The sequence below is a fragment of the Pipra filicauda genome, unplaced genomic scaffold, assembly GCF_003945595.2.
Source record: "Pipra filicauda isolate LSUMZ 115617 unplaced genomic scaffold, ASM394559v2 scaffold84_size4826128_pilon, whole genome shotgun sequence".
In the NCBI taxonomy this organism is placed as follows: Eukaryota; Metazoa; Chordata; class Aves; order Passeriformes; family Pipridae; genus Pipra; species Pipra filicauda.
This window is the reverse complement of record NW_024105031.1, coordinates 3,569,784-3,800,859: the sequence shown is the minus strand read 5'-3', so window position 1 is coordinate 3,800,859 and position 231,076 is coordinate 3,569,784. Positions and strand designations below refer to the sequence as shown.

The 231,076-nt window shown below is 39.2% G+C and overlaps 1 protein-coding gene across 1 annotated transcript; it reads left to right on the top strand.

Moving 5' to 3' along the window:
* Positions 1–63,453: 63,453 nt before the first annotated feature.
* CHN2 (chimerin 2) lies at positions 63,454–230,526 on the top strand. The gene is made up of 13 exons (XM_027723778.2): positions 63,454–64,164; positions 134,420–134,458; positions 141,700–141,755; positions 157,855–157,886; positions 161,003–161,116; positions 162,680–162,968; positions 206,476–206,553; positions 212,653–212,737; positions 215,105–215,278; positions 217,086–217,163; positions 223,971–224,108; positions 225,065–225,170; positions 228,677–230,526. The coding sequence occupies exons 1-13, from the start codon at positions 64,116–64,118 to the stop codon at positions 228,846–228,848; spliced, it is 1,410 nt and encodes a 469-aa protein (XP_027579579.1). The 5' UTR covers positions 63,454–64,115; the 3' UTR covers positions 228,849–230,526.
* Positions 230,527–231,076: the final 550 nt, after the last annotated feature.

The following is a 231,076-nucleotide window of genomic DNA, read 5'->3' as shown; positions in this document are numbered from 1 at the left end:
TGTAGTTCAGTTAACAGGAAATTTAACAAGGGCAACAAAAAGGTCATACTGAAGAAGAAAACCACCACAGGAACCTTATGAATATGCTTCAAACTAGTAAAGAACGCAGATTATCTTGATACTTGTCTTTCCACTGTTAATTCTGTAATAATTTTTCTGGAGATGCAGTGAAGAATTTAAAGAAATTAGTGTGGATCTCCTATTAAATATTTTTTCAACTGGGGCCCAAGCTCTCATTTTAATTTTTAAGGAGAGGATAGCCCTAGCGAGGAAATGTCTTGAGCCTTCAAGTTTCTTGATGAATGCAGGGATAGGACAGGGCTGTGTTGGTTACAAACTCTCAGCAATGATTTCTCTGACTGCATACAACCTGCATACCACTGCATACCCAAACAAAGAAGATGCTGCTCATGGCAAACACAGGCCCCAACATAACCATCCTCATTTGCCTTCATTTTCAAGCAGAGGGCTTATAAGGCCAGGTGGCTTCACTGAATGCATTTTGTTTTCCAAGGAAGTTCTCTGTGTTTTCCAGAGTTGCTGAGAAGACACTTTTCAGAAAACCACCTTAAAGTAGACCACAGAGAAGAAGTATAGAGTATGTACATTTCATATTTCAATGACAAAAGAAGAATTCACAAAGGTTCACTTCAATGAGGAGGTGTGTCAATGATAGGCAGGTTTGGGGGAAGATTTAGAGCAGGAGCTTAACTTCAGGCACTCTAAATTGTACCTCTGAAGGAACCCCTTTCTTTCTAGTACCTGCAGAGGAAGTGCAGAGAGATTAGCCTCAATCAACACTCTTCTAAATGTCAGTGCAAAAGATTGCACATGACAGCAGTTAGGAAATCAGATAGTGTAATGCAACCAGTAATTAAACAAAAACATTTTCTTAATGCAATTGAACTAGAATTTCAGTGTTGGAAAAGATCTTTGTAATTAATTGCATCTGTAGAAGCAACAAAATACTAAGTGTCTGAAAAATTACACCTACATGCCCTTAGCATTGCATTTAAGTGAGCAAAAAAAGATACCCTGTCTTTTCATAAGTGCACTTACAGTACTAAAAGAAATGGTTTGAAGAGCTATCATTCAAAATATAGTATATAACTGTTGCAGCATATAAATAAAGCATAACAAATACTTCGTTGAAAGTATTTGTGCACACTATAAGATTTAATGTTTCTTTAAAAATACCATTTACAAATGTGGTTGATATACTAAAAAATGCACTTAACCTTTGGACTGTGTGTCTGAGCATTTCCTGATATAGGTTCATGGTGGCAGCATCAGGAACCATAAATCCATGGAACACACCACAGTAAATGTGGGAACAGATGTTCTTGGATTCCATTGTGGGTGAACCCATCAAGTTAGAGGAAAACAGGCAAATGCTTTTTGCTCTCTATTGGGCAGGGAGGAGAAGTAAAGAAAAAACTGTACTTCTGTGTTGAAAATACACATTGCTTTACAGGAAGCATATTATCAACAGTCAAAAAAACCAATACGTTGGGCAACATTAATTTCTAAATTTCAGGCTGAAGTAGCATTTACATTTTGTATCAATCAGGAGCCAGCCGCAATTTTGTAGGATTACAAAAATAAAGATCTTTTTATGTGCAAAATATAAAGGTCTTTCCTCTATGAGTTACTAAAAATCCCAAGATAGGCACAAAGGTTTTTTGAAAAGTCTTTTCCCAACCAGATGAATGAATACTTGCAATGTTTATATATATATCTGAGTGATGCTGAGAGATCCGCATTCCTCATAATTTAAGAGAATTTTCTGCAGTTGGAATATTTATCAGCATAGACACTATTATATCTGTCTTTTACACCACATTATGGATGTGAACAGAGAGAATTGTTATATACATAGGATTATGCATTTTAACTGTGATATTCTTCTGTAACATATGCTTTCTGAAATTTTAACAAGCACTCAGATTACATTCATTGTTAGCATTAATTTCTTCTCTTGTTTGCTGCTGCTAAATGTTTTCATTAAAGTGTGTACAGCTTTGTCTACCTAGAAAATGCAATAACATGTATTCCAATGTAATGCGAATATGGGACTACAATACAATTCAGGGAGAAATCATAGACTTTGTCCATCATTTTCTCCATCAGTAATTGTTGCAGTAGCAGCTTATTTGACACAGAAGAATGAAATGCTACTTCAATGATTTTTACTGAAAAAAACCAATATCTCTGACATGTAAGAAAAGTCAGCAGGTCCTTACGTGTTAAGCAGATTATTAGAAAGATGAGATAGACCATTCCAGTGCATATAAAACATTTTCTCATTAACACTATTTTATTAAGAAGTTTTCAAAAACTTATGAAGTGCGTTATCAGTTTACCAGAATTTCCTTTATTATCAGTTGATACAATGTCTCTCTCTCTCTCTTTTCTCCTCCTAAGGCTCTAGGATCACTTAGTGGTAATTATTAATATGTTATCAGTATTTTGGCCCCTAGTATATAAATGTGTGTTAGATATGCAGGTACTGAGCCATGCAAACACCATTAATTTTCAGAGGAGGAATTTTGGAGGACGTATTCATGGCAGCTGAGTTATGGTAGATTTGGTGCTATGTCTGGGCTCTCAGCCAGCCTTACGATCCTTCCCATACTACCAGCCATCGGGGGCACACAGTCACTGATGAGGGTGTCAGCTTGAGGCTGTATAAGAAAGCTGAGACCCAAGGAAAGCTAAATATATGACAGGCAGGTCTGAGGCAGCCTGGCAGTAAGTCAGCTTCTAAGTAGCAATGCTTGTATTAAAGATATTCTGCCTTCCATGCTTAATAGTAATAAAGTTTGATTGAAGTTATGTTCAAATTGCACTTTGTCTGATGCCAGGTATTTAATATTAAGCAGTTTGGGGAGTTTTACTATCTGAAGCAAAGGGGATTTAGATTTATTCCAGACTTTCACAGTAGAAACTTGCTTTATGGCCTGGTGCCACTCAGCCGGGAAAAAAAAAAAAAAAAAAGAAAAAGGCTACTGAATGTTTGATCATCTTCCTTTTGGCAGAAAAACTCCTGGTTCTTTTGCATGCTTTTCAAAATTGTTTTACCGTAAGAGGAATTGCCCTTCGCTGCAGCACCAGGAAATCCCCATTTTGCCTTGAAACTACTGCAGGGTCCAATATGATGATATTATTTTTTTCTAAAAGTTCGGAGCTCAGAAGTCTTGTGATGTCGGACTCCCATCTCTCTCTTTCTGCCTCTCTCCCTTCCTCTTTTACACAGACACTTCTTTGCCCTTGGGTTTGCAAAGTTAAGTTTGCTGTAATCAAGAAGCTCAAAACCAGAGAAACAAAAGAACAGAACCACGAGTTACATGTTGGCTTTTTCTTTGTTGTTTAGAAAGCCTCCTGCTCCTATGGCAATTTAATTATATTTGAAGCCTGGCTCATGACTTTTGAATACTCGCTGGCACAGCAGATATCCTTGGGGACCCACAGCAGGCTATGATATTCCATAAAACCTGTATTAGGTTAATACATAATTCACCATTTAGAAGATGGGAACAAGGGACAGCCTTGCTAGTACAAATTCTTCATTTACTTTTAGGTGATAGGCAATACGGTGCCTGTATTTGAAACTCTGATTAAAGAATTTATTAGCTCAATATTTCATATCACTAGCTAACAGCACACATGCAAATACGTGTTGTATTCATTTGGATTTGCATTTGCTTGGGTGGTTTTACCTATAATGCAGTCATAGACGCTGAAAAGGATAAGAATTGTCAATAAAGTAATCTCTATACTAAGGGAGATAAAGCCCTACCTGGAGCATAAACAAAGAATTTAAAATTCAGAACCATTAGCATTAAGGGTTTTGAAATGTGTCTACAGGGTAACTGTCCTCTTTCCAGCCAAAGCATGCAAACATGTCACATCTTTTACACCCCTAAGTGACAGCTGAAGGTTGTTTCAGGCTCTCTACTTGATGTCAAGAAAGTTTTATTCTTCTGTCTCAACACCTTTTGTGCTTTTAAACTAATTTTATTGCTACATCTTGGTCACTTTCTAGGAGAGGATAATATTTTTCAGACAGACCTGTAGGCTTTTCTTAATGACCCAGTGATCTCAATCTCCAAGGTTTTGTGGTTTCCTGCATGGGGAAACACCAAAGCAACAACCTCGGCTCTTTCTGCAGATTGATCCCAGCTGACTGCAATGCATCTGCATTTTGACTGCTTTTATATTCACTGACCAAAACAAGCCAAGAGTCAGGATGGCAGTGAAACATCTGCAAAGAAGAGAGCATATTTCTTCCTTCTACTGCTGGAGATTCCTGGCTAATTCGGGAATGCTTTTGGCTACAGCAACACAGTAGTTTCAGATTTGTACTCTTTTGTGTCTCCTGTGTTTTTTCCTTGCTGCAGGGGAAGTGGGAGGAGAGAAGCATTTTCTCTGGTGCAACTCTTTGTGTCAGGTAAACTCTCCATAAATCTCTTCTTGAGGAATTCAGCTCATTAAAGCCCAATTAGACACCAATGGCTTGATTTACCTCATTAAGGCTAATTTAAATTAGCAGAAACAGCAAATTGCTATTAGGGATTTATAGCTAGAGTTTTAGTGAACTGTGGACAGAAAATACCAAGGCAAAGACTTGGTTCCTTTTACTATACTTTTCACTCACTCATAATTTTGAGCATAAATACATATTAATAAAACATTTACTAAACCTGGAGCCAAACTGAATTTGTAACAAGAAAGACATTACCAAATACAGTAATTTAACTGCAATTCTTTTTGGTGTTTTGGTTGGGATTTTTTTGGAAAGGGGTCTTTGCTTGGGGTTTTTCTTTGGTGTTTTTTGTTGTCATTGTTTGTTGTTTTTGTTTGTTTAAAGTATAACCACATTTTTCTTTGAGCTATATTAGGTTAAAAAAACCTAAGAAAAAAAGTAAATAATCTGGATAAGTTTTTCCTTTCTCATAGAACCTTTAATAAAAGAAAATAAAGTTCCTCCAGAATTAGCATTTGCAAGCATTGCACCTGCCAGCATTGCAAGAGCAGGTTTATTCAGTTTTGGAAACAATTATATATGCAAGAGTCTGTGCATGCTTGATGGAGAAGAGTACGGACAGTATTATATACTCACAATGTCGAGAATGCTCAGAGCAAGTATTCTGGGTAAAAAATCCCCCAGGTATGATATCCAGCTCTTTAAGAGGCCTGGGTCATTGTGGACAAGAACTTTGGTTCTTTTCTTTACCAAGCTGAAAACGTTGTCTGATGCTCCATTATCCCAGAAATGGCTGCATAAGTACAGCAGGAAAGCACCTACACACATTTATGTGGATCATTTTTGGATTCATATAGTCAACTTGTTTGATACCTAATCTATACTGCTTGTCCAGGCTCCCCTTAAGGTTAACAGAGATGCAAGAAGACTTTTTTAGGTCCTCTACAAGAGCTATGTGATCATGTTGTCTTTATTGCCAGCCTGCATGCTACACAACTGTGTATGATAAGCAACATTGTTTTGAGAAGGCAGAAGTTAGGTAAGGTCACAAGTTGTCCTTTTTTTTCAGCTTACAATTAGCTGTCATATATTTCAGAGGGTTTACTAGAGGTAAATTTTCAGGATTTTGAGTAGCCATGTCATGCACTGAATGCCAAAAGCCTCACTAAACTACAGCATAAATATAAATGTGTGTGTGTATGTGTGTATGTGTATGTGTGTATACACGTACCATTTGACAAACAAAGGATATAATAGTACATTCTTTGATTTATCCAAAAGTTCTTCCCCAAGAAATGCCAATCTCAGGAATGATTTCCACCCCAGATTTATGTTCACATAAATTAGGTTACATGTGCTTTAGATAAAGGTACTCAGGTACATCACTGCCATCAGTTTGTGCTTTTTTGTCCTAAGATGCTTAAAGGAGGAGGGACAGGTTGCATAAATCAAGTATTTGAACGTCTGAACTTAGTTTATAACTGAAGTTGATAATAAACTTGTACAGCAGAAAAATGACAAGTTTGAATCACAGTTTTCTCTTGTACTAGAGACATTGCAAAAATGTGCTGTATCGAGAATAGTTTCAGCTTAAAATACCAGTTCTTTACAGTTAAACACTCCAGACAGGCTACAGACTGAAAGCTCATCAAAGCCATTGAGCCATGTCAGACAAATCAAAAAAGGTAGGTGTGCATTCAGCAGTCATGAACAAATGCAAACATTATAACAAAAATATTTATTCATCTCAAATGGGAAGTTATTTCTGATTTTCTGAAAAGAAGCTAAATCATTAAGAGCAGGAGAAAATAAAACATAACTGTGACCTCAAGGTCACTAAAAGTTATGCTGAAGCTTTGTAATCATGTGTCTTAGCAACGAAGAGATAAATCATAACTTTCTGCCTTTGGAAATTCATCTTCAAAATACCCACAGTTGCCATAGCTCTCTGTTCCCACTGCTGTCTCTGACCCATCTCAGAGTATCTGACGAGAAATGGGACAAAAGACCATGTCCCAGATCTGGAAATCTCTTTGTACTTCTTAAATCTTCCTTCTCTGATTTTCCTAACAGTCATTTCTAAAAAATGCCTATCTCTCTGTCCTAAAGCTGACTATCCTTTTGAAAGCAATGTTAAAATCTAGTTGTTAGTATGCACTTCATCTGGTAAAGTTGTCTCTGGTGAAGTTCATGGGAGAAATTTGGAGATCATTTTACACAGAAAACCAGGAAACCAGAAACTGACATTGCAATTTAGGTCACATGAAGCCAGTTCTCTCAATTAAATTGAATTTTCACTTCCTCCCCCAAGAAAATTCATTATTGGAAAATTTGCACATGTCAGCTAAGGGGAATTTTTTTCAGAAATTGTGCAGAACAGCCTTCCTCCATCTCTGCCTGGACTGGGAGCAAGCCTACATTTACCCCAAAGTTAAACTCTTAAACACTTTTAACATTATGGTCTGGTGAGCAGCTGAGCTGGTCTAAGTGTCTGCTGTTGCCAGAAGGCAACACCTTGGCCCAGCTGTTCCTCCTCCCACATTTCACCCGCGGGATTACCCCTTCTGCAGAACATCAGGCCCCCCGCAAAGCAGCCACAATCTGAGCAGAAAGGGAAAGTAGAAACAAAATGATCGCCTCAAGATTACACAGTAAGGCAGAAGAAAAGAGCAGACCAAAATTCTGATCTTTCAAATGCCAGCCTCTGACACAAGTTCTGCACTATGCCTTGTCTAAACAGTCCCAGAGAGGCCAGCAAGGAAAACAGGAAGAGGTAAAATAAGCAGAGGACTTCTTTCTCCCTCCTTTCAGGAAACAAAGTGATCAAATCAAAGGAACTGGTTTTCTGCTTATATTTAGAGAAAGGCGTTGATATACAGGGATCATGTTTCGGTTTGACAAGTAATATCAAATAATACCCAGTTTGTACAAGTCACAGAGCAGTGAAGCAGCCCGGTTTTTAGCCTGATTTCAGAAGGGAGTCCTGCAGCTGTGGTGTCCGTCTGACTCTTCCCACAGTACCCAACCAGTTTTGAACCTGTTGGCCAACTTCAACCCAAAGTTCATACAAACCCATTGCTAAAGAGCAGAGGCAGAAACCTGGGTTAATAATCTAGGAAAAGCAAGACTGCAATCTGTGGTCATTGGAGGCAGAGGAGAGAGATCACTGTGGGAGGATTTAGGAGACACAGAGGTAATTTAATGATATGGCATCAAGGAGTAAATTGAGACAAGCAGAGGCTGTCTGTAAAGGGTCACAGGAAACACCACCATAGGAATACAGGTTTGCTAATTGTGTTGTTTTTTCATAGATGGAAAAATATCTTTGAAACAGCATCAGGTGTTTGAAACTTTCCATTCAAAATTTTTTCTTCTGAGTCATCATTTGCTTTCAAAGAGACAGGAAGAGATTATATGCTTAAACCTTTTGTGGAGAAGATCCTACACAGAAAATAAGTGATTAATGCCTTTGTATAATTTTGAGTTACACATGTGCAGTTTTCCAAAACGAAAATAAACTCACACACCCACAACAACATCTGTATTTATTTTGGCTTTTTCAAAGTGACGTTCTACAGCTTTTTACTAGTGTGCTCCTAATTGCTAAAGTAAGTGCAAAATTAGGTCCAAAATTTGAAATGAGACACCATAGTGCCCGTCCTAATTAGGAAGAGACACTTCCACTGTTTTTTTCCAGTGAGTCAGAGACAATGCAATAACACTCCTGAGCAGTAGCAAAAGTTTAGAATAAAGTGTACAGTCACAGGCAGCTGCACATCCTAGATTTTGTCCTTTGGAAGTTAATGAGCAAGTTATCCATAAAATAGCCTTAACATTTTCAAGTTCATTCAGAAATAATGCTGGCAAATACTCCTTCATTATTCAAGTCCAGAAAAGTTCAAGTAAAGAAAGTCAATTGTTTAAGTAAATGTTATACATTTTATTAAGTAAATAAAAAGTCTGATGCCTGAAAGAGCAGAGGAACTCCAGCATAACCTCAGTCTGCCAGTCTGGTACGTGGGACTTCAGGGGTTAAACAAACCTGCCCACAGGAGGGCCAACACCTTCAAATTCTCTGTTGCCTAACAGCTGCATCTCAGTAACAAACTGAGGCATTTCAGCAAAATGAGCAGTATCAGTTTTGGAAAGAGTAACAGCATGGGCACACTGCAATATATAAAACAGGCTACATGAAGAATATCCTGCCCCGAGTGTTCAGCTGTCCCATACCATGCATACTAGCCAACAATGTAAAAAAAAAGAGGTCTGAGGGAAGATGTTTGGCCTCCAGTACTTGATAAATTAGTGCAAATTAATAACTGATATGTGATGAACTGTAGAATCAGAGCTGAACATTTGTATTTCTGTGCAGAGATATGCAGAGGCAGAGCAACTCAGCATCAATCAACAGAGGAAGGGGAAAAGACTCCAAGACGGCTATCGACCAAACAGACATGCAAAGGCCTTGCAAACTTTCCCAGAGAGCTTGGAACACTGCCTCATTTATTCCAGATGTAACCTACAAGACTCATTTGTTCTGATGATGGCTAGATAGTGATTTTATATAAGGGTCTCAAATAGTAAGTGACTAGAGGTTAAAAATAGCTGTCACACAAGTGCTGTTCACATCAGCAAGCATGAGATCTGGGATCAAACTTTAAAAACTTACTTTGTTCTGCGTCAATAAAGGCTGAGAACATGGCACCAAGAGTGGCATGAGATGACTCTGCTCGACATTTTTCTCTGTAATACACCAAATGCTAACTTATCAGGCTCTTGGTGTTTTTAATCTGTAAAATGAAGAGATTCCATACATCACTCAAGTTTTGCAAGACCTGGTTTGTTAGTATTTATAAATTTGTTCTGGTATGGAAAATGTACATCACATGAGACAGTATCAGGGTTCCAGGGTTTCTGAACAGGAACAACTATGCAGACATCATCTTCACATGAGTGATAATTGTTATTCAGACATCAGTATTTAGCATCAGAAGATTGGTGGGCAATCTTGCAGAAATGCATTACCACTTTCTACTCATAAGAGTAGTTTTGCAAAAATTAAATGCATGCTGTATTACAGCCTAGAGAAATCTTCTTGTGTTTCATAGATTTTTAGATTAACCGCAATATATTTATTTATTTTTTAACTTTATGAGTTTTTTCCCCTTCAGGATTGATTGTTATCATTTTCAAAAATAGTGAGTGTCTGAGAAGACAGCCCATAGGTAAGTGCAATATAATTGACAGAATCAATCTAGGCTAGTAAGTATAGCAAAACCTAGTAAAACCAGCTGCTATAGTTAATGTGCTAGCATGCTTACTCACAACTTCAGCTCCTCATAGAAAATCATGTGGTGACAATATATCTCAAATAGGACGCTTAACTACAAATTGAATTTATTTACCAAGGTGGCTCATTTGAAAAGATTCTTAAATGTTGCATACCAATGTGGAACAAAGATGATGAAATATTTTAAAAAAACAAAGCAGAAGTTTCATGATAAAAGGCAAGAATTTTCAATTTATTCCAGTGATCTAAATGCTAATTATATTGGAATTATTCCCAGTGCTACAGAAATTCTGAAACTTTTGTAACAAATATATATACACTAATTATAGGTCTTTAAAAAAACAAACAATTCTGTCAATTGAAACAAGTGATTGGTTTCTTTTAACTGCAAAATAAAAGTCAGTGATTCAAGATTGGTGCATGCTATCTCCATCTTCAAAAGCCTATCCTTGAGAAAAAAAAGCACTCTATCACAATTCTGACTCATGGATTGCTCCTGAAAGTATTCATCTGAAATTATGAATGATTCCAAGTTCTGACTTTTGCTTTAATTTGTCCTAATGGAAAATACCAAGAAGGACTTGGAGGTGCTGTTGGATGAGAGGCTGCACATGAGTCAACAATGTGCTCACAGCCCAGAAAGCCAATCGTACCCAGGGCTGCATCCAAAGCAGCATGGCCAGCAGCTTGAGGGAGGTGATTCTGCCTCTCTACTCCTCTCTGGTGAGACCTCACCTGGAGTGCTGCATCCAAGTCTGGGGTCCTCATCACAGGAAGGACACTGACCTGTTGGAGAGAGTCAGAGAAGGGCCACCAAGATTAGAGGGATGGAGCATCTCCTATGAGGAAACACTGATACAACTGGGATTGTTCAGCCTGGAAAAGAGAAGACTTCTGGGTGACCTAACTGTGACCTGAAGGTAGCCTACAAGAAAGATGTTGAGAGACTATTTACAGAGGCTTGTAGTGAGAGAACAACGGGGAATGACTTTTCAGCTGAAGAGGGTAGGTTTAGATCAGATATTAGGAAGAAATTCTTTACTATGAGGGTGGTGAGGCACTGGAACAGGCTGCCCACAGAAGCTTTGGATGCGCTGGAGGTGTTCAAGGCCAGGTTGGATGGGATTTTGAGCAACCTGGTCTAGTGGAAGGTGTCCCTGCCTATGGCAGGGGAGTTGGAACTAGATGATCTTTAAGGTCCCTTCCAACCCAAATAATTCTATGATTCTATGATTAAAACCATCTGATAACTAGATGCTATTTATGTTTTGAGTACAAGATATGAGGTATTCAAGCATGCTTTTTAAGTTGGACATTGTCAACAGAACTTTTTGGATATGAAAATATACGTTGAATGATCTAATGAAATGTAAGGGTGTGTTATTTATAGCAAATAACTACTCAAATATTTTTTTCTTGTGATTTTGCTTATGAAATATTTCTTTGGTTGTCAAAGAGACACGACTCTTCCCAGCAAGTCATATGATGACAAAAATGTGATGGATAATTTATAGATAATTCTATAGAGAGTTATTCATGGGAAGGAATAGAAGGAGCAAGAGAATTATAATGAACAAAAAATGAAAAAGAAACAATTTTCATGCACTAAGAGGAGTATCTTGCACTAAAAAATATAATTTCCTCTGCATTTCCAGCCTCTTCTGGGAATAAGCATTTACCTCTTAACAACTGAACTAAAAGATTGAATAACCAGTGTTATTAGTGTTCTGAACAAGTTAAACCTCTGCATTCCATTGCTTTCTGTACAAGAAGTGACTAAAATAAGGGAAATCTGTTGGATTTTAGGATTTCAGCATGCTAATTAGGCTCAGAAACACTAGGACCTGGATACTAGGGTGAAGCCGCAAATAGCTGCGATTTAATGAGCTGTGTAATGATAAGTGACAGGGCTATGTAACTTTACAGCCATAATTTCCTGACTAGATGAACTCTAAAACACTGCAATCCTACGTCCTACCCCAAGGACATTGACCTTTCTAGCTGCCCAGAGGAGAAACAACTGCCTGCAAAGTTTTTAGGATCTACACAGTATTTTAGCAACAGGAAATTCCTATAGTTTCAGGGCAATTTCTCACTCTGATCAGAGCAAGAATCATTTCCCATGCTAGTCTAAACATTTTTTTCTGCTCCTTATAATCTAGTTTATGTGACTGGAAGTGTTTTTCTGATGACAGGGGGATCCTCTGAAGTAGCCACAGTCAGATAGGATATCAAGGGCATCCAGTATCTGTAACCACATCAAATACAGTTTGGGTGATGGAGAGGATACACAAAGAAAGCCTGTAATAAAACACCTCATAAAAGAGAACCAGAAATGCAATCCCAAAAAGCAAGCAAGCCCCAACTTTAGGAAAATTCTGTAACATTCTACAAACATCAAGAAGGTCTGCTGGATAAAGCATGGGTCTGAGAATCAAGTGACTTGCAACCATTAATTGCTTCTGATTGTCCATGACTTTTGGCAAGTCATATTCACACTGCCAAGCTTAACATGGGGAAGGTTACAGATAAAAAAGATGATGAAGTTCTTAGATTCCCTGTGGGAGACACCAACATGTTGCTCATGCTTTCAAAACCCAATAAAGGGAAGATTTTCTTTTAAATGTTAAACTTTCTATAATAGATAAACTGTAATATGTGCCATACCCGTGTGATCACTTATATGTTTTTTCTCCTTCATTCCTTTGCCTTCTTTAGCAAAGAGCACACATTGGCCATGACTGATAAGCACTCTATTTAATAAGGCCCTAATTTTTTACTTTTTTTGTTTCCAGCCACCATCCCAAGTTCTGTCCTTCCATTTTAACAGAATTTATAGTGAACAAGATTGAGAGATAATGCCTATACTGAGAGTTTGGCAGAATTTAAGTATTCAGATCTATGACGATGGTAAAAATCCTGTTCTTCTGCAACACATGTCGTTGGAGGCACCTGAGACCTCACTAGACCTTGACACTGCCTGCCTGTAAGTGCAGCAATAGGTTGTCCTGAAGAGTGAGCTCCTACTCATGTTTGAGGATGGTCCAGAATTTCTGCATAGGTCGTGGAGGCATTGAACCACCAGAATCTGGCAGAAAGCCCATCAGTATGGTCACATTCTTGGGAAGTGTATACAAACCATATATACACACAATTCATGGCACTGCTTGGCACTTTGAAAACATCTTTTGAAAGTGGGTGGCAAAAGAGGGAGTGATGAAGGAAACAGATTAAACACAACATTCCCCAAATGTCACATCTGCTATCTTTACCGTTATGTATTTGTTATGGTGGGTGTATAAAGCCAGCAATATGATACCAACTGAGCACTTATCAAAAGTCCCAAGGAGATAATAACTGTTCTGATATGTAGTTCAGAAGTTCCGGGGCTGTGAAATGTGTGATGACATGGAAATCCTCAGCAGCATTACCAGATGTGATATCCCTCAGCCTTTCTCCTCTACTCACCACTCTTTGCTTCCTCAGTGGCTTGACATGCAAGATGATTAATTTTTTTCTGGGGCTTACAGCAAAATAGACTATTTTTACTATGCTTTTTTCTTACCTTGTTCCCCAACTTGGTGCCCAGCCTGGCTGATGGGTAGTCACATTCACGCAGCAGAGAAGGCACGGCTGCTGTGACAGGGGAGTAGGAGTACATTAAACCAATTTTGCTACAAGAAGAGTAATGTGTAATGAAATTGTGTGGGAACTGTGACCTTATCTAGCTGTGAAAGGAATCAAATACAGTTGCAACTCAGTTAACGCCCTTAGGAATTAATTACCAACTACCTTTTGTGCTGTAAAGCTGGCCTAGCTTTAGACGAATATTACCAAGCTTGATTTACACTGTCACCAACACCTACAGCTATTCAAAACTGCCACACACTCTCCACTATTTAAATAATTAGGTAAGAAGGAATATGTTTATGCAAGACAGATCTTTGCATTTAAAGATCGCAAGTTCTTTGCTGTGGAATTCTCCTGTCATCAACTTTTTTTGGTTTTATCCCACCTGATGGGACAGAAGGTGGGGAGGTTGCAGGCAGGGCTCAGGACACAGCTTCCTTGTGCCAATCTTATTCCTGGGACATACCTCTCACTATTTTTAGCTGAAACAGGCAAAGGCAAATAGCAGGAGTGGAGAAGGATATGGATTTAGTTGCAGTCTTAGGGACTGAAGAACAGTGTACTGTTCTAGAAAGTGTCTCTGGGGGAAAGGCAGAGCCATAATCCATCTGTCTTCAGAGAACTCCAACCCAGGACAGATTTTGTAAAGTGGAATCCCCTTTCCAGCAGCACTGGGCATTGTGCTCTGAGGGAGGGCAAGAGTGGGAAAAGCAAGCAACAAAAGGTCCGAGATATTTGGCTACTACTGCCTAACCCTGGCATGGCTATCTACCTGTTCCTAATGCAACTGTGTGGGGAAGGCTACATCTTCATAAAAATCAGAGTAAATGGAATGCTGATAGGCCTTGGTTTTCTTTATTTCCTTGATCGTTTTTACAGACCACTTGCTTGGCACTTCTCAGATTCTGAAAAAAAGGCTTTCAGAGATGGGTAGATAATAAGCAACTATGACAAAAGCTTTCAACAGTCATCTAATGTCCCAACTGAATAACTCAATCTGAAACATAGACTTTAGAATGAAGTGCCAATAACAATTATATCAAACCTTTCCTAACATGCACAATTATGGCTTGCCAAGTAACACAAGAGTGAAAAGTGATGTACCACCAACCTTTGTGAGATAAGCAGAAGAGTCACACAATTCACACTGGCAGGCCACAGACCGGTAAACTGTTGCATGTTCCTCACAGTATCTGGATTTCGTACCATTCTTACATACTGGTGGCATAGCAGAATCCTTGGTGAGTGGATAACAAGCATTTGCCATGTTAATGTCATTTCATGAAACCTGTTTCTCAGCTAGTCACAGGTATTTGAAGAATAAAGTATACCATTCAACTTTTTTTTTCAATTAAAACAACAGCAGCCAAACACTTCATGCAAGAAGATTAAACATATGTGAATTATTTCCTGAGGTCCTTTTCTGATTTCAGTATGAACAATGCAGCCAAAGTTGTGGGAGAGCCTTGAAAGATGGCCAATTTGCTCATGTGCCATACTTTAATCACTGCCTAAACCTGCTGGTATAATATTTCCTTTAAAGTGTCAGTATAAAATATATTCTAGAAAAGCTTGATAAAAATCTGCAAACAATGCAATGAAATTCTTCAACACCTGCAAGAGGGAAAGGTACCAAATTCTTTCTACTTTAAAGGCAGCTTAATACATATGTCTGAGTAAAAGAGAAAAAATCCATAGCCTAACCTCCAAACCATAGCACAGAGAAAATATATCAAGGAAAAATCCCATGTCCTATGCTCGAGCAGTGAAAATGTTTTCAAAAGATCTTGTACATTTTATCTTCAATAAAATAATATGAATTAGTTAAAACCCCTTTTGAAACATGCTGGAATATAACATGATTTGAGAGGAGACAGCAGTAAGGATTTCACCAAGTTTTTGATCCTTCCAGAGGACTAAGTTTAGTTTAGTCATCGTTTTTTCCAGCCAAAAATCCCCCTAATGCAGAAGCTGCCTCATAACTGTAATTTATCAAATAGATAAACTGGTAGAAATTATCCATTCCCTCTTCCAGCATGATTGGTGCATGATGAAGAGTAAATCATCATTTGGAAACAATCACCTTCCCTCTGTTCCCTGCAGTTTAATCCAGCAATTCCAGTAGTGCTCTTAAAATAAGATCTATAGCCAAAAATGGTTTCCCAGGAACTCATTAGCTCAGTAATGCTATTGCATTCTTATACAGTAAAGAATTATATATATTGATAATGCTCCACCAACACGATCTCTGGCGTCTAATTTTCAAAACCGATTTGTTGCGACTAACCACAAAAGTAGTTTTCATAATAAATCCACATGCTTTTACTGACACACAGTAAATACTCTGCTATGATCAGGGCAACATGGAGCTTGAATCCCTAGCTAGTGTATTGGATTGAAGGCATTTTTCACCTTTGTGCTATGAGTCAATGCAAAAGCTGTTCAACTGCCTACTTCTGTATCTGTTTCATTTTCCTTGAAGTTTAATCTTAGTCGGGATTTCCTGAGGATGTAATGTTTATCCTTGTGATAATTATCTTAAATGACTGATTTATACACAATCTCAACGGTAGTTTAATACCACTTCTAAATAAAAGGACTTCCTTCTGTTTTTAAAATTAAAGAATTTTTACATATAATCTAAATTAAAAAGTCAAAGAAAAAATGTTGGTACAACAGTTGTTTGAAGATATGTACCATGAAAAAAGATTTGCTTCTGCAAAGTGGTGGGATGGGCTTTCTATCTCTGGCTGCTCTTTGGTGCTTTAGAGCTGCAAGAAGCAGTGAGTAACCCAGCCAGTGGGGTTAGTGGTGATTTCTAGCACCACCTGGCCAGGTGAGGGAAAAGTGTGAGCATTGAGGCTCACTGACCTTGGAAATGGTGAAGGCAACAAACTTCAGAAGCTGCAGGAGGCTCAGTGGTGAATTTTGGGCAGACAGATGGCTAGGAAATAGCAGATAGTTGTAGCAAATGAAAACTGCAGTAAGGGCCAAAATCACCAATTCTGGGGCATTCAGAAGAGTGAATAACATTCATTAAAACCAACAATGAGGTGTGATTGAGGCTGGAAAACAGATATTTTCTCCCTCCCTGTCTGCTGCCTTCCTCCTTCCTTCCTTCCTTCCTTCCTTCCCTCTCTCTCCCCCTCTTCTCCACTCCCTCTCCTTCCCTCTCTCAGCTTCAAATTCAGTAGCAACACCCCCGTCATGAACCAAGGGCAGCACATGATTTCCAGCACTGCCTTTGAGTTCATCCATACAGCTCCATCACAGACAGGATTTTTGCCTGTGCTGAGCAGCAGACTCTGGCACCAGGGCCAGTCCTAGGGGAGGAACTGCCTGATTGGCATTGCCTTGTCAGCACTGCCTAAGAGGGTAGTTTGGAGCAGCCACCTGGTTTTGGGGAGGAAGAGATAATAGATAAAGGAACGCAAGATGAGCTAGGATGTTTTGCTGCAGGGGTATTGAATAGCCTCTGGCCTCTTTAATTTGATCATGTCAGTGCTGGCTGTTGAATCTAGGAAATACACAAAGAAGCAATTTATCATGGCATTAAGAAATGAAGTCTGATGCATAGGAAGTGAAGTTTGTGAAAGGGTAGCTTCATCTCAGTGAGAAATGGGAAAACACAACCCTAGGTGCAGCTAATGCATGAGATTTCACTGATTTTTAACAAAATGGGATGTTTAAAGGTCTATGTTGCTATTCATAGCAAAGACATTTTTAGTCAATAGGGTTACATTTCATTAAAGGGATTGACTTATTCTTAAGTTTTATGCCAAATAACTGTTAAATCTAGACATATTCTAAAGTTTTCTTTATACATTTAGAGTAAGTGTGTGATGTCATTTGTGCTTAACAAAATGCTTGAAAGAAAAATTTTATTCATAGATGAGGAAGTGACTCATCTAAGAACAGGAGAGAGAAGTGGCTGAATTATTTCCTAGTGAAAAATTTACTCGGAGAGAAAGAAACACTCTGCAGCTGGAAAACAGAACAATGGCTGAAAATTAATTCAGACATGGAAAGCATATTGCACAGGGCTTGAGCCAGTTGTAATTACTAAGTTTAAACTCCTTCTGGCTTTAGAACAAGCCTGAACCAATTGCTTTGCTTTGTATTTGCATTCTGCACAGACAAGCCAAGCAATACCTGCCCCAGCAAGTATTCAGTCAGGATAGGTACACTTGTTCAGTCCCTTACTTCCAGCTTGCAGCATGCAAGATATATTCTATGACGAGGGTTGTGCTCCATTTTGGAGGACAAAACACGTATCACTCATCATCACAGAAATTTTGCAGCTAAGAGGCTTTGCAATTAAGAACCCTCGCAATTGTATTCCATAATTTATTCATAGTATCAATTACAGAATTCCTGGTAGAGGAAGTCAAACTAATTATATTTTTTAAAATTTAAATTAGTTTCTTCTGTTCAATTAAGGGAAGCCAGAAACTCTTCAGGGTACCCATACTGCCAGTGGCAAAGTGTAATAGCTGGAGCAGCTGCAGAAAGAACACTTTACAGAACAAAAAACTCCAGTAAAACTGTGTTAGTCAGTTTAGTCTTGGAGAGTGGCTGCTCAACCTGCTGATTACATAAGTGTTACTGGTTTTATAAATGATAGTAATTCTGCAACTTTTAAAACCAGACACAATGACCAATATATTCAAGGAGTACAGTCTGCCTCTCAGGGTGATGAATAACCTCTCTCTGACCAGATGCATAAGTGCAGATGATTGCTTGTGAGGTGTGTGTTAGGGACACACTCATTCTAGACCCAAATTACCCTCTGGGTACTCTTCATCACTGAACAAGGAGCAGGGAATAACCATTTCCTAGGTCAGGCCCCTCAGATGCATTAACTGAGCCAATAGTTTTGGCCTGCAATACCAGAACACAGCCGAGTTGTGTGTTTATGTCACCCTAATGTGATGTTTGTTGCACCCTCCAGGCTGGCACTGGTGGTTGAGGGGGCTGAATTCAGCAGAGCTCCCCCCTTACATTCTGGGCTGCATCCCTGCCTCCTCCTACCCTCATTTCACCTGGACAAGGATATCACTGAAGGTGTTTTGCAGGGTTGGAGAGAGAGGGGAAGGCTTAAGTTTTCACCCAGAACCAAAGATTCTTTATTTATATTAGATCCTCTGAAAAAAATGTCCTTATTTTCAAGGAGGGTGGTGCAACAAGCAGCATTTCTGGCAAAGAATGTTGTGGACATTTTCTGATGTGGGTTCAAGTACCAAATAAAAAAGTGCTGGGCATGTACTTCATCCACAACTGCTTATGCCCTGATAACAGAGCAGAGGGCCCCAGGACCCATCACAGCAGTTATTACAGGACATTCCTTCACGTATCCCACACAGTGAATTACATCAAGCTGTATTATAAATCCAGCTGTATTTTTAGGTGCATTAGTGGTCGCTTGACTACAACTAAGTCTGGTCAGAGTTCAGATGCTTGGTGGAGTTTTTTTTATTCCTCTCCTTTTCTTCTAAGAGCTATAAACTCATTTTCCAGATATTTCACTCAAAAATGTCAGAGCTGCAACTTCCATCTACTGAGCAGGATGAGCAGAGTGTGTGTACGGGGGGTATTTCTTTCAGGAAAAATTCAAGAAAGATTTAGATACTACAAAGCAGTTTATTTTATTTTCTAATTCCAAAGACAGCAGGTTACCAGATCAAGCAAAACCAACACCTTGACATTGATCCATTCCTCGTGATGCAACAATAACTTTTGGTAGAAACTTCTCAGTGTCTGGATCAATGATTTGTGGATGGCTAGGAGATGGGACACAGGCAGTGTGTAAGCAGCAGGGAAACATTTCTGCACAGAAACAAGACCAGAGACTATGTGGTTAAAAGCTCTTGTATGCATTAATGCAGCTAACAAGGCTTTATTGTCTTCCTCATATTTTCAGTTAAAACTATGCAACTACAGTCCCGTTGTGGAAAGTGCGGTTTCTCACATGGGTGAAGTTATTCAGCCTGGGAGCAATGAAAAGTTTGCAAAATTGCTACAGTCTTCAGGCTCCTGTTTTAAGGGAAGATTGCTGGGAAAGTGCTGTAAACAGAATTAGAAGTACCCCAAACGATACAATCTGCACCTATTTCCAACATCATGATGCAGAGATTCAATGGTATATTGTGAAAATTACCACATAAATAAAGGAAAGCCTCTCCTGAGTTTTGAAATCTCTCTTTAACACTTCAAAGTCCTAAATCATTTGACACATTTAGTCATATTTTTGTCAGAAGAGAGAAAACAGCAACAGCAAAGTAACCCAAACACCTCTTGTGATCTGGAGGATGACATGTTTTCTAACAGAAGAGAAGGTGAAAGATTTTCTTTGCAAAACAGTCATGCTTCAGATACCACGTCTGCAATCCCACTTTCTCCCAAGAGAAAATGCCACAGGGAAGCAAAGATATTACACATAGTCTGTCCTTGATCCCCCTCTGTGACAAAGGGAGAGAGTAGCTACTTAAGTTTACATTTTTTTGCACGCCAGGAAAGGAATTGAAGCTAATTGTATCAAACCTACTCCCAGCAGTATTGTAGGGTAGTCCCGGTCATTTGAACTCCATACTCACAAGGTCAGATATAAGGCTTCACTTTTGGACTATATCATGGGATGCAAAAATATAGTTTATACAAAATGGCTGAACCACTTGAACTATAAACTAAAATGTCAGTCTTTTAAATATGTCTTTGTAGCAAAATATATGGAATTTGAGGTGTTTGTATCTTCTATCAGTCTATATAATAATCTGCTATCAGCCATGTCAAATATCTAATCTCCTCCAAGATACAACTAAGAAACTCCTTTTTGGATAATCCCAAAGAGAGTATAAACATCTTCTGACAGACTTAAATAAACCAGTAATCAACAAGTGATGGCTGTAGTATCACTGTCAAACAAAGAAGTCTCTTCAAAAGAGTATTTACATGGGGCCCAAACATGCAGTCATGACATACTCTTATCAAAAATTTTGTCTCGTTATTGTGAAAAATCAGAATGATCCTGGCTCTAGAAAGCATTACATCTGTTATGGGGAGCGTAATTTCAGCTTCTAATTTCATATTCAAATGCCAAAAAAATGAGCAGCACTTTGACTTCAGGCACCAAGATCAGACCATAATCCTTATCATTTATGCTTGTCATAGCATTTGTGAATGAGTCCACTGCAATCCTCAAATAACCCCTACTGTAAGGGGAAATGTCCTTCACAGAAACTGAAGTGGAGAGGTAAGACCACAACCATGCAATTAAGCTCCATTTCTGTTCTGCATGGAAAGGAATTCCTCTCCAGCTAGAGACAAAGCTGTAGTATAAAAAGTGATTGGTCTTAGATAAAAAACTATCGAAAAACTCACTGATGTATCAAAATGTCCTTATTACCAGTGTCTGATAGTCTAAGTTTTAGCCTAAATGAGTCTGTAAGCCAAATATTATGTGCTTGAGTAGCCTCTTTGAAATCAGCAGAGCTCCTCCTCCACTTGGATCAACATACAGTGAAATGCATGAACAGATGGCAAGGATAAAGTAAATTTTACACTAACTGCATTTAGGCTATTTCCTAGGGCTGGTATAAGAATAAGACATTTTTTTACATTAAACCATGGGTTTTCACTTGTACAGCAACTGGGTGGCATAGCAAGGTTGTTTGTTTGAATCAATTGTTTGAATTTGTTGAGAGCTTGCCTGGCAATAAAAGACATTATAGAAGTTAATATATTCTGTAATATTCTTAGAGAGGGAAGGAAGATGGCTTGTATTATTATATAGCCAACCTGATAATATCCGGAGAAACAATCACTATAAACCAAGATGGATGGATGCATTTAAAACACACACCCTACGATCAAAATTTTCTTCTACATGAATTTCTTTTCTAGGTCACATGCTGATGAAATTTATATTTCAATCTCCTTCTAGGTATTGATATTAAATGACTGTTTACATTTTTATACCTAACCCACAGTGAGAGAAGAGAACACTTTCATATTACTGGTTCAATAATATGGCACAAAGTGTTCCCTCACACCTGGAAGGAATTGTATTACTTTTTCATTTAAGTTTCAAATTTACAGCCTAGCTTTAGTATAGGATTCAAAGGTTATCTATCCTCCATGGAAGCTAATTAGGACTATTTGTGCAGTGTAGGACTGGTCTGTTGATATTTGTAACTACTTGTCTTTACTTACAGTCATCAGACTTTTGTCTTTCATTTTCTATAGTGGGCTGAGGTCTGCACTTAACCACAGAGAAAACTCCTACAACTAAGAAATTCCTTTTTGGATAATTCCATAGAGAGTGTAAACATCTTCTGATAGACTTATTCTGCTCTCCCATGAATAACAGGATTTCATTTTCTTCCCTGTTCTCCCATTGTGTTCCCCTTTCCCCCCTTAACACTAGATTCTTTTTAGTTTCTGGGTACAATTCAATTTTAAATATTTAGATCGGTATGAATTCATGCCATTTTTAAGCCTCCATTCAACAATCCTTGAATTCATGCCCAGTTCAAGGTGTTCTCAGAGAAGCTTTCCAGTTTGGATTTCAGTTCAAAAGACTTGAGACTAATGTTTTTCAAAGGGATGTCTGCTTTGTTTCACCCCTAAAAAGAGGGCTAGGAAAAGGTTTATACATGCTTATGAATAACAAGTCCCTGCAGGGCTGAAGTGGACTATGCTTACCTATGTTATCATTGCAGTAAAAAATAGTCATTAGGAGACAAATTCCATTATTCCAGGCACAGTGCAAATATAGAGAGAAAAAATGAAGATTTTCAGTTCATTTACAGCTTGAAAAATAGGTTTATAGGTAGTTTCAGCTATTATTTTATAAATCCCTATGGTATCTATGCATCATGCTATAAGAAAATTTCTACTACATTGAGTGTTGGCTAATTATCACAAAACTTCTCATTCAAAGCAACTGTTATGCAATTATTTTCCTCAACAGCAACCAGTAAGTGTTAAATTATCATTTGCCAAAACCTTCTGCGAAAAAAAAAGCAGGCCCTAAGTTTGAACTTGTCTTATAAAATGGCCTGGCATACATTTCTGTGAAGTCTTTTACCTTGTTTAAATTAAGTCTTGGTGATTATCTGAACTTTAAGGTGAGTGATAGTGCAATTTATTCCACTGTTTTAACTGAGGCTTTGTCAGATACATTAACTCTCTTCTATAATTGCTTGGGTTTTCACCTTGGCTCCCATAGCAGGCCTTCCATTTCTGAATACCAAAGCTTGTGGTCATATGAAAAAACATTGTGTTGGGTTTAGAATTGGTCTGGAACATCTTGTTGCTCTATGACATTTTTGTCACAAGTTAGTCCTTTAAGATGTCAGCCTAAAATAGTGGGCTCGGAAAAAATAGATTAATGATGCCTTCACAGTGACACTGAACTTCTGGCCTGAACAAATATCCCTTTTCTAACATACTGTGATAGCTTTTATTACTCACACCAGTGTAATATGTGAAAGAATCTCTTGAATATATTACATCAGAGACAAAAATTCTTGCTTTTAAGGGTTCACACATTACTTCATATCTACTGAGACAAAGAGTAATGGAACAGATAGTGTAAATCAGCTTTGTAGTCCAAATTTTTTTTGTATAGCAAGTTTATGAAAGTCACCTTCAAACATTTGTTTTCTTTCTATTTGACACCCTCTTATTCAAAACATTTATTTTGCTTGTGTGTAGCGGCATTAAGTTAAAGCAAGATCTGGAGGTACTGGTTGGCAGTGGGCTCAACAGGAGCCAGCAGTGAGCCTTGGCAGCCCAGAGGGCAAACCCCATCCTGGGGTGCATCAAACACAGCATCACCAAAGAGGTGATTATCCCACTGTATTTAGTATTGACGCAGCCTTACCACGAACACTGAGGGCAGGTATGGGCCCCACAATTTAAGAAGGTTGTGAAGGTCCTTAAACAAGTCTAGTAGAGGGCAATAAGGTTGGTGAAAGAGCTGGAAGGAATGTCCTGTGAGGAGCAGCTGAGGACTGATTTGGAGAGAAGGAGGGTGAGGGGGCAAGAAGTTGTTGGGTTTGAGAATAAATACATGCTTTGGTGTTCCTGAGGCATCTTAACTTCTGGTTCCAGATTAATATTTTTTATCTGTTTGGATTACAACACTATCCTGTGATGGAGCACAGAAGTAGATTTAGAGATTTTATTTCAGATATGTTAAGAGCAATATCAGAGCCTACTTAACCTTTTTTGTTAGGCATTTGTGTGAGTTTTGCCAGATTGTTTTGCTTTCATTTGCCTTAAATTTACAGATCCAAACTAAGTCCAGGCTCTAGACTATTCTGAGTGACTATGTAGCAACTTTCCAACATAGAAAGCCAGGATTTGTTGGGAAAGGTAAAATCCTTTATTGTGAAAATTTGGAATTGCCTTCTTGTAAGCAAAGATACAGAAAAACAAAACTGTAGACCTTTGGAGAACGTTCCCTGTCACACTTTTAGGCTTGGATATCCCAAAGTTTAGCCCCCAGACAGGAGCCGAACTTTTCAGACATACAGATATCTCCTCACTGGAGGTGAACAATGGCAGACATCATCTCTGAAGGAGTGACAAGTTACCTAAATGTGGGCATAGATACACAGATCTGACCTTGTTCCTTGTTCCTGCAGCAACACCATATTGTCTTTACAGAATTTGTCTTTGTAGCATTCTTATGAGATGAAACACACAGCTTTGCCTACTTTACAACAGGGACACCAGCACATGAGGCCTATGGCCTCATTGCAAACCTTTAAAGGCATCAAGGTAATTGGAAACAGCCAGTACTGTGACTATGAGGGAATTTAAGTCAGGTCGATCTACGTCTTATCTAAGGGAGAGATTTTACAGGTTTTGAGACATGGGGACATTACTGCAGTGGATTATTTGCACAGACACAGCTGTATCAGCAAAATGTGTGTCTTAGGCGAATAATCCCCCCCAAAGCCAAACAAGACACATCAATACAAGCTGTCAGAAGCCTCTAGCTCATATGTAATTTTGCCAGGCTATTTTCTTCACCTCCTGAGTGGCAGAGTTATATCAACATCTCGTCCCTGACACAGCTGTCCCAGTCTTACAGACAGGCTGCTCTGGGGCTGGCTGTGCAGTGGAAGGATGCCCTGCCACAGCTGCTGGGTCAGTAAAAAATAATTTTGGTAGTACATGGCTGATTTTTTCAAGTTTTACTCTGAGCAGAGCCTTCATGTTTTGGCCCAGATTAAACAGGAAGTTTCCAAGGACTTGGAGGCAGGTGTCCAGCTCTCAGCACACATGCCAATGGGAACTTTTCACCATGGTGGATATGTTTCTTGCTCCAGCCTTATCAAACTGGCTAATTGTTCCTCTCCAAAAGGATCAGTGTACTGCCAGACTTCTTGGAAGACTAATAATAATACTTCATTTTTTTTTAATTATAGCATTTGTATTAATTTATTGCTTTTTTTGCAAATGTTAATGAGGGACAGTTTTCTCTGTATTAAACATGTAGTAGTCCATCTAAAGAGATGGCCAACACATACATATGACATGAAAATACTTATTGAAAAGCAAAGTTACACATTAGGCATACAAAATGATAGGATTATGATAGTAGAGCTTGCTGTAATTTATTGCGAGTATACTACTTTGTGCTTAGAAAGTTTGTGTCATAAGCCTCTAACAGATATGACCTGGTATCCATCAGAGAACTCAATGCCTCCTTGCAATCTTTGCTAAGATGTGCCTTAAACAGAGCTGCTGCTTCTGAATGCGAAACTTATAAAGCATGTGGTCAAGCCCACATCAGCTCTCTAGACTGCATTTCTTCTGATTTCCATGGGATAAGTCAAACCTTCAGGACTGAGAGAGCCTTAGTTCAAGAAATTAAAACAGCTCATGAAAGACAGGATTGTATAAACAGATTCTGAAGGGGCTCTGTTTGAAATTAGGCCAAAGCAAACACTGAGGCCAGCTCTTCCTTTCCCCTTGGTTGCCTCTCCGCCCTCGGCGCCGCTGCAAGGGACACCTTTGCCAGACGGCTCCTGACCTCCCCCACGCCCCTTTCTGACCCCCAGCCTCTCAGATGGTTTTAATTGCAGACGGCCAACACAAGGTCCTCCAGCATGTACTTCAGTAGCATCTGTCCAGTTCTTTCACAGGATATATTTAAGGGCCTGCTCAGCCAGCTGCTGGACGTGCCTCTCTGACTCCTGTCCCATGAATCCGTCAGTGAGGGAACCGCACAGCCATCATCTTTTGGACAGACACATAAGATCTGATACTGGTTCCTGGGGAAAGGATAGCCTACTGCTCAAAGATAATTTTCATTTGATTTTGGAAACTAACAGAAACCTGAACGTGTTAGAACACATTTTAGATTAGGTAACAAAACAGATAATCAGCTTAGTGATGTCTGAATATAAATCTATCAGAAAATCATTTGCGAAATGGCTTTTATCAAAGTAGGGCAAGTGAGTCTACTTAATTGCAAAGAGAATAGAGATATAAAGAAAAGGTAAAGCTCATGCCACCCCCATCTGTAAACAATTTCTTTGAAGCTGATCATGACCTGGGAGCTAGTATTATAGGTGTGCATATAGCACCAGATAGCAGGTGCAGAATTCCCATCCTAAGATTGGTGGGACCACTAGGTTGATTGAGTCAATGAGATTTAAAATGAGATTACATGGTCTGTTTTGTGTTAGGGCTGAAGGATTTCTCTGTTAGACTGCCTAACAATATTTTTAAATTCAACTTTCATACGGTGACTATGGATTTCCAGTCTTTTTTGTTTCTTTTTCTTTGTGGCATTCACCTAATCTATTCCTAATGAGAAAAAATTACACTTAATATCATAACCAAAGGGACTCAACATTCTGTGGGCAAAACTGCCTAATCACGAGGATTTGAATAAAAGTATCTCATTACTTACAATGGAAATCGAGCAGTCTAACCACATAGAAATCTGATCCTTTAAAAGTATTTTTTTCAGAACAATTTTAGTCATTATCCAGGAACACAGAAGCATGACATTACAGCTTTCTTTTCGAGCTCCTACTTTAACATGCACAGCATTAAGTTTATTTAACCAGCGTCTATAATGCTTATGGCTACAAAGAAAAAGGCTAATGTCTGAGCAGAATAACAGGTGCAGAGCACCTGGAACAGCAGCACTAGGACCAGTGAACTGCCCTATTCATCCCAATGAGCCCAAGGTGTAGCTTTATGATACAGCTGAGCCCCTCTACGTGCAAACTTCTCACAAACCAGCGTTGCTCTCCTCCTCCAACATTTCCTTTGAGCCAATTCTGGCCCTGGCTTGAGCATGAAGAAAATCAGATCAGGAAAATGAGACAGAAAAAAACTTGCTTTCCAATGCATCTCTATGGCTTAGAAGAGGGAAGGAAGAAAGAAACTACTCTTTTCCATGGACTGAAAGAATGAGGAAAAATGGCTTTGAAATCCGTAGTCTGCAAATGTAAGAATCTGGCAACTTATTCCTCTCCTCAAGTAAGGCTCAGTATATGATTAAAAACCTTATAGTTACCTTGTGAAAGACCCTTGAGCAAGCTCTGATGGTGTTGACATGCACTGGAACAGGTTCCAGAACATGTTAACCACAGTAGCATTGTGCTGCTCCCAGTCCTGAGAGCCTACCTCCAGAGAGCAGCCATGGATGGAAAGGAAGAGGGATTGAGTCACCAGCAGGACCACACTGACATGGCACCTCACTTGAGACTTTGCTTCCTTCTGGGGTGGCATGGAGGTCACTATGCTACAAGGGCATGTGCACTGCAGCTCCCTAAGAAGCTTAAACCTGTGGTCTCCTCATTCTCCCCAATCAAGGATGCCCACCGCTCTCCTGGGACAATGTTCATGCTCATTTCCCATATTCACCCAGTCAGGAGATGCATGATCCCAGGAGAAAGACAAGGCAGGACTGGACTTGACTGGATTGAACAGATTTTTTTGACACCCATATAAGGGCCTAAGCCCATAGGAAATTTCTTCTGTGTGCAGGTGGCTATTCATGGCATTAACTATGCCAGCACACTTTCTAGACTGTTCTGACCTATTTACCTTCAATGTGATGTCCTATGTCACCATCATTTAGGAGACTGATTGCCTCTCTTTGCCTAAGACCCAAGTCCAGTGGGCCAACGGTCCTGTGAGAGCAGAGTGTGCACATCTTCCATGTATGTCATTTCAGAGTACCATTTTGGCTGAAAATGGTAGGGGTCCACTATTTCCCTCCTAATGTATCCTTTGGGTTCTCCAATAGGAAGGTTTTGCTGTTAAGGTCAGTTATAATCAAAATCAATGACCCACCAAATAATAGAGTGAAACTTACTTGTCTCTGTTCTAAATTTCCTATTCCATACAGTGACTTTGCCATAACATCTTCAGGAAATCAAATGCTGAATAAGAAGCAGCTGGCACAAACTGAATCTGGTAGGAATACAGCAATTGTGGTCAAGATGGAGAAAGAGAATAGCTTCAAAAAATATGTGGTACATAAATGTTACCTTTGCTTGCCTCTGCCTCTGCTCATGGGAGCATACAAGTCCTAAGTCATGCTAATCTCATCATCAAGGTAGCAAATCCTTAGAGCATCAGCAAAATATGCTCTTGACTTTCATTGCAAGAAAAGATCTGATCTCAGACTGTTTTATTGTTATTGATCCTAGAAAAATAGGGGCAGTGGTGAAGAGTCTCACTCTGGCAGAAAAATGCAGCCTACCTGTGCTGGCAGCTGCAGATGTCCCTGCTTGTTCAGCCATCTCTTTGTCTTCCAAACACTGCTGGTCAAATTTCAAAATTTAATCCTCACATTTCACCAGCACCTCAAAATCCACCTATCTGATTTCCCAGACTAATTATACAAGGCCAAAAGAAAGCATTTTTCTTATCAAAAGAAGTTAAGTTCTCACAAGCAGAGACCATGGAGCAAAGTTTTAGTAGTTCAAATGGAATTAATTTACCCTTAAAGCAATTATTTCCTTATCATTTCCTTTTGGACAAAGATTTTCATTACCATAACTCCAGCTTTGCCCAAGGTAGGAAGAGATTTCCTGAAGCGCAAACAAACAAACAAAGCTCAATATAGTTTCCTAAAAGGATAGGCAAAAAAGAGTGAACAAGGGCTTATTCACTCTCATAAGTCTAAAGAAAGCCATATAAATTCAATGCCATAAAAATCCAGGTAACCTATAATATTTTCTGTGAGCAAAAAATCTGAAGGTGTCATATTTGGATCTGGAGGTGGGCAGTGCTTCACAGGAACATGAGACCAGGTTTCTATTTCAGGAAATAGGACAGCAATTTTACACTAAGTCAATGTAAAACAATGGGTTATGTTGGTAGGTAAGCAGAATGGCAACATACCTTAGGTTCTTCACAAGGAATAGAGTCTGTGTTTTACTGCTTTGCAAACAGAAGCATTACTACTTTATATGTCTTTTCTGGCCTATGCTGTATGAATTACCCATTTCTGTGAAAACAGGTTGAGCTATTTTCCAGAAATGTAAGCATAACGAAAGGAACCTATCTCAGGCATTAGGGTTAGACAGTGTCTAACCCATGCTAATGTTTTTAAACAAAAACAACCATTGTCAGACTTTTTTTGTGCTTTTTCTGTTGTTCATTACTACTGAACCAGCAGCTCTCCTAATGAAGAAATCAGACTGGAATCTGACACTTCAGAGTCAGAGTAGCTGCAGAGAACAAAACTATAATGAAAACAATATCCTCAGACCAGAGTTTCACATGTGTTAGCAGTTACTGTTGCTGCCTCTCTCAGTACTGCCTATCTACATAATCATGGGCTGCAAAGCAAGTTCAAAGGGCTTTTCTACAGAGGAACCCCACACTGCTTCGGTTACAGCACAGCACATCCCTGCATGGATGCCCAGCAGTTCAAAGCTGAAAACAAGACTTTGGCTTGCTTCTGTCCTACAGAACTGCAAAACTTGGCTATTGTGTGCTGAAAGACAGAACAACTCTATTCTGTTGATTTAGTCACCTAATTAATTTATCAAATCTATATTAAATACTCAAACTAATTGTAGAATTGTCTTGGCCCGAGATTGCTTGTCCTACTGTTATTTTCTTTTGCAGGTGTTGCTGTTGTTTGGCAGCCACAGGCAGGATCACGAGCTGAGCAGGCTGTAGGTCTGATATCATACAACTATTATTATATTCATGTGTTGATACAACTCTGTATTTAGACCCAGGATGAATACTTGCCTCTAATCCCATAAATAATACTTTGCCATTAACTTCAGGTGGTCCAGGATTTCACTTTAGACCTCTAAAATCAAACAGTGTTGATTTGGAATGTTTCAATTATATATATATATATATAAAATCTAGACAAGGGTGTTAATTAAAGGAAGATATCAGCCCTGTCCTTTAAAAATCACTTCTGACATGTCCAAAAAAATTATTTTTGACCCAAACTACCCCACACGAGAAAAAGGCCCCTCAGATGTTTCACTGGAAAGTAAGTGAAGCAGATAAAATAATTACCATTTATCTCTTCTAAAAGTCCCTAAAATCCATTGTGCCATTACCGAAAAACCGATGGCTTGTGCTCCCTCAGCTGGTTAATTCCTGAATGTTTCCCAGAGCTATGTTATTACTGATGGCTGAATTTTCTGCAGCTTGCTAATATCTTTACATGTGCAAAGATATTTGTCTCTACAAAAAATGAGCTTACAATAGCGATAGCAATGTGGTGTGGGGAAGTAAAATGTTAGAGCACTACATATTATCTTAGTTGTCTGACAGCGTATCAAAAGATAACAAATGAAAGCAAACATTGACTCTTCCTTCTCATCTCCACACACTTAATTAGACTTTACCCTGCCAAACCCCTATTCTTTAAATAAACAACATTAACCCATAATTCTGTGCTCTTGTACATGGTATTATACAAGAGCACAGAATACCATTGCACTTAACGTGGTATTGTAACTAATTCAGGAAAATTGTGTTTTCTATTAGGGAATTCCCTAAAGCATTTTTTTCTGTTATTTTCAACACATTTTTATTATTTAAACATTGCCCTCTCAGTGAAAAGCACACAGGACTGACCACAAATACACAGCCTGTGGAATCCATTCACTGTAATAACCCAGCATAGGCTTAAATAGACAAGTAGTGAGCTCCTCATCCATGAAGCTGTGGTTTGTTTGAGGTTTTCCTCGGGATACCAGGCAATTCCATTTTGTCTCTGTACCTTTTTATTACCAAGAAAAAATTTTTGCCGTTATCTTTTATTCAATTATTCCCTATCTTTATTGCTCTCTTCTTTGTCTTCCTTTTTAGGCAAATCTAATTGAAATGTGGTAGGCCTACTTTCTCTTATTAAGTTTCTGTAAAAATAAAATGCGTCTTCAGTATGTTTAATGAAAATATGCAATGAAGTGTCAACAAAGTAAATTTAAGAATTCTTTTTAATTTACATCTTTGGGTAGATTAAAGCATTATATGTTTTCACTGTAAGTAAAAATTTTCTTTACATGCCAAGAAGAAAATGAAGAAAAAACGGAGGTTCTAGGAAACTAAATTTTTCCACAGAAGAATTCTTCCATTATTTGTGTTTCTTAATAATTACAGGTGTCTTTCATGAAAAGCCGCGTTGGATTGTTTGGTTCTTTTTTTTAGTACAGTCCCGATATTTGCCTGTACTAAACAAGTAAGTTAAAATAAAGTTATAGGAATCTAGTTATTATTTTGCCATGCAAAACTGGCACTTAATAGTGGTTCTACAAGAGCAGCTTGTACATATATTACCAACTTGGGAAAAGTAAGTGTCTTTTTTTTTTTCCCATATCTGAGATGCAGGTAATATTCCACAGAAATAACACAACTTTTTGTAAGCAATTTGGTACAAGATTTACTTAGAAACAAGGTTAAGAAAATTTTGCAGGTGCAGTTGAATTCAGAAGAATGTAGCCATCTGCCTGAGACTCCTACGGAGACTGATTCCTGATTCTACTTAATTGCAACGTTGTCCTTATATTCATGACTAGGCTTCGCGAATGAACATTTGGGAAAGTCTTTATATTAATTAGCAAAGGATTAAACAGTCTCCAGAAAGGACTCAGATTCTTTTCAGAGTTTCCTGCAATGCCTTGGATCAAAGATAAGGCAAATTTGGCGCAGGAGAAGAATAAAACATCAAAGAGAACGGAGTGCAAGTTGAAAAAAAAAAAAAAAAAGAGAGTCAAAGTAGCAGCCCTGGCAAATGAAGAGTGTGTTTTTCCCTGGGTCTGTGGAGGCAGTGTTGATACCAGACCATGGTCAGATATGTTTTAGCTTTTGTTTGAAGCTCCTTAAGGATCTTCAGCAGGAGACATTAGCCTCCAGCCAGCCCTGCAATCTGAGCCAAGGTGAGCCAAGGGTGCAAAACAGAGTGGTTCAGGGGGTGAAGGCCCCCCAAAAAGCTAGCCTGCAGCTTTTCACCTAGATTTCTGACAGCATTTTAAGGTCAGACAGTTAGATAAAGCATCTGTACACCTCTATAAGCCCTTGCATATAGTTACACCATAGAGTTTCTCTAATCAGAGAAAGGAAAACCAGCAAAAGTCTCATGGAATGCACCTTCCCTAAGGAGCAAATGATTGAAAATAAAAACCCTTCAACAGGTAGAAAAAAGAATTTAGAGGAAATTATTTCAAAATATAATGCCTAGCAGCACCTTCTAGCAAGCCTCCAGGTAACTCTGGGACTCCTTTACAGGTCAATTCGCTAATTTCCAAATACGGTTGGGAGCCTAGCTTTAGAAATCCAAGTTTCAGGATCCAAGCTTGTTTAACAGCAGACACTGTTGCCTGATCTACCAAAATGGGAATCCAATGAAAATCTGATAATATTGTAAAAGCTCCAACAACATTTTTGTGGACCTACTGTAATAACGTATCCCATGAAGGAGCTAAAATGAAAAAAACCTATTCCAGACAAGTGTCTAATCTTCAAATATAAATCCAGTCAGCAAAAACACAGTAATGCAAAGTTTTATCTAAAATTTTTCTCTAATTATTTTGGGGAAGTTGGTTAATAATTTATCTCATATATTTATAAGTAATGGTAGCATGCCCTGATAGACTGCTTCTCTGAAATAATTTTCTGAAGGAACTGGGGAAGAATGTGTATAAATAGAACAATGTATGTGACTACCCTCCCTGTGAGGTATACAGAGAATTTAGATTCACTTTTTTGTCAGGTGATCTTTTGCTAATCTAATAACAAAACTGAAATATGCCAATAGAGACCTTTAGAATCAGACTCTGATACAGAGAATTACATCGCACTTGAAATGCTTCATATTAACCTATGAGAAGAAATACAGGATTTACAATAGAAAAATGTTCCTAACCCTCTTTACCGTAGGAAGAGCCTAGATCTTCTCTTTTATCATTCTGCTCACTGGTGTCTGTCATTGAGTGTATGGCAATGAAGATTTATTCTTGAGATCTCAAGTGGTTATAAAGTAAGATAGTTTCCAGGGACTGGGGGCTGTGTTATCTGAAGTCATTTCTCCAGTAACACAGAAATAATTTTTCTGGCAGCACAGAAATCACTGGAAAAAATAGGTAAATGTATTGGACTATAAATAAAAATACAAATCAGGCATATATAGGAAATGTTCTCCCAATTCAAGAAACACATTTTAAAGTAGATTTACTTGAAATACACAGTAGAGTTTCATATAGACTTTGCAGGATGTGGTTGTTTGGATCGGTAGTCTTATCATTAGAAAACTCATTTTGCTATGTTTATGGCACTTTAAAAGATATAACTGTCTTATTACTTGGTGTTGAAAATATAACTTCAGCCTGAGCAGTCATCTCATCCAGAATTCACATAGTTTATGGGAAATGCAGCCAATACTAAAGGGCATCACAGGTCACAACATTTCTAAACTGACCTTTGGAGACAGCAAATTTTTTTTGCAATAAGATGATATTTAGAATTTCCTGGCTCATTTGAAGGAAATTTGCATGGTGTCTATGCAAGCATTAAAGCTGAATTAAGTTCTGTTTTCTTAATTCTGTAGCTAGCCAACAGATATCACTCAGTCTCAGTGGAAATGGGATATGACAGTTTTCATCTGGTGAAGCTATAAACAGTATTGTTGAAGGAAACAGATCTCTCCTTTCAAGAAGACAAAGAGAGGGAAGGATAGCTGGCTTTGGCTTAAGCCCTGGCCATAAAGAGGGCTGTTTTCTCTGAAGTGCTATATGTACCTCCCTGGTTACAAGCAAGCAGTAAACATGTTTAAGGTTGGAGAGAACAGACCTGGGGTTATGAGTGAGAAAAGTGTGTTAAGTCCTAGAAGAAACCATCAGCAATAACTTAGTATTTAAGTGAAGGAATGGAGGGCATAAAGCAAAAAATGGCCCACCAGACCTTAATTTCCTGTAGCTAGGCACGCATTTCTGGAAATTTTAAACTTGCTTTCGCTTTCTTCTCAGTTCTAGGCAAGGAGACTGTATTAGGGAGGGGGGAAGATGGCTGAAAAAAATGTGAAACCTATGAAGAGACAGCTGAAATCAGTTTTCTGCACTAGCCTTTGATTAGCTGTTCTCCAGCTCTAAACCCCTGAAGCTAAAGGAACTAAAAAACCCAGCCATAAACAATGAATGCTTTGAATTAGCTTCTCTTCATATGTCATGCAAGAGGAGAGGAGTGACGTGCCCGCAGTGAACAGCCGCACAGAAGGTCAGCTGGAATCTGCAACAAAGTCCAAGGTTGGAAACTAATAGCTAAAGGCATCTTCAGGACTCCTAAGAAAAGCCACATAAAAGTCAAGACATTTGTTAATTAAGCAAGTAAAACATTTGTTGATGCAGGAGAACGGCCACAACCATCTGAACACACAGGGGCTTCAAACTCTGCCCCCATGCAGCCCAACGCTTCTGCCCCATTTCCTTCAATGTTCAGCCTCCCCCAGGATCGTGTCTTGCTGCTCAGGGATGCAAAGAGACAATAGATCTAGAAGAAAGTAAATATATCTAATACAGGAAATTCAACCCATGCACTAGAAGATTTTGTTCCTCAAAACATCAGGTGATCATCTGCTTCAATTAGGAATGAAAAAAAGATGAAAAAGATCTTATTAGTTGATAACATGCTATCCATTCTGAAGAAGCCATTAACACTGAAATCATAGTCTTGTTCTGACAGACATTCAAACAGGTCTGTAAAGATCCAGGATTCAAGTCCACAAGTGGACTTTTCACATAGTGTGTTTATTTAAACAAAAAGATCAAGGCAGAGGCATGCAAGAGAGCTAGCAGAGATTTTTTTTAAAGAAAACAAGGAAACACACCAAGGTTGTAGGATAAGAGTTAAAAGACATAAACCAGACAAATCTTAGGAAAAAATAATTTATTTTATTCCTGCTTGTTCATGGGAACCAGGTATTATGGTTGAATTTTTATAAGGATGAATTACAAGGCAAGTGATTTTCTTTTTTATCATTTTGAATCATTACTTAACCGTTATTTTTCCATTAAGTTTTTTATTTCTGATTTTCCTTCAGTTAATAATTTATATTCCAGGCGTTACAGATGATTTGGTGCCCCAGAGAAATTTCTTAACACTAGTGATAATCACTAAAAGCAGTAACTTCTTCAGAGCCCCTTTTTACATAAATTTCTTTAAACTGTAAAGGAGTAAAATATGAACTGGAGAGATTTTAAAGTTGCCCAGGAGATGTTAGCAGTAACAACTTCTGGGAGTCCAGAGAGCAATTGTTTAAAAGCAGAAATAATGTAACCAAGGAAGCAGCATTTACCTGTACAAAACCCTTCCCACAACATCTCCATTTACTACATATCCTGTAGCATTAGCATAACTAAAGCTAATCCCAAAATAACAATAAAGAAAAATCTAAGACACATGAAAAAGAAAAGCCTGTTCCTAGCTCTTCATCACTAACCCAGTTTGTAGGGTTTTGCTCATTTTTTCTTTTACCATCTAGAAACTAACATTGTTTTGCTTCTTGATATTAAAATAAATACATTATAGTTAGGGCCACTACATTTTATGGAGGCTGGATGCTCTTGCATTTTTTTCTTATTTGGCATTCTATATAAGCCCCAGAAGATAGGAATTCATATTTCATTTTATCAACCATTTTTTAAAAATCAGAAAGAAAAACCCAAACTGCTTTGGGGTTTCTGTCTACTCCTCAGCCATTATGCTCTCACCATGCTCCAGGAAAAAAGAGTCCTCCAGAGGCTGCAGACTTGAAAATATCAGGATGAACTCTTTTTTAAAATATAATTTCTCTAGTAAGAAAGAAAATGTATGTTAAAGTGAAGTTGCTCATTTAGCCAAAAAGATGCTCAAAAAATGTTTACGTGGTTATAAATAGATGTATATTTTTATAGATCATAGAATCATCTCGGAATTATAGAATTGTTTAAGTTGGAAGGGACCTTAAAGATCATCTACTTCCAACTCCCCTGCCAGTCCACCTTCCACTAGACCTACTTGCTCAAAGTCCCATCCAACACGGCCTTGAACACTTTCAGTGATGGGGCATCCACAGCTTCTGTGGGCGACCTGTTACAGTGACTCACCATCCCCACAGTAAAGAATTTCTTCCTGTAATATCTAATCTAAACCTACCATCTTTCAGTTTAAAGCCATCTACCCCTTGTCCTATCACTACATGCCCTTGTGAAAAGTCCAACAAGTTGCAAAAGCCTATATGCAGCTGCCCTTTTCCCTGTGTGTGTACATGGTTTAGAAAGCTCTCTGTCTCCAAAGGTTTCTTTGTTTCTTAAGAGCCCGGTACTAAAGGGATCTTGGCAAGTATAAATCATTTACTTTTAGGTATGAAGGAGGCAATCTGTATTCAGTGTTTGCACTTACAATATTGTCAGTGGGAAACTTGGATATACAAGGAAACTTGTTTATTCACTGCTAACAGGTTTTTTTGTCAGCCCTGACTCTTTTTTAATAAACAAATTTTTCTACTAAAAAAACTACTACAGAACAATATAGTAGATTTTCCCCTATTTTCTTTTACATGTGACAGTAGCACATGTAAAAAATAACTATAATATCAGTGTTATAAAATTAATATGACACAGTAGCTACTGTATTTTCCTATTATGTTCTGTATTATCAGTGTTGGACCATTTCCATTATAAGTCCTGTTTTCAGTTACCCAATTTCAGCCATGTTAAGTAGAAAATTTTTAGTCCAGAGTTCTGGCCAAGACAATTTAAGGGAGAACATTTTCAGTTTTACTTTTTCAATCATTTCCAGGAGTTATCTTAAAGCAGCCCAGTGATTTTCCCTTTAAAAGGCTCCTGTGTTTCCCACTTCGAAGCTGGTACTTTATCAGGATGATTACTCTGTTCATAATGTACCAGAGGAAATAAAGCTGATCTGGAAAGAGGTGAGGATGGGACAAGATGGGATGGTAGTTGAGGAACGGAAAAAGAATGCGCAAGTGGTTGGCATGAGGACGGTGGAAGTGGTCTTTTTCCCTGCTAAAGCTGGATATCAAAGTGTCTCATGATGGAAAACACTAAAACTGGAGGAGAAAGTGCAGGAGGAAGAGCTTGTGAAGGGTGCTAATAACACCAAGACCTCGGGTTCAATCCCCTATATGGGCCATTCACTTAAGGGTTGGACTCAATGATCCTTGTGGGTGCCTCCAACTTAAAATATTCTGTGATACCGTGAGATGGCAAGTGGGAAGGGGAAAAGACCAGAGAAGGAATGATGCTCTTTGGGAAGGTGGAGGTGACAGAACAAAGCATGTGAGAGCAGCTGAGAAGTCCAGAGAGCAGGCTGATTTGAGATTAGAAGCACTAGGGGGAAAGTTTCAGACGGCAGGCCTGGAAGGATTGGCTGGGTAAGAAAAATTATACTGGAAGCTGGAAAAAATGAGGAAGATACAAAGCCAGGGCAGAGACAGGCCTGGTGCAGAAACATGTGGGTGGAGAAAAATAAAGCAGAAGAACAGACTTGGGGCTGGAAAACAATGTCAGAAGAACCTATGCCCCATGGGAAAAAAATAGCTGCCTTTTAAAAGAAAGCTTTTGTCAAGTTCAAAAACCAGAAAGTTTCAGATTAAGGTTGCGTGTGTAACCCTAGCACAGTCTTATCTGTGGTATTTTTGTCACAACTCTCACTCAGATTAGTAACTGTTTGCTTTTCATCACTTCTCATCATTACAAGGAAATCAAATTATGAGACATGCAGCAAAGAAAACACAAAGAGGAGATAATATTGGTGAAAAATTTTTTCAAAGTGTAAAAGTAACAGAGAAACAGGGATAAGAGAGTTCATTGCAAAGAAAATGCTACGGTACACTCTAGGTAAGTGTAAGTCATCAGTAACATCATCCTTTCCTGAAAATTATATACTAGGAAACAACCTGTGTCAAAAACAAATAAGCAAGCAGCACACTGGAAGGCTGGCAGAAGCCTATTGCAGGGGCATCTATTTAAGGGCAAAATAAAACTGATTTATGTTGGATGTAGGAAAAAAAGGGAGCTAGGGAAGTTAAAAGGACTACAGAAAATTACAAGGAAAATATTTAAGAACTGTATTAGTGTTTCAGATTTGCATCAACAGCGTATCTATCAGGACCATCAGGATTCGGGGCCACTATACAGTCTGAAATAAAAATCCAGCCAGAAGATCCCAATATGAAACAGCAAGGCCAGAACTTATGGAGAGTACTAGCAACAAAGATCCAGGAGAAGAAAGTGTAGGCTAACTTTTCTACTATTCTACTATTATTCCTTGTCAAATTAACTATACTTGTACTCACAGTGCAGCAAAGAAATGTGAATGCTACCAACAATTCTGTTTTCTCCCTTATAAATGCAACAAACCCCTTCAACGAGGGTTCTGTCCAGACAATAATGCTCTTTAATGCAGCCTATTCCAATATAAAGGCAGCTATTCCAACACAAAGAAAACACGGGAATTTCTAAAATACTCTTCCCTATTTCTCAGAAACTTTTAAAAGCTTCTCAATCTTATTGTCAATGGTGACTGAAGAATTTAGAAGTTCCCTTTCCCATGGCATTCTCTCAAAGTCTCTGGTGATAGCAAGACTTTGGACAACTAATGTGTTTTAAAATCCAGTCTTCCTTTATCAAGCAGTCAGAAAAAAAAAACAAACAAAAACAAACAAACCAGAAAAGATGCAGTGAAATGTCATCCTCTCTTTTAATGAGTTTCTTCAGCTTTTCTGATGTAATGGTAAAACACTTCATTTAAGGGTTGCTATTGACAAAAAAGTTACAGTCAGAAAACTACGTTCAGTGTCCATTGAATTCTCTTGATGCCCCCTGCAGGCCATACTGGCTAGAAAGCCTAAATCCTCCTAGGAAAAATCCTGTAGCTAGTATCAAAATACCTATTTTGAAATAGAGCTGTTTCCATTTTAGCTTGTCTCGTGAACTTACCGATACACAGTCCTTCCTGTTCCAACAAGCACAAGCAAAATGTAAAACAGCTCTAGATTCCTTCCCGATGACCTAATTAGGCAGAATAATGAAGGCTAGAGGAACAGTGAAGCACAGAGATGTGTAACACCAAATATGGGGGTAAAATTGCAGATACCTGTGGTACGTGAGACTTGGAGGAGTCTTCTCCATCCCTGTGGGCACATGCAGCTTTGCTGTTTTCTGTCCCAAAGATACTGATCTGTTGTCAAATGCTTTCACCTCCATGTGATAGTGTCTCTTATAGAATGACAAACTTCCGGAATTAGTCAATGGCAGGGCTAGAGTCAGTCACCTTCAAGAACCTGAGGGCTTCTCCTTACTAAATGCCCTCCAAGACTTCATAGTGCCTGCCTGTCATTGTTAGGATCTCCTCTCCAACTTCCTGCAGGTTCAGGATCCTCAGGGACAAATGAGATAAAACTGCACTAGCTGATTATTTTTCATTATTTTTCTTTTTAACCTTGGAGATTTCACATATTGTAGGTTTCTCATAAGGGATCTGTTTTGCTAGCAGTTCAGAAGAGGCTGACTTTATGAGATGAAATATTCAACTTCAGTACTCAGGAGGAGAGAAAAACTGTAATCACACATCATTAAATGAATCACCCCACTATCCTAGTAGGATGTAACAGGATACAGTGTGCTGCAAAAACCTGCTTTAAAAACTTAAAATTACTCTTTCTTTAAAAATCAGGATCAATCACCCATCATTTGTTTTGAGAAAAGATACATAACACCTGGAAGGCATGAGGTGAATATGGTGGGATAATTCCCAGCTAAAAAAATATTAAGGGTATAGATTAAAGAAGAAATAGAAGATAGAAATTTCTAAAAGCTGTTTGTGAGACAAGTTGCAGGAAAGTGAATAGTACTAGAATAGATAATTAGCAATGGGGAATTAGTACAAAGGAATGTAAGGTTCTCATAACCTTTTTTGTTCCTGCTGTCATCTGTTTTTTAGAAAAAGAAAGCCCTCTGAGGCAGGTCGTCGAAGTTTGATGGATGCACACAAGGTGATCTGGGATCATTCTGGACCTCTTAAGTCAACCTGCAGCAGTATGGAGCCAAAATGAAGCCAGTGAATATAATATGAGTAGGAGAGAAAGGACACAAGGTGCAAGCAAACCTCTCCAGAGGAATCACTGCTATTATCTGGTCTTCATTACACAGATGTTAACTCTGAGCTATTCTGTGTGCTTGTTTGATAGCTAGTGTCTAAGGTATAGTGCTTTTCTTCTGAAATGTCATCTTCCTATTGTGAACAGCGAAATAACTGCCATGCTATGGCGTTTGGGGGTAGATTGTTTTGTTTTGTAGAGTTTATCTCTGCCAGCCTCTCACAGGATAACTCTGACTTGGCAGAGAGCACTCAGAAGAGATTACTGTTTCAAGTCTTGCTCAATTTAAGGAAACTAGAATAACTTTTCACTTTTATTCCTTGGAGAGGACCAGCCAAACTTAATTTCCTTCCCAAAGACTGAGAGGAAATTAAAACAAGTGTTTAAAAGGAGTGGGGTATATTCTCAAAGTATTTCTGAGAAAGTCAGTTTTATTTAATGCACACTATTGTGGTAAAGCTCTCAAGGCATCACCTATTTTACTCATACACTGAAAATTCAATATATTTACAATGTAAAGCACTTTGTACACAACATTATTCACCTTAAGACTTGTTCTGATTTATTCTGCTAACTGAGGTGACAGTGCTGATTCAGACCATAAAAGATGTGGCTTGGTGAGGAAAAGCCCTGGTTTAGGCAGACAGTAATAGGTGGTTTTTCAGTTGTACAGAGCGTCAATGCAAAGACAAAAGCTATTCACTTTAGTTAATCTGACATTACAAGGCATAAACTGATGGACAGAAGTTTCTTACCCATGATGAATGGAAAGAGAAGAATAAGGAGATAGACTAACGTCATGCATCCTATTCCCCGAGCAAATATTACCATCTGGGCATCCACAATTCCTGAAGTTAATCCTTTCTTTACAGACTGTTAAAGAAATGGACAATAGGGGATATCCACACCATCAGTATCTTAATTTAGGGTAAGTGCCACATAGACTTTCGTTCCTGGTCCTGTGTGTGGGATGCCCAGCACAGTGTGCAGCGCAGGTTGCACAGTGAGCCCTTGAAGCAATGGAGAGGGAAGGTAATTTAGCTTACTAATGATCTTATTTCTTCTGGCACAAGGCATTTAATTTGAACTAGTTTCTTAGGATCCTGGGTTTTGCTAGATATTTAGTAGTACTTTGGAAAACGTAAGCACTTGTTGACTTGCTATAAGAGAGGATAAAAACAAAACCCTATTTGGTTAACACAAATTGTAAATCTGACAAATTTGTTTTCCATATTTTCAGAAAGTTTTCAGAGCAGAGTCTCATGTTTCCAAAAATTCCCTCAAAAATTAGTTATTTAACAGTGTGTTCGGTAATATTTCAAGCACCAGTACAGTTAATGAACTCTGCTGTTACTGTATGAGCAGTACACTAGGCTATGTCATTGCAGTCTCATTTAATCTCTTGCTTTGATTTGGAACTCTTGCAGAAATTGGTAGTGATGGGGAGCTCCAAATCCCTAGTGAAGGCTAGGCAAGGAGTCTATAAAGTTGTTTTAACTCATTGCTATTTTCAAAAGAAAGGGTAAGCAAGAGCAGCTGCCCTGGGTGTCCTCTGGATGGCTTGCAATCCTTTATCTCCCTGAAAAAAAAACTGCTGCTGACTTCTGAGGTCCCATGTAAGCTCAACAAGGCCAGGAGAGCTGTTGTTTTAGACACTGTCATTTAATCATCTAAGGTAGGAAAATGCATCACAGATCTGAGACAAGAATCTGCCGCTGTGCTTACTTTGCTTTGCTTAATGGTCTATCATGTCATTCCATTTTATCTCCATCTTCAGATGGTATGAGGAATCTTCGCTCTTTATCTAATATCTCCTGCAGAACAAATTGCTTTCACTTTAAGTTGTTCTCACTTTCACAGTGATACAGCAGAGAAAAATAAAGTTTCTGATGATTTACAGCAGGAAGTAGATAACGTGCCCTCCTGACATCACTGAAGGAGAAGCAGAAAGGTTTCATAAACACATTTCTAAAAGGCAAGATCAGAAACAGCACATTGCCACTTCAGAAAGGCCCTAGCTACAGAGTTTGCATTTATGTCCAGAACCTCTTGCACTTTGGGATTGTTCAGGTCTCTAAGGCTGCTTTTCCATGATACTACAAGCTAATTATGAATTTTAAAAACAGCACTTCTAAAAGGTTTTATGTGTTGATGTCATAATTCTCAAACAATGGGAAATGAGAAGGAAAAAAAGTCAGCAAAGACTAGGAAGGCTAAGAGCAGCTGGAAAGTTGCCTGGCAGAAAAGGACCCGGGGCTGTTGGTCGACTGCCAGCTGAACATGAGCCGTAGTGTGTCCAGGTAGCCAAGTATGCCAATGCATCCTGGCTTGGATCAGAAACAGTGTGTCCAGTAGGACCAGGGAAGTGATCCTCCCCCTGTACTTGGTATTGGTGAGGCCACACCTCGAATCCTGTGTTCAGTTTTGGGCCCCTGACGACAAGAAAGACATTGAGGTGCTAGAGTGTGTCCATAGAAAGGCAACAGAACCTGTGAAGGGTCTGGAGCTGTAAGGTAAAATACACACAGGTATTTCCCCAAAATGCCAAGGATTCAAAAACATTCATTTGAAGGCAAGGACACTAAAAACTTACAAGAACCTAACAGTGCAGCAAGACAGCACGGGGCCTCAGGGGAAAGGCAAGTTCCTGTGCTCTTCCAGGGCTTTTTTATTTTCTCTGTCCGTCCCCACCCTCTCCAGCCCGAGGAGGCCCTGTACATGTCTATGAACATTATCTCTCCTGCACACCAGAGAGAGGGGGGGCTCACTCACAGTCCTCCTCACAACCCTCTCTGAAATGCAGAAGGAAAAGGGAAAAAACCATCCTGAGGGAAGCACTTTGCAGGCAGAAAAAGGCTTCCTAAGTGAAAAACGAGTTCTAGCTTCCCATTAAAAATTCTTCCAAAACCGCACCTATCCCTATAGGAGCACAAGCCTTATGAAGAGTGGCTGAGGGGAACTGGGGTTGTTTAGGCTGGAGAAAAGGAGACTCAGAGCAGACCTTCTTGCATTCTACAGCTAGCTGAAAGGAGGTCATAACTAGGTGGGTGTCAGCCTCTTCTCCCAGGTAACAAAAGATGGACAAGAGGAAATGGCCCCAAGCTACATCAGGAGAGGTTTAGATTGGATATTAGGAAAAATTTCCTCATGGAAAGGGTTGTCAAGCATTGGAACAGGCTGCCCAGGGAAGTGGTGGAATCACTGTCCCTGGAGGTATTTAAAAGACGTGTAGATGTGGCATTTAGGGACACTATTTAGTGGTGGACTTGGCAGTGCTGGGTTACCAGTTTGATTCAATGATCTTAAAGGTCTTTTCCAACCTAAATTCAATGACTGAAGCTATTCAAGTCAGAGGTCTTTTTCTTCTGTGTATAAAATGCCCTACAAAGCACTGCTCAGGAGCTTGAGACTGAGACAAAAATACTGAAGAATCATTTTAGCTAGAGAAAATCTCCCAGGGAAAGCCTCATGGACTTGGTAACACCAAAACAATTTTTAATTGTATGTTGGTTTCAAAGAAATATTCACCTAGCACAGCAAAATAAACTCTATAATTTCTGACATTATCAAAAGGGAAAAAAACCCAATTTAGTTTCATCTAAACCTTAAACAGTTTTTGTGACTATTCAAGAATTTCCAGCAAACAAAAGAAAAAGCATATTTTATGGAGTTTGGCTTCAGAAGTTATTCTAACAAAAAGTAGATAGCAAACCTTTCTTGAGGCCTTGTGACATTAGATTTTACAAAGAAAAAGAGGAACAGATTTTTACTAAGTTCATTTATGTTTCTATAAGGATTAAAATAGTACAATATAACAAAAGGATATCAGGTCCCGTAGAAGGTTCAGCATTTTCACAGCTCAGGTTTTGTGAAAAGGTAGTCCACAGATGGATGTAGTTCCACAACACCACATGCACATATCTGGCAATAGAAACTAAAACCTGCTCTTTGTTTGAAGACAGGAACTGTGGCAAGGTACAGCTGCTTGTTTGAGCTAAAACACTGAAAAATAGACCAGTTAACCAGCAGCATGAGTTTGCACCCACATCTTAATGTATATGTTCAAGGCTTTAATTGCATTTATAACACAGGCCAGAAAATATGCTACAGGAGGGCTGCAACAAAGACCAGCTTCTGTGACTGAGAGAAAACAGACATATGCGTGCTAATTCAAAGGGCCAAGAAAACCGTGTGAGGTGGAAGAGGATGGGAAGGAGGATAGCAACAGCCTCCAAACAGTATTATTATGGCTCTGTGAATAACTGATAGTCTTCTGGAGATTGTCTGAGTCCTGGGGAGAAAGAGAAGGAAAAGGTATTTGTTATTGCTGAAACGAAAATCTGAAAGAACTATTCAGTGAGCAAGGTCACCTGGTGTTTTTGGACACAAGATAGTCCATTCAGCCTCAGCCCTTTTGGATCTGAGTCCAGAAAAACAATCTAAAGAAAGAGTTGGAGTCACAAAGTTGCTGGGGCTGTTTAAATGACTCACTAGCTAAAACTCTAAGCCAGCAGAAGAGAGTGCCAGATTTTATTGATTTCTGACTTTCAGAGGCTGAAACCAGTATTGCTTGTTTCCCAGGGATATTTTCCTGTCCATATGAAAGGGCTACAACAGGCTCCGTGATAAAATAGTTTACCAGATAATATTTGAGTGAGAAACCAGAAGTCAAAGCGTCCTCTCTTCACTCCATGGAGCACAGAGACATCCCAAGGAAAACAAAGAAATAGAAGAACTTTTACACTCATCTACAACTCCAGTTTACTGAAAATATTCACAGAGTTACACAATGTTATAGATGGAGCCCCATTCATACAAAGGCTGAACTGTATTACAAGCAAAGCTGTTTCTTTCATGTTCTTTATAAATTATGCTATAGGCCTAGACAGGTTAGACAGGGGCCTTGGTTAATCAGTGGATTAATTTGGGTCCAGCAATGACGTTGGAAGAGAGCTGTTCTGTGTTTCGTAACCTATTGTAGTATTCATTTGGACTGTAAAGGCTGTATCAGGAGTAAGTTGGTGGTTACACCTCCAGATATTTCTCAACCATAAAAGGAACATGAGCTTATACAATTCTCTTGATCTGCCTTTCCATTTTTTGCCTTACAGAAAATATTGCAGGAAAAAGCAGTTGAATTGCAACATCCCTAAAATCTGAGAAAAAGCTGAAGTTTGCTTCTGCATCTGGATTAGTGGAAGTGATTCATTTGAAGATGATACTAGCTATTCATTGTTCACTGCCTGATTTCTTTACAAGGCAGGAATCAGTACGGAATACTCCATTCACCGAGCACAAATCATTACAATTTAACTTGTGAGCACATTCTGATTTCCTGACATGACCATTCCACAGACTGCTCTGAAAAGATTTCATGCAAGTCAGCCATGTCCTTTACTATTGGCTGAATGCTAATTACACAGATCATGGGAAGAAGACAGCTGAGAGCAAATCCTTGTGTTAGCACTTCTTGTAGCACAGCAGCAAGAAAACAAGGCTGGGAATCAGTCTCTTGGAATTTCAGATGCATGTTAAAGCTTAAAGAAACATCCACTTTCTGATTAAGGTTCTTATAGTGCTAAGACTGATTTAGCCTGCTTATGAAAATTAATGCCCATTGGATAATTAACTGATATTAAAGGAATTTGGTAGAAAAAGCAACCTGCTGGGTTCCTCTTGACCACAGTCCAAAGATATACTGCTCTGCTTGGTGTAATTAGTAAGACATCATTACCCTACAGCTATACTGCAGAACCATTAGTCCATATTGTTGCCTCTCTCCTGGAGCAGCTGTAAGCAGGTGATATGGATTAATGCTATCAGTTAATATCAGTTATTATGATCTCACAACAAAATCACACATGGTCGGGTGGATTTTTTTTAATGTAATCACTTTCATATTATTGTAGAAGGTTAAAGTCACACTTCTAATACAAAAATAGGTGCTAAAATTCCTGGTAAATTAATCTCTTTTCAGATGCCCAAGGAAGTTCAAGTGTGCAATAAAAAGACTGTTTTTTTTCTTCTGATAAATCCATGTAAAAACTGAATATGGTGGAACTAAGTATTTAGTATTCTAGGCCAGATTCCTCAAATCAGAGCAGCTACTTACTACTCTGCTGCCAGTGTAATCTATTAAGCAGTCTTAATCTGACAAATGAAGGACAACGGCACTTTAGTAAAGGGCTTTCTATTTGCTTAGGAAGTCTGCAAAGGGGCTCTGAGGACTGTCACTCTCATCACACCCCAGAGAAAGCCATACAACTCTCCCTCCCTGAGCTCTTTGCAGCTGGGTGTGCAGGACAAGAGCAGAAGATCTGGCAAAGCTGTGCTTCCCACCAACTCGACCACACACTGAGAGCAGCGTGCTGCCTTGCTCGGCTACACATTAGCATCCAGCTATTGCTTTTCCCTGTGATTTGGCTCTTGGAAAGCCCAAACTGGCAACGTGACTTTCTTACACTGGCAAGGCTAAAATTCATTTATCCTGCTGATTTCAGAGAGGGTGTTAGTCACTCTGTCAGGACTGTTGCCAACCCTCAGGCATTCTTCCTGTATAAGTTACCCAAAGAATGATTTTTAGACTGTGCGTATGTGGGTCCAGTGCTTAATTTTGTTCTTCTAAGAATTTTTTAAATTCCTCCCTAGCTCAGCATGGTGATACCTGATAAAAAGCAGGGGGTCAGGAGGCAATTCAAATGCCCCTTGCCCAGCTGTGCAGCATGACTGTGCTACTTTCAGTCTTTTGCAGGTAAAGTAGATGAATCAGAAAACACTAACACTTTTGCAGCAGTATGAGAAGCACATTAGTTCCACTCATACAAAACCAACCGACCTTTAGCAAGCAGACTACCCATAACTGGGTGTTTTTCAATGGATTTAAAGAAGGGAACAGGTAGCAGGAAGGCTTGATCTTAAAAACACAAATTAGAGACTAGACAACCAGGGTGTCCCAGGCCCACTTCTGATACAAAATACCAGTGAAACACTTCTTGAATATTCTTGATTTAATCCTGTGTGTGGCAATACAGTCATCTTGCAGTGTTTCAGTCATCACTCTGCATTGTTCTGGGTGCAGCACTCTGAAAAGACTGGGATGCTTTTATTTTGTGGCCTTTGCTTTTTTGGAGGCTGGGGTGGCTGGGAGGGTCTTTCAAATTCACACCTGTGGAAGGTCTAGTTGAAAACACAGGAGCACACAGAGAAGTGAATGAATGCATCAAATCAAAAATCAGGTGCAGTATATAGCTGGATTATCACAAGTTATACAGCTCCTTCTTTTTAATCCATTTGAAACTGCTGCAACCTTTTGACTTAGGAAAGAAAGTTGCAGCAAGATGTTTCTGCTGAAGATGTTAACTTTGATAAAGTTAAGTCCCTGACGCAAAATTAGGGAGACAAGTGGAGTTCACATCAAAATGGGAGCCCTTGGTTCAGCAGTATGCCTAAAGACAAGCTTTCTCAAGTGGGCAAAATGTGTATCTAATATGTTAGCCAGATATTTTGACAGCGTCGTGTTCATGCGTTGCTTGCGTTCTAACCATCTGGTGAGCACATTAATTCCTCCAGAGAAGGGGGAGACAGCAACAAGCACGGCAGAGGTTTGCACAGTTTACATTACAGCTTTACACCCAGCCGTGAGGTCGCAGGACTGCACCCCTAGAGCAGAGTTTGGCAGCAACCAGCACCACGTCAGAAGAGACCAGACACAACCCTTGCACTCACAGGGACCACATTTCTTCCTCTCTTGGCAACTGACACAGATTTCTGAGAGCACAAATATGAGGAAAATAACCCCTGAGCAGACTGTCTGTGGGAGGTGCCATCAAGGCTTTTGCAAGTGCTACCACAGTACACCATGATGTGCCAGTCTGGTTCAATCACTGTTTTCACAACATAGTAGGAGCAAGTCACAGGAAATTGTGTGAAAGGAGTAACAGCATGGAGAGGACACTAAAACCTACTCTAACATGGGTTAGGGGAAACCAGTACAAATAAAAGCTGGCAGGCTGTAACCAGCAGGGTGGAAGATCTGCTTTCAGAAAACAGGCAGGAAAGGTGTGAGGGAATTTAACTTCCTTTCATAATTGTTGGTTCTCCTACCTTGGCACAAAAAGAAAGCACGCAGATTTTATCCTCTGACTGACTCCAGGTCACTGGAACAAAACACTTCCTTTAATTTTAAACACAACTGCTAAACAAAATTTTGATACTCCTACAAGAGGTACTGGTAGGTAAACTTTCCCCTTGTCAGCTCTCAGATGCTCATAGAGGAATGCATCAGTTAGTGCGGCTAGGGATGATACAGTTTCAATTTCTTTTTGGCAATGGATATTTCTGTCCTACCCTGGTAACTTCATTTAAGGTTTTGCACGAGGCAGAATGGTCACTCCCTTAACTAATGTCATCTGCATCTCCTCATTAGCTTCCACTACTTGCAGCCTAGAATGTTAAACAGGTTCAGCAGGTTCAGGTGTAAAGGTGTATCTAAAATCCTTCACTGTGGTTTGTCATTACTTGCAGTTAAGGCAATTTTTTGTTTTGGCAGTGTCATCTTTAAGTCATTAGATATGTCACCTCATTTCATTAAAAGCAGCCAAGTTTTTTTGATAAGGTGCACCAAGATGACTAAACTATTGATATTCAGGATTTCACATCTCAAAGTGCATGTGCCAGATGAATATCACAGAAGGATCAACTAACTGACTTTCAGAAAAAAAATTTGGGGTCTTTGCCATTAAGAAACATGGAAATGCTCAAAGCTTCGGGGGGTACCAAGTTAGTTTTGAAAAAAAAAGATAAAATTCCTCTAGCATAGGTCTTTCAGATTAGTGCAAACCAATATATTGTTGAGATAGTAGGTAATAGACATTGGACATAGACTCTCCACACAAGCCTTTGTATTCTTAAAACTTTACACTTAAAAATAGTTATTTTCACTGTTGGTTTTATGTGACTATGTAGAGGGGATAGAAAGACAACCCTGAGTGATATGTTTCATGAGCACTTCTGCAAAGGTGAAGAGGGTAAGAATTTGGCATCGAAAACTCTTCTAACTTTACAATGTGTCTCATGATAAGGACAAGGCAAGATACTTCTTATGTCAAAGTTGTTTCTCAGGAAGCGAATAAAAGCAGAGATCTTGCAAGAAGCTAGTTTAAGAAGCTTCAGATTTTCTATATGTTTTATGTACAAATAATCAGCTCAGAAGTCCTTGGTTTTCATGTGAATGACAGACTGTGAACCTTTAAAATGGAAGTTCTGTGCAGAGTGGATGTGACACAGTGAAAAATGGGTAGTCATGGTGCATTGCCATCAGTTCACAGCTCTGACATAAATGCTATTTCATTCACTTCCATCTGCAACCCTAAATAATACACAGAATCCAGCTTACAGAAATTAAATTTCTATATAATTAAATCCATAAACATGGAATTTGATACTGCACTCAAAACCAATTTATTTCCTTTATTTTCCTGGGCAAAAGCAGAGTATGAAATTTCATCATACATGTTCGTTCCTGCAAAACTACTACTATAATTAAGAAAGGATTTTGTGGTTAAGACGTGAATAAAAGGCAGCAGTGATAGGGGGTAAGTACAACCGCGCTACAGCTTACAGAAGTTCTGGTTTGAATCTGCAGAATGAGGATAATTTAATCATAACAAAAATTAGACATGATAACGTGTATTAAAATCCACCTGCAGAAATAATTCATAACTGTGTTTTATACTATTTACAAACTCAGAGCAAGAAACCATATTTTCTTTTATTGAAAATGCATTTTACACATTTTAATGAATATTAAAGACATTAAGAAGTTCAAGGCACTGCACTGGGACTTGGTTGCAAAACTCCTCTAACACTGAGAGTATTTGATTTAGGAGGTGTTTTGGGTTTTTTCTACAGTGTAAACTAGAGAAGTTTATGGTCTCAGTGATAGACAATTAATGCATTCAGATTGTTAAAACCTCATGTTCCAATGTATGCTCAATAATCAGAAGTCCAATATCATCTCTGAACACATTCCAACTGCACTTAATGCAATTAATTGGTTTTTAGAAGAATAGAACTGTAGATCCAAGCATACCTGGTGGACAGAAAGCAAGTATAGATTAATCTCAGCTCAAGGGGAAAAAAAGGAATAATTCTTTGCTGCATAATACATTTGTCATGTAGGCCTCTCCTTTAAATAGCTTTAACCAGAGTAATTCCATATTATTCACATGCATATCAACTGCAGTGAATCAAGACTTGCAAATTAGAATTTTATTAGCCATAACAAAGTTAACAAGTAATCTTCCAATGTAATACTTCAGCATCACTTACTCTTCCATTTTATCTGACAGCAGCTCCTGATACCCTCAGGAAAGACAGAAATCATTCACCCTTAGTGACTACCATCAACACAAGTGGCCAATTGGTCTTCTTAAATGAGGAAGCCACAGCAGCAAAAAGACCACTCACAAACACAACTGCACAGCTTTGTGTCCTCAGCAGAGACCTGAAAGCTTTAAGCAACGAAATTATTCTATATTTCTGCAGCAAAATTTCCTGATTAGTTTTGAATGAAAGTCACAATAACCAAAAATTTCCCCCCTCAAGGACAACTGATGATATTCGTTCTTATGTGTTAATTTGTTTGAAAAATATTTGCATTTAAAAGAACAAAAAAGTGCATTGAGTGCTTCTTGTAGGGGCTGGAGCTACACATGTGCTATTTGTTATCAGCTTGTGAAACATATCCAATATGACAGTGAGAGTTCCAAAGAAAATAGCTAAGAAATAACGACAACAATTTTCTCACAAGATGCCACTAGAGATGTGCATTTCTAGAGCATAGATCAGGCTTTGACTCCTGTGCAAAGCTCTACATCTCTACCCTGTGTTGCACCCACTTTTCTTTACTAAAGAAGTCATTCTGGATATTGGAGGCTCTTTAACAGGAGAGGGTTTATCAGCCCACTGTTTATTTTAAAACTGCTCACATTCCACAAAGTACCAGGATTCTTTTCTGAAAAGTACTTTGAGGCAGTGACTTTACTGGAGAGACTTTGTGTCAGCACCAGCTTAACTGATGTGTTGGCTTCCAGAACGGTTCCGACATATCTTTATGGTAAACTCATTTGCAGGACATTTTTTTGCCAGGACAGACTGAGGCAATACTCTCCCCTTGAGTTTGTAATAGATTTGGATTCTGAGATTTATATGAAAAGCTAATTCAACCACAACTTTGGTTGGAAGGATTTGTTTGTCTTCTATTTCAGAGTGCTGAAAATGCTAGAAACTTTTTTTTTAAGGAAAGCTTAAGATTCACTAGCTCATTCTTCCATTAAAATGGTATGAAAAAAGCAACAGGGAGAAGGGACTCCAGTATGGTGTGGGCAGAATTTAAGTGGAGAGAAGGAAGTACCTTCTCTCATTACACATACCCAGGCCTGAGAATTCTTTAACCCAGGGAGCTTTGCAAGGCCTGGGGAATACCTGAGAAAGTGCTTAGCAATGTCTACTGCAATGGCTTTGAACTGGCCAAGACCGTTCCGGTTCCTCAAGTCCAAATGTTTCAGCCACTGCAGGAGTCCTCTTACACTGTAAGTCATAAATCCCTAAATAAGCAGACGTAAAGAGGTTAAGGTTATTCTCAAGCATGGAAAAGGCTCGAATAGAGGAAATAAGTCTGTGCATAATTATAGCTTACCTCTGTCATACTAAGACCATCACAGGGCAATTGCCTGAAATAAAATGCAGTATAGAGAATAGATTGCCCTAGTAAAACAAATGCCTCATTCTAATCAACTGGACAAAAATCAGTAAACCAGATCTTACTCTCTGGACTAAATAGCTAGAGTTTAAGATGAGAGGTTTAGAAGGACCTCTAATTTTTGTAAAACTCTATGTAGGACTCATCTACTGAGGGGACTCAGTTGCAGCAGAGCAGAATTAGCTTCTTTCTGTAAAACAGGTACCTATTACTTGGGCAGCTGAATGGCTCTTTGAGATCCACTGATGATATTGACAAAATCTTGATTTACTATAACGGAACCTAAGTCACTAAAACATTTAGGTGCCTAAATTTAGGTGTCCTCATACTGTGGATCTCACTCACTATGGGGTGACTTAAATGGTTCATGGCAAGCCTTCTCAAGTCACAGTCTCTCAAATTTGAGCATTTGAAGACCTAGAAGGTATGTCAAACCCCAGTTAAGCCTGAAAGACATGCAGAGATCAAACCAAAGACTAAAAATAAATTTAAAAAACTATAGTTTGTTTAGTCACAAACTATAGTTTTCTCTTTCCACCACAATTTGAGATATATTATTGCAATTAGAAAGAAAAAATTAAATAAAATACGGAAAGCAAGTAAAACTAGACATCAAAAAGATTGTATCTCATTTCAAGGTCTCGGAGATATTCTGAGGCATATTGAGTTTATAACAAAAAAGCAAAATCCTATATTTTATGAGCACTAACTGTAGTTCTGAGAAAAAAAATCAAAGTCTAAATGGTTTGTGAATTGCAGTGAAAAACTGCTGTTCATGTTGCTAAACATTATAAGAAATAATACTGAAAAATTATGCTGATTCTGGATTTTGATAAATCTCTGTATAATACAGTTTATACTCTGATAATTTAATCATCAGTTTTTATCTGCTAATACTGTCTTGATTGATGGGTCAAGTAACTTCGATGAGTCCTGTTTCTTGACTCCATCGATGGCATAGGTACAAGTTCTTTTGGCTTCTTCACTTTTTTTAATGGTAGCTTACAGCTGAGTTTACAGAGGTTTTATTCACTAGAGTTCTATCAAATTATTTTCCAAGAGTGTATCTAAAAGAGTTTTCTGATATTACAGAATCCCCCGGTCTCTCAAGCTGTAGACATTCACCCATCTTATGCCACTTCTGGGACAGTTTGGCAGGCATTACTGACATACTATTCCTCCTCCATTTGCAGCTGCAGCTGCATCTCCACTTCTGTCCTCGGAAGTTATAATGCTTAATCATTCTTTGCTACTGAGCAATCCGTAGGGGATGCAGTTTCTAAGAAGATGGTCCAATTTACTTGATGTCATCAACCCTCAGGGAATTGCTTTTACAGCCGAGTTGAATGTTAATGATCAGTATTCCATATTCTAAAAATGGCAAAAGGTCTATGGAATAATCTCTGTAGCTATTTCTTGGATGCAATGTCAAGGATAAATATTAATAGGTCTGCTAAAAATATAATCATTTGCCCTACAAAAACACTTCAAAGAGTATAAAATCCATCCCTGCATCTTACAAATACCAAATCATGCACAATAATGAGTCCCTGTATAATGACGGTATTAAATTGCATCTCAAATTCGTGTCACTGAAAATTCATTTAGCGTTTTTCACTTACAGGCATCAGAGGAAAATGAGTTAAGACAGTCCTGCTACTGGCTGTGACAGAAACATTTGTCTTCGAATGCTTGTAAATAAGGAAAAAGGAAATAAGAATTGATTGATAAAAATTTGACTGGAAAAGAGTTTAGCCATTTATCAGTATGAAAAAACTACTGTCACAGATCTAGTCTGTATAATGCACCATACTGGGAGGAAAGGGTTTCTATATAGCCTAAGGACGAAATTAATAGTCACAAAATCATACCAAAACTGATGCCTCCCTCAAGTTCAGACTGAAGCTTTTGACAACTAGTTTCTAATTCTGAGAAGTAGGATAAGGTCTTTTAAGAGGCCAAATAATTCAGGAGTCATTTAGCGACTAATGATCTCTATTTCCAATACCATGAGAACAACAGTATGTAAGCTAATTTTAACATGTGGAAAGAACATTTAATTTTATCAGAAGGAAACAATGAAGAATCTAATTCATTCTCCACATGTGTGCATAACCCCCATTGATATTAATAAGAGTTAAGCAGCCTATGGAGAGGAAAATAGGGCTCCAGATGTGGCAAAATGTTTTAAGAAAATTATGCACAGCTTTCTAATGACCACAAAAATTATTTCTTTATCAGTGGAGAGAGAAAAATGGCTTCATATCCAGGCAGTCATGACACGTTTCTGGCTTTCTCAAGGCTATATTTATGTGAGCGGTGGTACACACATAGACACACACGCTCACAAATGTGTATATGGATGGTGTTTCACAGACACACAAGCATATTCTTCTCAGTTGTTGTCTTTTTCCAGCCAAGGTGATCCATGGCACAGGGTTGTCCGAAATTCCACTGCTCTTCCTACTGGTTGCTTTTCACAACTAGGAGTAAAGGAAGAAAAATTTTGCTTAATTCATTAATTTTTTTAATTGAGTGTTTAAAGTGCTGTCAGAGGCAGCTGACAGGACAAATAAAGGCTGATGAAGAATCTTCTTCGCCCTGTGCCACATTTGGCTGTAATTCTACTAACTTTGGTGAGTTTGGAGGGTTAATCTTGATAAGTCATTGGCAAATTTCCTCAGTTGCCTATTGGCATTCTTGAAGCTGGATGTGCTTTGACTCAATCCTTAACATTTGTACCAGTCATTTCCACTTTCTTTTCAGGATGAACTTTGATATAAGAGGTTGGTCTTCAGCAAGTCATTTCATCTAATTATTCATTCTTCTGAGGCATTTCCTTCTGAACACATAAAAATACTTCGCTGTTTCTACGGTGGAGCTATTTCCCTTCATTTTCTGAACTTTTTGAGAGCACAGTGCTCCTAATGCTGTTGGATAAACCAACCATTGCTAAATAGGACCTCTGCAGAGCCTGAAAGGGTCGTCCTTTTATTGGTGTTCACAGCAGAATTTTAACTAAATGACATTCAACTTTCTTTTCACAGCATTCCCTGGGGAAGAGCCCAGGCCTTGAAATCCTGCACTGTATGTTCTCTGTAGCCAAGAACTTGCAAACTTGAACTAAATCATCCCCAATGCTTTTACAACCCCCATTCTGTTAAGCTAAGCTTATGATGCGTTAATGTTATTTGCACGCAGATATTTATTGATGACTCTTTTATATAGCTTTCATCTAATTTTATCTTTAATAAAATGTTCAACTTCAGAATCATATAATTTGAAGCCTTTGCCTCTGACAAAATTCCCTAGAATTTGCACTTCACACAACGTTTTTGCATGTTTCCAAATGTCAGGATAATAATAAGAGCAGGACTTCTGAGGTTTTGTTTCCTTTTTACGCCTGTGGAATGAAAGGCAGGTTGGGTACAGGCATCTCTGTTTACTTTCCTTTTGAGTCATAGGCAATAGGATCTTCAGTCACTGATGAGAGCTCATTTGTACTCTCAATGTTTTTCTGTCCACTTAAACTGACCTTATGTAACACGCAAAATTACTATTCAATACTCATTTAATTATGCACCAAATACAGTAAGCCAAAGAATTAGCTTTATCAAGCATTCTTTCTTCCTCAAAAAAACCCCAAACAAACCAATGCAACCAGAACAAAAAAGAACAAAACCAACAGATAAAAGCTAGGACAGATAGGCTCCTGACTTGACTATCAGGAGACATTTGTTCCTCTCCTGGTGTGGCTGTTTACCTCTGATGCTGATTTTAAACTGGAGATTTCATTTTGCCTTCGTTTACTTTGTCAGCTTTTTCCACTGGCAGTCTAAGATAGTTACTTAGCAAATTTCTACTTATGGTTCAGGCCATATATATACATATCTATATCTCTATATTAAAACATTTATGATATAGACATGCTCTTCACTAGATTTCATTAAAATGTTCCCTCAGTTGTGCTTTTATCTTTGTAGGTACAGACCATATATGTATATATATATATATGTATATATATATATATATATGTATCTCAAACTATTTATGGAATAGACACCCTCTTTACTGCCTATTAAGTTGAGCTTTAATCTTTGCAGGCCAAATATTCCTCCCAAATCACAAATAACAGGTTCAGAAATACAGATCTCATCAAAGTACTACTGGGAGTTTTGGAGGGGGAGGTTTTGATGACAGTGAATTTGGTGAAGGTTTGGTTTTAATGGCACTGGGACCAAAATCTGGCTTTCCTTTCAAGGTAAGGGCTGTTACATATTTAAAATGGACCTGACTTAGGAAATTAAAAGGGGCCAACAGCCCAAATTGTGAGTTCCTGTCGCTGTTGCTCACTTTCTCTATTCATCTGTACTCTACAATCTGCATACAAGATAACTTCATCCAGTTCTGAATGAGAGACAAAGCTTATCTTCTTTTCCTGGGAATTTGGACAAGAGCTGGTTGCAGTATAGAGGCAGTTCTATTTTTATCTTCTTAGTAGAACTTCATCATATTATCCCTTATATATATTTGGTCTGGATGCTTAGAACTACAGCAAAGGATCTCAGGCAGAAGACACATGATTGGGAAAAGTCAACTAAATAAGTAAGGTAATTCATGATGCCATGGATAGCTAAAATCTTACAAAAAAAACTTATTAAAATTTAGGTTTCCCCAGGATAATGGTTCAACACCTAAGATCTGCAGAACTTGTTTGATACTTGCTTCTTTCTCACAAACCTCTTAGAGCTCAAAATCCCATTTCTAACCTTCTTTGAGACTGAGAAATGATAAGAACAGACATTTTGGTAAACCTGTGTTTACCTCGTGGTTGCCATTTGCGGAGTGGTACTAGGCAGGTGTATGTGGGGTTTTATTGCTTCAAAGGATGCATTTTCATTTTTAAATGCCACAAAAACCCTGAGTTTTTGAGTAGGAACATAAGTCTCCTGGTTTATTTCCTCCTCCCACTACTGCATAAAAATATATATTGACACTGCCTTGTGGCATTACAATTTTTACTGTGGCGCATTATAGTTTCCAAAACACATCACTTTTTATGATATGTGGTAGCTTAAAGGGAAAAGCAGTATCCAGCAGGGAAATGAAGGGTAAAACACTGGCCTCTTTGAAGTCAGTAAGAAAAACTATTACTGCATTCAGCAGAGGCAAGGTTTCAGTCCAAACATTCAGGGAGAAACATGGAACCATATATTGATTTTATCTCCTGGGCAAAACTGTAGAGAAGAGAAGAGCAATGCATTCATCTGGAATCTAGGATGCTTAATGTCAGTAGGCCTTTCGGAAATTGTGTTACATAGATGAATGGTATGTTGGTCCAATGAAACATCCAAAATCTCTGTGTTTGACCTCCAAGTCTATAAATGAAGAAAAAAGGACCCAAAAACATTATAGCCTGTAAGATTTCTGTTTACATATGTAATACAGAGCCAAACATATCTGAGAATAGAACAGCCAAGCTTGAGGCTTCCCCAGGCTATATTAGTACATTGCAAAATATACAGAATTACATTTAGATGGTATTTTATAAAGGGGCAGTAAACGTTTATAAATAAAAACCATATTAATATGGGAATTCTCCTCTAGTAGCTGCCCTTCTATAAATTAAGATATTTGTAGCTAATTAAGAGAATCTAGTAACACAGTTAAACAGGGAAAATATTGAGATAAATAATTCATGAACATCTGAAGTAAAACACTGCTAAATAGATATTTTGACTAATTTACTTTTGACAAATAAATGAGCAAAGCTTTGTTTTTGCAAGAGCCTAATGAACACAATTTTCACTTCTGTAGCTGAAATAAAACTTATTTTGAACAACTACCAGTTTAATTTCTAAAGGCTCATAACACACAACTTAGATAACAAATCATGCAGCTCCACCACTATTTGTGAATTTTGAGTATATGAATACATTTTTGCACTGAACAGTTCTCAAATCCATCACCCAAAATGTCAGCACCAAGAAACAGTAAGAATGCTGGAATAGCAGATAAATTCATTAATTAAATCTTCATAGGTTGGCATATAATTCACATACAAGGAAGAAAAATGACGGGAGAGTTAGAGCAGTTCTAGTCTGAGCCTCACTCTTTTTTCCTTTATAATGAAACAGTAAAGCTGAGGCTTTGATATCACTGCTTTGTCATGGTAATTGGGAAGCTTGAATTCAACAGGATGACTTTACTGTAGGTTCAAGAAAGAAGAGATGTTGAACTATGAGCAAAAGAATTTATTTAAATGTCAGTCTAGATAAAAGGCCAAAGGTTAATAAAAGCTATGCATTGTACGTTATGGACCTTCTTTTTAAAGTACAATCTACTTGAAACAATTCTATAAGAAAAGCTCAGTTTAGGCCCAGTAGGCCTATATTTCATATTGAGTTTGTTAATATACAGTAACATAAGAATTAGAATACTCGGGGTAGTGATTATTGTTGTTAAGTTCTTCAGAATTGTTTCTGCCCTTGTTTTTTTTCACTTCTTCACCTACATCAAATTCTGTGGTAGTGCAATTGTTTCCAATAATTATAGAAAAGAGGTTGAGAGTAGCTTTTATACAAACATGACCTTCACACTAAAATGGGATCTGTTCTGTTCAGAGAAAGACAGTACAGAAACATGGAGAAACCTCCTCTTTTCCTAGATATGTAGATCTTGTTTGATACTTGTTGCCTGGACTAACAAAGGGTTTCAATGTTCAAAATGACGAGTGTTTATGGTTCAGTAAAAATAATTAAATATATGCTTAAACATTCAGTATCTTGTGTTCAATTTCTGGAAAAATTCAAATGAAATGCTGTCATGTTCCAAAGTAAGAGTTTGATCATGATGTAAAGGAGAACTATACTGCAAATAGTTTGGACTTTTAAATTCTGTTCTTTAAGGCAAAAGATTTGAAATTTGCTGATTATTATTAAGAAAGGAAAAGCACACTAAAGTTCAATTTCACCAGAAATGTTTCTGTACAATTTATATTTTTATAATCAGGTCTAATGGCAGTTGACTGGTAATTTCAAAATTTTTATCAGCTTCCAATTACAGATTAGAAATCCACTGTATAACAAACTTTGAAAACAACGTAACAAGGAAATTCTCTGCCTCAGTGAACTCTCAATCTGAGATTTAATTAAACCAGGATGTATGAGACAGGGAGAAAGAGGAAAGGACAAATAGGATGGATGTTCATAAATTAGTCATAGCAGCAGGTTTAGCACTCTGAAGTGATGACCAACCCATTTGCTGCATGTTTTTTAAAGAGATAATAAAATTCAATAGATGCCCACCAATTGAATGCGCAGAGCTAAAAATTGCACCAGGCATTAAGGGTCTCAAACCTTCCTCTGGAGTACAAGGAAAAAAGTGAGAAATCACAGAGAGTCTTGAACTACATCACCACCTGCTGTTGCAACCATTATGACTCACATAATTTATTCATACCCAAATACAGTGCACATCTGCTATTTATTGATATTTTGGTTTATTTTTTCTTATTATAGCTTCTGCTTATATTGAGTAAAGTTTCCAAGTACTGTGGAGAGTATATAAATATGGATTATATATTGCTTATAAAGGTCTTTCCCTTTCACAACATCAAAGAATGATAAATGCATTTCCTCCCTTTTCAGCTAAGCAACATAAACATCAAAGGAAGGATTAGCATTTTAGGTCTTTGCACACTAAATCTTTGTGTCATATGTCTTGCTGTCTTGCACATACCATTTATATTTCTATACCTATTACATAATCAGAGAGTGGGCCAAACATCTTTACTTTCCTCTCATTTACATAATTAATTAAATCCCAACATTTTTGCCAAGTTATCTACACTCACACTGAAATAACAACTGCCAGTTTTCATCCTGAAATAAATTCATTAACTAGGATTCAAACTCCTGTCCTCCCTGCCAGGCAAAAGTTTATGGCACATAGTAAGCCATTACTCCTCTGCTGTAATAGCCCAGCAGTCAGATATAGTGGATTATGCCAGATTCCATAAACATAATCCGAGATGCTGTAAAACCAGAAGGGCCTTAAGGATTGTACTGCAGCCACCTACAGAGGCTTGGCTGCTGGAAATCAACACAAAGTGTATTGGATGGAGAGGGCTTAAGGCTGAAGAGACTCAAGACATGCTGGTTTCAGGCCAGATTCTTTTAGAGGGCTCTTATGAAATGGCTCCTGTATAATGGAGATTTCAACAGCTGAAAGATAGCGACATAAATTATTGTCTGCCTCAGATTAATTTTTTTCAGATAGAGTAAGCCAGGCTGATACAGAGATTCATGTTGCTGCAGACCCCATCTAGTGACCTTTTTTTTTTTCTATCTATACTTGTATTTTAGATCTCTTTTTCTGCAGCAGGAAGCATTCTGCCAAGTCAATAAAATAAAAGAAGTTCTAAGCAGAGGCCTTTGCCTCCCCTGTGAAAGTGCCTACTATGTCTAAAGTTGAATGAGAGGAAACCAGGATGTTAAATTCGTTAATACTTAGCTATGCAATAAGCCATTTGGTCAATAAGGAAAAATCTGGCTTCTTGAAGGAAAGAAGCACAGTTCTGCACACTTTCCTTTATTTGTTATTTCTAGGTTTTCATCCTGCTGTCCGGGGGAAGTGTGACTTTCTGCTTGCTTTTATCACATGGTAACATTAAAAATTATATATCAGCTGGGATTTGCCTTCACAAAGTTATTACAAGTTAGCTATGATACTAATGACCAAACAGCAAGCAGGTGGCCTACCTAATAATCTACAGAGGCTTTGTTTTGAAATGAGGACACAAACCAGTACATACCAGTCGTCTGGGGAACCAAGGCCATACCAGAGGCCGCTCCATAATGCAAAAGCAGCACAGTCATGTCCTCAGCTGTCAAAGTCACTATGTTTTGCACTGATGGCTCTCCAAATGCAGGTCCTCATCCTGCTTAGACTCACAATTTCACCAAAATACATTGTTCCATCAGAATTTGTGCGACAATGAAATTGTGCATGTACCCACATGTCAACAGGTTCAGAATTACACTGTGAAAGAAAGTTACTTCCAAACGCAATTTTACTTATTTTTGTGTTGGGTTCAATAGTTCTTGGGCTGCAACATTTATTGTTTGCTGTAATTCCATGGTATTTACTAATTTTTGGTTATTGGAAACAAAATGTGTGTAAGTTCTAGCTTGAACAGGAATTCTACCATGCAGAAGTATGAGAGTGGATTATTAGGGTACAGAAATAACCTTTAATGTATTTTCTGATATATCCTTAGAAATATTTTTCTGAGTTCCTCAAAACTTTTGGAAGCTGGGACTTCTCATCAAAGTGCACATACCATGAAAGCAGGCTACATTTATTTCTACAGGGAGAGTAAAGTGGACCGTTTTTATGAGATTTATATGAAGCATACACTTGTGGAAAGCCCAGGAACAGTTTACATCACAGTATCTAGTTTACAATTTAAAGTTTATTCTTGATATCTGAGTATTTGTACCACTAGTAATGGATGAATCTGGGCTCTGCACAAATTACACCAGGATAGAATCTGCTCACATTTTCTGCAAAATAGAACTGAGATTATATTGGAATCTCTTTACTTTGCACTTTTTACACATAACAAGGCTACTTTTGCGTCCTTTAAATTTGCTTCCCCTTTGATCTAGTAATTTCCCCTCTAATTTCATGGGGTTTATGTTCTTTGCTCCTAACAAGAAAAAGGCCATCCTGTCTTGAAATACGAAAGTTTATTTTAATCTACTGAACATTTCACTTAAATTTATTAATTTACCTTTCAATGTTGTAGAAATTGAGGTTACACAACCTCGTACCTGCAGTTACCACAAAGATTATCAACAGTTGCCTGTCCTTCAAAGGTATACACATTCATAACCAGACATGTACAGACTCACTGGCTTTGGAAAAAAAAACACTCCATTTGCAATTATTGGAATACCTGGATTAGTTACTCTTTGAAGAAATTCCTCTCTTGATTTATCCAGATTTATGGCTGGAAAGAAAATTTAAAATTAATTATGAAAATTCTTTCTGTCTGCAAAGTCTCAGCAGAGTGAGGAAGTTTTCTCTCTTTTAGGTTATTTGCCCCTTTCCCTGCAGATTCTGCTGGTGTTGTTAACGCCACCATATTTCACCAATCGTATGGGACACATTTCTGACAGTTGCTGGAGAGACACGAGGGCTAGACAGAACTACACTAGGGAGGGGAAAATGAAGACATAACAGACTACATGGAAGCAAATACTAGAAAGAAAGATATAGCAGGAGGAGCAGGAAAAACGACCACGTAGGAGACAAGCAAATACTATACAACTATTCAAAACAACACAAACACTGAGAGTGAACAACTTACTAGTACAATCTTGATGTTTACCGTATTATTATTTTCCTACATCCCAAGTATCAGCCTGTTTTTATGACCTATCTGCCTTTTTCATTTTGTCCTCAACATTCAATCTTTAAAATGCATGACACGAAATATTTGGCCAAAGACCAAAAAGCAGTGACACGCCTGTGCTGTTTTTATGTCTGTACGTGGCAATTTACAGATTAATAGGAGTTGGTTTAAAGCTCGTTACTTCTCACACGGAGCAAGACGTCATTACAAAATAAAACCTGGAAAAGCAAGCTGGCTGCAGCCGCGTTCCCACCGCTCCCGTCAGGAACCCCGCGGGCGGTGCGGGACCCGGCGCCCCGCTGCCGCGGCAGCGCGGATCGCTGCCGCTGGTGTCTCCGCCGCTAGAGGGGGTCTCGGGACCTGTTTTTCCGAGATAAAAATGGGAACCGACTGCAGGGTATAGGGAGCTCGGACTGGATTTTGGTTGCGGGAGGAAAGGAAAGCGGCTGGGCGCGGGTTATACAGAGCGGGCAGGCAGTTTGCATGCTCTTCTGAGACACAGTGTAGCCGGGTGGGTAAGGCTTAGATTGCCAAAGGAACTTTAATGGGCTTCCTCGCTCCCGAAGTAACTTTGTCTTACAGACTCCCTGTTACGAAACATGGAAGGCTTTCATAAATCAGCGTCATGGCAAATAGGTTGTAAGCTTCTTATAGATCCCATGCCAGCGAGACTGTGCCATGCCACTCGGGTGCCCACCTTCCTGTCGTCTTCCCAGCCCCGTTTTATAAATTGAGATGGAAGCTTTGGCTGGCGATAAAGCACTGCAAAGGGAACAAGAAGGGCAGGAGGAAGCCTCCAAGCGATGCTTTCTTGGCTCTTCCCCTTTCCCACTTGCACACTAAAACACAGGGCAGCGGCCCAGCCTGGCTGGCCACAGACCCATCATAGCCCCGTTGGATGCCTGGCAGCCGCCTCCCGTGCTCCCCCAGAGCCGCAGGGACCGGGAGTGCTCCGGGAGGAGGTGGGGGGATAGATCTTAATTGTGGCCGGGCCGGGACCCCGCAGCACCCGCCGTGCACCTGGCAGGGAAAATCCGGTGTTGGTGTCGGCCTGATTTCTGTGGGTTTTTTTTAACAAAACGGATGCCAGAAGGGAGGGAAAAAAAATAGAATAAAAAGGAAAAAAGTGAGAGTGGGAGCGTGCCAGGCGGGAGGGGGAGAGCCGCGGGAACGGAGGGCAGCCCGCGGGGGAAGGAGGCGGACAAAGGGCGGCGGGGGCGAGCGCCGGCAGGGCGGGGGGCGGCGGGGCGCGGAGCCCACACTGCGGCACGGGCGAGGGGGCGCCAGGCCGAGGCGTTCAACAGGCGCTGCCGCCCCGCCGGGACGGGCGCCGGCACATGGCAGGAGCCGCGCTCGCCGCCAGCCCCGTGCCAGGCGGCGGCGGCGGCCGGGAAGGGGCTTGGCCGCCGCTCGGCGGGGCCGCCGCGCCGCCGGGGCTCGCCCGGCCGGGACCCACCCCGCCCGCTCAGCCGGGGCCGGCAGCCCGGCCGGCAGCGCCGCCGCTTCCTTTGTGTGCGTGAGGGGAGCTGCGGCGGGTCCCCCCGGCGGGCTGTCAGCGCTGCCCGCGAGGAGGCGGGGAAGGGAAGGGACGGGAAGGGAAGGGAGGAGGCGAGGGAAGGCGCTGGCAGGGCGGCTTTCCCGTCCCCGTCACAAGGTAAGCCCTGCTCCCCAGGGCGGAGAGAGGCGCTGGAAGCGCCGCGGGGCCCTTTCCGTGACCTGCTGAGCGGCTTCGCCCAGCCCCAGAGAGCGGGTCACGGCCGCCTCCTGCTCCCCGGCGGCGCGGGGGGCCGAGCGCGGGCTGCGGCGGCGGCGGCGCTGCGCGGCTCCGGCACTTTGCGATGGGCAGGCGGCAGCGGCGGCCGGACAGCAGCGGGGGCCGACGCGGGGCTCGCAGCTAAGGGGCGAGGAGGAGGGACCATGGCCGCATCCAGCAACTCCAGTTTGTCCGGCTCGTCGGTTTCCTCCGGTAAGTTTCTCCGGCGAGCGCTGCATTTCTCCGTTCCCTCCATTTTAGCAGGGAGCTACCTGTGTGCAGAGCGCCTCGCCGTCCCGCCCGCCCCGAGCGCCCTCGGCCCCGCGGCGGCCGCCGCGGTTCGCCCCGAGCCCCGGGCGGGCGGTCCCCCGGGGGGCGGCGATGCCCTGCCCGGGGTCGGGTGTCCCTCAGGCGGCGCCGAGGGGGGAAGCCCGGACAGGGGAGGCACGGCGGGGCCCGGCTCGCCTCCCCGCCGCCCTGCCGTGCCTTTGTGTGGGGCGAGGGAGAGGGAAGCCCTGCGCTCGGCTCCCTCTCCAGGGGAGCAGCATACCTCCTGGCTCGGGCAGGGGCGCGCCCGCGTCCCCGGTGCCTCCGCAGCCGTCACCTTACCGCGAGCTCCCGCCTCGGGTCTTGGGCGGGCGAGGGTGTTCAAAGCCCACCGCGCGTGCTGACGGGCATCCCCTGCCGTGCTCCCCGCGGGGCGGGACCGGCCCCGTATCGCGCCCCAGCGCATCGTGGTGCTCGAGGGCGGGCGAGGGGGGTACCAGACGTGCCCGTTGCTGGGCGTCGTGGCACACCTCGTGTTTTGAGTACTTCTACAAGACTGGGAACAATTAAATTCCCAATACGGATAAAAAGTGCTCCAGGTGACGGACCGCCCCAGGGTTTCCGCCGCGGAGGCCGTGCCGTGGGTGTTCGGAGCCTGTGCCTGCTGTGGGTTTCGGGGGTGCTGGGTTGAACGGCGGTGCGGTACGGCTCGCTGCCCCGCTGCCTGGGAGAGCTGGCTCCGCTGCAGACCCGCAGGAAGGCAGAAAGTTAGGGTGCATTTTTAAGCAAGGCAGCCTGAAATTGAAAGCAGTGATGTAACAGTACCGCTGCCTGCTGCTTAGCTCACAAGCTGTTAATACTTAACTTATGAGAAGCTGGCTGAGAATATACCATCCTGGCATTTTAGTGGGCTGAAGAAGTAAATAGAAGCATGAACAACTTTGGGGTTCAAGGGACTTGTGACTCAGTGTTTTATTTGAGGTGCCAGATTGAGAATTTGTAAGAGTGCTTCTTAAACATAGCAATATGTGCTGTGAAAAGCAGACAACCGCCTTTAACTATCAATACAACTCTAGAAAAATATAAATAAATCTAAAAGGCAGCTATGTTTTTTTAAAGATGATGTATGTAACTTGCACAACATATTCTATGTCACTGTTCCAACCTGCAACACTTACAGTCAGATCCAAAGAAAGAACTAGGTCCTAAAAATGAATATTTATTCCAACACTTTTAACAGAAAACACAAACACTGCAAGCCCCAATTGCCTTAACTAGAAAGTACCTGAAAGAAGTTGGCACGAGAAATTCTGCCTTGTGTTCACATTCACGATGCAAGAGTTGCAAGACTAGAATGAAAATAAGCAAGAGTCAAGCCAACTTCATAGCTTCTTAGTTAAGGTACTCATTTGGGCAATGTGATTTGATTTTATGCATCATTTGTGTATTTTTACATCTAAGTTATGTGATAAAACTAGAAACAACTTTAAAAGCGCACACTGGAACCTGGGACTCCCTTCCTTGATGCTTTAACCATTAAGCTGCAGAAGGGTGTCCCCAGCTTGGGGCAAGTGTGTATCTTTCTTGTTCCATGAATCTCAAGGTCTTTCTTGCATACTGTTCCAGTGTCTGAGGAAGGATGCTGAGTGCATACCTCTGAATCCCTCTGGCTTTACTGAATCTAGGCTCAAAAATCTGTCTCATGAATTGACAGATGTGTCTCCCTTCCACTCTTGGTTTAAATGCCTGAAGTGCGAGGAAGAGTGGGGGTTCAGGCACGTCCTTGGTCTCAGCAGTTGAAGTCATCCAACTCCAGGTGGCCTGCTGCTGAGCAGGTAAATCTAGCACCAACTTAACATCAAAGCAAAGGAACTGAGCTCTGGGCTTTAGATGTACATCATTAAAAGTCAGGGCGTTTGACACTTGACAGTACCCTGCTTTTGTATGAACCCTTAGCTATGGCCTACAACAATTTATGGTTTATCTTTTGTTTTGTATTTTTACAAGGATGAGCATAGCTGAGCATTGGCTCATGCTGGGGCTCTTAGATACCATGGTAGTACAAGTAACAAATATTGTCAAGTACTCCATAAAATAACTGAGTACCCTTGGCTTTCTTAACTTATGACCTTGGAGTGTTTTTGGGTTTTTTTTTGTTGTTGTTGTTGTTCCATTACATTCAGCCTATATTTCTTCTGTGAATATACTAATCGGAAGTTAAATTTGCTGCTGCATGATAAAGTTTCCAATATTAGCAAACACACCATATCTGACTGTGTGCAGCTGTATTTTGGCTGGCTGTGGTTTCAGTTCTCAGAACTCAGCAAGTCTTACAGCATTCTATTTACATGATCTAACCAAACAGTCTTGCTTTCAAGTTTAATTTAGTAGAATTTATATGTATGTTTAACTTGCCAATATGAAAATTTACAAATAGTACAATTATTCCTATTCCACAGAAGAGGGAAGGTTATACTACCACAGTATATTCTGCTAGTAGCAAAAGGAAATGAAGTTTGAGGCAGATAGCAGAATACCACGCTGCAGAACTCAGCTCTACCACTGGCTTGATGCTTGGCCTTGATCAAACTGTGTTATGTATTGCAATCTTGAAGAGCACTTCAGAGTTTGTCCATTTCATGGGGAACTTCTGAAGCCAAATTAAAGCATAGCTCATGTAATCCTTTCAGATCTTGAAATAATCTAGAAATGATTACCATATTTGCAAATGCATTTTTAGCTTCGGAAAAAAAGTGTGGTTTTTTTTTTTAAAAAACATGCTCATATACAAAGATTCTGACAAGTAATTGACCTGTTCATCTTGAGACCATATAAATAATTCAAGTTTGAGACCACTGTTAGGGTTTGCTGGTTTTTTGAAGTAGCAACTGAAGGTGTGCGTCATTTCTATCCTTAAATTAATGTCTATAACATCCAAATATATTATTAGGTTTCAGCACTAGGACATGGTACTTGAGAAATTATAGGTGTTTTAAGAACTTCTGGGGTTAATAGCTGACTTGTGTATGCATGAGTACAAGTTGAATTGGTTGCTAGCCAGGTTCTGGCCCATCTGAACACAGTATAGTGCAGAGCACCTCCAGATTCCTTCTAGTCTCATCAAGCATTGGGTCAGCTTCTGTTGCCTATATGAAAAGGCAAGGGCTAGCTAGAATCTGTCTTAAAAGAAATAGAAAGTTTTATTGCCTGAGTGCGAGTAGTGGAAATTAGAGTTGAGTGGCAGACGGGAATTTTCATTCACTTTTTTAAAGGGATGATTTCTTCTATCTCTGACCCACCTTTCTTAAAATACAGATAGTTCTTCTTCCTTAGGCAGTGGCTATCTCTAATATTCTTTACAGGTGAGCACAGATCATTTGTGAAGTAAGATTTCTGCTTCAATACTTACCAGTTCATGTCAATAGGAAAAAACCTATTTAAGTATCAAAGATACTTAATGTGAGGAAGCTTCCCAATAATTTTATGGTGTAGATATTCTGCTTGCCTACTTATGTTTCTGTAAATGTTCAAATGGGATTTATGGTCTTCACTTGAACTTCTGTCTGCATTAAAAACCAGAATTTGGTTCTGTTCTGGAGTGGTCATTTATAAGCACATAGGTGGCATGACAGGGTGGTTAGCTGTAGCTTTTGTACAGATTGTGAGCTAGCATGCGTGGAGAGCTATGACTTCAGCTATCAACTAATGGTAAAGCAAGTATTTGTACTTAGGAGTCTGTTGCTCTTTTGATTTCACAGCTGGAGGATCAGTCCCTTCTTCAGAGCTCATGCCTGTGGTCTGTGTACTCGTCTCAACAACCACTGTGAGGCTGCTAATTATAGCAGTTCGATAGTGTTAGCTACTTGTCACAGGCCCCATCTGAGAGAAGCCTACGAAGGACTTTTTTCAGTAAGCTAGCACTCACTGGTAACAAAATCTACAGGGGAGCCACGGGTATTTGTATTGTATTTCTTCATATACAGCTCTCTGCTTTTGGTAGCAGAACTTAAGCTGCTCTGACTACCAACAGTTGTGTTTGAAGGTGGCTGGGGGAGAAAGAGGTATAAAATGCTGGGGGAAGAAGATGGGCTTGACAAGCAATAAGTTAAGTATTCTTCTTTGGACCTTGGGTAAATCTGCACGCCATATGAAAAGCTGAAATTATAATTACTTTCATTGGGAATTCCACTTTACTTTCCTGTAATCTCTTTTCTAGTGCATGCCCAGGTGATCTATTAGCTGTATTCCTTGCAAATTCCTAAATTTTGTTCTTCTCCCTAGATGGAGTGCTGATTTAATCACAAGCAGCATCTTTTCTTTCTGCCCTATCCTCTAAAGAGAACTGTGCATGTTTCTGTGCTTTCTTTCATGCTGTGGTCTCCTTAAAATAGACGTTCCCTTGCTGTTCCCCATCTTAGTATTGACCTTTATTCTCACTCATTCTGATCTTTCTTCTTTAAAACTTTGTTGTTGTCGTTGTTGAAACTTTTCAGCTTTTTCCTGGCAAACAATTCACCTCTCCCACTTTGTCACCAGCTGCCTTCAGTTTCCTCCACCCGGTAGCCAAATACTGATTGTACACGATTGATGAACTCGAGACTCGACTTTCTGGAATGTAAACAGAAGCTTGAGTGAAGAGACCTTTGTGGCTGTGCCTGCTCTGCTTCTCGAAGAAGCAACATATCCTAGCTCAGCTAGGCTCAGTGCAGTGGTATTCCTAAACATTGAACATCTTGGCCTTTGCACCATCCAACAGTAGTTCAAAGGGGCTGTAAATCCCAGCTGCCTTTAAAGGTTCAGTTCTGCTTGAAAAGTCTTGTGCCAAATACCCTCCCTGTAACAGGTGGATAGGTTAGATAGCTTGGGCTGTCTTATCAGGTAAGGGTCCACACTGAAGCTGAATGAAAAAACAAGTTTGCTAAATGATAGTGTGTAATCAGGCTTTCTCTGACAGCAGGACTGAGACTGTGCCAAAACCTTTACGTGAGTCTGAGCCTGTCTGCGAGAGTGGTAACACTGCAAGACCTTGGATGAAGACCCATACCCAAGGCAAATTATATAAATATATGTGCCAGTGTAACCCAGTATTTTGGTTTTTTTGTGAGATCCAAAGACAAATTTGCAGGTGTCAGGCTGAAGGGATATTTCAGCACCTTTCTTGTTCCCATCTGCATTGACGCTTCTTCCTGTGCTGTAAGCATTTTCAGTAATACCTGTCATTAGACCGGGTGATGGAGTTGAAACACATAGGCAAGCTTTCTGCTGTGGGCCTGGAGAAGGGCTTGTGTGTTTTGTTGAGGTACTTTTACTTTTCAGCTGTGTCTGCTGCTCTAATAAAAGACAGCTGCTTCTCCCCCAACCTCTTGTTTTTGTAAACTCAGATACCTGTGTAGAAGTCTGCTTTAAGTCTTTTAAAATCACCAATTATTGTTGATTTTTTTTAGTTGAAAATCAAAAACTTTTTCTGTCTTGAAGCTCAGGGAAGAAGGCCTTTAAGTATAATTTGCACAGTGATCCTCATGTAATTAATATTGAGGTTTATGGTTCATAAACTAATACTTGTAATAACTTGAAAGGCAACAAATTTTTTTTTTAATAAATGAACATATGTTGTTTAAAGGAAGCGTAGTTCTCAGTTATGTATTTTCACATACACTCTACATTTTGAGAAGGATTGAAAAAGCTTACCAAGAGAAGAAGAAAAATCTTTGATAGTTCCAGTTACTTAACAAGGTCAAAATAAAATATTAAAAGCTCATGACTCTCTGGGGGTCATGAAGGTGCTATGATGTGAAATAGGCAGATATACTATAAAAATGAAAGTCAACATAGACTGATTTTAATTAAGATGCAAGCAAGTGAGAAGAAATGAAATTACTATCGTACAGAGATTCAGAGAGATTCTAATTGGGAAAAAAGATTAATAAATGATTTTTATAGATGTTTATTCGCAGTGATTTAATAGAAATAGTGTTGTGAAAATGGCACATGAAAGCTATTTAAATAATGCTGTCATTATGCTGATAAGGTGCTACTTTTGATTTTTAAAAGGGCAGTAAGAGTTCTTTTTATTTCTGTTCCTCATGCCAAGCTTCTGCTGGCCAGGGTGTTCTTGTCTACATTAAAGCTGAAGTCTTTTGTATTTGATGATTATAAAGAACTCACCATTCTTATTAAAAATAATAAAAATTCAAAATGGAAAAATGCAAAAATACTCCATTAGCTTGTATTGGTACTCTGTAAATCAAAAGTCTTATTCTTCTTATGGATCTGCTTGTCTCAAAGACATATGTGAAGGATCAGGCAAACAGTCTTCCATGCTGTCATGCTGATGACCTTTTTGGATATCCGTTCTATTGATGAGTGAGTTCTTGCCTTCTGTTTGATGGTTCTGAGGAGGCTTAGTTATGCCAAATGCCCAGCAATTGTAGGCAGGAGTATTTTACATTAGTGAGTCTTATACTGAGTCCTCTTGCATCCCCATGCCCACAGAGTTTTACATGTGTCAAATTATAATAATTTGGCTATTATGGTGCACAGGTAAGTCTTAAACCTGGTGTTTTAGACAAATAATAATCTATTTTTTTTAAGTTACTTTGTTTATATATACATGCCTTTGGCTAAAAGGCAGCAGTGGCTGGATTGGCCTCACTTGCAACGTTGAATGCTGGCAGAAGGTGTTCCCATGCTGGGGAGCCAGTCTGTTGTCACTGTTTTCTAGAAAAGGAGGAGACTCTTAGGAGATTAAATATTTGGAGAATTGTGTGTTAGGGAATGGCACATCAATATTGCACAAAAAAGCCTTTGTCGCAGGGAAATGTAGCAGGATTTATACAAGAAGCTATAAATATGTAATTCTGTATATATCACATTTTTTACAGGTGTAGTCACAGTTCATCTAAGAATTATATACAGTATCTAGTGTAAATATATAGTTTGAACTGCTATGAATAATAACCCATTCTTGCTTTCTTTTTCTGACCTTTGATTATGAGAATGTAAATTGGAATTTTGCATTTGGTGGTGGTTATTACCAGCAATGAATCATGCAGAATTCAGCAATAATAGTTTCATCACCCTGTTTTACTCAGAGATAGTCCAAATCCCAGAGCTGGAGGGTGAGCGTATCCTAGCAGAAGAAAACTGATGTTTGCAATAGTGTTCCCATAACATTAACACGCTTTAAAGTTTGCCGATAAAACTTGACAACAGAGGCTGATGTGTTTGATAAGGTAAGGAGCGGTTAAAAGGATTTTAAATTCAGAAGAACGCGCGAGTGTCACACACCTTGCTTCTGGTAATATTGATCAAGGTCAACACAAAAGAATTAATTTAGTAAATAACACAACTGTTCTGAGGATATCTTTATCAGACAGTCCAGTTATCTAGAAACAAGGTGTTTCCCGTATGGTGTTATTGCTGACAGTGTAGGATGTACTAGGTGGGCCCTTTCTTATCATCAGTAAATCACGTGTCACCTGCTGTGACCTGTGTGTCAAGTCAGATTTCTCAGTTTCTTCTTACAAGATTGTCATGTAGCTATTCCTCTCCTTCCTTTTCACCTTCTTGTTGAGTGTTTAAACATTGCTTGTAGCTTTTAGAAAAAAACAATACGAAGTGTGTCTGTGGTGTTACACTTTTTATTAAATTGAAGAAGAAAAATGAATGTTAGAAGAGATGGAGATCTCATTTTTTAAATGAGGCTCAGTTGTTGAGCACATGTTTAATTGTTAAAAATTTGTCTTATCTTGACAGATCAATTGGTTAAATATTTGGCTTTGTGTATGGCAAGGAAGAAAAATGGCAAGTACACATCATGTACAGGCATACTAAGAACAGCCACTGCAAAGGCAGGCAGAAGTTCCTTTGGGAAGGTACTTCTTCTCCAGCAGTGTGCTGTGTGCCAGAGGATCTGTGCTGTAGTCAAAAGCAAAAGAAGTCTAAGAGCTCTTTTCAGCATTAAGTTTGCTGTCAAAAGTCATGGAGTATCTGTTGTAATATTTTTCTGCTGTGTGAAGCTGCACTGACTCCACCTCAATTCCCCAATAAACTAGATCAGTGCCCCAAAGAAAGAGGAAAGGATGAGGAGATCATAAGAGACTCAGACAAATTCTTGATTTTCAGCTTTTCTGAGGCATCACTGTGGTTGTTTTTAAAGCCAGTTGTGGGGGGTTGGTGTGGCTGAGCCCTGCCTTTCTGTGCATGTAGCACTGTATATTTTGGCATGTTACATGTGCTGTGGCCCGACCGGCAGTGCCGCACTCCCATTTTTAAGCAGTTATGTTGTGTGTCGGTGTGGGTAGCTTAATAACAACCACATCCTACTCTGGCTAGGAGCTCAGAGTTAGGTTCATCCTAGAACAGAGACATATATAAACTGTATTTCTCTTTGGCATGGGAAATTAGAGATACTGGTGGCTGACTTGGTCTGTTAGGACATTTAGATAACTTTACAGGAGAGAGAACCATCCAATGCTGTTAAGCACAATGATACCACCTCTGCCTAAAGTCCCTGGGCAGGAAACTGGTGCGATATATACACTATATAGCTGCTGTATCCTTATCACTTCCTTATGCATCCACTGATAGTCACTGTGGGAGATATAGTGATCTGACCTGTTGTTGCCATTCTTATGTACATAACTGGTAGAGTTACTGCTGAGTCAGCACACCTTTACTTCTAGGCCCTGCTTTCTAAAGCCAAGGGCTTCTAAAAGACAGGAAAAATTTGGGGTGGGTTTGAAACAGGGGATGTTGACATTCTGTATTTCAGATTAAAAACAAAACCAAAATCCACACCTATGTTACAAGGAGATCTGATAGGAAAATCTTATTAATAATGTTCTATATTGAACAGTTTATAAATTTGTCTCAACCTCCCTTTCTTCCTTGGATTGAAAAGCTTTTTCCCTCTTCTCCTTTGCCTTATGAATACGAGATCCAGCTGGATTTATTATCCAGCTACGGCTGGATCACATTTCATTCTTTTTGATTCTAGTATTAAGGCTAGCAATTAATGAACTTTCAAGAGCTAGAACAGAATTTTTCATATAAGGTTCCTCAAAGCTCCAAGATTTAGTGCTTTACAAAAAACCCGAATGTTGCAATCAAATTTTTGTAGTGCACAGAATTGTCATAAAGCTGAATTAATGACTTGTAAAATATTTTGGTTTTTTTAAATGAAAAACCCTTTGTGAACACAAAGTGTTAAGTCCTGATCCTTCAAGCTGCCCAGTACCTTCTGTTCCCACTACGCTGAGTTAGTAAATCAGCAGCAACTGGGCTGGGTAGTTGCTTATCTGAGTATTTTTATGCAGTTTCCGTTAAAGCAGCATCTGCTGTTATGATGGGGCAAATTATTATAAGATGTGTAGTAAAACTCCCCTCCTCCAAGTACATAATATATTTAATATTCAGTGGACTTACATCATATATATATATATATATAAAAAACATGTCAGTTCATTGGTGATGAATTTCCAAGGATTATGTACAAGACTTAAATTATATCTAATTTGTATAAATACCTGCTTCTTGAGAGAGCATACTCTCCATAACTCCTGATCTCCTGCCAGGCAAACCAACATGATGGACAGCTTTTAGCATCATGCTGTGATAGCTCTCTGTTTGTTTTATTTTGCAATCTGAAGCATGTAGTTAGAATGTTCCATGCTGACAAACTTATTTTCTGAAAGAATATTGAGACCTTTGATTTCTTGACAAAAACAGATAGACAAATTTCAGTTCTAAGCTTCCTCATAGTCACTTGTGTCTAACATATTGTGTATGTTAGAAATTGTGCTTAAGTTTAGAGAATAACAGTAAATAATGAAATAGAACTGGCTGTCGTGGATGAAACTTATGGCTGGAAGATAAATTAAGCCGTGGAAATAGTAATTGACAGGCACGCTTTTTTCTCCTGTTCCATTCTGATACTAAAAACAGGATTAAATAAGTAAACCATTGATAAATAAAGTTAACTGGAGGATGGAGGTAAGTAGATGTCAGATTGGTGAGAATTTACAAAGTTATGTAGACAAAAAAACAATAGATGTTTTTATTTAGGCTGTACAGAGAGAAGAATAGGATCCTGAACTTCTTTTACAAAGCGCGTTGCTGTATCAGACCATGTTATTTAACAGGGGAAAAATTTCATAGGTTTTTAATGTAGAACCTGGTCATCTAAGCATGGGAGAGAGAAAAGCCTTAGGACTGATACAAAATGTTGAACACTGGGTTCAGGCATCTGGTGTTTCAGAGTGAGCGCATGAGAAGACAAGCTCTAAGTCGCTGGCAATAAAAAATTAGGTTATAACCCCTTTTACTCCAACTGAACCAACAGTTGACTGTCAAAGTGTATAATCATCCTATGCTGCGGTAGCATTTTAGGTACACATGTGATATGGTAGGATTTCTAGGATAGGAAATTTCAGGTTTTTATGGAACTTTCCAAGAGCTGTGTTTCCATCGATGCAGTACCTGGAGTGACTGCTGTTGTGGCTTTCCATATTGCAGTTTGACTGATTTCTCCTGCAATTTAAAAAAGTGTTGTGAATATAAGAGGTTTTCTGGGCATGTTGTTAGGTAACATGGCTATAGCACATTGTTGAACGGTTGTTTTATTTCCTTTCAGAACTGATGGATTAGTACATTGAATAAACTACAAGAAAGAAAACCCATTAAATTCTCCTTCCAAATCCATTAAATTGCCTTATACCATTGATTTTAAAAATAAACCTGAAAAAAATGAAGTGTAAGTCTAAAGCAAAATTAGAGTTGTGTATTATTTTTAATGATTAATGTAACAGTAAACCTTTAAGCGCTGACAGCTTAAGAAATCAACACATAATGTGTGATTTCTTCTAGGACTACAGAATGTAGTAGATGTGTACAGGTTATATATGGGCTCATTTGCACATAAAAATTATTTTGAAAAAAGGTCATAAGAACTGTAATGAAAAAAAATGTTCAGACGTGGAAATATTATGGAATAGTTATTCTGGAACAGTTATTCCTGTTCAGTTAAGTTATAGTAATGTAGACCATTGACTTGAAAGGTGTAGAAATATAGCATTAATTACATTAACTTGTTGAGTAACACTAAGCTACTCTTCTTTCTTTTTCCTTTCTGGTGGATGTATTCTTAAAAGCTCATTGCTCCCCTTTTTCAGAGACAGAATGCATTCTTGACATCAGAAATTTAAACCTGAATCTGCTGTTTTCAAGGTTTTTTTTCTTCTTTTATTTAATTTTGTATTGTTGAGCCCAGGAGCTGATCACATGATGGTTTAACTATAAAAGGATAAAATGATGTGAAGATAAAGATAATTCATTTCAGAGTAAAACTTTGCTAAACAAGTCATTATTAGTTAGAAGCATTTAAATCATGCATGTGAGAGGTGCAGTCAGGACTGGAGGCCTACTTTGCTGATGTTGTTGAACAGAATATTGCAATCACTGCTGTATCATTTATGCTGACAATACATTTATAGAGAGATTGGGTGAAAAGGCCACAGGGATGTTGGTACTTCTATAAATATAGAATAAATGACAGTTGGGGGCCCAAAAATCTTGTAACTTGAAGAATGCTAAAAATATGATGGTACTGGGTGTAAACTACGGTAGAAATGGTGCAGAATTGGCACACTATTACTAATTACATGTATCAGAATGTGTGTGTATGTTTAAAAAATAATTTAAAAAATGAGAGAGAATATTTAGGAAAATAGCAGGAATTTGCTCCCCACTCACCATGAGCTGTTTCTTCTTTAATTCTGTTAAATAAGAAGAAGGAAGCACATTGTCTTTAAATAATCACTGCAGAGAGCTTTGGCTCATGAAAACCTTTTTTGTCTTGTATTTGTTTTAGATCCTTTGATCTCTTTTGGTTTGATGAGTATGTGTCATCACTTGGTATTACAATTGCTTCCACTTGCTCAGATATGACAGTAATAAATATATTCATGGAAAAGTGCAATTTAAAATTTATATTATTCACAGTTATTGGCAAGTACTGTAGCCTAAATGGTGAAAATGAGGGAGAGTCTGGTTCGGGTTGATCTTTTAAAAAATAATTTATTTGACTTATCAATATGCATAGTAAGCTAATGAAAATAGACTTTTCAAAAATTAAGTAAGAAAAAACTCAATATAAAATGATTGTATGTGTAATTGAGTGGTGTAATTTACTTTCACTTTACAGGAAAAGGCTTTCAGCTCCACCTCTTAAGCAGCTTTAGAAAACTGCACACTGACTTCTGGCAGTAGTGTATTGATTGAAAGCATCCAAAGCATCAAGAAAGCATAAGTGTACATAAATTCATCTGAAGGGGATGTGTTTTATAGAAAGAAACTCCATCACTGTCTAGGGTTTGTAAGAAGTATATAAACTTCAAAAGTATACTATAATATATAATAAAAAACTTAATAATAGCAGGATTTCTTTTTAAAACTCTGTTTTTCATTACCCTGTAAATACTTAACTAATCTTCACAGCACCTGTTTCACAACTGGGAAGAAATTAGGCAGAAAAATGGAACAACTCAGCTACTGTCATGGAATAAAATTAAAATCGACATGGAATAAAAATAGAAGATTTTTCAGGAAACATTCTCAATTCATTAGAAAGTGAACTGAGGTTTCCCCCTTGGACTGCATTGGGAACTTTGGCTCCTATAAGGGATGTATTTTTTTCCCCTCTTGGTATAGTTTACCTTACCTTATTTTAGTTTTATGTAATAGTGTGTCACAAATTTCTTATACACATTTTTGGTTCTTTTTGTTATATCAGTTTAGGACATGCTTTGTCTCAGTAAAATGTAGATAGATTTCTTTTTGTTTGTCCTTTCTTGTGTGTACTCTCTCTGCAAATGTAAAGCTTTGCTATGCTCAGGTTTGGGGTTGGGTAGACTTATGCTTAAACCAGTTAAGTAACTGCAAGAAATGTCAATGATGTGAACAGTGTTACCCTCGATTTATGTTTTAACAGTTACTTAGCCTGATACTGACTTTCCCCACCCTTGATGATCAGATTGTTCCTAGTAAACATTTCAGAACAGATTTATTCACTGCTACATACTTAAAGAAGTTGATGCTGTTCATTTCTGGGGCTGTTGAGCACCATTTGGAACAGCAGCTGCTGAGGTAACGATTTGGACGTGTCCCCTACCATCCCTGAAAGGAGAAACATCGTGGGCGCACAAAACCTTTCCAAAATATCAATGACATGCAAGCCTGAAAACATTTGCATATTTTATTTTAACAGATTTTTTCCTACCATGAATATGTTTATCTTGCTTGCAGATACCGAGTCGGATTTTGTGATGTCAAGCAGGGCCGAATTCAGGACTTTTTTGTATATCTAAGGCTCCCATAAGTGCATCAGCAAGGGCATTTTCTTTCTCATTACCTGCCAGGTTGCGACAAACTTAAAGAAATACGGTCTTATGGGTAGCACTCAGTAGTCAGCTCAGTTTACTGTATCCTGTGATTTAGTGGAGCCTGCAGTCCATGTAATGGGAGATGCCAGCTCTCATTTGAGGGAACTTTAGGAAAGAATGAGAAACTTGCTTTCAGGCCTGGATCAGCTTTCTGAAATACTGAGAAAAAAAGAGTTTTGTAGTGAAGTTATTAGTTGAAACCAAACCAAATTTTAGGCCAGTCTGTCTTCATTGCACTACTCCTCCCAAAAAAACCCACACCTCCACCCTTCTACCTAATAAACACACCAGTCTTTATTTCGTAATCCTAAATAATGAAAGCTTTGGGAAATTCAGCTGAGTCCTACAGTCAGAAAGTCTGTAAGTTTTCTATGAGAAGTTAATTCTAGGACTAGTTGACCTATCAGAGTCACATCAGTACTGATGTGCTACTGAATGTCTGAATCTGTAGTACTCTTGTTGGTTTCATATTGTCAGGGATTTTTCTTTGGACAGGCTTAGTAAGAGGAAAAAAAAAATCAGCCTTTCAATGGCACAAGTATAAGGAGACTGTCTCCAACCCTTCACGTCACTTTGCCAAAATGTCTTGCTCATGCTGGTCTCTTGCACTCCCTGCCTTTGGAAATAGCAGAATAAATGTAGCAGAAGGTAGGTGAGCTGAAAAAATATGAAATCTGTGGCTTGGAAACTTCCTAAGACAAAAAGCTGAATTCTTAAGTGTAGTATAATCTTTTTATTCTTATATTTGATTTTATGAATTTGGTAAGTTGTTCCATGGACCCATGTAATCTTGAACATCCTCTGTGGAAGACCTCCAGACTTTGAATGTGTTATGCAGAGTTGCCTTTTTCACTTGTTTTTGAACTTGTTATCGGCTTAATTTCATTCACCTCACCTTACCTCTTTTAGTGCAATAAACAGTGAAAATTAATTTTTTATACAAATGTGAAGTCAGAAAGTGGCATAATGCCCTTTATCATTGTGCCACAGTCAACTCTTTTCCAGCCTGAAGAGTCAGAGGGTACTTGAACCAATCCTTGTATGGGATAGCCTTCCTGTCTTTGGTCATCCGCATTGTCTCTTGTTACTTGTTTTCAGCCCTCAGGTAATCTTGTAAAAATGGACCAGAAATTAAAACAGTTGTCAAGGGTTGGATGCATTTTATATTTATTTCACTGAAATTAGGATCTGTTCTCATTTCCTTAATATATGCTTTTCTTTTTCATTCATGGTGTTTTCATGCTTTTATGAGAGTTGTGTTGACTTGCCCAATAAATATAATGTTATCATATGTCTACTAGTATTGTTCTTTTTAATATTTTTTACCAGTTTGCCCAGTGGAGATATCAGACTACCTGAATTTTTCTGACTTTCTCTTAGGGACCATCATAAAATTGGTGTGGTATAAGCCATTTGGCAGTCGTGTGATTCTGAGGCAGTTTTAAAAGAGACAGTTACTCATACTGCTATTTCATCCATGAGTTCCTTAAGAATGCTTTCATGGTATCTTCTGACCTGTGAAAATTGTTATTGTTCATATGTTTGTTCTGTAGCCTCTTCCACTGAAATCTCTGTTTGAAATGGATGATCCAACCAGTACCTCACAAAGACACAGTTCTCCAAGTTCTGGGTTCTCTGTGTGCAGAACTCAGAATACTTGATTATTTTCTGCTGTAAGTGCTGCTTTTATCCTTCGATTGTCTATTGGCCAGACTGTCAGGCTTTGCATTCAGATATGAAAAAGGGACTGAGGTTAGTTCTTCTGTCTTCTGGTAGTCACTTTTCAGGCTGTCTTTTGGCTTGCCTAATTGTGGTTTAAGTTTGCTTTCATTTTGGCTTGGGTATTTTTGTTTGTTTTTATTGATTTAACCTGCAAGAATTAGGAGTCTTTCATGAGCTCATGAGTCTTTATACTTCCTTCATTTGGACATGACTCCAGCTTTCGGAAGGATGTTTTCTTGTTTCTTACAGCCTTTCATACCCTGTTGTTCTGCTACACTGGCTTCCTTTTCCACTTTCTCAAATCTTTGTTTGCTATGTGTCATGTATTTGTGCTCAGCCTCCACCGTGGTATCTCTGTTTACCATATTGCCTGGGAAGGCTTAATTCTCTTAGCTTCTCCATTTAGCTAGCTTCCTTTTAGCAAGATTTAATGTATCCTCCAGGGTGACTTAAAAATCAGATTTCGAAGGTTTTATCAGTCCTGTCAAAATTTCCTGGTATGTGTATATCAACACTAGCTACAGTTACAAACCCATTAAAAAAGTCCAGACTGTAAAAACTGAGTGCAAATTGGTAAGCACATGTGTCTGTTCATCATAGATACGGAGCAGATAATCATTCTTGACAAGAAGAATAATTCTAAGTGTAGAATCTAGGCAATCAAAGCTGGGTTTTGTTGGTTTTTATCAGGCTGTAAATTAGCAGAAACTGTCCCTTTAGATGCAATGCTTCTGGCTCCAGCACCTGTGGCTGCCTGAGAGTCAGCCAAGCTGCCTTTGCACCCGGTGAGTCTGGGAAGTGAGGTCTCAGTTTTGAGCTACTGCAGTTTGGAATTTGGATGGAGATGTTCTAGCATGACAACTGTACAATTAGACATATTTTTTTTGGAACCAAAGTGGAAGAATCTGGAGCACTCCTCTAAAATGGCATGTGTTTGGCACAGCTGACTGTGATAGATCCAGCTGAGAAGTCAGTAAGTGTTAGTTAAGGGCTTTGATAAGTGTGGACCGATGTGGTCTACACAAGCTTAGTAAAGTCCTATCACTTAGCTGTGGTATTTTTTTTAACAAAAAAAAAGCTTTTTAGAGAGTCAGAAGTGTAAGGGTAATTGGATTGCATCATAAGACATCACTGACACGCTGCTGCTTGGAGGGAGGAAAAACTGAGCGGAATTTGTGATTTGTAAATATGGTTCTAGAAGAAAGTAAAAGAATTTCAGAAAATATGAAACAGTGAGCAGACATTCTTTCTGTAAACCAAAATTATGCAGTTTCTTTAAATTTAACAGTAGACTATGTATATATGTACTCAGAAACTGTCACATTACCCAGCTGTTAATCTTGATCTGACCTGTTCCAGGCAAGAAGCGCTTGCTCTGTGAACTTTTTTCTTTAAACTTCAAATGTGAGCTCTCTTAATGATAATATAATATTTTCCATCCTGTCTTTCTGAACCCTCCTCTGTGTGTTTGAAATTTACAACACTGAGCTTTATCTGAAAGTGAATTTATTTTTAGACCTTGCAAGAGAATAGTTCAGCTGTGTGAGTAATGTGCAAAGACTGAACAGCCTAGAAATATCCCCCTCTGAGAAGCACCTCTTCTTGTCTGGTCACACCTACTTTCAGTTTGCCCATGACATGAAGAGGTACAGGGTGCGTGCCAAAGTACTTGTTTCATTTCAGGTCGCTTATTTATGGTTTATTAATATTTTTTCATACGATTTTAAGGGGTGGGGCTCTGTGTTAATAAAGGAAAAGCTTATACTGAAATGTGCTGCTGTTAATGGTTATGGGAGGTCTGTTTCTGAAGCAGCAGAGGTACCACACCAGAGGCTTTCCTCTGACTGGATGATGTGTCCTCACCTCTCCCCTTCCAAAGGCATCTCCTTGGGGAGTATGTTCCTCCTGAGCGCACCTGCCCTGCTTTGTGCGGCTCCCCTCTGCCTTAGCAAGCCCTGTGCCCTTGCTTGTTATTTTCACCTTGATTATGGTAAACCTTTTCACCTTGCTCATTGTAATCCCTTGCACTAGAGAAGATGTGTAGGAAAGCAGAGGAAGGTATTTTTAAGCCTGAGTTAAATCACTGTGGAATCACAGTGTGAAGATCCAGGAGGCAGCTTGAGCAGACCGAACATCTTGATGCTGCCAGAGAGAGGGGGTGTCCCAGCCTGCTGCCTGCTCCTGGTCTCTGCTCTTCCTGCCGTCATGCAAGGCTCTGGCACTCATCTTGTCCTTCTGTGAGCTGGCAGCCAGCACCACTTGAGAAACAGGGCTGACAGTGAAAAGCAGAAATCTCACTCTAGCATTTGCTTAGCAATGGTCTCCTCTCCTTAAATATGCTTTTTTCTTTCTCATCATACACTTTATGTGACATGTTGAAAATTTCCAACAGCTTTGCTTTTCAGAGGCTTTTCAAAATGCCCATGCCTTTCTCTTCAGTTCTTCCACTTGCTTCCCCTCCTCCCCTGTGCCCCTCATTCATAACTGTAAAATCTTTTGGTACCTGTATAATTCCTTTCATGTAAGAAGCAATATTAACCTTGTTAACTGTACATGGATTTTGCTAATTCTTTAGTATCTGAGCCATTCTTAGAATTTAATAGAGCATCTTTGGATATTTTTTTGAATTTTGGCACAACTGATCATACTGGGAGCCTTCTGAGAAAGAAAAAAAAAAGGACAATATTCTGTATTACAAACAAAGCAAAAATGGTGCTGAGGAGTGTCTATTACCGAGTGAAGATAAGCCATAAGATTCCAAAGTTGAGAGTCTAGGTGCACATTTTCATGGGCTACTGTTGACATCAATATTAAAATGTAATTATCAGCCATATGATGTAATATTACTTTGCAAAAAATAAAATACACAGTTTATGCTTAAGATATTGTCAAATCTCTGAAACACTGCATTTTATTAGGTGGGTGAGCTTTAACTCAAGAAAACTATTTAAATTAAATGTGCTTATTAAAAAGAGAGAGCAATACTCCTATAGCACCAAAGGATTAAAAAACAAAAAAAAGGAAAGGGGGGAGAAGTGTACTCGTGCATGAACATTTTAGAGTCCTGTTTTGCTGCCTACATGAAAAGACTTAATTTTTTTTCTCTTCTAAGAAGCAGGGTTTTTTCTATCGTCTTTTTCCCCTGTTCCTTTGAAACAGTGGACTGGGAACGATGATGTTCTGTGACCTATTGTATTAACTTGGGCTAGTGCCAAGGAAACTTTCCTGCCTGGAGAAATAGTGCCAATTTTCAGGTTCAATATTTCATACTACTTGGGTGATAAAAATATTGTGAATTTCTGTGCAGCTGACAGTTTTTCTTTCCAATTCAATAAAGCTGTTACTAGCGACTGGTTAATTATTAATCGTTGCATCATTGCTTTCTTTTTTTAATCCAAACTTTCTCTTGAGCAGCTTTAGATAAATAACATCTACTGGGGGTATATTTTGCCATAAGATTTTTTAAACCGCAGATTTTAAATGCTGAATGAATAACTTCTTTCATATATAAAATATTTTACAACTGAGACTTGGATCACTTTAAAAGCAGAGAGATTATCAGTCGTGTAATTTTAGGAAACAGATTCCTCTAACTTAAACACATTCCTCTAACTTAAACACATTCTGCAACCCTTTTTTTTTAATCTGTCAGTAACATAGAGTATGATGACTTGGAAGGGTCCAATAAGGATAATCAGGATCATCAAGTCCAACTCCTTGCCCTGTGCAGGAAAGCCCAAGAAACACACCATGTGCCTGAGAGGGTTGTCCAAATGCTTCTTGAAGTCTGTCAGGCTTGGTGCTGTGCTGAAGTGCTCCCCACTTCCCTGGGGAGCCTGTTCCAGTGCTCAACCACCCTTTGGGTGAAAAACTTTTTCGTGATATCTAACCTAAACCTCCCCCAACTCAGCTTCATGCCGTTTCCTTGAGTCCTATCACTGGTCACCAGAGTGAAGAGATCAGTACCTGCCACTTCCTCTCATGAGGATGTTGAAGATGAGGTCTCCCCTCAGTCTCGTCTTCTCCAGGTGGAACAAACCAAGTGACCTCAGCCACTCCTCATACAGCTTCCCCTCCAGACCCTTCACCATCCTCATTGCCCTCCTTCGGACGCTCTCCAATAGCTTCATATCTTTCTTAAAGATATTAAACTGCACACAATATTCAAGTTGAGACCACACCAGTGCAGAGCAGAGTGGGACAATCCCCTCCCTGGACCGGCTGGTGATGCTTTGATTGATGCCCCCCAGGACATGATTTGCCCTCCAGGGCACATTGCTGACCCATACTCAAGTTGCCATAAACCAGGACTCCACAAGTCTCTTCCCACAGTGCTTCTCTCCAGCCTCTTGTTCCCCAGTCTATACACACAGCCAGGGTTGCCCCATCCCAGATGCAGAATCCGGCACTTGCCCTTGTTAAACTTTATACAGTTGGTGATTGCCCATCTCTTTAATTTGCTGAGGTCTCTGCAGGGTCTCTCTGCCCTCGAGGGAGTTGACAGCTCCTCCCAGTTTAGTGTCATCAGCAAACTTACTTGGTATTCCTTTGAGTCCTGTGTCCAAGTCATTTATAAAGTTGTTGAAGAGAAGTGGGCCAAGGATGGAGCCCTGTGGAACCCCACTAGTGACTGGACACCGGCCTCATGCCACCCTATCCAGTCTTTGTGCCCGACCTGTGAGCCAGTTGCTCACCCATCGTGTAACTTCATAAGTTAAAATTTTCAGATGCACAATTATCTTAAGTGACATGATAATAAAATAAGGAACGTAAAATCTTTATTTGCACAAAACCCTTTGATCCCATTAAATCTTGGGAAACAACTCATTATACAGCAAATAGCTGTGTAGCGAATTTGAGAGATGACACAGATGTTAGTTTAAACTTTGGGAAAATAGTTTAAAAAACATAAAACTTTTAAATCTTTTCAACAGGGACTAAATGGCACTTATACTTAAATCTCTGAAATATCTTCAGTGAAGCAGTAGAAATGCTTTGGAGAGCAGTAAAAGTGGAATTGGCTCCCTCGTTCAGAATATTAGATCCATGCAAATGCTCAATAACAGATAATGAGGATATGTGAGAAATTCAAGCAGGAGTGTAAAGAGGGGCTCATTCTTGCAATGAGCTCCATATGGCTACACATTTCTGCCTTTGCAGAACATCGCTTTTATCAGCAGGTCCCCACATAGTACATGGATCAGCTGTGTAGAGCTGATTGCATCATCAAAATGAAGTGACAGCATGTCTCAATTGGTCAGCTAAATGTTGTGTGATATTCTTGATCACGGGGATAAAGCCTGTGGTTATTTTGTTTCCCTTAAGTGTTTCAATTGTGTGTTTCATCCATTTATTCTTACAGTCTTTTTTTACTGTCTGGGATAATGCAGGCCTAGGCTTTGATTTAAATTGAAACTGTTTAGTTCTAACAGCAATTACTGTGGAGTTTCTGGTGGACAGTTTGGGGAATGGGGACTAAAATAAGGAATTCTGCGAATAGATTAGTATCTTAACCCCCTTTGTCCCAAGTCCTCTAGATTACCCACTACTATGACAGCAGGTCCCAGTTAGATACAATGTCAGACTCCAGCTGTGATGCTCCAGGCACTGTCACTATCTGCCTTCCCCTCACATGTGCTCATATTTTCCCCTCTATTCATCTCTTTGCAGCCTCGCTGGTTTCTTCCACCTCCTCCTAAATCTGTAAGCTCCTTCTTGCAGTACCCTATAGAGTTTGGTTGGCCAAAAATCACCCTATCCTTTTGTTAGTCTCTAGTTATTTATATACTTACTCGTTGGGAAACGTGTGCGTACCTGTCGGGTGAGCAGCAGAGGGGTTGTCTGTCTGTCTGTGGAATGATGTCCCCACACTGATAGTGTTCTACCCTCTAACACTATCAGTGGTGTTAAAGCATTTGAGTTCTCCCCATCTTTTGCTGAGTTTCTGTCCAGGTGTGGATTTTCATTAAACCTACAGACACTTCATGCCTTTAAAATCTGTCACTCTCTGTTAAACTGAATAGTAACTGGGCGATGAGTTACAGTGAGTCTCATTTGCCTGTGGGAAAACCAGGGACTGTCATTTTGGAAGTGATACTAAGTCGAAACTAAGTTTCTAGAGATGTGAAAGCTACTTTATTGCATCTGCACGAGTGACTGAATGTGATGCCTTTCAGTCTGATTAGATACATACATTAAAAAAGGGGAAAATGCATTTATTAGCATTTGAAGTATGTCTATGAATGAAACAATATCAGTATTAATAAACCTGGTGATTAATTAAAACACTGAGAAACTTCAGCTTCCTGTGACTTCAAGTCAGAATTTTCCCCCTTCAGCTTGAGACTTATGCTAGCAATAATAAGTAACTATATTTTAGGTAGATCTAAATTAAAGTGTCTATAATTCAAATTATCTTTAAATTGTATCTATTTAGAAAAGTGATTTGTTGTTAAAGCCATTCATTCATTTCCGTGAGAGTTCCAGTTTTGGGGCCAGGTAAACCCTACCAGCTGGTTTGACTGATGATGCTGATACCTTATGTTCATGGAAGACATTTAATCAGTTGGGAAATTAAGGCACCTCACTGCCTCGAATACACTAAAAGAAGAATCTGGGCGTTAACTGCTGCCACAACCTTCCAGCACAGAGCAAAGTCAACAGTCGATGGCTGAAGTCAGAAAGCATCTGCTGTTGCAAAAGAGTTTGCAGGGGAGCAGAATGCAAGCACCCCAAAGGGGAACGTAGCATCAATACTGAAAGCGTTGCCACCACTGGTGTAAAATGAGTCATAAAGCAAACAATCTAGTGTGCTGGTTTGTTTCTAAAAACTGACACTGCAGGCATCATGTGCAGTTTGCACACTGTGCTGAGAGATCAGGCCAGTGCAAATCCAAAGGATGACATTATCGTCACCTTCAAACTGAAGACACAGACTTGGCACTTCCCACTCCAGATGTTTCATGAGCAGCTGTGATTATCATCCAAGTCTACCACACAGTAGTTACATTTTAAGACTTAAACAGCAGAGGTAGAATCTGCCACATTTTTCTGTCTAGACATGCTTTCAGCTGCAGCATCTGGAAATAACAGCACATAGATTTGTAAGAATTGAAATACAGCAGATAGTGTCTTGATATCATGGTTGGAAGGGACTGCAAAACCATTTGATCATAATGGGGACACATGAAAAAAGAACCTGGTAGCTGATGATAGGGCATGGGCTGACAACTTCTTCCCCTCCACAGCAAAACTGTGCTTTTACTTCTTGAGTTGAGTGATAAATGCTCTTACTGAAGCTCCTGGTTAATTTTTTTACATACATTTCTGAACTCTTTCTTAATATTTTGCAAATACACTCAAAGCATGAAGAGTGATTTATAAACTATTAGCCTTTGACCATTGTAAGATCCACATTGAAAAAAATACCATTCAGTTTCCAAGCTAAAAAAGATACAAAGGAATGATGGCTGCATTGTTCTATAAAATTTATTTTCACTCCATTGCAGTGATTCTTGCAAGGCTGAGGTAGTTCTCTACTTTAGTTTTTCCTGTTTGCAAATGTTAAGAGAAGCATATCTGACAAGCACAGGTTCAAAGTGGTAATAAGAACTACATACAATCTTGAGGGAGAACATCTGTCAGGAACCAGGATTTCTACAAATTTTGGGTGAGACACTCTTGACACTTTTGCACTGGAGATATTAGAATCAAAGTGTGATCAGACAGGAGAGAGATCAATCCTTTCAAAGGTGGAAAAATGTTGGTATCTTTTCCAAGGAACAAGGGATAGGACAAGAGGAAATGGCCTCAAGTTGTGCCAGGGGAGTTTAGATGGGATGTTAGGAAAAGTTTCTTCACTGAAAGGGTTGTCAAGCCTTGGAACAGGCTGTTCAGGGAAGAGGTGGAGTCACCATCCCTGGAGGTATTTAAAACCTGTGCAGATGTGGTACTTAAGTTAACCTGGCAGTGCTGGGTTAATGTTTGGACTTGATGATCTTAGAGGTCTTTTTCAAACTAAACAATTCTATGATTCTATGTAATATATTCCAAAGAGGTATTATTTATTCTGAAAGGAATTTGGCACACATTAGGATTTTTCCTTCCTTTCCCCCCCCCCCCTCCCCCCGGCCAAGTTTCAGTAAAGCACTCTGGAAGTTTTCACTAACAACTTCTGTCTTCTTAACTGACATATGGAGAAGACACGATGTTGGCATGAAGTTATCTCCTGGTAACAGTGCCAGGAGAGTGTTATTTTGCAGCATTGTTTAATACAGGAAACTGCTTTGCCTTTTGTCTATAATTTCAGTTTTTCTGAATGTTTGTTTTTATATTGATAATGTTAATATTGACAGTTTCTTCTGCATTTTGAAATGTCTAATAAAAAGGATAACGGTATCAGGAAACATTTTTTGTTGATCTTGTATTTCTTTTTTAATTCCCTCTCTTTTATGTGTCTTTAATGAGTTCTCTGGGGCAGATATTGAAAGCTATTCTAGGAAAAATTGCAATATAGACATGGCAGCTTTTTATGTCTGAAAACCTTCTATTAGTGCTAACATTAACATCCATTTTAGCTGTGTAACAATGAACTGGGTGCTTTCTGCTTAACACAGAAATCAAAACTGTCAGTTCAGGTCAAATCCTGATTCTTTGCTCACGGCAGCAATAGGCAAGTCAGGAAGATGGGAGTGGGATTTCCACATCCCTGCTTGTTTCCTGACTTACAGACTGAGCAATTCTGATTTGGGAAGTAACTGAGCCTAGGCATAAAAGCTTCAAAATCCTTTTAAATAATAACAGCCAACATTTTTGATAGCAAATTGTAGATAAAAATCCTGGCTCTGTTGAAGTCAGCATTAAAACATCCCACTGGCTTGAGCAGAGCCAGGATTTCACACGCGGTGTTTGAAGCACCATGAGGACATTGATTGATTCTCTCTTGCCCTGTCTAAGAGGTGGGTTGTCTTTAATTTGCAGACCAAGATAGCAAAATGAAATAACTTGGTCCTTCCTTCACAGAGAGATGATAAGTGCTAGGTCAGGAATTTGGGGTTCCTGTTTGTCAGTTCATGCCTGACACCGTCTTTTACAGAGAACTTTTGCATGGTATCCCTGCATGTTATGTTGATACTCCATTCTTTAATCTTGTTTTCACTTGACCATCTTTCTACTGACCATTTCATTTATTGTGTGCTTCTCTAGCACTTTTTCCCTCTAGTTAATTTACAGTGGTTCTATTTCTGGCCATTAGATTTTCCCTCCTCCTTTTACGGTTATAACAGAGCAAACACATGCAAGTCATCCTGCATGTACTGGCTGCTTTCTTGCTGCAAAATATGAGCAGCTCTGCCCTGTCACAATTATGCACTGACATGTAGCAGATTTATTACTGTTGTTCCAAAAGTACTATTTTCTTACCACTTTTAAATGATTTTAAAATAATTTCACTAGCCTTCAGTCTCTCTTCATGAACTTAATAGATGCATTCTAAAATGTGTAAATATTTATTGAAGTATTTGGAAATAATCTGTACAAGCTTAATTTTTATATTCCTGCTGGTTGCCGACTGCTAGTTGGGTGATGTGAAATTCATTTATCTGTCCTTGTTGTATATTGTATTCTACACAAAAACTTAAATTACTTCCATAACAAAGACATCTTGTGAACAATGGTGGACATGCCTGCTGTATCCAACATCTTATGCTGTGCTTCTGGGAACAAATAATACACTATCTTTTTATATTTCCTATTAATTTCCCCAGCCCGTTCGTTGTTATACTTGTTCTCACTTTAATGCTGGCTTCTTTCCTCTATCAAATGAGATCTTTTGGAGTACCTTGGCATGTATTGTGATTTAATAGTCATTAACTGGGTTTTCTCTATGGACAAAGAAAGGCTGGCACAGCTAGAACTCCCTGTGTCCCTCCCTCTTTTCTCTTCTACCCTGGCACCTTAAGCTCCAGCTTTTTAACAGCTGAGGTCTTATCTGTGATCCCTGATATTTGTCATGAGGGTTCATCACTTGGAAAAAGACAATACTCAGTTGTTTAAGAGTTGTGTTCAATGATTTTGTAACAGCGTCAGATGGCTCGGACTAAGTGAGCTGAATCTGAGTTTGAACACAAATTTTCTATGGTTGGTAGTCCTTATTGTTTTGTTTTTCACTTGTAGAACAAAGTCATGCTGAAATTTGCAAGTTTAATTCTTTATAACAAAATGTTGAAATGTGGTAGCTTCATAACTGAATTGCCACTTACTTTCTGCTAAGCATTATAATCAGTTTGGGCTCCAAACTGAAACCTGTTCTCAAGTACTCCTACATTTTGATCTGGGACAAATCCAAAACGCACAGAGTATTTCTCTCTTGGTTCTTGTTAGGAAGGCATCAGGCTTTGCCAAGAGCAGTGATTTTTACTAGATATCAATGTAAGAAGGAATGATGTCTTTGATAATAATTCTGTAAGATTTCTACTAATTTGTTCCAGCTATTTTTTGGAGATACTGCCTTTCCCATCAGCTTGGGTTGCTATTGCTGCCAAAGCAGTTGCTTGATCCAGCCTAAACTCTAGCGTAAAACTTACCGAAGTCTGTACCCAAACTAGTGCTTCTCAGTATACCTTTGCCTGTGTTATCACATCACTATTGACATCATATATTTCCAAAGTGGAGGGGAGGGAAGGGCAGAGGAGGAACTGCCATCTGTGTGACCAGCTTCATTCATTATATGCTCAGTAACACTTTCTGTGACTGTGGTGGGCTATTCATTTTAAATGGTATTATTGCTGTTCATGGAGGCATAGCTGAAATGCTAGCTTGAGCATTAGATCGTGTATATTTAAATGCTAACAGTTGTAAAAAATGGTAAGCACTTCCTAGCTCTGTAATTTTTTACTGAAATGGTCACATGGATTGGTACTATTTTCTTATGTGTTTGAATAATCCATATATTGCTTCGACTCAAAAATAGGAATATACATTTGTATGTATATACCTGGGTATGCCTAGGAGAATGCAAGTCTCTAGAAATTTTGGAAATCCATCCAGATAGATACAAATTCAGTGATTCTTCAGGTCCCTGAAATATTGACTGATATGTAACAGAAGATGATAGCAGGGTTCATTCAAAAATTTTTGAGTATTCATTGACATCTAAGAGTGCTTGATTCTGTGGGTAATTATTGAAATACAAGTGCTTTTTATGAAGGAATTCAGTATTACTGGAAAACCATTTACATCATTGCTCACTCTTCCTGCATTGTGCCTGCATTGTGAACAGGCCAGATGGTGCTTTGCTGCATGTGAGCACAGTAATAATTGCAGTTCTCAAAGTGAATGACTACGTTTTGCAGCATGACACCAATTTTAGATGAAAATGAGTCCTGGTGTATTGACAGGGACAAGCAGAGGGAAGCCATGGCCCACAGAGGGGGAGTGGACTTGCTTTCTGGCTATTCCCTCTTATTATTCCTTATATACATTAACAAATGTCTATGTAAATTAGGGCCATTTGAAGAGATGTTTGAGTGGGGTTAAGTTTTAGAAATTATTCCTTGTCTTCCCCAAGGCTGTGTGTTTCAGGATCCTGACAAATTTCTTACAGTATTGTTTAAAGGAATTAAGCATAATAGAAGTTAATATGTATTTTGAAATGCAAGTTTTGATTGGTAGAGCTGGAGAACATTTTGCTGCCAATTACCTATTATCATGTACTCAAAAACATTTGTTTCTTAGCTCTACACCAAGTTGTTTTCATTCTCCAAATAATTTGACCAACTTAACTGTTAAATGCATTTTTGCTCCTCTATTCTGCCCAAAGTTTCATCACTAGTCTCCTGGTCTGCTCAGAAATGAGTAAGCATCCATCCTTGCCTCCCATTCCTGCTCTTCTCTTTTCACTTTATGCCTTTTCCAGGACACCTTTTCTCTTCTCTTCTCTCCCTTCTGTTTGAAGTTGCAGTGTTCAGCTACCTGGGCCCTCTGCTTCCCCTTTCCTCTTTTGAGGTCCCAGACTTGCCTGGCCTTTTTGAGTGGGAGGGGACGAGATGTTGGAGGCAAGTTGTCAGCTTCAGCAGGTCTTAATAGGAGAGAGAGGTGGGAAATTGGGAAAGGGAAGGGGGCTGGGATGGAAGAAGGTTGCTAGGGATTAGGTTTCCATCTGCCAGTCTCTCATCTGTCCTTACCCAGGTCGTGGACTGCTAGTGCTCCCCTCCTTTTCTGCTGTTGAAAAGAAGGAAGAAAGCATGGGCTTTTGTTTGTTTAAAAGCATAAAAGAAAGAGGGAATTAAGCTCATTAGGCCTCCTTATTAGTCAGCATTGAATGTAGAAAGTAAGCTTGAGTAAATGCAGGCTTGAAAAATGGTGTAAAATCATTCAATAGCAGCATTTAAGGGGAAGCTGAAAGTCCTTTTTTTTCCTGCAAATTTGAAAAATTCTGAAAGTAATGATTTTACATTAGAGTACAAAAATTAAAATCTGACATATGAACAATTAATTGTATCACCAGTTGATTGTTTCTCTCTTACTGATCGTCTAAAGAATCTAAATACTTTTGAAGCAAAAATTTTTAATTCATACCTCAGTTGTTTCTGCAGTACGCACTACAGACTTGGGTTGTGTATTGCTGTATGAATTCTAAGAGCAGATTTGTTACTTTAAATAAGTGCTCTGAGGTAATGTATATGAATATATACATGTATATGAATGTATATGAATATATATGTCTATATGTACATGAATATTCTCAAATAACTATTTATGTTTAGTAGGAGGTTGTTTTACTTGCAAGGCAATTTTCTGTTTTCCTGCTCTTGGCTTTATCTCTGATCAATGCTATGCTGGAAAATAGACCAAATTCTGTGTTATCTGCTCTGATAAAAAATGTTTTCTTGATTTTAATCATGGAAAGAGAATTCCTGTTGACAAGTTACTGGATTTACCATAATTAGAAATTGGCTGGTGCTGAGAGTGCTTAGTTAACTTAATATTTATGATACAGAATGTCTAAATGCAGGATGCAAGTTATTTGCTAAGATATTTTGAATGTAACAAATAGGCAGCATTTGACAGTGAAATAGTACAAAGTTTCAGAAAAATGCAAAAACCAGGTATTGGTAGCCTAAAAATTCACAGGTAAACTACTGATGCCTGTTACTGCTGCTATTGAAAATGAGACATATCAATGTTTCAGCGACTGCTGCTACTAGAAGCCACGATACAAACTGACGATATTGACAGGAAAAATTATCTTGGGAAAGCAGTAATTAGTGCATTCTTAGCACATTTACATGTTTGATGAATGCAAGGGGTGTAGCAACCAGAGTGATGTACTCCTAGTATTACTAATGGCTTTGTGCTATGCCCCCATTTGCCCATCACCATGGCCACATGCTCTTGCAGAGGGCAAGAAGCCCTGGAGCTTTCGGAGGGATTGGAACACCTTCTTCGAACCACAACCACTCTGTTTGCCCTGCCCATTAGATTAGATGCAATTGTACAACTTCAGTAAAGTGCTGTGTGCTTGTAGCTTCAGCAGAGTCACTGTACCAGGGCTTTAGCACCCATGCAGGCCTGGTGTGGTGAACAGTGAGTGCAAGAGCTGGGGTGCTGCATCACCATCATGGATAGCTCCAGTGCTGCCAGTTAGTGTCTGATGGTCTCTTCCAAGCTGCTGGCAAGGTTTTTCTCTGGTGTGTGTGTGTGTGGGAATCCAATTTTCATCGAAAATTCTGTTAACTTATTGTGGCGGTGGCAGGTGGAGGTGGTCTCTTGCAAGTAGGACATGTAGAAAAGGGAAATGGGCATTATTTTCACCTCGTAGACAGTACTACTGTTTTCTTCTTGTTTTGTTTTGAAAGCAGTCACTTTTAAAGATGTAATATAAATGAGGTAGTTGCTCCTGGCAGTCTTTGAAATTCTGAACGTGCATCATTAGTATGTCTCCATGAGCTACATGGCTCCATTGTATTTTTCCATGATTTCCCTGATTTGCTTGCTTTTGAAGGAACCAGTTTCAGTGAAGACATTTTCACACAGGGCTTTAAGAAAATAAGAGAAAACAGGCAGTTGTTTACAGTACTTGTAACAACACCTTCATTGACGTGTCTCATTTTTTGGTATCCTTTTATCTACATGTCTAAAATTAAATTAGGACTCCATTACTAAAATTAGAAGAGTCATTGGATTAGAAGTGCTCTCTTTCTGATCCTTAACTGAATGAAAGGAGCTTCTTTTGATAAAACTGTAATAGAATTAAATGCTCTACATCTCACGTCCCAAAATCTTATGGATGGAGTATTAAGTTTATTATATCCATCAGACTAAAAACACCTTAAAAGGTGGGACAGAATTCTCTGAACAGGGAAGTAAGGGTTTTGTGAGTAAGAGAGATTAGTCATTCAGCCCAAGTATTACCCTCACATATTGGATTTTTGTTCGAGGTAGCTTTTCTACCTTGCACAAACAGAACTCCTGTTGTATTCAACACAAGTTTTACTTGTTTGAGATGGCATGCTTTTCATAGACTTCATTGGATTACACTGAGGCTTAATACAAAGCTTGTGCATAAGTATTTCTACTAATTGGGACCACAACATTCAGCATAATTTAGCTCTGGCATCTTTAATCTTCAGGATTAAATCTGCTTCTTGGCACTATTACTCAATATATGCGTTTTGTATGATTTAAGTATTTGTATATTTCTAAAATAATTTCTTTTCCACTCCAGAAATTATTTATTGTTGAATCCCAACCAAGTTATTTTCTGCTGAAGTTTCTGGCTCAGAGGCCTTGAGTGAATCTTCACTAAAAGTGGTGTAGGGGAAAAGCAACAATCCCAAAAGCATCTATACCTTTAACAGGTCCGAGCTTGAGAATTGAATGGAAACATAAGAAAATAGGTTCCAAACTTCACATTTCTCAATGAGATATGCCCTGTTACCTGGCCAGAAAATAGTATTAAAAACCAATATCGTCTGTCAACAAATAGCTACATTTTTCCATGATTTAAAAGTAGCAAGATCAAACACCTTCAGAGCAGTTGCCCTTAGGAAGATGTAAATCCTTCAAGGTTGTTGGGGTCTGTGGATTCCTTTGGTGTGAAATGGACTCTGGACAAGGCCTTTACTACCTGCTTCTGAGAGGCCTCGGCGGATGACACTGAGCAGTGGGTGATTGAAAAGTGACCTTTTTTTGAGCACTTTGACTCACAATCTATGCCAGTCCCACACTGAGGTTATTGAGTGAGCTGGGATGATGCAGCAGGATATAGGATGGGAAAGATTTCTCTTTGGAAGCAGTCTAGTTCCTTATGTACAGGAAACGGCATTGTTGGGCCCAGTTGAGTTTCATCTGGACAAGAGGACCCTGAGTTCTGCCCACATTTTTACAAACAGTACTGCAATGGAGTGCCAGCTCTCATTTCAAAACTATTCACCCAATCTTGCCAAAGAGCTAGGGCTCAAGTTAAGAGGGCTACGTTTTTGTGTAGATAAGCCTACTATGTAGCCATGTGTGCCAAATTTTGCATGTACCCTAACATTCAAAGTAAAGAGAATGAAAAGCCATTTTGGTGACACCATTTCAGTTGTTGAATGTCTGTTGGGGTGTGAAATTTATACATCTTTGAATTTATCTATGAACTTGTCTTTGAAATTTATGAGCATAATCAGCATTTGCTCTTCTTATAAACTAAGTGGCATAGTTGGTGGTTAAATTTCTTTCCTATAATTGGGTTATTCTCCATGAAGGAATTTTCTGACTGCACTTAGGTTATTTAGCATGATGCAATGTATTCTGTAATGTGAGCAAGTCTCTTTCATGTCTGATGTGTCACTTTTATAAACAGAACTATAGAGGAGTACCTTTGAAAACTGCTAAGGCGGTATTTGCAGTTCTCATCACCTTCTTCTATTAGTGGCTATTCAAGCTGATACATCTTTTATGTGAGCAGTTCCAAAACTTACCTGCTTTGGACTCTTTTCTGCCTTCCAGCCTTGAAGCACCATTTCCAGATGCAAGTTGCACTGCTTCTCTGAAGTTGAGATATCCTTGAAACCCTGTTTCTGATTGCTGGGATCCCACATTCAGACCTGACACTATGTGCAGAAGTGTTAAAGCCTGACTGGCCTTGCTTTAAACTGCTGTGATATACCTGTTGTGTTTGTCACAACAGGTGACAACCGTGAGATTTATCCATCAGGAGAATGTCCAGGCCTGCATGAAGAAGTCAGTTTGTCATCATTCAGGGAAACAACAGGCATCTACTAGAAAGAATGAGAAAATCTAAGGAAAGGTGCATTGGGAGATGCTGACTATGTAATGGTGTCAGTCTCCTATGGAAGAAGCTCAGAAGAAAGCAAGGAGTGGGAGCTTTGAAATTAAAAACTCATCTGTAGCAGGATAAATGAACTATTGTCCGTACATCAGGAACAAGTGGGGCTGTAGAAGTCATGCTTCACAGTTTACATAAGGGGTTTATTCAGAAGGGTTGGTAGGAACATACTTGTGGTGGAAAAATGTGTTTAGTAAGAAAAGCAGACAGACCTAAACATAGATCAAGCAAGTGTAGTACCCAGGTTATGTAGATGTAGTCTTAGACTGGATCTATCTGATTCTAATTTTACATTTGGTTTTAAGAAATAAGGTAGGTTATGGCTTAAATCTTAGGCAAACTGCTAATTACAGAAAGTGAACTTGCTCCTATTGTTTCTTTTTAGGTTGGAAAAAGCTTGAAGTGGTAAAGGCTAGTCAAGTTCACAGAGGGGCAGGATGTAACTGGAAACATTTCCTTGTGCATAGTGAAGCACTGATCTAAAGAGGAAGTGTCTGAAGGGTGGATAAATGTGTGTGTGTATATTTAGCCAAAACCTCTGTGACAAAGGGCAGCAGGGACTGGAAGGATTGCCCCGACCTTGGTGTGCAGCAGCGGTGGTGGAGGAGCCAGCTATCTTGAACAGGCAGCGCCCAACCTTCGGTCCAGGCTGGGTGCTGGCAGCAGGGTCTAACCTCACAAAATCTCTCTTATGTGCCCAGTATCATTTCAACATCAATATAAATTAACAGTTTAAAGAGTACTATTTTTCACATATATTTATGTGAAGGCTGTGAAAACCTTTGCAAATACAGCATCTTAACTAATTTGCAAAATCTGTAAGGTGTGTACCAATACACGTTTAACTGGGTTACCGAGGGAAACAAATGTTTTGGTGTTGTGATCAATTTTTTGAAGGAAATGAGTGTTGCAACCGCAGCAAGAATTAAAAATCCAAATTCAGTTTTGTTAATTCAATAAATAGTTAGGTCATTCCAAGACAAAGGGGTTCTAAAAGATAGTCTATGAACTAAAAACTGTTCATAACTATAATGTTCTGTTTATTATATATGAAATATATTTTTTAAAAAAATTTCTGACTTGGAGATTGTTTATTTGAGGGCAAAAAGCTAACTCTTACCTTTTTAGAAAATGCAGTGTTTTCTGGAATGCTTGGTTCAGCAAATATAGAACTATATTTTGAGAAATTTATTCCACTTAACTTCATTAAAAGAAACTTGAGCATCTGGCAGTGTAATAATAAAATCTGTAGTGTATTTCTCTTCAAAATACAACTGAATGCAATCTTCCCCCCAATATTTTGATGAGTATGTGATAGCTATATCAGCTATTTCTACGTTACTTATTTTGACAGGTTAACATTTTGATGGGAATTTTTCGTGGAGTGAATCTTTTTGTAAACATGTACTTAATAAATTAGAAGTTGACTAGCAGGCAGTGATGACTAAATCATTATGTAGGAAATATTAATATTACAAAGATTCATGTATCTTAAGAATTGTTTGAGTTTGTGGTCTCTTTGCATATGTTGCTGTTACCAGAAACCAGCCAAGGAACAAACAATCCATCCCCTTGGTATATTTTGGTAGTTTCCAGAATGATGTCAAGTGAAGAACTGCACACTTTTGTCTTCTAAATGCAGCTTTGCCCTCCCATAGGAAAAAAAATTGGAAAAATCTCATTTAATGTAATTGACATATCACGAAACACAATTTAAAAAAGTTATATCCATCAGTACTTCTTCTATTTCTTTTATTTGGGTCTTTAGTGTTTTGTTGTCTTTCAGGTATCATTTTCCCATGTATAGACCATTTCTCCTCTTAGAACACCAAGAACATACATATGCTGAAGGCAATATTTGGCATATGAAAATCATGTAACGATAAAAACCTTAGGAAATTAAACTAGGGACCAAAAATGCTAAGATATGATAAGATGTTGCATTGCACTTCAAAAAGCAAAGATGTTTGTTGTTTGGGTTTTTTTTTAATAATAAGCATATGTCAGACAAGACTTTTTTCCTGTTAAAACGCATAGTTGCATTAGCAGAAGAGGTGGTGCCATTTGGACAATGTATATGCTAATTTATAAACACTTGAAGTTTATTCCTTTTTCCTCCTTGATATGCCTTCTCAGTTGATGAGTAATAAATCACTTTTAAGCCAGGGCACAGGGGACTATGGCACAGAAGAAAATGCAAGGATGACAGGCTCATTTACTGGCTTAGCACACAAACATATTGGGCATATTGCCATTACTCATCTTGAGTTTGGAGTTCAGTTCAAAGAGATGCTTGTCAATGCATTTCCAAAAGGATGCGTCATTTCCATAACGATACTGGTGGTGACTGCACACTCAGTAGAAGCTGTGAAGAAGCTGGAACTTCCTCTTTGTTCTTGTTTTGACATGGGATATATGGTTTATACAAACTAGGTTATAGGGTATTAAAATGAATGAATAATTGTACATTGTTTTCTGGCTAGAAGAAAGTTGAAAGCACACTTTTCAAAACACCAAGCTTTGCCCAGACTTTGTCTGGTACATTACCAAGGAGGACATGCCCTGATTTGTTGGGTGGATCACCTTCATCGAAATGGACTTTCTGGGGCCGCAGCTGGTCAGAATACGCTGAGGAAAGGACGATGCTGAGGAAGCACTTGTAGATGGCCCTGTCACATCTGTCCACCATCCTTCCTGCTCTCCTGTTAAAGAAAGGCAGTGTCAATGAACTCTCATCGAATGATAGCTCTGAATAAGCCTTATCTGGGTGACAATTCTAGAGAAGTTCTAGCAGAAATTTAGAAATGCATGTAAATGCATGTCATAGGGGAAAAAAATTAAACCCCAGAAAATTAGTCTTATCCTGCACCCCCCAGGAGAAAGTGTTCTAGCTTCTTTTCTGGTCATCCTGCAGAATGATAAATCTCCCTTTCAAAGAGCTATTATGGTCAGTGGCAGGATGTGGTGATGCCATCAGAAAACCTTTACTACATGCTCTTTCAGGAATAAAACACAACTTTAATTTCTCAGAAGAAACATTCTTTGCCAAGCAAGAGGAAGGAGTAACTGTAGGCTGGATAGATGGAGGAGGAAAAATCCCGATAAAGTCCTTGCTATGTTTTGATAAAGGACATTTTAACAGTTCCGATTCAGCAGCTTCTCAGTGGCCATAATACTTACCTGAAGTCCCTAAGTATTGCCATGACCAAGCCTATATATGCACTTTACCTGACCCATGTGCCATAGATTATACTATAACTGTTTTATTGTACTCGCAAAAAAAATCTGCCTAAATGAATTAAACTTTCTAATACTTTTTCAAATGTATAAAGTGAACTATATATAAATCAAACTCTTTTTAGATAAAATTTTATGTCTATGAAGTCTTTCCTCCAAAATATCTGAAAATCAGATCAAATTCTGTCTTCTTCTCATCTTCATATTTAATAGTTTGTGTTTATTCCTTTGTATCTAAGTTAATTTGTTTTAGCATCAACATTTTACTACCTACCACTGAGCCCACAAACATCTGTAACTTCCCTAACAAAATTACTTTTTTCTAATAATAAAAAGGGGCGGGGTTTTTCTGTGTAGAAGTATAATCAAAAATTGATTACACCAAACCAACTAAAAATTTCCATGGGAGCTTGAATCTGAAGAATTCCCAATACAGAGAATAGAAACGAAGTGCAGCTAGATAAATGTGACTCCTTTTCATAGTTATTTATATAAGTAACAGGAACTAGGCTATGCTAATAAGCAAGTCAGCCTTTGAAGTACAAAGCATATGCAAATGTGTTAGCCAAAATTTAGAGTTTGGAATGTAATTAAGTGAGCAGAAGAAATACTGAGGGTGCAGAAAAGTTACAGAACTTTGGCCCACTTTGCAAGTGGAATTTTCTGAACTTTGTGAAGTCTTTCATCATGTCCCACATCTTTTTCATTCTTCTAAGTTTAATTTCAGGTGGTAAGTGATATCGTAAGCTGGCAGTTCATGGATACATGACTTGTATGTTAATGTTCATACATTCTTCCTGTTGTTTATGTAAATAAGGGATTTGTGCATTTACCTTTGTGTTACTTAGATCTTAGCAAGCACAGTGTTTTTGGGAATGCTCAGGCTTAGGTAATTTTGCTCCTTAATTTCCTTTAGCTTCTTTCCAGCATGAGCGTTGAGCCGATATGCTCACCAACTGTAAGGGGAATTTAAAGGGAAAGGCTGGCCCAGACTTAGGGGAATGGAAAGGTGAAGGATGAACATATGGACTTTGAATATTAGGAAAATGAAAAAAACTACATGTGAATGGATATAACTGTTTGTAGAAGAAAAAGCCAATAGAGAGAGTATAGAAAAGGGAGAAACAGAAGGGCAAGAAGGGAAATTTTGAACACTTGAATAGTAGCAGAAACGAGTAAATTAATTTAAAGAAGAAACTTATCATATTAGTGGTAGGAAGCTGGTGTGTACTTTCAAAGCAACCCAATGCCTCCTTAAAGGCATTTCCTATCTCTGTTGATTAGCACAGGTCACAGAAGTAGCTGGTGAAGCCCAACAGGAAACAGTCATGTGCAACCCCGCATGCTTTCACTCCTCTTTTAAATGGTTTGTATCCTGTTTTTTAAGCAGGTAATGATTAAATGTCTCACAGAAAAAACAGAATTTGGATGGTGTGGTATTTTAGCTTTGCTTAAAAATATTTTAACATGCATGTCTCTTTTCTGGAACTGGCAAAGTTTTGACTAACCATGTTTATAGTCTGGTGTTTTATTGCCATACTGCTCTATAATGTTCAAACTGGGATTAGGAACCCTGTGGGATAATCACTGCACAAAACACCATTTACCACTTCAGAAAACCTTATTCATTCTTAGTCTATGTCCTGTGTAGTCCAGAATACTTCTTTTGGCAGAAATGATGGTAAGTTTCAGGATGTTAAAACACCATCTTTAAAGATTATGCTTTTTATGCAATTTCTTGTTCCCATTTGTTCTTTGCTCAGCAAAACCACCTGGGCATCAACTGTACAGTGTGGCTTCAAAATCATAATTCTTCTGCTGAGGAAAGACATTATTTACCAAATGCTTCAGACTTTTCAAGAATGTGACTGAAACCAAAAAATATGTTCTGATTTCTGTTCACATGCACAAGCTGTGTATTATTTTCCCATGGAAAATATGATTTTTGTGTGCTACAGCATTATTTAGAAATGGCTCCTGTGTTGCCTGTACTCCAAGAGTGACTGTGAGTGGCAGTAGGAGGTTTGGGAGTGCAAGGAATACCCATCAGAACCATTCTGCACAGATCTTATTACAAACCGAGTACATAAAACATTGAATCAGATCTTCACTGAGACAAATCACTGAAGGTCTGCAGAAAGCTGCCATCATCACTGACATCCTCTGAATTAGAATGAGGTTGGAAATCTGCTGGCTTAGGCAAACTGTCTAGTCCACTTGGATCGTATTAAGGTTTTGGACTTAGCATTTTTTGGCAAATTTACTCTTGGGAAAAATGGTAGTTGAGCCTGATGTAATTAGGTAATGTCATGTATGAAAAAAATAGAGTGATTTCTGAGAACATTTATACAATAGCAAGTTTAAATGCTCTTAGAAATCAAAAGATGTTATGACTGTCCAGCCAGAGGTTCTTAGAGCATTGGAGACCGTAGGGTGCTTCAGAAATCTTTATGCTGAAGCAGCCTTCCCTCATATTGTCTAGGTAGACTGACAGTTGTTGAATAGATTACCAGTCCAGACAGGAGCTGGTGGGATGTGAAGAACAATTTTTATTTTGTTTTGGAAAGGAGACAACTCTAGAGATGTTGTGAAGAAGTAGCACTGCATGAACACTGATTGGACAAGGGAAGAAACAGAAAGTGCCTCCAGCTTTTTGAACTTAATTGATAGAGTGGTGGGTGACACCAGGAAATCACAAAAGGTATAAAGCAGAAAGAGTTTCAGAGGCGAAGGAGTTTTACATTTAAAAATAGAAAGGTCCTTTTTGAAGATTGTCTTTTAGAACCTATTAGAAATTGATGTGTTAGACTCTATCTTTCTTTTAATGAAATAAGACCTGAGTGTTTTATACAATAACATACATTTGCATGCTGTGGAAAGTGATTTTTATGTTAAACATATTTATTCTGTGAGTTCAGACAAATGCCTTGAGGAATGAAGCTTGTATAATCAACTTCAGTGTGAACAAAATTTTCATCAGGGAGAGGCTGTTAATGCAAGCTTAAAATGAAAATTTTGCAATTTTTTATTAAGAATTCAGAATTCATTGCATATCTCATACTGTACATGTTGTTTGAAAGATACTTCATATATACCATTGTACTTAAAAATTGAGCAGAAAGAAATCAGTGGTTTCCCATCTCTGGCAAGAAGCCTCAATACCTTTCCCAGCTTAATCAAGCATTCCAGATTCAATAACCCAACTCAGAACAGTTTGGCATAGCCACATCCTGTATTAAGGGATGATTTACTGAGTGACTTGCTTACTATTTGGAGTAGTACGTGAAGCCACAACAGTATAGCTACCATGGGTCTCCTGCACAAGGTGACAAGATCGTGACAAATCCACAAGTTCTCTTAAGTGAATGTCTTTATTTGACATGAGAAGTGGAGATAAATGCTTCATTCTTGGTTTAAAATTTAAGATCTGGGTAATCTATACAATACAATACAATAATAATATGCCAAATATTGCTCACACAAATTCTGGTTTCCCCCTTCATGCAGTGTTACTGGAGTAGTGAAGTTTTTGTTTCTCACCCTACTTGCGATGCAGTCAGGACAACACTTTTTGTAATAGATTGACTTCTAGCTCCATGTCCCAACTGTCATTTACCTTTAAGTCTATAATTTGTTCTCTAATGTCTGTTATAAAGAAGGAAAACATGACTAGATGCCTTTGAGAAATCAGATGTGTAAAGTGTTGTGAAATAACCAACCCAGAGCTATTAATTGCATTTTTTTAGTTTAATGCTTCCTATATTTTTTTGTCTATGTCACACATGAGAATTTTTAATAGGAGGCATGATTCTGAAAGCCATGGAGCATATCAACAATAAAATAATTGTTTTAAGAGACAGTGTAAGGCTGATAATCCCAAATTTTACCTACATGTTTTTTGTTTACTTTATGGACTTGATGCTAGTCTAGACCTGCCACTAATGCTGCTAGCTTCAAAGCCTCTTTGGTACAAGAGGAGCCTCCCTCTGCCTCTTTTACCTCCGGCAGTGTGGTTGTTTGAAGCTGTTCTTTGTTTTCAGTCTGCACATCATAATGTTAGTCTGAATATAACACAGGCGTTCAGGTTCTTTCAACTCCGTGTAGTAATCAGATTTATGAGAATGTTGTTAGGGTTGTAGTCAAAATGTTCATTGATAGTGTAAAAGCACATTGTTACCTTACTTGTAACTTTCAAATCGCCTCACTGCAGGAAAGTGGCCCCATTAATTCAAAATGACTGAAATACAAGGATAAAAAAGAGTCAAAGCCAAATACAGAATAAATTTTGAAGATTGAAAGTATATTTTGATAATGTGGAGCCTCCTGGGTGAGGGCAGTTGGCAAGCCTCTAGTGATTCTGTTGCATGGGTATTTAGAATAGCTAAGCAATTGAACTTTTAGGGTCATAAGCATGCAACAGAGAACTTCAGTGCTAAGCACTGAATATATATGGAGATTTTCCCTTGACAAAAAGGAGATGAAAATTTGAGATAAAGCAGTGACTTCGGTAACACCTGATGATTAGTGTATCTAAATTTTAGGTGAGCAGTTTGATACTCTGAGAGCAGCTGGTTGAAAGTTTCTAAAGCTGAAAAACTAGGACTCAGAATCTCTTGAAAACAGGGCCAATGTCCCAGCTAACCTCAAATTTGCAGTACTAAGTTCCTAGTATTTGAGAAGTATGAGCAGTTGGCATTGTGCTGAGACTGACAGGAAGACAAAATTTGGAGAAGATCTCATTTTTAATACTTACCACCCGAACACAAATATTTACATGTATTTTGCTAAGTAAACACTCATTCTTTATAACACAGACTTTTTGGTGATAGATTTGCATGTTATTTTTCCTTTTATTTGGTTCCAAAGTTTAATATGTTTTTAAATGTCTTCTAGTATCTAATTTAGATATCCCATTCTCTCATAGGTTGTTGACTTTGAGTGTGATAAGAGTCATTTGCTCTTAATAATCAAGTGTCATCATCATCATGGCTGGGCTTCGCAAATGAAGATTAGGGAAAGGTCTCTACCCACGTTTGTCACAAGCATGCTGGTGGCTAAAAAGGCCAATACGAGACAGGCACGTCCGGTTGCAAAAGGCACAGCAGAAAGACTCCTTAGATGGTATATTCTGCAAGGCACGATTCTTTCTGCGTTGTCTTTTCTCCTCAAGAGTGATCCTGCGTGCGTTCTCAAAGGCATCAGCAACGTTAAAGATGGTGTGTCTCCAGATCTCCGGGTTGGAGGCCAGAGTAGACCAGTTACATTGATCAATGTGGCCAAGGCTGAGATGTTGTTTCAGGGAGTCCTTGTATCTTCTCTTCAGGGCTCCTCTCATGCAGCAGCCAGTGGCAAGTTCACCATAAAGCAAGATCTTAGGGAGGCGGTGGTCCTTCATCCTGGAGATGTGTCCTGCTCAGCGCAGCTGTGTTCTCAGCAACATGGCCTCAATGCTTGTGACTGCTGCTTGTTCTAGAACAGATGTGAGAGGCAGCCTTCGTATCAACGCTGCCATCAGTCAGGTGTAAGCTAGAGAGTATATGGCGTACCATTTAAATTTATATGTATTTGCCGTATCTTCATTGCCCAAACAAAAATAAATAAATAATAAGAGGGGAACCTGGCAATTTCTACCCATGAGTAACGTAGCTGGCAGGTTAATTGCAGGCTTAGGCATGAATATGCAAATGCAGGGATGATTCACAATTGCAGGAATAAAAGGACAATGAATGAAATCTTTGGCTAGATGTAGGGTTATGCCTGGCACTAGAGAGGATGAATATAATACTTCCTCAATTGGGCAATCATCATGATCAAGAACAAGTTGTTCCATGAGCAGAACAGCAATGAAACCTAGTTTTTTATGGGTTCATAACAAACCCATTGCACTGCATGACTTCACCTCCTCACCTTGTGCTTCACCCCAGTGTAGACAGCTACAGTTCCCGTGCTCTTCAGTTCTCCCTTGCCTCAAAGTAGTCCCCTGTACTCTTTCCCTGGTCATATTTCCTCCTCCCCTCATGCTCCCTTGACTGTCAGCTATGCAGCTATGTAGCTATGCATTCTTTTAAATTTAACAAACCACACTCTTAAATCCCTGCTGTGGCCTTTCTTGCATTGGAAAGTCACAAATTTTAAGCTTTGTTTTTGAGAATGCCACTGATACAATGCAAGCCTGAAGACACTTGTAACTTAAGACACTATTTAGTTGGGAAGGAAAAATTTGAGAAGTCTGAAATTCTATGGGACTGTAGGATCTCAGTGGCTTTTAAAAATCTCTAGTCATTAAGATGCAGAGAAACCCTTGACTAACTCCTAATTAACTCTCACCAGCTTAGGAGGAAAGTGAAGATTTAATCTTCACTTTCTATCAGTCATATATTTGTTCATGGACTTTTAAGTTTTGCCACTTCTTTGGTAACTTGTTACCTGTCCTACATAATGGACTAGAGAAGTTCTTTTAATATACCTGTTTTGGATAATATGAGTGGTATGCTCTTGTGTTTTTGTGACCATAAGGTTTGCAAAATGCTTATTTACAAGGTGACAGAATAAGATGAATCTGAACAGTCTTCCTACACAACATGCTTTTAGCTGCAATAACCCTTCAGAGTTAATTTATCATCAAGGTTATGGCACTGGCAGGTTTTGCTATTGTTTCAGTGCAACACAGTTATATTTCTCTTTCTCCCTGGTTTTGCTTTATGCTCTGTGACAGTTGAGACACTTGGTGAGTGTCGATGAGCTCCCCTTTTTTTTGTGGCTTTTCAAATAGCCTGAGTGATGAAAAGAGCTGGAATGAAACAGGACTTTGGCCCTATCTGTGCTTCCTTGCTGATTTTCTGAAGATTTTTTTCAATGTAAATTCAATGTGAAACAGAAGATAGTGTGGTGATCTGAGTAGGTTTGAAAAGTAATATGACATTTACCAGAAAGTACTTGTGAGGAATAAAAACCAAATTGGGTTTGTGACTGTTTGGGTTGTAGAGGAATGACACTTTGATCAGTAGTCTTTCAGTATACAAAATTGCTGCCGATGTTTTTAGTGGATGTACATAATAGGGAGACAAGGCAGTTGTGTGGAACACTATGATTGTCTGGACGAGCTGAACCAATCTGAACAAAAAAACCCTAACGTAGTTTCTGTTTTAAAGGATGGACTCTGATTGACTGTGTCAGAATGGGGCTACAGTGTCCCAGCAAACAGTGACTGATATTTTTTGAAAATTGATAGTGAAAACACAACTTGAGAGAGGCTTTGACAAAATGAGCTCATAAACACTGAGAACATGTAAGTAGGGCGGTAACTATCAGGAGCAGACAGATGGCTTACGGTATGACTGTCACTGGTGCTAGAGTACTGAGTCAGTCCTCCTCATCTCCTTCAAAAAGGAAGTTGTAAAAGTTAACAGCAAACAAGATAGACACCAGATACAGGTCCTGAGTAATGAATGAGTCTTATACAATAAATGTAAAAAACACATGAGGCTCATTTTGTCATAAAGGACTTTGAGGGAGAGCTAGATTACAGGGTACAAATTCCTCCACAGAGGAGATATGGAGTGCTAAAGGCTTTTTTAATTTAGTGGAAAATGAGTCATAGTCATAAACAGAAACCAGATAAAGTCAAAGTAGAAATTAAGTACTCGATTAAACTGTGAGAAAGGATGAATGAGCAAGGGTGATGGTGCAGTGTCTATCCCCTGATTTCTTCCAGTCAACACTGAATGCTTTTCAAGAAGGTGCATTTCCATAAAACATTAGGAAAAATAAGGATGTGAAACTTAATAAAATGACCAGATCACTTTGACTAAAAACAGTAATATAGTGGTTAATCCAAGAAGCCTATATGCAGTTAAGGTTAATGTGCCTGTTCTACACACCGACCTGTTTCAGTGCTGAAGTCCTTCAGTGCTCAAGCCCATGGTGAGAATTAGTTACAAACTTATTTCAGTCTAACAATTTCTATTTGTCTTTTAAACTACTTATCATCTCACAACACTTTTCTTTGTAAAGCAACATTACTAATTAGTATACACGTGATACACATGAAACCACTGGTAGGAAAACAGTGCTGAAAAGCCAAGAGAGGAACGGTAAAAATACTGTTTTATTTGCAATTCACAATAATTACTTGCTTTTTTAAAATTGAATGAATGGCAGTGGCCTTGTGGATGCAGAACAAAGTGCCTGATGCCATTTTTCTAAAAGTTTATGGCTCTAGGAGTATCTCAGGATTGGAGAAGAGGAAGTGGGAGGGAGATGGGTTTTTCCAAAGCGTTAGACAGAAACATTTCAGAAGGTATTTTGAGGTTAGATGGTTACAGAATTAGTACTGATGACTGTTAGAGGAATTGCAAGAACTTTTTAAAATGTGACTATTCTATTTTCTTCTGAGGTAGGCTTTCAGGAAAGATTATAGGACTTAGAGGTATAAATTCATAAAATTTACCGCACTAATTTTAGGAGTGAGGAAGACTTCAGTGACAGTGCAGCAGTCAGAGTGATTTTTAAAGCATAATTTAATGTTTGGTTATTGTTATGAGGGGCTTTTTTCCTTGGCTGTATAGCCTTTGCATTTCTTTAAAAGTAGCTTCCAGGAAAGGTCAATTGAGGGAGTACAGCTGATGCCTGCTGAGAGGGGGACATGGCTTGAAGTACAAAATACCTGGTCTTTAGCACCCTCCCCAGAAGCATCTGAGTACTGTAATTGAAAGCAGTGCTATATTTTTGTATTCAGCTTCAGTGTTGGTAAGTGCTAAATACCCTTAGTTTTAACTGTACTCAGATTTGAAAATGATCAGTTGCAGGAGCAATTCACGGTCTTACACATTCTGTACCTTGTCAGTCTTTTAATGACATCTACTCTGCCTCTTGACCTCTACCCCTTGCACACTGATCTCTACAAAAAGGACTAGAAGACTGTTATATTTAATAGAAGGGACATAGCAGGAAACACTAGATGGGTCTGGAAGAAGAGACCTGTCCGTAATACCTGGGATTTGATTCCAGATCAGGTACAGTCCTCTAGTATTTTATTTTCTGTATTTCTTTCTTGCTCCAGAAGTTGTACTGTGTTAACTGCCAAGGGAAGCAGTAATTCATTGTTCTTATTTTTGCCATCCTAACCATTTAAAGCTAAGTTTGGGTCACGAATTAGAATAATCTTCTGTTTCCTTCCCTATCATTAGTGGGGCTTTGAGTGCTGAATGGATTTTTAGGAGACTTGCATTTCCTTTTATTTTCCTCCCTGGCAGAGTGGAAGAAGCTACAGGTGGGTGAATTTTATTTCACTGAAGTATTCCTCTTCAGTAAAATGAAAACTGTGCCACAAATCCAGCCCCAGGTATCCAGTCTGGGGCAAGGCCAACATTTGATAATGACTTTATAGGTTCTAATGGGTTGTGTGACAGTTCCTGTTTGCTAGAGCCATCTTTGTGAAGGTAGCCCGACCTTCTACAGACCTGGGAATGAAGAGGAGAGCATGTTCAGTAAATGAGTATCACATGAGAGGAAAAAGTAAAACTTCATTATTGTCACTCTTCAGTTCATTTGAGGAAAAATCATATTCTGATGTCAGACTTACTGTTGCTAATTGTCATTTATTGTCACCATTTTCCATTTTCTTTGTTGAAGCGTGTGTCCACTAAAAAATGAGTGAATGTTCCTCATGAGGGGAACTCCTTAAACTCAGGATTTAGAAACTAAAACAGTGATTTCCTGTCTCTCTGTCAGAAGAAATCATTTCAGTTATTTACAATTCTGTTCCCATTTCCTACTTTTGTTTTAAAAATGGTCGAAAGAATTCTTAGGTGAAATAAGTACAGATGGAGATAATTTTTAAGCAGAGCCACACAACAGCCAACATCTAATTTATAAAATACAGATAACGGGTCTGAGCTGCAGGGAGCATGGAGGTCTTCTTTCCTTTAGGTATGTTCAGTTTTGCATGTTTTGTAGAGGTCCTAATGTTAATAGGAACTACACAACAACAGCAAAATATGAAGCAAAATTTTATGTTATAGATTGGAAATTATTTTTCTGTGGTGTTTTCACATAAATTAAAACTCTTGAGGGGCAAACTTTGCACTCCTCTGAAATAAGTAAGGTGTATATGTATTCATCCAGGGATTAGAACTGATCCCGTGGGGTTTTTTCTCTATCAGCATTCTCTTAATTCACATGGGCAACAGCATTTCAGTTTTAGACAATTGAAAGTGCAACTTTTCTCTGAGCTATATATGGTTGTGTATGTGCATGTATGTGTTGTGCATATTATTTATGCATGGACAAGTTCAGGATCTCTTCATAAGGTTGGATGAGAAATTCTTGATTTCAGAATAATCACCCTTCCAAAAGTCTGAAAAATTTAGTTAAACAATATTTTTGTCTAGTATTTATCTTTTATCTTCTCTTCCATCATACAGTCACATAAGCAGCAGAATCTGCTGTAGAGGTAGAGATTAAAATCCTCTCAAAACCTCTACCATGATGGACCACTTGTCACAGTGTTCTGAAATGGCTTCTTCTTTATGGTAGAAGTGGAGAGATGTAGCTGCCTCGGTGGGAGGAAAAGGGAGCGAAGAGATGGTTTATTCCATCCATCTTACACAGGACTCAAACACACATGGAAGCTTCTCTCTAGACTGGTAGTTAAAGTAGCCTAAATGACTAGGTGAGACCTAGTTGCACAACCTCCAGATGTTTAATTTGGGAAAAATCCCTAGAAATATTTTGTTATGTTCACTCTGTCCGGACATAGTCTTTGGACAATCTGTGGTCTGACAGAGGGACCAAACCGGTTTGTCTCAGCAGCTTACCGGTAACTAGTGGGTTTGTGTCCAGATGTCTCAATGCACAGGTATGTCTTAAGTGTGGTAGTAGATCAGATTAATCTGTTTTAAATAGGTATAAATGACATGCCAGTCAGAGCCATCATTTAATTGGCAAATTCAGGCAAAAGGTAATGTTGATTTTATCTTCTTTGAAAAGAATATACCAAGGACAGCATCCGTGTGTTGTTCTGATTTATTCTTTGTGATTTTTGACATGGTTTCAGCCACTGGATTATCTGTGCCAGTGCCACGTTATCGGAAGCTATTAGCTAAAGTTTTGGCTGTTCTTACCTCCTCATCCACTATCATGACAGCATTTTACTAGCTTTGCACTCTGTATACCTACATTCATTAGATCTTGACTAATCAGTTAATTGGATCTTGTTAATCATCTTTTAAACTGCTTTTATTGGAGATCTTTGGCTGAGATGTCGAGACAGTGTCAGCATGGTTGGCATTTCTGCTTGTATGTCGCATAATAAATTTTAAACTCCAGATCTAATGAGTTTCACTGTTTGATAAATGTAATCTTTGTCAGTGAGCTGGACCTGCCCGTTTGGCTGGAAATCAGGAAAAAAGAGAACACGACATGAAAGTTCTTGAAGCTGTTTGTAGTGCCACTGCTGGTAGATAATGAAGGTATAGAGTTCTTGGTGTATAGAGAGCAGTCCTGGCAGAAGCTAAGAAGTACACAGCAACTTACATAGCAGCTATTCCAACTGTGAAACATGTTGCAGCTTTTTTTCCAGCCCATCTTCAATTGCTTATGGTGGCTGTAGTGCTGGAAGTAACTATTTTCTCAGATCTTCCCACATATATGCTCATTTAAGATGTTTCCTGACCTTATTCCATCCAAAACAAGCTTGGTTAATTTGTGCAGCCTGGAAAACATGATTTTGTTTAACCCTACTGCTGCATTTTTGTGAGCTGAGACATCTCAGGTTGGACTTGATGATCTTGGAGGTCTTTTCTAACCTTAATGATTCTATGATTCTGTAGTCTGGCAGGAAGGCTGTGCAAAGGAACTGGGCAATAATCATTGTGTCAGAGAAAAGTTGGTTGGAAGGGGCCTTTAGAGGTCTTGACTCAAAACTATTTCCCAGCACTAAGTCTGGTGAACCTAGGCTTTGTTCAGCTTTGTCTTGAAAACCTTCAAGAGTAGATGTTGCACCATCTCACTGGACAGCCTGTTCCACTGCTGCCCAGGTTTTGTTAATCACATTTTGTCAAATCTGAAGTATCTAAGCTGTAGTTTGTGATGTTTACCACTAGTTGCATTGTCTGCTACTACTGAGATGAGTTTGTCAGCACTCCAGATGCTCTTTAAACCATCGTGAGTTGCTATTAGATTGCCTCTTGACCTCCCCTTTGCCACACTAATAAAGCCCAGTACCTTACCCTCTCACTGTTGGTAATATGCCTTTTGTATGGTGTTTGTATTGTTTGTGAAGAAAGCACACTGTTGGTTCATATTCGATTTGGAGTGCACCATGACCTACAGGTCATTTCAGCAAGGCTGCAACACAAGCAGTCAATTCCCAGCCTTGAGGGATGTATGGAGTTAGTCTGCTCGGAGGTGGAACTTTGCACTTCTAGTTGAACATGTTTCTGTTGTCCCAGTCCTCAGGTTAAGGAGCATTGGGACCTCATTGGATTCTCAACTGAATCTCTCAGGGAGAAATTAAGCTAAAAAGTCATTTACTATTGTCCACGAAGTTGCTGATGGATCTGTTTTATCACTCAAGTAGTTGATGAAGGTATTGAACAATATCAGCCTCCTATTGATATTGGGGTACTCTGCTGATTACCAGCTGCAGAGCAGTTGTAAAGTCTCTTCAGGACTGTCAGTCCAACCAAATAATTTTCAACAGAGTCTGTTCTTCTAGCCCTCACTTCCTCAACTCCCACATGAGTATGGGAGAGTCACAGTGTCAAAAATCTTAATAAGTAAAGATATATCACATCCACCTCTCTCTCCTCATCTGCAGAGCAGGTCATTTTTGTTACAGAAAGCAGTCAGCTTGATGAAGCATGGTCTGCCTGTGTTGAGTGTTTTTGATTGCCTTCTTGTCCTTCATGTTGGGAAGTTGACTACAAGGAATATGCTCCCTGCCCTGTCCAGGGACTGAGGTGAGGCTGACCAGCCTGTTGTTCTCTTGGTCCTCCTCCTTGCCTTTCTTAAAAGAGGCATATCAGCATTTTTCCAACTCTGGGGACTTACCCTGACTTTGTGCGTTTTCTCAGACATAGTGGCCACACAATCACATCAACCAACTCTTTTGCACCCTTGGATGAATGCTATCCAGTTCCAGATGTTTGAATAAATACACTGAATTTTGCTAACGAGTCCCTGACGGTTACTTCCCTGCCTAAACTTTCCTAAACTGTAGAGGTCCATGCAGTGGTCTGGAAGCAAGCTTTTCCATATTGCTTTTCTGTTCCATTCATCTCTGGGCCTCCATTTTCCCTGAACTTCCTTTTGCCTCTGGCGTTCCTTGCGGAAGCCCTTCTTGTTTCCCTCTGCCTAGCTGGCTAATGCAGCTGTAGCTGGCCTTTGACCTTCCTGATGTTAACCCCTAGTGACTGAGCAATGTGTTTATACTCCTTCTCTGTTGCCTTTTAAACCAGCAGAAATGCTTCTTGGAGAGGATGTTTGTCTGCAGCTTGGGTGTTCATTAAAGCACAAGGAAGCTGTAAGTGCACAGACAGTGTTCCCGTCACTCTCCCTCCAGGGCAGAGGAGTGCCTGCTAAAGATACCATCTTAATATTTACATCATTTCAGTCACTTGCTTTTGTACACATGTAATAGGTCATGAGAAACTATTACTTTCCATATCCCTGATGGCTATTTGCAGTATGCCTAATTTATCTCAGCAGGCACTCTATTATAAATATGTATTATATTAGGATACTGGTGTAAATGGCCATGTTGTTCAGAGGAATTGCTCTGGTTCAACATAATACTTTTACGATTACACTACAGCATTACTGGTTTCATGTGCAGTGCAGTTAAAGTGTCATAAAATTGAAATATAGGAAGTGAACCTGTCTACAGTTTGCGTATTTTTTACTTCAGAGACCAAATAATGGTACTGGTTACAATCCATATTTTAAAGTTAAAATAAGGTAATGCATACATAAAACTTTTCCTGTGGATTTTCTGTATTGGTACTGATGTATGCCATGGGATTGTTTATGTCCAAAGCACTTCAGAGTGAGTGGGTATGATGTAGCTGTCATGCTGTCATGTGGGCAGGAACCTCCTTCAGCTTGGTTGTCATGCTCTCAAATTCTTTGGAAATGTTGGGTGAGATGAGCATTTTGTCTTCCCTTGGTATTACCACTTGTTTGTTTTCATGACCTTTATGTCTTGATACTTTTAACTTTGTCTTACACATATTTAGTTCAAGGGAATGTGTTTTCTAGTACATTTTATTAGTAAATAGAATTTGTCAGTAGGATGGATAAATAAATAACGTTGTGAAAGCTTTTCATGTCAAACTTTTGGTGCATGTGTTTGTTTTGTAACACATTAATGGCAGCAAAAATATCCACTATTTCACTGATTTTATTTCTTATTTAAGCTGAAATGGCTTATTCCTGGGTTAGTTTCTGGTACCAGACAGCAACAAAATAGCAGTTGACTTTGACCTTAATTAAGTTTACTCAATGAGACATCAGTGTGCAAGGTCTGCTGCATAATTGTGTTTCAAAATTATGTTTCTTTTAAGAAGACATCTCAAAGGTCACAAGAGACACTTCTCCAAAGATTTTCAATAACAGCTTGTTTGCAAGATGAAATTCCAAATCCATAAATGAATAATGAATAGAGTTGGAATTGGGTATATAACAATAACTTTTAGAAGTGGGTAAGGTAAATATGTCCTTGTCCAGTTTGAAGAGATAAAAAAAGTACATGACTTGAAAGAAAAGACACTTGAACTATACAGCCATTTGAGACTTTTTTCCTGGATAGTTTTTTCTGTCCCGTCATACTTAGGGTTTTCTTTTTTATTTTTTCGTTTTGTCTCAGTATTTCTGTTACTTCCTGCACTTCTCTGCTTCTTCATGGAGTTGTTATTCATGAGGAACTAAATCAATCATCACTTTCTCATGTCATCTTGCATTGCATCAGCTTCCTTTTTTAGATGAAATGGATGGGTGTAGCTCCCTATGGAGTTTAGCAGTGCTGTTTGCTGGGTTGGTTTTGGGTAGTGGTTACTCAATAGTAGCTTAAGGATTTAAACATTGAAGTTAATTTATGTTTATCCATGCCAGTGCAAGGCTTGGAGTTTAAGCACCATTGAGGTAAATGGGCATTTTTACTGCAGTAATGTTGTACCATTATCCCTACAGTCATAATTGTAAAGATTTGCATTTTCAGTGGAAGTGGGTAAGGATTAAGAGCACAAGCAGGAGAGAGGTGGGTTGTAGAGATATAAGTGAGATAGTAATTTGTCCTGCCAGCATCCTATAATTGCTAATGATGCCTTGGAAGAAATAAAAGAACTTGGGATTGTTGTTTGCAAGATTGCAAATTAATTTGTTTACTGGGGGGTTGATGAAACATTTTATGGGGTATGAGAGCTGCCAGGTAGCAAAAAATACCTTATCATGTAAAGTTTACTCTTCAGTCTGGAGCTGCATTAGGGTTTGAGTAGAACTGAAATTCAATTGAAACAGAAAAACTGAGATTTTCTTTAGTGCATTATCATAGAATAGAATCATAGAATCGATTGGGTTGGAAAAGACCTCCGAGATCATCGAGTCCAACCCTTGGTCCAAATCCAGTCCATTTACTAGATCATGGCACTCAGTGCCACATCCAATCTGCGTTTAAAAATCTCCAGGGATGGTGAATCCACCACCTCTCTGGGCAGCCCATTCCAATGCCTGATTACTCTCTCTGTAAAGAATTTTCTCCTGATATCCAACTTAAATTTCCCCTGGCGGAGCTTAAGCCCGTGCCCCCTTGTCCTATTGCTGAGTGCCCGAGAGAAGAGACCAACCCCCACCTGGCTAGAACTTCCCTTCAGGTAGTTATAGACGGTGATGAGGTCACCTCTGAGCCTCCTCTTCTCCAGGTTAAACAACCCCAGCTCCCTCAACCTCTCCCCATAGGACTTATGCTCCAGTCCCTTCACCAGCCTTGTTGCTCTTCTCTGGACCCGCTCCAGCACCTCAATATCCTTCCTGAACTGAGGGGCCCAGAACTGAACACAATACTCAAGGTGTGTCCTCACCAACGCAGAGTACAGGGGAAGGATCACTTCCCTGGTCCTGCTGGCCACGCTATTTTTGATACAGGACAAGATCCCATTGGCCTTCTTGGCCACCTGGGCACACTGTTGGCTCATGTTGAGCTGTCAATTAGTACCCCCAGGTCCCTTTGTGCCTGGCTGCTTTCCAGCCACTCTGTGCCCAGCCTGTAGCGCTGCAGGGGGTTGTTGTGGCCAAAGTGCAGGACCCTGCACTTGGCTTTATTGAACTTCATCCCATTGGAATCAGCCCATGTCTATCCAGATCCCTCTGCAGAGCCCTCCTGCCTTCCATCGACACTCCCTCCCAGTTTGGTGTCATCAATTGCTGATGATGGACTCAATCCCCTCATCTAAATCATGAATAAAGAATTAAACAGGACTGGACCCAACACAGACCCCTGGGGAACACCACTGGTGACCGGCCGCCAGCTGGATGCAGCTCCATTCACCAGCACTCTCTGGGCCCGACCCTCCAGCCAGCTCCTAATCCAGGAGAGGTTACACTTGTCCAAGCCATGGGCTACCAGCTTTTCCAAGTATATTATGGGAGACAGTGTCAAAGGCCTTGCTGAAGTCTAGATAGACCACATCCACAGCCTTCCCCTCATCCACCAGGTGGGTCACCTGATCGTAAAACGAGATCAGGTTGGTCAGACAGGACCTGCCCCTCCTAAACCCGTGCTGGCTGGGTCTAATCCCTTGTCCATCCTGAAGGTGCTGTGTGATTGCACTCAGGATGACCTGCTCCACTCTGATTTAGTTTCCTTATGGCATAAGACTCTGCTACCTAAGTTATTACATTAATATTCATTGGGTAGATCATTATTGCACTGTTGGAGCCAATAAATTTTGGTTTAGTTTAAAATGAGAGATGATATTTTATACATTATGTAAGCATACAATTTTTATTAGCATATCAGACTGCGAAAGAGTGATGCATTGCAGTAAAAAGCCAAGTATTTCAAGTTAATTGCTGTTCTATTAAGTAGAAGTGTGGTTTTGGCTTAAAAGAGTGTAGAGAAATGTTTGGCTAATGAAAAGAACGCTCACAGTGATAAGTGTTTGATGTAGTGAAGCTGCTGGCTGAAAATACTCACCTCAGTGGTCAGAACTGAAGGCCCTCAGAAGGAGGTGGTGAGATGAGACTAGTCCAGCATGTAGAAGCACTTTTGGGATGAAACCAAGAGGCAGTGGTGCCCACCAATCCCCCATTGAACTTCTGAAGATAAATGAAGAAATAAAGAGCCGCCAAGATAAACATTCAGCAGCAAGTTTGTCTGACCTGACCTGCTCTTTTTGTCCAGAACAAGTAGTGTGAGAGAGCAGAAACCACATTAAAGCACTTGGTTAGAGGGTAGCTGGTAGATGCAGGCATGATCCAGCAGATTCTTCTGCATCGTGCGGTGCTGGTGCACTGCCAGCCCACACAGCCAAGCATCTCCTCTCACAGGGCCACAGTGAGGGCAGGGAATCAAGGCAGGTGGTTTTCTTAACCACTTTCCTTCTCTCCTGCTCATCCTCCTGCTGTACTTTGGGCAGGTGTGGAGCCTTGCTTTTTGGGATGTGCTGCCAGTCACTGGCAGCTCCTGGCCAGTTCCCCCCAGTTTATATACTGAGCATGATACTCTGTGGCATGGAACATCCCTTTGGCCAGTTCGTGTCAATGTTCTGGCTCTGTTCCCTCCTGGCTTGTGCATCTCCTCACTCACAGAGCACGAGACACTGAAAAGCCTTTGACTTGGACTAAACACTATGTAGCAACAACTAAAACATCAGTGTGTTATCAGCATTATTCTCATCCTAAGTCCAAAACACAGCACTGTACAAGCTACTAAGGAAGAAAATTAGTTCTATCCCAGCTCGAGCTCATTCTTGATTTCCTTCCACATCCACACCCTACAACTTCTTACTTCCTCTACCATGGTGGGGTGGAGTTGCAGCTAAAACCAGAGTGGAGGGAGGGAATTCAGCTTTTGCTGTCTGCTATGGAGATCTCTGTTTGGAAATGTGATACATTTTGACTCATGATGCAACAGCAGTTTCCTTCCCTGTACCCCTCTTCAGTGATGCTCTCAACAGCTACCATGGATTTCTGTTCCCTAGTTGGAGCACTGCAGCACAACTGGGCTGTTTTTGTCAGAAGCATTCAATCCACTGAACTTCGCATTGAAGATTGGATTGTTTACTTTAGTCTTCCTCTCTTTCTACTCTACCACTGTAGAGAGCTGCTTGTTTTTGAAATGTGCCCTGTTTTTTGAGGCAGCAGATGTATTTGTGGCTCATTTTATGATGATGTCAAAAGGCCATATTTGAACAGGAATTCTGCCACTGCACAAGGCTTGGGGTAAGGTGGCTCCATCCCCAGGCAAGCTCAGGGAGGTGGTTTTTCTCTCTCTTATAGGGATGGAGCATAACACAGACCATTTGGAAGTTAGAAATTAAACTCAAAGTCTGAAGATTCAGTACTATCCTTTAATTGCAAGTCCATTCTTTATAATTTCTAGATATCAGGGTGTTCCCTCCTGTTATGTCCCTGAGCTGTGTCACTGGTTTCTCTTTTGTCTAGCTGGACCCATGAAACTCTGAATAAAAAATTGGTAAACCCACAAAATTTATTTAGGAAGTCAGTGCAGAGAGGGAATTATGAAAAATCCACTGAAGCCATAAGGATCAAGAGATATTCAGAAAAAAAATTTGGACTTTGATAAACTTTTTTATCTGTATTAGAATGTAGTCACTGGAATTCATCCATTTTTTAATCTGTTTGTACAGTATTGGGGTTTGGTCAGAACTGCTGTGTTTTACTTTGATTATAGGTGAAGATTCAGCTTTCAGTTCTAAAATCAAGTTATCTTCACAATATTTAAGGATGAAGGAATTGGACTTAAAACGGATATGAATTTAAAAAGTGTTTGATGCTGTTTCTGTGTTGGGATTTTGGTAGGTCTTTAGCTTAGCTTTCAGAGAGGTTTTCTACCTCTCTATCTACCCTTTTTCATCAGGGTAGATACTTCTTTCAGTGATCAGCAGAATCTCTAGTCATCCAGTGGATAGTTCAACAAATATACTTCTGTAGTTCCATATGCCATTTTAATCTTCACTGCTTTAGTGGTTCGTGCAAATTCTGTCAAAGGAGAGTACTGCTGTAGATCTGGACATGGGTGCTAAGTCAAGTGCCCTTTCAGTGGCAAGAATTTTGGACTGTAAGGGATAAATGAGAGAATAGCAAGCTCTAGCTAGTATATAGTGCATGAATAAAATTATTATAATTGATAAATATAAGTTCCTGATACTTCAGAATGAAGTAGGATATGTTGCAGTCACTGGTACTGAGCTTACTGAGAAGAGCCTGAGAACCATCTACAGTTATAACCACTGGGATTTCTGAGCTCACAATTCTTATATATTGCAGAGGTCAATAACTAATCGATCCCATTTCGGTGGTAGACACTGGAATATTTATTGAACACGCATCTCACAATTTAAGGGTCTTGGGGGCAGGACATGTTAATGAGGAGGATGGGTTATGCTAACTAGGGGATGGATTATGCTAACTAGAGGAGTACACAATTTCCTGCTACAGTTACACAAGTGGTTAATATTTTCCCTTAGCTAGGACCCCATGGGGGGAAGAGAACAAAGGGGTTTCTACATGGTCTGACAACATCCTCACAAAGTCTTTCCATATCTTGCTGAAGGAGACAAGACAATCAACATAGTTAAGTATTAACAGGTCTTGTGATGAAGGTCTGGTCCTCAGGTGATGGGATTTCTCTCAGCCCCTGTTGCCTAAGGCCGGCTACTCAATCCCATCAGACTCCTTCCTGCTGACAGCCGAGTTTCGGTCCTTACAATATATAACTCTGGACAGCTCTTTGGCTAAAATAAATCACTCTCACCCTACTGAAATCAATGGAGAAGTTGTAAGTTTTATAAATCAAAGTTTGGCGATTTCTGATATAAAAATTTTTATTGAGTTGAAATACCATGTGGGTCTCAGTCATAGGCTGCATTAATTTTTTTTCTTCTAGGAGATGGTTCTTTAGTACCAATTATACTACTTTAATCCTAATTAAATTCACTTCTTGATAAATTTAAAGTTAATACATATTTTGTGGTAATTTTTAATTAAAACATGCAAGTATTTGTCACCTATTGTTTAGAAGACAATTAAGATAATAATTTAGATGCAGAATAAGTAGTGCAGGAATGTAATGCACCAATCTACAATATGCAAAAAATAGTATGCCTGCTAGGTTAATGCTTCTGTACACCAGCAGGAGCACACAGGGCACAGCTCTGAAATCCTGATTGGAACTGATACAAAAGGAACCTGTACTGTGAAGGACATTGCAACTTAAAGTTGAATCTGCTTTAAGAGAAATCATAAGAGCTGCAAAGCCTTTCTTCAGAGATGGCATCAAACCATTTTGACACTTAATCAGTTGTTTTTTTCATTGTTATAAAAAACACTGAAGCATTTTCAAGTGAGTACTTTGAGACTAACATTTGTACAAGGCTCTCCTGCTGTATTAAAAGTGCCTGCAAAGCGTTTCTTGGGGAGGTGTGATTTGCAGCTAATGATCATGAAGCACCACCTCATGTTAATATTCTTCTAGTACTTTTGGGTTGTTAGATGGAAGCTCACGTTTCACATCTCCTTTTATCCAAGGGTTATGTCGTTCTAAATTGCCTGCAGCAGAACTTGGCGTTCTCCTGAATTTCACTGTCTAATGGCACCAACTGGGTGCCTCCTGGACCTCATCAGATATACATGACTGCTCTCAAATCTGGCCTCTCATTTCATCAGGGAATGAGTTTTGGACCCTAATGAGTGAGAAGCTGAGAGGAAATGTAGTTCCTCTAGACAATAAATTAGGGTCAGAAAAGAAGCGTTTATCTGTTTACTCTTTGGGGACTCTAGACCAGACTTTGCACAGCAGCAGTGTAAGTAAATTGACTGGCATCAGATAAAACAATGCACTGAAATCCAACTGTTGAGCAATAGGCTATAGGCATATTTTAAAAATCAACGAGGTCAGCTGCTGTTCTCGGATGCACCTTAAGCAGGGAAGGATATGCCCAGGGTGAGCTGCAGTTTGTTTTGGAATAATTCAGTCTTCAATAGAAATAAATTATTATAAAACCTTGATCCAGAACAATTTTATTATTTATGTGATGTGTCACTTCAATAAAAATGTAACATAGATGTATTGAGGTTGGTTTTTCTCAAGCTCTCAGAAGGAACTAAATCTCCACCATGTTTCTTAACATTTGTAAGCAAACCTCCCTCATATAACAATAAATCAGCTTATCCTAAGTTATCCCTAGCGTATTTATGTGATGTTCTGTGCTGCTTAATTTATTTTTTTAACACCATCTTCTTCTGTTTTCTAGTAATCTTTTCATTGCATTCAGATGAGACTATTCTCTTAATAGTTAGGAGAGGATGCTGTGACTGGTACTTATGATTCTGACATGGATAGCAGTCCTGTTGTCCTATTCCTTTTTCATCTCTTTTCCTTTTATCTGTTGGATGCTTGCCACACACTATAATCACAAGCACTTTTAGGTCAGCAACTGCTGTGTTTTATTTTTAAACTGTACTGGTTAGCAGTTGGATGTAACACCAAACCTAATTTTGGGTTCCAAATGCTGCCATAGAGGGAATATTTAATGATAATAAAATGCTTTGCTTCTCTCTCATTTAGAGTTCCACCTAATCTGACTAAGCAATCAGCAGTTAGTAGGTAGATCTAAATGAAATATTATTACTCTATAAAACTGTTTAAATTTGAATGACCTTTTATTTAAGATGCAGGAGCATTTTTCCAGCATTTGGACTGTTAAGCAAAGTATATGCTGTAAAAGAAGCATTTATTGCTCGCTTGTAAAAATAAAATACAATATTGGTAAGTTAGCTGGAAGCTTGCAGATATCTTAAAAAGATGACAAGGTAAGATAAGCAGTAGAGCTAAGCTGAAATTGCTCTGGAGGTCTTTCTGAATAGCTGTCAGTTTTATGTTCTCCTAGCACAATAATGGGCACTCCCAGGAGGTGGGAGTCTCATGAGATAATTATTCTTCTGAGGTTTAGACTGGTTTTGCTATGCCTTTTCCACAGATTGGTAAGACTGCCTTATAATTATTCTGATCCTCTTACATTAGATTTTTCTAATGTAGAAATTAATAGAATTAATTTTGTATACATACACTGTACTTATGTTACCTCGCCTATTAATGAATTTCAAGCAATACTGAATGCTATCAGATGGCAATAGTAAGTGGTCTGGTTAGCTTTTATCTTGCAAATTGGATTTAAGTCGCACTGCCCTTGCCTCTTGAGATGTGTTTCTTTTTAATATTCAGGTCTATTTTCTGCTATCATAAGCAGGCATATTTACTCTCTCAGACTGGTTTACCTTTAACTATCCTTGAAAATAACAAAACCTAGAAATAAAAGTTTAAAATAAATCCATATTTTATAGCTGTTGAATATTTTTATAGTTCCTGGTGCACAAAGCTGACACAGTTGTTCACTTTCTCTCTGTGAGCATTAAATAATATTGAGGAAATGAAGCAAAAACCTGGCAAAACCTCAGTTTCATTTGGGGTGGGTTGTAGGGCAGCACACTGTCTCAGTCATTAGCTACAAACCTTTGATGTTGCCAATAAACCCACAGACAAATAGCAACCTCAGCCTCTGGATTCTCAAGGAAATCTATATTTTTGGAGGTTTTGCTACTAGGATGATCTGACAAGCTCTGACAGGCTTTCCTGTATGATAAAACAAACATATAGGAAAAGCAGGAAAAACTTCTTTTTTTAAAAAAGGTTACACATGGATTGGTGTCTTTACAAGTTGAAATACTCATCCGAGCTGTGGTGATGTTGGACATGAGTGAATTAGATCATATTTTTACCCAGCTTTCCCATCTCTCAGGATGAGAGCAGAACTGCAGTGTAGTGATTGCTGCTAAGACTTGCAGTTCTTGTTCGGCACCAACCCTTCCCCTTAGCTTAAAAAAATTGCATCATTTTGCTTTGGAGATTTGCCAGATCTTTCCAAAGGAAAGGCTTGAATTTGTTTTGTTCTCCCCTCTCTGTGCTCCAAAGCAACATTAGTCAGTTTTGAGTCTCTGAGCATGTAGACACATGCTTGTCCTTTGGGAGTAACAAAATACTTAAACATGAACCTTGTTTTGTTAGATGAAAATTGGTATGTTATCAGAAGAACAAAGCTCTCCTTGATTTCATTCCTGGGAAGCAATTGATGGAAAACATCTTTTTTCTGTTGATAGTATTGATCTGCCAGAGTACTGGTACCTCCATATGAGACCTGGGAGCTTCGACAGAGGGATGAAACAGCTCCTGTAATTCTGCCTTGCATTTAACCAGGTTTCATCATCAAGGCTGTGGTTATGTTATGGCATTTAAAGAATTCTGACTCACTGTTTAAAGCTCTGCTGGATCATATAGATCAGCTGCTGATTTTGGCCCACAAAAAAAAATGAGGATATCTGATGTGTAAACTTTACCATTCAGAATATAAATCACAGCAGAAGGTGTCCGTGCTTAATGGTATCGTACTGAGTATTGTTTATTATTTAGCTGCTGGAAGATTACAGCAAATACATTTGCAAAACTGCTGATGACTATTGCTTCTTTTCCCTCTACCTCTGCCATGAAATATATTAAATATTTTTGTGCCAAAACCATAACCTTATTAATAATTAATTGTCCCTACACAAAGTGGTGCAGTGGGATGAATTAGAGGGTTTGCTCGAAATTGCAGCACTTGGGTGTATCTTTAAAAATAACAGGAAAGAAGAGGGTATTTTTCTCACTGGATGATTTTATGACTAAAGATATGATGGATGTGCTTTTAAGAACTAGCTTGACTGTCTTCTGAGTCTTTCTGAAAGATAAGTGGGGTAAGAAACAAATGTTATTTCTTTGTTATTTCTGCAAGGGTGAAGAACAATTCCAGAAAAGTTACTGAGAAAAAATATGCTTGCTCCTTCCTTTGTAATTTATTTCTGTAAAAAAACCAACCTATCTCTCATTACACAGAAGCAAAATCCATTTTTAAGTGGGAATTACTGCTTTCACTGTATTTGTTTTGCTTATGGCATGTAAAGAAACTTAATGTATTTTAAAACACATAAATACAGTATTCTTGTGTTAGATGCATATTTAAAATTTGCAAAGTAGCAAACTGGGATAGTAGCCAGGCTGCAATTGCACTTTCCTTTATGCATTAGGGATGGCTAAATTCTGTCCTCTCACTCAATGCCCCTGGAGGTACTCGTACCTATGAGCACTGGTTTGGAACTGTTTTAATTTGATGACGAAAATGTTAGAGAGACATGGGGTTGACTTCATATGACATGCCATTAGCCAGTGTTTCTCTAGGGAAAATGCTGTCAACATTGCAAGTTACGAAGAAAAATTGTCACCTGTGCCCAAGCATCAGGATATTCTGCACAGCCCTGCTAGTTAGTTTTATAAAACTTGTGGAAGACCAAAGTGTACTTTAAATTTTATAGTGTTTCATACAAGGTATTTTGTAAATATATTATACTGTAAGAACTCATTATCAACTGTAAAAGTGCCAGGCTGTAGTAAAAAGCTCTTAGAAGAATTATAGACTTCCACAAGGCACTTAAAATTCCTTCCAACTAAGGAAGCAATACATAAACCATATTCTTCTGAAGGGAAATAGTCCATGATATTTTTCTAGTAATTTTAAATACTGGTAATAATTCTTTAATGGCTAAGATTGCAGAGAGAAAAGTGTAGTTACACAGACCTTTCTGAGACAAAAGACTCTTGTCAGCACAAACATATTATGGAACTGAATTTTAAGAAAATAAACATTTCTCTAATATTTAGGTCCAAAATAGTTAGTGCGGGAACAGGTCTACTGGGAGAACAGTTCAATGGTGGGTGATGATACAATAGAACAGACTTGTGGAGTGTTGGCCCATTTGTACAACATACCTGAAAAGTCTCAGTAACAGCTGACATTAATCCAAACCATTTTTTAGAAGAGATAAATTGAAGATTCAGAGACTAACTTCACATAAAATAATAATTCAGTTGACCTTGAATGTAGTTAACACACTTAGATAAAACTGTCCAGCAAAGAACGCAATTACAAGTGTCATGTTTTTGCAGTAGGCAAAGTAGACAGGTTGCTTCTTATCCTAGGAGCCCTGATTATTCAGAATTTTATCCAAGAGCTGTGGGAATGATAAATATGCTTTGCAAGTGGGTGGTGTTTTTCCTGTTTTTCGTGTTTTAGTGTATAGAAGCAAATACTGCAGCAATACTACAGGACTTGTAAATACTGCAGCAATACTACAGGACTTGTAAAGGAAGCCAAAGTAGAGTCTATTTGCTCAACTTTTATTCTTTTGCAGGTCGTCATGCACGCTCTGAATGACAGGGTAGTTCTCATCTCTGATGTCCGAGGCTTGAGTTTGTGTTTAGGCCACAGAGTTCAGTAAGGTCCCTAGGATATGAGTAGCTTGTCTGCCAAGTACAACACATTCTGTGATTTTTGTAAGTTATCAGTGTAACTTCTCTGATTCCCATGGCTTTGCCACGTGAGATAAATTACTGGATTTCCACTTCATTCTGAGTCTGCAGTTTCAGTCTTTAGAAATACTTTTACTTCTGTATCCAAGGAGGGGCAAGTATGGGGCAAGAGGAGGAATATTGAGAGGATTTCTGAAAAGCTGATGAACAGCCTCCACAGTCAGCTGCAGAACTAGGACCATCTCATATCCTTGGATAGCCAAACACTTGTGCCCTTGCTTAGTGAGATGATAAAATGGCACATGTCAAAAATAACAAAGTTTCCAAAAGCAATGATTGGAACTTTGCTAAATCTAAATACCTTTGCTAAATCTGAATACCTTTTCAGGGAATGTGCTGGCTCTATTGAGAGATAAACAGGTATCATGTCAATGTATGAGTGCATTTCTGGAACAGGGAATGTGCTGGCAATACTTCAACATAAATGTTCTAATTGCAATACTTCATGGTGATCATTTTAATGCCATTTTTTGTATTATTGTGGTTATTTCAGTCATATTGTAGTCTTTTTCCTACAATGCCTAGACTGCTTTACTGAGTCCAGGGATCATGGGCTAGAGGGTTGAGGGGTGGTGGGTGTTTTTTAGGATGCAGTAAGTAAATGAGTGGAAATGCATTGCCACATCCTGCACAGTGATAAAATTATGGTAGCAGATCTATTCTCAGATATGCCAACTGATTATCTGGGTTTGATTTTTAGCCAGGAACTAACTGGTCGTTAGGTAGAAGCTAAAGTATACATGTGTAAGATAGGAGGTCTGATAATGGGAAGTGATTTAACTTATGTCGTGTGTTTATTCCTACCAAAAAAATGTCCAGTCTCTCAGTCAAGCAGAGCCCTGATTGTTCCATTATGATGTCAGGATACCTCTGGTTTATAGAGTAAACATGTGAAAATGTGAAAATAACTGTGTTACAGTTTAGTTACATTGGCCTTAGTGTTAAAATAGAGAATGGTAACAATCATTCAGGTATAATTTTTAGTGACCAGATTAAATTTAATGGCAGCTAATAACTTAAACAGATTTTTTGACAATGAAAGATGAAAGACCTAGTTTGTGATATTTTTTCATTGTCTGTCTTTCTAGGTTTTAGACACAAATCTTTAATGACTTGCATAAGGAAATTCTTCATTGTTGCTCTGTGAAAAAAACATTTCAGAGCACTTAAAGCATGGAGGTTCTTAAAGGCCATCCAAGGGCAAATAAATTCAGTGTGATTCACCATTAAAAAGGACCTACCTGTCAAAGATTAGGTAGTGTGAATACCTTTCTGCACTCTTAAATCTTACACATTTCCCAGGAAATACTTAAAGCATTGAGAATCTTTTCATCAGCTTACTTAGCTCCCTGTCAGGTTCTTGGATGTGCACTCTGGAAGAGCCTCTAATTCTATTTCTTGGGCCCTAAGAAAGACTAGTCTCCTAAAGAGAGTTCTAAAACTAGAACTGTACAAATACCTTTCCCTTTTACATTTCTACTATTACTATTGAGAACCTTCCTTATTCCTTCTCTCAATTTCCAAATTTAAAATTATAATTTCATCACTTTTAATTCACTTTAAATATGTGCAAAATAGAAAGGCAGATTTTTTAATTAAATGGGATACTACTCCAATCTGGTGGTCATAGCTGGCTAAACACCACTCACCAACTGCAGAACGTGGCTCCTTAAGGTTTTGTTCTACAAATTTAGCTGTGGATTCAAAAATTCAAATCTCCTGTGATCTGTTGGAGTAGGTCCCTAATAATTCACTGACTTCGCAGTCATATTTTATTTGATACTTGGTAACTCTTCTAAATTACTAAATTTACCTATTTGCATGATCTTTCATCTGGATTCTAGTAAAACAGAAATGTACATTAAACAAAATTAACCATAGACTGACCACCTGTTTATTAGTGGAAAGATACTGTTTTAAAATCTGAAGCAAAAGCAGGAGAGAGCACAATTTGGAATGACCCTGATTTGCAGAATGGGCTGAATGAGCTACCTTTACAGCAGTGGTTTCTAATAGCAAGTTTGTGGTAGGCAAAAGGAAAAGATTCAAAATAGCTGTCAATTTATATTGTGGTTATTAAAAGCTTACTGTCTCAGTCTAATTGCTGTGCAAGAGAGAACTCCACCCCTTTTGTGAGCATTTTTTGACATTTAAATTACACACTATCATTGATTTTTTTTTTTTTTTTTTGAGAGAGAACAGCGCAGTGGGAAGCTCCCATCATCTGAATTAATACACCAATTATAAACTGTGTTGCAAGTAAACAATTTGATCATTTCTGTGCCTTACGCTGAAAGCTGAAGTGTCTCATTAAGACAAGAATTGAAGTCTCATTCCATATTTTAGCTGTCCCTTTACTGATGATGAGAGAGTTCATTGATAAAGTTGGAAACTGCTCGCTCCTCCATAGGCAACTGTGTGTTCTGAATGAAACATTAAACAGAGTTTTTGACATGCTGAAATGTTTCAACAGCTACATTGCTAATTATTAACTGCAACAGACTTAATTTTGCTCTTCAAAGGAGCAGTGACTTTTCAGGAGTTAAAAAGCAGGACTCATTTGAAAATACGATTATTTGCAACTTAAAAAATAAGAATGTTCTTTCTCAAAGTGTACTCAGATGTGCCTGCAAGGACAGTTACTGTATGTAAAGAAGTAATCATAATGCCCAAAGTGTATGCCAAATGACTGCAATCAAACATAGAAAAAAGTGCTAATTTAAAATAGTTGCAAAATGACTGCAATGTGACATAGTTGTATATGTGCGTATATTAATTGCTGAGAGGGAAAAATAAATGAAAAGGACTAGCCATTAGGGGATCAGACAGGATGAAAATGAGCTTCTATAATTGATATTTTTAAGCACAGAGTGGAAATTAAATACTTCATGGCTCGGCTTCGCGAACGAAGATTTGGGAAGGCTCTATCCACATTTGCTACAGGCACGCTGGTGGCTTATGAGGCCAATACTTGACAGACAAATCCGATTGCAAAAGGCACAGCAGAAAGACTCCTTAGATGGTGTATTCTGCAATACACGGTTCTTTCTGCGTTGCCTTTTCTCCTCGAGAGTGATCCTGCGTGTGTTCTCAAAGGAGACAGCTGTGTTATAGATGGTGTGTCTCCAGGCCTCCCGATTGAGGCCAGAGTAGACCAGTTATGTTGATCAATATGGCCAAGGCTGAGATGTTGTTTCAGGGAGTCCTTGTATCTTTTCTTCGGGGCTCCTCTCTTGCGGCAGCCGGTGGCAAGTTCACCATAGAGCAGGATCTTAGGGAGGCGGTGGTCCTTCATCTCAAGGATGATGAAGGTCCTTGAGATGAAGGACCACCATTTTTTTCAAGAACTCTGGCACCCAGTTAGTAAAAAAAGTAGCAGCTTCTCCTGTGAAAACATTATCTCAAACAACAAATACTGTGGTTTCTACTGCTCAGCCACCTGCTGTAATACGGGTAGGTTGCAGACTTTATAGTATGGTAGAATAAGAATAAGTGGCAGAAAAAATTGGAGAAAATATTGATGCATTCTTGTTATTTCTAACTATAATCTGTTTTTTAGTAAGCTTAGTAACCTTCCTCTAGGAAGTGTCACAGGTGTGCAGTGCACCTGTAGATACGTGGTAACCCAACTCAGTAGAAGAAGGATATGGTCAGGCTGGATAGTGGCGTTCCTTTAGAGTGATGGGGGTCCCAGACAAGCTGGGGCCTTGAAAGGCACCCCAGCCTTGGATTAGTACGGAGGCCAGAACGGTTGGTCAGTTTGTTTGTCTGCTTGTTTTTGGCTCACCTGTGGCTACTGCCCAGGTTCGGCATGTTCTGGATATATTTGCTTTGCTCTGTTACATCCTGATAGGGCGGGCAGGACAAAGGGTTGTTCCTGGGGATCTTCTTATGTTTGTATATAAATAGGTGATAGTAAAGTAGGAAATGAAAGACTTCCCAAACCGTTCTAACAGGAACATAGCCTGTGTGCCCCTGTGTGGTTATGAGCTATGCTGGCAATGGTACATGCCTTCGGTAGGGTCGCCCATGCCAGACAGGTCAAAACAGCACGGTCAGATACAATACATCCATGGGCAGGATGAGCTCGTTAGCCTTCTGGAAATTAAATAATACAATGATGTTTTACATGCAAAGAAAGAACCGACTCTACCAAAGCAGCCCCTTATTACTCTTTCCCTTTAGTCTCCATCCACTAATATATGCCAAGGACTACCCAGCTAGAGAACAGCTTGGTAGAAAAGGACCTGAGGGTCCTGGTGGACATGCAGTTGAAAATGAGCCAGCAATGTATCCTTCCCTTAAGGAAGGCTGAATGGATCCTGGGCTGCATTAGGAAAATGATTGCCAGCAGGTGGAAGGAGAGGTGAATGTTCCCCTCTGCTCAGCACCAGGGAGGCCACACTTGGAGTGTTCTGTCCAGTGCTGGGTTTCTCAGTATGAGTGATGAAAATGCTGGAGAGATTCCTACAAAGGGCCACAAAGGCAATGAAAGACTGGAGGATCTCTCCTATGAGGAAAGGCTGAGAGAGCTGGGACTGTTCAGCCCGGAGCAGAGAAGGCTCAGAGGAATCTTATTAAAATGTATAAATATGTGAAGGGAGGATGCCAGGAGGACAAAGTCAGCTCTTTTCAGTGATGCCCAGTGACATTACCAGTGGCAGTGGGCACAAAAATGAAACACAGGAGGCTCTGTCAGAACATCAGGAAACACCTTTTCCCTATAAGGGTGACTGAACACTGGCACAGGTTGCCCAGGGAAGTTGTGGGGTCTCCATCCTTAAAGATACTCAGAAGCTGTCTGAACATGGTTGTAGGTGGCCCTGCTTGAGAAGGGGGTTTGAACCACATGACCTCCACAGGTACCTTTCAACCTGAAACATTCTGTGATTCTGTAATGGCCATCTGTATTATAGTCAACTGAATAATATAATTCTGTCTGTATGAAGAAAACATTAAAAAATATATGTGCAGGAAGAGTACAAACACTGTTTATCTTTCACAGAGCCTTTTACTCAACAGTTTTATGTTATTGGTCTATATATAATTACCTATATAAAAAGAAGAAAAATGTATTTAATAATATATGCTAACTTGATGTTTTGGAAACAAAGCAATAAATATGAAAGTGTACGTGGTAAACATGTAAAAAAACTCTTTACGGGAAATATACAAAGGGCATTAAAATACTAATAACTATTAGTCTTGATCCTATAATAACAAAGAAGATTAAAAAAATTAGCAACTAGAGTTGTTTATCCGGTGAATCATTTATCTGCACACTGCCAGTAAGCCAGTGGCTTCCAGATTGGCTCTTCTTCACACACAAGGGTCTTTCCTTGCACATGCAGGTCATAGTTTTAAAATTAGTTGTTACTGGAAAGGAAGTCCAAAATTCAGACAATGGTGGCAGAAAATCTAGTCTGAGAAAGTTCTTCCAAGGTGAACTGCAAAATGTTTTTTTTATAATCCTTTAGTAAGGAAAAGGCAAAAAAAGAAAATCTTTACTCCTTTTTCATAGTGACTATAAAGAAATTAGCAAGTGATGACAGTTCCCATTTGGTAACTGTCCTGCTACTTGTCTGCATAACTCTTTACTGTCATAGGATTCATTAGTACTTTTTAGCATATCTAGAACTGGGCACGGCATATAGCTGCACTATGGATATTTGTTACTGTTCTATTTATGACCAGAAATGCCACTCAGAAATACTTGATTCGGTGACATAATTTGTGGTCTTCCCTGTAAAACAGAGTTTCCTGTTTCTAGTGCAGTTACCAGTGGTGGTAATCAGAAGAATCAGTTTGAACTTAAGTCAGTTTCTTATCGGACCTGCTTTAGCTAAGTTGGTCCCAGTGCTGGTAGCACAAAAGCACACGTGTCAGTATTACATCATCATCTTCAGAAAGTACAAGGAAGCAGTAAAAAGCAACTCAGTCATTCCAGTGTCTTTTACAACTACATCCAGAAAGGTGTCACTTTGGTACAGAGCCAGGCTCAGTGAAGAACAAGGGCTGAAGTCCATGGATAACTTTACTTACTATATAATTACTGTAAGCCCATTTCCCAGAAATTGCTTAAGAATGGCTCTGAGTAATGTATTAACCCTGTACTGCCCATTATTGGCAGTAACACTGTATTCTGTCTTTATGTTTCTTTGAAAAAAAAAATCTTATGTAGTTTTACTTTTTATCTGTCTGCTTAAAGATTTGCCAACTTTTCAGTAGTCCCTTTAATGTAGTCTTTCTACACTTACTCAGTTTCAAGGGCTCCATCAGCTTTATAAAAGTGTTTTATTCCTAAGATCCTTTTCACCCTCTCTACTCTGGGAAGAGGAAAGGAAATAAAGTGAAGAACTAACTTGTTTTTCCTTACTTTCCAATTCTACAGTATCATTTTTGGTTTGACAATTTTCTCCAGTATCTTTTCATATCAATTATGCATTATGAGAAACCTTCTGGTAGCTGTAATATTCCTCAAGAATCAGCATTCAGCATTCCTCTTCCCTTTCTGTTTAGCATACAACTAACTCTTAGTACTTTTTTAGGTCTAATAAATATTAACTTTCTCAACTGGTATGTTTCCAAGTTTTTAGTTAACAGTATTGCCTGTAATATTATTTGAGGAAGTCTCTCATGCTTTATTTCCAGATCTAGTCTTTCCAGTTAGTACTCAGGTTTTTTGGTTTTGCCAAGGTCATTTATGATACAGTTTTGATAAGACTCAAAATAATTTAAAGAAATACCTAATCTGGACATTCTATAATTCTTTTACAGTAAGTCTCTCTTTTACAGTGGGACTCAGAAAGGTGTGTCATAGCTGACCCTGGGACATTTTGTTGAGTTTTTCAGAACTGATTCTCATCTTGTGATCTGAGTTTCTCCTGTGACAACTGCTTTCAACCTTATCTGGCACAGTTTCTGAATCTAAACAAGAAGTCACTGTTGAAAATATGAAACTTTTCAAGAAAACAGCAGTAGAAGAGACCCTGTCTTATCATCTGAGAGCGCCTCAGTGAATCCTTTTTCAAATGCTGCTAGTCCCAGTTCTGATAGGCATTATGATCAAAGTTCATATTAGGAATATCATTTAATGAGAGATCAACACAGGGTATTTGTCATTTGTGCCAAATCTGATTGTTTGATTGATTCATTCATTTTTGCTAAGTGGCTCAAAACCGAGGTGTGTTGTCCTTGCTAAGACCATTACCATGTGCAGAACTGAATGCAGAAGGCGTGTGAGTTGAGGTGTCAACTGACCACCCAACTTCTGTGAACCAGAACTGCTGTATTAAGTCTAGTGATAGACAAGGAGCATGAGCTACGTGTAATAAGAAGGACTAATAAAAAATAGCAGAACAGAATTTTCAAAAAGGGCAAATAGTAGTAATCCAGTCTGCTCAGGCAGGAGTTGCCTTATTTGACCTCTGACTTAAGAAGGGTTGAAGTTCAGCCTAATCTAGTCAACCAGGATGGGAGTGCTAAGACTTTATCATACAAGGATTAGAGTGTCTAAACAGGGGCCCAGGATCCTCCTTCCACAAATGGAGCAAGAGGTTTCCTTCTGAGTTCCATTAAACCTCTCCCTGATCTTCAACCGTGGCCCTTGTCTCCAGGATGTATTTAAACTAATTGGTTTTTATTTCCCTACAAATGGTTGCCATCAAATGCATGATAGCTTGACAATAAACTCTGTTAATACTATCACCTCTATGGCATCCCTGTGATTTAGGGACGTGCTTTCAGCTGAAGGGATCACAGAGGGTGTTGCAGTACCTTGTAAGGGTGAATGTGGAGCCAGTGACTTGTGGGTTTTCTCCGAGTGTACAATCCTTAAGAATTATTTTACCTATTGAGGAATGGTTCTTTCCACTCTTCCTGGGCTGACACTCATAACCATGACAAATCAAATGCAATCATTGGGAGTTTTGTTTTATGACTTATCTCCTGGACGATTGCTCTCCACCTAGGCTGCAGTGTTTCCTCACCATGTCTGTCTCAAGCTAATGAAGCACTTTACAGCCACTTGTAGATCAGCTTTCACTGTTGAATTTACTGTGCACTTTCTAATTAATTTGGAAGACTAAAGCAACAACTGATATTCACTGGTTTCTCATTGTTTCTCCCTCTGTTTTTTCCTTATCTGAAGTCACAAGTATAGATAATAAGATATTTGCATTATCTCAATGTTTTTTCTATTGGAAAAATATAATAAGTGAAGAAGGAAATTCAGAAATTCTCTTGCAGTGATGCAGAATTATGACAGAGGAACTTAATACACAATATTATGGTATTATGGTAAACTATATGTGAAGCAACAGATGTATAGGAAAAAAAGAGTAATATATTACTATTATAATGTAAGAAGAGAAAAAATTACTCAGTTCTTGTATGAATAAATTTCAGTGGTCTCATGAATAGCTTCATATAATTTAAAATACATATTCTGCATAATGAACTTGCAAGCTAATTACTCTTGGATTGCCACAGCAGAGTGTAACTCTGTTGTCAGTCTGGGAGCGTTTTGAATTTTGCCAAAGTTGTGAGGTGGATATAGTTGAAACTGAGACCAAATGGGTTTTCCAATCGATATATCTACAAATTGCTGCAGGGTATTATTCCAGGGAGTAACTGTGATCATTGCTAGATTTATCCTCTTTTAAAACAATAGATTTAAAAATGGCAGATGGCAGTTAATGATTAACATTCCTAGTAAACAAACTTTTTGCAGGGTTATATTTAAAGTGGTTGTATGTATGTAAATAGACAAGGAGCATGAGCTATGCAACTATAATTGAATTATATTAGCATAGCTTAAGGAGAAGTTCAGTAAATAACAAACACCTTAATTAGCTTGCACAGGATTGGGAGGTTAATGACATACCCTCGGTAAATGACTCTTCAAAGTGTTTGGCTCCATGACAGTTCAGAGCCAAAGTAGTACCCGGTGCCCCACCCTCTGTGCTGGTGTATGGTAACTTAACTCTTACCACTCAAGCTTGGTCTCTGTTGTGATTTTGGAGGTTGCAGCAAATGGCTTTTTTGCAGAGGGCTGGAAACCCCCCTGTGGAGTGGGACCATACAATCCAGCTGTAAACTTGCTTGTGGAGTGGGCGCTAACAGAAGATACCAACTCTTCATGCCCCTTCAGTCAATAATGGCAATAATTGTCTGCTTATAATTACAGGGTTTGCAGTCTTTCCTTTTTCTATATTTTTCTCATTATTTTTGTTGATGCCATTTCTGGAAAATATGGCAATTGCATATTCCGGTGGGTTCAAGAAGTGTAATTGAATCTCATTGAAACTATCAGATCTGTGCATCGTAGTGCAGCCTGAGCTTGGCGTCTTTTTAGCTCAGATGTGTGTTGTTCATTGATACTCATTCTCAAATCTTACTAGTGGAGTTAGAAGCCTGATTGAAAACCAGTAGTGATTTCTCTGTTTATCATCCCAAATAAAGAAAATTAATTAGTTACCAGTCTAGTTAATTATTTTAAAAATACTGGTGAGTCAGGAAACTATATGCAAATTAGTAAAAAATTAATTTCTGTTACATTTGAGTAAGTTGGAAAAGCACATTGGATTCACAAGTGTTTGAAATTTATATTCTTCTCTCACATACGAAACTGTACTGTAAATAGGCCAGCATCTCTCTGGGGAAAGAAATGTGAATTTTGCTGACAAGTAGAGGTCTCTCAGCAGAAAAATACATGCTGACAGTTTGACTCAGTGGCCAATTGACTGATTTGTTTCCTCCTTTTTGTTTCTATTTTAGATGCTGAAGAATACCAGCCTCCAATATGGAAATCATACTGTAAGTATACAAGAAACTTGAATAATCTTAGTACCTTACCGAGGTGTCAGTCACTGTTAAGTCTTTTCCCTGTCTTTGTTTAGAAGAAAGACATAAATGTACTAGGTGCTTGTAGAAATTAATGTATGGGACAACAGCGAAACCTGAATCTTTTTGGATTTCCATGAAGCAAGGGCAGCAGAGTTATGTGTGCCAGACTCCCTGGGTTGCCTTACAAATGTGGAAATCCTGGGTTTCATGGTTTCTCTGCTGAGGTTTTCAGGAAGGATTTCAGAGGTAGAGGTTAATGCTTCATGTGTTTACTAAAGGTCAGGCTTGAGTATACTTGTCTTTTTATATGGGTCACCAAATCACTTTAAGATAATAATATTTTTTGATCCTTAGCAATAGAAGCTGATTTTTGAAGTGACAGTTTAGAAGTTGGAGACAGCACTATCAGTTCTTTGAACCTTCCTGTCTGCCTTTAGAAAAATCATTTACATAGTGTGCGGTGCAGAAGTGCATATTTTATGCTCCCTTGCTTTGTTCCAAATGTATTTTCTAATAGAGTAGCACAGATCTAAGACAAAATATTGGCTTTTAAATCCCTTGTTAAAGATGGCCTTTAAATTTGATCTTTGTATTTTAAACCCTTACTGGAACTTTAATAAAAAGTAAGTAGCTTTGGGTATAGAGGCTTGTTTTATTTTTTTGCTTTCAGATACAGAACTATCCTAAGTGTCTCTTTTATTGTGGCAACTCCAAATTCAGTACAGTGCCATTACCAAAATGGAACTACAAAAAGACAAGGATAACAGTAGTTACATGCATGTACATGTATAATTTTAAAGACTGGAATAAACTTGCTAACTTCACTTATATGCACATTAAACTACCTTGCTGACTTCAAAGACATCACCTCTGTTTTACCTGAGAATGACATTCTGCCCCAGAATGGACTCAGAGCTTTTCAACCAAAATTTGAATATCCCATTAAATTACAAAAATTGCTTTTTAGAACACTGTTTTTTAGAGACTTTGTTGTTGTTATTGTAATGTTTTGAATGTGTAAGAGAAACCTTCTAAAAAGTCAGCAAGAGTGTATTTGAGTTAGACCATTCATGCATACTTTGCTGAGTACTTAGAAAGAAGCAGACAGTTGAGTGATTTTTTTAAAAAAGAGGAACCTGGCTTACTCAAAATCAGTGAAAAAGCTCCCATTGACTCTGACAAGACCAGTATTTGAAATGACAGATGTTTCCTTGTTAGCAGGAAGTTTCCGTTAAGTCAGGAAACAAGCATATACCTTTACTTACCTGCTCTTAGTTGGCCTAATGATGCAGCAGGCAGATCACTGCATGCAGTGAAAAAGTTTGGTTACTTTTACCTGATAGCTTACAAATAGTCCAAGAAAACATTTTTTTTAAATTTAAAAAAAAAAAGAAAAAATAATTAATTCATAGTCTATGAATATATTTCCTCTTCTGCTACATGAAGGATATCAATATTGTGGTAATGACAAAGTCATGGCCTCAGCATCTGAACTCCATGCATGAATGACCTTGGAAGAAGTTACACAGCTCCAAAATGCAGAAAATAGTTTAAGGTTACAAAAATTTACTGCTGAGACTGCTTAGCTACAGATACACATTTTTCTTTGCAATGTTAGGTAGTGTATGCTTCTTTACTCAGCTAGAAAAATCCTAATCTGGTAAATTAATTATAGAGGTTATGTCTAGCAATAGTGTTCGTTTGTGATTCAATCCATTGTCCTGTCTCATCACAATTTTAACTTAGTGTATGAATTTCATGCTTAGTACTCTGTGTTTACTGCCAATTTAACAATTAGTTTTGGTCTATTTTAGCTAGTAGCTTTTAAAGTCTGCTAACACATAGTAAGATGCTTTGCATACAGTTTTGATTTCTGTTTTAAGTCCTGCATAAATTTAGGTGCACTATGTTGCCTTTTATTGACATCATGATCAAGGGTTCAGTCCTTCTAGATTCTCAACAAAGGCAGATTTTCCTGTTTATGCCAAGTATTCAAATAAACAGTATTGCACGTGTCCGTGGACAAATGCTGATCAAAGTGGAACAGTTTTCAGAATTGAAGCCTTACTGTTTTGACATAATGCATAAGTTTGTATTCAGAGAAGATGAACCCTTCTAATTAGAAGATCCTCATCTGCTTATGAAGAATTGTTAGAATTTCACATGAATTTCACAGGTTACAAAGTTTTTCAGACTTTTCCTGATAGCCCTGGGACACAAAAAATAAAAGAAATGGCAAGAATAATTTTGTAATACCAGGAAGGGACTTGGGAAAAAAAATCTAGAAAGTTTCTAGCAGCCAGCAGGGTCTAGGCAGTGGGTTTGATTGCATTTATACCTGAGTAGCAAATCAACAAATAAATACCAGATAACTGATTTCTTTGTGTAGTCTGCTGTGTGTTAGGCGTATTATACAAAATAGCATTTTGCCTTTTTACTATCATTGAGTTAGTAAAGAAAGGAAGATAAGAATCATAGAATGTGGGTTGGAAGGGCTTCTGGGATGAGTTAATCCAGCTTCCCGCTCAGAGCATGACTGTTGTCAGGTCTAGAGCAGAACAGCCACGACTTTACATAACAGTCCTGAAAACCTTCAGGGATTGAGCCTCTGCCATCTTTGTGGGTAACCTGCTCCAGTGCTGCACTGTCCTCTTAGAGCAGAGACAATGATCTTACCTGCTTCATGGGATGAGTAGGCAATTTGTTTGACTGTTGAAACAGGGTAGTCATTGGTTTCCAGCTACAGCACGTATGTGCTTGAATTTTGAAGAGATATAAAACCACTCTTTTTCTCCTTTTACCACTGTTGAGATTGGCATGTGCTAAGTCAGTCATGTGTCAATGCCACTTCAATGTCTATTTGCATTATTTAAGATCAGTATGCTGGTGTGAAGCAGTGTGGCAAAGCCCAGAGCATCAGCTGATGCGATGCTTCAGCTCCTCACGAAGTTTCTGTGCCTTCTGCCCTTCATCAAATAATAAGCACAGTGTCCGAGACTCATTTTTGTTAGAAATTAAGTCTTTGTTTCAGCCAAGCACTTAGGTTCCTAATTAAGCATGTGAGTAATCCTGCAGAAATAGGACAGCTCATATTGTTCAAGCTCGGCACATGGATAAATGCCTGACTGAGATGAGGCCGAGGAGGCAAAACTAAGGAACTCTGCGAAATATTCTCAGAAGAAGGCAGTATGTTTCCTTGCTGCTTTATAAAACCGATGATAGGAATTTTTCCTCTCTGCTGGAGCATCACTGAACACTCATCATAGGTGAGTTAAAGGAGAAAGCTCGAGGTCCTGACACACTGCAGAATGAAAAAAAATATGAAGAAATTGCTGATAGCCCTTCTTTCCTGGCAGAAGAGGAGTAAGTGTTATTTTTTGCATGTCAGCCCTTTGTTTCTTAGACAGATTGGATTTTGGAATTAGACAGTTCTTCCTAAAACATATTGTAGAATTTCCCTTATTCATCCCCTGAGACAACTCACGCTGTAGCAGGAACAAAAGAGAGAAGGATATATTCTAACCAGCTACTTTACATCTCAAAGAAATGTTCCTGTAAAAATTCAATAATAAATTAGAGTTTTGTTAAAACTGTAAATTCGGACATGATTATGATACTATGAATGCAGGCAAACTCTCTGAAGTCTGAAACTGATAAAGATGTTCAAGAGCCAATTAAAAGCTACAGCATTTTTCTGTAGCAGTGCTGCATTTTTGTCTAATATTTAGTGTGTATTATTACTGTACATTTCATTTGCATCTGATGCTGAACAAAAAGCCACTCCTAGTCTGATGCTCTTCTCTGAGCAGTAATAATACATTTTCTTTTTGCATGAAATTGATTTTTTATAAGATTCATTTTCTCAGGTCTAAGATAATAATGCATCATTATGTTCAAGTGTCATCTTTTTTATGATCACAGCGGGTTTGTCTGTAACCTGCCTGTCAGTTCTAAATGCTGGAAATAGACTGGGTCAGATGTTAATCACTGCTTACCGTTGTATTAAATAAGTGTGTTTTTCTATTATTTCAGTTAACCGTATTCTTATACGCTGGTTTCTGTTTTGAAATTTTCAGAGGTGGAGGTGGGAAAATGAGGCAGAAAGGCAAGGCTTGTTTGTTGTTTGAGCAAGTAGATGGGCATGTACCTTCTGAATCTGACCATTCCCTGGACTGTGCCGGGGTCTCAGCAATGTCAGCTACAGTGTGAGTGCCCAGCACTTTGGAAAAAGTGTATAATGAAATCGGGCAGAGCTGCAGGATGTTCAGCACTTCTGAAAATGAGGTCACTTAATGAGGTGCCTGTGCTCATTGGAACTTAGCTGTAGGGCACATTTTTCTCAAGTCACCTTAGCCATAATATTGCACTTGTATTCAAAGCCCATTAGCAGGCTTTCACATAGCAATCATTTGAAGCAGAAACAGGAGAGACCCTTTCTAAAAGAGAACACAGCTTTTGGTAGGGTCACACTGGCTTTGCTCCCTAATACTTTAGTCTGTGAGATACTGCCTTTCCTTGTTTTCCACTTTTTTTACCATCTTCACCCTTACATTGCTGTGTGTCTTTTTTGGGCATCCTTGGCAGCTATGTGTCTGTCTGTCTCTTCTCTGTTGTTTGTCTCCCACTGAACTGCTTGGTGTCCCTTACCACGATGCCACTGGTGGTTCTCAGTTCTTTTCTCTGTTCCTGATCTGTCTTCTCTCCCTCCATCTAATGGTTCTCTATCTCTCTCCTCTTGTTCCACCGGCTTGACTTTCTGTCAGCTTAATGCCTACCAATTTAAAGCTAATATGGCCAAATCTGAATTCTTTATGTTTCACAGGAAACCATTTCCCATTCATGACATTTTCTGTGATTACCACCATTCACAACCTCACTCGTGCTTGGGCCATTTTCTCATCCTGCACACTTAGCATATAATTTATTATTATTTATTTGTATAGTAATAATCTTACCACATTTTCTTCTGATGTATTTCTAAATCAGATATATTTCTCAGTCCATATTATTGTGCAGATTAATTACCCATGTCTCTCTGAGAATGACAGCAACCTTTTCCAATCTATTCAAAATACAGTTGTTAAGAGGATTTGTCTTCCTTGCACTGATTCATCCCACTACATCCAATCATCATCCAGTTTTTTGTGTTTGCTTTCAAGTCTTTCATGTACCTGCTCTTTCCTGTTAATCATTCCTTCCTTTGTTTTGTAAAATGCCGACTCTTCTCCCCACCATTGCTTCTCCAGAGTTATCAGCCTCAGAGATTCTTTTGGTTATTTTAGAGACCTCTTTGCTTTTTTCCGTTTCTTATAAATGCAGCACATCGCAAGATGGGCTTCCTATGTGATCTTCAGACCAACTTGTTTTGCACCACTGCTAACAAATTTTCTTAGAAACAGCCACTAGCTTAATATGCTGTGTCAGTTAATGTTTAACAGATTAGATTATTGAAAATAGGATTTTTATGAAGTATTATTTTTCAGTTAAAATTTAAATTAATTAATTGGGGAAATAGATAATTAAATGAGAAGCAATCATATTCTTGCAATGTTTTGAATCCTTAGAGTTCTTCCTCTCCATTGAAAATGTATGTGGGAAAGGAAAAGTTCCTATTTTTTTACTATCTTTAGTATTAAGCATCACTAACTTGCTGAATCAGTAGTTATGCTGATTTCAGACATTCAGAAATTAACTCTAAAATTGGGCTCCAGAATAATCAGAGTTTTAAAATATTACCTGTGATTTTTGAACAAAATTTTCATGCTTTTTTTGACAGTTCATTTGGATACACAAATCATTTGGTCACAAAAGAGTAGAAGTAAGTCCTTAAATCTTAGTTACATAACTGCAAGAGGTAAGAAAGACCAGAAGTTATCTTGTGCAAAAGTAGTGAAAGTTCTGACAGTGCTGAATGATGCAGGGTGTATCCAAAGCCTGAGTACAAACTCGGAGCTAGATCACATCCATATGCATTAAAATTGATAGAGAATATAAGAAATCATGAACTCTCTGTGCCCCTCTAAGGAACCAGGGATAAAACTTGGGTTGGGAAAAGAAGAGGTTGTGGGTTTTTGCACTTTGACATGAGCAGAAGGCAGAAGCCCTCAAAACTTTACCATCCCCTGTGTGACAAACTTGGGTGCAGGCTGAAGGACTTCCTCACTTTCCAGATTTCATCACTTCTAGCCCCATTTTTAAAGAGAGGGTGCACAAGGTGCGAAAAAGTGCTGAGGGCTAACACCTACTATTTCCATTCACTTTCTGCAACAGGGCTTTTGTGTTTATCAAACCCACAGGCATTTCTATTCCTTCCATAATCTACCACCTTTCAGGGCACAATTCTGAGCTTCACTACCATCATGAAGAAAATCATCCTAGAAACTCAGTCTTTTAAAAAAATTCATAGACACAACATGATCTTTCCAAATACAAGAAGGTCAGCATACAGAAGGCCTTTCTCAAGGGAGGGAATCCAAACCTCTGGGATTTTTACTGGAGTTACAGAGAGACAGTCTGTCTGTGCTGGAATTGATTACTGTCATTGCATGTCAGCTTCTTCTCACGACTCTGGAGTGGAAGGGAGGGAGAGGATCTCATTAAATACATGCAGTGAAGAGGCTGGGGCCAGGCAGCAACTACCTCTAGCCTCAGGTCTCTCTGCTCCAGCCCTCAGAAGATTTGCAAAATTGATCCAGGGCCATTTGAATAGGACATAATGGCTCTGAAAAGAATGTTTGCTTGCTCTTCAGTAATTGCCAGCAAATCTTGAAATAAATTATGAGATTGTGATGAGCCCTTTCAAAGGTACTGAACTTTTTCTAGGCCTATCCAAAAAACTGCTGGTGCTACTGGTAAGCAATCTGTTCTTGGGTTGTTGCAACATAGTATATGCAAAAGTGGGATTTTATCCTGAGATACATCTAATAATTGGTATCTATTTCTCGCTAGTCTTCCCTAGTATATAAATGTAAAAAACAATACAAAAGGAGATAATACTTCTAAAAGTTAAAGCATTGGTCACTTTAGTTAGTTTGCAGGTCAACAACCAATTTTCATATAAATTACTTAGACACACTGAAATACCTCATTTTGCTGTCATATTCTTTACATTTGTATTTTTCTCTGCAGCCCCCGGCTAAAAAGACTCATCTGAATAAAAGTTTGTGTATGTTGCCATCTTCTAATGATCCGAACATTTTTGTGTTTGACAGTGTATCAATTGCAACAAGAGGCACCACGTCCCAAGAGAATCATCTGTCCTCGGGAGGTCAGTTTTTTTGCTCTACCTAGTTATATCTGATGAATTGTCAGCAGCATATGACTACCAAAAAATCTTTTGTGCAGTCTGTGGGTAATATTTGCTTTAATTTTTCTGTGCCATTGTTTTATATAATCATTTTTCTTAAGGTTGATTAATTAAAGCAAATTAATATCTGCTAATTAGGCATGGCAGCCTCATTCTATCACTAGAAGCACCTTCATTAGACAAATGCTTATTAATCATTGCTTAATGTGCTTTTCTGTATACTACCTGAAGTTTTATGTTTCCTTGTCTAAATGAAGGTGTATTTTTCTTCCTGAATCTGCATAATAACATCTGTGTGATATGTTTCACCATGATACATGTAGCTTCAGTTTGTTGAATGCCAAGTATTATGTTCAAGTTAAAATACTGAAGTGATACCCAGAGAGCTCTGTTCTGTCACAGAAACTTTAAAGGTTGTAGGATATTTAGAAATCTGCAGTGCTGCAGGTTTGGCTGAGTTATCTTGTCCCCCTGTTTTCTTTTGCTGTATTTCTTCCACTTCTACTGACTTTAATATGTCCGTTCCTCAACCTGCATGGCAAAATAGTAATGGAACACATATGTAGATGTCTCTGCTCAATCAATAAGACTGTGATAGCCTTATCTTCTATAATGTCAGGGACAAATTTTGTGCAAATAGACACGTAATACTAGTAACAGAAATACTAAATGCATGAAGTGATTGCACAAGGTATAAAAGATGATGTGCAAGAAGACAGAAACTGCGGCTCATGGCCTGATATGTAGTTGTACTCCCAAACATCATCCTGAGCTCTGTCCTGCTTCCCACACTGTGTACCCATGAAAGCAGAGTCCTGGCATCTGTCAAATATTAAGGTACTGTCTCAAAACACTTTTGTGCGGGGCAGGAGGTTTTGTATCAAGGCACAGGTACTTGCTTCGGTTTGTGAAGAAAATCCATTGCAAAGCCAGGAATTGAGTACAGTTTTCCTGAGTCCACCCAGTGCCTTAACTAAAAGGCCATTGCATTTTTCTCTCAAGTGCCATTTACCAGTTTGAGGGCAGGGAGAGCAGGGTCTTGGCCTCAGACTGGAAGTCTTCAAGCCCTGTCAGTTTGGGATGGTCTCAAAACATATACACAGGATGCTAAGAAAGGGCAAGTAAAACACCAGAGTGGGTGAACCCTCATGTCATTCTTTCTCCCTGTCAAAGCCAAGGCTTGGGGAGATAGAGCACATGCTAGTCCTGTGGGACTTCAGTGCACGTGTGCTGAAGTGTTTTATCGAGACCTTGCTCTCTGAAATCCTCATGCAATCCAAAAGACAGTTAGTTCGCTGTGGCTGGTATTCTTTGAAGGAGAGGACATAGTTGAAAATAGGTAAGATAAAAAATTTATTTATTTCCAGCATGGCCTTAGAGGAGTTTCTCTCTTTGTGTGAGACAATGGTTTATCTAATATTTTATTTGTCTATTTCATATTGGAACTACTTTGAGGAAGAACTTAGTTTTAGAAAATCTGATTCATAAACACTGAATGCTTAGGAAACCACGTTTGCAATTTAAACTCATCTTTTTGGGGCTACAAGTTAAGCTGAATAAGTTTAATACAAAATTCATCGCACTAAATAGGAAATTAAAGCATTTTCTAGTATGCCTCCATGAGTGAAAATTTAAATCAAGGTAAAATAGTCTGTTGAAGTGGAATAGCAATTGTATTCTTGTTCTAGGAACAAGATTATCTGCACAAGTGGATTAAATGTGCAGCTGTGAACTCTTTACTGGTGTGCTGTATTGAACTTATTTCCTTGAACTCAAGAACATATTACATACAACTGAAGTTATCCTTTTGCCTGATGCTTAAAGACCATATACATATTTAGTGCCTATTCAGGTCACTTCCAAAGATTTGCAGAAAGAAGCTAAGATCATGTTAATTAAATTAATACATCATTGACAAAGCAGTACATATCATCATGGCTGGGCTTCACGAACGAAGATTTGGGAAAGACTCTATCCACATTTGTTACAAGCACGCTGGTGGCTAATAAGGCCAATACGAGATAGACATGTCCGATTGCAAAAGGCACAGCAGAAAGACTCCTTAGGTAGTATGTTCTGCAAGACACAATTCTTTCTGCGTTGTCTTTTCTCCTCGAGAGTGATCCTGCGTGCGTTCTCAAAGGCATCAGCAGCGTTATAGATGGTGTGTCTCCAGGCCTCCCAATTTGAGGCCAGAGTAGACCAGTTATGTTGATCAATATGGCCAAGGCTGAGATGTTGTTTCAGGGAGTCCTTGTATCTTCTCTTTGGGGCTCCTCTCATGCAGCAGCCGGTGGCAAGTTCACCATAAAGCAAGATCTTAGGGAGGCGGTGGTCCTTCATCCTGGAGACGTGCCCTGCCCAGCGCAGCTGTGTTCTCAGTAACATGGCCTCAATACTTGTGACTGCTGCTTGTTCTAGAACAGATGTATTGGTCACATAGTCTGACCAGTGGATGTTTAGAATTGTACGGAGGCAGCGTTGATGGAAGCGTTCTAGGAGTCGCAGGTGGTGGCGGTAGATGACCCATGATTCGAAACCATATAAAAAAGTAGACAGCACAATGGCTTTGTAAACACTGATCTTTGTACTTTTCTTCAAGTGTTTATTACGCCACACTCTTTTGTGGAGTTTTCCGAAAGCATTATCATTGACAAAGCAGTACATAACAAAATAAGTAAAAACCATCTGTTTCACATGATCTACGTTTGGTTCTGACTAATGAACCATTTTTAGTGGCTCACTTCATAGACTGCAGAGTTCTATTTTGAGTTGTTTTGATTTTGTTTTTAATTTAGTTAAACAGCTGAAAATGCAGACTTTATTTAAGGGTAGGTATATAAAGCAGTATGAATTCCCACAACTGCGATCTTTCGTTCTTGTTACTTGGACTTTGAATCTTTGTGTAGCTCAGCTGTATGTGTTCACAGACTGATTGCTGGAAACACAGATTCTCTGACTCAAGGGCCATAAAACCACTGAAACACTGCTGATGTGCTTTACTTTTGCATATAGTTGGAGAAGTGGGGCAGATGGGGTGTCCTGATACCTAGATTGCTCCTTATAGTTCATATTATTGGTTTATTAGAAAGCAGAACTACATAGTGGTTTCATAGAGCATCGCAGATTATTTTAGAGAGAGAATTCATCACTATGTTCCTATGGCACCTATTAGCTTTTTTTTAGCACACAGTCTGTAAGAAGGGTGTTTTGGGGTTGTTTTCTTGATTCTAGTTTGACTTCAGTGTGATCTGATGACTGTGTAGGCTTGCTTCACTGAAGATGATGTCTTACTAATCCTGAATTTGTCAGTTACATAGAAAGATCTCAAAATCTAATTTTGTGTTGTGTGTGAAAATATATTAATTAGAAATATGGTAGTTATTTAGTATGCAACATGATGCTCATCCAACATCTGGAGAGCAGGCGTCAGTGGGATATGTGACTGACAGGAAAGATTTCTCTCTCCATGTGCATATCATAGGAACTGGACCTTGTTGAGAGTGTTCACTTGTTTAATTTAGTATTCAAACTGCTTCAGACAAATCTAAAAATTGCAAATAATTTGAAATCCTTCATGCCTATGGGACAATGCCTTTCATTCACAGTTGCTAAATTCTACACTGTTTGCAGGGGAGTTGAAGCATCTGCTGCAAACAAAATCTGTGACATCAACAGATAAACAAGTGTTGGAGGTTGTTTTTTTTCTCTCACCACTTGGCATTTTCATCATGCCTCCATCTTTTCCATTGCCATCTTTCAATTCTCTGCATTCATTTGCTCTTCCATTACCTCTCCATAGTCACAGGGGGTTTAGCCTCAGATCTCTGCCCTTCTATCTAATTTGTGTGGATTTCTTGATTAAGTATACTGTGGAGACAGAAATCCTGATATGCAAACCACCAGACTAAAAGCTGGGACTGTAAATAAACATGAACATTTATATCTTTTATTTACATTTATATATTTGTGTCTTTTAGCTTTGCTATGATGATTTTCCTTCTTTTTGCTTGCATAAATATCTTGTCTAGCAAAAGCAGGTTGTTCCTGCAATGGGAATATATTGAATTAACTGTTTTGGCTTCAGGTATCTAATGTCTTTTAATTAATCACCACTGGTAGTGGGACTAATACAAAAATCCTACCTTCCCAATAACATTGGATTTCTGCCAATATTCTCATTTGTAACCATATTTCTTCCAGCAGTGTTTTAATGATTTATCTTTTAAGTAGAAAAAGTTCCATTTAAAAGCACAGTTCCAGTGGAGGAGTAGCTTTTAAATATTGAGCAAATTTGATAATAGGCACCAAAGAATCAGATTTGTGTTGTAAGAAAGTCATATTATGAAGCATCTTTTAGGGTTTATTCTACAGAAATGCTGATGAAAAATTATATTCTCAGAAAATAACTCAAGCTTTCAACTTCCTTATTTTATTCAAAAGGAACATTTTAAATAATTCTTAATTTTAAGAAATATTTCAGGAGTAGATTATTCAAAGTTAAAATATCTTTTGAAGAAATGGAGCCTTTAACAAAGTAAAAGAATTAAGAAAGGATGGGGGCATCACTCTGGAGTATATCTGGTTAAACAACAGGCACATTATAAATTTTCTTCAAAGAGGGAATGAATCTTACCCATGAGTTTTTGGATTATTTGTGTAGAAATATTCATACCTGTGAATGCTATTTCCATTCTGTTCCAAGAAAGCCTTAATTGCTGACGGCAATTTTTAAGGCTGTGAATTTGTCTGCATTAGACCTTCCACACTCCTAACAATGCCTTGGCCAAGCCAGTGTCAGCAACACTGAGAAACTCATCTAAATTTCCCTAGTGTAGGCAAAGCCTTAGAGCCCTAACTTATATTATTATGTAGAAAAATGTCAGTTAATTGCCTTCCTCATCATTCTGAATTCTAAATAGGTTGTGTCAGAAGCGGTAGAAATTATTGTCTCTGCCTTTAAAACATAAAAATTATGGTTTCTTGACTGAAAGCAAATATGATTACAAAAGGGAGACTTCTCTGAAGAAAGAAATCCCTTTTTCTTTTTGCTTAAATAATTATAAGAGACTAAAATAATGGTGACTGTAGTGCTGAGGGTTTTTCACTCAAACCATCCAGAGAGTCTGGAACTCTTTTGACCCTCTGGATATCCATTACCTAGATTTATCAAAACAAGACTGTACATAGTGGCATTTCATAGAACATAACTGTTGAAATGGTCACTAGCAGGTTTGTAATGCTATTGCCATCTCGTACATTACTAGCTGCAAATACACAGACTTATTGCACAGTTCCCAAACTGAACTGCTGCAATTTACTCTTTACTCATCATCAAAGTTTCTCCTGAAGCATGGGATTCAAGCTAAGAACACTGCAATTAGAAGTGGATAGTTTAAACAATAGCAATATTAAAAACACTGGTTAAAAAGCTTATGACTAGGTAAGCTTGAGCAAGGTTGTTAAGATTCAGCCTTAGTAAAATGTTTGCATAGTATATCTGACTGGATAATAAGTCTTTAATCATTGCAATAAGTTTTCCATTAATTCCCTTATTCTGCTCACTTAGTGACCTTTACAAGTGGAATATTTCCTCTTTCTCTCTGCCCTCATTTTTCTAAGAACAATGTCTGTACTGTGGTGAAGTACCAGAGAGCTGTAATAGGGCATTAAAATTAACCATAAAATTGGTGGTAAATAACGGGAGCAAATGGGAATTTTCATGGCACTTGTTCAAATCACTCTACTGCAAAAGTCAGACACTGCTATGAGGTGTCTCTTACTGCCAAGTCATGAGAGCTTATCTGAGATAATTCAGAATATTATGTTATCTTTCCCTTAGAAAGAAACCTCAGAACACACACAGTGACACACCAAGAGACCCTATTAGCTAGCAATTAAGTGAAAATGAGCAGAATTGTGCTGAAAACTATTTTCATTAATGGAAATGTTTGCACATGTAAGACTTAATGGAGCCCATATTTTCAAATTCTTTTAATATTGCTGATGCTTTAATTGTGTTTTCATAAACCTCTTTATGATAGAAACAAAAAGATACAAGGAGGACACAGCAGTAGTCTGTGGATTGCAAATGAAGTTAAGAGCAATTTTGAATAGACATTGACAGAAAGAGGAAAAATCTTCAGCTGAAATTCATAGCAAATATAGAAAGCCTGGCTGCACTGGTGGTGGCTCAGAGCAGTTGAAAGCCAGGAAGGCTGTTCAGCTAAAGTGGTGCAGAGGACCCATGGAGTGAATGTCAAAAGTTATTGTATCCAGCAGCCCTCGAAACTGGCTATATGCAGGTTTTCCTATATAAATTTAAAATATGGGTTTACACCCAAGGTCATTTTTCTGTAGTATCTCCGTAGTGAATTTCGTCCTGCAAAATGCCTGCGGTTTGCAGCAGTGGAGGAAAGAAAGAAAGGAAGATGGAATATTGCTTGCCCAAAATTCCCTTGTATTTATCACATCAGAGAAATTTGCTGGTGTTTTTTTCCAAGGCGCTTTATTGACTGACAGGAAAGCTCATCTCTCCTAGAGTCCATGAGTCTTGCAGTCTCACTCTGCTGCAATAGTAAGATGGTGGAGCACTCAGATGAAGCCACATCATTCTCATTTTAACAGTCCATTGACTACTGAACGGAGGAGAAAGCTTTCTAATTATTCTGCAGATGTGATAGTAAAATTTCATTTATGTAGTTACAGCTAAACAAAACTAGAAGAGGTTTGTCTGTTTCACTTGAATTTCCTCGGGTTTGATTTACTAATGTTCTAGGTTATGATTTGCAAATTAGACGAGTGTTGATCAGAGGAATATGGTATGAACCAGTCAGTGCGCTTATTGATCACTGTGAAATGGAAAAGTTAAAACCATCTTTTTGGAAGACATGATGGCAAGCTCTGACTTTTTTTGATACAGTTTGATTAGCACAAACTGTAGGTAGCTGTCTTTAAGGACTGATGAACTTGCTAATTATTCCTATGGATTTGCTTGAAATCTTTGCAAAGTTTCACCCTCCGTTCCATCTCTCTTTGGAAGTGGGTGATGTGTGTCTTTGTCATTTTGCTATTTCCCTAGTTTTTTATTTCCCTTTATCCTTGTTTAATATCACTCTCTTCATCTAGTTTTTTTTTTTATTTAGACATGGTGTTGAATGTAAGCAGTTTTCAAGCCAAAATAAATGAAAGCCTATTTCATATCTCCACCTAGATAAAGTTTATCTATAAGCCTATGTGTAGGTGAAAATGCTAAGTGCTTGTACAGATTTACATACATGTTCAAATTCGGGCTAGTATTCATCATATCTGGTTAAATAATATGTAGAAAGGGCTCTGGATGTCTCTGCTCTCTTTAGGTCTGGTATCTTTTTTCAAGTTTCAAGATGAGGAATTGTGGTTTAACCCCAGCCAACTGCTGAGCACCACTCAGCCACTCAGTCACTTCCCCACCAGCACGATCAGGAAGAGAATCGGAGGGGTAAAAGCCTGAAAATTCATATGTTGAGATCCAGACAGTTTAACAGAGAAAGCAAAAGCTATGCACACAAACAAAGCAAAACAAGGAATTTGTTCACTGCTTCCCATGGGCAGGCAGATGTTCATCCATCTCGAGGAGAGCAAGGCCCCATCACACGTAAGAAGACAAACACCATCACTCCAAATGTCCCTCCCTTCCTCCTTCCTCCCCCCAGCTTTATATATTGAGCATGATGTCATATGGTATGGAATATCCCTTTGGTCAGTTTGGGTAGCTTGTCCCAGCTGTGTCTCCTCCCAATCTCCCATGCACCCTGAACTTCCTCACCAGCGTGGCAGTACAGAAAGCAGAAAAGGCCTTGGCTCTGTGTAAGCCCTGCTCAGCAATAACAAAAGCATCTCTATACTATCAGCCCTGTGTTCAGCACAAATCCAAAACACAGCCCCATACTAGCCATTGCAGAGAAAATTACCTCTACTCCAGCCAGAAACAGCAAAGGAACACAGAGTATTGAGCACATGATTAATTTGTATTTCCTAATATGAATAAATATAGAAACTTTACATATCTCTCTGTCGTCCTTCCTATACTTCCTGTACATGCATGTATATAGCTACACACACAGAATGGTCAAATCAGCCAACTACACACATCTTTTTGGAATTGTGGACTGTTGTGGCATGTGTCATAGGAATGTTTTTAGTGCTTCTCAGTTGTTACAGAAGAATTCAGAGCATTAATGTGGCTTACTGCATTTATCTGCTGCTGGGGATATTTTTCCTCCTATTTAAATGACTCAACACATCATTCTTGAAAAAAAAGGAGCACAGTTTAAATGTTATATTCAAATTTTTCACTTGCATTCAGAGTAACATCGATATTCCTTTTACATTTAATGATGCCCTTACCGTGTGAATGGAGGCTGCATAACAAAACAGATGACTCCCACTTTTGCTGTTGAAATTGTTTGAACTTGACCCTGCCTCCTCCAACTATTTAGCAGCAGGCTTCTTGATTAAGATTTATTTCAGTTTATTTTAGCTTATGTTCAGGAGCCCATTATTTTCCTTACTAGGCGAGAAAATATTTGGATTTTCTTTTCTTGTTCAATCTTGCTCTTTTCTGTTAGAGCTGTATATATACAGAAATATATTCTGTTTTTGTAGCAGATGTCCATGTTGGGGGAGATTTTGTAACCTTCTAGTGTTTATGGTGTTTTGTCTGGTATATTGATTATTGGCTGCTGGACAGTTTGCTCAAGGTCATAGAAAGGAAACAAACCTGAGTTAAAATTACCCTCATAAAGGATGGCTTAAAGCAGCTCTTTTGAAAGTTTGGTACAAGCAAGTAAGCAAATAAACACATTAAATTATTTTTAAAATATTTGTGTTTAAAAATGATAGAAATAACCTTGATTGAGTGGAAATCAGCCAAGTGCCACAGTGAGAGTCAGAGCTGCTGAGCTTCCTGTGTTTCTTTGTGATGCATTATCCTTTTGCAAAAGGGTCACTATGCATTTTACTTTCTCCATGGGTTACAACATGCCACCATAGCAGAGAAGTTGTGCAGCTTTGAACAGCAGTTAATAAAAGCATTCTTTTTGTTCTCTACTTTTGTCTTGTATTCTTTTTCATTTTTCCTAGTGGTGAAGAACACTCCTACCTTCTCCCCGGTGCTGTAAATTTTTCCTCAGAGTATTTTTTAGAAGATACCAAACACAATTTGGCACTTTGTTATGCTGATGGATTGAAACTGAGTTTTATTATTTAGTTAAGTGGTGACAAGTTTATCACTTGAATGTTTGGCTTTCTCCTCCAGAACAGTTTACTCAGTCCACTGCCTTCTGGGTGCTGCCTTCTCCCCTGAGAGCCTCATAGAGGTGGGCTGAGTATTATTGTGGTTTTATAGGTGATTTTTACAGCCTATTCAAGTCTGCTCCCTGCTAATCCCTATCTCCTGAGAGCAGTCCAGGCAGAGGTGAGGACTAGGCTGGATGGGGTATCTCAGGGCCAGAAGAAAGTCAAGAGGTTGTCATTCCTGTGTCAAGAAGAGATGTTTGCATATCCACTTCTTAAAGCCTTGAAAAAGGCTTCATGAAGATTTCTTGACTGCCTCTGCTTATTTATTTAGTGCTTAATTATTTTAACGTTTTTCTAAGTTCTGTCTTTTTTTTTGCAGTTTAAGCCTGTTTCTTCTTGTCGTGTCTAGTAAGCGCACAGAGAACAAATTTATTTCCTCTGGAAAGCAGCCTTTTTCATACCTGTCTGCTACAGCCCCTCTCTGTCTTGTTTTCTTTGGGCCAATCTCTTTTCATGTCTTTTCATGATTGCTAAATCCCTGCTTACTCCAGTTATTTGCTTCAGTCTTTCTTGAGATGTGGTGCCCCAGCCCACAGTCAGTATTCCATCTAGAGGCTTTCTGAGTAGACATTGCAAGGAGAGGATTACTCTGATGTCTTCTTGGCTGCATTCTTGGTTTTATCCTCAGTATAGCCTTCTGGTTTTGGCAGTTTTTGTTACAGACAGAATCAGTGATTCAAGTTCATTTATTGATCTGTAACAATGCCAGGATCCTTTTCTGCAGAGACCTGTCTAGTCAATGCCCCTCTGGTATTGTGAATGATTTTGACATCTTGCTCCCACCTACTTTCTTGGAGGCTGGGAGCCTCCAAGCCTATAATGCATGGCTGAATATCCACCCCTTAAGTGGTCATAACGTTGGCATCTCCATGGTTCTGTGACTGAATGACAAAAGGAGATGCACACTTCCAAAACTATTCATGTCACCTTTCTTTCTGGACAGTCTCTGAAACATGGGCAGAGCAGGTGGAATAAATTATGGGGACTTGGGCATTGCTAGTTTCTTTCTGAGGAATGTCTTTGCTCCTACCTCATCACACAGTCAAAGTACATGAACACTCATGAAGTTATAGGTGCTGGTTAGGCTTGTCATATGAAGCCTGTCAGATCAGTCATGCTGAATGCCATTGACTGAAAATCTTAGGGGAGAAGACCATCTTTTCATTATGTATGTACATAGTAGGTACATACATACTATTATTGGCCTGTCCTTGGCCAGGGACTAGAGATGTTGCATTGCTGCTATTCCTACTAACAAAATTAGCAACAGACTTCATGATGTGACACATTTTGCAAAACCAAGAGTTGTTTCTCTTTGAAAACATGGGTGTCAGAAAGCCTGATAAGGTAAGAGAAAGAAAGTGGTTAAAAGGTAAAAAAAGGTCAATAAATATTTCCCATCCAAAAGAATCTTCTCCCAATTTAAATTGCTTAAGAGTCATTGATGTGAAATAATTTGTCCTATTTGGAGGGAATATTAGACATGCTAATAGATCTGAGTAGAATTTTCTTCAAGAAAAATTCCAAGGAAAAAAACCTGTTTTATAGGAGTAATGAAATACAGCTTATTCTTCATTCCGTTTAATGGGGGCTTGCAACTTGCCTTAATCCTTTTTGGTTGGTTTTGTAAGTGTAAAGTTTGCAGTGAGCTTATGATAAGTCTGCCAAAAGTTGAACAATACAGACAATAAGCTCCTTTTCTCTACAGTCTGTTTTTTTCCTGGGCTTGTCTTGAAAGCTTCTCTTCAAACTCTTCTATTTCTCTTTATGTCAAACTGAGCTGAAAAACATATTTATATCCAGTCAACCAGAGTTACTGAAAAATAATTAAGATTGTTCCAAACAGAAAATATATCAGATTAAACTTCCTTTGGGAAAATGCCTCGCTGCCTGCTCTGAGTAAACACATCACCATTATTAACTCGTGGATCTTGTTTGTCTGTTCTTTCTGTGTATTGAAGAAGAGAGGGCCAGGTGCAGCTCTCCGCCTTATTGTTTCCCCTTTTATATTTTCATCATGGATGTATTAAGGCAGTGGCTGAAGTCCTCAGTACACACTGTTATGCTGTGCTGGCCCTTCTGAATTACAGACAGATTGCTGTCCTGGAGGGATTTCTAAACTTTCATTGCAGCATTTCTAGATTTCAGCTTTGGCCACTGGATAAGAAAATATGTCTTGTGCAATGAAGCTGAAGAGAAATCAAATTTTTCTGAAATTAGGGTTATCCTATTTCTGTGGTAGTATTTCTATGCAGAAAGAATTCTTCAGGGTATCTTCAAATCTTCACTGCAGTGTGGCTTGGATGTCAATGCTTGCAATGAAAATCTGTCACATTAGGGGATGCTCACCTCCTGCTTGTGTGATTCCCAGTAGTTTTGTGATGAGTTATCTTGCAGAGTTGTGTGGGATTTTAATATAGTAATCTGTACAGTAATCTGTACATTAGCAGGAGTGTGTCATGTCAGGGCTAAACCATCCTGGCCAAAACAGGAGCCGCAAGTCCCAGTGCATTAAATTCAGTACATTTCAAAATTATGTAAACATAATATATTGAATCAGCTCAGATATCTAGTTTATTAGGCAGAGTTATTTTCTCCTCAGTCTTGACATCAAACCTGAGTACAACTAAATCCACACCTTGAAAAATATGCTGTAACATTGTAAAAAAACTTGTAAAACTAGACTAAGTGTACGAGTAAGGATTTTTCTTTTTGGACTGGGGAGAGGCAATCAGGTTTGGCAGGCTTTCAGTCAAAGCTGGAATATGCAGAGTCTCTCAAACGTGAGCTTCCAAAGGCCTCTGTAGAGTGGCAGGAAAGCTGTGCTGGGTTTCATTTCTCTTTGAGCATGCATCAAGATTAGATGTCGATGAATGTTACTGGCTTTGTAAGATTACTGGATTAGTAGTGATTTAGCTTGTTTTACCATACGTCTTATTTCCTGATCAATGTGACTTTAGTTTTAAACAATTTTGGCATTCACTGCTGTTTCACAATTTATACAACTATGAATTTCAGTAGTGATTTTCAGCATTTTCCCTGTGGTTTCTGGAACAACATCCAGAAATGCCTACTCTGCAACAACATTTTTGGTTTAAAATTGGCAATAATACCTTTTTCTAAGCCAGAAAATTACCATCTCACATTTGAATTGAAAGCTGCCACGTATTTTTAGTGGAGAAGGCACAACCATTTAATTTATCCTCTATATGGGAGAAGTAAGAGCAAGCTGTGGTGCTCTTTAAGGCAAAATATATTTTCACTAGTGAAGACCTATAATTTGTCATATGTAATTTTCCTCGTTTATGTACTTTGTTTATGTCTGTTAGCATAAGAGTCCTAAATGACTCAAGCTGTCTGATCTCCCCCCTTTACTCAGTGTCTAGGAAGATGGGCCAGTGATGCATAAAACCAACTGGTCACCTGGGAAAGGTGGCTCTTTTTTCGGCAAGGAAATTGTGAAGGCTATATGGAAAGTGATGAAAGTGTTCTTTACAGCCATTACCTATGCAAAAAACCCTAAATGTGGGTGTCTTCAGAAAAAGGCTGATTGCTCTGGACTCCTACCACCAGGAAACAGTCACTTTCCTGCCTGTGGATTTTCTGTTCTTTCCAGCGCTAAGAATTCTCTTAGGTGGATCTGCTTGACTTTGTGTGTGCAAACCCATTGATAGCAGGCGAGGGAAAGCTAATCCCAACTGAATTTCAGTCACCTTTGCCTTCTGGAATATATAGAATTTCCCTTGAAGTTTTTACAGAGTCTGCAGTCGCGCAAAACAGACCTACTGGCTCCTTTGATATTTTTAAGCCTCTGCTTCATCAATTGTGCAGGCTTTTGGTTTATTTCCAAGTTCAGTCCAACATTCTGGTTTTGATCTGGAGACCCTGATGGTATTTTTGATCTTTTATCTTGCAATATCTTTGTTTCCTTGTGTTTTCCTAGTGGTGAAGTTGGAGAGAAATAGGAGAGAAATTATTATTTCAGGGTAAAGATTGCAGTGAGGATACGGGGGGATTTTTATATTCTGGGGCACTTGGATGGTCTGACAGATCTGGAGCTTCATTTCAGGAAATGCTACTATATCTTTTCTGTTAAATGCCAAATACTGAAGTTGTGGCTATTTTAAACACACGGATGCTAAAAGATGTTGGAGTGAAGGTTTCTGTTTTATGAAATAGGAGGAAGAATAGAGGAGTAGATGGGCTTTGTGTGGATTCTCAGAAGAGCAAATCTTTTAGTTTGTGAACAGCAGGAAAAGTGGAAATCACATTATCCAGGGTGGCTCAGTCAGTTGCTAGTTAAATGATAAAAGTTTCACAGATAAATTTGTATTTTTCTATAAATGGTGTGAGAAGAATAAAAAAGGTGCCTCCATTTGTTCAAGGAGTTATTTCCAGATTGCTTTTATACTTTATGTGTATATTTAGTTATATGGGGGGGAGTAATTTATATTTGGGGGGAGCTTGTACTTAAAGCTAATTTTGAGGGTGGGTGCTAGTGCTGTTAATTCATTTTTCTGAGGTAGATTTGAAGTGTTGGGGTTTATTTAGTGTATAAACGCAATCAAGGTAAATCTGTATCTTTAAATAGAAGCAGATTCTGACTACTAAATGAAAGTCATGCTTTACCTTCTATAGTGTAAAGGTTTTATTTGGCCTTCCGTGGGAATGAAAGAACATTGTGTTTGCTTCTTGTCCCAAATTTCAATATACTGAGTGGCCTTTGATTCCATGAAAGAGAAAATTGTATGTGGTGGTCTTACCTAACTCAGCTTCTGATACCCATTTTTTAATTGAGTTCCCAGCTAAATATATGCTTTCAAGGGTTATTAAGGTTTGTAAGGATGACAGGAAGGCTGCTCAGTTCCAAGATAATAAAGTCATATAGTGCTATTGAAGATGAATATATGAACAACGTCCTTTTAGAGATAATGTCTTTTTCTTGATATTATTATTTTTACTTATAAAAATAGAAAATTTAAAAAATTGAATTCATACACTTTCTTCTCTGAGTTCCCATATATGCACATAGAAACACAGAACCTGCACTTGGCAATTCCTTTGATTTTGCTCTCTCTTCACTTCTGTGTTTGCTTCCCCCTCTTATTCCTGCTCCTCAGAACTCAAAAATGTTTGTATCAAGGTATTATTCCTAGGCAGGAGTTTCAAGGGTATGATACTGCTATTGTTAGTGCCATGCTAGAAAAGAAATGCCGAGCTGGGAAAGAAGCACAGTAAGGACTTGATTGAACTCCCATAGGTCTTCCATTGAAGATTCTCATTATCTTGTACAGACTTTTGTTCATCTTGTGCTGTGTTGTAGCCTCAGTGACTGCAGGGTAGAAATTCAACTGCTTCGCTTTAGTGCGTGGCGTGTGGATTATTGAATCAAAAATGTGACAGTTATGCATTTGCTATTCAGGAAAAGAAAAAAGGAAAAAAGGAAAACCTTCATCAATTTAAAATTTTTATGAGCGAAATAATGAGATATCATGAAAACAAGAACAAGAGCTCCCGTTTCCAGTCAGATAAAATGGGGTAAAACCACCTAAATTTTTTTTTATGCTAAAGGATGAAACAGTCTTGAAACCACAATTTCTCTACGTGTGTGTTAGCATGCATGAAGTAGTAATTCCATTGATATAGACTTCTTTATTGAGATATACAGGCACTCAGATAATCTTTTTCAATAATTTGGAGAATTTATGTGTATCTTCTATGAAGTTCTGTCGTGCTTCTTGTATGAAAGCACTGACCGAAGCTGCAGCGCGGCGAGATGACACCACTGAAAAGTGCTACAGCTGGGGGAAGGGGCAGCTCTTTATAAAGACACTTCTATGGGAATACGCCTGTGAAGTAATTAGCGATGGCCGCGCGCGTGTTAATTGGCCGAGCCCGCCGTCAGGGCCCCTGCAAGGCGGGGGAGCGGCGCCCCCTGCCGGCCCCGCCCGGGCCCGCCGCGGGGATGGGGGGGGACACGGGCCGAGGGGGGACACAGGGATCTGCTTTTTTGGGAGCGAGTCGCGGTGCCAGGCCTGCCCAGGGCTTCTGGGTGAGGACGTGACCTCCCTAAAAGTTGGTTCAACGATCTCTGAAATAACTGGGGGTCTTTCCGGCAACTTCGAGTGTGCTCTGGGTCCAGCCCGCAAATTCTTGAGACTTCCAGGATTTTGAGGCTTATGTCTAAATACAGAAACCTTTTTTTTCCCGAGAATATTGAACTTTTTATCTTCCGTCTGTTGCCATATATAGGCAAAAAATGCAAATAAATGGTATATAAATTTACATAAATGTACATAAATATATATAGTATATGTACATACTGTATGTATAGCATACATAAAGGATATATATAAATATATACAAAGCTTATATAACAAAAATAGTCTTACTTTATATTATAAATACCAGATTGGCAAAACCACAGTAAAATATTCTTTATCTGCTTGGTCAGATTTTATACAATTAGGTGTAGTTCTGTTTTTTCACCACTGATACATGTTATTTCTCCCAGAAATCCATCAATAAAACCACCTGCTCTGTTTTCACTCTTCTCTTCTTCTGCGTTGTCACACTCCGGTCACAGTTTTGAAACTGCAGAACTTCGTCACTTAGATGGGTGCAGTAGTCCTCATTAATATACAAGTATAATTTATTTTTCTGTAGTTTATTTAAAAATGAATATGTTTTTAATATTTTTTTCCTTTCTTTCAAAATTTAGGTGGAGAACAGGCCAAAGTATTATGGAAGAGAGTAAGTATTTTCCTCTTTTATATATTTGTTGGGTGTATCCAAAAGTTATCGTTCTAGACCTAAAAAAAGAAAGACACAATGGAGGTCTAATAAAATATTTAATTTTACCTTTCACTTCAACTAGGAGCCAAATATATTGAGAGCCTAATGATTTAGCTATGTTTCAGTCCAGCACTGCTGCTCACAATCCATGGATTATGCTGCTGTGTGAGCCTGCATGTTTATTTTGCTTTTCTCATGAGAGTTTGGGAAAAGAAATATTGTCTGAGGTACTTCATCCTTTTTTGGTTCTGGCTGTCGCTTATACGTCCCAGTGGTCCTGCAATGGCCTAGGGAGGAGAGAAGCATGTGTCTCTCTGACTGCCTTTTTGTGTGTGTTCCTATGCTTTCCCCATCCTACACAGCTGTGGAAGTGTGTGTGTATCCTACTGCATGTGTAAATGCCATTCTCCCTGCTGAAGTTATGAGGTTCAAAATACCCAAAGAAGAGGTGTATTTTTATTGTAAGGAATATAACAAACCACTAGAGTATAATTCCTTAGTGCTCAACAGTCTTCTTGCCCCTAAATAGCTTGGAAGGGGCTGGGTCATGCATTGCATGGAGATTTGGGCCGGTGAAGTTGAGGGGCATAGCCACCGCAGCAGCCACCCAGACCTGGCATTTGGCCTTTACTAATCTGCTGAGACCCCAGCCCTTATCTCTTGACTTAGATCCCATGTTCTACTTTTCCTCCCATCCCAGACCATCTGTGTTTAATGATCCTTTTCTACCATCAGAAACCTCAAGAGTCAGTAGCTTTGCCCCTAATTACTGAAGTTTCATTTTTTAAATATTGTCTTTAACAGCAAGGAGTTCAGATCTAGCCACTAGAGTACAACAGAGCTGAAGACAGTACCTAGTTGAGTAACACATCACATTTCCTACAGCAGGACTTGTAAAACCATTGCTGGAGTCTCTTATCCAGGGACCTGCCTGGGTTTGTGGAGCAGCAGGGCTAGTGGAAACTGTAAGATGTCACCTTGGTGAACCTGCCCACGCGAGATCACATTAGTTGTTATCATACAGAAAGAAGCACCGGGGAAGTCCTATAAAAACAATTGACTCAGTGTTTAGTGGTGCTTGGAAAGAGAAAAAGGAATTTTTAGGTAAAGAAACTGAAAAAAAAATATTACTATATAAATCTGTGATGTGGCTGCATTTTAAATAGGGCATATAGTTCTAGTGCCTCTCTACCCCTTCCTCCTCCATCCTTTTTACAAAGGTTGTAGAAGAAATGAAAGGTATGGCGAAGGACAACAATGGTGGAGTAAAGGGATGCAACTAGGGATGGCAGCTCTTACCACAGATAAAAATGAACAGGTCTTCCTCAGTGAGTGTCCAAGGGAGGGACATGCACAGTGTCCTTCTCAAGTTCATTGCCATGGGCAGCTGCAGAGACCAAAAGCACCAAGATCTTAAAGGGCTTACAAGTGAGATTCTCAGATTCATGAAGGGTAAGGTCACAACTGATCAGTCACAATTGTGGCTAAAACCAGTGATGGATGGACAGGGATGTGAAGTGAAAGAAATATGTCACTGCTTCCTACAGTCCTTCCGTAAGCATTTCTTGTCAGCTGCTGTCAGAAGCAGGCATCTGAGTTCAGGGGAACTTGTACCCCGTACAAGCTGTTTTCATGCTCTTAAAAAAATGTACTAAAATATCCATAAGAAAGCTTGGATTATCCAGTGCTTACCACCCATGGATAAAGAAATTTCACAGGTGCCCCAAGTATTTGTGAAATGGATCACAGGGAGAGCTTTTGTCAAAATATCTAACCTACAGCCTGGTATGTTTTATAATACATTTCTTTTGGGGAATAGCTTATGCTCATTATTTGTAATTAGAATTATGAATTGCCTTAAGTTTACTCGTAAAGTCATGCTTAAATTATGTCATTTAGGGGATGATCTTTTCAATTTGGATGGAGCAGTGAGTGTGTTCCCCACCTGTATGGACAGAAAAGATTAATCCATTTACGTTACTTTTAATAAAAAGTCACTCTGGAAAGGTCACCTAAACCTAATATTTTCAACATATATTAGTTATGAAAAGACAACATAAAGAGGATGGAACAACAATTGCATTTACATCCAACGTGTTTTTCTTCTCTTTCACTTCCTCCCCAGAGGCAGTGTTAGGGATGTGCCACTTCATATGTATTGTCAGAAAAGAGAAAATGCTGAAGGCCAGTACCTTTTAGTGCTTTTTTTCAAACAGCAGCAAAAATAGAAACTTTCAAAACTGCTGAAAAGACCCTCAGAGACTTATCAGCTAGCAAAATGTGCGTAGGAGTTAAAACTCAAACTGCTGTCAAGACTGCATTTATACTGATGGAGAAATCACTGCTAAATATTGATTATCATAAGGTTAATTGTGCATCCTAGGCACTCTTTCTTTCTTAAAATAGCAATGACAAAAGAATCAAAGAAGTATTGCTTTTCTCCAACACTGAATGAGGACCTCATTGGAATGAAGAAAACAGTATTTTTCTCAGTACTATTCTGTACCTTCCTCCACTTTAATATATGCAGAATGGAATTTTGAATAGTTGTTTCCATTTTTGTCTCAGTTTCCCTTACAAATTTGAGGAAGCATTGTTAATATAAAAATTAAGCAAACCGATAATAAGAAAGACCTATAATTTTAATTATATTTAAATATTTATGTATATATATATAAAAATAACTACATACTTAAATATAATAATTCAATGTTTTAAAAATGCCCTTGTGCCTAGTTTCCAATTCTGTTCTAAGGCCTCTAGAAAGGAAACGAGGAATAGGGGTGTAGACTGGTAGAAGAGAAAAGTTGTGAAAAGACAGGGTATTTACAGAAAATAATCTTTGGGTGCTGTTGATTGTTATATTGACTGAAACTGCATATAGAGTATAATTTTTGTTTTGTCTCTGTGCTGAACTTGTCCAGGCTGGATGACTGTTCTGCTGCTTGGACACTCTCCTGATGGCTTGGATCATGATGCTCTAGAGTGCTGAAGTTTTCGAATGGTTTCTGGGGTGGAGGAGGAGGTGTTTCTGGTTGGATTGTTGTGTAAGTCACCGGAATGTCTTCCCTTAGGTTTCACGGGATCATTTCTCGGGAGCAAGCAGATGAAATACTTGCTGGCGTAGAAGGAGCATATATTCTTAGAGAAAGCCAGCGGCAACCCGGCTGCTATACTCTTGCTCTCAGGTAAATGGTGTTTTAATAGAGGCTTACAGTTCACATGTAAATGTGTTTAATGGAGGGAATTATATCAGCTTGTCGTAGAAATACATTGTGAAGCATGGAATGCTGCTGCTCAAAGAAGTAAGAGTCTGTTATTAAACTGAATGAAAAATTCAGTTGTAACCCTAGCTACAAACTCACTGCCCCTCACAGGTGCATTTCCTTGAAAATACGTCTACTCCTTGCTTAGCTGTGTCATTCAAAACCTGCCCACGCAAGTCTTAAAGACGCTGTGGGTTAGTGGCAAGAGGACAAGATACTCAGTTGGGTTTTGACAAATCAAACTCATTGGCAATACTTTGCCAATTTTTATAGCATTATTACTTCTGTGAGACATGCACAAACTAAAAGTCTGCATTTTTACCCTTCTGCTGGTAAACTAGGAGGAAAAATCCTTTAAGGACTTACCCCAAGTGTCTGTGATACAGTGCTGAAATCATGCTTAAAATTTGTATTGATGTGCAGATGGTAAAGCTGGAAAAGCTAGTGAGTCATGCCAACTAAAAAGTGGTGTAAATTAAAACCAACTTCTGTCAGCTGAAAAAGAACAAACACAATTTTTTAGGGTTTTGGAGAGAGATTTCAAAATAAAATGTTGAAAAAAATACTAAAGGATGAGAATTGTGGCAAAATGCCTGTTGTTTTGATGCAACAGCATGATTTCTAAACCCATCCGGATAATAATTTGTAGAATCAAAAACTGAATTTGATTATAAATTAGGAATTCATATGAAAAATGTGGGTGAAAAATAAGAGACTTAAACACTTTGATTTGAATTCCTAATAAAGTATGCAGAGACATGCAGTTTTGATGCAATATAAGGACCATTTAACCCAATATCATATCTTTGAATCCTTTAAGCAATAGTGGGATTCCAACCTCAGTGTTGCAAACTGAATGTGCTACTACAGCACTCTGATTTTTAAAACACTTAAAAAAACCCCAATAGATTACACCTGCCATAAATAGGACCAAAGTTTTCCCACATAACTTTAGGTATTTAATTGGGCCCTGAATTAGGAGCTTGGTGTCCCTAGCTTCCTCAGAGAGCGTGATTCAGGCCCTTAGAATTTGAATTACTCGCTAGAGATGCCCATCTCTCTTCACTGAGTGTAAATATGCCCATGGTAGTTAAGCATGGGCTTTCTGCACCTCAAAAATGATTCAGGATGGAAAAGCCTTTAATACAGTTATGCATCCCAGTGTAGGGCCTTGTCAGTGCAAACATGCCTTTCCAATTGCTGTGCTAGTTCCCATAGGAGTTAGATTTAATCACGTACATCTGGGTCACGTAGCTTGTTGTGGAGACTTGGCCTCAGCTCTGTGGTCCAGTCCATGTGATGCAGTCAAGTTTGGGTTCAAACTTGGGTTGGTCTCTCCACAGAGATCCAGTTGCAGATGTGTGCATGTTCCATATGTAATCCAGACATATAGGTTTGTCAGTGAAATCATCTCCTGAGTGTTTTGCCAGTCTGAATTCTCTCTCTCTTTCTTCTCTCCCTCCACTTTTTTTTTGGTGTTTGCAGATTTGGTAATCAGACCCTAAACTACAGGTTGTTCTATGATGGGAAGCACTTTGTTGGGGAAAAAAGGTTCGAATCAATCCACGATCTGGTTACAGATGGCTTGATAACATTGTATATAGAAACAAAGGCTTCTGAGTATATTTCCAAAATGACAACAAACCCCATATATGAGCACATTGGATATGCCACTTTGCTTAGAGAAAAAGTGTCTCGGAGGCTGAGCAGAACAAAAAATGAATCCTCAAGAAAAGCAAGTGTAACGAGTGAAGAAAATACTCCAGTTGAAAAGGTAAGTAATCGGTTTCAAATTTGGGGAATTAATAACTGTCTTTCTATCAAATCTGAGAGGAATACTTTGATAAGTATTGCTTTCTCACTGAAAAGTTTACATCCTGTTAATATGATATTGGCTCCAAACTCATATTTGACTGGAGCTTATGGTGAAAACTTTCCAATAAGTACCAAATGCAAATGTTTTCACCATGAAAATATAATGGTATATACCATTTAACTTAAGAACTGCATCTAAAATTGATCACAAGTTATATTCATCCATGTATGCTCAAGCATTTTCCACAGTAGGATTGTGAATCTGGTTCCCACTGACCCTTCACCACAGCTCAAGTTTGTTACCTTTCTGTACATGGTCCAAAGCTCCTCTTCTCTGCCAAGCCTTTGGTGGATGGGTCTCAAATTGGAATACTGTGTGTTTTCTTCCCTTTCTTCTCATGGATCTTAAATTGGGATGTTATCTGTTTACTTCCATTTCTTCTTGCTCTTCTCATTTGAAGTGGGCTTTCCTTGATCTCCTTCTGTCATGCACCTGTATCCCATAGCATTGTATGGACTAGGACTTATTTATAGGATGATAAATTGAGAATTCTGTGCAATTAGGATTCATATGAAGATGTAAAATTAGGAATTATTTTACATATGAGAAGCAGCCTTGTAAGCAGTGACGTGGATGTTTTCATTTCCTGGGTGGTAAGGCAGTAAGAACTGTCAAAGAAAACTTTTTTTTGAGTCTGGTCCTTGTGCTGGATTGACTTACTGACATTTGTTAAGTGCACTTCTGCAGCATGACTGTTGATTTTAGTGTTCAGTATGGTGGCTAGCTAGTTGGGAACTAGAGACAGTTTGGGAAGCAGGGAGTGAATTTGCTGTCATGCAGTCATGAAGAACATGAAAAGAGATCAGCTTCTCTGTATGTATCCTCGTCTGTCTTGGACGTTTCTGGCAGAATTATCTGTTGGGTTCACATATCTACATTGGCTGATTATGTACTGGTTTGGATTTCTCGGTAATAATAATTGCTTGAATGACATGTAAACATCCTCTGTAACAAATTAATTCCATTAACAATGACATTTTTTAGGGAAGGTGTACTGACACAGGGAAGGCCTTTGGAGAGTGGTACAACAACAACTTCTCCATTTACGTTTTATTTCTAAATTTATCTACTGATGACAATAGCTTTTGGTTCAATTGAATGGTATTTTAGTATCTAAGAGGAGTAGATGCCATTAAAACATCCAATGCTCCTTCAGTTGATTCCTGTGATTGGACACTAATTGATATTTAATTCTGTAACAGACATAAGAAAGGGAATTTTTGCTTTATTTAAAGCACAATAAGACGTAGTGCAGTGTGACAAACTTTTTTTGTGTTGGTGTTCTTGTGTAACAGAATGGTCCAGAGGTCGTTCTGGAACTGGACCATCACTGGGATGATTGTAAATATTATTACATTACTGTAGTGCAATAAAGCAATCCTGACAATCGAAGATCATGCTACATTCTCTAGGAAATCAGGAGAATTTGTTTTGTGCAAGGAAAAATACAGTTCCAAAATTGTTTCATTTTACTTGCAGTTCTTGCAGTTGAGCAGCAATGGTCTTTTTTAATTCTCAAAGGCCTCAGAGGGGTTTGCTCTAGTACTGTGTATTTCACAACAGATTGTCTTTTCTGTTGTGCTCGGGGTTGGATGTCATTCTTAAGGTTGGTACTGTAAAAACTCTTTTAGGCCAACAGAAGGCAAACTGTTGCTGAAGGGACCTGTGCCCTCTCTCCTTCATCACTGACTCTTTGCTGACCTACTGTTTTATGCAGCTACACAATAGGTGACATCAAAAAATGGCTCTAGATTAAAACTGACCCAGCTAGAAGAAAAAACACATGAATTTTCAGCCAGATCTGCTACCTGATCCACCTCACATGAGTGGAAATGCAGCACAGAGGAGAAAGTAAGACTCTTCTCTCATAACAGCTCAAAAAAATTATCATCTTGGCTTAAAGTGAGTGGCGTGCTGCATTCTTAGTTCCAGATACCTGTGCTTGAAAATGTTTGGACTTGTAACACACTGTCAATAGTGAAAACACATCTCTGGACCTCATTAGTGATTGTATTAGGTCTTCTTTTGCATTGTAGCTGAATGAAATTTAAATGTTTAGAGTATTATTTACCTCTGAGGTGGTTCATGATGCGAAAGGCAGTACCCCCGGTCCTTACCCTACAAGGACTGGTGCTCATATAGATTTCTGTATGTGCAGGCAGTAGCAGCCTGCAAGGCTAGGCTGTATGGCTGTGCTGTCATGTAAAAATAGCTGGCTTCAGTTAAGCCACTATATTGTTGGCAACCCTTTCTGCCTTCTTCCCACTGAGGGGAAGAGCAGAAGGAGGAATAGCAGCTGTTTCTAACATATTTTCCTTGCCAGGAGAAGTAGGAGCAATCACAGCTATAAGAGGAGTGGGCTAAATAGGCAAGGGAATCTGCTCACAAGCTGAAGACCTGGTGTAGCAGCTGAAGCCTATGTTGATGGTCAGGATTCCCAGTGGGCTTCTCTATTGGTACCAGTTCTTTTCTAGCATCTCATGTGAAAAAAGATCACATCAACTAAATTATTAGCAACTGAAAAAAAGCTCGCAGAAGTCTGTATGGTGAAGCCTACCATAGCTGCTTTTGATATATTCCTGGGGGAAGCTCATGGTATGTTTGATAGCAGACAAAGACTCAGGGGTCATCTTCCCATTTGTTCCTTTCAATAGACTCAGATAAAGTATGGACTGGGCTTTGGAATAAACCGGTGAATTTTTGAGCATTTGTTAGTACTAACATATAGGGACTAAGGAGGATAAAGGGAATGTAATGTTTGTTTTTATATAAACTTTAGAAGTCCTCAAATACAACAATATTATGGGGAAGTAATAGTTCAGTGAGAGCTGTATCAGATGTTTTGCTTAAGGCTGCCGTGTGTTGTACAGCATTTTAGGCAAAGGCCATGGTTTGCCCACAAATCACAACCTTCACTCACTTCAATTACTGCAATAAATTTCAGACCCCTAGAAGTAAGTGAATGAATATTCAGCATGACGTTTTTCTGCAAAGCAAATTCTTTGCTGCATGTGTGAAAAATCATTGATTTTTTTTTTTCTCTGGCCAGTTTAACAGGTAAAATGTTGTTTTTCAATTACTGAGCTGGTTTATTTGAAAGTGCTGCCTAGAGTATTTTGAATGTTTCAGAAATGGTGGGAGAAAGCCATACATGCAGGACAGAAACTTTCATTATATCTCAGGAATAAGATGAGAATTCAATGCTTTAAGGTTAAGCATCAGTACTCCTCTTACCGATTAGGCTCTTTACAAGTGAGATTTTGTTTCATACTGAAACAAATTCCAGAGTGTGAAAGTGCAGCTGAAGGCATTCATCTCCTCAGTGGGTTTGTTAACGCCATCCAGGGAGTCTGTTCGTTCTGTCACCTCCCATGTTGACAGCAGAGATTATTCGATGTCTCAGTCACTCCAGTGCCACTGCTCCCCATGGGGTAGGTGGGTGGAGAGGGGCCACCAAGGCACAGGCTGGCAGGAGGAGCAAGCATTCAGATCAAATGTCTTGGTACTGCCTGGGGTACCTGTCTGTTCCCATAATGATAATTTCTTTGAGGTTGTAATTAGTGGAGTCATGCCCATTCCAGAAGGGAGATGTGATAATTGGGCTGGATTAAGCTGTTGTTGTTCATGTCTTCTTATCCAACGCTTTTTGCAATAGGCCTAAGAAAACATTTATGCTTTAAAGTATTTAATGCGGGTGTTTCATCCAGAAGTTATTTCTGTCTGACTTTAGGAAGCCGCTTGATTTTTAGACACAGCTTCCAAATTTTGGTCTGAATAGTTTAACAGGTGTTTAATCTGAAAGGAGCCATGATGATTTTAAGGAATGAAGTGTTGTGGGAGAACAGCGTGCTGCAAATACTTTCTTACTGGTGTAGGCACTTGTCATTTTAATGGGATCCAGCTTCAACAAGGATTTTGGATAGAGAAATTGGGTTTTTTTGCAAAGAACATTTGAAGATCACATGTTGTCTGTTTAGGGTTATGATTTAAACTTGGGCAAGTTGTGATCACCTGCTTTATGTTTGTTCTGCTTATGGAATGCTGTACTTGCGTCAAATAAACACATACTAGAAGATGTAGAGCAGATAAGTACCTGGTACTGGTACATACTGTAATTAATTGCCAGTAGTTCAAGTTAATGGTGAATGTAGAAGAATTGTAACTTGCTGTAAGCAATTAATCTTCACATTTAGGAGAGAAAAAATTGCAGTAGACTGTCAGTAAAATATGTAGTTCTGAAACATTTATCGCTATTACATTTTCCTGCAAATGCTGCTCTTAACTGCGTCAGCAGTCTTTGTGTCCCAGACAAGGGGAAAAAAAATCTTCCAGTCTAATGTAATCCTACCTCAGCAAGTGTAATTTGGGAAAATATATTCAAAGAATTGAAATGTTGGAAGTAAATGCAAGCTGAAGTTTCCTGAATGCTCTAATCAGGTAAAATCTGTTGCAGTTGCTGATGAGAAGTCATCATGGTTCCCTGCTCTTGCACTTTCAATCCTGCTCCTGTGACCTGCCCTGTGCACTACTGCAGCCATCCCTTGCCTTGAGTGGGACCTGGATGCCCTGTGTCAGGCAAAGGCTGTGCCCCACACCTTGTTTCTTTGCTAAGCTGGTCTGATGAAAACAGTCATCATCATCATCATCATGGCTAGGCTTCGCGAACGAAGATTTGGGAAGGCTCTATCCACATTTGCTGCAGGCACGCTGGTGGCTTATGAGGCCAATACGTGACAGACAAATCCGATTGCAAAAGGCACAGCAGAAAGACTCCTTAGATGGTGTATTCTGCAATACACGGTTCTTTCTGCGTTGCCTTTTTTCCTCGAGGGTGATCCTGCGTGTGTTCTCAAAGGAGACAGCTGCGTTATAGATGGTGTGTCTCCAGGCCTCCCGATTTGAGGCCAGAGTAGACCAGTTATGGTGATCAATATGGCCAAGGCTGAGATGTTGTTTCAGGGAGTCCTTGTATCTTTTCTTCGGGGCTCCTCTCATGCGGCAGCCAGTGGCAAGTTCACCGTAAAGCAAGATCTTGGGAAGGCGGTGGTCCTTCATCCTGGAGACGTGCCCTGCCCAACGCAGCTGTGTTCTCATCAGCATAGCCTCGATACTTGTGATAGCTGCTTGCTCTAGAACAGATGTGTTGGTCACATAGTCTGACCAGTGGATGTTAAGGATTGTACGGAGGCAGCGTTGATGGAAGCGTTCTAAGAGACGCAGGTGGTGGCGGTAGATGACCCATGATTCAGATCCATATAAGAGAGTAGACAACACAATGGCTCTGTAAACACTGATCTTGGTGCTTTTCTTCAAGTGTTTATTACGCCATACTCTTTTATGGAGTTTTCCAAAAGCACTATATGCCTTTGCTAATCTGTTGTCTATCTCTCCGTCAATCTTACCATCTGAGGAGATGAGGCTACCGAGGTAATTAAACTGTTGGACTGATTTGAGCTCTGATTGACCAATGGTGATGTGGGGATGATGGGGGACATCCTGAGGTGCAGGCTGATGGAGGACCTCTGTCTTCTTTAAGCTGACCTCCAGACCAAAGAGCTCAGCAGCATCTGCAAAGCAGGATGTTAAACGCTGCAGAGCTGCTTCTGTGTGGGCAACAAGGGCAGCGTCATCAGCATAAAGCAGCTCCCGGACAAGATGAAAACAGTAAGCTGGAGTTAAAGAAAACCTTTGGCAGCATTTGAGCTTAATGTGTTTGCAAAAAGAATGATCTTAACCTATCTGTCAGGGGACAAACTGTTGGTAAATGCAGTAAAGATTAAGGAAGGCTTTTTCAGTGCCAGGTCTCTGCTTACATGGATCCTGGCAAAGCTCCCATCAACTTCTCTCCTAGTCAGATCTGGCTCAAACATACCAGCTCAAAAATACTGGCTCAGTTCAAACATACCGGTTGTACATGAAATATGAGTTTGCTTGAAGCCTGGACTGGAGTGTTTGTTCTGCTCTCTGGATGCAAGTACATGCCAGAAGCAGCACGAGACATTTAATGATGATGGTTTGTACAGAACAGTGTAGCAGTTCGAGCTAAACCAAGAGCAAGCTGTATGTGGAGTCTACACTTCACAGAAGGACAATGCAGAAAACTGTTGCTGTTTGACATGGTAACCTCTCTGTATCTGTTTTGCTGTAACTCATAACTGGACCTTGAAGTGCAAATGACAGAGCCCATAGTTAATACTGCAGCTAGAACTAAAGAGCTGAAATGATAAGCATATTATGGAGTCTGGGAGGCTGTAGATTTCCTTGGCAGAAAATCCAACACCAGTAATAGACAGATAAGCTATTCCTATTAAGGCAAAGGTGACAGAAAAGGAAGAATAACTTTGCTAGCACTTGTAGTTGATATTACTGTCCTCATTAGTTATGCTGCTCACACACAGTTTCCCACAGAAGAAAATGCAGGACTTCCAGGAAAAATATTTTCTAACATCCCCTAATTGAAGATGTAATCTGGTTTGGAAACTATATTTTAGGGGCACTGCAGTTTTTCTTACATCAAAACTCTACAAGAGACAGTCAATTTTAAGACAGCCTCGGTTTCGTTCAATTTTTGTAAGTATTTGCAAATACAAAATCTACATTGTTATTCACACCACGTTCCTTTCTGAAGGGTTTTTAGCCTCATACTTGCCACTCCAATTTTGTATCTTCATTGAATTTTCTAACTGCCGTTAGCCAATAATAAAGAAATCTTTTCAGTCTTCCATTTATTCATTATTCTTCCAATTCTGCAGCTCCTCTAAACTTCTAATGGTCCTATTACAGGTTGCTAGATAGTGTTTAATTCTCTGCTGGGATGTCTATCCAGATGCTGAGCATTTCCTTCCACAGGAGGGCTGCAGGGTACTGTGCTGTCCCAGCAGCAGATCTTGGGGTTAAGAAGATAATGAGCAGAAACATCTGTTCCTGCAGACTCTGGGCTAGAAACACACTGATAATTTGAGGTGATGTGTTTTACATTGCCTTCAACTCCCTGCTTTTTGCAGCATGCTTGGTCAGAACAAATTAAAATGCTCAGTTCTACATGGTCATTAACAACTGACCGTCTTTTATTAGAGGCTATAATCTCACTCCTGTATGCACAACCACAGAATTCACAAGGGACTTCTCCCTGCCTGTACTGATTTTGCCTAGAAGATGCTCAGACACCACACTGATAAAAGCAACATAAAGCCTACACACAGAGGTGGCCTTTATCTGCAGAGTTAAGCAATACATGCAGGGATAAAAGGTGTGTGGCATTTTTGCTGCTAGAAGCAACAAACTAATACATCAAAATGACTTTGGGAGTAATGAATTCCTCTCATCAGTCACTCAGGCTTGTCCTGCAAAAGTAATATTCTACACACAGGTTACTTACATGTACATACTTAATTGTAGCGTGTCCTGACATGAGTACTTAACTACATACCTGACTGTCTTCTTTAAATAACTGTTAGCAATTCAGCAGTGATTCCATCCAGAATATTCTTTGGTATTATACCACAGCGAGGAGGAGTTTATATTAATACAGTAGATCTACTAGCATATGTATTTTAGTAAACAGTTTTGTATTTCAAATGACAAATATCATCACACTGAAAATATAGGCAGCTGTTCGTTTTCTTTTGCCCTTCAGTATTGGCATTCTGTTGTGTTTTCCAGCTGTGTCTTTTTACAGCTTTTTGTTTGTTTAAAGCATCATAAATATAAAATGGGCAATATATAAGATATAAAAATAAGAAAGCTACCATAGTACAATCATGGAAAGCATCTTTCAATTCCTTCCCTCTAGCTGTCTATGTTTATGCACAGTATAAGGGACACTGCTTTGTAGTTGACTGCGGCACTCCTATTGCCTAATATTTTACCTCATTAAGCAAGGATTTTTGAAAGGAATAATTTGGATTAATTTTAACAGTAGTGGAAATCGAGGGAATCAAGAGAAAGAGAGGTTCCATTGCAAAGTATTTGCTTACTTTGCTTCCCTGAACTGTTAACATCTCTCCAGGTTCCTGGTTTATGTTATGTTATTACTGTCAGCTTAGAATTCATTTTTGCCTTAAGCATATAAGTGATATGATTATGCCTGAAGAGAGCTTGTAAGTTGGAGACAATACTGATTTACACAAATGACATGATGCAGTGGGTATAATCTGATCCAAATACTACTGAATTAAGGGGAAAACCCCCAAGGATTTCACTGAGTCTTGGAGCAATTCAGGGCATCGCTAAGCATATGGAGCAAAGGTAAATATGAAGTTTGTTACCACCAAAGTGCTTCCCAATCCAGAGTTTTTGAAAGGTAGCCGAGTGGAAGTGATGTGAAACCTTCATGTCTGAATACCACAACTGTAGATTGAAATTTTCTCGAATGAGAATGTCAGTTTAGTACTAAAAAATTATTCAATACACCAGAAGCGCTTATAATAGTCTTAAGGCAAATGCCACTTGGCTCTTCAAGTACAGTACTATATCTGCAGCTAGGCTCTGCTGAATACATAAATTAATCTTTTTCTCCTGGGTATTTTCCTGTTATGAGCATGTTAATAATTCTACCAAAGCTAAGTGTTTGTTGCATAAAACCCATGCTTGCTTCAATGTATTAAAAATAAAAGCTTACATGAGGGTATTTTATCTTAGCTTTTATATTCTTTACACAGTTTGATGGCATTAAATTCGTATAAACAAACTTCCATAGGGATTGGGATGGAGCCTTCAGCGTAAACATTTCATTTGTCTAGCCACTGGAAAATGAAAAGACATTTTTTAAGTAAAAATCTATAGTTGATTATCTTGCATGAATCTTGAGACACTGTGTAGGAATAGGCACTAAAATTTTACAAGCACCTTTGAACTGCCATGTTTTGATCTTGGAAGACAAGTGTTCCACTTCTTAAGTATAAGAGAGGTATTAATTTTTGGTGGTGGTGGACTTTGAATTAGTGTCAAAAGGAAAGTATTTAAATAGTGACTAGTATTTTTTCTTTATATTTTGATTAGAAAATTTTTAGTCACGTGCATGTTTAGGTTATACGTTTTCTTGGCTAATCATAAGGAAAAAATAATCTGTCCTCTGTGTTCCTGATGGACATGACAAGAGATGATAGAACTGAAACACAGTGACATGGACATTGCAGGTTAGCTATTAAGGGGGGGGGGGCAAAAGAACCAACAGTGAAACACTGGGGAAGAGTGCCTGGGAGGGGGTAACAAAATCACCCTCATTGTAAGGCATAGAAACATGTTAGAAAACATCTGGAAGAAATGGCATGTGTACCTGAGGCAGACACTGCCTACAGTGTCTTCTAGTCCTTTTCTCTCTGGTTTTTTGGATGTGAAAATACATTATTTAGGCTCTGATTCATCTTGGCTAGATCAAGACATCTTACTAATAAAGCTAAGGAGCAGTTATTTGATTCCTCCCAATGGGAGAAGGGTACATTCCACCTTCAATTCAGAATTGCCACTGCACTAGACAGGAATTAACAGCAGCCACAACCCTAATGTCCAAGACTTCCACAAAAGGCTTAATGCTACCCACGATACACTAAGTTCTTCCTCTTCTGTATCCTCTGCAGACCTGCCAAGGAAAGCCTGGTTTTCTATGTCCCTATGAGCTGACCGGCACTTGTCCCATCATGCTCTAGATATTATCCTTTCTGACCATAAAATGTGTATGTCATATTCACAGAGTGTCTTCTTCCATACTCCAGGTGCAGTAGGTTTCACCCCTGAGGCATGTGGGTACTTGACTGAACTCAGGTGCAGAGCCCCAGCAAATGCCCTCTTTTTTTGTCTGGGCTCTCACCACAGTGAGCCAGGTTAGCAGCCTGCACTCACACCCTGCAGCTGGGATACTGGGAATCCAGGTGCAGGTATCTCCCTGGTCACCTTCAGGCTGGGTCAGCAGCTGCCAGTCGGTCACGGTCTCAGGTAGTAGAACTCGACAGTGATGCCAGGCAGGAGAAGGCAGCAGCCTCAGCAGAATGACAGCTAGTACTGGCTGTAGAGAAGCATGTGCTGTTGACTGTTCTCAGCTGAGTTTTGACTGCAAAGGTCAGGAACCAGTGTTTTTTATAACTGCTCATATTTGGAGAAGAGGACTCTGTGGTGTGAGAAGTACAAATCGTAACAGTGGGCTCTTTCTTGTAATGTATTCTCAGCCCTGGAGAACAGTGGGACTGCTCACAGTCATCAGCATGGCTTATAAAGAATGAATACTGCCAGTTAGACTTGATTGCCTTTTTGGTAGATTTACAAAAGTACGGAATGAAAAGAATGCAGCAGATGCAGAATAATTGGATTTTTAGCAAAGTAGTACAATGTCTCATGAAATCACACTCTTGACATTAATTCAAATTGGTTGGCTCATGAACATGGTTTCATGGACCAAAAATAGGTAGAGGAATTTCAAGCAAAGAATAGAGATAGACAACAACGTGATAAACTGGGGAAAAGTGGCTGATGAAGTACTTCAGGGACAGGAGTTTCATTTAAAATTTTTATTGATCTGGAAAAAGTGCAAATAAGATATTACCAAAAACTCAGGATGGTTTGGCCTATGATGTCACTCAGTATAAGAATTTAATCCCTAGGAACATAATGCGTGTCTATGACAGAAATATCAAGAGAATCTCAATTAGAATTTGTAAGCAGACAATTTGGCATGTTTTAAGCACATAGAAAGGAGCCAAGCCACATACCTGCAGTAGCTTTTCTTTGGGGAGAATCATTTGCATTTAAGCCAGGTGTGCCACTATTAAGCAGGGGCTGGAGGTGACAAAGGGGAACATTGCCATACCTTCAGGAGAAATTGTCTCCACTGCTTGTGGAGATGTTACACTTTGAAAGCCTCTTTCCCTGATTTTCTGCTGGTTCATCCATCCATCAAAACAGTACCTATTGCTGTGGTAACTCATCCCCTTTTGGCAAGCTGTAAGCCAGAAATAGTGCTTCACCTTCTCAGGTTAATTGTGCTCAGTACCTGTAGGCAGGGAGAGGTGGAAAGTCCAGGCCAGGTGCCATTTGGCTGATGGTACAAGGCAGATTTTCTGAAGTCTATAAGGCTTGTTTGGGACCTTGACAGCAGGAGTGACTCTCCAGGGTCAATTTTCAGTGCCTTCTGGATTTCTCATGGCAGTCTGAGCTGTGGGCTCCTCGAAAAAGAAAGATGGGCTGGGAGTGTAGCTTGGCCATTTGTCAGAGTCCATCAGGAACAAAATATTCCCTCAACAAGAAGTTGAGATGGAGCTTTTTGGGGAGGGGAGGGATGGGACAAATCTGAAGAAGGCTTCTCCATATAACTCTGCTAGACTCTATACAATCTAGACTTGCAGGGAACGGCTTGGGAGGAATCAATCAAGATGATTTGTGAATGAAATTGTCCCAGTTAAACACTAGGTGGCATATTTACGTTAGAGTTTCCAGGGACTGAACTAGGTGCTGACACCCATTTGTGCTTGTGCAATGAGTGGTTTCATGGGAACATGACCATCTGATGCCCTTTTTAACAACAAGCATCCATCTTGTTCTTAAAAAATGTGACACGAAGACACCATTGCTTACTTCAGCCTTAAAGTTAGTCTTTAGCTTCTCAAAGTCACTTCTGTTTTAAAACACAGATTATGAAATGTGCAATCGGGAATAGGTATGTACACGGCAACAGTCGACGGAAGGGCCCAGTCTGAAAGGACTTGTGTAAATAGTGAGAGGGGTTAATATGCAAAGACATAGTATGATTTACTTGCTTTGCTTGTCTGAAAGGCTGGATATATAATGCATATATAATGCATTTAAAAATTCAAATGAAGAAAACCTAATATTAATCCTTATGTGAATGAAAAGCACAGGTTTTGATTTCAGAGCTGGTGTTTTAAGGTAATGGCATCCAGTGGTTAGGGCTAAATGCTCATTGGCAGAAAATATGCCTTTATTCTGCATGTCTGTGTGATACTTGCTTCATCAACCAGGCTACAGTTTTATGTACATTGTTGCTTCTCCATCAGTGAAAGAATAAAAGCAGCTCTCTTTTGTTGTGTGAAGAAATGCCTTTTCACGAAGTTCATTGTTGAGAAAAGCCAATGTCACAGCCATCGCCAGCGCAGAGCACTTAGCCTCTATCAAAAAAATCCTATGTTTAGTATACCTGGTCTGAAAATTCTTATTTCTTGCTATGGATATTTTAAGAAGACAAATAGATACTTTAGACTAATTGCAGATACTGTGTAGTTAAACTTCCTTAGTACAAGAGATATCTGTATTGCTGCTTGCACAGGTTATTGCAGCTCTCCCTGGAAGGGAGTTGTAGGTTGCTGACCCACATCCCCCACCAGCCAGAATTCTGGGAATGAACCCTGCCGTCTGTCAGCCTGCTTTGCCATAACACATGTATGGATCTCTGAGTTGACAGAACTGGTTATAGCTATTTAGTGTGAGCTCTTACAAACAAAATTGGCCATGTAAAAAGGGGGCTAAATATATAGGTCTGAGCTGGGGTATGCTCATGCCAGTGCTGAGGAGTGTGGCAAATACACCTTGCCATGGGAACAGGATTATGAGGGTACATCCTTGCCTTGCCTAACACTAATTGTGCCCCAGACATGCCTGTCCCCTTCAAAGGTAAAACTTTTCCATCCTCTCCTCATGCGCAATAAGTCTGTAGCTATTACACTATATGATGCCAGGGAATGTGGTATGGCAAAAGCTGGACCTAATTGCAGCCTGCCAATACCTGAAGAGAGCCTACAAGAAAGACGGAGAGAGACTATAAGAGCATGTAGTGACAGGATGAGGGGGAATGGCTTCAAACTGATTAGATATTAGGAAGAAATTCTGTACTGTGAGGGTGTTGAGACACTGATAGAGGTTGCCAAGAGAAGTGACTACCACATCCCTTGAAGTATTCAAGGCCGAGTTGGATGTAGCTCTGAGCAACCTGGTCTAGTGAAAGGTGTCCCTGCCCGTGACAGGGGGCTTGGAATTAGATGATTTTTAAAGTCCTCTCCAACTCAAACCATTCTATGATTCTGTGATTCTACGATTTTAACAGCTTGCCTTAGGACATCAAAACTGTGTCCAAAACATCTGTGCTCTGGCATCGGGAGAGACTGGTCAGGTTTGTACCACAAAAATGAATTGATGCCTACTTCATTTTCAGTAGTTTTGATGCCAGTGTTCTCTAAGGTTTTTATGTCTGTTGTTTTTGCAGGTCTCAGAAAAATACTAGTAGACCAGCATGTAGTTTGGGCAGTGAACAGCTGTCCTACATGCAGTGGCTGGATCCCTGGCTGCTGCTGGGCTGCATTCACAAAGCTGTGGTTTACAACCTAAGTACATAGAGAAACACCTAGGCAACTCTTTCAAATAAATTAATTCTATTTATTGATATATTTTAGGAAGTAGGTGAGAAATAATTTCCCTTTATTTCCCTCTTTCCCTCCCTTTAATTTGATCAATCCAACCAATGCACTTTCCTAAATCCATCTGGTCTATAATGCATTGCCGAATGTGAGGCCAAGTGAATTTACAGACAGAGCTTAAGGCACTTCCAGAATGACTGAAAATGAAGTATACTGCCAGTGATTGGACTAAAGAGAGTGTATTTTCAAGGACATTGTTCATATGATTTGGTTTCTTGTAGACCTCAAAGTACTAGGAATTAAGGGAAAAGTCTGGATTGTGGTTTCTTTGTGGGCTGGCAGAATCCCAGCTGAATAAAGTCAAGTCATCATGTGATATAACTTGCTTTTTATGAGACACTGCATGCAATGCGGGATTTCATGTAACTTCAACATGATACTTTGTAGGGAATTTTTCCATGTGTGGTTTTTTAATGAGCTCTCAATTCAGTGGCTTGTTTCCTTCTCCACGCGCGAGCAGTGCACAAGCTCTGCATCATCCACCTATAGACAGTGAATTTTGTGAGAAAATACAAAACCTTCTATAATTTCCTTTGTTCTATTTCTCACTAAATTTTATGTAGCAAATTTAAAGAAAAAAAAAAAGAAAAAAAGTAGCTAGGGTACATGTAGCATTTTTTTTCCATTGCAGGTCACAGTGTATGCTCTCCAACAGAGGTGTGATACTGCCCCAGTTGAAATGAGAGCAAGCCTGCATAGCCATGGGTCGAGGCACATTGCTGTCCCATTAGAGCTGCCCAGAAATAGAAATGTGGACAAGTATGTTGTGATATACACCCACAGAGTCCAGTGCCATGGGGCTGTGGTGAGCCAGTCTGCTCGTACAGCCATTCCAGGCAGCTTGTTCAATCCATCAGCTCAAGTGCAGTTCACAGAGCATGTGGGTTAATGCTCTGACCAGGTTACCTGGAGATTTTGGCACATGCATCTTACTGGATGACAGTAATGGAGAGATTAAAGCACTGCACATTAGAAGTGTCTTTTAAGTAGAATTTTGTACTCAGAATAAATCAGTCCATTTAGTTCAATTTAGTATCTAGAGTTTCTACTACACAAGCAGAACATCTCGCTTACAGTAATATTCAAGATTGGACTTGGGAATTAACTACTATATCAGCTAGTGCCTGAGCTATCTACGGAATAACAAAAATTCATATCTTCTCAAACTCAGAAGAACTCTCTTTGTGCTAACAGATGGAGATGGTGAGCTTGATTCTTCTGCAAATTATGTTTGAAGTAGAAGATTGCAAATAAAGGGACAGTGACTGAAATGTTAATATTTTTCCATTTTATTGCCTGTCTGTTTTCCTTTTACATGAGTTCAAATACTTGAATAAATATAAGAATCATGACATTAATAAGAAAAAGGAGATTAAAAATTTAAACCATCAGCAGCCTTTCTGAGTGTATATAGATTGGGTTAACAGTTGTGGAGGTTTGCACTGTAACACCACCACCTACTTTTATCTTGTCAGGTGCTGCTAAGAATAATGTAGTATTTTGAATAGTTGTATTTTTAGAGACGTGTGCAAGAATCTAGGAAATGTCCTTGAATATTTAGTATTCTGATAAACAGATGAAAAAATAAGTTAATTCAGTATTTGATGGTACTTCCAATCCATCGTAACATACTCAGAGCTAACAGAGAAAAGAATATATTCCTTTAGATTTTTGTTATTTTTTCCTTCCATAAAAATTTAAAAGATAAATTTGTGCATAGAAAATAAGTCTTGATTTTCTCATCTTCATATTACTTTAAAGAACACAAGTTCTGCATTATCTTCAAGGGAAAAAAACAAATACAGTAGAATTCAGTAAAACTGAGTATCTATTGCAACAAGGAAGATGCATTTTTCACAAGACTTAAAAAAGAACTGAGGAAGTAGGAGAGGGTTACTTGTCTCCCTGCAAGAGAGAAATTGGCAAATAGGAAACAGTTCTATAATAACTCATGTGGGACTGTGGAGCATTTTGGATTAGCTATGCGCCACAGGTAATACTAGTTTATCTTTTTATTATTGTTGTTTTGTTCACAATTCAGTGTATTTCAAGATGCTATCCATGGCCTTTTGGGGTATAATTACATTTTTCACTTGATCTGTAATTTAGTAGCTGGAACAAGAAGACAAAAGGTTATTTGGAATCAGACCTGACAGCCAGGAGGCCGAAGTGCTTACATTAGTCTGCCTTCTGACAGGTCTATGCCTCATGTTTCGCCTGTGCATGTCTTGTAAAAAGCAAGAAACTTAGTAAAAAAGATTCTCAGCCCACACATAGGTACAGGCAAAACACACAATAATGAGCATTGAACTGTCTTATTTTCAGCAGGATACCTTTATTTTTTTTTTTGCTTGCTTTCACTGAACCTGATGAAAACAACTGTCACACAGAGCATCAGAGGATGCCTTTTTCCTTCCATTAGCAGTGCATATTCTGTTGAACTTGAATCCATGTTATTGAGCTGGTTGTCTGCCTCACCATTTTTATACAGCCCAGTTGGTGGGTTCGTCGGTGGTCCTGTTCCGTGGTGTATTGAAAATCTGTTGTGTTGATGTGTTTGGCATTTGATAGACAAAATAGTGGGAAGTTCTTCACTATCTGCCCTTCACCACTGTAGAGTTAAATGCTGTACCCAGATGGATTAATGTTTGCATCTCAGCAGTAGGAGAGATCCCTTCTCCTGGCTTCCACTGAGTCCTTATCTCCTCTGCTATTGCACAAATGGCTTTACTTGTTGACACTTTCTTCGATTTCCAGAAAGGAAGGCAAAGATACACAAACAGAGACTTTAGGACAGAAATGCAGATCTGTCTTGTTCAAGAGTCATGTGTCAGTGGCTGTGGTAATTAGGGTTGTTTTGTAAATAAGGTCTCATGATGGTTTATTTGTAATAGTGATATTGATGCACAATGTATTTTGTATACCTAACTGCCCTCAGAAGTCAGTTTGTAGAGGAGTGGGTGTGGTGAGAGGATGTTAAGGAGACACACTAGTGGAACTGTCACTGAAGGTCAGGGTTGTGCCGAAGCATGTGTCTGTGACAAGACAAGATCAGGCCTATTTTTGCATAGTAGTCAGGGCCAGTGAGGTGTTGCAGCCAAAGCCTGGGATAAATCCCAAAAGAAAAGTACAACCTCTAGCAGATTTTCCTTTCATTAACATCTCTTTATTGATCTCAGTGGCAAACACAGAAAAGATAGCTATTGGGAAAAAAGTACAGAGCCATGAGAGACAGAAACAATAGCAGAAATGGCATTAAAAAGCTTTAAAAAAATTGTTTAGTGTTCTCAATCATCGGCCTTTTTTCCTTGAACATTCTTCTGTGGCACAGTGTCAAAGTCAAAACATTTTTCCTTAATTACGCTTTTATAGAGGTCTTGATAGTTGAGGCTTCCGGATCTAAAAACTGCAGAATTTTTAAAACATCTGTAGAGGCAAGGGTAAAACAAATGCAGAAAAGATAGTGCTAGAAATTTCATCAGATTTAGTTACCAAAGCCTGAATTTCCAAATTCCCCTGACTTTAAGGAATCTTCACTCAGGTGAGTAGATAAGCATGTGATTTGCATTTAAACATAGCAACACAGGGATGTGGTGAGACACTGACTATGGACAGTGAGGTAGAAGCAAAGCACAGATTTGAACATAGCAGCTTTTGACTCTTAGTTCGTCCCTTGGTTCAAAAGGTCCCACTACCTCAGCTTTGCAGCTCTGAGTAAGATTTCAGTGTGCTTAGGAGGGACTTACTAAGTAGAGTGTCCTTTTTCTAGTTAAATATTTTGCAGCTTTCTCATCTATGACTTTGCTTAAGGCCTCATGGGTGTATCTCCGGCAATGGTGCTTTGAGCTTTACCTTCTTTAGCTTTGGGCCCTTCCATTCAGTCTAATTACTTGCTTTTACAGGGCTTTACTTTTTCCTCTCAAAATCAAGCTTGAGAACTTCTGGTGGTGTAATAAAGGAGTCCAGGGAACTTGTTCTGGCAAAGGACACCAGCCAAGCCAGAAGCTGAGGAGAGTGGTTTTGAAATAGTCTCTGAAAAGAATTACAAACAGGAATGTGGTTAGATTCCACATCTTCTGAAGGAGACACTTCAAAACAAGGAACTATTGTTGAATCTGAACATGTGGTTTGTATATGTTCAGCCTCAGTAATCAATTTTTTCTCTATTTTAAATCTTATTAAAAATGCAAGAGCTGTACTGTCACTTCAGGGGAAGTTCTGCTGCTCTGTTCAGAGCAGCAATAAAATTGAACACAGTCACCTCAGGCTGTGCTTCAGCCTCTTCCACCGGGCAAGATGGACAGGAGAGGCAGTGATTTGCAACCAGCCTGTCTGCACTCCTGAGCTGATGAGCAACAGGAATATTAAACCACTGGGTTTTTAGAAAGCCCCATATACTAAATGCTACAAAGAGTCACCATCAGTTTGCCCCAGAAGACGAGACATTGAATTACTTCCATTGCCACCCTTCAGTGAAGGGGAAGCTTCAGCAATTGGCCATCACTGATAGAAGAAGAAATTCAGATGTCTGGACCTTGGGAAGAGGCAACACCAAGTTCTGACATACTGTTCCATCCTTTGCTTGTCCATGGGATGACCAAACTTGATAAAAATTGTAGCTGTGTTGTGGCTAGTCTAATCCCAGAGAAGGAAGAGGGTGTTAGCACCAGCTCTTATTTTTACCTCTTCCCACTGGATATTTGCAAATCTTTCCTACTGTTTAGATACCACCATGAAGAGCAGGAGGTCAGCCTCAGTCCCGCTTCTGAAACTTGAATCTCTCACATGGGATGAAATGACAAATAATTTTGGCACAAAAGGGACTTGAGGTTTATCCAGATTCTGTTGCAAAGAGAAGCACATGATCAGAAATGTGACTTCCTGTTGCTGCTACTAAGGAACAGAGCATTAATAATTTCTTCTGAAAAGTGACATCCCTTCCAGAGAAGCAGTAAGAGAAAAAAGTAAACATCAAAAATATGAAATAAATAAATATCTGTCTATTGATAGATTTTAGTATCTGTTGACTTCTCTTTTTGTTTAAACAATGTAGACACATTTCTAAACAAGCTATCAAGGATCAAACGTGAATTATGGGAGGATTTACAGAAATTGCCTTCTTATCCGTCTTTAGTCTTAAGTGATATTGAAGGCACAGCAACAAGTAGAAAGAAGTCTTCCAAATTCAGAAAAAAATGGCTTTACCTTACAGATATATACATAATATATAATAAAGCTATATATAATAACAGCTAATATGTTATATTAAGGTACAGTATTTATTTTCAGGAACAGCCCTTTAAAATATCTGGGAATGTTGATAAATGCTGTGCTTACCATCATTTAAAGTAACAAGATTATTAAGAAATAAAACTAATTATTTTTGGCCTCAAATGTATACCATAACTATTATATGGATATTGAATATCACTAATATGTGAATGTGAAAATTACAGGAAGCAAAAGAAATTCCGGATTAAGAAACTGTTGGAGCAGGTTCTCCAGCAGCTTCCATGAGCTAGAGGCTAGTGTAAGATCTGCCTGCCAAAAACAGACATTCCAAAATTGGAAGCATTATTTTTGTGGAAGATATAAAATATTTTTTACTTCTTACAATAACTTTTAAGGAATTCTCTGTCCATACCATCTCTCTTTTTTCTAGAAAAGCAACACTTTTTTTTTAGTGTGTATTCATACACATGAATAGAGAAAAAAGCATTGGCGCTGTTGTCATTGCCCTTTTTTAACTTCCTTAACAAGGTCACCCAGGCTGGTTGTGGAAAACCCTCACTGGGGAGTATTTTAATATTTTGCTTTAGGTGTGTGGCAATCTCAGCTTTTCCCTTATTAACTAAGGGAATTATGGGCATCACAACGTGTTGGTCATTGTAGGATTAATCAGAGCAACATCAGAACTGACAGTTTCTACAAGGTTGCTCAGCCCTTGCTGCCTTGTTTCAGAAGTCAAAGTGGAAATGGGGACACTCCTGAAGATCTGGAGAAAAGAATGCTCAGGAAACATATATGAAAATCTTTTTAACCCAGTACATCACTGGGTCTCCTTCCCTAAAGCACATGCATATGAGGAGGTATGCTCTTTTATGTGTAACTTTTTTTGGAAGAGGAGCATGGAAAGAAGAGGAAAAAAAACTGGTGACAGCAGAGATCCAGACTGGAAAAAAGGCAATTCAGAGCTGCTCCATGGAAAAAAAAATAAATACACCTTTTCTTTGGGAGCCAAAAAAATCAGAATTACTGAAAACACAGGTTGCTTTGTGTTTTTCTCAGCCTTCTTCATACACTGGCAGCAAGCAAACATGTTGAGCCTCAACATTTCAGGTCTCAGACTGGGATTCTGTGCCGGAATTCTGCCTGCAAAGTTCTCAGGTGTTGCTCTGAGTAATCTTGGAGTAAATGACATTGAAGACAACTTTTGCCTCAGTCAACTGTGATAAAGTGCAGCAAAGGTTCCAAATTCAATTCCTATATAAAATGGTCTCTCTAAAGCATCCCCCAGTAGGGATTTTGCCTTTACACACTAAGAATTTAAAGACAGAGATCTTCTTAGAAAAATGTCACTTGAGAAACCAACAGATCTGTCTCCAGTCTGAGGCACTGAAATATCTCCCCCCTTATCTTTTTTATTTATCCCCCCCTTTAATCATTTTTATTTCTTTTATTTAAGCTATCACCATAAAAACCACGCTATACCACCCTTAGTTTTCCTCATTATTTCCCCTCTTGCCTTCCCAGGACAAGAAAAAGTCTTTCTTTTGGCTTTTTCCCACTCTATGCTTCAGAAACCCCAACACAGATACCCTGGTTTCCACCTATGGAGCACCGGCACAGCAAAGGAAAACGGTCACCTTCTGCCGCAGCACAGAAGATGCAAGAAGGACCAGCAGCAAAGGGGTTAAAGGGAGTCCCATAGCAAAGATATGCAATGCCTTGAAATTTTAAGCACTAAAATCTATGAATATATTAAAGAATAAATCTCTGAAATTCCAGATACTTCTTGTTGACACAAAGCACTTGGAGCCAGTTACAAAGAGGGTTTTTTTCTGTGAGCCCTGGAATCGGAGATGCCTAGTTTCCTATTCACTAGTGTTCTGTCTTTCTACACACCTTACTCCCACTTCAGTCAGCCCAGTCGTCCCTCCAGGCCTTTCACACATCAATCCCTCACCCCCATTTCTCCTCCTTTACCCTCTTCTCCCCTTATTTCTTTTCACTACCTGTGAAGGAGGCAGAAGACACTGCTGCCAGTCTAGTCAGGAGAGAGAGATGACAGCAGCTCAGACTGCATCTCACCTCAGTCCAGCTACCAGATTTCATGGTACTTATACTCTTGCTCCATCAATTTCAGCTAGAATCAGTCAGCAGGTTCAAAAGTTAGTCAGGGCAAGTGGCAAAAAAGATTGACATACACTTCAATCACGCTTCTAAGGCAACCTGGCTAATTTGAGGCTGATATTACTTTTTAGTTTTAAAAATATTTTTTTAAAGCTCCATAGGTACTGTTTCCAGGCGTGTTTTTTACCTTCCTGAAAGTGTAAATGTAGTGATAAAATACACCTCTACCTTTTTCTTTACCCTATCTTTGTAAACATACTGCAAAATACGTGGCTGCAGGGGCTCGACTGGTTTCCACTAGTGCCATACAGTCTGCTTTTGGATGTTTGTGACTTGCCAACTTATTATATCCCACTGGCTTCAGGTGGCTTAAAAAGAAAAAAAAATCCAAATTTTGCCTTTCCCTGAATACCACAGCTGTAGCTGACTGCAATTCTCACTACTTGATAGCTGCTGGGAGAAAATGTGCCTGTGTGTGAGCTGAGTACCTCACCAGCTGTCTGAGACCTGCTCGTTTGAAATTGTGAGGTGGCTGACTCCCTCTCCAAAAAGTTTCTGGTGTTTTTATATGGGGGAGGGAGGCTTTATTCTAGCTGTTCTTTGTGCTGTTGAGTAACACAGGGCTCCCAGACTCCTCTCTTTTCGAGTGGACTGAAAGGAAAAGAACAATTGCTCCTGCCTTTGGCACCTGGGAATAGCAGCTTTCAAAGGGGCAAAGAGCCCCTGTCTTTACCAACAGAGGATAAAATTGAGACAATCTCTTTCCTTTTCCTCTTCTATGAGAGATCACTGAGAAACTTCTCATTTTTACCTCCTTCAGTCAAAATGGGGACTCGGGATAGATGGGTCATCACCCTTCTGTGATTGAGTTAGGTCCCTAGCTGAGGAGCACGCACTGCATCCTCACAAAAACAGTAAGAAGGGACTCCAGAGTAGATCTTTTCTTTGTACCTGAGTAGACTCTGTAACATTCAAGACAATCTGTTTTGAACCACTTTGCAACATCCAGTTCCCCTCTGAGTTCCATGTACTCAGCCATACAAAAAAAAATATCTCACAAAAGCATGCATCAAGTGCCTCCAGTTTGGTTTGCTTTCATTCTCCAATTAGGCAACTTCTAAAACTTGTTCTCCATTTTTCATACTGCTCTGATTTCAAGATAGATTGAGTTTCCTTCTCTTCTTTAATGAGACTGTTCTCCCAGTGAGTTACTGTCTTGGTTGTGCTGATCTTCTCCGTTTGAAAAATGCTTCTGCTCAGCCTCAGCCATTTGGCTAGGAGGTTTCCACATCACATGTCAAGCTGGCTTTTCTTCTCTGACTGCAGAAAACTGCATACATGAGGTTGAGGGAAAGTACAAGATTTTGACAGCACATAGAAGATTCCAGCTAATTTAGTTCATTGGGAATTTTTCTACACAGCGCTTTTCTGTTGGAAAATGCCAACTCCTTGTGGAGGAGGCTCACTTCCAACAAATTGCTCACTGTAACAGATACAGCATGCAGGAGCCCAAGGTCGAAGAGGCCCCGCTCAGGCTGATGCCCAACATGGTGGTATTTGTACCCCACAACTCTCTCCCTTACAGGGCTTAAAAATTCTGGGTCCTAGAGTCTCTTCATTGCCCGGCTGTCAGCAAAAAAATTGTGAAAATTCGTCAATGCCTTCATGCTCTTCACGTGATTCACCCATTCACAAAGTTATTGCCTCCTCCTTGCTGAGCTGCGCTGGCTCATACTACAGATGTCTGTCATCTTTTTAAGCTTTGGTCCAGTCTAGGCAATTAACTATATTGGGGTCATTGGGGTTCCCCAGTTCATATTTTCAGCTAGGGAAAGAGGTTCACATTGTTGCAGGAGTCCAAAGAAAATAGATGAAAGAGTCAACATTAAAAGAGCTTTGAAGGCACAAAATTAAGTTAAGGAATGCCAAAGAGGGGGTCACCAGTACAACCTCAGCTGTACCTTTACATGATGGTAGAGGTTTTAGTTACAGAATCTCGTTTCTTTCGTGTGGGGTTCCTGCTTCGCTCAGTGAACTGGAGAACCTTTGCTCAGCTAAAGCAGCATGGTTGGCCCCCTGGGCAGGTGGAGCTCGTCAGCCGTGGAAGGCAATCCACCTAAGAGAAGGTCACTCTAAACAAACCTACATCCTGGGGACCTCACTGCCACTGTCCAAGCTTTGCTCGGCCCCGGCAGATGAACCTCAGGACTAAAGGGTGGGCTCAGTTCAGCGCACGCTGTGTCTCACCTAAAAATCCACTGCGCAGGCTGGAAGGGTTAATGACCTTTCCCAAATCTTCGCTCGCGAAGACTGGCCATTATATATATATAGTTAAACATGCTGTAGTCCTTGGGTTGCATTCAAGGAGTTTAAATGCAAGAAGAATTTCCACATTTTGCCTTCCTCTGAATGCCACAGCTATAGCTGACTGCTATTTCTACTGTTTCCACTTCTTGGTGACTATTAAGTCACGGCTGTGGGTGAGTGGGTGACTGTGGGTGAGCAGTTTTGTATTGCTATTTATGGAAGTGAAAGGCATGCGATTAAAAGAAAAAAAGTCTACTGCACTGATGAAACTGGTTGAAAGTTGCACAATGGGCTGGATTACATTCCTGCCCAGAGCCCTCATTTTGTTTTGGCAAGTAGCTCAAACATGTTCAGAGGCTAATGAGGCTACTTCTGCTACTGAGTGCACAAATTAGATTCTGCAGAAGTATTGAGTAAATGCAGGTGAAACTAATGGGATCTGTTGTCTAAATATAGAAAATAATATGCCCTATTAAATGTTATTTAAAAAATGCAAGCTGCAACTCCAATTAGGTGCCAAAAATGAGAAAATATTAATTTAATGAGTCAGCCTCTTGTCAATGAAACAGGAATAATACCAGCCTTTTGATGAAAACTGTTGTGCAGCATCCAGACTCCATGGCTTCCCAATTCCCCATTGAGCCAGGAGGCAAAGAAGGGTCGTCAACATTCAGGATTCAGAAGAGTTTGAGAGGAATGCGCATGATGTGAACTAGCTTGGAAAAAAATAGTCTGCGCTCATGTAAACACAGACAGCATCGTAAGACTTCAAGGGCCATAGCTCAGCTTGAATTAAGACAGATCTCTCTTATTTAATATTTAGTGTTGGGAGGATGAAAGAAGAATTGCCCTAGAAAAATCAGTTTTAAAATTCTGCCGGATGCTGGGATTTCACTTTAGAGATAAATAGGGATGTTCTTTTCTTTGCTTTGCACTTCAAAGATTTACATACGTGACAGGGAGTAATCAGCTGTTTGCTGATTGCAAGTCAGTGTCATGGAAAAATAGCCACCAGTTTGCTCCATAAAGTCGTGGGAAGAAACAAATAAAACAAATGACACAGGGAATGTTTGATGTTTTTTAAGAGCACAGTATGACTGAGTAGACCATTTCTTACCACTAAGGGTAAGACAGTGGTCTACCAGCTTTGTGGTTGCTATATGTAAAATTTTTTAGTCAGAATATTGTAAGAAAAAGAAAGGAAAATGTTTTGAGTTGGATTCAAGGAATTTAAATGCAAGAAGAATTTCCACATTTTGCCTCCACACAATTTTCACATTATGCCACAGCTATAGCTGTCTGCTATTTCTACTGTTTCCAACCCAGTTTTTTCAGAAAATGCTTTGGAGGCTTTGTCCCTAGACCATGCTTGCTCCCTCAGTTTGTCACTTCCTATCATCCAGAAGCAAGTATCTACTCATCTCATAGATATCCCAAGGATTACTATTAATATTTTCTTCTCTTACTAATATCTCTTTTCTATAAAAGCATTGATGGGTACTAGGCATTTTACATACAAATAAGGAAGCGAGTTACTTTTCCTGGAAACTTGCAATCAATTGGGGTTTGCCCGAAGTGGGGTAAAATGAATCTATCTAGGCTGTACTTATTTATCTGTTACTTGTAACAATTTATCTTTCATGCCCAGCTGTGACAGGTCTTGTTTTACAAAAACTAAAAATGTAGTAGGTGATCCACAGCAGAATCTAAGCATGACCTTCAGCTGGAATGGTATTTTCAGGGAGAAAAAAATAACCAAACAAACAAACAATAAACTCCCCCCAAAAAAGATGTTGATGGATCAGTCTCGCTTGGTACTTTTTCTTGCCATTCACTCTCCAAAATCCAGCCATCTCAGAAACCCATCCAAATAGATGTTTCTAGAGCCTGCCAAATGTATATGTTAGAAGGAAGTGGAGGAAGCAAAGTTCCCAGTGCTGATGGAGAACCAGTGGGAAGAAGTGAATCGCAGAGAACCCTGCAGAGATGCTGGGTGCTCTGAGCATCCCATCCCCACCAAGAAGGCTGGTGGCTACAGCCTGTCATGCAGAGCCTCTGTTGGATGCTCCAGGTTTGCTCCTAAATGGTGTGGAAGCTGGTTCACCCTGAAGGTGGTAAAACAAGAAAGTCTCCTGCAAAGTCTACATGAGAGAAAAAAAGTTCGCATCCTCACTGGCATTTTAAATTATATAAGGCACTACTCTTCCCTGATGGCTGAGCAGGAATACTAGCTCTAATAAATTCCTCTAATTGCTGATTCATTTTAGGGAAAGGTGATGTATCTTCCTTGGGTAGACAGCTTAGGTTCTTATTTACCAAACACTCTTGCTGACACAGCTGCTTGAGATAGCTATTTGAATAGTATAATTCCTAGCACAATCTTTTTTCAAGCAATAACATTTGAAAAGTATGCAGGAAGAATAGGTGACATGTTTTGCTAGAAGAAAATCCAGCTTTCTTTTGATTTGACTATGAACTTAAATCCATATGAAAAAAACATGTCAGTCTTTCTAACTGCTGTCCTTTTCCCCTATATATCCACTACTACAAAATACAATTGTGTGGGACTGTAATATCCAAAATTGGAAGTCCAAAAATCTAAATATTTTCATATTTCTGATGAAACATCCTGATAATTATATTTTACCTGTACACAATTTAGCACAATGACGTCTGGTTTAGAGACAGACTGGGGGTATGTGAGGGTGGTATTTACTGTGCATGGTTCCAGTTGACCTGCCAAGTCTTTATTTTGTCTTTAATACATTTTTCAAATATGGAAAACTAATTAAATTTAGATATAGAGATTTTTCTCTATACATATATAGTATGTGCATCGGATTTGAAAAGATATATACATATGCAGACGTACTAAAGACAAATAGTTAGTGTTATATTACATGTGCATAATAGATTCATAAATATAAAATCCTCTCACTGTTCTTTGGTTTTTATGCAGATTTACGGTCTATCAAATGTATTAAAGCCTGTGGCTGTTGCATAGTGAAGTAGGCAGCTGCTCAATATTTATTTTTATCTTCATTGCTGAAAAAGTAGACCCACTGCTCATTAAATTAGTCCTGGTTCTTCCAGTAAGCACGGTCTATCTCCTTCAGCAGGAGTTCAGGTTAGAGATATTTGGAAGCTTTCCAGCAACACCTAGGGTTTTTTTCTTTTTTATTTTTCAGAAAATGTATGTAAGAGCCTGAAATGTTTCATTCAAAAGAAAAAAAAATATTTTACTGAGTTAAGAGACCATATGTGTTCACACCTCACACCTCCACCCTCAGCATTCACACCTCACCACTTCCTTGGATTTCTTTGGGTGTCCTCAGCCTTGGTTTAATCTGCCTGATAGATGGGCTAATTATCTTGAAAGCTAATGATGCCTGGGCCTTAGGCAGTCTGCCATTAAGCTGAGAACCCAAACCACAGTCTGGCTGGCAGATCTTCCCCAGGCACAGTGGACCTGAAACTGGACCATTTTTGCCAGAAAACTCCTTCCATCAAAAGCCCACCATTTCCCCAGGGGTTTGAAATTTTGGAAAAAAGACAAGAAATTTTACACAAAACAAATCCCTTGGTTTTTAGCCAAGTCTAGTCCATTCACCCTCTGATAAATCATCATGTTAATCCACAACACCTTTATAATAACATTTGCCTTTTTCTGTTATGTTTGTGGAATGACAGACTATGAATACATACATATATATATGTATATATGTGTGTGTGTGTGTATACATACACACACAAAATTAGACAAAAATATGTTGTCTGTAAGTAGGTAGATTTCTGTTGTGCCCAGAAGGGCAGGGAGGGGATTCTTCAGATAGTTCTTAGCTTTGGTATTTCTTGGCTTCTAAATGTTTTAGTTTGCAATCTATTTATAAAGTTATAAAGTTATTTTAAAGATGTATTTTAATGGAAAGTCTAAGAACTAAACTACTTGTGATTTTTCAGTAGATATTCTAAAAATATTTTAGTTGTGTATGTGATGTGGACTGCAGAGTTTTGCAATAGCAAGGGTTGGTTCTCGGGTAGATTGGGGTTTGTTAGGAATTACAAAATGGAGTATCAGATTATAAAATAATCTGCATCCCATATTAATACTGAAGGAGAACTCTAGATTCTTATAACCTTTGAATATATTGACTGGCCTTTGTTGTACACATTTCTCTCTTGAAATTGTGCTGGTTTATTCTCTGAAGAAATAAGGGATCTGGTTATTCTGGGCAAAACAGGGACAGCAAGGAGAAAAACCTTTAAATTAAAACAGGATTTCTACTTCTATCCTCTACTTCATTTGCGTATTAATCAGAAATTCAGCACTTAAGCACAGACAGGAACTTTATTACTTGGGGTATTACATATAGTGCACTTTTAAAATACTCAGTTTACTGTTGGGTCCTTGCTCTGATATTTGAAAATTCTTTACAGTTTTAAATCTCTTGTGGTTATGTTTCATTTCGTATTTTTTCTTTTGTGAAAAAAGTCCCTGTTACTAAGGTGGGGCAGCTCTCTAGAGTGTAAGCTCTTCAGGGCAGGGAACGGTCTCTTAATCCATGTTTGTACAACATCACTGTTGCCTTGACCTGGTGAAAGGCTCAAGTTCCTGTGCACTATTGCAATGCAAATAATAAACACTACTGAAAAATAAAGAGTCTGTTCGGTCAATTGGCGTCTTACCCAAGTATGAACAGAGGGAAATTAGGTGTCAAAGTCAATGCTCTCCGTTATGGGTTGTTTAGCACACAGTGACAATTTAAAATAGTAATGAGTTTTATAAATTAGCTGTGCAGCTACTTGATAATTTGCAGACTTTAGAAGATTTGCTGATGATAAATAGGATGACATTTCTTGTTAACCATAAATAGTGAGACTGTACAGATTTACCAAACAAAGGAAAATTCTTACTCTCTGAACCTGCCCTAAAGGGCTTCTGTAAGTATAAATCACTGTAAACTGCAGAATTGCTAAAGCATACAGTGACATACTTCTGTAAATGTAGAGCATCTAATCATTCAATTCACTACATGAATTTCCATACAGAAAACTGAAGAGGGCATTTTTTTTTCTAAAAAAATAAGAAGTTTTTCTAGGCAATGATTTATGTGTAGTAGTGATTCCAGACATCTTAGAGAATAAAAATGAAACTTTACAAGCCAAATTAGCTCAGCAAGTATTTTTCTCATTTGATGCTTCTTATGGTTAGGGGACCAGAGTCATCTCAGCTGAGCATGAACAAGAAATTGTGGGAATATTGATAATATGGATAGCATATGTAAAACTGCATTGAGAGTAGCAGTCCAGATGTGTTCAGTGGGATGGATGGCCCATTTCTAATGTGAGACAGGCAATTACACAAGGGCAGGAAGCAGAAGGTGAAAAATATACAGGGTAGAAGTCTGTCATAATGAGATGGTAAGAGATCACTGTTTAGAGCTGGTGCCAAACTACAAAAGAGTCTCAACTGATCATTCACAGAATCCTTCTTCCTTCCAAGTGGAATTTTTTATCATTCAAAAGTAGGAAATAAAAGAACGGCTGTTGTAAGTTGTCTTTGACATTCTACTTTTGGAGGAGGAGTGTTTTAGGCATTACTCTGTCTACCCAGAACAACTTTCTGATTGCCTAGATAATCTGATACGGAAAAATCTTCCGGAATCACCACTGTTCTTCACTTGTAGGTAAAACTTCACACACCATTGGTCCATGTGAAACCAAGGAGCTAATTTCCTTATCGCTGATTGATCTCCAAGGTTCTTCTGATCTAATTTGGTGCTTTTTAAGTGATGCCTCTCCACCCTCGTCCCTTTCCCTTGCACATGATGTGCCAAATCCTGGTACTTGGCCCTCGCTGTCTGGATATAAAGAGGTGCAACCTGGATGGTTCCTAACTCTTCCCCTTATCAGTAAACATGTATGTTTTTCACACTGCTGAGGTCGTCATTGATGAGACTGTCAGTGTAAACAGCTGGGGGAACACTGTAATTGCTTTTCAGTGGCTTCATTGTTAGCTGAGCAACCACTTGTTCGTTTCCAGGTGTTATTTCTTTGTCCAGGGCTCCCTGGGACAGATGTTCCCCCTTGTCTCTGACCTGCAGAGCCCATGCAGCTGCAGCAGTACAGAGATGTAGGGCTTTGTTTCACCCACATCTGCTTTATTTGGATCTTGTGGATGGAGGCAGTGATGTGGAAGTCAGTGGCACAGGCAAGTTGTAGATAACTTGGAGCTAAATCTGAGTGATGTGGTGAAGCCACCTGGAAGTCTATTGGGGATCATAGCTGCTTCTTCAAGTCCTGGTGTTTGTCTGCAGAGTGTTACTAGGGCCTGCAGCTGAGGGTATTGCTACACCCTCCACTGCTCTTCAGCATTTATAGGCACTTAAGGGCTCTTGTTTGTTTACCCTGCATCTACCTGGGGATTGCAGTGGTTCTCGTTAGAAACATTTGTTGCCACCACAATCTGCCCCATTGCTCCTACCAGCTGCTTGTCCCTAAAAACCAAGCTAGAAACTAGTTTTAAAAGCAACAGCCTCTTCAGTGGCTTGTGCATTGCTGAGCAAGTGGTACATGTGTTGTAAGGCATGTTTTGCCTGTTGGTTTGCAAACAAATTTGCAATGTTAGGTCTTAAAAGGCTTAAACCTGTAAAGCGTGAGGCAATTTTTGAGTTGTTGCCCGGGGAAGTAACCTTTATCTTCACAACATTTTGCCACTGCTGAAGTTAATTAGTTCAAAAAGAAGATTAGTTCAAAAAAAAAAAAACCCAACTGGGAAGAAAAGTCTCCAGCTCTGGTGCCCTGCAAGTACCATGCAGCATGGAAGCCTGTGAAACTGGGATGCGAATGAAATGTGGAGCCCAGGGAAAACGGAAGCAACTGGCTTGCTTTCCATGCCATTCTTGTAATTCTGTGAAATTACTAAGAACTCAAATTGGCAAGTAGCAAAAAATTGCTATAAATTAAAATAAAACAAGGGCTGCATGCAATCATGATGATGCTGATAGAAGTTGGCAGGTCATTTAATGAAATCTCCCTGTATTACAGCAATAGTAAACCAACTTGTTAAACTACTGAAAGCAAATTAGATGGTTTTTAAATGAAGTGAAAATGCATTTAAGTGATAAATTAACTTACTTTGTTTGAATGGACAATACAATGCTCAGCTTATTTTTCAAAATGTAGAACCAGTGAGCTGTTATTTTTAGTGTTGCAATAACAAAATTAAAGTTTTGTCTAATTTGGAAATTATTGCAATATAAATGGAGACAATTAGTGTGGTGTGAAAATGTAGCACCCAAAAGGATGTGTATGAAACTATGGTTTTCTCTCAGTGCGGTGAAGTCTGATTTTAGTTGTCTTGTGCTCTGGCAAGTTTTTTGACTGGTTTGTGTAAATACAAGGTTTAAAATGCTGCGTTGTTGGCTGCTGGCTGAGTAAATTCTTCATTAATGCCTTCTATTTTGAGTGTGTCTGTGCCCCCCACGGGGGCTGAAGTGCAATACTTTGCAAACAGCTGAGAGCCTTTCTAAGGCATTCCTTCAGGGACACTTCTCGTCCATCAGCCTTCACAAGGGCATGGCTGTGGTGTGGCTCCTTCTTCCCTCACTGGCTCGGTTAAGCCTGTTTTTCAGCTGAAGTCCCAAGAGAGCAAAAATGAAAGCAGAAAATGGCCATGATTCACATCAGCCTTCTAGGACACAAGTCTTTTGTTATGCTTTTCAAACAGGAGAATGAGATTCTTTTCTGCTTGAAATTATAAAGTGTTTAGAGATGTGCCTTTTGTTTTAATAGCAGAAAAGGCATTCTTGGTGGGACTGAGGCTGTCACAGCAGATTAAAAGAGCCCAGGGGAGCAGCTGATTAACAGAAAGAAAATTAATGAAAAGCCTTTGTGTCTCTCTACTGAGCTCGTACAGAGGAATACAACTTGCTCAGCAGTCATCGTTACAAGATCACCTTTGAAACTAACATTTTATCAAAGTGGAGGGTTATAACACTAATGGGTAATTTCTGCTCGTTTGTTTTTACTTTCTTCTGAATTGTGATAAAAGTAGAACACTCGACTTTTCATGGCCAAGCATGGAGGAAGCAGGATAAAAGGCAGAAAAGGATTTAAATTAGATTGACTGAAACTGTTCCAACTACTTTTAATGTTTTATTAACTGCTTTTAAAAAAATGTTTCAAACTTGAAGCAGAATATTGCTTTTTAAAATATTTCAAACTTGAATGTTTCCACATTTTAAAAAAAATATAATTTGAGTCTTGGTCAGAACTTCCCTGTACCAAGTTCCCGGTCTGATGAGTCACATATTCTGCAACTAAGTATTTCCCTGCAAAATCCAACCCCAGGTTCAAGCATACTGACTGATAAGATGTTCTACTCTTCGGATTAGCAAATAAAACATGATAGTACTTTATAAAGCAAATGAGTCATCACTCTTTTTAATCATCATCTCTGGTCTAACTCTACGGTTTGCTGAATGCCTTCAGCTCTGAATTAGCGGCAGTGGAAGATGTGCAGCATGTTTTCGGTTCAAGGCCTTCCACTTTATGCTGGTGTTGCCATCATCATTGCTGAGACAGTAAAACTGTTTGCTGGCTACAGCTGTGCAAACCAACTGAAAGCCACAGGTTTGTTCTAGAACTCTCCCAGACAGAACTGATTTGTACAGCTGTGGCTGAGGGAATAATCTGAACCTTCCTCTGGATGGTTTTATGCAAGAAGAAAAGGCTCCACTTGGTTCTTTGGGCAACACCACAAACAGACAGTGACATCTCCCTCAGATGCTGATCTACACTTCAGAGTAAAACCATCCTCAGGTCTGAGCCTGGTTCAGCTGCTGGGGCTGGGGCAGGAGCTGCACTGGGCCACTGTCAGGTGACAGGTCCCAGCCCCAGCTCAGACTGCGTGGAGTGCATCTCTGCTGTTTGTAGATACTCAAGGAAAGAGGAAATTGCTTGTTTGGGAAAAAATAAAAACAAAACCAAAAAAAAAAAAACTGGAAGGATCTCTTTATTCTTTATATTCTTTGTGGAAGGCTTCATCTTCACGTAGCAGCATTTCTGCACATCTAGTGCCTGCCAGTAATATAAAGGGAGTGGTAGCAGGTACGTGGCCACTTAGACAGGTGTCTTCAATGAGACATCTGTTGCAAAGCAAAAATCCCTGCTCTGCAGAAAAACATTGGAGCAGATGGCACCAAGTACCACACATACACAGAGGCCAAATTCCCCTGTCCCAAACAGTAACCAGGTAATGTACTTAAGATAATATATAAATTCAGATAAACACCTTTGGTGTCTGGTGATCACAAAAAAAAGAATTCAGTGATTTCATAGATCTGGAGCTGAATTCAAGGCAGAAAATTGACTACAAAGCTAACTACCAGAACTAAAGATTTGTGCTTGTTTTGTTTTGTTTTGACTTAAGTGGGGCTATGAGATATGGATGAAATCTTTTACCTACAAAATGTCATAGCAAAATTGGCCCTAATAGTGAAAATCATTTACTCTGATTTATGTTTCCCAACTATATCTTATGAACTCCTAATCACAAGTGAAGCAAAATTAATAAGCTTTAAACTAAGTTGCTGCAGTTGAACAACAGGCGTGGATAGAGGTAGGGCACAGTACCAGTCTTTCTTTTAGAGTACTTTAGAAATGCTGCTGCTGATAGGACAGTATCTATTCAGATTTACTAAACAGCTGTTGAAGAATATAAGTATTAGAGTGATGGCAACTATATATTTCAAAAGAAATGTCTTTCACTCTGCAAATGCAAACTTCTTCCTTTCTTGGGCAGAGTCAACTGCAGTCTGAGTTCATGCCAGTCATAGCCCTGCAGGTCCCATGAATAAAACCCCAGCCTGGGGAGTGATGTCATTCCCTCAGTTCTTTTTTAATCTCCTTTTTGTGCTGAGAGCAGCCATCTGTCCCCCTCCAGACAATGACAGAAGCAGCTGTGCACGGTGTGCCATCAGGAACAAAAGCCTTTGCTTCATACCAGAGGGCACTGGGCTGCAGGTCAAAGGGGGTTATAAGGATATCAGGGTCAAATGACACCTGTGCAGAAAAATAAAATGAGGATTATATGGCCTTTATTCACTAGCAGAAAAGTGGGGTCAGTCTTTGTCTGAGTGTTTCTCTAATGGCCATGGGAATGTGTATGTGTTTTCAAGGATAGCCGCACCACAATTTACCCTCAGAGTAATCGAGTAACAAAGACAGCTTCAAGCAAAGGGCAAAGCAAACACAATACAAAACAATTATTTTGAAGGGAAAACAAAACAGCTTGGATACATTCTGGTACTTTTTGCAAGTTCAAAGAGTGTGATTTCAAGTGGTTTGCATATCCTGTAACATGCCCTTATAAAAGCACAGTGAACCATGCTTTTCATGTGCAGTCCGTAGCACACAGTAGTTCCCTTGCTGCTTTGTGGGAAAAGGGAAGCTGAGCAAGGGCCAGGCTGCTCAGAAGCCTCATTCAGGAGAAGAAGTTGGTTATGCTTTGAGTGGCTTTTTCTGCAGGGTGAGCAGGAAGGAGCTAGAGGAGGGTACATACTCCATAGAATGAAATTGCCCATTCCTGCTTGTGCCTTTCTACTTTTCCATACGTGGTGCTAGTCCTAATCCTAATCCTGTCCCAGATATTCTCTCTCTGTGCTGGGTCCATTACAGAACAGAAGCTGATACAGGTGTCAGCTATAGGAACCCTTTTAAATAACAAGGAGTGTAAAACTGGGGTAAAGTCCAGGCATATAATGAAATAGGTAAATGAATTTAGCAGAGTACAGTCTTCTGTGTTTTGTTTAAGCCCTCGTCACTTTTGTTCACATGGATTCCTTTCTGTTTCTAAGCAAACATGCGTTTTGAAGCCAGAGATATACCAGGGGTCATGCAGCCTTACCACTTCTTTTGGGATGACAGTCCAGGATTTGGCCCTGTCTGTTATTAACAGGGTGACATTCCAAGAAGTTGATGGGACAGAAGTACATATTTCACAAACGGGTAAGCTGTAAACACTGTATGCTCCCATCTCCAGGGAGCACGTCCTGGGACATTCGTGGATATGCATTTGAGCTCAGACAAGCCATGAGACAGCCATGACTGGGCCATCACCAAAAACAGTGATCCCTTCCATGCCACAGTTCCACTTATGGATGTAGAAAATGGTTCCCTATTGCCTTCCTTGCTTTTTTGCAATGCAGTTCAAAAAGGATACTGAAATAAAAATTCAGTCATAAAGCACAGCATTTTTATAAAACTAGAATTTCTCCCTTTTTTTGGTTAAGGGCTGTTGGTTCAGGCTTGTTAAAAAGTATTCTTTCAACCTGAAAACCTTGTTAAAAAGTATTCTTTCAACCTGTTGTGTTCTTATTTGCTAATTGCCTACTTTGTTTCCTAAATGGTATGAATAAGTCCTTTCACGTTACATTGTCTACCTAGTTTATGCTTTTTTAGGGGAAAAAAGTCACAAGATGCTGCAGTAAAACAGGACAGAAATATTACTAATGATGGAAAACACATGACTACATTTCTAGGTCATTGTACTGTGTAGTTTATCTGAAGGTGTTGTGACTGCTGAGCAGCAGTGTAATTCAGTCATGTGAATTAAGTTTAAGACTGAAGCTTTAGAGTTGTTTTATGCCACCAAGAAACTGCTAAAACTTGAGAAAAATCCTGTTTGTCACTTGATGCTGATGTTGGCACTCTCCTGCCTTCAAGTTGCTTATCATTCCCATCTCCCTGTGTGTGCTAAATGAGCAGAGCAACACACCGTTGAGAAGCCACTCCTGAACATTACTGTCCAGGAAGAATGTTATAGATTTCCAGTTTTTTAAACAAGATGATCACCAGTTCATGAATCACTGGTTCACAAATTATTTGTTCTCTTTCAACTTTACATAAACCTCTATTTAACCCACAATAAAGTCTCTTATTTTAAGCTGTCTTAAGCTAGGGCAAAACTTAGGGCGCTGTTGTTGGTTCCTGAGACTGCCACAGCATACTTTACATTCTGGCAGCTCTGTCGGCGTCGCTTTACAGCTCCTCCAGAGATCAGCCAGCTCTGCTGAGCGGTTAGTGACTCCAGACATACATGCCATTGCTGTCTGACTCTGTTCTTTCTGGGAAACTTTCCTGAAGTCTGTTTTCCTCTGTGTTTCATCATAATCCCAGGAGGGGCAGATTTTTCTTTCTCTATATGAACAGTCACTTTGACTGCAGTCTATATGACCCAGCCTGGAGTGTGTGCTGCAAGGCTGAGTTGGTCATACTCTGAGAGAAGTTTACTCTCACCAACATCTAGTATCAGAACTCAAAGTGAGAAACAGAAGAACTTTCAGGCTTTAAATTTTTATATTGTGTTTATTTTTGTTGTGTTCGGTTTTACTGTGTAAGGAGAAGATAGCCAGTTATTGTGCTGCCTTGAGATAACACCTGGCTGTAGGGGTAGTAGTGTTTGAGACAAAGAAAAAACAATTATCCCAAAAGTGAGGGTATAGGTGTTAGTGTAGAGTGCTGTGTATATATTTATATATTTGGGAGTGTAGCAAGGCATATGGTCAAACATCCAGGCCTTGTGCCCACCATACAATACAGTAGCTGTATAGCACAGGGATTTATTATCAAGCTGACGTTAAACAGACTTAATGCAGTCTCACAAAACATGGTCCCCAGTGTAACCCTGTGATTGAGCATGTCATCCAACCAGCTCCTTCGAGCAGTTATGGTTAATAACAAGCAGTTATAGTTAATGAAATCCCCACATGAGCAAGCCAGACGGGCCCCAAGAGAAGGGCCACTGTTGGCTACAGTGCCTCCAGCCCTTTTGCCATCTTTTCCTCTAATCACATCCTTTCAAGGGCACTGTGCCACACTCACAGGAGTCACCTTTTTCACAAGGGACATTCTTGTCTCCTGCCCTCTCCCCAGACAGAGAAGTAAGTGTGTTAACTTCTCCACTTCTCTTTGTGGCAGCTCAGTGGGTTTGGCTCTGGTTCAGGCTCTGCAGTCTCCTTGCAGAGCAGTGACGGTTTTAATCAATGGCAAGCTGACTTTCCTAAACAAAGTACTGTTTCTTCAGAAAGCAAGAGCTTCATAGTGAAAAAGTGAAAATATGATCAGGTCATATAGTTGTATAGCTTACAGAGTGCTGACCCAGCATCCAGGGGGGGTCTGGATAAAAACTGTAATATTTACGCTATTTTTTTAAATCTCTGTCTCTTGACTAATAGTCCCATGTATTGCAGACAGCATGAGTCACTTCCTTTTTAACTCATAGAGGCCACTGTATGTCGTATTAAGTTCATTACGTTGCTAGGCTATTTCCTCTGTGGGTGAAATGTCAAAATACTGGCTACCTATATAGTCAGCGTTAGGAATCTCTATCAATTAGAGACTGATCCCTCTACAGTTATACTTCTTGAAAAAGTTGATTCAATGAGCCCAGATAAACCCATAAAGGTGCATGAAACTGTGTAACAAATTATATAGTAAACTGGGTATTCCATGTTTCCAGATCATGAATCTTAGCCAGACTAAAGTATGGGAAGTATTGATACCCAAAACAAAGTACAGTTATTATACTGGTTGAGCTGGTAAAATAAATTATCCCTTATTTAATTTATTCTAAAATTATATAGATAACAGAAGAATAGATATAGAAATAGATATAGAAAATAGTTCAAAGAGATAATAATTTTACCTGTTTCTATCTGAGCCATTGAATTTTCTTATATGATCCATAAATGTGCAGCAAGAAGGCAATTCAAGCTTACACATTTTAGACTTGACCTGTCACAGAAGAGGATGAATCACTGTCTGGAGGTTTCTGTTTTTCTCCTTTGGTTGTAAAGCAAGAATAGGGTACTGGTTTAGATTAGATGCCTGCCTGCCATCCATCCATCCATCCATCCTATTCTTAAGTATCTATTTGTTAGAAAAATACTCTGTTACAGTTTTGTTGTAAAAAAAAAAAAATCATCATTGAAAGAATAAGAGTATCACTGCAGATTTTTTACAAATATCAGGTTAAATGTTATCTTTGAAGTTTGTTTGCCTACAGACCAGATGTTATCATAGAGACAAGTTAATTTATAGATGTGATATCAGTACTCATTCATGTACATTGCAGGCAGTCAAATTCAGTCATTACATGTGTTGTGTCCATACAGTGAACAAGAAGTAATTCAGAAATCAATTCAGTGCAGTTACCCTGAGAAAGTCCTATTTGCAGATGAAGTGGCTCCTGCCAGCCCCACCGTGGGGGACCTGGTGTTCCTCTGTGGCAGCAGCAACGGCAGTGGTATCCAGCTCTGCTCTCATCTGCCCCTCTTAGCCCTCATGCTTCCCCTCATTCATCCCTCTGCTACTGTTTTGGTCATGAGTATTAAGCACAGAGGAGAGGATCACGAACTTGGCCAGGAAAATGTCATTAATAACCTTGACAAGTATGGAGATGGATTGGGAAGGATAAAGGAGAGAGTGGGAGGAAAGGAAGTCGAGACAATAAATAGGCTAGACCTGCTGTTACCATGTTAATCTCTACAGGGTTATTCAAGGGAATTGCTGTGTTACTTCATACTATACCTAGATCCTTTCCTTATTTCTGCACTATTTCTTCCTTGATATTGACATTGTATTTGTAACATAATGTATATTTATTATAGTTTACAAAATTAAGAAATCAAAACACAATTTCAAACATATTCAATACAATGGTGGAGGGGAAATACACAACTTAACTCGTTAAGTGATACAATTGCCTGACAATATAAAAGCTTTTAGTCCACTCACTTTTTTAATTGAAGATGATTATGTAATTGCATATCACTTAATGTGACCTCCAGTTTTTGTTCCAAAATAGACCATAGTTTTTTATATTAATACTCTATAAGAGGCTTACAGCAGCTATTATTTTTAATAATAGTCTCACTAGTGCCTTCCTGATTCTACAGTATTTCACCTTTGGCTGTTGTATTGTTTGGTTCACTACATTGTTTTGAGAAATATAATCATGATGCATACAAAAAAATCTGTTTGAGGATGATTTATAAAGGGGATCTGAATTTAAGGGAGATTATATTTCCATTTGCTGTACATAAATTGTGTCTTTTATCTGTGGGAGTGGGGACTGAATACCCTGTCAGAAAGAATTGCATATATATAAAAACTGGTTGCTGTGATGCTAATAAATAATCAATCACATTAATTCAGAAGAGGTAAATATTACAATTTTAATAACTTTAATGTCAGAGCATGTACTGCAGGAGTCCTCCTAAATGAGCAGTTCCTCTTGCTCTGAAGTGGGTTATCTGCAAAAGATAGGTGTGATTGGTGGTGATGGAAATGCAACCAGGTTTTCCAGAATAGGAGCCCAGTGTAGATAATCTGCTGCCATAAACACTTATGCATGTTGTTGACAGCTGCTCAGTCATAATTTGCAGGATTACTGGTGGTTATTAGAAAAAAAAAATGAAATTCCAAATAGTAAAAAGCAAAACTGTAGATAAATCTTAATCCTTTAAAAAAACATCGTGGTTCTTTGTTTTTTTAATAACAGTGTCCAGTTTACCGAGCAACAGCTCACCTGAAAGGAAGTTTTATGTTGGAAACAAAAGACTGTTGCGTTTGGGGTAGGGAAGAGACACCCTTGAGGAGTCCCAACAGACCTGCCTTTGGGGAAACTCTCAGCAGTTGCTGTTAGAGCTCTATTGAACAGAGGAGTTTGGCAGCCAATTAATTCTAATCAGATTTTTTCTGGGTTCAGTTCCCTGCGAGCAAGTTGATGATGTTCCCCCAAAAGCAAACTGGAGAGCAGCAGCAGCCTGGTTGTTGTGTGGTCTGTCTCCCTCTTAGGATAAGCTCCTGGCCTCCTTTTGTGTGTCTTCCCAGCCCTGCTCACCTAACTGACATCAGGAGTCTTCCTGCCAGAGGGAGGGTTTCTTAGGAAAGAGGGTTTTAAAAGATCAGGTTGGCAAGATCTGCAGGCATTGTGCTTGGCTTTGTGTTCAGCAGGTTTTCTGCTTGGAGCTTATTTCCTCCCACAGTTTCAGCAGCACAGAAGCCTTTTAATGGCAGCTCCCAGTGCCATGGCAGTGGGAAACATGGACTGGCAGCATTGTGGTATGGCAAAGGCCTTTGGCTGACTGGTCTCCACCACCATTTCCCCTCTGTGCCTTGTGTTTTGCTAAGAGGTGACTTTGACATGTTCCGAGCATGTCGTGGGAAGAGCTCCATGGGAGAAAACTAGGAAAAACCCAATGGCTGCAAGATTCTTACACTGTGTGTCATCTCCACCACGTGTTTGCAATTGTGCAAACATAATCAGTCTGGCAGATTACCAAATACGCCGTGCCTGCAAGGAAATAGGCCTCTCTTTGACTTATGACTGTATCTATGTGCAGTGTTCAGTTTATTTAGTTAGAGATCAGTCATGGATTTGTCGCAGTTCCTCATCACGGAGCAATCTCCTTTTCAATTGTGGTGTCATCCAAGGAGACATGACTGTGCTTCTCCTCTTCTCATCATAGCTGTGTCCACCGGTGGGCAGAGCAGCAAGCCAAGATCCTGCCACTTGATACCCCCTCCCTGGCCAGCCATGGGTGGGCATGGTGGCAGCTCAGGGAGGGGAGCCATCACTTCCACAGCGTCTCTTCCCATCACAGTGAAGCTGGCACAGAGGAGCTGGGCGGCATGCAGAGTTCCCCCACCGCTTGCTTCCAGCACATCCTCTGTGCTGCCCACATGACTGGAATAGAAATCATGCCACATGTACAAAACTGAAAACTTTTCACACTGCAATTTGTTCTTTCCTACCCCCGAGGCCTTTGTTAGCTAACAAGACACTAGTCTTTGAGGGGAGAGACAATGGTGTGTGGTTCAGCTCGTGCTGTGGAGGCGCGCTAGAAATGGCGCAACACCCTGTGACCCCCAGCCCCCCTCCTTAATTTTATTATTCTGGGTCAGTGACATTTATTTTGCTGTAAATGTCCAATTTCCTATACGGTACATGTGTTTTACAAAGGAACTAGTAAACTAAAATTATATGTTATGCAGAAATTCTTTGGTCTGCAAACACAGATAACCCATATTTGCCTTTCAGTCTTCATGAGCTTAGACATTCAGTGACAACCAGCAATAATATTTTTAGCCGCTGGCATTCTCTTCCGCTTCAGGCTAACTCACTAACTTGATCAAGAGATGCTCCTTAAATGAATTGACACCATGTGCAGTAAATTATGTATTAAGGAAAAAAGAGAGCTCTGGGGTGAGTCTGTGGTATCACTGCATTGGAACTGATTGCGGCTGAGAATTTGTCATTGCTGAAGTTTGTATTATATTTAGAGAGGGAAGGGGTGGTACATGTTGTCCAGCTCATCTCAGTTTTACAGTGCCATTTTAGACACCAAACCTCATTAAGCTTCTTTAGAGGACATACTCACTGCTGGCCTTCTGCACACATCCTGTGTATGCAAGGGATCCCACTAAACAACTGTCTAAATGGGGTGCAAGCAAGGCTGATACCCAACAGATAAATAAAATTTCATGTATGATAAGCAGTAAATACTGCTCTATCTTAGTCATATGAACTGGTTTGGCTGAGTTGTCCTCCCCCAAGTCGATTAAGTTTAATACTTCTGTGTGAACACTCAGTTTCCATTAAATATGTCTGTATGTCTGATCCCAGGCTGAAACTCTGATATTCCAAAAATAGTTTAATAAATTGAAATTCCAAGATGTATCATCATAAGCCTGTCACTTGAGTATCAAATCTGCCATGTTATGTAAAAAATATTGGTTATATAATGGGATTTTTATCAGTCGAGTGACATAAATGCAAATATTAGAGCATTATTAGGAAACCAACCTCTCTCTGACTTTGGATCTGTTATGCTGGAAGTCAGAGAAAAAGTAGATTATATATATATGAGGATTTAGGTGCTGTAGCTTCAGAGATGTCTGACAACTCTGAGTTACTTTGGGGGTTTTCTTCCAGATAAATGTAAATACATTGTAAATGGCACTGAGAAAAGAAACTGGAGTGTGAAAAGAATTTTGAGCAACTCCAGGGTTTCCTTTGTGATACCCCAACTGCAGCCACTGCTGCTGGTGGGGTCAGAGATGTCCCAAAACCCAGTACTTCTTACCTCTTGAAATAGGTGGAGAGAGAGCTGGGGAGCTATAGTCTGTCTATCTGCTGGAAAGCAGATAAAGGTCCTGAGCTAGCAGAAACTGGGACTCACTAGCAGGAGGACATATGGAAGAGCAGCAGGGATTTCCTGTAGGCAGAGCAATGTTCATACATGCATCACAGCCAGTTGTCACCAGTGATCAGATAGCAGTGCCAAGCCCTGGGGAAAGGCTGAATGGGCAGCAACTGCTCAGGGAGCAAAGGCATTGTGTGGAAGTCCACACTATTGGGGAGTAGAAGCTTTGGAGTATGGGAGCATGTAAAGAGTGGTGTTGTGAGTTACCTGAAAAAGAAAGGAATTAAGTATGCTATACATAGAATTAAGTGCATCGTTTTATAACTGATAAGCTGATTTTGCAGTTTGCACAACTTGTTGAAAACCCTAAGTAGGGTACTATCTGAAATTGCACAGCCTGATGTTACTGATGGACAACCATCTGTCCCCACGGACTTTCAAATTAGGAGAGCATCACTTTTACTAAGAGCAGGCAGTCTGTATGGTGGAGGGTTTAGTAAGTGAATTAGATGAGTCTTCTGCCTTTTCAGCCTGAGGTAAAAGCAGACTGAAAAAAATAGAGGCAAGGTCAACTTCGCAAGTTAATATAAGTGAAATAAATATTTTAATTTCACATATTTTCTGGGTTAGTTGAAGTGGAGCAGACTGTAAAAGGCTGATGTGCTCTTTAATGTTTCTAGTTCAAAGAGGCAGTTTTCCCAGTAGCACTGGTATCCCCCCAGTTGGCTCTGTCACAGCACCTCGAGCATTCGGCACACTTTAGAAAATTAAATCTCACAGTGCTCCGCCGAGCAGGTAACTACTATCCTTCTCTTATGGATGGAAAATTGGCATATTCAGTAAAGGAGTAGAAGCTGGAGGGAAGGAAACTAGTGGGAAGAGAACACTGAATGTGCTTCCCAGGGAATTCTCAATATCACACATCTATGTCCTGGGATGGGGAACTACCCGCCTTTAAAGAAGTGGATCACATGTCCAAAGTAACACTGAAAGCTGTAGCATAGGCTGGTCAGGGTTCTGATACCTCCTGTGCCTGGGCTTTAACTAGAAATCAGTTCCCCCCAAAATCTATAGATTCAGGTAACGAGAGAAAGGACGACCCTGTTCTGCAAGCAGGGGCTGTGCATGTAGGCTTCCTACATCAGTGTAAAGTTCCTCTGCTGCCTTCACAGAAGCCACAGGGCTCCAGGGCTTCTAAGCCTGCATAGTCCCAGCTGAGCTTTCACCTTTCCCTGACAGTGAGCTACCTCAGTGCTACTAAAGTGCACGCTGACAAAATGCTTAGTTTAAAACATGGCATAAAAGTGCTATTAATGTGTTGCTGGATTTTTCCCCTTGTATGGGATATGAAAAGGAAAAAGAAAAAAAAAATTTTTTTTGCCCTGTAAGATTAAACTATCATCATGGTTTTAAGGGCTTAATCTGCTGGCATGCAGACTGCTGGCTGATAAGTCTCAGAGTCTGAGTGTAATTGGATGCAGCATCGGATTCCGTTGTGTGGGCTTTCCAGGGGCTTTTTGTTTGTTTGTTCATTTTTAACACACTGCAGAGTTGAAGTGATCTGTCTCTGGAAATGCCTTTCGGGTTGAAGCTGTAATGCTGTGTCCCCCCAGCTGGTATTTGGGCAGCACCTGGTTGGAGACCACCGCTCAGGGAGGGCAGCGGGGAAGGCTGCTCAGTGTATGAATTCGTGCTATTGTTCGAGAGACACATCTGCCTTAAGAAATCGCACGGCACAGGCCGTTACTTATTCAGATGCAGAAGCTCCTTCCGTCCCCCAAGACGGCCCATTCAAGTCACATGCCAGAGGTCTCTGCAGAATGGGCTGCAGCTGCTTCAAATCTGCTGTCTAACATCAGAAGCAGTTGGACAAACTGTACCGTGCTGACTACAGTCAGGCTCCCTGGCACCAAGGAAGACAGGGAAAAGATTTGGGATCCCAGCGCTATGTTCTCAGAGGATCTGTGGCTGGAAAATGAGAAAAACTGTGCTGTTGTTCACAAGTCGAAACGAGGAAGGAAGCGCCAAGAGCTCCTGGCCGTGGCCCTGGGGGTGAAGGTGGGAGTAAAGGGGGCACTTTTGTGGCAACCTCTGAAACTCTTTGCCTATTCGCAGATCACCTCCTTGGTCAGAAGAGCAGCCTTAACTCAAAATGACAACCACTTCAACTATGAAAAAGCACACAATTTTAAGGTAAGCATGCCTTCCTATCATTTTCAGTTAAAAAGTTCTGTTGAGATGCCTCACATTTTGGTTTTTTGCTGTGATGAGTTTTGCACGCATCTATTTATACTAGCTCTAAGAAAAGTGTTGAAAAAATGCATTTTTCTTTTTATTTTAAGTTCTCTTAACTGCATTCTTAGTATGCTTTATATAGGGACTTAATCCAAATAATAGTTTTGCTGCTCACTGTACTACTTGACTGGCAGTTTAGCTCTTTTCCCAGATTTGGGTTTCTTTTTTATTCAGAAACAAAGTACTTCATGTTGATTGTCTTTATCTTAAGTGTGTATGTACTTTTCATTAAGAAAAAGGCCCCTTTTCAAAATCTAGCTATTATCAGAAGCCAGTAGCATTTTATCAAAAAACATTTTGGACCATTTCTATTTTCAGAAGAAGTTGAGGGGGCTTGGGTGCTCCTAACAGTGAAGCAAAACACAGCAGTGGGTATTGTCTCCCAGCTTTTGTTCCACCACCATATGCTAAGGAAATGCTCTCAGAGTCTCACTGAGCTATACGATGTGAGCTTGTGTTTGCTTGTCAAACTAAAACAAATCTCTGGACAAACACAGGGATGTTTAAATGGATCATCTTTTTGCTGTCTTATACATACAAAATCAGATTCTTAGGGATTTTTTCCCCAACAGCTGTCTCTGGCAGACTGCAGCAGGGAAGTGACTCAGCTTTGGAAACGGACCTTCCAGGCAGCTTGTGTTAAAATGTTTTGCCAAAAGGACTGTGATGGTTTCAGAGTGTGCCAGCCAGTTACCGTATCTAATGCTGTCAAATTGCGGTTTGATGCTTATAGGGATAAGCATCGAGAATAAGAGGCAGTAACAAGACAAGAAAGGAATGTATCTCAGCTTTGAAACCTCAGTTTAGTTAAAGCTCCTTGAGGATGCTGATCTGGGTCACTGTCAGAATAGTTCCACTCATTAGCAGAACAAGAATTTTCTGATATTCATCTAGAGCCTGTCAAAAATGGAGAAACACTGATTTAAATTATTTCAGTTAGCGAAAAGAGTTTCACTTCTTATTTTTCTACATGTTCTGCTGTGCAGACATGGCTCTCCTCTGCAGTACTTCTGCTGTAGTTGGCAAATCAATAATTTAATATTAGTGGGCAAAGCGAATCATAGCATCCCTTTCCTCATTCCCCTTCCTTGACCCAAGCTACAGAAAAGTCAATATTTATCTCTCTGATAGGCACTGAAGGAAATAGGGGAAATACTCTGTGTTTTCTTGCTTGATTAAGCCAGCTTTCATTCTTTCTGGGTTTTGCCCTCATTATCATTTTAATATCAAAACTATTTTAGTTTAACTAGAAAGTATTTTCTCATGACTGAGACTTTTTTCCACTTTGACCCATGCATTCTTTCCTCTTCAAAATTTCCCTTGTTTTGGCTTTGATTTATAACTGGACATGTGCCCAGTTAACTTTGCATTTGCACAATCTAACTGTTGTACGGTCTCTGTTCCTTTCTGTTTCAAGAGAGTCATAGTTTAAATGGAAAATCACATGATTAAAATAGAAATGTATTCAAAGGCTTGACAGCAGCCTAGTAAGGGCAATAACAAACCTTAGGGAACAAGCATTTCTAAAATAATTGCCCAGAAAGGTCAATCAAAAGTGTTACATTTGCTTAATGAACAAATACGTTCACTATGCAAATACAGTTAGTTTTCCAAAGGAATATATTAGAGTATGTCTAGTTGTTGAACAAAAATGTGGACAGTATATTCAGAATAGAGTATTTAGATTTAAAACATGTCTAAATTCAAGGCTAATATCTTTTATATATTCCGTATTCATTGCCTAAAAGACTTAGGAAATTATTTAGAAAAGAATGGCTTTATGGGTCTTGGGGCAAAATTCTTAATGGTTTTTGCCAGCACTCAAGCTATAATGGTATAGGATTTATCTGAAGGACAGTGCTATTTTGCAGACATTCAAAAAGTTGTCTTCCCCATTTTTCCGTGAATACTGACATGTACTGTATCATTCATCTCAGTTCCTAGAGATAAAGGTTACATGTCAGACTGTCCCTCATAATCTTGTCATAGGCAATTCTTCATGAACAAACACTCTTTAGCTCTTGTCCTTTAGCTGTGAAGAATCTTAAAAATGAAGGGCACATTTTTAGTGAAGTTGATGAGATTTTTGTAGATCTTACACCAAAGATCTTCCCTACTAGAAGAGAGAAGGAACAAAAGGAAGAACAGATTAAAGGCACAAATTCAGTGCAAGGACGGCTCTCCCTCCATCCTTGCCAAACTAATACAAAAATTGTAAAGTGGTGTTGAAGTTTGGAGCATGAGGGCACCAGGTTATGCCCTTCTGAGTATCCATGCTTTCTTATTCAACCTCTCTTCCAAGTTTCAAGACACTCACAGCAAATGAACAAAAAAAAGATTTAGTATCCAGACTGATTTGTTAAGCTGGGTTCATCCTGAGCACACCACGTAGTCACATGGATTTAGGTTTGGAGCTGGCGTCTGTCTGGCGGGACAACTTTGCATAAGCCAGTGTAGACATACCGTAATTCAGGAAAGAGAATAAATCTCTGAAGCCCTGTTTAGAAAAACACAGAGGTATTTCTCTAGCTATGTGGGTATCAGCCTAACTGGATCACAAAGTCCTCATGTGTTAGGATCCAGGAGGCTCTTTCAGATGAGCTTTACCTGCCAACTTCAGTGGGGTCCCAGCTGGTGGTGAAGTCAACCTTCTGCCTGAGGGCAGCAGCATGGAGTTTGGGGACGCTCCACGCTCTTTGTTCTATGCTGGGAATTCATGAGAGGGCTTCTGTGCTGCTTTAAGTGAGCGAATACAGCAGAATAATGTGCATTTTCCACAATACTGTGCCTGTTTGCCACTATAGAACGGGGCAAATCCCATTTGCAGGCAGGCTAGTAGAGCAAAGGCAGCTGATTACAGACAAGTCAGATCTGCTGGGAGAGAGGACGCTCTAGGATAAATTTCCCCTTGTGTTAAGCACTGCAGATAATACTGCTTCTGGGAGACAAAGGGTTTGGGGAGACATTTTTTACATACATCAAGAAAATTATGTGTATTCATTTAAACAAAAATAACAGCAGAGTTAGCTTTTCTTCCCTGCAAATGGCTCAGGTTCAGCAGGAGTCCACAGGAGAGTGCAAATGTGCCTGTATTCAGGCAAAAGTCTGTAAAAAAATCTTCTCTGGAGGCAAATAGAAAAGTATTCAAACCCAATGACATAAACAACAAAATTTCCTCAGAAACAACACTATATAATGCCAATAAAAAACATGTGTTTCAATTCAAGGCAATTTTTTCGTCCATTTCTGCAATATTGCTTAAGGTATAACTTTGTTTTGCCACCATACTAGCACTCCTTAAATTTGGTCTCAGTTTCTCCCTCCGTGAAGACAACTCAGACACAAACTAGAAGTCAATATGGTAGCACCCACTGGGGGAATGCCACCATTTAAAAAAAAAGAGCACCAGATGGGTGAAGGGCAGAAGTGAGAGCACAGGAAGGAAACAAGAAGAGACATGCAATGTAGTGTTGTGTGAGACTGACCAGCAGAGAGGAGACATGGACGTAAGAAACAACTTTTTATTGAAAGAGGCTGAAAGATGGAACAAGAAAATTTCAGTGTATCATCTGAAACATCATGATTTTAGCTTATTTGGAGAAACAGTTCCCTATAAATTCTTTTAAAAATTGGAATTATGTGTCAACCGTAGCCCAAGCAGCCCAAGCCTATGTTTTCTGTGCACAGAGAGGTCTCCTGAGATGGCAGGATGGGGTTGGGACCAGCAATAAATAACTCAGTCCATTCATAATGATGCGGCTACAAAGGATGGGGCAAAACCTAAAACCGCATCTCAAAAACGTAAGACCTGCTGTTACGTCTCACTGTTTAAAACAGAAATAAGGCCAATCTTGCAGGTAAAATTCCCATTTGCCATTCAAAAGTGTTCCTAAGAACAGAATTCCTCCATTATTTGTTTAAACTTAATGTCAAGCCATAAGAGACTTACTTCAAAACTGCATCTTAAGAGGCTTTTTGCACCTTCATCTAGAAACTTTTGAAAATGTCCCTTTTTTCAGTTAGTTTCAACTTGGCCAGAAACCACCAAGACTAGCTTTTCACAGGGTATTTCAGCTGGAGACTTGCCATTTGAGCTAAAATGCAGATCCGTGAAAAATTGAAGTGAATGAATAAAGAGAACTCAACCTTTGAGGGCCACCAAGCTGAACGGAACAAGGGAAGGGTGAGCTGTCAGCACTTCTGAAATGGAGCCCTCAGCCAGCATTGATGACTTTCCAGTTAATGACAGGAGAGATCAAGGAATAATCAGCTACCATTTTCAAAATAAGCCACAGCAAGATCAGCTGAAATAAGCTTTATGTAAAGTGTGCAAGTAGGCCCCAAATATCCTAGCAACTGCAATGGACTTTATATATGAAATGGTGTGTTTTTAGAAGTCCTGACTGAGCTTTTACAGCCCTTCTCACAAGGTTAGCTTTTGTAAACTGCTGCAAAGCAGAAGACACAGTTAGCTATCTTCCCACAGCAGATGATTTTCGCCCACAATTAAGTGCAGGTGCAGACCTACTAATTATGTGGCTTTCAGTCTAAAAATGGTAAAGATGCAGGCATAATTAGTAGTATCTGTAGTTTTGTATCCACTGAAGGTCACACGGTGACTGAAACTCAGGTCACCAGCTGATGTTATGTACAGCTGTTTACCACCACAAAAAGCCATGTCTGAAATTCATGCTACCCACTCTGCAAAATAAAAATGAAATGAGAAAGTAGTATATGGCTATATTTATTAATATATCTATCTCAAACTTTGTTGCAAAGTCTTGTTTCACAGATATACACATTTTTCTGAGAGGTAAAATACCACTTCAAAAAATAATCATGACCAGTCAGACATTCCAGTTTTGACCTTTCACTGCCAAAAGGGAGGAAGAATTACTGTTGCTTTAAGTTTATTCACACAATTATTTGACTGAGTAGTTGGTCAGAAGCCATTTGTAGTCAGGCTCATGTTTTTATCTCAAAATCAAAAAGAGATAAAAACATCTGTATTAAAATCGCAATACTTCATCTTCCTGGACTCAAGAGTACAGGCTTGTGTAAGTGTGATTCTGCACACAAATGGAGCAAAAACCTTAGCAAGCCAAATGCTTGGCCTAAAACTTCACAGTTTATCTGAAAAGGGCAATGACCGTTTTTTCACTCTATGGAAAGCAGAGAGCATCTTTCCCCATCCCAGGGGGTGGAAGTGGCCTTTCAGCCGTTCACCCAATGGGTAAACAAGAGCAGAGAGAAATATATAAAAGGACGGGTTAGCAGCCAGAGTGTGCATGATTTATGTTTTGTTAGGCTCAATTAAGTCTCTGGCTAGAACTAGCTCATATTGTGTCCATTCACACGGGCATGGACCTCACTATTTACTCTTTGTTTCAATGAAAATGAAATGCTTACTTTACCAGAACACACATCTTAAATAAAAAGGTCTTCCGCTATAGCCTTTGGAAAAGCAGTGTTGGAAGCAGCGGTAGTGTGCAAAACCCGGCTGTGGGTTCTGTCAGCACACAGGTCATTTTATTCCTCCTGCTACAGTGTGGACTGTAGCAAAATGAATTTTGGTCTGCTGAAAGAGTCTACTGACATCTTTTCCCTATGTGAGTTCAATTTACTTACTTGAGTGAGGAAGGGTGTCATTTGCTTTTATCTACAGTTCCTTGGATTATTAGTTTTACTTTTTTAATCCTGGGTTCCTCACCTCCCCTATAGTTAGAATGTCAGCTAGCAAAAATTATTTGTTTTCAGTGTCATACACAGCCCAGTTCTTTTTAATGTTAAGCCTATTGAAAGATAAACTACAAGATCAAAGCAAATTTCTGTTCCCATGGTTTATTTCATCTAGGCTTTGGAAGGATGTGGGCACTGTATGCTAAAGATTTACTCCTACTGAGTCTTCTGTTGTTTATCCATTTCAGTTGTTCCATCTGTCAGACCATCTGCCTCCCAATGACCCCATTTCTTTCTCCCACTCCATTTGTATTACAGGTCCATACATTTCGAGGTCCGCACTGGTGTGAATACTGCGCCAACTTCATGTGGGGTCTCATCGCTCAGGGAGTGAGATGTTCAGGTAGCCCTTCAGCATTTTCTGTCATTCTCTTGAACTGCTCAGACATCTGTCCCATCCCAGCTTGCACTCCCTGCAGGAATGGGGGCCAGGATTTCTGTACAGAGCAAGGCAAGAAATCCTCCTGCAGAAGTTAGAACATTTTCATTTGCCTCATTAGCTCGTTTAGAAATGAAGCCATAAGGCCTTGGTTGCTGAGAGTGACATCCTTTTGGTAGTACCTTGGTCCTGTCTGTGCCTTGGTGTATACTTTAAAACTTGTTCTATGGTTAAGTTGTCCCTTAATGTTTTTATGTCTTAAACTAGGCTTCATAACTCATCTTTTTGCCACCAATTGCTGGTAAGTGCCCTTGTCTGAAAAAAAGACTGCCACCTGTTTCCCATAAAAAACCATGCATTGCTGCAAGCCTGAAGTATTCCACCTCAAGATAAAACTAAAAAATACAACCTTCATTTTCCAAGGGGAATTAGTTTTCTGGTGCCTCTATAGCTGTATTGGCATTTTAATAGTGCCTTAATTATTTTAAATTTGTTTGTTCTTTTGTGGGAAAAATGATCTTGGAAAAATACAATAATCATCACATCATGAGCTTTTGTAGTAGCAGTAGTGTATTGGTGTATTGCAAATGGGTTTTCATATCTTCTTTCTCCACATCTAGAATCACTTCCAAAAGTTGTTTGTCTTACCTCTGTCTTACCTCTCCCTGCCTGACCTCCGGGCATTCCTGATCTCCGACTGGCACCAAACACATCCAACCCTGACATCTGCCTTCCATCAATGGAGGAGGTGGTTTTTACCTAAAATTTAGACTGCAGTTTGAAGGATCAAAATACCTTTCTCAAATGCACTTTTAATAAGTGTAGTCTCAGCTACTGCTATATCTTGTCTGCCTGTAGATGAATAAGGGTAACACAAAGAATATGAGAAGGACATTAAAAAGGAGGAGGAGTAGTTTGCTTCTCAAACTATATCTTAAACAACAAGTGTGCAAGACCTGGCCTCACTAATGCATAACACTATTTGTTCACATACATAAAGTATTAAACTTATGAAAAGGCTTGTTTACTTAGCATGAAACATAATACACTTCCTCATTAAATTACGAACGTTTAACTCTAAGTAGACAGATGCATTTGGATTTAACTTCACATGGTTGGAGAACAGCACTGAAAACAAGCAGGGAGGATCCTGACTACAGCACTCACATTTGTTTAGATTTCACAGAACAACAATGTATTATGCAGTAATAACTTTATGGAGAAACCCAAAAAAACCCACCCAATTCCATGAAATGTTGAGGTTTTGTATATGTTTGTTGAGGTGTTTGTATATGATTTTGCTTGATTAATATTTTATAGAGTGTAATACTGAAATGTGCTGTAAGTAATAGGGTCATGTTTACATTTTTAACAGACTAATGTTAAGTTAACTCAAAGGGTACCATCAGTGATGGACATGACTGGGAAGGCATTAAAACAGGAATCAAAGTTGTGTGAAATAATGCAACTCAAGATGGTGGTGTTTACTGAGGCTTATAAATTCATTTGGCTGAATATTTGAGTCTATTAGAAAAATTCAATTTGTGGAGATGAAAAAGTGATGTGTAAGTTAATAGAAACCCACCCATGCAACTGAGAGTAGGATTTGACTCTGGAGTAAGACAACAAGAGCTATTTGTAAAATGAGTCACTTTTTTACATCATGCCTTTCACAGCATTTTATATGCCTAAACTGACCTACAGACTAAACACAGGGGAGACTTTAGTCACCAGTGAAGTGATGAGCCAGAGATGAGGAGTCTGCTGATGTGGCAGAGAGAGCCAAAATGTGACACTGCAGGAATGTGGAAGGCAGAGTGAGGCATGCTAGCTCAAGGCACTGTCCCAGTTTGAGGGTTCAGGTGAATCTTAGGTTCTTCAACTGTGACCAGTGCTAAGCCTCACGACAACCAGCAGAAGACAGTCATTACTGTGCCAGTTTTATTTAAGGCTAATCTAAAATACCCAGAAGTTAAGCCTCACATGTTCAAATGCAACACCTTGAGCTATGTGTCCAGTAATGAACCAATCCAGACTGCATCAGCAGTCACCTACAGCTCAGAGTGATGTGAGGGACATCCGGAGTCTTTATACCTTTCTAACAACTCTGCTGGAGTTCACTTCTCCCACTGTAAGATTTTTACACATTTCCATGCTCATCTTTCTCACCTGCGCTCATCTTTCTCATCTGCATCATATTTATTTTATCTTCGCTGACTGATGGGGAAGTTGTGCCCCTTGCTTGACATGGACCAAGGAAATAAATTGTTAGGGAAAGCCTATCAGCATCATTATTAATTAATTAATTAACCTGGCTAACTTTGCTTACAGACTGTGGGTTGAACGTACATAAGCAGTGCTCCAAATACGTGCCCAACGACTGTCAACCAGACCTCAAGAGGATAAAACGAGTCTACTGCTGTGATCTCACCACACTCGTGAAAGCCCACAATACCCAGAGGCCCATGGTTGTGGATTCATGCATTCGGGAGATTGAAGCAAGAGGTTCGTATGCTTAGGAAAGCAGCAGACGCAATGAAATGAAGATGACTTGAATTACCTGCTAAGCTCACACAGGGTAGTATGCTCATGCACACTGAGGACAGGATGAGAGAAGGGTTTTTTTAGTGCAGGTGATACATTGCTTTGCATTAGCTAGTAAAATTAAATCATGGCATTCCTTAATGCAATTTCCTGAAATGCTTTCTGAAACATGTCAAAACATGTATTATGTTTCACTTCTGAAAGGGGTGAACTTTAAAGTGAACTTTAAGTTCATATTTATGTGTCTTTTTTCATTACTTTATTTTAACATACCTAGGGACACGTCCAATTTTGGAGTAATCAGTTTAAATCAAATCTGTTCTTAATAACCTTTACAGACATTGTGGGCAAGAGAACACAAGTGACTGAAAGTGACTCAGACAAGTGAGGTCACAGGCTGTGGTGTTTTGTGGTAGGACACTAACTGCTCATGGTTTCACATGATGCTCAGTTACTGACTGATGGATCCTGTGCACAGGCAGCATGTCACAGCCAAAACTCAAGCTTGTGACAGGTTTTTGGTAAACAGACCTGTGCCAGATTGAAGGAAAAACATGTCCCCTCCAATAATCATGTATCCCCTCTGTAATAATCATGCATTTTTGCTTTGGATAGCAAATGTGTATGTTTAATGTGCTGCCCAATAAGCCAAATTTTCCTGTTAGTCACAGCTTCAGCACAGGAATCTCATAATGTGGAATTCATAGCATCCCAGTAATCTGCATAGCAACACACTGATACTCGCCACAGGGATTTCAAAGCCACGCATCATCTGCTGAATTGAATCAAAGACTTACTAGTAAATCCTCTGCACTGCTCCGTAAAGCTCTACCAGGATTATATCATCATTGCAGGGACAAATAAAAAGAATAATATAGACTAAGACAGAAGAGCTTTACTCCAATGATATAGCAGGAAGCTACATTGCATTTGAGATTTAATCACTTACTTGTACATGTATTGACTAAGATAAAATCTGTTGCCTGCTCTCAGTTTTTTCAATATCTTTGTATTTTTTATTTAATTGCCACAGAACTATGAAAGATTCTGATTTTGTTCTTAAGAAAACAAAGTGTATTGGAACTTATAAGTAGGTTAACAAGGTGCACAGTTACAATAAGGAATTCTAGGATTAAAATAAATAACCTGTGTGTAACTCAACCTGCTATGCTGGGCTGCCCTGCATTTCATGTCGGCATGGAGCAATGTGGGGAGAGCTGTGCGAGTGAGCAGGTTGCTTGTGTGAAAGAACTGTAGAAGGGATGTACTGATGGTGAGAAGAACTGTATCCATTGCATCTTTCAGCTGTGTATAAGTAAAAGCTGACAGCAAAACAGGGAAGAAATGTGCTCACAGGAAAGGCAGTCTTTTACTTGAATTGCTATTTATCATTAAGCAACTGGTAAAAGGAAGGGAGACCTCTAAAGCTTTATTAATTATAGCCAAATCCAGGAAAATCTCCTACATAAAAGGAATAAATCATAATAATATCACATGCCTCACCATTAGCAAATTGCAGTATTTTCCTCTAACATAATCAAATCAACCATGTACCTAACAAAATCAGAAAGTAAACATTCTAAAATTCTTTAATCCTTTTAAGAAACAATTTAACATCATCTTGATCTTTCCTTAAATGCTCTGGAGTTTCACACTGCAAATAATATTTTGCTACACTTAGTAGGTCTGTTGTCCTTGCTTTACTGTTTTTAAGCCTAAATATTTGTTGGTTACTGAAGCTAAGTTAAACAAGAATTTTTTGTTTCAGGTTTGAAGTCCGAGGGCCTCTATAGAGTCTCAGGCTTCACTGAGCACATTGAAGATGTGAAAATGGCCTTTGATCGAGGTACACCATTTTTTAATTTTGTACCGTTTTAATCTAAGCTTTCAGTTCTTTTGGGGGTTATATAGGTACCATGGTAATGAAACTGGCATATAAACAGAAGTAGAGAAAGCAATCTGTCTTTTCTAAGTCCTTAAATTGACCTGCAGTCCTTTTCATAAGAAGAAACATGTTTCATAGTTGGAAGGAATAATTAAACACTAGGAATTGATGGGTAGAAGGCTAAGCAGGTGACTGGATGATTGCTCAGCCTAGCAGTACAGCCTCAGCCCCTAGCTGAAGTACGAAACTAGATGGTGCCAGGGAAAAGTGCTTAGTCCTGTCTTTGATAGACTCAATGCTTTACAATATGATAATCTATTTATGAGTTTAAGGACCAGGAACTCCAACTGGGAAGTCATTCTGCAGGTAGCCTTGTAGGAAACATTGCAGCACTGTGCATGTGATTCCATCCGTGCAACAGACGTGAGGAGCATTGAGGAGATTGGTTGTACAGCATATTGAAAAATTAATTATTAAAACACTGCCTGATTACCATCCTCATAGCCCTTCTGAATTGATTGAGCTGATTATGTTGGTTCTGGTTGCGCACACGATCTTTGCACACAGGACTAAAGTGGTTATGTAAGCGAGTGCAGGGTTAGAGCCTTCATCAATGGAAAACACCTTTTCAAGTACATTTAAGAAGTTACATGAATATTCTTCTCCTTTCCCATAAATAGTGTTTTCCTTCCTACTTAATTTTTTCAGGTATTACCTCTGCCATATTAGGGAATAGGATCAGACACAGCCCAGTGGTCACAAGCCCCTGGGGGACAAGGCGGGTCCAGGTTAAGCCAGAAAGTCATCCTGTGGGTCAGGGTTGCAATCAGAAGGGTGCATGGCCACACACCAGCATGGCCATGACGCAGCTGGAGACAGCTGGGATATCACTCAGGCAGGGACTGAGGGCCCTGGCGGCCCATGGGCAGGAGGTCTGAGGGCTCTAGGGGAGGCTGCACAGGCCAGCAAGGTCTGTGGGTGCCACATCTTACTGCACCTGAACAGTTTGTGTTTGGAGGCAGTTTATCATACAGATATCGCCGTAAAGAAAGTCCAACTAGCAATTTCTAAATTGACTGTTTTCATGCTGAAATATCCTTAAAATATAATACATATTTTAAAATATGTTTCAGGCTGTAGTTGTGAACCTATGCACCTACAGACATAGGTCAGGCATTATTTGGGCAAGAGAGATGCACAATGATATGACTGTTATCATAGGAAGGTAGTGTTGCAGATGTGCCACAGGAATCAATGCTACTGAGAGGATCATGGTCCTCACAAGTCCCATTCTGCTCCCTGCGGGTAGATCTGGCCTGGCAAACCCTTTTGTTCTGTGTGTTAATTCTCCTCTAAGTGTACCAAGCTAAATGAAACCCAGAAGGAGAGGCACAGGTTGTAGAATTGGAAGAAAGCAGATTTAAATTTATGTCTGAGCATGACTTCAACACTGCTACAGCTGTAGTTCCTTTGCAAATGCTTTGAACCACTGGAGCCACTTCAGTTTATCGCCTATTTATTGCCTATATTCACAGCATAATTGATGGCAATACACACTTGAATTAGATCCACAGCAAGGAAGAAAGTGTGATTTACTGGCAAAGGTAGCAGCATCTAGAAACAGGAAGAGTAAAGTTACTAGCAATTTTGGATTTCCAAAGGAAAAAAAGCATGGATAAACATGGAAGCAGAGAAAGCAAGAACGGAGTTTGTATACAAAGGCTGTGGGGAAGACCATTGGGCATAAATTCAGAAGGAGGAGAACAGCCTAACAAAGGAAAGAGAGAGTGTTGCCATGAATAAAAAATAAGCATAAATAAAAGCAGCAGAACAATGAACAAAACCTTGTTATGAGAATTATAGGACTACAGTATTGTGAAGACCAGAAGCTGAGAACTTTCAAAACTTTCCAGGTTTGAAAATGTTTTCTCCCTGAACTGAGATGGAAGGGCAGGAGGAGTTGAGATTTTTTGCAGGAAGGGATTTAAAGAAAAACAAAATAAGTTTTTTTTGTTCTGACTTGTGGGCTGTGCGGCTAGAAGGTGGTTGTCAGCTGGCAGAAGTTAGAATTGGCAGGATACTTCCAACATGACAGCTCAGGGCTAGCTTCCCTGTCAGATTAAAGTTTACAGAGGCAGGGACACCACCCTCTCTTTTGCATCCCAGCCCCATAGGTAGGAACATTGCTTTTCTGCTGCCCTGTTACCCCTGCTTAGCACTAGAAGCTAGAGCAGCATGAAGTGAACCATCTGAGGATGAGGAATATCCCAGTTTTCACCTGGAATATACCAGGTGACAGAGCTGGGAGAGAAAGGACCTGAGAGCCAGGTGGCAGGTCTTGCATCCAACACTACCTGGGAGTTTTCTGTTCAAATTTAATTTTCTGCCCAGAATGTGAAGTTTGTGGGAGTTTTACAGAATTCATATTTCCACGTTCACTACGGGAAATTAACTTTTTTTTTTAAAGTTAAAAAAAAAAATAAAAAGAGAAAATTTGTGTGTGAAATATAAAGTGGAAAATTCCTGATCAGTTCTGGTTAATAGAAAGGTGTTGCAGCAGAAACAGCTTTATCTGTGGTCACATCACTATCTCAGATATCTCTGGAGCACACTGCATAGCAGAAGGTAAATATGTTTTAAAATAGCTTGGGATAGTCAAAGGAGATGCTTATAGCAGAGGTATGAACCAGAGAAGAGAACTCTTTAGTCTTGACACAGTACTAGAGGATGTACACTGGCCAGGAATAAATTTTGTTTGACAATTTAAAGACCATTTTTTAACCATCTGAAAGGAAGTCTTTGAAACAACCTTCTTGTAAGAGCAGGGATAAAAAACCTGAACTAGTTTTGGAAGTGGAAGTTGCAGGGTTTACCAGAAGGGTTATATGATATGGTGCCTGCAGTAGCAGAACACTGCACTCGGTCATTACAGAGGTCGCTCCCTGCCCATCATTTCTGAGTCAGCCCCCTGACTCGCTAAAATGCCAGTACTTTTGCATCTCCAGAAATGCAGCTTTTAATAAATGGGGTTGAAAATAGAGAGGCCATTTTAATGCACAGGATTCATCCTTGAAATAATGCCATCAAGCTCTTTGGTTCCCATGCTCTTCATCAAGCTACAGGGGCCAGAAGACAATATGATACAGGGATGAAGCATGGGGGCTGACTTGGCTGTAGGGTACCTCTCCTGCTGATCCCTTGTGCAGCTGAAGGGGTGCAACGAAGAGAAGCCAGCCCTCCCTCTGACTAATTCTGCTTTGACAAAGAGACACTTGTTGCTTCCAAAGAATTAGAGCAATAACAGAAAAGCAAAGGCAAGTTTGCAAAGTTAAAATCTTGGGAAGAGAATAGCATCCCACATAATATTACTTGGGCCCAATGAAACTATGATAGTTGGTTTTAAAACAGGGTGAAGTTGGTCCTCATCTGATTTAAACTAAGACTGCCTTCCAAAGCCAAAGCAGTGTAAATACCCTACTGTAAATTAGCATTAGGCTCTCTGAGGCACTGACAATGTTCCATTTTAGTGATTTTTGTAATGAGAAGGAGGGGAATAATGTGGATTTATTTAATCTGGTGAATGTTGGTGCTATAGAATGACAGTTGCTCTCTGTCAGCATTGTTGAGCTGTGGCGTTGTGGCATCCAGAAAACACCCATTGTGTGCTTAATCCACAGAGCAGCCATTGTCACCACTGCATTCTGTCCTCCCACTTGTTTGTATGACTGGCTGGTACAATACACTTGCTAAAAATATTATGCTGTTAAATATTACATGAGTACTTAGAGGCATCCTAATTCATACTCACCCTTTTGGCCGTGTAGATGAAAACCTGTCAAATGCCAAATCCAAGAAAAAACACAAAGAAGGATGTTAGAATGGTAAAGGTTGTGCAATAAAACCAAAGCATTTAGGAAAAAGGAACTTAAGAAAAATCTAATTCAGTATTCAGAAGGCATAGCTGAGGCTTTAAGAATGTAACACTTATTCTATTTCATTCTCTAATAAAGTATTGATATATTTCTATGGCATCCAAAGTCAGCTGAAACCTTTAAGGAAAAGAATAAAGACCTTCTTTGTCTTGAGATATTAAAACTTCAACATAATGCAACAAAATACATTGAGAGTCAAAGTAACAAGGAAAGATAAGTGATGGGGTTTGGGTAGGATTAGGTTTGTACAGCTGAAATGAACTATGTGTTTGTAAGCCAAAATTTATGAAAAACAAATACTGTATTAACATATGGCCACTGCAATGATACAATCTGATGAGAATTCCTATATTGAAGAGTGAAAAAAATTATGGTGGTAATGCAGAAGGTAGTATATAAACCACATGTAGTTCATACAGTCTGCTACTGCAGAGGATCCTCTGTGAAATATGTGTCATGACTTTTCTGACAATGAATTAACTTTTCTTTCTTAGTGCTTTGAATTTTAAGTGTGTTCTAAAAAGAAAACAAATCCAGGAATTTGATGAGGATAAGAAATAACTGCAGCCTACCAAGGACCTTCAATTGCTGAAACCGAAAGGAAAAAAATTTCCAAAATCTATGAAAGGAAAACAAAAATCCATCTCCCCCTATACATCCATTGCAGAAGTGCGTAGAGTATATATTATAGCAGATGTATTGTTGTGCTCACTTTAAAATAAACTTCAGTGCATTTCTAATGGATGTGTATTTGTCTCTGAAGTGAAGAGAAAAATGTTTGACTCAGGAATTCATGCATTTTTCCTAGAGTAAGCAAATATGTAAATAAGAGGTATGTTTGAAGTACATTGTAGTTCGAAGTACCTCAATCTGTAGAGTCCCTTTAAGGAAGCTTGTTGGGTTGTTTTGTCAAAGTATTAAATAAATAACACTTCCATTTAGTGTACTGGTGACCTGGATAATAGATGTAAGCTTCTGCTTTGCTGTATCTGTTCTGATGCAGCTGCTGGCTCCTTGGAGGTATCTGTTTTCAGTGGAGCATTTTGCGTGCTCGGTGTCCATCAATTAAATAGAGGTCTCCACACAAAGCTTTACAAGACTAATGCTACCGTGCCTGGAACGTGTGGATTAAACAAAAGATTGGGGCAGTGTAAACATCCTCCTAGGGCTTATTGATGCTGTATTAAATTAAATGCTGATGGATGTATTCAGACTGTTCAGCTGCATCAAGAAAGGCTGTTTGTTTTAAACACTTAAGCATATAATCTCCTCTTGATGAGAACATGTAGTGCTATTAGTCTTAATGAGAATTATGTGCATACATTGGACAGGACGTATCCCGGCAAGATTAATGCCATATGTTTGTATAAAATGTCTACAATCAATATAAACTCTTTTACTCTGCTATGAAAGCCTTTATCTCCATCTTAGATGCTGTGTATCAAGCACACCCATTCATCTGTCTGTATCAGGGCATGTCTACAAGCACTTGTTATTGCAAGACAAGCAAGGCAATGGCTTTACAACATGTCAGCGCCTCGGTGGTAACAGCCCAAGCTTGTGCTTGCATCTCCTGGCAGACACAAGCAAACCCTTCTCTGCCTTTCAAGCAAGCATAACCCCACATCACCCCACTCACCGTATGGTCCTAATCTTCACCACCTGCTGTCAGGGAAGCACTAGTATCCTTAGTTGAATGGTGGGAAATAAGGACTACGGGTTATAGCTAAGCTCAAAGAAGCCTGAAGTAAAGCTGGGGGTTAAATCCAGACAGCCACAGCTATTTGACCAGTGTCCTACCCATCTTTCTACTGGAAGACCACCAAGGACAGGTCCCAGGAAAGGACAGCAGGATTTCTCCATCTGGAGAAAAATGTGGGTACGAGGGTCCTAGGTAGTACAGAACAGATGTAGTAATTTCAACTTGAAAAATGCTAGTGATTCAGCCTTGCTGCTACTTCTTGCAATTTCACTCATTGCAAGCCATGCATTAGTCAAGGACTTACCAGCAACACTTGTAAACTTTAGGCTCATGTGTTTAAAAGTGCTCTGTAACAGAGTTCTGACTAACTGTGTTATAATGTGGCAAACAAAATGTATGCCATTTCAGTTGCATAATTCATCTGTTTAGCTGTTCATCCATTACAAGTATCCATATTCATTTAACAAATTGCAATCCGCATTTCAGAATAAATTGTATAGCTAAATGCCTTGGCATGCCAATTTAAATTCAGATCTTTGCTATAAATAAATAAGTCAAATATTAAGACATTAAAGGTTATCTAGACAATAATGCAGCTTCCTTACTAGCTAATCACTATAGATACATTTGGATGTTTACTCTGATTTTTCCTACTGGTCTCCTGATGGTCATTGGAAATTTATATTATTTCTCTGTGCCTCTGGTTCCCCAAGTGGAGATGGAAAAACATGGTTTGTACTCCTGGGCACTGATCTATGGATAGAAAATTCAACATAGAACAAGTTATTAATAGCTTCTTTTCAGTGAATAAATGGGCCAAATGCAAGAAATATATTATTAACATGGTTTGTCATCCAACATTAAAACAGTATGTTTGAGATGGTACACTGCAGATATAGATGATGGAATGACCAGCCCCTCCAAAAGATGTAAACAAATAAATTGTTTACTAAAATATATAGAAACTACCATTCATATATTGTAAAGTTGGTAGCAATATATTCTCATTTAAGCCTTCCAAATGCTTTCAGGGTGTTTTTTCCTGTCATGTTGCATACAATAAATCTGAATTAGAAGACTAGCCTTGCTTCAAAATTAGTGTGGTTTCAAAAAGATTTCTTCCTCCTTTTCTAGACGGTGACAAGGCTGATATTTCTGCCAGTATTTATCCAGACATAAACATCATTGCCGGAGCACTGAAGCTATACTTCAGAGACTTACCAATTCCCGTCATCACCTATGACACCTATTCCAAGTTCATAGAGGCAGCAAGTAAGTATTGCATAGCGATTTGTACCAATCTTTAATTACATTTCCCATCCACAATGTATATCAATAAGCAGCAGGAAGAGCAATCTGTCTGTGTGATTGCGCTGCCTTCCCTTTCCCTCTGGCTTACTCCAGCTTTCACTCCCCATGCAACCACAGATACCTCCTGTCTTGCATTCTCCTCTTCCTAATTCCTGCTGGGCAGAGAAATTATTCTTGCTTGTAAAGAGTGTGGCCAGGGGAAGCAGTTCCAATCCATGCACCAATCTCTTAAGAGCAGGCCATAGAGATTCTTAATCTTCTAGTATTTTGACCTCCTGATGCCATTTGAATGAAAAGCCATGTAGCAAATATGACTGATTTAGTTCACAGCTTGGGAATCTATACTTCTCATGTAAAATATGTGTAAATCCTGCTCAGAATTTTTAGAGAGATTGTCAAACAGTTTTAAATGAGTGCTGATACTCAGTATATGTAGGTATCACTGATACCTACATATTTAAATATGTTCAGAAATCTTGAAGTAATTCCATGTCACTTCAACCTCTAGCTAAACTTACATATTCAAGCATAGGTTCTAACAGCTTATTCCCATCTGGTTCTGAAGACTAATGGAAGTAGTCTTATGTAAGATTTTAGTGAGAGAGTTCTGGGCAGAGTAATATTATGAAGCACTTAACAAAGCTCGGGTACTGTACCTAAACAGACCCGTAGATAGAGCTACAGACCATGGAGATAACTCCTGGGTGGTCTTTTTTGCTGATTTCTTTGTAAAGCCATTTTTTTTTGAGGATGTAGAACTTGCTGATAAGCTCCACGTTTATGAGTTTCATATTTATCCCTCCAAGCACAGCCAATGGCTTGTAAATGATTCCATAATAATAAGTTATCTTCCTGATTTATTGCTGTTTACACATGGAAGGCCCTATTAACATTAATCCTGTTTGGTGTTTTTACAGAACTCTCCAATCCTGATGAACGACTAGAAGCAATACATGAAGTGTTGATGTTACTCCCTGCTGCTCACTACGAGACACTTAGATACCTAATGATTCATCTCAAAAAGTGAGTTGATTGACATACAGGATAATTCTTGAAGAACTTAACAATTTTCTGCTTTGAAAGAGAAATATTACAGAAAGTACCAATAAAGCTCCCATTAGGACACTGCCACTAAACCAGTAACATTACAGATAATCAGACAAGCTGTTTGTATAAGTGCACCTAAGCTATGCACATATATAGCATAGGTCCTTTTGCTGGCATATTATTGCAAACCTTTGAAGAATTAATTGAAAATTGTCACAGTTCTCTGAAGCAGATAATATCTGAAAAATACCGAATGGTAGGTACTTGAGAGATATGCTAGATGTGCTGCTGCTGTAAGGCACTTGAACATGCTTTGCTTCTGCCTCCCCTTACCTCCTGATTTGTCTTCTTGAACAATAACCCTATAAGGAAAGAACTGTCTCTTACGAGTTGTTTGCTCACATCAGAGTAAGCCAAGAATCAAGCAGGGCCTATTTTTATATGACTAGTAAAAGCAATACAACCCCCAGTTATATCTCTTTTGGTTTTAAACACACTGCCTCGTTTCCTTTTCAAAGCTTCTTTAGGCATACATAAGACACTCATAAAGGGCTTCATAAGGCAAACATAAAGGCATACAAAATTTTCTAAAGTGCCTAAATTTCATTTTTGAAAGTTACTTGGGAGTGTACTGCCAAGTTTTCCAAGTTTTCAGCTAGGTATCCAGGAGAACTAAGGAGTGCTCCAAAGAGGGTGCCTCACTTCCACTGATTTCAAGCAAAACTGTATTTCAAAAGCATGCTAACTCCACTTTGCTGCTTTGGGTATTTACATGCCTCAGGAAGTCTTCTTTCTATATATTTAAAAACTGAAGCTGAGTACAGACTGGCACAGTCATCTCAAAGCAGGCCTTCATTTATGGATATATTGCACGAGATATTCCTTGTCTTTGATTAAAGTTTGCTACTTGGAAACAACAGAAAAGGGGATAAGGGAGGAATAAAGCTACCAACCTTTTTATACAGCAAAACCTTGATCTCTTCTTAGTTGTCCCACTTCTTGCAACACAATTACAAACGTGGAGTATTTTCTGGGTTTGGTCTTCACTACTCTGTACTATTAATGCCAACTAAAAAGGAAAAATACCTCAACTCACGTAAAATTGCATCAGAGAACTTGTGTGAAGTGTATTTCATGCTCAGTCAGGTTCTCATTATGCAGAGACTTTTCCTCATTTTGAATCAACTCAGGTCATTATAAATGAGTAATTTTTCCCTTTGATGAGACATTACCTGGGCATGTGAGAACTTCTTTGGACTCTGCAGAAATGAGACGTTTAAGTATCCACCCTTGTCAGCACATAGGCATGGACAACTCATGATGAACCATATTGGCTGTGGGCAAGTGAGCTGCACACAGAATCAGTACTTTCACATCCCGGCAGCAAATTTTTAATACACATGTATTGACTTGCCTTCTTTCTTCTCCCGAATGGCAGTCCAGGCTTTGGTTCAGCTGTTGAGCTGAACTACTGATGAGATAAAAACAGTCCAAAGAGCTGATTAAGCTTTCTCTTTTGAATACCTGCAAGTCATGCAATCAATTTCATCTTCTTTCCCATAGCATAGCTTTTGGCATCTGCATGGAAATCAACCATGTCAGTTCCTATGGAGAATCTATTGGAGAGATCTGAGTGTGAAAGAGGAAAGAATCCTTTAGGTTCAAACTATGCTGTTCTGTAGATTAAACAAAGAGTTCCAACTTCAGCTCTCTAGGAGTCTTCCTGCATGGACAAAACATGCACCAGTATAAGGGAGTCTATGTAAAGACTGCAGGATGACGGCCTCTATACCCCCACTGCTTTGCAACAGAAAAAAAACTACACTGAGTTGTTCTTAAAAGCACAGGAAAATCCAGCAGAGGCCAATGTCAGCAACGAAAAATGAGTTTGTCGGTCAATTCGTTGTTTTCTTCAGTTACCTTTCTGATAACTTTTTGCTCAAAATTGGAGGAAATGCAATAGCATGAGCAGTCCCCCCTGTGGTGAAATACATACAACTCCTTCGTGCTGATGTTGCAATGAAGCTGTGAATCTTCTTTGTGTTTTTTCACCCCTGGCTGGCAGCATACATGCACAGAGAGAAAGCAGTGCTAAACATACACTTGCACAGAGGTGGTTTGGGCTACACAGCCTGGGTGTGTCTTTGCCCCTTGCAAAGCACAGCTAGTATATCTGTGCTAGATGATGATGTATCTGTGAGTAGGGGCACTAATGGACTTCCGTCCTGAAAGCAAAGAGGAACAGCATTTTTCTGTGACAGAGCCATTCTTGGCAGAGAGACAATAACAGAAGCAAAACTGAGTCATATAAGTACCTCACAAACAAGGGAAGACCAAACTACTGGTTTCAGCCACTTCGTACTCCCTTGATAGCATGAATGAATCCACTCACAATGCCCAGCTGGGAATTGCCATGCTAGGGAAGGTCTCAGCTGTTGCCAGGAGACCTGTCTCCAAAACCAGATGTGCTCCACTCCAGCAGAGGATTTGTATGAAGGAGATGTGAAACTTCATCCATGCTGTACTTGTCACAGCAAATGTCTGGTCCATGAGGGACCGTGACCCATCAAGGGACTGTGGCTGTCCTATACTGCAGTGCATGAGCACTCTCAGGACTGAACTCAATATGCCACTCAGGCAGGATGACACTTGTGTGATCCAGCTCTATTACCTGGAGGGAAACCTTGAGCACACCTTGCGTTTTCCAGCAGGTTTGACTGATTTTCCAGTCAGGGCTGACTTCTACACAGTTTGGCCAATCCTTGGTGGTCTTTGCTCCAGCCACAAAGAGTCTATCTCTTCTTCTATTTACATTATATGACCTATGTCAGTAAACAAAAGAGCCTGGGCTCCTTCCTAGAAGTGCCTCTGTTCTCTGTCAAGAACAGATGGCGTTTATAGCAACCTGATTTTAGCAAGCCAGTTCTCCAGGCTGCTCCAGGATTCAGCCTGCTCCTGAAGTATAACAACTAATCGGAATCACTGAGCTGTTGGTTGGCCTGAGGCAGCCAGCAAGTCAGCGATGTGTGAAAGAGTGGGTTTCTGCAGACTGGAAGCATGTCTGCAAACATCGGTAGTCTAAAGAAAATCCAGATTTGCGTTTGTGGAGCACACCCCCCCTGCCAGAGTGATGCACACCAAGCACAATGTGCCAGAGAACTGTAGCTACTGTAGCACAGAGAACTGTTCCATACATCATCATTTAAATCATGATTATGCTTTTAAAAAAGCAATTGCCACTAATTCTTATACCCTAACAGATAGTCACGTGGAAAAATCACTTAAGGATCACATGAGAGTTGTTTAAAGACACTAGAAATCACAGCCCCACCATAGCTGCACTGTATTTGTTGTGGAAGCAGTTACTATGTTGAGTGAAAGTAAAAATTGTTACTGAAAAATGTCGTTATCTACCAATGTTTGATGTGAAGCAAGATTACAGATAAAGCAACCAATTACTTTTTTTTTTTTTATTATTTTAGGGTTACCTTGCATGAAAAGGAGAATTTTATGAATGCTGAAAACCTGGGAATAGTGTTTGGACCTACTTTAATGAGACCTCCAGAGGACAGTACCCTTGCTACACTGAATGACATGCGGTACCAGAAGTTAATTGTGCAGATTTTAATAGAAAATGAAGATGTTCTCTTTTAGACAGAGAGGCGTATCTTCAAAGCCATTGGTTTTTAAATAATTAGTTTGAAGGAAAAACAATATTTCTTTAATTTTTTTTTAAACAGAAAGGAAGAGTTCCTTGACTGCACTTCAATTTCTGCAAAGTTGCAGATGGATGCCAAAATGTTTAGGGAAAGCGTATGTCTCATAGACATATGCCTCTTTGTAGAAGAGAAAAAGAAGGTCAGAAAAAATCCTCTTACCTTGTATCTTTTGCCTTGCCTCAGATGTATATTTGTTTTGAGAAGTTTCAAACAATTTTATTCTTAACTTATTAAGAAACACAAAACGTATTTTAATATGGCTAGAGAAGCAAAAAGGTACTTAATCAGTGTTACTTGTATACACCTATACATTTCCTTCTTCATGAGACATAATTATATATGTCAATTGTGAAACAGAACCTATATTATAAAGATATTTTTACTTTACCTGGCTGAAAGAATGGCATTTTATTTTAGCAAACTATAAATCAATGCGGTGCATTGATTATTTTCCATGTAATTCTTTCCTGCATTTTTGCTATGATATATTGAAAACAATTGCCACTAATGCAGTATTATCCTGACATACCTCTTTCATTGCAAGTGTTTTAAAGGAGAATAATTTTCTTGTGCGTATTTCAGCTTTCCTTAGGTTTCTTTGCATTTAGGCACTAGCATCCTAAGATTGTACACTTTTAGCCATTTGCCATTTCCAAAAACATAGTATTTTCTTTTTTTTGTTGTTTTTTTCTCCCATGTAAGATATGGTCTTGAGAATTTTTCAAAAGTCCTGGGGGTAGTATCAGTTTCACATGCCAGATTTTTCTTAGATCACAGAAGTTAAGTGATGCTGGGACACTGGATATTTTCTGGCCTTGTTGAAAAGTCAGCACTTTTTTGGGTGAATGATGAAGGATTTGGTTTTTCTGTAAAAATTGAGTTATGTTTTGTCACATTTCTGTATTTATAAATGTACAGTAAATCTGCTAAAAATGTAGGTATTTATCTTGAATGTGTTTCCTGATGGTTTGTTTAAAAAAAAAAAAAGAAAAAAGAAAGAATGTGTAGGACATGTGGGAGCTGGTAAATTTAATTATTACCAAATTTTAATATTTTTCTCCCCTCACAAACATTGACCTACAGAGTTCATAGTCTAACTGCAACTTATTCCTAATGTTAAAACTGTTTCTCAGCATGAGATGTTTCTGCAAGCATAGAAAATCAACCTACTTTACTACCAAACTCAGTTTTCAATACAAAAAATATTCTAATACTCCCTTATCTTGATCATTTGAATCATATGCTTGGTAACTCAGTGATGCAGTTTCCTGAATTATTTCACGGAGCACATTTCTATTCAAACTGAAAACTATCTGTAACTATGATAATGAAGGGAGGTAGAGAGTATGACTGTAAATTTGTCGTCTTCTAGAGAAATAATTAAGGGCTAGATAGATTAATCCAGGTTGCAGAACAAATGCTAAATAGTCTGAGTTCCAAATACTTCCATAGATCCTCCTGTCTTGTACAGGACTATTTGTTGTAGGTTATGTATTACTTAATACTGTCATAAAAATGATCTGGAAATGGTTTTATTTTGTGAAGTGAAATATGCTTTGTAATTTATGATAGTGTAAATGGAAGGAAAAATCCCATTAAATGTGTTAAAAGAGTTCTGGTGTCTGTCACTGACTACATGGCAAACTGCCAAGTGAAAATCAATCGCTAATTATCATCCTGACATTGCTCGAAACTTTCCTACTCAAAAATTTAGAACAGTTTTACTGAGTGTCAGCAGTTTCAGGTTGGCACTTGGATGCCCATACCACAGCCAAGCCCATGCAAACATTTATTTTCGGAGAACACCCTGAACCACCGCTGTGCAAAACTTCAAGGAAGCAACGAATCACAATATCAATCCAATCAGTATCCAAGAATCAATACCATCAAAGCACTTTTCCACTCTCTTGAACACAGACATTTGACTAACAACGATTTTCTTTTTTTTTTTATGATCAGTAATGAGTTATTTTTTTAAGGCAGCACACGGGTAGCTTTAGCATGTCTCACTGTCTGGAGTCTTCAACACATGTCCCATCCTAAGGATTTGATGACAGTACAAGGCAGTGTGCTTAGAAAGACCCATGCTTAGTGCCTGGAGAGCAGGAGTTTCTGATCTGTTGGACAGAGGGATGGGTATGATTCTGCATCTTAAAACACAAA

What these genes read in the sequence shown, in the direction of transcription:
- CHN2 (XM_027723778.2), top strand. Translation starts at nt 64,116, where the DNA reads ATGGCCGCATCCAGCAACTCCAGTTTGTCCGGCTCGTCGGTTTCCTCC. An exon ending in CCAAAGTATTATGGAAGAGA is followed by an intron (nt 157,887 to 161,002) that starts GTAAGTATTTTC and finishes GTCTTCCCTTAG; the next exon opens with GTTTCACGGGATCATTTCTC. An exon ending in GAAAATGGCCTTTGATCGAG is followed by an intron (nt 217,164 to 223,970) that starts GTACACCATTTT and finishes CTCCTTTTCTAG; the next exon opens with ACGGTGACAAGGCTGATATT.